We start from the raw sequence: 288,358 nt of genomic DNA, 5'->3' as shown, positions 1-288,358 counted from the left end.
CAGACATAACTCTGCAGTGCTGTGCCACTGGGTTCGCAGGGGGCATGTGTCAAGGAGGCCGGCAGTCACGGCGGCCGCCTCATGGCAGGGTGAGGGCCGCAGCTGTGGCAGACACGTTGGCCCACTCCGCTTCTGCTTACAGGGGGGGGACACAACACAGCTACATGACCGAGATCTTCCCCACTGCCTGAGGTAACATGGTTGCATCCACTGTCCACAACACTACAAGCACACATGAAGAGGTCTGTGCTCTGCATAGTGAGATCTGTCCAGCACATCAACGCTACACATGGCATTGTGTGCATTGTTATTGATGGGAAACTTGCATCCTTCACATATACTTGGTTGCCACATCTCCCAACCTTCAGCTATTGTGTGGCTGAGGGGCCATGCCGTTTTGAGAAGGTCCGCTGTCCTGTTCTGTGCTGCCTCGTGGTATTAGGGGGGAACCGGGGGGAGGTCCTGAGATGATGGCGGTGAGTGTTGTGGCTTTCTTGGGTGTCGAAGCTGCATGATCAGTAGCTCTATGACATGTGTTGGTCTTCAGAGGTGGCTCTGGGCTGGGCTCCCTTTCATACTGTAGGTAGATGTCCTGCTTTACACCAGTAAAAGACAGCTGTTAAATTCTTACTGCTAAAACAGCTTTTTTCCTGTATTTGGATCGCCTCGCAGATTTAACTGGTCGTTGAAAATATCGGGAAGGGGTGTTTTTATGTTACTTTTGCACGGGAACGCCTAGTCTGCATATCATTAGCGTTAGTTGTCGCTCTCATTTGTGGCGATGTTTTTTGCGGAAGCTATCGTTGGAAAACTGGCAATATTGGCAGTTTTCACCAGCTTGAGAATGGGGTGATAATTTAAAATCACTGAAAAAACCATAGGTTTAATGAACATTATAATTAGAAATTAGCATCTAAAAAACCTTTGAAATTCACTGAAAAAACCATAGGTTTCAGGCACGTTATAGTTAGAAATTAGCATTTAAAAAACCTTTGAAATGCACTGAAAAAAACATGGGTTTCAGGCATGTTATAGTTTGAAATTAGCATTTAAAAAAACTTTAGAAATTCACCGGTAAAACGGGTTGCAATTTGTTGAAGAAAATTCGTACCAAGATATACTGGGTGGTATAGACAGTATTGCAAAAATAAAGTAATAATTCTACCCTATCCCCCACCTCTCCAGCTTACCTTCTTTGTGCCCCCAACCCCCTGCAACCCTTAAGTGTGCCCTTTTTCCCCCTGCAGACAGTTTTTGCCCCTGTGTATCCCAGTTGGTCCTCTGTGAGGAGGAGCCAGTCAGGGTGATCTGTCAACTGCCCCTTTACCCTATTCTCAATTGTTGAACACGCTACATGGGCCAAAGGCAGCTCACAAGGTTTTTTGGTTGCTTTATATCATCAGTCCCATTTGGTCTAGGTGCGGGTGGAAGAACTATTGTCCCCTCATTCTTGGCCATTGTGAGGAGTGTACAGTTGCATTCTTTGGGCAAGGTTAGGAGGGCGGATCACATGTTCACCCCTTGCCTTGCAAGGGGCGTTGATGTAATGTTTGGACAAGGTCAAGGAGGTGTGGTGGAAGCCCGGGTGAAATTTAAAACGACCTTTCTGCCTTTGGGCAAGGCTGGAAGAGAAAGGCTGCATTGTCCCCTCTCAAGCCCGGGGAAGGGATTTATTAACTCTTTACACCATTTGGAACGCTGGGGAGTCTATGCTTAAAGGCCAGCCGAGTCAGGGTGTAATGACTCATTTTTCATTGCTCTAGGGCCTGTTCAACAGGCTGGGGAAAGATATTCATGACTGGGCAGGCTGCCCTCCCCACTTACAGGTATTGCAGCACCAGGTCTCTAGCTGGGCTGCTTTCCTTGTTTTTCTTTTTCCCATAGGTTTTCCTTCAAACGGTTCAGAACATTGGGATGAAAACACTTGTGTCTCAAGTGCACACGTTTACTGTGTGGTGCATACCCATTTGAGTAGCTGTTCTCGACTATTTGGGGTTTTGGAGTTATATTCACTGGAGAATTTGTTAAGTAACATCTCATGTTGAAGGCGAATGAAAAACGAACTGGGGCTCTCTCTCATAGCTTGCACCAAAGTTGGCATGCTGTCAAGTACAACACTATATCTCTCTTTCACCAAGTGTGGTACAGATCCGTCGGCGAAGGGGGTTCAGAGATCTTGGGGCATATTATCAAGACAGGTGATAAAATTATCGCCGTTTTAGCGGCAGAAAACTGCAGGTAAAACGGCGATAATAGGCTTGATAATATGCTCTATGGAATTCCAATTGAAGCCCATGTTAAATGTCCTTCACATTTAACATGAGCTTCAATGGGAATTCCATAGAGCATATTATCAAGCCCGTTATCGCAATTTTAGCGGCTGTTTTATGCCGCTAAAACGGCGATCATTTTATCGCCTGTCTTGATAATGAAATTAATTTGCACTTGTAAAGCGCACTTATACTCCAACCGGGGTTTCCTGGCGCTGTATGCATACCGCTGTGGAACCCTTCCTGGCTTTTCCCTGTGAAATGTCCACTCCTTGGCACCCCCAAGGTGAAGCCAGGCATCCCGCGTTGTTGGGGCTGTTGTGGAGATTAAGCAAGCTATTGCCCAGAGTTGCAGAGTGGGACCAATGATTAGAATAGGCACTGAGGCGAGAATTATCATGTCCGAGAAAATTGAGCCCAAGACCCACTGAGGTGGGAATTGAACCCTGGTCCCGAGCCAGACCTCTGCATCAGGGTCTGCCGCTCTAACCATTGAGCCACACTTCTCCACTAATATGCCCATGGTGTGTAAATTTATATTTATGTTGTGAAATTAACGGTATTATAAGATGACGGGCACTATTTTGAGGCACAGTTATTCTGTACTGAGTAACATATGCTAGCCATAAACGCACTACTAGTGATTGTGTGTGTATTAAAGAACTTCTGAAAGTTGCAAATTCACTTACCCTAGCAACAGAATTGCATGCCAAGTTAAAACAGTCTCTGTCATAACAAACCGCTTGCACTTGCAGATTGGTTGAATGTTTTGGGCATCTGTTATTTGATGAGCCTGCCAAAAAGCACTGACAGCAGAATTTCTGAGACACTGGACATCATAATAATTGGTTTTAGTTTTGTTCCAAATAAGACTGAATCGCTTTACAAAACAAATATGTTGCCAGCCCATTGAATCATCTAATTAAAACAAAAATCTCAGAGGAATCAAAAACAAGCATTGACAAACTTAATACGTCGAAAATGTTTTTGTCAGTGACAGTATGACAGTATTGTTTGGCGTGTTTGTGTTTGTGACGGATTCCTGGGTGAATGAATATGAGAATGTGTCACCTGTCAGATAGTTGGCTAAACTATTGAGTAATTCACTGAGTGCCTATATGGATAAATGGGTGACTGCGTGCATGGAAGAATAGATGTATAAATGATGTACTGAGGGTCTGTAGGCGGATGAATGGCTGTGCATATTTATGAATGGATGTGTGTCGATATGCACGGCTGGAGGATTTGGAGTGTGAATAATTTGATGCACACCAGCCACACAAATCTTACAGATAGCAGAGGAAATAATGTCATGAAAAGCTTAATAATTGAAGATGATGTTCCCCCACATGGAACATGAAACTGCAACTGGCCTTTGGCACCAAGATAACAAGACCAGCAATAAAGTCTCCGAACTCTGTATGAACTGTCTCTCAGAAATTAGCTTTACAATCTTTTTGCAGATCCTATAATTTATACCAGTTTCTGAAATGCACATATTTTGCTATCAAATAGAAGCTTGCAGTTTTGCATAAAGCAACTAAATTCTCCAAAACACATTTATATAGTTCCCAAACATAAGCTTATAATTTTCACCAGGTACTTATCTGTACTACTTGCACCTATGATCAGATTCTGGTTTACATGCCCATGTATAGCTTATGTGCCAGGGTTCCACAATTGTACCAGGGATGCCCATAGGGATGAGTCTCCTAAAGGCAGAGCAAGCATTATCAAAAGGCTGTGCACGATCATGCTAAGAATTACCACCAATGTGCCACTACTAACTTTACGACAGGGGTGGGAATCATCATATGAAAAATGCTTATAATAAGTCAAGAATTACCACCAAAATGCCAAGGCAAGTCAAGCATAATGCAGAGGTAGGCACCATTGTGTCTGCAATATGCCACAAATTATCTCAATTATGCCAGGACCACTTGCATTGGCAAGCTGGGCCCGATTCCTCTCAGGAACGACCCCCATGTCAGGTGTTACCGTAGGCTAGGGGACATAAAAGTGGTTTCTAGGTGAAGCCATCAGGTGCTAGGGAAAACGTTGGAGGCCTATAGGTACAGTCACACTCTCACCACATGCAGGAATGCAAAGACATGGACAATCGTGCATACTAACACGTACATAAATGCACAAATAGACAAACCCGCACTCTCACCCCTCAGAGGCTCACTGCTGCTATTGCACTCATTGAATCCCTCAATGTTCTGCTGAAAACAGAGAAGAACAGTGTAGTGGCTTCTCTATAGTAATGTAACAACTGCACAGGGTGTGGGGTCTTGGTTCCAGGACAGAGGTTTGGTGCAACCAAGGAAGGGAGTGAGGGATGATCTGTACAGTGTATGGTGTTGCAAAGGCTCCTGCAATGTCAAAGCCAGTGAGACTAGGACTTAGCGAAATCTACTCACCAGCACCTATTATGGTCTCCAGGGTCTTCCATTAGCTGCACAAGACAGGACTTGGCTCACTGTGAGACATGGGCAAAGTCACATAGTGCATGTCAGGTGGTGGCATGCATTAGATACATTTTGTGCCTAGTACTTGTAAAAGGGCATCAAAGCAGTAAACAACTGCCAATCATTCATACAGCCAATCCCACAACAAGGTATAGTCTTTGAGGCATAACAGCCAATGAACAATGAGGATCACCACCTAAAGCCAACAAATCCAAAGTTATCCCACTTTTGGCATGTAAGAATCTGGGGTACTAGTTGACTGGAGGTCACCCATGGTCAAGAAGCAACCTGAATACTTGTCAGGGTGAGGCACAAGCCAACCCTGAATTAACTTGTGCTCAACTCTCTGGTAGCTTGGAACAGAGCAGTCAGGCTTAACTTATATGCAATGTAAATTATTTGTGCAACACTACAATCAGTAATAAAGTAAAGACATCACACAAAAAGGATCACTCACCATATTAAAATATAGAGGGATTTTAATACAAATCACAACACAAGACAAAAATGATAAAAATCCAATCAGTAGTACCAGAGATATGCAAACTTCAGGATTTCAGTAAAATTATTGCCAAAAAAGCACAAAGAGCCAACTATAAATATCTGCTCCCACCAGACCGGGACAAAATCACAAGTTCAGCCTGACAATGATGGAACACTACAGGGACCCAGTTAGGCCTGCTGAACAAAGTAACTTAGATCCTGGTTTGCACAGAGTAGTGAGGATCCACGTAGAAGGTGCATCGCACAGCCAAGGGGATGCATTGGTTCCGAGGTGCGGTAATACTGCTCAACGCCCGATCCTTGCAGAAGCACTGTCTTGAGGTTTTCTCCTTCCTGCAGGAGGATACCGTAGATATCCTCTGCGTTACCGAATCCTGGCTTAATGAGTCCTCAAATCCAGATTTAGTGGCAGCCTTACCGCCTAATTTTTCCGCTATCCATGCCAACTGGCCAGATAACGTGGGGGGGGGGGGGGGGGTGGTGTCGCTTTCCTCTTTAAAAACACTCTGAAGACCGAAACACTATGTTCAGAGTATATTGAAGGTGTTGACGTCCTGGGTGTGAAATTCTGCTCCCCTACGGACTGTGTGGCTTTTCTTTTAGTCTACCGCCCACCAAGCACGACAGTTAAGTTCATGGAACCGTTCCTGAAGATGGTCCAGGACCTCCGTACTCGTTATAAAGGGCTGGTGGTGTTAGGCGACTTTAACTTCCACTGGGAAATTACCCCGAAGGACGGCCAGGTAAAACAACTTGATGAAGTTTTAACGCTCCTGGGACTTATACAGGTGGTAGAGGAGCCAACCCACCAGAAGGGCCATACCTTGGATCTGATCTGGTCCTCTTGCCCACTTTTAGCACCCTCGGTGATTTCCCCATGTCCCTGGTCTGATCATTATCTGATTGAAGGCCATTTTCCACTTCTGTTGGGACAGCGGGAAGTTAAGTCACAGTGGAAACTACTGCGCAGTTGGAAGCAGGTTAAAGCTGATGACTTAATTACCGCTCTATCACAAACCTCATACCCCCCGTCGCTGGACGATGTGGATACGGAAAGTGCCGCCTTGCAGTCTTTACTCAAGGAAGATATTGAGGTTGTTGCCCCTGTCCACAAAATTAGAATGAGAGACAAGGGCAAAGCTGCAGAATGGTTTAAAAAAGATCTTAGGGAACTGAAGCAAGTTCTTCGCCAACGCGAAAGAGCTTGGCGGAAGTCCAGTTCGCCCACTGCAAGTGAGGCCTACACTCTGCAGCTTGCGTCCTATAAAAAAGCTATTCGTTTGAGGAAGGCCGAATTCTACGACACAGCCATCCAAATGGCAGCCAACCCCCAGAAAGAAGTTTTTAAGGTCCTAAATGCTAAATGATCTACGCATAGTTAAAGAGCCAAAGCCCTCCTTTAATTTAAAGGACTGCCAAGACTTTCAAAACTTCTTTATGAATAAAATTAAGGACTTGGTAACAGAAAGCTGTCAGACCCCAAACCTTCCATGCTCTATTGAACCCCTCCCAATCCCCGTCAGACCAACTACGGTCTTACCAGCCCTAACCAAGGAATGTTTAGCGACCATACTGAATCGGGTGAAATTTGGATCCCCAGCAGACCCCTGCCCACCTCAGATTTTCAAGCTGGGATGGCTTGGATTGGAGGATAAAGTCCTCACGCTGCTGAATCACTCCTTGGAGACGGGACATGTGCCCTCCAACTTTAAAGAGGCAAGGGTGGTTCTGTTATTTAAGAAACCCGGGGCCGACCCAAAAAACCTAAAGAATTTTAGGCCAATTTCCCAGCTTCCCTTTCTTGCAAAAATTTTAGAGCAGCATGTGTTGCAATCTCTCACCCTCTTTTTGGAAAGTAATCACCTTCTTGAGCCGGTTTCAGAGCTCACCACAGCACGGAACTGGTAATGCTGTCCGTGCTGGATGACCTGAGACTCAAGGCTGATAAAAAAAAACCCTGTGCCCTGATCCTCTTGGACTTATTGGACTTATCTGCGGCATTTGATACCGTTAATCATTGCCAACTATTATCACGGATAAAGGACCTAGGGATCCAGGGCACAGTTCTAGCCTGGTTGACGTCCTTCCTTGAAGATCGGTCGCAGCGAGTTCAACTTACAGACCTTGTGTCCAAACCAGCGAAGTTGACTTGCGGTGTGCCCCAAGGCTCGGCCCTATCACCCTTGCTTTTTAATATATATCTTCAGCCTCTGATCGCAGCACTGAACAGGATGGACTGTAGAGTCTATAATTATGCTGACGACACACAGATCCTGATTCAGATTGACGACACAGCTCAAGCTCATTTGAGAATGCAAAACATACTCAAATTTACAATCAGCTGGATGTCGGATAACTCTTTTAAAATAAATCCAGACAAAACTGAAGTCCTGGCAATTACAACAGTTGCTAACCCATGGAGTGATCAGTTTTGGCCGGCTGAATTAGGGCCACTTCCAGAACCAGCGCCAGTAGTAAAAAGCCTCGGCATCAAAATTGATGCCTTACTATCTATGACACAGCAGGTATCATCTGTGGTGGGCATTTGTGTCGGCTTGATACGCCAGTTGCGGAAACTCTCCTCACTACTGTCCTTTTCCACGATGAGGCTGGCTGTTTCCGCCTTGATTCTGGCACGGCTGGACTATGGTAACTCCTTATACCATGGCCTCCCAAACAACCTGCTGACCAGACTTCAGGTTGTATTGAACGATGCGGCCAGGCTCATTTTTAACAAACCCAGGCACACCCGAGCGATGCCTCTACTTTGCAGCCTACATTGGCTGCCAATTGCCCAAAGAATAAAATTTAAAAGCCTCTGCATTGCGCATAAGGCAATCTACGGCTCAGCCCCCAAATACATCAAGGATCGGCTCTTCAAGTACATGCCAAGTAGGACCCTTCGGTCTGCTGTGGCATGTAACCTGTTATGCCCTCGGTATAATCTTACATCCAAGGGTGGCAGAGCTTTCTCTAGCACCGTCCCCTCGGCATGGAATCACCTGCCCGTAGACTCCCCGAAGGAAACTAACCTGTTGCTGTTTAGGAAGAAGCTGAAGACTGTGCTTTTTGGGGAGGCGTGGGGGCCTCTGTGATTTGGCACCCTCTGCCTACTGATGTTGTGTGTCCTCTGATAGCACTTAGATACGCCCGGGTGATATAGCGCTCTACAAGCTTATGATAACATAACATAACATAAGGTCCTGCTTCGTTGCTGTGGATCCCATCCATGAGGGCTTGCGATGCAAAATCCGGCGTCAAGTATGTACTGTGCAGTCAGGGTGAAGGGTAGGTTCCAAGGAGTTGTGAGGTTTTGATGCAGAGTCTGGCATCGTTGTCAAGGCTGCTGTCGACGAGGGATGCAGTGGCCTGCGGGGAACATCATTTTCAACAAAACATTTACCACGAAGTACCTTTGCAACGCAGGTATTACAACGAAAGTCGTTACAACGACTTTCGCTGGAGGGCGCTCTAGGAAAGGGAATAGTTTAATTTACTATCCAACACCTTCCCTATTATCCACTGGGACTGGAGTTGGAATAGTAAATTAAACTATTCACTATCCAGCGCCCCCCAACGCAAGTCGTTGTAACGACTTGCGTTGAAAAACCTGCGTTGTAACGGTACGCGTGGTAATACCACGCGTTGTACCGTCATACATCCGTGGCCTGCACCTTGGATGGGTTGTGCAGTGGCGGTTCCAAATAAGCGATGCAGGTCTTTGTGATTTGTCCAATCCTTGCAGCAGCACCAATGCATCAGTTCTGCTTGGGGTTACGCGGCACAGCAGAGGATATGCATCGGTTCAGCTGGGTCCACAGAGGCTGGCAAAGAACCTCAGCCCACTTTCAAGGGTCCAGGACTTGGGTGGCACCATTTGGCAGGTCCCCACTTGGGATACTTGGTATGCCCCTTGTAGTGCCCAACCTGTAGGCAATCATAGCACTTAGGGGGTTCAGCCCTGAGGACCTACTACCAGTGAACAATCTTTTTCTACTCAGGCTGGATTAGGAGTCCTGATCCTTAGAGCTAGTTTGGGGGCCTTTAGAGAACTCCTTGCTTTAATTTTTGTCTCCCCCACCTTCTTCTGGTGGGGACCATGCCCACTCATGAGGTTATCCCCTCCAGATACCTTTCTATGGACCCTGGTGCTGTTACAGCAGTCACCTCCTTAGCCAGCTCCCTGAGGTAACTGATGTTACTGTCAATAAGGTGGTGGTGCAGATCTTCAAAATAATGGCTGAATATGTGCTCTCTCGCAATCAAAATGTATAGCCTGATAACACTTTACTTCACTGCCCTTCACCCAACCATCTAGTACCTTGCAACAGGAGTCCACACAATCAACGCAGGACTGATGGGGCAGCTTCTGGCTGTCCCTAAACTTCTGCCTGTACATCTCAGGTGAAAGGACATACTTTCTAACTAGGGTTTCCTTCATGGGGGAATACCTCATCCTGTCACCCTTATCTAGGGCCAATAAAGTGTACCTCTCTTTGCTAGGGATGTTCTTCCAGAGGATATCCAGAGGATATCCTGAGAAGGTTCTTCCAGAGGATATCCACAGGATATCCTGAGAAGGTATTCGCGCGCTGCATCGCGCTTTGCGCCTCACTGTGCCTTGCTACTATTTTAATTAACCTGGTATTTATTTGAGTTCATTTTTGTTGCATTTTCCCCTGGTTTTAACAGGACTTATTCTACCCCCCCTTACCTGCACTTTAATCGGCTCCTCACCGCTGTTTAGGCGGGTCCGGTTCCTGGGGTGGGATTCTCTTTGGGCGCCATCTTGGAGTGGTGTGCACTCTTTGGGTGCCATCTTGGAGTGGTGTTCACTCTTTGGGCGCCATCTTGGAGTGGTGTTCACTCTTTGGGCGCCATCTTGGAGTGGTGTTCACTCTTTGGGCGCCATCTTGGAGTGGTGTTCACTCTTTGGGCGCCATCTTGGAGTGGTGTTCACTCTCCGGGGCTGTCACTGATGAGCGTTCTAGCGCTCCAGCTGAGTGGAGGGACGCCTATTTAAGGCGACCTGCCCTGTGGTCTTCCCTGAGAAGGTATTCGCGCGCTTCATCGCGCTTTGCGCCTCACTGTGCCTTGCTACTATTTTAATTAACCTGGTATTTATTTGAGTTCATTTTTGTTGCATTTTCCCCTGGTTTTAACGGGACTTATTCTACCCCCCCTTACCTGCACTTTAATCGGCTCCTCACCGGTGTTTAGGCGGGTCCGGTTCCTGGGGTGGGATTCTCTTTGGGCGCCATCTTGGAGTGGTGTGCAGTCTTTCGGCGCCATCTTGGGTGATGTTCACTCTTTGGGCGCCATCTTGGAGTGGTGTTCACTCTTTGGGCGCCATCTTGGAGTGGTGTTCACTCTTTGGGCGCCATCTTGGAGTGGTGTTCACTCTCCGGGGCTGTCACTGATGAGCGTTCTAGCGCTCCAGCTGAGTGAAGGGACGCCTATTTAAGGCGACCTGCCCTGTGGTCTTCCCTGAGAAGGTATTCACGCGCTGCATCGCGCTTTGCGCCTCACTGTGCCTTGCTACTATTTTAATTAACCTGGTATTTATTTGAGTTCATTTTTGTTGCATTTTCCCCTGGTTTTAACGGGACTTATTCTACCCCCCCTTACCTGCACTTTAATCGGCTCCTCACCACTGTTTAGGCGGGTCCGGTTCCTGGGGTGGAATTCTCTTTGGGCGCCATCTTGGAGTGGTGTGCACTCTTTGGGCGCCATCTTGGAGTGGTGTTCACTATTTGGGCGCCATCTTGGAGTGGTGTTCACTCTTTGGGCGCCATCTTGGAGTGGTGTTCACTCTTTGGGTGCCATCTTGGAGTGCTGTTCACTCTCCGGGGCTGTCACTGATGAGCGTTCTAGCGCTCCAGCTGAGTGGAGGGACGCCTATTTAAGGCGACCTGCCCTGTGGTCTTCCCTGAGAAGGTATTCGCGCGCTGCATCCCGCTTTGCGCCTCACTGTGCCTTGCTACTATTTTAGTTAAACTGGTATTTATTTGAGTTCATTTTTGTTGCATTTTCCCCTGGTTTTAATGGGACTTATTCTACCCCCCCTTACCTGCACTTTAATCGGCTCCTCACCGCTGTTTAGGCGGGTCCGGTTCCTGGGGTGGGATTCTCTTTGGGCGCCATCTTGGAGTGATGTGCACTCTTTGGGCGCCATCTTGGAGTGGTGTGCACTCTTTGGGCGCCATCTTGGAGTGGTGTTCACTCTTGTCACTGATGAGCGTTCTAGCGCTCCAGCTGAGTGGAGGGACGCCTATTTAAGGCGACCTGCCCTGTGGTCTTCCCTGAGAAGGTATTCGCGCGCTGCATCGCGCTTTGCGCCTCACTGTGCCTTGCTACTATTTTAATTAACCTGGTATTTATTTCAGTTCATTTTTGTTGCATTTTCCCCTGGTTTTAACGGGACTTATTCTACCCCCCTTACCTGCACTTTAATCGGCTCCTCACCGCTGTTTAGGCGGGTCCGGTTCCTGGGGTGGGATTCTCTTTGGGCGCCATCTTGGAGTGGTGTGCACTCTTTGGGCGCCATCTTGGAGTGGTGTTCACTCTTTGGGCGCCATCTTGGAGTGGTGTTCACTCTTTGGGTGCCATCTTGGAGTGGTGTTCACTCTTTGGGCGCCATCTTGGAGTGGTGTTCACTCTCCGGGGCTGTCACTGATGAGCGTTCTAGTGCTCCAGCTGAGTGGAGGGACGCCTATTTAAAGCTCCCTTCAACGCGCAGCGGTATCGCGCAGCGGGCGCGCCTTCGCTGCGCCTGAGTCGTGCCAGAGTCCTGCCCATCAGCGCTAAGGCATCGCGGGTCGTGGCAGGACTCTATGCCCCTTCCTACCATTATGCCATCACCTATAATTAGGTATCAAAGGGAAGAGCTGTTGGCCATTCGGGGGTTGTGCACTGTCTGTGATCTCCCCCCAGTGGCCCGACTTGTGGCCCCTATCGTTGCACCTGTGGCGTTTGGGCATTGGACACTCCGTCGCGCATTCGTTCCTTGAATTTACCATCTGGGCAGAAACACATGCCACGGAAGCGGGATCTTGACATCTGGAATTTGAATGTCAGGTCACTGGTAAAACATTATCAGGAGATATATGATCTCCTTAAAACAGAGGCACCTGACGCGCTTTTTATGACCGAAACTTGGCTGCAGGACTCGGACTCCTCCATACTGAACCTCGCTTTTCCCCCTGACTATGCTATCTTTATGCTTAATCGGGGTACGAGAGGAGGGGGAATTGCGATGGCTGTTAAGTTGTCTAACCCATGTGAATGGAAAGCCCTTAAACTTCCCGGATGTGAATGTGCTCTGTTTAAAATTTCGTTTAATCATCACTTCACCTTTTCGGGCCTTTTAATTTACCGCCCTCCGGGCTGCGATGCTGCCTTTAGGGCAGCTCTCCCGGATCTAATTAGTACGGAGGCACTAGGATGTGCGAATTTTAATGTCCTTGGTGACCTCAATCTCCATTTGGACTGTTTATCTGCCGATCTAGAGGCCTTGCAGTTTTCCCAGCTGGTGACCTCTCTACTCATCGAGATGGCCACATACTTGACCCGTTTTTTACCAACTTAGAGGGTATTAGAGTACTTTGTCCCATTCAGATGATTTGGACCGATCATATGCTGGTGAAGATGGTTGTCCCTATGTCCGATCCTCCTTTTAGATCTAAGGATAAAAAAATCCTTAAAAGCCGTTGGAATAAATTAAAACTGGAAGACTTATCGGTTTTTGGAGAAAGCGCCCCTGGGCCCGGTCATTAATGTCGATGATGGGTACGACGCTTTCTGTGTGTGGATTTCTCGCGCTCTGGACTTTTTGATCCCTTTGGTATGGTCTAAACAGGGCTCTAAAGAGCATAGCCCTTGGTATGACGATACCTTAGCGTCCCTTAAAAGAGCCTGTAGGCAGGCTGAACGGCTTTGGAGAAAATCGTTTGACCCTGATCTTAAGGCCCGCTACTTTGCTAAAACTAAGATCTACCACAGAGCGGTATGCAGAGCCCGTGCAGCTTATTATGCTCAGGAGTTCCTGAATAGCCCTAACCCCTCGAAACCTATATTCAAGGTTTTAAAGGACTTAGTGGCTAAGAGGACAACGGCTGTAGAAATATGTTCAGATTCCCATTGTGAGGGTCTGGCCTCTTTTTTTCTCGAGAAGGTGCAAGCCATATATCAAACCTTCCCTATGGTCTCGTCCAATTTAGTGCGAGACAGGTGTATCGTGAGAGATAGTGAGTGTCTCGACACCCTGCCTTCCATAACAAGTGAGGCTTTTGACCACTTGAGTTTAAAAATTAAGTCGGGCTCTCCTGCAGATCCGCTTAAACCGGCTCAGCTTAGGACTATGCTGCCCCTATGCAGCACTCCGCTGTTGTCTTTAATCAACCTGTCATTATCCTCAGGTGTAGTGCCTACTAGGTGGAAGCAGGCCATAGTCACACCCATATTGAAGAAGGCTACCCTCGATCCTCTCAAACCTGAGAACTACCGCCCGATCTCCTTGCTTCCCTGGGCCACAAAAGTTGCTGAGGCCCATGTGAACGGTATCCTGGCAGACCATCTTACCAGAGCTAACATCTTATACCCAACTCAGAATGGGTTCCGTGCGGGCCACAGCACGGAGACGGCCCTACTTTCCATGGTCGAACATCTGCGATCTGTGCTTGATGCGGGTCGGACAGCGGCACTATTATTATTAGATCTGAGTGCCGCGTTCGACACTGTATCGCACAGGATCTTACTTCAGCGACTGGAGGAAGTAGGAGTCAAGGGCTCTGCCCTATGCTGGTTTCGATCCTTTCTTACGGATAGGTCGTTCCAGGTTGCGATTCCACCTGGCAAGTCTAAACCGTACCCGTTGTCTCTGGGGGTCCCACAGGGGTCTTCGTTGAGCCCCACTCTTTTTAATCTTTGCGTGAGACCGCTGGCTGCGGTCGTCAGGCAATGGGGCCTGACGATGGTCTCATATGCTGATGACACGCAGCTGGCGGTCACGTTGAGTGGGGACTCTGATGTGGAGGCCCTCAGGTTCCGGGACGGCTTACGGGCAGTGGCTAATTGGATGAACTCTAACTGTCTCCAGTTGAACACCAAAAAGACAGAGGTCATGGTGGTAGGCAAGCAAGTGGGGTTGTGGGGCGACGACTGGTGGCCTTCTGAACTGGGTGTGACCCCCTCTCCGGTATCGGAGATAAAAAATCTTGGGGTTTGGCTTGATCCAACACTTAGTTTTATCTGCCACACCAAGAGGGTGGCGGCCTCTTGCTATGGCGTTATTAGAGGACTAAGGCCTATAATGAGATTCTTTGATGCCCCCACCAGACAGCTAGTGGTTCAGGCATCAGTACTGTCTCGACTGGACTACGCCAGCTCGCTCTTGGCCGGGATAAATCAGGCTGAACTCATTCGGCTGCAGCGAGTTCAAAACGCTGCGGCCAGAATAGTGGTAGGTTTGCCTAGGCGGTGCTCGGTCTCCAAGACGATGCACTCGCTTCATTGGCTCCCTGTAAATCAGAGGATTAAATTCAAGGTTCTCTGCCTGGCATTTAAAATCCTCAAAGGTATGTCTCCCCAAATTCTGGCGAATCTTCTAATTCCTTATGTCCCTTTGCGGACTCTGAGATCTTTGGGCCAGAACTTGGCAGTGGTTCCACGCTTCAGACTGAGTAGAACTGGCGGCCGCTCCTTTCGAGTACTGGCAGCGAAGTGGTGGAACCTCCTCCCTTCTGAGACTCGGGCAATTGATGACCTTCTCCAGTTTAGACGCGCTATCAAAACCTTATTGTTTGTCTAAATTTAGGTTCTTCTCTGCGCCAGACTGATGTTGTGTTGTGTTTGCCTTCTCATAGCGCCAGGACGCCCCTTTGCTGGGGCAGCTGTTGCGCTGTACAAATAATAATAACATAACATAACATAACCCCCAGTTCTCCTCAGGGATCCTATGCATTTGCAAAGCGGCCTCATATACGTCAAACCAATTGCTGATGTCATCCCCTATAACAAATACTGGCACCAGACTTTTGGGAATATAGAGCCTCTTGTCTCCAGATGGCATTATAGAAATGCTGCCACCATCACTTCTGAACACTACCTGCCTGTCCTTAAGGTCCAGCTCCTTCAGGTTTAGTTAATAAGCAAGTAAAAAAATGTCTCCTTCAATGTCCTCTCAGCCATCTTTTCCTCCACTGCAATTTTTCTCTCTTCTGTACTTAACTGGCTCCTCTGCAGCTTAAACTCCCTCTCTACCTACCTTTCCACTAGCTCCTCTGGGGACAGTTTGTAAGAAGACACATTGCTCCTAGCTCTGGCAGGGAGTTCCAGCTCAGGGGTCAGGTAATCCTCCTTTGATGAAGGCTGCATCTCAAAGAGGTCCTCTCTTTGTCCTTTCATCTCATTATCCCCTTCTGTGGCTTCAACCAATGACTGGGGAGCTTAAGCCCAGGCCCTCAGCACCTTCTGAAATTTCCCCTTCCTGTTGGTGCTCGTGGTTGGAAGTCCCATCTCTTGCAGACCTCCTTGAGCTGGGCCACAGTGTAAACATCCATGTTGCCCAGCTCAAATTTCATCCTTGCAGGTGTGGTTTCAGACACAACTGTTAGAGGGATAATTTGGAAAAAACATAAAGTAGACAATCGAAACTTGAATTGGCATTGGATATGAGATGATAGTGTATGCAAAATGATTCTATGGCACTGTGCAAACAAAGGTCCTAATCCTCACCGGTGACCACCAATGTAAGACATTGGTTATTGGTAGACAGGGATGTGAGCCCTGGTCAAGCAGCAGTCACAATCCTCATCAGGCTGAGGCCCAAGTCAGGCCAAAATTAACCTGTGCACATTCCTCTGGTAGCTTGGCTGAGAGCACTCATGCAATGTGTAAATTATTTTTGCAAAACTTTAAATGGTAAGAAAGTGAGAACACCACATGAAATTGACCCACACCCGATTAGACAAATAGAGTAATGTTTAATAGATAAAACAAGACCAAAGCAACAGAAATCCAATCAGTAGAACAGGAGATATGCAAGTTTAAAGATTAAAAATAGTGGCAAAAAGCACAAAGTGTCTACTGTTGATATCTGGTTGCGCCAAACCCGCATAAAATAGGAAGTTCATGCCACGGGCCAGCTACAGGGACCCAATTTTGTCCGATAAACAAAGTGTCTTAAATCCTGCTTTATGGAGCATTGCAAAGATCTGTGCCGAAGATGCATCGCACAGCCGATGCTATTTGTCGGTTCGAATATGTGGCAGCGCTGTAATGCGATGTCCTGCACCATCAAAGAGGATCCCGTCAACAGGGTTTGTGAGGTGAAGTCTGGCGTCAAGGATGAATTGTGCAATCAGGACGATGCATCGATTCTGAGGAGCTGTGAGGCTGCGATGACTAGTCCGTCGTCAAGGCTGCCGTTGATGCAAGGGCTTACTCCACTGATGGGTGGTGCAGTCATGGTTCCAAAGAGGCTGCGAAGGCAATGCAGGTCTTTGTGACGGGTCTAATCCATTCAGCAGAGGTGATGTATTGGTTCTGCTTGGGATTGTACCTTGCAGCAAAGGAGATGTGTTGGTTCAACTGGTTTCAATGAAGCTGACAGAGAACCTTAAGCCCATTTCCAAGGGTCCAGGACTGGGGTGGCACCACTTGGCAGAGTAGACTCACAGATGGCCGAGTCCTGGTGCTGGGGTGGAGGTTGTAGGAGCCTTCTTTCCCTGAGGCTCAGAACAGGAGGCCGCCAACTAGCCCTTGGAGTCACTCGGGGGTCCTGGGTTCAACAGATGCAGGTCCAGTCCTTCTCACCCAGGCAGGAGAGCAGCAGGTAGCACGTCAGTAAAGCAGGGCAGCAGTCCGTCAGAGCAGCAGTCCAGCAGTGTTAGTCCTTTCAGCAGCACAGCAATCCTTCTTTCTGGCAGAGTATCCACATATCTAGAAGTGTTTGGACAAGTTGGTGTCTGCAGTCCAGTATTTATACCCAGTTCTGCCTTTGAAGTGGGGAGAAGCTTCTAGATGCATGCCTTGAATTGCACAGGTACCCTGCCTTCCTTGACCTGGCTCCAGAAAAACTCAGGGGGTATGCAGCCTTTTGTTTGAGGCAGGGCAGAGCCTATTCAAGTGTAAGTGGGACTGTGCCCAGCTCACAATGTGTCAAGTTGTGGTAGCATTATGCCACGGAGGGCCCCCTTTCAGTCAAGTAAGGCCACAGTATGTAAGTGCAACAATTTCGCAAGGGGTGAGCAACCACTGTGTTAAGGAAGGCCAGGATATGTCAGGTCAACCAATATGCCAAAAATAGGCCACCATGAGTTCAAGGAAGGCAACAATATGCTGGTGTCACCTTTATACCAGAAGTCAACTACCATACTACCAAGGAAAGTAATATAATATTCATGGGTTACAAATATGCAAGGCATTTGCACCATTATGCAATTGATGGGCCACCATTATGCCAAATATTGACCATCTATTCCTGAGTCACCACTATGCCAGAGCTGGGTCATAATTATGTCAAGCTGAACCCTGATACTTAAGGATCACCAAGAGTGGGTCACCATAATATCCAGGTGAGCCACAGTTCATCATGATCCCCAGCAGAGGGAGAACAATAAAACAAAATATGTGTCCAACAAAGCATTTGAAATGGACAGCCACTCTTATCCAAGTAGAGCTCTGCCAAAGGAACCGTTTTCTCTGTCCCACACTCAGTGGTTCAAGTTTATCTCTGTCCTAAGCCCCTGCAGAGTCCTCTCAAATTAATTTAATCCTTCACCATGGCAGGCCTGTCCCCAAAATCAGTGGCGTAGAAAATCGATTGCCTGGTGAGGACAGCATGAAACACGAGGGAACTTATACTTTCCAAGATGACCACTGCGATTTCCAAACCATGGGAGAGTTCAAGGACAAGGCAAGGCTAGCATAGACACATGCTCGGACTGCTGCTTTCACAATATGAAGTCTTCTCCAGGAGCAGCAAGCCATTCCCTCAGACTGACATTAAGCATCAGGAATGAGGGGGAGAATGAACTGACACAGTGATGAAAATCAACGTTGCAAAAAATAGGACTCCCGAAATAACTGGACTAAAATATGTGTGACCAAGAAGAGGGGTTTGGCACCAAAAGGACCCTGTAGTCTGAAAAGTACTGTCCACACATCAAACCCAGAAACATTTCTGTCCTGATCCAGTGTACTGCTTGCTGCATCTGCGCATAGCTCTCCCAGTGCACCTCAATCCTGATTCGGTGTACTGCCAGTTATTCTTCTACTGTGTCTACCTACAGCTCTCCCAGTGCACCTCAATCCTGATTTGATGCACTGCCTCCTGTTTCTCTGCTGGAATTGCACATGACAAAACTCTCTAAGTGCTCCTAAGCCTTAACTCGATGTACTGTCTGCTGTTCACTGCGGTGCCTGGATGTAGCTCTCCAAGTACACCTGAATCATGATTCAAAATACTGCCTGCTATTCCGGTGTTGCCCCTGCACAGGGCTATACCTGTTTATGCACCTTAACCTTAAAGTAATGTGCTGCATACTATTCCCCTGTATGACTTCAACTAGTTCTGCCATTACACCTTAGTATGATCCGATAGACTGCCTCCTGCAGGGGCAGCATATAACTCTCCCAGTGCACCTCAATCCTAATCATACTGTAGTAGGGAAACAGCCATTGCAATGCAGTCTAAATTGTGCAGTCATTACCACTCAAGTCTCTACCACACATAATTCTTTACCACCCATGTCACTACCACGCATGCCATTACCATGCATTATATGTATACACACTTACCACACATGCCTTAACGCGCTTAATTGGTAAGAGTGTAGGTAAGTATGTGGCTAAGTTTATATCTAAGTATATGATAAATTTATTTTTCTAATGTTAATTTCAAATAAAAGTAATAGGATTATTCATTTAATTTTTGGGGGAGATTGTGTAATTTACCTTTACGGGCAGGATGCAAGGGATATAGGGGTATTGTGTGGGGAAGGGTATCAATACTCAGATATTAATTTTTAATACATGAATATTAATAATTAGACATTATAATAAACAATATTCAAAGTATTGTACTTATTAAAATTATTTATAGAAATTTACCACAAACCTTTAGGGATTGGATGCAAGGCATATAGAGGTATTGGGTGGGGAAGTGTATTAATACTCAGGTATTCATTTTATTATGTGTATATTAATGTTTTACACTATAATATATAATATTTAAAATGTATTTTATTTCTTAAAAATACTTATAGGAATGTCACAAAACACATTAATACTCAGGTATCAATTTTAATGTGTGAGTATTGATGTTTATAGGTTATCATATATATTACGTAATATGAATTTTATTTATTCAAATATGTTAAAACAGAACAAAAGGTTAAAAAGAATTGCAGACAAAAAAACATTTTATTGACTGTAAGTAAAAAGACAATAAATCACACCATGAATATACATTACAATATTTATTAATACATAATTTTAAAATAGGGAAACAAATTATTAAATAGTAAAAACATAATTTAAATTACAACAATATAACAAATTCTATTTACAAAGCTCAACCTATTTTTTTATAATTTGTAAAGTATTTTCCAAACTCTTTTCCATTGGTTGTAGTGGAGAAAAATCAGGCTTGATGTATGTGGTTGTGTGTCTGTTACTACAATCGGTGAAGGGCAAGATTGGAATCAAGGAAGAGCTGTGGTCAGGTGAGATCAATTTACTTTACATTTTTAAGCATATGGGTGGCTAAGTTTATTGTAAGGAGAGGGGGGCAGTTACTTGTTAGACAGTATAGAAATGTATTTTTTTGCTGTTTTTACCACGTTTGCATTCCCATGCAGATTGTGTTCCTATGCTCACATCAGTTCAGCTTTTTTTTTAAGTTGGTTTAAAAAAGTAGCAAAAGAAATAGTTATAACTTTTTAAAATCTAGTTAAAATAAAAGAAACATTTTTAATTTTGACATTGTATTTTTTAAACAATTTGGTGACTTTTCCTGACAAAGGCCACATCATTCCTCTAGATTTGTGGATGGCTTACTACTGTTTTTTGTTGGAATATCACTTTGGAGAATGGATTTTCTTTTTTGTGATTTTCTTAAAACAATTTTTTGGGGGGATTTTGATTTTGAGCTTGTTTTTTGACGTGGGTGGATTACTACTGGATTTTCTCAAGAAATTTGTGTTAGTGAATGGTTTTTCTTTTTTCTCTAGAAGATAAATTCTTTTTCGAAAGAAGTCTTTTTCTGCATTTCGCCCTTTCTTTGAATATTGGCTTGCCTGTTTGGATTATTGGGGCTACTAAAGACTCTTTGTGACAAGTGGTTTGAAAAATCACCATGTATTGAAGAAAGAAGACAATTACAGGTAGGAATGCCAAAATTCCTTTAATTTGATAAAAAATATTTTTAAAATGCTAATTTAATTAAATAGTTTTGTCAAAACAGACAAGCAATTTTAAATGGTTTTAGTGTGTGTTAGAAGTGTAGAAGTGTGGAATGTATGCAATATTGTCCAGGTAGCCGGAAGCTCCCAACAATGAAAATTGATGGATTTTACTAATAGTCTCTCCGATATCTCCTGACTTTTTTGGAAACACGAGGATTCAGGTTACTAGTCAATGATTGAGCCATTCTTGTATCTTGGAAACTTTGTTTCTTCTTCAAAATGTCATAGAAATATAAAGGTTAGGGTGAGGTCTGCCTATTGATTTGTTGAAGGAATTGTGCCATCCCTCCATGGTATTGTTAGTCTTTGCACCTCCCTCTAAGCAGGTCAAGTAACATTTCCACCAGTCAATAGGAAACCTTGGCTTCCTCCTGTGACCTGACCTGTTTAGATGGCCAATCCATGTGTCTTCAAAATAATTTAGCAGTTGGGCCAATTTGTCCTCATTTTGGCTTAAGTAGTCCAATTCAATAATTGATGTTTAGAGCTCGTCCACACACTCAGGAGGTACAAAGCACTATGCTATTAGTTTTTTTTAACTCATAATGCAGTTTGAATTTTGTAATCCTCAGTTAAGGATGCGTTTTTACTTTTACGCCAATATGCCTGGGAAAAGTGAAAAAAACATCCCTGAAGTTGGGTGTCGGGGTATATTTTTCAATAGTTTTAATCATTGGTAATTTGAAGTCAATTATTATTTTTCTTGGACTTTTATTGATTGTTTTGGTTTTTATTACTGTTACAAATTCAGTATACGTTGAGGATTGCTAGTCAGGGATTTAGCTGTAAACTAATGGGACCATTGTGTCATGTATGTTAGGATAAGTAGTGTAAATTGGGGTAAATAGTGGGGTGTGGACTTAAAAGTCCCATCCATCTTTCAAATGTCACTATTCTTCTGGGTTACCAGGTTATGGACTGTGCTAAATATTACTATTCTTTTGAGAGTTCAATCCATTGAACTATCCAACCTACTCACTGGGTTAAATCTTACTCAGCAGGTGTCCTCTGCCACACACATTCAAGGGCACTAATTTGATCAGGTTTGGACAGCCAACCTTGTCATGTCTGCCCTATCAGTCGCACCCTGCACATGGTCTAATCACTATCTAATTAAATTTACCAACAATAACATTACCATGGCCAAAATCCCCACCTCTGAAAGGGTAACAACAAAGACCTGGAACAAAACCGACAAAACTCTATTCCTCAATACACTGGCTAACACAGTCCTGCCTAATCAACCCTCTATCAATCTTAGCGATGAAGATTTAACAACATAGCTATCAGAAGCTAGCAACAATCATGCTCCTCTCAGGAAAACAAACCTTACCTAGCGTCATGAAGCTCAGAGATGGTTTTCCACCGACCTAAAAGCCCAAAAATGAGCTTATTGGCAATTTGAAAGGAAGTGGAGATTCAACTACCTATCTATGCTAGATGCTATGAAGAACTATAAAAAAAACTATTCTGACCACCAAAGCCGCCTACTTTTCCTTTAAAATCTTAACTGCCACCAATAGGTCCAAAGACATTTTTCAATTGATAGCGAGCTGTCCAAAGTTCATGTATATAGCGACGGTGCACCAAAGGGAGTACTCGAAAGCTCCAGATCTTATTCCAAAAATTCTTTTATTTTATTTAATTCTCATAAAAACAGACTCCTGAGCAAACGCGTTTCGTTCACATTGCACTTCGTCAGGGCTGAAACAATAAAAAATGTGCAATCAATACACAGCTTGAAAAAAGTTCCATAGAAAAACACCAACTTACAGAACATTACATTAAAAACAAATATTTACATGTGCCTTAATCACATAATGTAGCAGTGGTTCCTAGTTTGGAAGGGAAAACCAAAGAAACACAGTACATATCAAAGAAGACCATCTCTAACCAATTATTCTAGATTTTGAGAATATATATATCATCACGCAAAAACAAAAGAACACAAGGTGTGCACTTTCATAAATTCTAAATAACAACAAATGTGAACACATTTAAGAAAAAACATATATAGTCTCTCCATTGCTTCCTAGAATCTTACATTGGTCTCCAATTTCCGACCATCAATAACATAAATTATGAGGAAAAAAAAAGAAAAAGAAAAAGAAAGAAAAAGAACGAAGGGGTGGGGGGAGGGAAAGCAATTGTGTTTTGCATTTTGGAGATTATGGAAGGAGCTAAAACACCAAGTCCCCACCGAACATGCCCTATTAGATACATAGTTCTCACCTATTATAGTGAATGAACAATTCCGCTGTATTTAACTTGTCCTAAAGCTGTTGCGATCATTTCACAGACGGGAATTTCAATTTTGACCATACAATAGTAAGTCACTTTATTGGCAATAGAGTGGGCTTCCGTTCTGTGAACAAACGAAACTAATTATAATCAAGTTTCTTTATAATATTATTATTTAAGGTCCAAACATTAAAATTGAACATGGTTCGTACAAGTTACATATCCATTGGGGATGTTTTTGGTAAGAGTTGGAGATCTACAATATCACCTCTATATAAGAAACAAGAGAATCTTACCTCACTAAAGCGGAATAACTGGCTTGATCCCAATAGCTTGATAACTTAGGGAGGGTCCCACCAAAAGTCTTGGCCGGCCGTTCTAACGCAAAAATCGAGAGGAAACAAAAAACGAGAGAAAGAACCAATTAAAATTAACATGTGCCACCCACGGAGTGAGAAAAGAAAAAGGAGAAACGTAAATCTCCATAGAGCAATATTGAGAACAGTGGGACAACCGAAATAAGTGTCTATACCCAGCTGTCTCAAAGACGAGACATAAATGTATAAATATACCAGTAACTATCAAGCCGGACCCCAAGCCTTATTATATCCAAGCCCATATTGTCAGGGGTCTCTGGAGGACCAAAAAGATAAATAACAACATTTTAAATAGATTTGACAAAAAACCATCCGTAATATCAGCCAAATATGAAAAGTATATCATAAAAAACAACAAACAAACAGAATTGAGCCCTCCATTCTCCCCATAGAGCCCCACATCATAATAGAAAGACAAGGGGTTCAGAATCTTATTACTAAAAACGTGACATACATAATTATGTGTATATCAAGAACCCGGATGTTGTGCTGGGAAACACAAGGGAGAACTCCCCCCAACCCCCTCCTTCACACTCACCGAATGATTTGCCGTGTCACGAATGAAAAAGTCGCAAGCCGAACGATAATAGTTCCCTGGTTTAAATACCCTAGCTAGTCCCGCCATAAACCCAATTTCCCACGTTTTGAGTCTGAATGGATTGTATCTCATCTATTACTATGTCTTACTGTCAGCGCCATCTTGGAATGTGTACCATATCGTACCAACACTGTAATATTCATGTATATTACAGGCACAGACTGACTATAGTATTGTATTGGAGTTATCCCGGTGTTAGTCCGAATGGTCAATTTCGATAGACCCCGAATTTAGGAGCATAGTCGTCATGGAAGATAGTGTCCATAATTAAAATGACAGTGTATAAAAAGCGTACATATTTTATCTGTTACCCGTCGACATAATAGCGGCACACATACGTATTATATCGATAGTGAAACCAGTGAAACAAAAAATATTTATGCGTAAACCATTGGTGGCCGCGAAAGTGAAGACGGACTAGCCAGATAGTAACTAGGGCGCCATCTTAAAACGATCAGATCATTTATATTGTATATAGTAATCTTAAGAATACTCCTATTTTAACATGAGTCTACATGGTCCAATCCTAGGCTAGATAAGTTCAGTCAAATAAAATGTAAGAACGTCTACCTGATAGAGGGGGTGGGGGGGGGCAAGGGACAATAATATTTTTGGGGTCCCAGCGAGTGTGTGTTGGTATAATCTATTCATTAGAAATTAAAAGGTTGTCTATTAAAGCTGTGATCAGGGAAGAACAGGAGAGAAAGTCCAAGAAGAACAGAGAACAGACACTTTAATTTATAGAATATACACAATCCAAATCGCAATATATTTTGCTAAATACAAATCTTCAAATAATCCATTCGCTTTGTTTTCACTCCATAATTTCATAGTGTATCATAGGCAAGTGCACCAAATACATTGTGTAAGTTATCGATTCATTCACTTTGTTTTCACTCCATAATTTCATAGTGTATCATAGGCAAGTGCACCAAATGCATTGTGTGAGTTGTCAATTAAATCACGATTGTATTCCAGTTTAATTATCAGCATAGTAACTCATGGTGTATTGTTTGTTTATATTTTAATTAATCTAACTGAGCCCAGTGGGAAATGGTTATATACAGTGCGCCTTACAAAATGTGGTGCATCTCATCATCAGTCTTGAGCCCAAGACTGATGGCCCTCAAGCGGCAAATCCACTTTGCCTCTTTTTGTCGTAATAAAAGTTCTCTGTTACCACCCCTTTTTGGAATTGGGATATGATCTATAGCGTGGAACCAAAAGTCAAGATCATTAGGATGTTCGGCCATGTAATGATTCGTGATGGGGTATCTAGTATCCCTAGTTCTAATTGCGCGTCCATGTTCTTATATTCTAAGTTTGAGGGGGAGCACTGTGCTACCTACATAAATGACATTGCACCTGCATCCAAGTATATAATCCACATGTGTGGTGTTGCAATTTATAAAAGAGTCAATTTTGTACTCCTTACTCGAATTATAACCAAAACTAGAAACTTTGTTTTTACCCATAGGGCATATGTTGCAAGTCCCACATATGAAAAAGCCTTTTGGCCTATCTGGGAACCAATTTGAAATCGATTTTGGAGTAGTTATATAACTTGGACATAGTTTATTTCTCAGAGAGACCCCTCGTCTATATGTCACGGTTGGCCTATTTTCAATACACTCTTTTAGACCTGAAACATCTTGTAAAAGCTGCCAATGTTTCTGAAGAATATTAAAAACCGCACCACTGCGTGTGGTATATTGAGTCACGAACCTTGCTTTCGAATGTTTAGTTTCGTCAGTGGTTTTTTCTTTTAAGGTATCATTCCTAGTAATATTTTTAATTCTCTGTTCAGCTCTTTTGAGTACACCTTTATCATATCCCCTCTTAGCAAACCTATTAACAGTATATTTAATGTTAGCATCAAAATTCTCTTCTTCGCTACAATTCTGTCGGATTCTTACCATCTCTCCATACGGAATATTGTTCTTAACTGAGGGCGGGTGAGCACTCGCCGCGTGCAATACTGAGTTGCACGATGTTTCCTTTCTATATAAGGTGCTGTTGATCCGACCATCCTTGACATAGAACTTTATATCAAGGAAATTGATATATTCATTGTGATATGTCATGGTGAATTTAATATTAAAGATGTTATAATTAAGAAAGGCAAAGTATCGCTCAAGCTGTCCAGTGGTGGCAGACCAGAGACATATCACGTCATCGATGTACCTCCCCCAGTACACAATGTTGTTGGTCCAGGGGGAGGCACAGCGACCCCAAGCATGCTCCCTCTCAAACCACCCCATAAAAAGGCAGGCGTAAGAGGGAGCAAACTTGGAGCCCATAGCAGTTCCATGTATCTGTTGATACCAACAGTTGTCAAACAGGAAAAAATTATTTGTGAGGATAATTTCAATCATTCTGATGATCATTTCGTTATATTCATACAACCCTACGTCGTCTCTATCCAGAAATGACCGAATCGCTCTAACCCCATATTCCTTATTGATGGAAGTATAAAGACTTTCTACGTCAAGTGTAACAAATAGTAACTCATCAGACCATTCAAAATCTCGAAATTTTGTTAAAATATGCTTGCTATCCCTCACAAAAGATGGTAAGTTAGGGACCAGTTTTTGTAGTTTTTGGTCGACAAACTGAGAGAGTTTTTCTGTAGGGGAACCTATCCCAGATATTATGGGTCTTCCAGGGGGGAAATCACCCCCCTTGTGTACTTTCGGCAATACGTAAATACAGGAATTTGTATTCCTCCTCAGTAAGAAGTCCCATGTCTTTCCATTCAAGAAGTTGTGTATTAATCACAATGGTACTTGTAGGGATCGGGTTGTTCTCAATTCTCTTATAAAACATTGAATTTTTTTGTTGTCTTTTGATCTCTCCCATATAATCATTGTGATTCATTATTACGATATTGCCTCCTTTGTCGGCCTCTCTGATGACTATGCTTGTATCGTTGTTAAGATGTTTTAGGGCCAACCTCTCTGCTATAGTAATGTTATGGATACTTTTCGGAGCATATTTGTTGGGAGTTTCCAAATCGTATAGATCTTCTGTAACCTTATCAAAAAAGATATCAATATTTCGGTGGTATGAATGTGTTGGGATAAATTTAGATTTCAGATGAAGTCCACTATCAATGTCATTGCATTGGGGGATTTCAAGGTCCTCTAGGATAGAGGGAATATCAATCCCTTCCTCCTCTTGATCCAATGTTAATAGGCAATGTACTCCCCTGACCTCCCCAATGGTATGTGATCCCACATATTGGTCTGTATGCAATATCTTATGTTGTTCATGTGGTCTATTGTGAAAATAGTCTTTGAGTTTCAATATCCTAACGAATTTGAAGAGATCTATATGTGTGTTAACTAGATCACCCTCTTGTGTAGGACAGTAATTCAGACCTCTACTCAGAAAATTGATTTCATCATTGCTTAACACTTTATTAGACAGGTTGATAATTTTTAAATCAGAACACATATCATTGCAAATAACAGTATCAGAACTCATATTAGTATCATGGTTATCACAGGCTTGGGAGGAGATAGCACATGGTGCATCTGTTATTTCCTTGTTTTCGTCACTGTACTCTGCTTGTTGTTTGAGGTACTTCTTGTTTCTGCCCTTTGACCTCCTCCCACCTCTCCTTGTTTTTTGTATCTTTTTTCATTTGCAATCTGTTGCTTATTCTGAGTTTGGCCAACTCCTTTTGAAAGGAGGTGGCCCCTTCTTCTAAAGGGATGTCAGGTAAAGTGATGATAGAGATTGAGCAACTAGCAGATGATGTGGAAACATTGCTGTTAGAGCCAGTCTCCACACTTTCTTCTCTACTCTCTCTAGTCAGTTTCTTGTTTGTGTCCTCCATCCCTTGAACACTATCAAATTTCTTTGCGAAAGTGTAAACTCTACCATCATTATAATACTTGTCGTCCCTTTTGATCTTATTAAGCTTCTTGTTTTTAAGGTAAACTTGATGTCCCTCTATTACAGTCTTCAAAAGTGCATAATTCTTTTCTATGAGATCTTTTTGAGGCATATCATTAATTTCCTTTTTTCTAAGGTCTCAATCTCCGATTCTAATTTTTCACCCTTTTCTGCCGCATGTCTGACTAGTATCTGCATCATTTTTATTGATACCCCTTCCAAATTATTTTCCCATTCTTTCAAGTGATCACCACTCAAATCCTCAAAAGTGGGAAATATTAATATCCGTAAGCCCCGTGGGATTTTTTTATTTTTCATATATTGCTCGAGGGTGACCCCGTCCCACCAGCGGCTTAATTCCTGTTTCCGTGGCCGTTCAAGTTTAATGAACATGGCTTTAAGACTTGTCGCAACTGTTGGTGTTTCTGGCCCCAAATAGATCCTGAGCCAGCTCCTCACGTCCGTCCTGAAATCTAGGTATTTTTCAAAAACGTATTTTTCCCAATTTTAACAGTATTTTAAAGAGACACAATAACCATGTAGAAATACGTGCAATAACAGTCCATAATAATTGATTGAAAAAGAAAGAGCGGCTGACTCAAGTTATGCACACAGTATTTTAAAGTATGAAATTAAAGTCCAAGAATTGTGCACAAGACGTCCAGAGTATGCCGCACCAATACTCTCTTGAAAAGCAGATCCCAAAGTTCATGTATATAGGGACGGTACACCAAAGGGAGTACTCGAAAGCTCCAGATCTTATTCCAAAAATTCTTTTATTTTATTTAATTCTCATAAAAACAGACTCCTCAGCCAACGCGTTTCGTTCACATTGAACTTCGTCAGGGCTGAAACAATTAAAAATGTGCAATTAATACACAGCTTGAAAAAAGTTCGATAGAAAAACACCAACTTACAGAACATTACATTAAAAACAAATATTTACATGTGCCTTAATCACATAATGTAGCAGTGGTTTCTAGTTTGGAAGGGAAAACCAAAGAAACACAGTACATATCAAAGAAGACCATCTCTAACCAATTATTCTAGATTTTGAGAATATATATATCATCACGCAAAAACAAAAGAACACAAGGTGTGCACTTTCATAAATTCTAAATAACAACAAATGTGAACACATTTAAGAAAAAACATATATAGTCTGTCCATTGCTTCCTAGAATCTTACATTGGTCTCCAATTTCCGACCATCAATAACATAAATTATGAGAAAAAGAAAAAGAAAAAGAAAAAGAAAGAGAAAAAGAAAGAAAAAGAACAAAGCGAGCTGTCCAATCCTGACAGAGTTACAATAAAACCCACTCCCTCTCAAACCCTATGTAACTCCCTGAATACCTTCTTCATTGACAAGATTACAAAAATGAAGGCCAGCATTCCGGCATGCCCAAACCCTGAGGCTAGTTCCATTGCACCTAAAAACCCTCGCACCTTCAATCAATTCCCAACAATAAGCAACCAGACATTCTTGGATTTCCTATCCAAAGTAAAATCGGGCTCACTCAGGGACTGCTGCCCTCCCGAATAGGTTTTGGGTGTTACTCGTTGCGGATTACTTGCCTGTTTTTGTTTCTGTACCATTCTCCTCAAATTGGGTATTGTAGGCATACTACTAGTTACATGCATGGGAAGGTTTTGGGACACCTCCCTCAAAACTGAGCCACTTGTGTCATTGGAGGTAGATGTACGCATTTTAATTGGTTGTACATTTTCACACACTGCAGTCTCTACTGCAGAGGCAGAGTAACCGCTCTGCCTTTGCAATGGAATGAAAAATACTCCACACCCCTCCAATGACTCCTGGGTTCATTTAACCATTCCTAACAATAAAGGGTCCCACCATACTTAAGCAGCCTGTTGCCTCTCCTGGGCTGTACATAGTTTGCTTGTTTGCGGCGTGAAATCATTTATTGGGTTATCTGTAGAAAAACAAGAGAATAGATATATTTTAATATACTATGTTGGAGAAATTTGTTTTACTTTATTTAAAATGCACCGCCTTAGGAAAATAAGTTCTGCATGATTTGTTGAGACACTCTTGTTTTTGGATAATAAAATGTTTTTACTTCTGCCAAAAATTGTGAGAAAATTATATTTTACACTTTCTACCTCTGAAAGAATGTTTCGAGATTTCAATATGCACTGTTTTTTAATTAACTTTTACCTGAGCTGGTTTTTAATCTTTGGTAGCCGGGTTTCCGGCAATGAGGTGTATTCGTCATTTGGTTATTCGGTGGATGGCTTGGTGGTTTAGTTGTTTTGATGTGTGGTCTGTAAAATATTTGACAAGAAAATACTTTTTGTGAATGGAAATGTTTGAAATTGTAAAAAAATTGTGTGAGCAAACTCCTCCTAAGGAAAAGTGGTTTTGCATGGTTCTTTAAGACTGTTTATTGAAGGTGAAAAACACTTTAATTACCACTGTAGAAAACAAGGAAAGTCTTAGTCTTATTATTTGTTGCCTGTAAAAAAAAAATGTTTGATTTTGTTATGCTTGGTTAAGTTTTTTGAATTAGTTATCTGAAAAGGTTTTTTGGTCTTTTCATGCACTGGGTGTGTTTTTGAGTACATTTTCTGTCCACTGTGTAAATTTCCCAATTCTTTGAAAGGATTGTAAGGTCTGTACAATAGAAAAAAATATTAGTGATTCATACGCCCCAAGGCACTGTACTGCACCTACCCTAAGGTAAGTACCTGGCAGAGTTAGAATAGTAATTTTTGCCCCCCCAGCCACTGTCCAGCACCTGCCCTGAGGTAAGTACCCGGTGGAGTTAGCATAGTAATTTTTACTCCACAGCACTGGCCAGCACCTACACTGAGGTATACACCTAGCGGAGTTACAATAGTAAATTTGGCCCGCTGCCACTAACCAGCACCTGCCCTGAGGGAAGCACCTGGTGGAGTACGAATAATAATTTTGCACCCCAATCATTTTCCAGCACATGCCCTAAGGTAAGTCATATACCCTTATGTCTGTCTAACAATATAAAGGTTTTAGAAAAATTATTTAAATGGTCCAGTTTAATTTTCAATTTAATTTCTCTAACAAAATGGTTTGTAAAATGACTTACATTGTTAGGACTCCGATAAATGTGTCCAAAATAATATCTGGAGCTATTCTGAAAATAATCTGTGATTAAAAAAAAAAAAAATTTAATAAATACTTATTGGATTTAACTGGTTAATACTGAATGCGCTTAGTGTAAAGATTAAACTTACTTGTAGGAATTAATGCCAGACTGCATTTGGTCTCTTCTTCTCTCTCAAGCATGTGCTCATGAGTGAAGTCAGTGTTCCACTGACCACAAAACGGTGGATAGCTGAAGCTATACTTTTTTTGTGGTATTTAATCATTCCAAATAAAAAAATTCTTTGAATGTATGTTTATAATCTAACTAAATGTTAATTATTTCTTGTGGTGAATTTTTTTTCACCTTCTTCGTATATACCGACAACCTTCTTAATTAGGGACAGGCTGCACAGATAGAGTTAAAATAAAGGAAGGACTACTGAACTAACGGAAAAAATGAAAACATGTTTATTTGGATTTTAGTTGCATTGCAACATGTTTATTAATTAATGTTTAAATGTACAATATGTTTTGTAAAATATTACTGTGATGCCTCATTTAACATACTTTTCAGAAATGTAATACATTTATAATATTTTTAATGTAAAAATATATATTTGCAAATATTTTAAAGATGCAATATAATGGTATGCATGGTATTGATATGTGTGGTAACGCAACTCATAATGACCCCCTATGTATGTTAGTGGTATTGACATGTGTGGCAAATAAGTGTGTTATACTGGTATGTTCATTGTAGAAACTGCATTGTAGAAGTATTCATGGTAAAGGCATGCATTATTCTATCATTAATGGTTTGAATCCTGGTTTCTAAGTGATTGTGCATCTTTTGATTTGCTAGAATTTCACTTGAAAAGCATTCATGGTGAAAGATCATTTTATTCTTCACAGTATCAAAATGTTTGGGTCGGATGTTGTAGTTAGGTCTTGACCCACCAGAGTCTCTTGTGGACTAGTGGTTAAGGTCTCAAACTTCGCTTTGTCGATTGAGGGTTCAAGTCTAGGAGTCTCAGTAGTTGTTTCTGTGTGCACTTTTTTGCAACTTTAATTGTTTAAGTTACATATGTAAATGTGATCTCACTCTTTTTAACTGACAAATGCATTTTACTTTTCAATTCGTCCAAAATATCTCAAAATATTTAATTTCAAGTATATCATTCATCAAAGCCTAAATACCTCCCTTTCTCTCTCTATGTCTCTCTCTCAATTTCTCTTTCAGTCTCTCTCTCTTCCATCCCATAATGGGATGGAAGAGCGAGAGAAAGAGAGAGGCAGCTAATGCAATGGTCTCGCCATATATGGCTTCAAAATGTCAAAATAGCTAAATATTTTTGTTTGAATGTCTTACTTATAGGGTTAGGTCGTTGTCTCACACTCTGAAGGTTAGTGATTTGAGCCTGGTTTCTAAGTGATTATGCATCTTTTGATTTACTAGGATTTCATTTGTTAAACATTCATGGTGAAAGATCATTTTATACTACATACCATCAACTTGTTGGCTTGCATGTCATAGTTAGGTCTTGACTGTGCAAGGTTTCACTTGTGGCCTAGCGTTTAAGGTCTCAGACACACAGTGGAGGTTGAGGGTTTCAATGTTCTTATTTCTCTGCTTTAATTGTCAACTTCAAATGTTTGTTACATACTGAAAGGTGATCTCACTCTTTTTAATTGGCAAATAACTTTTTCTATTCTATTTGTTCAGAAAAATCTCATTTTAAGTATATCATTCATTGAAACCTAAAAAACTTCCCACTCACTCTCTCTCTCTTTTTCTCTGTCTCAGTCAAGATTCCAGACCTTAACCATTAGCCCTCCATTACCTTGAGAGTAAGTGCGTAAGATCTAATGCACTAGGCCAAAAATGACTCTATGTCAAAACATACCTACAACACCTGAACCAAAGCATTTAGCTATTTTGACATTATGAAGTCCACATGTAAAGATTCCATTGCATTAGCGAGAGAGAGAAAAAGAGAGATTGAGATCTTATAGGTTTTGATGAATGATATACTTAAAATTTGATATCTTTGCGCAAATAGAAAAGAAAAAAAATGGTGTCCCTTAAAACGAGTGAGATTACCTTTCCCTACCTAACCTAAATATTTGAAGTTGACAACAAATTAGAACAAAGAAACAACTAGACTTGAACCCTTAAATTCGGAGTAAAACTTTAATATCATAACCACTAGGCCACAAGTGACTCTTTCTCAACTCCGTTAAGAGCTAGCAATGACATTCAACTCCAACATTTTGATGTTATAAAGAATTCAAGGGTTAAAGTCTATGAATGGTTGTTTCTTTGTTCTAATTTTCTGTCAACTCCAAATGTTTAAGTTACATACATTGGCAAATATATTTTTCTTCTCAATTTGTCAAAAAATATTTCATTTTAAATATATAATTAATCAAAGTCTAGAACACCTCCCTTTATCTCTCTCTCTCTCTCTTTCTCTCTCAATCTCTCTCTCTCTCTCTCTCTCTCTCTCTCTCAATCTCTCTCTCTTCCATCCCATAATGGGATGGAAGAGTGAGAGAGACAGATTACTAACTCAATGGTCTCTACATAGATGGACTTCAAAATGTCAAAATAACAAAATGTATTGATTCGTTGTAGTTATGTTTTAACACAGGGCTGTAAAGAGTCACTTCTGGCCTAGTTAATTAGGCCTGAGACTCTCACTCTGAAGGTTAATGGTTTTGGTCTTGCTTTCTAAGTGATTGTGTATCTTTCGAATGTTAAAAATTCATACCGAAAGATCATTTCACTATGCATAACATCAAAATGTTTTGGTTTAATGTCATAGTTACGTCTTGACAGTTCCAGTTTGGACCCAGACATATGCAAATCAGTCTTGACCCTGAGCCCAATGGGAAAAGTCCAGCCCAAACTGCCAGGCCAGGTCCTCCCTGGACCGGAAACAAGCATCCTAGGACCGGTGTCGGCTTTCAGCCCTCATCAGTCAGGATAGCTTGACTCCAGTGGCATGGAGAGCAAGGGACTCACGTCTGAGCATACCTGTCCCACTCGGGGTGACAAATGCAAAAAGAACAATTGATGGACAGAATGAAGAACAATGTCATACATTCACCCCAGTACAGAGATCTGGGCCTAAATCCATCGTTTTTCTGCTCACCATGCCATTCCAGTTTGGACCCAGCCATATGCTAATCAGTTTTGACCTTGCGCCCAATGGGAACAGTCCAGCCGAACTGCCAGGCCAGGTCCTCCCTGGCCTGGAAACAAGCATCCTAGGACCGGTTTCGGGCTTTCAGCCCTCATCAGCCAGGATAGCTTGACTCCAGTGGCATGGAGAGCACGGGACTCACGTCTGAGCATACCCGTCCCATTCGGGGTGACAAACGCAAAAAGAACAATTGATGGACAGAATGTAGAGCAATGTCATACATTCACCCCAGTACAGAGATATGGGCCTAATTCCATTGTTATTTTGCCCACCATGCCATTCTAGTACGGACCCAGCCATATGCAAATCAGTCTTGACCCTGCGCCCAGTGGGAACAGTCCAGCCCGAACTGCCAGGCCAGGTTCCTCCCAGGACTGGAAACAAGCATCCTAGGACCGGTTTCGGGTTTTCAGCCCTCATCAGCCAGGATAGCTTGACTCCAGTGGCATGGAGAGCACGGTACTCATGTCTGAGCATACCCGTTACTGGGGGTGACAAATGCAAAAAGAACAATTGATGGACAGAATGTAGAATATTGTCATACATTCACCCCAGTACAGAGATCTGGGCCTAAATCCATTGTTTTTTTGCTCACCATGCCATTCCAGTTTGGACCCAGCATATGCAAATCAGTCTTGACCCTGCGCCCAATTGGAATAGTGCAGCCAGAACTGCGAGGCCAGGTCCTCACTGGACTGGAAACAAGCATCCTAGGACCGCTTTCGGGCTTTCAGCCCTCATCTGCCAGGATAGCTTGACTCCAGTGGCATGGAGAGCACGGAACTCACGTCTGAGCATACCCGTCCCACTCGGGGTGACAAATGCAAAAAGAACAATTGATGGACAGAATGTAGAATATTGTCATACATTCACCCCAGTACAGAGATCTGGGCCTAAATCCATTGTTTTCTGCTCACCATGCCATTCCAGTTTGGACCCAGCCATATGCAAATCAGTCTTGACCCTGCGCCCAATGGGAACAGTCCAGCCCAAACTGCCAGGCCAGGTCCTCCCTGGACTGGAAACAAGCATCCTAGGACTGGTTTCGGGCTTTCAGCCCTCATCAGCCAGGATAGCTTGACTCCAAGGGGGTGAGTGCTTGCATTGTTCAACACTCCGTCCATCATTCCCTTTGGTTTTGCTTTGTTCGCCCTTAGTTGGCAGGGTCCGCCCAGACGTGGGTCCCTTGCTCACTTTGTCACTGGATTCAAGCTAGCCTGGCTGATGACGGCTGATTAGCCAGAAAACGGTCCCAGGATGCTTGTTTCCGGTCCAGGTAAGACATGGCTTGGCAGTTCGGGATGGTCTGTTCCCATGAGGCACAGAGTCAGACCGATTTGCATATGGGCATCTCTGAACTACGGTGGCGGAGTGATCTAAATAATGATGAAGGATTAAACCCAGATCAGTTGACTGGGGGTGAGTGCTTGCATTGTTCAACACTCCGTCCATCATTTCCTTTGGTTTTGCTTTTATATCAATGCAGTGCGGCACATTCCTGTCCGTTCTGGCTGCCTAGATCCAAAGCAGGCACCCTTGCACCATGGTGCAAGTGTGTCTGCATTGTAGGCTGGTTTGTTTTTATGCAGGAAGGAGCACTTTTCCTCTTTCCATGCATGATGCAGAATACAGAATGCATAGATGGAGGAACCCTCACCCCAACACCCATGGAAGGCCTCCCTAATGCAGAGTAAGACAAAGCAGCAATTTGCGCTGCCTTGCCTTATTCCACATCTATGATGCAATTCGGAGCCACACAAAGTGGCTTTGCATGGCCTCACAGATATGGTTGAAAGGTTTGCACTGCCATCACTCCACTACCAACAGCGGCGCAATCTTCTCATAAATATGGCCTTAGACTCTCACTCTAAAGGTTAATGGTTCTAGTCCTGGTACCTACTTGCCACAGCTGAACATCTTAGGATGATTCTTGATGCCGGTCGGAGTGCAGCACTGATTCTGTTAGATCTCAGTGCTGCCTTCGATACGGTATCTCATGGCATTCTCCTGTCCCGGCTGGAAGCGATAGGGATCACGGGATCCGCCCTAGGGTGGTTTCGATCATTCCTTGAGGAGAGATCCTTTCGGGTCTCGGCACCAGCGTACATCTCTAAGCCTCACCCTATCGGTCAGGGGGTCCTACAAGGCTCTGCACTTAGTCCATCTTTGTTCAATCTTTACGTGCAACCTCTGGCCGATGTAGCAAAAAAGTGGGACCTTACGCTGGTATCATATGCAGATGATACCCAGCTGGTCATCACTCTATCTGAAGGGCCATCTGCTTCGGCTACTAGGTTTAGAGATGGAATGACAGCTGTCGCCCAGTGGATGACAGACAACTGTCTGCAGCTCAATACTAGTAAAACAGAGGCTTTGCTGGCAGGGAAGAACACCGCCCTCTGGACTGAGCATTGGTGGCCGGCATCGCTGGACGAAATGCCAACACCAAAGGCCCTTGTTAAGAACCTGGGAGTCTGGATGGACTCCTCACTAAACTTCCAGACCCACACCAAGAGAGTGGCAGCTACGTGTGTAGGCCTGATGAGAGGCTTTAAACCCATCCTGAAATATTTTGAACCAACGGTACGTCAGCTCATCATACAAGCCATGGTCACCTCACGTTTGGACTATGCCAGCGTGTTGCTCCTGGGCGCTAATAAAGCTGAGATCCTGCGACTCCAAAGGGTTCAAAACATGGCCGTGAGAACCCTGATCGGTCTCCCTTGCTGGTGCCCGGTCAGAGAAACAATGGAAAAACTACACTGGCTCCCGATTGCATCTCGGATTCAGTCAAAGCTCTGGTTATGACGTTTAAGATTCTTAAAACCGAGAGCCCGGCCTTACTACGCCCTCTGTTGACCTGGTATGTCCCGCGGCGCAGCCTGCGCTCGCTGGGCCAATATCTGGTGAACGTGCCACGTATCAAACTATGCCGCATGGGTGGCCGCTCTTTTCGGGTTTTGGCGGCCAAACTGTGGAACTCCCTGCCGATCCACATCCGTGGCATGGAGAACATGTTGTTCTTTCAGAAGGCCATTAAAACCTTTCTGTTTCCATCAGTATAGTTTTCTCCTGTTAATTTCTGGCTAGCCTCTGCTTTTGTCTCATGATCTGGTAGCGCCGGGGCGCCTCTTTGCTGGGGCAGCTGTCGCGCTTAAAAATCTCTTAACATAACAAAACAATGGATTATGTATCTTTTGATTTACTGGAATTTCACTTCTAAAATGTTCATAGTAAAAGATAATTTCATTCTTTATAACATCAAAATGTTTGCTTCGAATGTCTTAGTCAGGTCTTGACTCAAAACACTAAGGTGTCACTTCTGGCCTAGTGGTTAAGATCAGTTTAGTAAAGGTCTATAGTCAAGTAAAAATACACATTTATACACAACAAATTGTTGTAATCACCATAAGAACCCAATAAAAGGACTGATTACCCACAAGTGCAATTCTATTAAATTGTAAACTTTTATTTAATCAAGTGAATATTCTATTTTCTATTATTACAAAATTATATTTTATATACATATATCTCTGTTTTTCATTGTCTATTTGAGTTCATTTTAACACTGATATGTAGTACATAAATTTTGTACATAAAAACTATTTACAACCAGGCATAACACATAAGAACCAGGCAAGTGATGTACGCAATACGGCAAGGTTATCCACAGTGGTTAAGATCTCCTGCTGTCATTCTGAAAATGATGTGTTCAAGTCTAGGAGTGTCAATAGTCATGACTAGTCCATAAGCATCCATACCGTCTTTGCATTGTGGTTTTTAACTGTTTTATTGCACTCTCACTCATGACAGCATTCCAATAACTAAATGTTGGATTAAAGCTATTTTTAGTTATTTTTTGCTAAAGAATGATGATGGATTAAACCCAGATCAGTTGACTGGGGGTGAGTGTTTGATTTGCTCAACCACTCCTTCCATCATCCCCTTTAGTATCGCCTCGGTCTGCTGCAGCACTGCTTGTTGTTGATTGTGCAGAGGGAATTTAGGGGTTTTATTTATCTTGTACGGCTCCCCCGCATTGGCTGCCATTTTTAGGACAGCTGCTATCTAGCTGTTCTCTCCATGTTTATGCATAAATTAAGAGCCTGATATCGACACGCTGTGCTCCCGCTGAAGAAGCACCAAAGGCAAGCCCGTCTGGACTCGTCCGCGCCTTAACGTTGCCAGGGACCAGGAATCGTGCATCCATTCTCCCAAAGGTAAGCCTTTTATCAAGGAAATGCTACAACAGCAATTAAATTAAGAAACTTAGGACAGCTATATGCATTGTTACCCTCAGCCTCAACTCTGCTTGGAGGGGCCATTATCTTGTTCCAAGGATGAGGCAACATTACATTTTGGCAATAGAGAGAGACTGATCTATCCTGGCCTGCAGCCCAACAACTTAATTACCTCTGCTTCTTTCATTTGCAGCACAATAAAGACTTTATTGATATTTTCAATTATTTTTTTACCATTAAATCCTGCAATACAATTTTGAAGCCGAATTAAAAAATAAAATGAAAGAAGCAGAAAAGCTAATAAAAGGAGGAAACAGATGGTGGCACAGTTTAGAAGAAGAGTTAAGTTAAACATGGAAAGAGGTAGAAACAGATTTGGGCGTTAACTGGGAGCACCCGATGTAATGGCAATTTCAGTCAGTGAAACGTGATGGGCCCCATTCACAATGGTATTTTTGGCGACAAAACTAGATTTAGGCCCAAGAATGCCTTCATGTATGTCCATCATACAACAATTCCTGATTATCATGAATGGTTTTATTGTTGTGTAATTCTATGCCACGAGTGCATAGAATCACATAATATTAATCTCTGGGCAGGGTTTCAGGAGCAGTCAGAAGAATTTGTGGTTAGCTTTTTAAGTTTCACAACCACAACCTTCTATATTTGTGGTAATTCGAAAACTCCAAACCAACCATTTCCCACCTTGGAAATGGTTGAAGATTTATTTCTGCTGATATAGTCTTATAAAGCGCACTCAACCTGGGGATGTCAGTGAGCTGAACATGAAACATAATGAAGTAAATACACACAATGCAATAACAGTAGAAGAACATAAAATGGCCAACTTGGAAACAAGAAACATGATGCAAGATCAACCTAAAACACAGAAGTTGAAAGGGAAGGCAAAGGCTAAAAAATGGTGGACCTTCTACTGAGTGAGGCAAGAGGTTAAATAGCACTAGAGAGGAGAAGCAAGATAAAAACACGAGGCAGTGAGTTGAATATAGCTAACTAGGCATAGTAGCAAGAATAAGAGAGAGATGCAAAGGAAGATTTATGAAAAGGTTTTCTGTTCCTGAGAAGGGATACAGGGAGTCTGATGTTTAAGAGCAAATTCCACATTGAGTTAGTGATCCAGAAAAAGATTATTGATGCTCATCTTGTGTGGAAATATTTGAATGCAGGCATGAGGTTCTGCGAGAATCTCAAGTATTTCTGGCTGCTGGATTTTTTAATAGATGAGATAAAATAGTTACGTTTTGTGAGATGTAAACTTTTACGTAAAGTACGTGATTTACTGCCCTGGATACCGTAAACACAAAAAGGAGATGTTCCAGTTTCTACACAAAGTACAGTTAAAAATGCTTTTTACAGAATCAGATCTGACTGATGGAGTGAATGTTACGGGTTTGAAATACAAATTAGATTTTTGTACTCCCACGACCAAGTATCCTTGAAAATATGGTCCTCAAGGGGGATAGATGGCCTGAATAACAAGAGAATATATTTCAACATTAAATTCCAGAAAACTGAATTTGAAGCACTTTAACACCTATCAATGAATGAGTCCATAGCGATCAAACTGGCAGTCAAAGGTGGGGAATCGTCATACTTCATAGTGAGGCTTACAATCAAGAAGTACTTCACCAGCTCAATCTCAGGAAGTCCTCCAGAGCTGCGAGTACCACACAGACACTCTTTTTTATTTATAATAGACTCTTGCTTTCCCCACTCCCTCTCAATGCAAGACATACTGACCTCCCAAATACATGTTGAACTTGCTCCTCACCACTTGCTGATCTTTATCATATGCTCTTTGCATGCCCACATGTTCAAAGTTTTTGGAAAGAGGTATGGTCTCAGATTAATTTGATCTTTGGTTCCTGTTACCCTCCTATTTGGGCAAATTGTGTTTCAAATGTGAGGATAATGGATTTACTGGTAGCAATTGCTTTTCAGCAAGTAACTAAGAACTGGAAAGACTTTACCAAATTGTCGTTTCAAGCATGGTGGTATGCTGTCTGCTATAATCATAGATTAGACACAACATTCGTATATCCTATACACGTGGCGTCAAAACGTTCAGATCTATGGTCACCTGTTACATTGTTTATTGATGCTAGTGCTCGTCGTTCTCTGTCTAAAACTCCCCGCCAACAAGAAGTGACTAAACCTCCTTGACTTCCTTTATTCTTATATTTAATGGTTTACCTTTACTTCAATTTATAGTACACATACTCACATAGACTGCAATTCTCATTGTTCACCGATATTTGTACAATAATATTCGTTTTGTCTGACTTCTGATATGTTTAATTGACTTACCTTTATATCCTTTATATGTACTATAATTGTAATGTTTTATTGTATTTCATTTTAAATTATTATTGCTATATTTGATGTATTATCATTCTCCTTATTTCCTAATAAACTTACTTTTTGAACTAAAAGAAGTACTTCTCCAACTAAATAATTGAGAACATTATTAGAGAATTCCATCTGATCCTACAAGAGAGCTATCTAATAAAATATTTGAGATAACCACAAGAGAAACAGGAGAAGGATGGATATGTTTTAAAGAATCCGGATACCGTAATAAAATTACCCCTGGATACCTACAATGTACATCCTTTTCAAAAGTCCATGGAAACCCTGGGAAACCACGTGGAAAGTCAATTATATGAGCTTCCCAGCATGTGGCTCTCTGTTGGAGCCTCTAGCTAATTATGTGGCTTTTTTTCTAGACTCATTCGTACATTTGACTCCTGCTTATGTAAGACACTCTATGGATTGTATCAATAAAATGGAAAGCAGGGGGTTATGAACTTGAAACAGACATTCTAGTGACCTTCGACATAGAAGCTTTACATACAAATATCCCCCAGGATGAAGCCATTGCAATCATTAAAGCAGTTTTGGACTCGAGGACACCGCCCTATAATTTTCCAACAGTATTCGTTGTTGACCTGGCATCTCTCTCTCTCAAGAACAATTTCTGTATTTTTGGCAACAAGCTTTTTCTACAGATAAATGGAATTGTCCTTGGGCTTCAGCTTCCCCCTGAGGCAGCTAACTTCTTCCTGTACTGTTTCGAGAATAGCTGGCTATAAGCAGAAGAGAATAATCCCTTCAATGTGACGATTAAGAGGTGATATCATTATATAGACAATGTCTTCGTGCTGTGGGCTGATACTAAGGCACAACTTCAAATACTCTTCCAATGGTTGAATCAATGTACTAAATTCATGATGACATACAAGATACATTTTCTGGACTTAACAGTACAAGCACATAACAACATTGTGACTGTAAGCCTGTTTACAAAACCATTGGAGCACATTGTTGCACTTTTTGAGTGGCCTTCCGAGGCCCCTAAAAGAGAACTTGCCATATGGTCAATTTTTGAGGATTTGGAGAAATTGCACTTGTAAGTAGGATTATTTTAGGAATGTGAACATCCTCTGCATGATGCTAACAAAGAGAGGTTACCCAACAAAATGTGTCAAATATGCCATAAAAAAAAGCGTAGTTTACTCTTTGACAGACATTATTAGAGCCAAAGGCACGTCAAAATAATAGCCCATTGACATGTGTTCTCAAATATAATCCCAAAGTGAAAAAAAATCAAATAGATTATTAGGAAACACTGCAAAATTCTTTCAAACTTCGAGTTGTCCAAGCCTATATTTTAAAAGAGGATAATGTAATGAAGGCTAATAGACTGCAACAGAAAAGAAACACCTACCAAATGCCTGAAATGTCAGGTATGTAAATTCACAAATGAAAAAAACATTTTCGCTTAATTGTATTTAGATCACTCATTCAGAACTTTCTCACTAGAACAAATGTGGTCTACTGTATCAAATATCTTTGTAAGAAGGTATGTATAGGCCAGACAACACAGTCGGTAGAGTCCTAGATAAAACAACATAGGGCAAGAATCAAATGCTGAACTCCTAGGACTCCATGAGTTCAACATTTGCAAGAAATAAATCACTCAGAAAATGATCTTGATTGGTCAGTACTATATGTTGTGCAATAAGATAGGAGAAGGGGTTTCGTATCTTCCATATTAAAAACCAAGAGGGAAGAATGATCGAAAAAAATCATACCTCGAAAATAGGTCTAAATGGTTTTGATGAAATTTGGTCTTTGATGTGTTAAAACAAGCATGCTCCCTGTATAATCAGTACAATATCATGAATCACTTTGCCTCAGCTGTGTACACGGAGGGTTTTGTATTCAATATTGGTCATTGTTATTTAAGGTTTCTACACAGAATTTTTTAGTAATGGATTTTTAGTATGTTCAGTCTTGTAGAGAATTATATGAGGTCTCACACTATAGCCTTATAGCCAGCCGTAGCTGGCTATACCGCCTGTTAAAGACCCTTTCCAGCGTTAAAGGCCTGTGCCGAATGCGAGGGCTTTAACAAGGAAGAGGGACTTTAAAAGCCGGTATAGCCCAGCAAGGAAGGGCTATAAGGCTATTAGAACATTCTGCCACTAGAAGGCAGAATGGTCTAATAAATAAAACTAAGCCTTCAGGGAGCGCGAGGGGATTGAAATTCCCTAAGGCTCCCTGAAGCCTTTGTTCACAGCCAGCGCTGGGAACAAAGAAACATTCGAATGTTGGAGCTCCGGGCTTATACCAGCCATTATAAGCCCGGAGCACTCCATTGTTCTCAATAGAGCTACCAACATTCCAATGTTCTAATATTTTTATTGTTTTATATACAACATGCAGCATGGGGGTTATATTTGTGTACCTCATAGATACGATTTACAGACATCAATGGGGAATCTTGTCTTCCTCCAAAAACAGTTTCTTAGAAAAAGAGGTGTAGCTCCTTGGAGATGGAAAGCCTGGTGTCAATGCAGTTAAGGTGAACGATGATAGCTAGGGAATCTCCCCCCGCTGAAGAGACACATGACTATCTTGACGATGTGGCGCTGTGTTGGTTGTCCAATGGGCACCAGGAATACGTAGTGCAACCTTTTGATGAGGAAGATGTGAGAGAGGCCATCATGCCCTACCGACCTGCAAGGCGGCGGGCCAAATAGCCTGCCGAGTGAGTTCTATAAAGCAAATGCAGCGGTGTTAGCCCCACGACTACTGTCAGTCTACGCTGAAGCCTACGAGACCAAAGAACTGCCGCCTTCTCTCCAAGAGGCCCTCCTTGTCACCTTGCTAAAACCTGATACACCCCCCAATCAATGTGGGTCGTACCGACCACTTTCAATAATTAATATAGATACGAAAATCCTCGCCAAGATGATCGCTACACGTCTCCAGCCTTGGATACCCCTGTTGGTCCTGCCGGACCAGTCCGGTTTTGTGACGGAACGCTCCACGATGCACAATTTACGAACACTGTTTTCCACGTTACACTACTTTGAGCCTGACTTCCAAACGGTAGCTGTGCTGCTAGATGCAGCAAAAGCTTTCAACTCCGTCCACTTGTCCTACATGTTTACTGTACTGAGTAGGATGGGATCCCCCCCTTTTTTACACAGTGGCTATAGGTACTATACAATGGACCGGTTTCTCGGGTGCATGTGAATGGCAAGGTGTCATCTCTATTCCCAATTGGGCGTGGCACCCGGCAAGGATGCCCCTTGTCCCCTATGCTTTTTTCGTTAGTGCTGGAGCTGCTGGCATGTAAACTGCGCCAGAAGCATTCAGCTGCCGCATTGAGATTTAGGCAGCGCCCATTGATCGTCTCCTTATATGCGGACGATATGCTGCTCTATGTCCGAGAGCAATCAGTGTTTCTGTCTCCACTACTTCGGGAATATGTCCAATTTGAGAGATTTTCGGGACTTGGAATTAACTGGTCCAAATCGATGGTCTTTCCACTCACAAATTACACTAAGGAAGTTGACCTCGATTTCCCGTTGTCCTGGACTTCTGATCCCTTGAAGTACCTGGGAGTGTGGGTGCATTGTGATCCCGCAGTGGTGATCAATGAGAATTATGGGCGTATAGTTACCCGCATATCTGAGCAGTCTGAGCGGTGGTCTCACCTTCCCCTTTCCTTGGCAGATAGAATAGCGGTCATAAAAATGGTCTTTTTTGCCTAAGCTGCTATATTTTTTTGTCAATATACCCATTCGCCTGAACATAGTATTGTTCCGCACCCTGAAATCAGCTCTTCTGACGTTTGTGTGGGGAGGGAAACAGCCTCGTTGCCGATGGGACCTCTCAGTGCAGCCATTTGATGGGGGGGTTTCAAGCTCCAGATTTAAGATTATATTATTTATGTGTGCAAGCTCATTTCGCGCATTACTGGCATTACCCGAAGCGCTTTCAGCCACATGTGGCTATAGAGGCAGATGCAGTGCTGCCTGTCTGGCTGCAGGTGATGGTCCTGTCGGGCAGTTCAGGTGGGCCAAGAATTTAGATAAACCCTCCACTGTGCATGTCTTGGGCTTGACGTGCGCTGGTGGCCAGGGCTCAGCTGCCCTACCTGTATGCTCCATTGCTACCTCTAGCATCTCACCCAGAGATAACAGCGGCGCGTGAACCTACTGCTTTGAAGCAGCTAGCAACTGGGGGCATTACCAGAGTGGGGGATTTATATAAAGAGGGCTGCTTTAAGCACAGGGTGGTGTGGAGCGTGGATTCATGTTTAATTTTACATATGTCTGCATACACCAGGCTGTTCGAGCGGTATATCCTGACTATCCGGCGGAGCCAACTGTGCTTCGTGCACTACAGGCCTTACTATCAGGTGAAGACTGCAAGGGATTAATCACAAGGTTATATAATTCATTGCTGCTGAAATGAGATCAGGAAGAGTGCATCTCATGCCTGCGCTGGCAGGCCGCGATAGGCCACCCCATCACTCCGGAGATCTGGACGGCATGCTGCCAACTTACAGGCTGACTCACAGCCAACTGTAACCTCAGAATTATGCACTTTAAATACCTGCATCAGGTCTATTACTCTCCCATGCAGCTCTATAAATATGGTCTGAAAAATTCGGCGAACTGCGTGAGGTGTGGGGCTGCAGATGCAGATTTTTATCATGTCGCCTGGATGTGCAATGGTGTGTTTGCGTATTGGACTTCGGTGATTCGCATCCTGTCAGATATGGTGTTGGAACTGGTGAGTTGTACGCCTGAACTGTGCCTGCTAGGATATGTAAAACAGCTGAAACCAGCTAGTAGACGTATTGTGGCGATCTCCACTTTATTTGCAAAGAGAGCAGTGGCGCAGCACTGGGGATCTAGGTCAGTGCCCACTATCATACAATGGCTCCGGGATCTAGTTTACTGTAGGGATCAATTGAAAGTGTATGAGGAGGAGCTGCCTGAGTCCTCCTGCCCTAAGGACTTTTGGGCAACTGTTACGTCCTATTTGATGTCTAACCCTGATGTACTTTGAACGTCACATATCATGAACTGGGTTTTTCTATCGTCTTTGGATTGCCCCTGTATGGGATAGCGTTCTGTAACTGGCCTCCCTCTGGCAGACGGACATTAAGACAATTTGTCCTGGGGCCTGCCTCTCTTTTATTGATCAGTGCTTTGGCATACAGACCATGTGCAGCTATGTTTAAGAGCAGAAGTGACTATATTACGGATAATGGCTGGGAGAGGGTTGGGGGGTGGGGCGGGATGTTGGGTTTCTTTGAGACTGTAAGTTCTGATTATGCAATTGTACTGTCTAGACGTCTACCATGTATGACCTGTTTGAAACCAATGATAAAACCATGAAAATGCCTTGTGTAATTGTAAAATGTTTTAGATATAGCTTGACAAGATAAGAACAAAGGAGGAAGTATACATTTTATAATGGCCACCAGTACCGCACACGCGCGTTCACTGGTCCACGTACTTCCCTGCCTACCTAGCGAGGATTCTTATCTTTACTGTTTGGCATGAATCGCTTGGAAACTAATGTCATCAACATTCAGGAGGGCTGGAAGGAGCCCTTGCTCATAAGCTTTTCAAAGGGCCCTATATGGGGATAAAAAACTTGACACTGGTCGTAAGTAATCCTTTAAGATGTCTTGTGTTACTTGGATGAGATGTGTCTTATGTGTTCAGGGAGGAGTTTATTCTTTCCCATGCAGTGTATGTGTGCCTTGCAGGTTTTAGCAATCAGAGACCGCTGTACACATTGATGATCCCTGTATACAAATTGACAATCCCAGTGGTCTAGAAATATATATATTGTGTGACCGGTTAGATGAAAAATCACTGGCTGCTTTGGTTCACATATATGGTGGCCCGTACTTCAAATATATAATTCATTGGATTAAAAAAAGGAGTCCTTTTGGGGCACAACCATAGATGCATGTCACACACAGACTAGGCTTAACCACTAAAGGTGAATTGCGGATTTAGTCTGTATAGAATAAGCCACAGAAAGAGGTTAAACCCCCACACTCAATTTATTGATTAGGGTTATTATCAGTTATGATGTTAGCTGCACAGTTATGAATAGTTATGTATAAGAAAGAACTCCGTTTCCTGTCTCATCCCTTTGGTTAGTCTCAGTTTGTCCACTTTATGAAGCTTTAAAAATTACTTCAGATATCACTTGTGATATTGATTTTATTTGATTTACACAGACAATTCTCTTGTGTTTCCATGGTCCTTAGGAGGTTGCATATGCCTTGGACCAAAACACTTCAATCTAAAATGTGATTTGAACTGACTGTGAAGAAGGCACAAACAAACTTTTGAGAAGCTATTCTTCACCTGATTGCTATGCTCACTAATCGACTACACCCTAGTGGATTAGATTTTTAAATAATGTATCTACCATCATAGTATTTAAACTTTAGACTGAGAGACAAAAAAATCACATTGTTGGTTCTCTATAATGATTTTTTTTTAAAAGTGCATGTCTAACTTTATGTGTATATATGCGTATTTAAATGCATCAACAAGTGAATAACAAAGCTGTTGGAGTGAAAAGTGAAGGTTCAATTTAAAAATGATAATTTCACAATGCACTTTGATTTAATATAACACAAAAGCAAGGGGTGTTACCTCTGCTTCTTATCCCAGTAGCTCACCTAATAACCTTCTGGGCGTGTCTCTGCGCTATACCAAGTATCTATTAACATAACATGCTGTAGTGCGTATGTATTCCCAATTACAAATGTTAAAGTCACATAGTGAGAGGTGATCTCTTTCTGGCAAATACATTTTTTTCAATTTGTTCACTAATATCTAAGTTTAAATATATTCATTAAAGTATAAAAAAAGTCACCCTCTCTCTCTTTCATTTTTAATCACTCTCTCTCTCTCTCTCTCTCTCTATTCCATCACATACAGGGATTGTTAGGATTAAATAGGGTTCAGGATCAGAAACATGTAATTTGGTTGATTTCATGATTTCATGCTCATTTACAGGATAAAGTATTTCAATGAATGGTTATTTGCAATTAGCAATGCTTGTTGGTTCTTGTACTGAATGCTGTTAGCAATGCTTATTTGTTCTTGTTAACTGCTCCAAGCTACCATGCTCCAAGCTAACGTAAGTGCTTATGAATATTCATGCTTTGAAACACGTGGAGCCTTGCCCTAACTGAAGATACACAACACGTTTTACGTTTTCACATGCGTTCCAAAAAGCTATAAAAACCCCTGCCTAACTCGCAGAAGACGCTTCGCTTCAAGATTGCTGCGTCTTCCACGAGTGTTCCAGTCTGCGGAGTTCCTGCCCTTCAGTCCTTCTCTCTCCTTTCCCTCCCGCTCTCCACTTACCTGATTCTGCTCCTGATTCCTTTCCATCCCTCGTCATTGCGGAGTTGCAGAAAAGCTTTTCACCGGCATTCCTGATTCCCGAGTCCTCTGCTCTTCAGCATTGTGTCAACTTCCTGTTTCCTGATGGTGTATTTAAAAGACCAGACCTTGTCCCACGGTGATCCTGGCTTCGGTGTAGTTCCTCTTCCGGCGACCTAATGAGAAAGTAAGAACATTTAATTATAATTTTTTTTTTTTGTAAATATCTTTTTATTGCAGTATAGTTATTTGTACATTCACCTTGTATATGCCATTTCCCCCGGTAAACATTCCCCTTATAGATTTTCGGCATGTGCATTACACAGCTTTTTAGCTCACACCCCGGAGGTCGAGCAGCGCAACAGCAGAGAAACATGTGTGTAGGGTGAAAGAACATGGAACAGTTGTTATCAGCTTTCTGGGGAAAGACAGTGCTGCTTTTCAGTCCTCTCGCTCCCCCGCCTAAGCGCGTTGTCCATTAAACTCAGGAGGGTCCCTTCTATTCGTCCGAACAAGAACTCCCCATCCCCTCAACCCAACTTGCCCCCCTCCACCCCTTCACCCCCTCCAGAACTAACCCCCCTTCCCCCCACCTCCACCCCCCACCCCCCCAGGCGTGCCAGCTCATCACCAGTGCGAGATCACAGTCAACCCGACCAATGCAGTCCCGAAGTAGGTCATCAGGAGCAACCAACAAACAACTCGTAGTCCTCACTCAGGAAGTAGGGGAACAAGGGAGGAAGCCTAGATCGCCACCTCTCCGGGCAAGCGGTCCGCCGGGGCAGGGCTATGTGCCGGGGTGTCCTCCTCCTCCAGGCCCACAAGTGAGAGGTCTAAGATCAGCCCCTCCCATGCCCTGACCCTCTCCAGCGCCGCGTCATTACCTACTCTAAGCGCAGCCTGCATACGGAGTTCTCCCTCACAATGGGCCCATTTGAGCAGCTCAGCCTTCCACCTCTCCACCCCAGGGCCCCTATTCGCCTTCCATTGGGATGTTATGGCTCGTTTCGCAAGGAGCAGACCCAGGTCCAAGAACTTGCTAGTGATCTTGTTCTTTGATGTGTGTGGGAACCAGTGCAGGATGCAGTGTGCCATGGATAAATGTAAGTCCCTCTCCGTGACCTCCCTCAAGGTGTCTACTACCTCCTGCCAGAAGGAACCTAACTCTGGGCAGGACCAGAACATGTGTTGGAAGTCAGCTAAGGTCGCCGGGCATCGCGGACAGGTCGCCGGGTGCGTTGGGAAGTATTGATGTAATTTGTCAGGTGTCAGGTAGGCCCTGTGTAGGACATAGAAGTGCATCAGCTGAAATCTAGCGTTGCGCGTTCCGTTTCGGGCCCGCGCCACTATGCCAGTCCATGCTTCGTCAGGGATCTCCATCGCCAGATCCGCCTCCCATTTCGTCTTCAGGGCCAGCAGAGGAGCAACAGTCTCCGAGACCATGCGTCTGTATAGACTGCCTTGACCGTCCCCGCCATCATCACCACGTATTGCCAACCCAGCGACAGTGGCGGCTCCGTCATACCCGTTTTCCAGTGCTTGCGGATTGCCGACGTTAGCGCCGCGTGAAGGAGGAAATCTCCCCCCGACAGCTCAAAGCGGTCTCTCAGTAGGTCGAAAGGCAGCATCGCCCCGTCCTCATAGAGGTCCCCCATGGACTTGAGTCCCTGCTGTTCCCAGTCCGCTAGCCCGTGCCACGAGCCCCCATGCGGCAGTGCCCCGCACAGCCGAAGCGGGATCTCAGGGGCGTACGGCACCCCAATGCGGCCTCTTCGGCGGTATCTATTCCAGCACTTCCGGACCGTCGCAAATTCTTGAGTGAGATGGTAATCTCCCATCGGGAGCCCCAGGACAATCCGGGATGACACCTGAACCGGGCCCGCCGCTTCTCCAGAGCCATCGCCTTCTCTCCTGGCTCGTGCGACCCACTGCGTTAGCCACTGCAGCTGGCCCGCCAGGTAATACAGCTCGTAGTCTGGTACCGCAAGCCCACCCTCCTCTCTAGGGGGGAGAAGTGTGCTGTGCGCCACCCTGCGTCTGCCCGTCCCCCACAGAAAGCCGATTACTAACGATCTTATCCGCCGGAAGAAGCTCGCCGGGATCCAGATCGGGAGGGTCCTAAAGAAATAAAGCAGCCGTGGCAGGGTCACCATCTTAAGGAGTGCCACTCTCCCCATGAGCGACAACGGGAGCGTGCTCCAAAACTCGAAGTTCTCCTTGGCGTGTCTGACTGCCGAACCGACGTTCCCCTCAAGAATATCCGCTTTGTCATGAAATATCGAGGTCCCTAGGTAGCGCAGGCTCCTCTCCTCCCACGTCACCCCCTCCGAGGGTTGTGGACCTATTCTACGCGGTCGGGCTGGGAACAGGTATGACTTTGCCCAGTTTACCCGGAGACCTGACACCCTACTTAGTTGTTGCAGGAGGGCCTTAGCGCCGCGCAGAGAGTCAGCCGAGTCCGCCAGAAACATTAGCAGGTCGTCTGCATACAAAGCTATGTAGTGTACCTGTCCATAAACATCCAGTCCCTGATATGTCCGCCCCAGTCGGGCTCTCGCCGCGAGTGGTTCGACCGCTATGGCGAACAACAGGGGAGAGAGAGGGCATCCCTGGCGAGTGCCCCTGCTCACCGCACACATCTCGGAGATGATTCTCCCAGTTCTGACCCTTGCCGTCGCATTGCGGTATAGCAGTGCCGTCCAATCCACGAAGTCATCGCCCAGTCCCATCGTGCGCATAACATGGAAGAGATAAGGCCATTCCAGGCTGTCAAAGGCCTTTTCCATGTCGACTGCGAACACCGCCGCTTCATCTCCGTCATAGGTGTCAGCCTCCAACACGTGCAGGAGTCGTCGCACATTAAGCGCCGTGTTACGGGCCGGGATGAAACCGGACTGGTCTGCATGGATCAGCGAGGCCATGTGGGGGAGCAGGCGTGTCGCTAAGATCTTACTCAAGATCTTATAGTCTAGGTTGAGCATTGACAACGGGCGATACGCTTTCCTGTCCCATGGCTGCTTGCCCGGTTTCAGTAGGGGGACTATGAGCGCTTCGCCGGCGGTCGTCGGTAGTCTGCCCAGCCTCTTCGCCTCATTGTAGACCTGCGTCAGTTTGGGCGCCAGGAGGTCAATATACGTGAGATAAAACTCAGTTGGGAGCCCGTCTGAGCCCGGCGTCTTGTTTCTCGCCATACCCTTGATGGCGACCTTCCCCTCTCTCTCCTGCATCTTGCCCCCGAGCAGTTTCGCGCCCTCCTCGCCCAACTCGGGTAAGTCCAGGCCTTCTACGAAACCCTGGAATTCCTCCGCCGACGGCAGGATCCTACTGCGGTAGAGCTCCGTATAGTAGTCGTAGAAGACTTCATTAATCCCCTCCTGGTCAAACCGTGCCGCTCCCGAGTGGTCCCTGAGCTCAAGAATGACCGAGCTCCGACGAGCCGGATTGGCCAGCCAGGCCAGGAGAGCTCCCGACTTGTCGCGCTCCGTGTGCGCGCGTGTGAGGTAGGCCTTGTAGTCGAAGCACCGGAGGCGCTCCACTGTAGCCGCCACTGCTTCCCGCGCCTCAAGTAGCGTCTCATGTGTGTCTGGCCGCTCAGGTCTCGCTCTCTCTAGGTCTCGCAATTTCTCGTCCGCCTTCGTGATGTCAGCTAACAACGTCCTCCTAACTCCCGAGGCCGCCGCAATGCACTGGCCCCTCACCACCGTTTTGAAGGCGTCCCACTCTAACATGGCCGAGTCCGGTGTGCCCTAATTGATCTGAAAGTATTCCTCGATGTTCGAGGCTATCGTTGCGCGGAAAAGTTGGTCGTCCAGTGCCTCCGGGCGCAGCTTCCAGGCAGGGATTCGCGGGCGGTACTGGGACCAGTTCAATTGCAAAAGCAACGGGTTGTGAACCGAGATCGTACGCGTGAGGTACTCACTGTGGTACACCTCTGCATGCACGCCCTGAGAGCACAGGAAGGCATCGATACGAACGTGCAGCTCATGGAGAGCGGAAAAAAACAAATAGTCCCTGTCCGATGGATGGCCAGCCCTCCATGAGTCGACCAGGCCCCATTGGCGCTGCCAAGCAGCACGCGCAAGTGCCAGTCTGCCAGCTGGTGCATTGGGTAGGGGGGGTGCGACCTGTCCAGGGTGGTGTCAGTGACGCTATTAAAGTCCCCCCCAAGGAGCAAGGGCTCCACCAGAAACGGGGCCAGTTTACTGGACAACAAGGAGAGAAATGCAGGTTGGTCTACGTTCGGGGCGTACAGACAACCCAGAGTAAGGTCCCGCCCATCTATCTTGCCGCTCACCATGACATACGTCCCCTCCGGGGCAATTAGATGTTGCGTGCATTGGAAAGGAACCCCCGCCCATATCCAGATGGCCACCCCCCTGGCGTATGCGGAGTATCCAGTGTGGTAGACCTGCCCCCTCCACCTCCTTTGTAGCGCCCTACCCTCCTTATCTAGTAGGTGTGTTTCCTGAAGGAAGGCGAAGTGGACACCCCGTCTGACCAAATAGGAGTGGATCTTGTGGCACCTCTGCATCGTGTGCATCCCCCTTACATTCCACGTGAGACATTTGTAGCCTAGGTCGGGTCCCATTGCAGAGCCCATCGCGCTTCATCCATTCTCACAGCAATCCCCCTGGCACGCCCGGGTTCCCCCCCATCCCCCCCAGCCCGAACAATTAAACTTCCCCAACTCCCACACCCCAGGACAGACAACCAACATGGAAACCCCATCCAAACTCAAGTAGTAAGTGTGCTACAATAGAATAGGGCTAGTGAGGCCAGTACGCTGTCCCCGACAGGTCCGCAGCCCTCCGCACCCGCCCCACCCCCCCTCTGAACCTTCAGGAGAAGCCCCTCGGTCCTTCTCCCCCCCCACGCTGCCTAGTAACAATTTTTGGGGAGGCCCCATGTCTTTCCGCACAGCGTCCGACAGCAGCCTCGGACCGCACCCAGTACCTTACAAATGAGTCCAGTATCTCGCTGTCCGCCTCAGCCAAGAACTCCATCTGCTGTTTGGGGAGTCACCACCGGCAGGTCCGCCTCTGAGAGATCGTGCTCACTACTGGAGCCAGGACTGGGAGCACTGGTCCTCGACTGCTCCGACGCGCTCCCGGATGGGCTGGCGTCCCCCTGGCTGATGGCCACCACCGCCAGGACCGCCTCAGCTCTCTCCTGTTGCCATCTCATCGGTGAACCAGTCCCCCGCGTCGGCGTCGTCTGGGTAGAATGCCCCCTAGGCGAGGTCTCCGGAGGGGCGCCTGGACCCGACTCCCCCCTGGCATCCAACCAACTCCAGGCCTCCTGCGGTGTGAGGAAGATGTGTGAGCGGCCTTCAGCGATAATCTTCAGTCGAGCCGGGAACAACATAGCATAGGGCAGCTGTAGCGATCTCAACTTTCGCTTGATCGCCAGGAAAGATGCTCGTTGCTTTTGCACGGCCCTGGTGAAGTCCGGGAAGACCATGACCCTGCTGTTATCGATTCTTAGGTCCGGCAGGTCTCTGACTCTTCGGAGGATGTGATCCCTATCCCGGAAGTGCAATAGGCGCAGCACTATCGGTCGCGGCGGCTCCCCCGGCTTGGGGGGACGCGCCGGGACTCTGTGGGCCCGCTCCAGAGCAAAGAATGGGGAGAGTCCCTCAGGGGCCACCGCGGTCCGCAGCCAACCTTCCAGGTAAGTGACCGCATCCCGGCCCTCCACTTTTTCAGGGACCCCCACGAGGCGGAGGTTGTTGCGTCTGGAGCGTCCTTCACTGTCCTCGGCCCTGAGCTCCAGCACCCGGACCTTCTGCGCCACCTCTGCCAGTGATGCTCTCAGAGTCTCCACGTCCCTGGGCAGATCTTTCAGGGTTACCTCCGAGGTCGCCACCCGCTCCTTCAGCTTCCTGTGGTCGTCCTTCAATAGGGTCAGGTCCGAACCGATAGTGTCCATCCGCTTTTCAAGAGCCTCCCGAGACTCCATTATCGCCTGCATGATGTCGCCCAGTGATGGATCTCGTGGGCAGGGCGAGCTATCCGCTCCAGACGTCGACGCATCTTCCTCCACGAGGTGGCCCGGGTCGTCCAGCTTCAGGACGTCGAAGCCTTTCTTTCTGCTGCCCCGCGTCATGTTGCCGGGCCACAAGGCGTATGCGTCCCGCTGTGGTTACCAGTGATTCCGGGCACACCCGGGCCGTTCTCCGGTCCTGCTCTAGCCCCTCAGCGCCGCTTCCTTTCTTCGTCCTCGTCAGATTGGACCCAGCACAGGGAGCAAGTCCCCCACCACCCAGTCAGCAGGACACCAGGGCTCTCGCTCCAGGTGCTTCACGACAGGCGGTATCAGGCCACCAGGGTGCCGCAGGCTGGTCCGTTTCGCGCCCCCAAGCGCCAAGTCCTGGTCAGTTTCCGCCGCGGAAGCGCGTCTGGTCAAGAGTCAGTGTCCCACCGCCCACGGTCCAGGCGTCGCCGCAGAGGTCCCAGCCAGGCAAGGTGCTCGCCGATTTCTCACTGACCCCTCATCCGCGTCACGGCCCCGCTGCTCCTCCGGGCCCGTGTCAGGTGAGGTCACGGTTCCTCAGTCACCGTAGGGAGCAAGGCCCTCTCCACCAGGACAGTGGGGCAACGGGACCCCCCCTCCAGTCGCTCGACACGCCCTCTGCCACCGGGGTGCCACGGATCGTCTGGGCGCCTGCCGGTGCCAGGCCAGGGCAGCTGCCGGCGCGTGAGGGCCCCGGCCAGGGAGCTGTGTCTCTGGCTCTCAATCACCCGGGAGTCCCCCCGGGGCGCTCGGCCGGTCACTCCACCGGAGTCCGCCCACTCATAGGCCGCCTGTAAAGCGGGCGCCTCACTGCTCAGGGCGGGAGGGGCGCCAGGGGTCCGCCTGCAGAGGCAGGGTGAGCACAACTCACCTCGTGGCCGCAGGGTCCTCGCCGCCGGCCGTCAGCGCAGCGCCGTCTAGATGCTCGGTGCCATCTTGGGGTCAGGCAGTCCGTCCGGCCTCCGCTCCCGGGTCTCAGTCGTGATTCACTCGCAGGTGGCGCCGCTCACCTCCCGCATCCCCCGGGGGCCTTCTGCCGCCGAGTTAAGTAGGCGCTTCGACAGTGGGAGCCCCTGGTCGCCTACAGCCTCTCCCCGCCAGGCAGCTCAGGCCGGGACAACGGCCGCCATCTTGCCCGCTCCTCGCGCCGAATTCCCCGTTTTTCAGTGAACGCTCCCCGCAGCTGGTTAATGGGGTTCTCGGGTCTCTAGCGACACCCCCTCGTGCTCCCTGGATCCTCCCCCGTGCATCTAGAGGTCCGGGGTCCGGGCCGGGGTACAGGATGTGGTGTGGTGCGAGGCGGGCACGGAGGAGCTCCGGAGACCCGCTTCCACCTACATCGGCGCCTTAGCCATGCCCCCGAAAGTAAGAACATTTAATGATAGAGCTCGACTAAAAAAACCTTGGCAAATTCAATTTCGGGGCAATGAACATAATAGCAACTTTACATCATTTTGACAAGCTTTAAGGAGAAAAAACGTTTAGAATAATACTTTTGAACAATACTTATTCAAGACTTGAAAGCATTATCGAAAGCTTTATGCACCAGAACTTTTATAGAAGGTGTTTTGTGAATAATTTGCAGTGAATTGTAACTGCACTATCAAGTACCGACTATTGTAACTTATACTAAGGTTCTAAATGTATAAGGAATCGTAGGCATAGTATGTTGCCTTGTTTTTTCTTGTCTTCAATTATTTTACAGATCCCAAATTTACAGCTTTAGAAAATATAAGCAAGGTAAGAGAAGTTAAGTTGAATAATGTTGGTTAACAAGGTTTTACTAACATAATAACCAGTTGAAATCTGACGCTATCATTGAACCCAAGCATTTATCAATCTATATTTGTATTTAAAGGTGCAAATATCATTGTTTCAAGTTGTCTCATATCCTTGCACTACAGAAGTATAGGAATGGGCTAATCTATCTCTGGTATGTATAAATATGTATGTATAACGTAGTTTTGAAGGAACATTAATGATAGAATTGTTAATGATAATTTTGTCATAATTTATAGATACGTTATCAGAGTGTCACAACTAACTACAAGCAGCCCAGAATACTTCAAAGAGAAACAACGCCAGTCATCTCAAGAAGAGATCCTGTGTTTGTTTGTTTGTTTCTCTCTCCACTTCCCCTTCCCTTTGGGGGCGAGCAAGTAGTGACAAGAGTCTCATCCTTGTCACGCTGGCTAGTTCTTGAAAGGCTTGGGAGTATGCATCTTCAAGGCGGAAACAACTGGAACCTCGTGGTGGTACGCTTAACAGGGATGGGAGAGAGAGAAAGAGTTAGAGATTGCTAAAATCATGGTCTCTTCATATATGGACTTCAAAATTTTAAAATAGAAACATGTTTTCGAATGTTGTGGTTATGTTTTGACACAGACTTATTAAAAAGAGTCACTTCTAGCCTAGCAGGTTATGTTTTAGACTCTCAGGGGTATATTCACAAGAACTGGCGTTAAACAGCACCAAAAAATGCTAACGCACTTTTTCACATCGCAGCCTATCGCAGGAAAATAAGTCTGTATTAAAGTGAACTTCACAACAAGGCGGTAGCATGCAATAGTCTGCCGAAACCGCGGCTAATGTCTGCGATACAACCACTTCGACTGAGATAAAAACACAAACCACAACACCAAAAAACAGGCGAAGAGCCCATTCGAAATGAGAAAAGCAGGGAGAAGCACCGCCAAGGCCTGCGTCACACACAGCAGGCGGGAATAAGCACAACAAAAGCCGGAAAAAAGCGACAATCCAAACAGAAAACAACAGCCAAGCACAAGGGAGGCAACCCGAGTCAGTATCCAACCCCACAAGCCCCATCGGCAACAAAACATTGTGCATTGCAGGGCATCTCGGACACGGTGAATGCAGCCTGAGAGCAGAGGTGGACAATGGAAGAAAACCAGAACATCCAGTATGATGCAAAACAAACAAACAATCAGAAACACGCAGACAACAAGAAGGCAGCAATGCACACTGGAGGTGGGAAGCCAGCGCCACACCAGGAGTTGTATGACATGGTGTCGACCACATCAGTCTGGAGACGGTGGCAGGACCGGGGACCAGAAACTGACCAAAACAGACACAACAGCAACAGGGAGAGGAAACTGTAGGGACCTGGGGGAGATGGGCACAATGGCACACACGCACAATTAAGCTCAGCACCACTGCAGACAGACCATGCCCAAGAGGGACAACGCCAACCAAGAGCATAAGTCACAAAAACCAGCAATATCACACCACAAAACAAGCACAGAAGTGGAAACCACACTGCTGAAGGGGAGAAGGGTGAGCCAAATCAGAGATGAAGGGACATCTCACACACAATGCAGCACACACACATAGGAAGCAGAGCACCACAACCTCAAACACAATGTGGCACAAATACCAACATTTGCACAACCGAACACATGGCACAAATGCACCCGCCTGGTGCCGGTAAACGGCCACATGCATCTGGCGAAGCACGACACACGGACATGGCAATGCACAAGTACAAGGCAGCAGTCCTGATGGGGTAGCAATGCACGTATGGCAGGGAGCAAGAGAATTCGTGACACACACATTGGCATACAAATCAAGACACAACACAGTTGGAGGCAAGTGAAAGTGCGGAAACTTTGATCAACAAGTGCGTGTCAGTACGGCCAAGAGAAGTGCCACGATTTGCAGACCAATGCAGCAGCATGTCTGAATGAGGAACGTAGGCAGCGCCCATGTCCACCTCGGGTGAGTCCATCACCAAAATGAGTTCATGCCAACCCGCGTCGGTTTTCTGCGCATGGATCATGAGTCCAGGCAAAAGCAGCCATCTCCACTGTCGTCTTGGAACATGTGACCAGATTCCCAACATGCAATCAGGTGTCGGGACACATGCAATTGGTCACATCCAGTTGTGGCTGCAGGTACCTTGTCACTCGTCCATGAACGCGACTGCAGCTGCGTAGGCCAACATCTCTAATGAGCGATCGTCGACCACACATCTGACATGTCGTCGACGTAATCCATCAGCTGACCCGGACAGATGTGCTGAGTCCAACCACTGGCCACAATGTGCACCAAAGCCCAATCGGGTAGTGACACAGTGTGCTCACTACACACGAGGACTCAGGCAATCTCCCAGGTCCAGTATCCAGTCTGCATGCCAAACATCCATGCCTAAAATGAGTGGCCTAGCCCCACTCTGGCGACTAGGACTCCAACACGCTACTACAAAAATATATTATCTTCAAATTTGAACAATTTATTCAATATTAAATCATGTTGAATAAATCAATGATCAGTAATCATAAAGAAACAGCATTACAATTTGAAAATCAATTGAGACAACAGTAGTGTATCAAATCCTCATTGTACATAAATGATCTAGATTCACCTTAGAACCCAATTCGCTTGAGAACCCAATGCATTTCGGGACTTGTTGTCCCTTCATCAGAGGTTTCTGTTGAAAAAAGTTAAAAAAGGAAAACATATTCAACTGATGCACATAGTCATTAGAAAACACAATAAATGACATTTACATATGAACAACAATAGTTGCACCAATACATCATGGCTCAAGTTCTGATTAAGGTATCTGTCTCTCATACACTCGTCTGTGCATTAACAAAAAACACTGACATATCCTGTATTTGAAATTCCTTCATAATTGACATTGTTAAACTACTTAAACTATATTAGCAATGCCACCTTGGACCTAAATTTTGATAAAAGCACAAATATTGTCACTAACCTTAGTGAAAACGCGGCAATCGTAAAATAAACATCTCTGGGTAACGAGTTCTTAAATAAACGAAACCCTGTTTAAAAACAGAATTCAATTACACACTGCTGTTATATAGAATATACTAATAACAGCCTATATACCAAGAACCCTTGATGTTTAAAGCGAGCGCTCACCTCCAAAGCGGACAGACCGCGATGTGAACAAATCAGGGAAATAACGCATTGAACCACTTTCTTAAAGATCACTTGTAGCGCCAATGGAATTAACTCTCAAGTGGCCCTTTCAAACCGTTCTGAAATAATGCAATGAAAATATGATTACCACATTTGAAAACACGACGTGTGTCAAACTCGTAGTATTATTAGAATCCTGGCTCACCTCGAATGCTGATTGTAACAAATCCAAACGAGTCAAACTTTACTCAATACGCTGCGAGAGATAGATAAATATACATCTTGTAAGCTTTACGAGTGCAACCGCCAGTGTAATAACACTCAAAATATTCGATTGAACACTCACCTAAACGCCACTGCACAGAACCGAAACTGTTCCAACGATCGCATCAGCCGCCATTACCCGCCACGGCTACTTCTGTATCCCGATAGGCGTCACACGTAAACGTCATCCCGAGCAAGACAAAGAACAGACTACTCGCAAAGAGGTCTCAAAACAACCCTTCTTCCAATGACATAAACAAAAGACGATGTTCTAGTGTGGCATATGTTTGATTTCTCAAATATCCTTGGCATAAATTTAGTATGTAGCTTAACAACATACATTGCAGTATAATAAAACAGAAATGATGGTATATAAACAACACATGAACACAGTACAGATATTTTCATAAACAGATTTAAAGGAGCAGAAACGAGTGACTACCCCTAGCCTATGTGATGTATTTGAATGAACTGAACATGTTCATATGTCACATGTATGAGATCCTGCATGGTAATTGTGACCTGCTATGTCTGTATTTACAAGAAACATGACATTTCTAATTTGTCATTGAGCCCGTAGGGCATTAAGGTCTGACGTTTTTTGATCCAAAAGACTTCTTGTTGGAGGAGGATTTTAAATTATCACCTCCCAAGGATCGTGAAACTTTTTCAGTTATCGGAAATTTAAGTTGTGCGATTGAATGTCGTTCCTGAACCCAATGGACTGTCAAACTTGAGCTGGTATATTTATTTCGGATTCCACTCTTATGTTCCGATAACCGGATCTTAATCTTTCTCTCAGTTTTTCCAACGTAAAGTAATCCACAAGGACATTTAATCATGTAAACAACGTGCTCTGAGTCACAGTTAGTACTGTGTCGTAGTTTAATGCTAGCCCCTGTCCTAGGATGTAATAGAATGTTTCCTGGGATCACATTATTGCAATTTTTACAATTCCAGCATTTGTTTGTTCCAGTATGTGTTTGTATGGATGTAGTTAAGGCTTGTTGTTTTTTTGTGCTGAGAAATTATTTTAAGTTCTGTGCCCGAGTAAAGGCGAAAAGTGTTTTTTCTTTAAATAATGTGCCAAAATCAGCTTCTGTTTCCAGAATCTCCCAACGTTTGTTAATGATGCGTTTTATGTCTCTTGTTGCCGTTGAATGCTTGGAGACAAAAACCATGAGCTTACTAGTTGAATCAACAAGCTTCCTCTGAGGAAAGTGTGGTCTCAGATCAGGACACAGACATTTCTAGACGACCTGCGCAACACACTTTGATAACAAAAAAAACTGGAGTAGAAACTGAAGCAACCACCTCTGGAACAACAACTGATGTGTCTTTTTTAGAGATGGGCAGAAATCAGGGTCGACCACCGGACAATTCTACAATAAAACCTTTAGAAAAAAGACAAGAAGAGAAAAAAGAAAAAGAAAAAGAGAAGGAAAAGGTCAAAAAAGGTCTGAGGAGCCAAGCAAAAACCTCATAATTAACATCTCCATGATAGAACTCACGAAATTTGAAGAGAATGTCCTCAATAAAGGAACGTCTTTTGTCAGTACATACCATACGACTGAATTAGAGACTGAAGTGGCATTTTACAAGTTCATGAGAATTCTTCGTTTACGAAATTACTTCACCTTCATTTGCCCAACTGAATCAATTGAAGATTTTAGTGCATTATTCCAACACAGCACACGCACAGGGATAATCTGTATAGAGGATTCTTTGAGTGCAATTCTCACCTACATTCATAAACATCCATGCCTGCCACAAACGGGCATCACAGTGACACTCCTGGTCGTGGACCAACAGGGGGTGCACACACACGTCGTAATCCAGGTCAGCTACCGTTACGTTGGAGAGGCAGACATCCATGGACCTCTCGAATATGCATGAGCGACAATGCAACACAGGCTGCACGCAGGTGACGTCTGCTAGGCGGAAGCTCAGCCGGTAACTGATCCGCAAGACTGCCAACGGGAGTGCCCCAGTAGATGCAGCAGACATCCACGGTACAGGTCCACATGACTGGATCCGGGCATGTGTTCAGGATGGTCTGCCATGCATCAGTGGTTCTGCTAGAAGCTGCACTGGCTTCCCCTGCGCCAGTCCTGTGGATGAAATAGAACAGCCCGGTGCAATGAGCAGTTTCTGTGCGGAACGGGTGCAGGCCTGGGAGTATGTGTGAAGGACATTTCACGCACACCAACTGTGACCAAGGACTACTTCGTGTGGGATGTGTACATGTTGGTCCCACTTCGGGCAGTGCGTAGTGTGGGAGTCACAGGCAAATGCCATTGTATCTGTCAGGGGGTGCTGGCCACATGCCAGTTCCTGCTCGGAGCTGCAGATGTGCTACCCCCTGATAGTTCACACAAAGGCACTTTCATCCGTACAGTTACTTCACCATCTGCATGCATACAGGAGATAAACAGGGCCTGGTGTGGGTGTTGTGGGATGTCTGCGACCCTGGGAACATTGTGACACTGGCCTTTGAAGGTATGGGGCCACGTGAGATTAGGCCAATGGAACGGACAGATCAGACACAGCGCGCTGCAACTGAGCCCAGGCAAATGACTCATGCATCCGCAGGGCTGATACACCAAACACTTGGCATGCATGTGCCAAGACCCTGTGCAATTTAGCGCTCCTACATGTCCCCGTACAAGGGGACCCGCCCTTCTGGTGCATGTTCCATTGCAACATCGACTACTGTGGCCCTGGTTGGTGACTACAACCCAACACAGAGACACACTTACCACACTTCCTGCCCAAGGACAGGTCCGAGTCACCCCCTGCTCCCCCAGCTAATTCTGCACACCCCTGCACTGACCTGACGTACGCCAGACCAGCACATGCCGATAGGGCATGCAGGGGGTTGCGAGCAAAGCTACATGTCCAGGGTCACTGCCAATGCTGAGGTGACATGGTAACGGTCCGCAGAAGACAGCACACTGTGATGTTGCAGGGTCCCTGCCCATCATGCTGACACACTGACCACACGGACAAACTTGCTCAGATAGTGTGAATGGCTACATGCATGTGCGCACAGCCACATTTATTAGCAGGCACACATACTGAGTGACACCTATGTTGGATGTGTGTGGGGTGTGTGTACACCAGCAGACAAGGGCTGCCTGGCGCAGTCAGAAATTGACAACAGTGTACATCCCAAAGGACACAACCATTCAACCATAAAAGCCCCTTGAGTTAGTGGCCCTGGATGCACAGCGGCCTGCACAGGCCTACCGCCACGGGACGCTGACTTGCGGGGCACTGGGGCAGGGTCACGAGTGCCGAGCAGGTTCTCGTAGATGTAAAAGGAGCTTGCCACAGAGTGTCTCGGTGGACAGTGGAAAGAGAACCCCCAGGGCATGATGCAGAGTTTAGGACCACGCAGCAACAGTCACAATGGTGGAGACAAATGGAACAGACACATGTCAGACACCAAGTACAGTCCAGCAAGTGGAAGATGCAGGAAACCACCAGGCCATGGACTCAGACTCCACCAAGGTACAACCAGAAAGTGCCCATGACTCATTGTGCACAGAGTTAGTGGCACCAGTGCTGTTGGGGATGCCGGCTGCGATGAGCCATGTCCAATGGTGTGGACTCCTCCACATCTTACCCAAGACACAGTTCCACATGTGTGACCTACTGGACCGCAGTGTAGGCCTGAGTCAGCGTTTAGCGCAGAGCCACAAACGCATGGCGTTGAGCCCAAGACCACTGTCACAGAGGTCATCCAATATATGTGAAGAAGGGTCCCGGATGTGATCAGCACAGAGTCAGTGGCCCCGGATATATTGCCGCTGGAACAGGCCACTGGACTGTGACTTGCGGTGAACAGGGCTGATGGCACCAGGTCAGTCGTTGTAAGTGTTCGAACACCTCCGTGACTCTGATCCGGCTTTCGTCCAGACTGAGCAGCTTCTTCCTCTTACTCCTCTCCATGCATTCACTGGTGGGGACTCTGCCATTCATGAGTCATGACTAGTGCTGGATGTGGGACCGACTGGTCCGCAGGGTAGGCCTGGGCCCTCATCCACCTGTGGCCTGCTGGCTTTCAACAGGGTGTCAGAATCCACGTGCCTCACAAGAAAAGATTCGCAAAAAGAAGCCCATGCTGGAAAACGTCTCTGCGGTGTCTATTGAGATGCTGCAGTTCTCAGCCATGTTGGGAAGGCAGTGTTCCGCCCCCACTGATCAAAACACCACGTAGCAGTCTAGTTGTTTGTGCAGTGGCGAGAATTGTAGGTAATGCGCATGCGCGCGCCTCGCTCTGCGCACTTCAACCGGCTTTCTTCGTTCGACAGGAGCTTTCAGCGCTCGCTGTAATTTCTCACTGAATAGAAGAGTTCCTGAAGAAATTCGTCAATGCCGTCTTTCCTCTATTTAATAGGGAAGTACAGAAAGACAGTTTGGCTCATGTAAAAAGAGCATTTAGTAATTATTTTTTTCTCCTCAGAGAATTCGTGCTGCAGTATTGTTTGAAGACGCTTATGCAGAGCGTTCCTGTGGAGCAGTGGAGCAGGCTTCTTGGTAGAGTCTTCAGTCAAGATAAGACCTCGAATTTCAAGTAAGAGTAATTATTCGACGTTATCTCGAGTCTCGAGGCTATGACTGAGGTGATGTAATCTTCGGACCACAGGAGTTCAGGAGTAAGAGGATCCTTGAGCCTTTTTGAGACTGGTTAATCTAGAGAGCAGTAAACCTTGATTGCAATAAAGACTTCAGAGTATTCAGTGCCCGGGTACTGTAGAGACAATTAAATTTCTGTTCTTTCTAAGCTGACAACTCATGAACTTGTTCGTTTCATATTCCTCTTGTCAGCTAACTGTTCAAGGAAATTTCAGAGACTGTTGAATAGACTTAGCGACCTTTGCAGGAGACTTCCATGGTGATCTCATTACGCAGTTTCCTATAGGTGTCCACCTGTTCTTTCAGTGAATCAGTATGTACATCATTCCAGACAAACATGTGTAGGGAGGAGCTAGCTTCTAATTAGACACTGGTAAGAATTTCGTTTTATGTAGGAAAACAGAGAACACAATAAACATCATACTTAGTGTGTCAGGAAATTAATAAGAATTTTGCCTTACAGTGCACTTCCAGACCAGACCGGGTTGGAGCCAGTGTCCGAAGCAAGTCTCTCTTTGTTTGTCTTCCACTTCCCCTTTCCCCCACGGGGCTGATTCTATGGACAGCAGATTCTAGGTTGTCCTTGGTGTTATCCCTGGGGGGGATTCGGGGTAAGAGCTTCTGTTCCTGAGGGGGCCGCTCCAGCGTATCCTTTGATTCTGACACAGGGTTAGTGGCACCTTGCGTGGCCAGCTGGGGTGGTTGCGGTGGGTGTTGTGGCCCTCATGGGTATCTGCGTTGCATGATCATTGTCTCCATAGCATCTGTGTGTCTTCTGGTGTGGCTCTTGGCTGGGCTTCCTTTCATGCTGCAGGTAGTCATCCTGCTTTACACCAGCAATGGGAAAGAAAAACCAAAACGAGCACCAATATTGCCACCTAATTTCTACAAAGGTCTACGATGACCACTCAACCTACTGATCTAAACAGTAAGTCTCAGAACCAATTTTTAGTCCAGAATAAATCAATTTTTAATCTCAAATTTTTGTCAATGCATATTTAGAAAAACTTCACATAATTGAAAACATTGCTTACTTCACTCCACATTTACTCTCAACAGCAATTCCTACATTCAAAACATTCAACCATACATACACACTAGACAAGACAACAAATCAATTTACATCAGTTATTACAAAATTGAGAGAGACCCCTGAGGCGGAGATATTGAGGAGAAATTGTCCCGCAGTGAAGCCATGCTAATTATCAAATTCAATACAGCCATAGACGGATTGAATAAAATTTCGGAAATATATCGTCTATAGGCTGTCTCGCATTGTACTTTAGTGTTTACTTTGGAGCTCCACCCCCACGACCGAGGCTTCGGCGTGCGCGGGTCTCTGTGGCAACTAAATGCATTAAACGATGGGTAAACACCCAAGCGGTGTCGCCCACACTAAAGAGTCCCTTTGTAACAAATAGTAATCCCAAAGCAACCAAGTCTACATAAAAATCAACATGCCCGCCTTTTCACTTAATACATTAAACTGTTGGTGAGTGCAGCATTACAAAAAAACTTCAATTCCCAGAATCCTTTAAACCAGGAAACCAGCCCATGCGCTCCGTTGAAAATAGAATCACGTGGATGACGCTGTAATCCTTCCGAAACCACACCTGGAGGAAGCAAGCAGGAGCTAATGGAGACCCCGATCCATTGATTAACGCTGGTAAGACCCCCAATGAGCGTAGCTTCTGAAATCTCGGCACGCTGTACTATTTTGAGCTAATGCTCATGCTCTTGATTCCAACAGGCGCATATTTTCGCCCGGCTTTTTACATCATTTGTTGGAGCAACTATCACGCCATTAAAATGTAAGGTGTTTTTCTTTATTTCTGGATGTTGCTTTTCTGCCGTAGCCATAGTTCGTTTCGATTAACACACCATCTTTTACTACACAGAATTTAAACTCCACTTCCCATGAGATAAACACAGGGTGAAAGCGGCGATTGTGAGTATACTTGACTTTGGGTTTGCTTTAGAGTTCGTTTGTAAATAGATTTGAATATAGATGAGTCATGACACTAAGTTTGGCTGTTCTTGTGTTTGTTTCAGAGCCCACATTAAATGAAATCGAGCACCTGGAGGTAGGACTAGGTTTCCTTCCCTTCTCCATAACCGTGAAGTGTTACAGGGGTGGTCTTCTAACTAGACTGACTCATGCCTGTCTTTCCATTCACAGCTACGTGGTCCTGAAGAGAATTCCCTTGAACAAAAGGGTTTCGAAACGAGTAGACAGTTCTCATACAGCATTAGGAGTGTTGTTCTGAAACAAAAACTGTTTTGAAAAATTGAAATTATTTCCTATGCTGTGTTATATAATTATGGTTGTAAATAATTGTTTTGTAATACCTGATGTAAATTGATTTGTTGTCTTGTCTAGTGTGTATGTATGGTTGAATGTTTTGAATGTAGGAATTGCTGTTGAGAGTAAATGTGGAGTGAAGTAAGCAATGTTTTCAATTATGTGAAGTTTTTCTAAATATGCATTGACAAAAATATGAGATTAGAAATTGATTTATTCTGGACTAAAAAATTGGTTCCGAGACTTACTGTTTAGATCAGTAGGTTGAGTGGTCATCGTAGACCTTTGTAGAAATTAGGTGGCAATATTGGTGCTCGTTTTGGTTTTTCTTATAAGTGAGGATTGTCCTTATTGCCCGTGAGCCCAGACCTAGTTTTGGTTACGTTACAACAGCAATGAGCAGGTGTTAATTCCCTGCTGCTACCGCGCCTTTTCCCCTGTTTTTGTTTAGCATCGCGGATCTTGCATTTAGTTGTGAAAGTGGTGTTGTGGATTGTTTGTGTGTTTTTGCATGGGAACGCCTACTCTGCATCTCATTAGGGTTAGTTGGTGGTGTCCACCGTGGAGATGAATTTTGGGACAGTTATTGATGAAATACGGGTGATGTCTGCAGTTTGCACCAGCTTGTGAATGGGGTGTTAGTTCTATCTCCACATTTGTTGCGTTAGGGTGGGGATGAATCAGAGATGTGTCCTTGTGAATATAAACCTCACTTTGAAGGTTAATGGTGTGAGTCCTAGATTCTAAGTCAGTGTGGGTATTTTGCTTTACTAGGATTTCATTTTTTAAATATTCATAGTGAAAGATCATTTAATTCATAATAACATGGCAATGATTGGGTCAAATATCATAGATGGGACTTGATCCCTCTGAGTAAGGTGTTACTTGTGGCCTTGTGATTAGAGTCTTAAAGACCAACCGTGAAGATAAACGGTTTATGCCTGGGTATTCCAATGGTAATGTTGAGGCTCAAATAGTGTTCTGTTCTTAACGTCAAATGTTTAAGATATATAGTGAACAGTGATCTTGACATGTGTTTCCTGTGTGGCCCATTATAGTTTTCCCTATGTTAGCCTAACTGTGCATGTTGTAGGCCTAATTTTCCTTTGGACACGTTACTATATTAAGATGCTTGCTTTTGTGCCACATTGTACTTTCACATGGAACCTGCATATGTTTTTGAGTTCCGGTCTTTTCCTGGGATTTAGTCTGAACACCACGGACAAGGTCAAAAAGCAATGTTCCTTGCTATTCTTTCTAGCCAGGTACTAGCACCTAGACATAACAATAATGCAGCTGTTGTTTTTGTGAACATGTCTTTCCATATAGATGAGCACATGAACCAAAAACAAGCACATGGATCTGGAGTCTTGAGACAAGGCATTGCATCTGCTGAAATGTAGAACGTCCATCTATGTATACTAAGGTACGGAGTCTGCCAGTAATCCCAGAGATCTTTTGTATGTAATCATTTAGCTTTAGTAGCATGGGAGGGGGGTTTAAGTCACTCTGTCCTAAAAATGACAGTACTTTTCTAATTATGACATGTATGCTGCATTTCAGAGCACAATAGTTTAAATAAATATTCTACTCTTCCTTCGTGTTTCTTGGTTCAGAATCAGAATCAAAATCATCTTTATTCAGCTGTCATCAGCCATAAAAAATATACAAAATAAGTGCAAAATGGCAATAAAAGACATATTTCATTATATAAAAGACAGCCGGTAAAATGCATACAATCATGCATTATACATCAAACTATGAATGCAGCAGATAAATTAGTCTAAAAACATCGATCTCCTGGACTGAACCACTGCTTGAAAAAATTGAGTCACATGGTGACATGTTTCATTGTCTGACTAATAAGCAGTGATAAGCTTGTAAGAAAAAGCCGCGTATTCCTAGTCCACAGAAATGGTACAATCATTTTTTGGGCATACAATTATATAGTATTCACAGAAGAAGAGAAAGTGTAAAATTGTTTGTGTATACAATTTGCCACATGGACATACTCTTGTATTAAGTTTGGACTGATGAACAGCTGGGAAACAGAGTGAATATTTCACGGTGCCAGCCCGAAAACTGAACAGTAAAGGTATTTCCCAACTATTGCTGATGTCCCACAAATAATCAGTGGTAATAATCCCAGAACTTAACACCTGGGGGTAGCTTTACTAGGATTTTTCACTGTGTTTGCCTGACAAAACTGGCGTAAAATCTTTTTTCCCTATTTACTTTCCAGCGCTAAACTTGTTTGGTGCTGGAAATAACAGAAAAGTGACTCAAAGCAGTGCCTAGAGCTGTTTCGCATTACTTTGTGCCTTGTGGGTTGGCCAAAGGTGGAGCATGGGCATTACCATGCAACCACCCAAGGTTTCTCACGTTAAACCCAATTTACTAAATTATGTAGATTAGGTTTAGCGTGAGAAAACTGCGCCCTTTTCATGTAGGCACCCAGAAGGAGAAATGCTTTCATTTCTCCTTCCTTTTCCTACTTTTTTCCTAATTTTTTCCTCCATTTTGCAGCATGCATACCAAGTGGGAAAAACTTTGCATTGTGTCTGGGCATGGTATTTTTGGACAGGAAGGGTAATGATCCTGTACAAAACCTATGCTAGACTAATGAATCAACCCTAGCGCTATGGCGCTAAGGTGTGTGCTTGGCGCATGGCTACTGTAATCCGCACCTGCGCAGGGGAAAGTGGAGGAGAGAGCCATATCTCTGAAGATATGGTGCTCTCCTGCTCCCTCCCTGTAGCACAATGCAGCACTGCCTCACGGGGGGTTGCACTGTGTTGCATGACTTTTTTGCAAATCTCCCCCTTGGTTTCTAGTCTTCAACTCTCAACCTCTCTTCTTTAGCTTTTTCTAACATTAGGGCTTGCTTTCTGCCAACACCCTACCGCCGCACTCTCCTAAAATAAATATCACTAGGCCAATTGATTCCAGAGCTTTTTTAACATATGCTATCCAAGGAATACTAAGTCCCCTTTCACAAGCCAGAGTTTATCTCTTGTTAGTTCTGCTTTATCAGAGCTCCAAATAGACAGCCACAAAAGAGTTGGCCGGGTACAGATAAAATCACTCATAAATTCAAGGCCAAATTTATTGTAGCAGATAAAGCTGGATGTTGAGACAGGGGCCAACAACTTTTTCCGACAAAAACGATTCTCTTCTCTTTGAAGAGTGATCAGTCACTCACACCCCATATTCCTGCCCCATGAGTAGGTATGGGTGTACACTGAGCAGAATAGATTTGTAAAAGGGATGTGAGGACCCTCCTACCCTTAGGTGACAGGAGAATAAGCAACGAGCCAATATCTCTTGAAAACATAATCTTTTTTTGCGCAATGCGCTGATCATGACTCAGATGAACTAAAAAAGTAAGCCCCAAATAGTAAAAAGTGCAAGTGCTTTATAAAACATTGTGCCCCACAACAATAGAAAAAGGACACATACACTTTGAGCCAGACGACATTATAAAAGACTTGTTAAAATTGGCTTATAAATCAAGGTTAGACATAAAATTAGTAAAAGAGTGTACTAAAAACATAAGGCTTTGGGAGTTTGGGCAATTAAACTAAATCATCTGCATATAATATTGCGGAGAGGGGGACACTTTTCACCCTTGGCACATCTGGTGTGCATTTTCTAAGCAACTTGCTAAGATCATTAATATATAAAATAAAAAGAAGCAAAGCTAAAACACACCCCTGGTGCACACCAACCGTCACCTGGTTATTTTATTGTGGCCAAGTTCGAGTGGGAAAGTTAAAGGGTGTGTCCTGTTGCACCGATCCCTGAGAGGGTTGAGAGGGTTGTGTTCTGGGGTGCCAACTGACTTGTTTCTCTGGTAAGGTTAGGAGGGCAAGTGAGGTCCTATAGCTATGCGGACTCAGACTCATAGACACTGAGGTGGTAGGATGACTCAGCCCCTACATACTGATGTTCTATGGTTCCAAGCATAGTTCTGTTCCAAAGCAGATCCCTGCAACATGTCGCCACCAACGTTTGGTCTGGTGCTTACCTGCAGGAACCCCCATTAGTGCTTTTGCTTGTCTACAATACCCTTACACCTTTTATTGGAGATGTCTTTGGTGTTAGATATTAGTCCTCCACACCCTGATTGTGCTAAACTTTGATTCCTTTTTCAGTGTTCTTGTTAATTGCCGCCCAACAGTAATTCAGCATTTGATGCAGCTTGGAGTTCCTAATGCAGGAGCTGCTGGGATTTTTGTGATAGAAGCGGACGCAGCATTCCGCTTTGAATTTTTTATTACTGGGTCACATTTCCGGCTGTCAAAGCCAAAGATAATACTTTCCATGAATACACCATACCACTGGTTCCTAATGCATATCGCCCATTTGCACTTACTGAAACTCCTCTTACTGTCTGGGTTTACCAGACTTGGTTTAATGGCATCCTTCCCCATGTGCTTGGCACTGTCTGAAAGGGCTCCTTAAGTATTGAAGGGCCACATGGCCGGCACTAGTGGGCTATACCCCATATCCATATTTAAGTAATCTAAATCTAGTGCAGACTCCAGCTTTATACAATGTTCTTGTTGCCCTATATAGACACATGGCCCAATTCATTGCACATGCTTTGCTAGCTGAGCCAGCTAGAGTTGCCTTGCAAGGACAACCTCAGGTGCCTGCAGCTCATGTTATGAGTCCTGTAATTGTTCATTCAGTTAAGGGAAAATTACCCACAAATCATGAAGGAATATCCTTTTGGATTGCCTGAAAAATAGATCAACTTGAAGCAGTGTTTCCCTTTACAGGAACACAAGACAAGGGAGACTATTTTTGCCACTATTTTCACCCTTTGTCATGGTACTACCTGGATGGCCGCTCTACCAAACGTCCTTGAAAACTGAGCATGGGGCAGGTCCTGCCCTCAATTTGGGAATGAAACTGGTAGGAAATGCTCCTGTCGTTTCTGAAAGAACTCTTTCTAATGTTAAAGGTGAAGCAGCATTTTTGACCATATGCCAGTGACCGGGATGGCAGTAACGGGGTACAAACTCGAGTCACCAGACATTATCGCTAATGTATATACTTATTTTACTTATTTGACAGAGATTTATATAGCACAAACTTGACCTGAATCGGGTATCAGAGCACTTTACATAGCACCAGTTGCATTACATGAGGACAAATTAATTTTTGTAAGGCACGCAGGGATTAAGTGATTTGCCCAGAATCACAGGATGTTCAGCGTCATTGCCGAGACTCAAACCCAGTTCCCCAGATTTGAGGTCAACCGCCCTAGCCATTAGGCCAACTCCTCTATATATACGTCATTAGGACATAATAGTTTGGGAACTAGACCTTCAGTAAAACCGTTTGGCAAGCCTAGTTCCGACAAGGATTCCAGACCTACCTGTGAGTTTTCTAAGATACCATTGGACAAATCTAAAAAAAGAAAGTTGCGGCATTAACCGCTAAATATGCTGCAGGCGGTGCAAGCCCTCCTCCTGAATAGAAGTGAAGCGGAGACTCTCCTCAACAGCGTGGCATAGATCAGCATAGTATGCCGGAGTCTCCACCACTTTCTGTTAGCAAAAGAAATTGAAACATTTTTTACAGTTGAAACTGCGGACAACCGCGTAGCCCCACTTAACTTACATATTCAAATTGACGGTGACGTTAAATGCACCATCGAAGCAATATTCTGGGGAATTTGACTATATCTTATAACATTCTCTCAATGGAAGTCAAGTGGCCCCCACCTTTCATTCATGCGTGTCATCAGCGGGAGGATGTCATTCTCTCTTCTTTTTCCCACCATGTCCCTGAGAAAGTCAAACAAGCTTATGTCTCTAAATGGACCCTTGCATTGCCCCCCCCCCACACTTTATCGTAGCCATACTAGTTGGGATAAAAAATCTTCTTACCATATTATTCCTATATGGTCTACACCTCAGGTACAACCACAGTATCCTATCAAATGGGATGCTAAAGCACCCGTTAAGGAAATTCTTTCCCAACTGGAGTATCAGGAAGTAAATGAACCCTGTATATCTCAAATGAATAATCCTCTTTTTGTGTTCTGAAACCAGATCATTTCTATCACATTGTCTTAGATGACAGACATTTGCATAGTCATACCCGCACCTTCTCGGTACAAAATGTAAGCGCACTTTGGATAATTCCAACAGTTTCTTCAGTCATAATTTGGCACCAGAGAGCCGTGACGGTTCCGAATTTAGCGCCCTGAGTTTTCGAATGTGCTACACAAGACTCCCTTTTGGATATAAGAACAGCCAAGGAGTTCTTGCAGCACAAATTATGTTGATTTTTCACGACGATCTGTCCAATGTGGATGACATCTACTTAACAGACGATGAATTGAACCCTCATTTAGCTAGAGTAGATCGCATAATATATTGGTTTGCAGACTTTGGTTTACCCCCAGATGCATCAAGCATCCATTTTGCGATTCCTTATTAGCGAAAAATAAGGAATCGCTAATAAGGAATATCAGAATGCTATGCAAGAAGAACTCGCTCAAAAAATAGCGATTTCTTAAAATTCCTTGATTGCGACTCGCAAATTGCGAGTCGCAATTAAGGAATACCCCCCCATTCATTCCTATGGGCCTAGAGGCCAATAGGAATGAATGGGAAGACATTCTCAATTTGCGAATCGCAATTAGCAAATCGCAAATTGAGAATGCAACTTCAAGGGTGCAGGGGTGGCCAAAAAAACACCCTATTGCACCCCCTGAAATTGATCTGTGCACATGTAGTGCGCACACATGCCCTCAGGGCATGTGTGTGCACAACATGAAACTTTAAAAAATGCACAAAAGTGCATTTTTCAAAGTTTTTGCAAATGACCATGAAGTTGAACTTCATGGTAATTTGCTACTCCTATTAGCGAAATCGCTAATTTTTTAACTTTGATGCATTGCATTTAAGGAATCTCAATATGAGATTCCTTAAATGCAAGTAATCGCAATTTAGCGAATTCTTAATTTGCAATTTTTGCATTTGGGATGATGCATCCCGAATGCAAAAATACTGGTCGCAAAGGGGCAGATTCTCAGAATCTGCCCCTTTGCGACCGGTATTACCTTGATGCATCTGGGTCTTAATTTCAAGAAATCTTATGTTGCTTTTCTCAGTGTCCTTTTCTTAATATGAACTTACCAATGAGGGAACAAGTCTTGTCCCTCATATTCTGGAAAAGTGCACTCAGTTACAACCTCCAAGTACATTTAAAAAATGGCAGTCTCTGCTGGGATTTTTGAATTTTGCTTTAATGCACCCAGATTTTTGTGCTCCCTTCTGGACATCAGAGCATACAGAAACACTCAGATCATTACAGTCTGACTTACTTGAAACACGCCATTTACTACACATGTCAATACTCAAACGTAGTCATCCGGGTCTTACCAGGTGCTATTGGATTTACATAAGCCATATTTAATGAAGGTAAAACAGTATCATTGCATAGAAATTGCATTTATATTCTTCTGCGGAAATGCATTTTGCTTCTACTGAAAAAATTCTAACTGCTGTACAGATGCCAATCCTAAAGGAAATGCCCCTTGATCAAGGTAAACACATTATTGTTGTTTCTCGTGTGCCTGGCTTGGGGGTTGTCATGAAAGCGAACGTTCCTAATGCAAAAGCCCTCCACCCTCTTTGGATACAGTGAGCTATGTCCTTAACAGCAGTGGATGTCAACTTTGTGTTTGACCTTTCTTTGCAAAGTCAAGAATTTTAGCAATATGAACACGTTTATCCTTTGCCTTCTTCGATTCTGTCTCTTGACCAATATAAGTCAATCAATAATATTGATGGATCTGCACAAACGGCAATAGGTTCTAAACAGCAATATTCTGACTCATGCGCAATCGTTCTAGGCACTATTTCCAATGGCATCTTTCACCCTCAGACTACTCGCAGGCAGTCTCTTCGAGACTGCACTGTGCAGTTAGCTGAAAAGAAAGCTTTACTTCTTGCACGTGAAAAGACGGATCCTAGATTCCACACACTTATAGTGTGTGATTCGTATTATTGCATACAATCTTTTAATGATAATTTACATTTTTGGAAACAAAATGATTTCACAGATTCCAAGGGAAGCACAATCAAACACAAGTTGCTTTGGGTTAAAGTAGCAGATCTTAATGATAGGTTGCCACAAATTCATGTTATACATACATTAAACATGGAGGGTTGCAATTATGAAACAGCCTTTTGAATCACAGGTCCGAGCAGGTGTCCAAAAATAAAGAAAACGAACGCTATTGGAGACACACGAAATAAAGGAGAAGAGATTTGGAAAGAAAAAAAATCGGACTGTGAAACAAAACGACTGGGACAAATGTACAACCACAAGTCCCACAATACATTTCAAAATGGAAGTGATTCCAAAAAAGAATGCCATTGGAGGCAAACAAATGAATTTAAAACACTGGACTGTGGTTGGTTTCAGAGCGAGGCATACCTTTGAAGAAGTTCCAGGGCGGAACGAAACATGTTGGAATTGTGCCACAAGATGCTGAATTTCCGTCAATAAAATAAGCAGAAGCAGAGTTTTCAGGTGTGACCAAAGTTGTTTTTCCTCCGGGAGCTAAACGTTGTTGAAATACATTAAACATGGCACACGCCATAGGGAAATCACTGGCTGATGAAGTGGCAATATCTCGCTCTAACACTCGTTCTCGACAATGATATTTTGGTTGCCATAAATGCTTTTAAAATGCTTTTAAAACTGGCACCCCTTACCAGAATGTTCCTTTTGTACCTATTCCTGGTGGTGGTTATCATGTGAATCCCAGTGCAGACCGCAGACATGATTTAATTATGGCCGCACATGAAGGTATAGCTTCTGCACATGCTGTTGTGGCTGCCACCATTTCACTCTTACAGCAAAGATATTAGTTGGAAGGTTTATTCCAACAAGCCAGAAAATATGTTTTATGTTGAGGCATATGTCTGCAGATTAAATATTCCACTGTGTCTCGTCCACTGCAGCTCTGCAGACATTACAGTTTATATGCAATCAGCCTTTTGGCTGAATTTATTTAGATCTCTGCGGTCCCCTGATTTTGGATATGGTTTTGCAGTTGATTCTTGCTCTAGATTCCTCTGGGTTTGGCCACAGCAGTCAGCTGATGCTCAAACTGTTATTAAACACTTGCACATCTTTGTAGGGACTTATGCCTGCTATGCATACCACTCAGACCACGGTCCAGCTTTCGCTTCTAAAGCGAACTGTGATTCGATATAGTCCATGGGTATGCAAGTGCATTTTTCTTTTCCATATAGCCCAAAGGATAATTCAGTTTGGAGAGAATGAACTGTGGCTTAAAGCAGTCCTTAACAGCGAGATTATTAGGTACAGGATGAGGTTGGTTGAACCATCTATATGGAGTTTAATGAGCTTTTAATAACCTCCATCAAAGATCTCTGGGTGGGCAAACACCTTTCAAAGTACTTTTTGGCATCAGGATGTATGTTCCAGACCTTGACTGTCCAGAAATTGTGTCGGCTGCCGCAGTTGTTGACGTAGATAACCATTGTGCTGTCTTACAGGACCTGCAAGAGTTCTGTGACGCAAACTCACGCACATATTTGCCTGCATCTCATCCTTCTACTTCAAAAGTTGCTCTTACAGTTTCTGGCTAGCTTCCAAAAATTTGAGATCTGGTTCGAGAAAAGGTCGCTATCAAAAATGATTTCGGACCAACTTACCATGCATGCTCCAGTTCTGCTCCTTGGTCTTCAAGGTATGTGTATTGTGATTTTGCCACCACTCCTGGGATATAAAGACTAGTACTTTGTTTCCAATGAACATGTCAAACTACACCATGTGGCCGATACTTCATAGTATGCCACGACATAGTGGTTCTTTTCCACAAGACTTTTCTTTGCAGCCTCTGAACACCACCAATGCCGACACTCCCCGGCTGGAGGAGTGAGAGGCTGAGTCCTCTCACAACAATTTTCCTGACACAATAACAGCTTCTATTATCATGTCTTCTACAACAAATGTAATTTATAATGATCCACCTTTGGCGAGTCCATCCGAGTTGGCTGTTTCAACTCCTACTGCTGAACCCCAACCTCCTGCTTTACAGCTGCATACCTCTGGGTACTATATGGATCAAGATAATTTTTCTTCAGACAATTCTTCTGTTTTGTACACACCTCCTGCACGGATTTGTGTTTTTATTTCATGGTTAAAACACACTTATCTAGTCCCTCCTTGTTTATATGTTTGGATCATAGTTTCCTTAGTTTTCTTGTTCTTGTGGATTGAATTTGTGACTGTTTTTTCTATTAATCAATGGCCATCACATATTGGAACGTACTGCTACAGAACTGGTTAATAGGGTGTTGACCCCCCCATTCTTCATTGCCTAAAATGAAAAGAGACTTATCCCTCGTTAACCTTTCAGCCATTCCAGTGCCTGATGGAATTGTTTGGAATAAAGTTACTTTCAACATATTCGGTCCGACAGAGATCCTGCAGATACCATATGTGTTCAAAGTTTCTATGGGTGATGTAATAGTACCTAGGTTACATTCAGATGATTGGGATGTTGACACTGTGAATTCTATGCTTTCTGAATTAGAGTATTATACTGTTTTTGAATCAGAGGATCTATATCCTAATTCCGATAACTATGCTGATATATTCTGTTACTATCACTATGGACATCATTTTCTCCATAGAACAGGTAGACAGCATATTTTAATTATACACACAGGGAACATTGTCCAACCCCCCTCCAGAGAGTTCTAAAAAGCAAAAAGATAATTATACCTATTTCAAGAGTTATGACAATTCAGACTCCATGTCATATTATTTTAAATTAACTTCAACACCACCAAAGAAATATATGCTTACTCAAACTAAGCCTTTATATACTACTACTTTTGTTAATCGGTTGGCCCTTAAAGGTTCTGATTGCTGGAATGACACCATTGATTTGAAATCGATTTGGGTTACAAAGTCCAGGCAGGTTCAGGGCACGGAATCCTTATTTCGAGCCTCTTTAATTCCCACGCAAATAATTTACTTGAATGAAATAACCCAGCAGACTACTGGTATGGGATTGACAAAAATTTAAGAAATAAATGTCCTGGCCATTCCCTCTCTTCTCTGCTTTGATAATTGGCAGAGTTTGACAAATTACACAGAAAAACAATTAAATAGCAGGGTGTATAATGGTACATTTAATTCTTCTTTTTCGAGTTCTGGAGGGTGGTTGTTGTGGCCAGCGGACACAAATGGTTGTCATGCTTGTTTTCTTAATTCCATAACTGGGTTTAAATCAAGTAGACCTGATCCCCGATACTCATAGTCAACACATTCTGGTAGTGTTAACGCCTATTCGGTAGGAAAGAGTTATGTCAACAATGATTGGAACATTCCACACTGTCTGCTATAACTCAAAATCTTTCTATCCTCTCATAGGACATACATTTATAAGTATGGCTCCCGGTTTTATGGTATTTATTTTTTTGCCATTTCCGTCTGTATTTATCCATATTTATTTTTTGGGCATTTTATCTGTATTTATCCACATTTATTTTTGCGACAAGCAGAAGGCAACGCTGCAGCTAGTATTTTTCCACACTTATTTAAATTGACAATGCACACATGCATTCGGTTGTTATTGGTCAACACAATACATTCATCGGAAAAGTTTGCCATTCGCAGAATGTCGCAAATACGCTTAAAAGTGTTAGCACAAGCCATTTGTCTCAGAGCCTTGCAGTTTCTGTCATCGGCAAGGAGTGCTACATCCTCTCCCCCACTGAACACCATCCTGCCTCACTGAGAGAAACTCACACTCCCTTCAGCTACAAACCAAGCGTGTCCCGCTATAAACACCTAGCAGCAACTCAATTCAAACTATGCACTAGACAAGAGTAATTTGCTGCCGGAAAAAAGTAACAACATTCAGGCAAAATTAAACACTCATAGGGAATACAACTTAAAGCTTTTACATTCATTATTTAGAAAGCTAAGGACATGAAAAGAAAAGCAGCGCTTGACTAGCAAACTCTATAAGGTGGTGCTAATGTGTTTGGGTGTGAATAAAACCAATCTGGCCACTTTGCAACTACTCTGTCTTGTTTTATTTAGTTATGTATTTATTGTTCGTATTTTTAAACGTTTTTCTCTCCTCCTGAGGCCGCATTTTGGAATGGAAAAATGTCAGGAAAAGACTTTTGTTAGACAAGTGTCCTTTTTTTTTTTTGATCCATTTCACTGGGGAATGAATGACGGAAAGGAAAGGACAGTCACGGTGTTCTGCAAGTGAGGAGGAGCGCGACAAAGAGAGGGAGTAAGAGGAAGAAAGAGGGGGGCAGCAGAATTGGACACTGTCCTTGTCATGTCCGGGAAAGAAGGAAGAGACAGCAATAGTTATGGGCTAAGCAGTCTGGCCACAAACCTGCAAATACTTTGCTTCCGGGTCTCACTTAGTTACACCCTCTTCCCTGTGTGTGTCTGACTGAGCCCTGCCTTCCAACGCAGCCCGGGCTGAAAATACAAGAATTGGGTTTCTTCTCCCCGCTTCCCACTCCCCCCTGACCACCCCAGGCATGTCTGAGAGTGAGATCGCAGCCCGAGACAAGGGAAGGCAGGGGGGCTGAATGAGGTGTGTGAGTGTGATTCACCTCGAGGTGGGGCGCTGAGAACAATGCAGGCCTCCTGGCGCTGGCAGCTGCGGATAATCTGGGAGCTCAGGGCACTGTGCCTCCTGCCACTACCCCCCATTGTGCAGGCATTTACTGAGCACTAAAACAATTAACATGAGTAGCAGGCATTGTGAGGGTGAGACGGAGGGGGGCTGCACACAACACAACCCGACGAGCTGAAGAGCTGAACGAGACAAACAGCAGCACCAGAGTGAATTTCCAGCAAAACTAAAGCTTGTGTTTCGCTTTACTGAAGGCAGCCACAGCCCTAGAATCAGCAAGAGGGTGTGACGAGGCAACTCTACTGGAGCACAGCAGCGTGCAAAATGTGCTAGTATTTTCCTATTTTTACATATAAATACAGACAAAGGAAAACATGTTTTCCGTCTGTATTGATATGTAAAAATCGGTATAGAGTCAAAATATTGAGTCCATAATATCGACTAGACACAATATCGCGTTAAAAATATAGTATGGACATAATATCGACTAGACATAATATAGACAACAAAAATATCGACTAGAAAAAATTAATATCGAATAGAATGGACATAATATCGAATCAAAAATATAGAATGGACATAATATCGACTAGACATAATATAGACAACAAAAATATCGAATTTGAGGTAAGTTAATATTATTTTTAATTGTGTAATATAAATCTGTAGCGGGTTGTGGGTTTATAGGGGAATAGGGTGGGAAGTAATTTAATTATAATTAATTAAACATGTCAATTTATTTATTGATATTTATTTAGAATTAATTGTTAATTAATCATTAATTGGTAATTAATTAAAATATCATTGGTAATTAATTATACCCCTACGCTATCCAACGCTTTCCCTACTGTTGCACTCTCTGGAGTTGGAATAGTAATTTTAACCCCTACGCTATCCAACGCTTTTCCTACTGTTGCACTCTCTGGAGTTGGAATAGTAATTTTTACCCCTACACTATCCAACGCTTTTCCTACTGTTGCACTCGCTGGAGTGGGAATAGTAACTTTAACCCCTACGCTATCCAACTCTTTCACTACTGTTGCACTCTCTGGAGTGAGAATAGTAACTTTAACCCCTACGCTATCCAACGTTTTCCCTACTGTTGCACTCTCTGGAGTGGGAATAGTAATTTTTACCCCTACGCTATGCAACTCTTTCCCTACTGTTGCACTCTCTGGAGTTGGAATAGTAATTTTAACCCCTACGCTATCCAACTCTTTCCCTACTGTTGCACTCTCTGGAGTGGGAATAGTAATTTTAACCCCTACGCTATCCAATGTTTTCCCTACTGTTGCACTCTCTGGAGTGGGAATAGTAATTTCTACCCCTACGCTATCCAACGCTTTCCCTACTGTTGCACTCACTGGAGTCGTTACAGTACATTTAAACCTCTTGCTATCCTACGGTATATGTTTTGTTAATAATATGTATATATATATATATACATATATATATATATATATGTATTCAAAATAAATTACTATTTTTAAAGTTATTTTATTTATTTTTTAATGTTATGTTTATTTAAGTATTTTAAATAAGTTAAAATTAATTTTATTTATTATTATATTACTTTTAAATTACTTTTAAGACATTTAAAAAAAACGATATTTTGACAGTCTATATTTTTTACACTCGATATTTTAAAGTCGATATTTTTATACTTACCTGTTTGAAGATAGGAAGTCGATATTTTGTCAGTCTATATTTTTACCTCGATATTTTGACATCTCGATATTATGACAGTCAATATTATTTCAGTGATCCGTAAAAATCAGTTAAAATGGAAAACCGGGAGCCCTATTTATAAGATACCCACATTCTAAAAGATTTATATATGCTACTGATAATGACATTTTGAAATTATCCCAGATGTAAGCTGCTCCACATTTAAGACACATCTAGTGGTTACAATTTGAACAACATTGTGTTGTCTGTTATTAATATTGTGCAGATGACATGTCACGCTGTATGATGGGCAAAGTCCGCTTAGATCTATTATGCAGTTTAGCTGGACGCTTCAAACACTTAAGAAGGGGCCTGTTTCATGGCATTATGGATTTGTTTCCACCTATTATTTTAACACATAAACAAGAATTGATGTCCATGAACATCGCGACCTACACAATGCTTGTTAGACCTGGCACCTTGGCGTGGGTCTCCCTTCCATTTTTTGCTGTTGCCTCATAAGTTTTTGTTGGTTATAGATGCTTTGGGCACTGTGCCACTGCTGTTCAGTGCCACAGTGCAAGTGTTCCCTATGGTAAATTAATGTATGGATTAGTGACTCCATGATTGGCTGATTCGGTTTACTTGTCAGACCCTAGTACAGTCCACTGAGTGTGCCCATGGCTTGTAATCCAAATGTTGCTAGTGGGCTTGCAGCACTGGTTGTGCCACCCACAGAAGCAGCCTTGTAAAGTGTGTCTCAGGTCTGCCATTGCAGAGCCTGTGTGCAGTCTAGTACTGCCAAGTTGATTGGGCAAGTGCACCCACTTGCCATTCCCTAAACCTTCCCTTTTCTGCATAGTAGTCACCCCAATGGTAGGCCCAAGGGCAGGGTGCATTGTAGGTAAAAGGTAGGACATGCCTTGATGTGTGTGGCATGTCCTAATAGTGAATTAAAGCCATTTTCATTTTTCACTATTGCAAGGCTACCTGTTCCCCATAGGCCAGAATGGGCAGTTTAATTGTTACATCTTATAATCCAAACTGGCTCAGGGAATTTGGTAGAAATTTGAGTTGAATATGCCTGAACTCAGAATGATAAAATGCATCTTTTAGTGAAGTTGGTTTTAACATTCTGTGTTTGAAAATACCACTTTTAGAAAGTATGTATTTTCTTGTCTAACTATCCAAGCCTGCCTCTGCTAGGTTGTGTATTCCTTGTCTGGAGTTTGAGTGACAGGGGCTGGGGATTCCAGGAGACAGGGTGAGTCAGCAGAGGGCTGAATAGAGAGATCTGCATGTAGATGGGTGTGAGGAGTTGCACCGGGGACCTGAATAGGGCTGTGGCTTCCCTCCACAATGCTGCCTCCACCTCCTGTGGTGAGTCTTATGTCGCTGGCCTGCACTGTGAAAGGAAATTAGTCTCGTAATCACAGTGCTCCAAGACTGACCAGAACTGGTTTGGGACTAGGCAAAGACCCCTCTGCCTTCAGAGAACAAAGAGAATATGTGTATAAAAAGGGAGACGCAGACCCCAGAACTTTAGATCACTTTTAGGAAACAAGAAGAAACCTTTGCTGAGGAGAGGAACCAGAGAGACTGAGGAGAGACTATCGCTAAGCATGAGGGATTGGCCTGCAGTGGTTGCCTGACTGCCAAAGAGAGGAGTAAGGACTTTTGTGCTACTTTCATTCAACTTGTGAAAGATCACCAAGAGCTTGAGACAGAGTTTGCCGCCTGCTGAAGTCTCAGGTACACCAGACTTCAACCACCAGCCCCCCAAGAGTTATTTGTGAGTGCCTACAGCTGTGTTGGGCTTTCTGAGGGACTGCGTGTCACAAGGAGTTGGGAGCGCGAATCAGGAAGTAGAAGCGTGTCTCCGCCGCTGTCGCTTCGCAATGGAGAAGTGCCTCACATCGCTGGAGAAGAGGATCGACGTCACACCAGATGCTGCCCCATCATCGGAGAAGCGTGTTGCCGCAGCATCCACTGTCGTCGCATCGCTGGGAAAGCGTGTCACCGCTACAGCTGTAGCATCATCGCCGAAGCGCCTCGCATCGCCGGAGAAGAGGATCGACGCCGCATCAGACGCCGCCGCATCAGATGCCACCGCATCACCAGGAAGCGTGTTGCGAGGCCTGCAGCGGCTCAGAAGAATCGTTGAGTTGCCGCACGGCCATCAGGCATGCACGCATCGTGTCGCATCAAGAAGAAGACGCCATCTTTGTTTCATTGCACCAGATCTTCATCGCATCACGGTGCTGCTGGTCGCATAGCCACGGAAGCGCAGTAAGAAACCGGCGCATCACCTCCCCACGTCAAGAAAAAACGACGTATCTCCTACGCATGAGTAGGGAGCCGACGCATCACTGTTCTTGTGTGTAAAGAACTGACACATCACCTTCCCTGCAACACTTTCGTTGTATAGCGTCACGCATCCTAAGGTACATTGAATTCAAAGTGTCGCATTTTACATCTTAAGAGAACTGAGCTACCATTTTTGAAGTACAGTATTGTGGATTTTTGTCGTTTGTGGTCTTGTGTTAAGTCTGTATAAAAATACTTATTTTTATACTACAGCTTGTGTGGTGTCCATCTGTAGTGTTGTCACATGGTTACTGTATGTGTTCACAAATGCTTTACACACTGTCTCTAAAATAATCCTGCCTGCTCGTGCCAAGCTACCAAGGGAGTGAGCTGGGGTTATTTTAGGAGTGTACCCCCTTACCCTGACTAGACGCAAGGGTCCCTTTTTGGTCAAAGGTACCTATTCTGCCAACTAGAGACCCCCAAATCTAACAATGCTGCATTTAGAAAAATTAGAACAACTCCCATTCACTATAGCTGAAGCTCCTTTGGCGGAGTATTTAACACACAGAATTTCACTATCTATTTCGACATTTCAATTCACAGCTTGCAAGAAACACTTTTCTGTAGGTAGATATGAAGCCCTGAGTAGCACTTACATACATGAATTATGGTCACTCCCCTTTACTTATCATTGTGTACGTAGTGACAAGGAAGTTTTTATGACTGGTGGGAAATGAGAATCTACAGTCGGGCATTCACTTGTTTGTAACACCTTAACATCCACAGTGTATGCAACACTGCAATGCCCAATTTGGCTTGTTATTTAGAAGGAATTCCGGTTCCTGCAACTCTCCCTTCTATTATGATACTCTCTAACAGGAGGTATCGCATGCTTTCTGATCAAGACTGTTGCAGAATGCAGGATGGAGTCCCGTATATTTTATTGGTTGCCCAGTTAGTCACTTGTTCCAACAAAGTCTTGTATCCCCCTCAGCATGGGATTATAGATAGCTCATTGCGGTCTTCCATTCCAACTTTGAAGGCAGACTTCAACAAGCTAAGCAGACTCAAAGCATTAGTGTTTCAAAAAGAAGTAGATCTTACATCTGCTTGCGAGACCTTCGAATTGCAGGTGAATAGAACTTCAAGTGAAATAGACTCATTTTTAAACACTAACCTTCCCCTGCATTTCGGAGAATTAGTGCATCAAATCTTTAATGGCTCAAGTACGGCTGGCCTTGCCCACTTTTTTAAGGTTGTGGGCTCCGGCCTAGGTAGTTCTTTTCAGACAATCTCTGGAGTAATCCCGACTTTTATCCATTTCATTGTCTCAATTGAATTCAGAGGATCCCCGTTGCTGTTATTCCTCATTTGCAGCATTCTCATCCTGTTCCTATTTCTTCTCAATGGATGCTCCTTTTGGGAGCACTCTGGAACTGGCATCGCTTCAACACTACCGCGAGCGTATGTATCACATCTTTGGAGTACTTCTAATACAAGAACTGAATCTTGATTGGTCTTTGACATTTTAGCGTGCTGGTTTACCACCATGCAACCCGTGTTTCACTCCATCTGGTGTCCCATCAAATGTGCACTAGACATATGCCTGGCTTCATAAACCCCCCGCTGCCTTAGACTTTGGACGCTAATGAGTCCCCTACTGACCCATTTTCAGAATTAGCCTTTGGGCTTGCGACTTATTCACAATGCAAGGTTTGACCGTTCGGCCTAGGAGGAAACGTATGCATTGGTGAATTGATCACAAAATACAGGCTCTGTTATCACGGATGCTGGTTGCCTGTTAACTGTCCCTGCATCGGCTGAAACCAGAGAGCATGTTTGTCCTTTGGAGCTTGTGACTTGGGCTGTTGACCAATCATCAAGTGCAAAGTCGGATTCCTTTATGGAGTCTTTGGCCTATGAAATGGCAAGTAACTCTATGGATTACTCTGAAGCACTTACATTTGATTTTTTTTTATTGACTTTTCTTCCTAATTTTAGTTTTTAGACATCTCTGAAACAAACCTTTGAGTATGTTTACTTTCTGATTACATTAGTCATACCTAGTATCCTTTTTAGTGCTATTGTCCTGACCAAGGGGAGAGTGTGGTGTGTTTCCTGCTTGGCACATTGTAGGTTTTCCTATGTTAGCCTAACTGTGCACATTATAGGCCTCAGTTTCCTCTGCACACGTTATTATATAAACACACTTGTTTTTGTGACACATTGTGCTTTTACACGGAACCTGGAAATGTTTTGGCATTCTGTTCTTTTTCTGAGATTTAGTCTGACCACCATGGACATAATCAAACAACAAGGTTCCTTGGTATTCTTCTGGCCAGGCATGTGCACCTAGACATAACACAGGGTCACAGCTGTTGTTTTTGTGCACACCTGTCTTGCCATATAGATGAGCACATGAACCAAAAACACACACATGGACTGGAAGTTCTGGGACAAGAGCACTGCATCTGCTGAGATGTAGAACATCCATCTGTGTATACTAAGGTACAGGGGTCTGCCAGTAATCCCAGAGATCTTTGATATATAAATATTTAGCTTTGGTAGCAGGGGATAGGGGTTTAAGTCACTCTGTCCTATAACATGACAGGGCTTTTCGTGGTATATGGATTATTAACCATGCTAACAGTATTCTGATTTCGTGGCATATTATCAAGGACCGGTGTTAAAATTATCGCCGTTTATCGTCAGGAAAATGCCCATAAAACGGCGATAATGGGCTTGATAATACACCTTTGTTAATTTGCGTAGAAGCCCATGTTAACACCAAAACATGGGCTTCTCTGGGAATTAACAAGGGTGTATTATCAAGCCCATTATCGCCCTTTTATCTGCAATTTCCTGCCGATAAAACAGCGATAATTTTAACACCGGTCCTTGATAATATGCCCCTTCGTGTTTGTTTTCTAATTGTGGCATGTAAACTGCATTTCAGAGCACAATAGTTTAAATAAATATTCTACACTTCCTTCATATTTCCTGGTTATTTTTACTGTGGACAAGTACACGTGAGGGAGCAAAAGGGTGTGTCCTGTTACCACGATCCCTGAGAGGGTCGAGAGTGTTGTGTTCTGGGTGCCAATTCACTTGTTTCTCTGGTTAGGTTAGGAGGGCACTTGAGGCACTATAGCTAGTCAGGCTTGGACATTGAGGTGGTATGGTGACTCAGTCCCTACAAACTGATGTTCTATGGTTCAAAGCATAGTTCTGTTCCAGAGCAGAATGCCTGCACACTTTTTAATTTCCATATACATTTTTCATTAGTATTTATCCAAAAAAGTCTCATTTTAAATATATCATTCATCAACGCCTAAAAACCTCTCTCTCTCTCTCACACTCTCTCTCTCTCCCTTTATCCCTCAGTCTCTCTTCCTGCCCATAATGTGGTGGAAGAGAGAGAGATTGCTAATGCAATGGTCTCTCCATTTATGGACTTCAAAATGTCAAAATAGCAAATTGTTGTGGTACGAAAGTTGCAGTTGTTTTGAGAGAGGGTTGTAAAAAGTCTCTTCTGGCATAATGGGTTAGGTCTTAGACTTTCATTTTGAAGATTAATGTTTCCAGTCCTGATTTGTAGGTAAGTGTGTAAGATTTGATTTACTAGAGTTGCATTCTGAAATATTCATAGTCAAGGCTCATGTTGCTCTTTATAGCATCCAAATGTTTGCATCAAATGTAATATTTATGTCTTGATGCACCAAAATAAAGAGGAACTTGAGGCCTATTGGTTAAAGTCTCAAACTCTCACAGAGAAGATTGAGTGTTCAAGTTCTATGAAGGATGGGGAGGTGATTGTGTAATTGCTAATTTTAATAACGAGCAGGTTGTTCGATTTTTACTGGAGCATCTAGGGAGTAGAAGGCAAGGGTGTCAACCCGGGGAAATCTCCCTTTTACCTTTAGGGTTTTTCTATAGACCGGGTCATACTTCTCTGTCATGGGGCGTAGGCCAGGTTGTTTCTCATAGACCCCTAGGGAGATTTGCTGATCTTGAATTAGCCAATAGATTTGCCTCTATGTCAGGCCTAGATGCGTGTGATTGACTTCCCCCAGTAGCTCCTTCAGTAACAAAAGAAGTTATTAGTCAACCCGTTTTTATTCTGCCTGAGATAAATACACAGTTAGTGGCGACTATTGGGCCTGCCAGTACCCTCACATCTGAAGTTACTAATATCGGTAATGTGGACTGCATTCCTGCTCCATGTCCCATTGGGCTCTGTAGAACTGAACGACCTGGCGATCATACTCATGAATGTAGTATTTTGAGTTGGAATATTGCGGGTTTAAGATCCAAAAGAGATTACCCCAATTGGCTTTCTTATATAAAAACGTATGATATAATTGCCCTCCTGGAGACCTGGGACAGGGAAGAACATTTTTGGCTAGACGGTTTTAGCTCACATTTTGTACCTGCACGTCCAGCTTTGGCGGGCAGAGCAAAAGGCGGTCTTTTGTTTCTTCTCTCTTTGGACCTAAGGGGCTCTGTAAAAAGGCTTGAGATTGACTCCCCACATTGTCTGATATTGGAGCTTAGTGCGCATAACCATGCAAAGCTTTTATTAGTGAATATCTATAACTCATGGGAGTGTGACTTTGCTAATCAACATTTAAGTACCCTGCATCTTTTTTTATGGATTATAAATCTAAGCAATCCACTTTTTCTTATTATGTTTTACTAATGGGCGATTTTAATACGCATCTGTGTGACTCACATTGTTTAATTGACGATCCACATGGCTTTAATTATGCTATGGCTCCGCATTTTGAGCACACCAGGCGGGGCGAGGGCCCTGAGTCTTTTAACTGATGCTGATCTTTTTGAAGCTAGCTTTGTTAACCCTCAGGATCGGTGTCCCACATTTAAAACCAAGGCTAGAAATTCTATTATAGATTTCATTTTTATTTCCCTTATGTTATTGAATAAGGTCAATTTTTATAACGCTCAGGAATCCCCTTGGAGCAATCATAATCCGGTTATTTTAAACCTGAACACTACCTGTGGCATTCTGGGCAAGGGAGGCAGGAATTGGGCGCCGAATAAGGTGCTACCCTGCGATCAGGGGATGAGGCTTAGATGGGCCAATATAACCCCAGACACATTCCTTAAGGGCCTGTGGGAGAAATGCTCAGATGGCATTATTGTCTGTACTGGCCCCTTAAGCTCTAAGAACGCGGTTCTTAGAGCTTTCGAGGGCATCTGTAGAAAGATAGGTTCTGACTTAACCTTACAAACCAAATTGAGACCCAAATGTGGCCCGAAGTGGTTTGATGAGAAATGCTCACATGCTCATCGCACATTATCCCTTGCCCTGAAAAAACAACCCCGGGATAGGGATTTGATAGCCAGGTGGAGGAAGGAGTACAAGTTAATCCTTCACAGGCGAAAAAATGAGATTAAGAAAGAGGCATGGAACTCCTTGTTGTCAGTGGAGGTGTTAAGGGACAGTTCTAGGTTCTGGGCCATTATCAGCACCCTATTTTTGGGGGGGGAGGATAATGAATCTCAGGATTGTAACATCACAGAAGCCCAGTGGCTCTCTCATTTTGAGGCGATCTATGAGGCAGGGGGGCTGTGGATTGCACCCCATGGTTCTCCTTACATCAGGCCAGCACCCCGATTGAGTTCAGTGAAGGCGAAATTGAGAAAGCCATAAGAGATACTGCTAGTAACAAAGCACCGGGCCCAGATGGTGTTCCCGCAGATCTCTATAAAAGTGACCCTCAATTTTGGGCTAAAATCCTTGCTAAGGTCTTCAGTGCCGTGGGCACAGTAGGCTTCCCGGCCTCCTGGTCAAAATCTATTATTCCTATTTTTAAAAAGGGGCAGCGAGGGGACCCCCGGTGTTATAGGCGTTATCCCTCATCGACTCCTCTGTGAAAATTTTAGGAAAGGTCATTTTATCTTAAATCACAGATTGGGTAAATGAGACGGGGATCTTGTCTAATATGCAATATGGATTTAGAAGTGGGAGGAGCACTATGGACTAGTATTTTTTATAAATGAAAAAGCACCGCTACAAAGTGAAATGTCCAATAGTTCGTTGAAGAGTATTAACTCGTTAGGCCGTTCACATTCATACAGACGCTGAATCGTGAGTAATGATGAAAAGATATATGGAATTCAATGTTCCTTTAATAGTCCATACAAACACCAGCCAACGCGTTTCATTCCGTTACCAGAACTTCTTCAGGGCTAAATAATTTTCAGACGCTGGGTGTTTCTGATCCGAAATCCTCATCCATACGTATATCTATATTTCCTGGATTACCTCGCTATGTTTAGACTCATCTTAGTGGTCCTATTCCATTAGGAGAGCATATATGTGTCCAATATTGTGCCAGGTATTAGCCTTTTCAATATGTGCAGAGTCTCTGTCTTCAATTAAGAATGTCTCCCCTTGGCTCAATAGTCAGTTTCAAAAATGATATCAATTTGTGGTAGTTGCCCGTATGGTCAATAAACCATCCTCGATAGTAGCGTCTCGGATCCCCGGCGTCAGTAGCAATCCAACTAAGGATAGGCACTATGGACTAGTGTTTAAATTTGCATCTTTTATTAGGCAAACATACTATGGCCAAGGAGGGTTATCCAGTGCTTTTGACCTGGTTAATAGGTCAAAGCTCTGGAATATTGTATTGGTAGAGGGACTTGACCCCTGTTTAGTTTATTTTTTAGCTAACCTCCACCAAGACCTCACAGCATCTGTTAGAATTTCCCAGGCTGGCGATTGTACTAGATCTTTTAACTCTGGCAGGGGCGAACAGCAGGGATACATTTTGATGCCCCTGCTTTTTACTCTTTATGTGAATGATCTAGACAAATCTCTCCTAGAGGCTGTGTTGGATATTCCGCGAGTGGGAGAATGTCCAATCCCTGTTCTCCTCTATGAGGATGACGCGGTTCTTTTAGCCTGTACTGCAGTAGGTCTACAGCGGCTTTTAGATGCTTTGGGGTGTTTATGCATTTATTGGATTGGATTGTGAATAATGGAAAGTCACACACTATGACAGTAGGTCACAGACCTAGAAAGACATTTTACTGTAATGGTGTGGAGGTTTCCTCTGTGTCTTCCTTCACTTATTTGGGAGTCCTTTTTGATGACAGGTCATCCTGGGTTCAACAACAAAAAGTGAAAAAGAACGCAGTTATACGAGCTTCCTCATCCCTTTTAGGATTTGCACGGCGTCTGGGGGCCAGACCGATAGAGGCTATCCTAAAGGTTTACAAGGCCAAGTGTTTGGCTATTGCAGCCTATGGCTCCTCTATATGGGGCTCTAAAGATCAGGCTGGCATACGGATAGCTGAAAACAAATTTTTAAGGAGCCTTTTGTCTGTCCCACAATCAACTCCATCGTATACTTTACATCAGGAGTTAGGGCTAGGTTATGTCTCCGATATTTTGAGTACAGCCCCGTTGCTTTGCTGGCTCAAAACTTGGCTGAATCCCAAACTAACCCTGAATCATATGATTTTACAAGACTGTATTGTGCTGGATAAGTCCGTAAAGATCAAATGGTTGGCGTACGGTAAAACTAGGATGGCCAGAGCTTTATGAGGAACCGGATAAGATTCGGAAGGAGGACGTGTTGTGGTTAAAACTGAATTTTAAGAACTTCTTGGTGGTGGAGCGAGAAGAACAGGAGCTATGCAAACCCTTAGTTAGGGCCAATTACTTGGTAAAAACATCTATTAACATTGAACCCTACCTGTTAATTGTCAACAAGCCGTATCATCGTTGGCTCCTAACTAGGCTCCGTTTTAATCTGATCCATCTAACATTGGGGGATTATCAGGGATGGTGTAATCCTGATGATGCTGAACGTTGCCAATGTGATAATTTCTCGCCGCAGGACACATTACATTTTATGATGTTCTGTGACTTTTACTCCGATATTCGCAGGAGATTTCTATTAGCTATCTTGAGAGGAAGGGGTTTTTCCCACGTTAGACCAGCGTTAGTTTTCCTACAATCTCTGTTTACCCCCGATGATATTTTTAAAATCGCATCGTTTTTAATAGCAGCAGTGAGGATTAAGAATAAGAAAAATCTGAGGATGAGCTCATCTTAAGTCAGCGCTTGAGGTCTACTGCTATTTTTAGGTTAAGGGGTCTCAATAGGTGATTTATAATGAATTGAATTATCGTCTATGTATTTTAATTGTTATGTCTAAAGATTTGTAATATTGCTTAAGTCTGTGTTCTGTTTTTGTACTTTTATGATTTTAAGTAATCGAATAAAGTGGATTGACTGACTGAGTGTTCAAGTCTAGCAGACTCAATGTAGTGGTATTGTTTTGGTTCTACGTGCTTGTCAACTTCAAATGTTGCTGTTACTTAGTGAGAGCTGATCTCACTCTTTTTAATTGGCAAATACGTTTTCTTTTCAATTTGTTAAAAAATGTCTAATTTTAAGTAAATCATTCGTCAAATCCTAAACAACTCCCCTGTCTCTCTTCTCTCTCTCTTTCAATCTCCTTCTCTCTCTCTTTATGAATCTTTCACTCTCTCTATCTCTCTCTTCCATCCCATAATGGGACTGGAGAGAGTGAGAGACATTCCTAATGCTAAGGTCTCTCCAAGTATGGACTTAAATATATCAAAATTGTGAATTGTTTTGGTTAGCAAGTAGTAGGTATGTTTTGATGAAAGGTTATGAAAAGTCTCTTCTGGCATAGTGGGTTAGATCTTAGACTTTCACTCCAAAGGTTAATGGTTTTACTCCTGGTTTCTAAGTAATTGTGTAACATTTAATTTACCAGGAACTCACTTGTTAAACATTCATAATGAAAGATCATTTAATTTAATATACCATGACAATGTTTGGGGTAAATGTAATAGTTAAGCCTTGACACCACAGGTTAAGGAGGCCCGTGTTGCCTAGTGGTTAAGGTCTTAAACTCTACTTTGAAGACTAAGGGTTCACGTCTAGGACTTTTAATGGCCATGTTATGCCTCTAATTTGTTTTTCAACTTCCAATGTTTAAGTTACCTAGTGAAAGGTGATCTCATTCTATTTAATTGGCAAACATATTTTTCTTTTCAATTTGTCAAAAAATATCAAATTTGAAGTATATCATGCATTAAAGTCTAAACACCTCCCTCTCTAATTCTATCTTCTCTCTCTTTCTCACTCTTTCTCTCTCTCTTAATCTCTCGCTCTCTTCCATCCCATAATGCAATTGTCTCTCCATATATGGACTGTCAAAATAGATCAATGTTTTGGTTTGAATGTTGTAGTTCTATTTTGAGAGAGATCTGGAAAGAGGCACTTCTGTGCTAGTGAGTTAAACCTTTGACTCTCATTCTGAAGGTTAACGGTTCAAGTCCTGTTTTCTAAGTAGTGAGGGTCTTTTGATTTATTAGAAATTCAATTGTTAAATTTTCATACTGAAAGATCAATTTATTCTTTATAACATCAAAATATTGGCGTTTGATTGTCATTGTTAGGTCTTGACTCTTTAAAATCATGAGTCACTTGTGGCTCAGTGTTTAAGGTCTCAAATTCTCACTGTGGAGATTGAGGGTTCATGCCTACGGATATCAGTGGTTGTTTCTCTGCTCTAACTTCTTCTTAACTTCAATGTTTGTTACATACGGAAAGGTAATTTCATTCTTTTTAACCAGCAAATACATTTTTCTGTCAATTTTCCCAAAATGTCTCATTGTAAGTATACCATTCATCAAAGCCTAAAACACTTCTCTCTCTATATATAAATATATATATATATATATATATCTCTAGATATATATCTAGAAAGAGAGACAGAGAGAGATCCTCTCTCTCTTCTTTCTTTCTCTTTCTCTCTCTCTCTCTCGCTTCCTTACGATAATGGGTTGGAAGAGAGAGAGAGATATTGCTAACGCAATGGTCTCTCCATATATGAATTACAAAATGAATCAATCAATCAATCAACCACTCAAGGGGTTTGTAAAGTATGACTACTCAGTCGTAAGGATCTCAATATGCTAGCGGGGGCTGCTAGACGGACTTGGTGGAAGATCATTTAAAGAGCCGGGTCTTCTTGAGGTCCTTCCTGAATTGGGTCAGTGACGCTGATTGCCTGAGGTGCAAAGGCATGGTGCTCCATGATTTGGCATTGAGGTAGGAGAATGATCTTTCTCTGGTTCTGGTCTTTTGGAACCTGGGGATAGAGGTGAGTTGTGAGGATCGGAGGTGTCAGTTGGGTACGTGGAAGGTGAGGCGGTGGTTCAGGTACGCTGGACCTTCGTCGTGTATGGCCTTGTAGGCCAGAGTGAGGAGCTTGAAGGTGACTCTCATATTGACTGGGAGCTGGTGGAGTTGTCACAGGTGTTGCATGATTTGGCTGTGGCTGGAGATGTCAAGGATCAGTCTTGCAGCGGCGTTTTAAACATTCTGTAATTTTTTGAGCTGCTTCTGGGTGGCACCGGCTTAGAGTAAGTTGCCGTAGTCGAGTCTGCTGGTGATGAGTGCGTGGGTGACCATCCTTATGGATTCTGTGGGGATCCATCTGAATGTCTTTCGGAGCTGTGTGGAAGCAGGCTGAGGAAACTGTTGATATGGTGAGTCGGTCGGGGTAGGGGGTGTACCCAGCATGGCTGCCCACCAGGATTCATCCCAGGCTGACGTGGGTCCCAGGATGAGAACTTCGGTCTTGTCCAAGTTGAGCTTGAGGCTGCTGTCTGTCATCCATGTAGCGACAGCTTTAAATGTAACTATATAGAAATGTTGAAAGTCAATTAATTACATATTTTTCTATAATTCTTAAAGTATTTTCCCATACATTTCCATTTGTTTTAATGGAGAAAATTGTCCTGTGTTTATTTTTACTATCAAGCTTGATGTACATGGTCGTGCATCTGTTTTTATAGTCCGTAGAGCATCGCAGGTAAGATCAGAAGCTAGGAACAGCTGTGGTCAGGAAATAATTTACTTTACATTTATAAACATATGGGTAGCTAAGTTTATTCTAAGGTTAGAGAGGGGTGATAGTTAGATATTAGACAGTATAGCAATGTATGTTTTGCTGTTTTTACCACTTTTACATTCCCATCTAAATTGTGTTTGTATGTCCATGTCGAGACAGTTGGGTTTTTTCAAAGGAAGTTTAAAAAAGTAGCAAAAGAAATGGTCATAACTTTTTTAAACCGATTTTAAATCAAAGCAACATGTTTTTATTTTTGGTGTTGTGTTTTGTAAACACTTTAATGACTTTTCGGGAAAAAGAACACATCGCTGTTGGAGAAAATCGAGATTTGCAGATGAATTACAACAGTTTTTTTGTGGGAATATCACTTTGGAGAATGGATTTTCTTTTTTGTGATTTTCTTAAACCATTGTTTTTCCTAGGAATTATGATTTTTGGGATTGCTGTTTTTTTAAGTAACTGGATTACTACTGGATTGTTTACTGGGAAATTACTTTTGGAGAATGTTTTTTCTTTTTGCCGTAGGAGATGGATTTTGTTTTTTACAAAAAGGACTTCTGAGGAGTTGGCCATTTCCTTGGATGTTGGTTTCCCTGTTTGAAATATTGGAGTACTGAAGACTATTGGGGCAAGTGGTTTGAAAAATCACCAAGAGTTGAAGAAAGAAGAAAACTACAGATAAGAACCCCAATGTTCCTTTAATTTGTTAATACAGTTCTAAAATTCCAATTTAATTAGATAGTGTTATCTAAACAGGCAACTAATTTTAAAGGATTTTAGTGTATCTTAGAAGTGTAGAATGAATGTAATATTGTCTAGCTAGTCTGAAGCTGCCATCAGTAACAAATGATGGATTTTAACCTATAGTCAGATATCTCTTTAATTTTCTTGTTAACATGAGGGTTCAGGCTATCTGTCAATGATTGTTCCATTCTCATTTCTTGTTAACGCTGTTCCTTATTCAAAATTACGAAGAAATGATAAAGGTTAGGTTGAGGTTTTCCTATTGATTTGATGAAGGATTTTGGTCACTCCCTCTATGACATTGTTGGTCTTTGCACCTTCCTCTAATCAGGTTGATTAACAGTAACACCAGTCAATTGGAAACGTTGGCTTCCTCCTGTGACCTAACCTACTTTCATGGCCAATCCATGTGTCTTCGAAATTATTTAGCAGTGGGATCAATTTGTCCTCATTTGGGGTAGAATAGTCTGATTCAGTAATTGATGTGTAGAACTCATCCACACACTCCAGATGTACAAAGCACAATACTTTTAATTTTTTTTAACTCATATTGCAGTTTAGTGTTTGACATGTAATCCTCAAATTAGGATTTCTTTTAAATTTTTCTCCAATATGCCTGGGAGACGTGATAAGAAATCATTGAATTTGCGTGTCAGAGTATATTTTGGTAATAGTATTAATCATTGTTTTTTGTTTTTTTTTATATATTTTTTATTTTAACAGTAAGACAAGAGCAGTCAATACAGATATCAGGTGTTTCGCAGTAAAATACAGAACAGGGCCAGGCGGGGGAAATATACAAACAATAATCACTATAAGAAGTAAAAGGCCCATCACGGGTACACAGAACTGAAATAGGAAATAAGCAATCTATTAAGCAATCAAAGCAATCCCACCCGCGTGACCTCGTCCACAATGTTACAGGATAATTAAGCCAGCGAAGACACCCGGACAATAAAGGGTTCGTGAAAAATAAACAGCCCATCTCTCGTAGAAGGAAAAAGAAAAGACAAAAGGGGCCATAGAACAAAAGAAGACAAAATAAAAAAAAACACCCCTAACCCCCCACCCTGCACCCCTGCAATGGCTACGGCCTAACCCCACTAGCAGCGTGCCTGTCGCCCAAGAACTACCCTAAAGGAAGGGAAAAGAGAAAGCGGAGGAGGAGAGAGCAAACACACTCCCGGTCTCCCGTACCCCCCGCCAACAGCGACCACCCCGAGACATGGTAAAATCAATATTTAGCAATTATACAAACCAGTCAGGGGAGGATAAACAACAACCACCAAATTCTCGTCACAATATAGGCACAACCCCGGCATCGCTAAAAGCTATTTTATCGGAACTCAGCGATAAAGTTCAGCCCTGGCCAGTATGGTCCGTCATAAGAGTCTTTGCCACTCGAGCCGCCATTTTGAAGGAAAAGGCAAAGCGTCCACAAAAGATCTTGTCAGCACAGTAGGATCGAATACAGGATAAAAGTTCACGGCTCGAACAAGGAAAGGTGTCCAAAAACAGCGAGTATCCCAAACCATCACCAAGGAACTCGTAGCCACATGGAAGACCGTCTATAGATGCGTTAGGCGGCAGCAGGATCAGGCAAGAGACGCTAGCGAGAAGCACGGGCTGGCTTGTCGGTAATAGGGGACCGTCAAGGTTCATGAACTCCGGGTTATGCACGGGGACCTCGACCTCTGATGTGCAATGCACCGCTGGTACCATCTCTAGCTGGAAACCAATCGAGGTGTCGTCCTCAGGTTCCAGGATACCGTCCACTTTCACCATCAGTGTCCGGAACACAGCGACTGTGTGCGAATGGAGCGCCCCAATGGCGGCCACAACGGCCTGCAGCGATGGCGCGCCTTCCGTCCGCTCCATCCCCTCTCAATAGGCGACAGAGCCGGACTTGAACCCCGGAGGCCGGCTGCTCCGGAGTCGCTGGCCACGCAAATCTGATATCAAGTAATGGGCGCTCCTCGTCTTACAGAACACACCTTCGCCATCAGAGAGGGCCCCAGCCCGTCGACCCCGGGAGGGCAGCAAGGTCTCCGGGCACCGGACCCCCACCACAGCAGCCGGCGTGGCACGCTGGTGTGTCCTCGGTGTAGATCGTTCAAAGGATTGTCACAAAAAGTCAACAATTCAGGCACTCTTCGGGAGACCGGGCTCAGTCCAGGTCTCACGGTCGATGTTGTTCAACTCTGACCCGGATAGTCTAGAAATCGAGGCCCCGGCTTCCACACGTTGTTAGGCCGAGAATGGAAACACGGCGTATCTTCGTCAGCCGATGAGGTAGAAATCTCGGGATTTCACCTTTAGAAGCAGTAGACCTTCATAAACAAGGAAATCAGGTGTAAGGTCAGGATTGAAGACAGGATAATCGAGCTGCTGGCGGAGGTCAGCGGAGCCGGGAGCTTACGCGGCCATCTTGATTCGTAGCGTAGCTCCTCCTCGTATTAATCATTGTTAATTTGAAGTAAACTATAATTTTCCTAGGATTTTTGGTTTTTATCACTGTTAAAAATTCACTGTACATTGAGGATTGTTTGTCAGGGAGTAAGTTGTAAATGAAAGGGATTGTGTAAATGTGGGTGAATTGATGGGGTGTGGCCTGAAAAGTCCCACCCATCATCCAAATTCCCCTATTCCCAAGGGTAATCAGGTTATGTGTTGTGCTAAATATAAGTATTCTTTTTAGATGGTTTTCATTGTGATGCAAAAGGAAAGGCTCATTAGTGTAATAAACTGTTAGTTCAGAGGGTATGTTAATCTCTGAATAGGTTTGGGGTGTAACTCGTAGAGGGCTACTTGTCTGTTTTTGCCTCTGTACCATTCTCCTCAAATTGGGTATTGTAGGCATACTACTAGCTATATGCATGGGAATGTTTTGGGATACATCCCTCAAAACTGAGCCACAGGGCATCCTTAGAGGTTGATGCAGGCATTTGTTATGCTCTATGGTCCTTTCCGCAGTATCACCCAGAGTAACCGCTCTGCGTTTGCAGAGAAAAGAGATTTTTGTAATATGCAATGTTGGAAAAATGTGTTTTACTTTGTTTATTTAAAATGTACTCGCTAAGGGAGAATATGTTTTCCATGATTTGTTAAGACACTGTTGTTTTTGGATAAAAAATTGTGTTTATTTCTGCTAAATGTTGTGACAAAATTACAATTTAGACTTTCTACCTGTGAAAAGAATGTTTAGAGATTTCGATATGCACTGTTATTTAATACATTTTTCCTGAGATGGGTTTTAATCTTTTGTAATATTTTTTATGGCAGTGAGATGTATTCTTTTTTTTGAGTTGTTTAGTGGATGGTTTGGTTTTCTAGTGTTTTTGTTGTGTGGTATGTAAAATATTTTAAAAGAAAATATTTTTTGTGAATAGAAATGTTTGAAATTGTAACATGTTTTGTTGTGAGCAAAATACTGGCTAAGGAAACATGGTTTTGCATGGTTATTTAAGACTGTTTTTTGAAGGTGAAAAACATTTGTATTACCACTGTAAAAACAAGAGTTATTTTGGTCTTAGTTGTGTGGTCCCCCAGTCACTGTACAGCACCTGACCTGAGGTAAGTACCTGGCATAGTTAGAATAGTAATGTTTGCCCCAAGCACTACCCAGCACCTTCTCTGTGGTAAGTACCGGTAGAGTTAGAATGGTAATTTTTACCCCAAGCACTGTCCTCCACCTACCATAAGGTAATTATCCAGTGGATTAGGAATAGTAATTTTTACCCCCAAGCACAATCCAGCACCTGCCCTGAGGTAAGTACCCGGCAGAGTTAGAATAGTATTTCACCCTCCCCCCCCCCAGTCACTGCCAGCACCTAGTCACTGTACAGCACCTGACCTGAGGTAAGTACCTGGCATAGTTAGAATAGTAATGTTTGCCCCAAGCACTACCCAGCACCTTCTCTGTGGTAAGTACCGGTAGAGTTAGAATGGTAATTTTTACCCCAAGCACTGTCCTCCACCTACCATAAGGTAATTATCCAGTGGATTAGGAATAGTAATTTTTACCCCCAAGCACAATCCAGCACCTGCCCTGAGGTAAGTACCCGGCAGAGTTAGAATAGTATTTCACCCTCCCCCCCCCCCCCAGTCACTGCCAGCACCTAGTGGAGTTACAATAGTAATTTTGACCCCTCCCACTGTTCAGCACCTGCCCTGAGGAAAGCACCAGAAGGAGTTAAAATAATAATCTTGCACCCCAATCATTGTCCAGCACATGCCCTAAGGTAAGTAATATACCCCAATCCATGCCTTACTTTAAAAAAATGTTTATTTCAATTGCCAGTTTAATTCGGTAAAAGAAAAATCTAAAATGGCTTTCATTGTTAGGACTCACGTCAATGCATCCATAATAAAGACTGGAGCTATTCTGGAAACAATCTGTGATATGGGATTTAACTGGTTAATACTGAAGGTGCTTAGTTTAAATGTTGTACTTACTTGTAGGGATAAATTGCAGTGTATGAACAGCAAACTGTATTTGGTCTCCTCTTCTCTTCCAAGAGTGTAGTCATGAGTGAAGTCAGTGTTCAACTGACCCACAAAATGGTGGACGACTGAATTTATACTTTTTTTGTGGTATTTAGTCGTTCAAAATAAATTGTGTATTGGAATGTATGTTTTATGCTAGTTTGGAAACTTCCTAACATACAACGACAGTCATCCTAATTAGGGACAGGCTGCACAGATAGTTAAAATAAAGAAAGGTCTACTGAACAGACGGAAAAAAATGTAAACGTGTTTATTTTGATTTTAGTTATATTGCGACATGTTGTTTTCATTAATGTTTGAATGTAAATATGTTTGGAAAAATATTACTGTGCTGCCTCATTTAAAATACTTTATGGAAATGTAATACATTTTCTAATATTTAAATCTAAAAGAATAGATTTACATACATAATAAAGATGCGAAATAGCGGGAAGCGTGGTAAAGGTATGCGTTGTAATGTTATGCATGGTAAAAGTACTTATAATGTACCCCTATGTATGTTCATGGTAGTGATATGCGTGGTAAAGACGTGCGTTGTATTGATATGTTCATTGTAGAGTACGCATTGTAAAGACATGTATGGTAAAGGCATGAGCTGTTGCGTCATATATCCTCTGTGGTAATGTCTTATTCACGTTTATACTTACATTCAGTGCTTTATTATTTCACTGGACCTGTCTTTCCTCATTTCTTTCCTTTTCCTCTCTTTTAATAGTATGTTGGCTTCTTTATGGTTAGCTAGCATAAGACCCATTTATGTTTGAATCTGAACACGTGTAGGTGCGCATTATGATTACATGCTGGGACTTTATGGGGAATTCAATATTTTCTTCCCTCAATCGTCTCGCCGTCTCTAATTCAGAACCCCATTATCAAGTGAAGATAATAAAGAGAAAGAGCAATTTTAATAGCAAAAAATGAATAAAAACTAGTAGTTCCGCTGTGAGGTCTAAACAGGATTGATTACGGGATAGTTCACCTAGCTGGTATCTCTAAATAAAGCTTGATGCAAGAGGCGTAGTTTCCATTGGTGCAGCAAGTGCAGTGACACTGGGGCTCAGAGGCCTGAGGGGCCCACTGAACCCTGGTAATTAATGTAGTTTGCAATTCAGACAGCAGCCAGGGGTCCAATTTCCCTACTCGCACAGTAGAGCAGCCAATGGCACACTGGCTGCTCTACTGCCCAATATAGCTCCGTCCATAATACCCCCATAGATGTCCACACTTTGGCCACCCCCCTCAGCACCAGCACACTTCACCACATGAATGCCCTTTTTCTTGCACAGGAGAAATGCAGTGGCGGCTCCTCTGCTAAAGCGGGCGAGCGTCGCCCCACTGCTCACTGAGTGAGCAATTAACAACGGAAAAATAAAATGATAATAACTTAACACTAATATAATTGTTTTTTTAAAGTACTGGCTCAGTTGGTTGGGGGCAGGGTGGGCTGTTTGGAGGCTGGAGGAGAGGTGGTAGGCACTACTTAGTGCATATGACATTTTGGCCCACTGTTTCGAGCCGGCCAAACATTCATGCGCACTTTGCATATTCTCCATGCACGCTGCATTAAGTTGGGTTGACGGCTGAATCCCATCCTGATCCAAGCGTGGTACCACAGGAACGAAGAAACTGTTCCCAAAACTGCCATAAAACAGCACCTGTAGGAATCTATGACAATTCACTCACAAGCAACTGTTTCCCAAAAGAATGGGAATAAATCTTAGAGTGACCATCACTCTTCCCCAGATTTTGAAACAGGAAACGCTGTAGTGTGAAAACCGGATATGCAGAGTGCCGAAACAAAATACAAACTGATCTCACTAGCTATTATCAATAGACAAAATAACTTAGCATAGAACATTAATACAGGTCAAGTTCAATTGTACACAGTGCACTTACCCACTAGAACATCCCATACAATCTTGGAAAAAATAGTAGGCAGCAGTTGATGTCACTGATCTGCCTAATGAAAGGATTCTGTGTTGCTTGTTCTAGTAAAAAAAAAGGGACTTTACGAAATGACACTCACATCCATTCATTCATACAAGGTTTGTTGGAGACTACTGGGTGGTGGAGTATAGGCCAAATGAGGGAGAAGGGGTGATGAGCAGCGGTCTTAGATGAGCATACGTGATAGGGAGGGAGCTTGTTAAGTGGCCTGGGGGAAACAGAAGATAGCACCCTTAAATGTCACGTGCTGGCCGGCTCAGGGAATGGGAATGAGCGGAACAACAAAGCGTATGAGTGCAGGTGATGATCCCCAAAGCGCAGCGTGCTGGCCGGCTCAGTGTTTGAGAGTGAGCAGAGCAGCCACACGTACGCTTTAAAAAATGCAGAATCTACGATGAAGAGTCACAAACACGGTGTGCTGACCGGCTCAATGATAATGGAAGAGCGGAGCAGCAACTCGCGTGCATATGGACTCAAGTGATTATGGACAAGAAAAGGATTGGGGCTGTAGCGTGCTGCCCGGTTCCGAGACAAGAGGAGCGGAGCAGCAACGCGTACAATAGCGGGAGGGAATTTCTGGAAAGAGAATGAAGGCGTAACGTGCTGGCCGGCTCTGAGGCAGGAGAAGAGGAGCAGCGACGTACACGCCAGCAAAATTGTACCTTACACGGATGGGAATCAAAAAGCTGCAGTGGGATTCCTGGACCAACTCAGCTGATACCAACATGGTGAGGTGGGACAGGGAGCCGAACAGTGAGCAGCATACCAGGCAGCAAGGAACTGAAACAAGAACGAATCAAGGGGTCGTGGTCAGGAAGAGTAAAGCCAAGCAACGGCTTACGGAGGAGATGGCCTCTCACGTGAGTTAGGGGCCGTCACAAAAGTATTCAAATCAGTGGACTCACAGAAATCTTGACCATGCCTTAATGTTCTGCCGGTTTAAGTGCTCCTGCGGCGTTACGCTAAGCCTGAGTACTAACACATTACAGCCTTGATGGAGAACATGCCCAGGGTTCCGTTCCCTGTCTGAGCGCAGAACCACAGCACTCAAGTCAATCACAATGCTACATGGTAGTGTTCTGATTGGCTCAAGGGAGCCTGGGTGCTTCCTGCTTCCTCAAAAGCCAGGAAGAGGATGGAGAGGACGGAGGAGAGGTAAAAAAACTGACCGCATCTATGTAAGTGGGGTATTTTAAATGTATTTTTAATTCACTCCCCCCCACCACGCCCGTTCAATAGCAGCTGCTACCGGAGAAATGATTATTGAATGATGTTGCCTGATTTCATGAATTCCCAATTGATGACTCCACAACAGCATTTATTTTCAATAATGCACTAATAAACTGATTGTCTGCATAGCACTCTGACTTCTGGATTGCTTATACAGTGCTTTAGTGAGGCCTGCTTCTACATTTTACCAGACCTGCCAACTCACATGGTGCCACTGTGTGTCACACGATATTGATTCCCATCACACAGTCATCCGGTGAGGAGCAGATATCACAGAGTGGGAACACAATTAACTGGAAAATACTGCAGAGAGCAGGTTTCCAGGTAATTGTTTGGAGGTTCAGCTCAGCCAACGTCCATTACGAGTTGTGAAACCTCCCCAGGACATAGGCGGCTGCCTCAACAGCATTGATTTTGTTTTTTGGCAGGGAGAAGGGTTGAGGGGGATATGTGGGAGGGTTGGAAGATTGTCGTGGGAGGGGGGCTCTGCATTTAGAAGTGCAATTTTTAGTGAATCTATATTTTGTAAATATGTAACCATCACTCTGCGTAACTGAAGTAGTTATATGTCCTTGCACAAACTATATGTCTCCAATGTTAGTTTCCAGTGTGTAATTTTTAGTGGCTCTATATTTTGTAAATATGTACCATCACGCTACTCAACTCTAGTAGTTATACGTCTGGGCACGTTACCTGTAGTGTCTGATCCAATGTACTTGTCTATACTGTAAAGCGCTCTGACACCTCTGGATAAAACATGCGCTATGTAAAATTGTATAAATAAATAAATGTCCTGGGTGTGATCACAACTAAGTCCTACCCCTGCATTGCCACACCACTTCCTCCGACAGCGAAGCAAATCAACAAGTTGGCATGTCAGATTTTACGTATGTATCTAATTAGTAAAAAGCTCTACGGAGCTTACTTACAAATACATTGTTGGTGTGCGCCTACATAAATGAATTGATAATTACATGAATAATCTAATGAATAAGTAACTAATTTCAAAAAATACTTTGGGGTAACATTAAAAGTACATTATTGGTGTAATACCACGACAAAAAGCTCAGTAAAAGGATTTGAGACGTTCTGCCCGTGATCAGGAGACTGAAGGGTGTCCCAGATGTGCACTGTAGTAAATACTATCTTCACTGTTCCTCTCTGGCTAGACAGTACAACTATATCTATGACATCATAGAATGCCAGGCTGTCACTCTATCTCACTGTACCTTTCTATTACCTGTTATGGCAGTTGGTCACCTGAGGCTGAGCTACCAACAGCGAGCTCCTGGTGGGGTTTTCTATCTATCTACTTACAATCTTAACCTGTCTGTCTAACCTGGAAAGAATCTACAATAAAGGATCTTACTACTAAGTGGACTTGACATCCTTCATTTACCACAGTTTGGCGACGATTTTAACAGGATGAACTACCCGTGAATTAAGGAGAAAGGACGACTAAGCAACTAAAAGACAAGGTACTATAGACTTTTTGGACTTTCAAACGTCAAATGGTAACCCAAAGTGAACGCCCCAGCTAACCCCACCAGTGTCTTGTACCATCTGGACAGCCTACAATCTGGGCGTAGATTACTTGATGAGCCTGCTGTCACCCTGCTGCTGTTTGGATAAAGTCTTTCCAGCAACGCTCTTCCCTGAGGCCTGTGGTATTTATCTAATGATTTGGCCTTCATTCTGACTGGGAAGAGTCTTGGTTTCACAGTTGGTTCTATCTACTTCATGGGAACAGTAACTGCGTGTTTTCCCTGCAGTTTCTGTACTGAGTTTTTGGTGTTATTGTGCTCCAGAGCGCAGCAATGTGGCTCACGGATTTGAACTGTACACACGAGTGTCATTCTTGGTGAGCCGACGTGCGTGGTTGAGGAGGCTGGACAGGGGGAGAGTTTTTCCGGTCAATGGGAAGCACTACTAATTGGCTGTTCAACCACTGCGAGCCCCGCACGCGCTCTCCATGCACAGAGTCTTACCTGGCTCGTGCTGTCTGCATCGTCGACCGTTGGTCACAAGCGATCTTCCCTTCTTCTTGCCTGCTGTCCATCTGATGACGTCCATGGAATCCTTCTGGAGTTGGTGAAGTCAGATTCTCCTATGACGCCTGTGTTGTCTTTGGAGACACGCTCCTTACGTCGCTACGACCGACGTGGCGGCCATTTTGGGTTTGCTGGGTTGACACGGCAACAGCGTGCTGTGAGCTACTCTGCGCTGCGTGAGGCAGCGTGCCGTCATCAGCGTTTGACATTAGCGTTTAATCTTGAAGGTTGACTGTGGTAAACGCGCTTTGCCCAAACTGCTGTGTTTTAGCAAGTTCAGTGTTGGAGTTTCCTTCGAGCATACTTGGAACAAAACTTTATTTTCGCCGAAGTGCGATGCCAAGGTGTCCGGTCTTCCTGGTCTTTCTTGCTCCTTTTCACCATGCTCCTGTCGAAGTTCGAATTTTGTTGCCTATGTGAGCCGTGGCAAAGACTTTGCCTCTCGAGGTGCTATGGCTGCGCGGACAGCGTTACCAACACTACATCGACCTGCAAGTCTTCTACTGGGACACAGCAAGTTGACTTTTCGCATGTCCTGTTTACCTTATGGTCTGAATGCTTGGATCCCGGGTGAGAGGTCGCTCACCGGAGCAAGTTTTATTTATTTATTTATTTATGACAACTATTTACCATCGCACATTGTTGATTGTAGCTTTATTTTGTGGTGGTGTGGTGTGGTGTATCGCAAAATGTCATTATCTGTTAATTTGGGTTATGATGCATCTCGTGGTGTATCCTATTTGAAGCTTGGTGTTGTTCAGTTATCAGTGAAGTAGTGTCATTTGGGTAGTCCATGCCCAAACCAGTTCACAAAGTGTGTGTCATTTGGGTAGTCCATGCCCAAACCAGTTCACAAAGTGTGTCTTCTACTACTCCTTGTTAGTTATTTACAAATGACACATTCCCTTGTCCCAGAGTTATAGTGTTAATCCTGCGGTGTACCCTAGTCTGGGGATGTTGGTGTTAGTGGGTAGTCCATACCCATCTCTTGTCCCAGGGTTATAGTCTTTACTCTACGATGTACCCTCTCAAGGAGACGTTAGTATCTGTGGTTGTTCATTGGTTGTTCAAACATGTTGATGGGTAGTCAACGCCCATAGTATATTTTATAAGTATTAATGGCTACTCCATGCCTTTGTTCCCAGAGATATTTAGTCTGCTCTGCAGTGTACCCTTTTTCAGGGGAGGTAAAGTGTTCTTTTTGGGTAGTCAACGCCCATAGTGTTTTATAAGTTTTAATGGCTACTCCATGCCTTTGTTCCCAGAGATATTTAGTCTACTCTGCGGTGTACCCTTTTTCAGGGGAGGTAAAGTGTTCTTTTTGGGTAGTTAACGCCCATAGTGTGTTTTATAAGTTTTAATGGCTACTCCATGCCTTTGTTCCCAGAGATATTTAGTCTGCTCTGTAGCGTACCCTTTTCAGGGGAAACTTTGTGTTTTTTTTGGGTAGTCAACGCCCATGCTCTCCTGCAGCGTACCCTTTTTAGGAGAGGTTCAATGTCTCCTCTTATTGATAGAGATAATGTTTGTACACTGTGTTTTATCTGAGTCTACCTTCTTGTAGCTACTGGCCAGGGCTTCTTTTAGGTGAGATTTTGAGTTCTATTTTATCTTACATCTAGTGTCGTCATATCTTCATCAAGAGTTGTGTTAAGGGTAGTCTTGTTTTGTTTCAAATCCTCACTCTTTTGTTAAGGAGAGGGGATGTGGCATATTATGTCATAATGCTGATGTCTTAATGATGAATCTTTGTTCTTTTCTTAAATAATAGTACCTCATGTTAAAGTCATTTGTTGTTGTACACTACTACTTTTGGTTATTCTAAAATGTGTACTTCCTTGCTGTCTGAGGCATATGAGGTATTGTTGCTGATTAATCCTTTGTTCTGCTATTACTCCATAAAGAGAGAGGATGTGTAGTAAATACTATCTTCACTGTTCCTCTCTGGCTAGACAGTACAACTATATCTATGACATCATAGAATGCCAGGCTGTCACTCTATCTCACTGTACCTTTCTATTACCTGTTATGGCAGTTGGTCACCTGAGGCTGAGCTACCAACAGCGAGCTCCTGGTGGGGTTTTCTATCTATCTACTTACAATCTTAACCTGTCTGTCTAACCTGGAAAGAATCTACAATAAAGGATCTTACTACTAAGTGGACTTGACATCCTTCATTTACCACATGCACGAAGAGGGAGCAGTGAGCCATTTTGTTGTTGTTTATGCCGCGATAAATGTAGTGTAATGTCTGCCCAGTTTCTTCTGCTACGGCCATTCACGCTGTTACGTCATCTGAAGGCACAGTTCCTACAGGCCTATAAACCTTACAAACAAAGCCTGCCTTCGCTTCTGGCGCCCAGTGAATTTCAAAACCAAACATGTTTTGACAGTTCAGTAACCGGAAACATTTAGGGACCTTTGCAGAAGAAGCAAAATATGAAAGTAAAGGCATTTTATGATTACTAGAGCCACTAATTAAGAAGCACGACAAATTGAAATAGGTAAGAGGTTTTGTAAATTGCCTTTTTATCTTTATGCACAAGACAGCAATAAAGTGAATATTCATTTGCAAGTTCAGTGGGTGTGCAGAATTTATTGAAAACTGTTTCTGGAAGAGAATCATTTTTAAACCTGACGGAATTCGCATCAAGATGAAATGTGTTTTAGTGTGAGGACAGCACCACCCAATGAGCAAAACTAGGCGTTTCAGCCTTCTCTGGGAAGGTACTTTACTTGGATATATATATACATTAGTGAGGTTAAAACGGTTTAACATTAGAAGACAGATATGAGAGACGTTTTGCGTATCCAAGTACAGGCCAGAAGGAGTACAGCAATTTCCCTATATTTTCCCACCCCAAATTGTTGTTACAGCCATAAGTTGGATCCCAAGTATAAATAAGGAAGTAGATTTTCTATTTTGTGTGGTTTTATAAATTCATATGATGGCTCTACAGCCCAAAACAAACAATATTCCTTTTGTAAATATGAACGAAATCTCGTGGTATAGATTTTCTACAGCGGTAGCTGGTGAGCCATGAAAGTGGTGGGTATTAAATATGTAACCCTAATTACAACTTAAGCAGCAAGCGAGAGAAATTAAACATTACGGGGCATATTAATAAGGGCTGGCGATGAACTTATCGCCGCTTTAGCGTCTGTTTTTGGGCGAAAAGCGGCGATAACTTTATCACTTCATCAGCAAGGACACGCTAACTCGTGTTTTAAATACTTAGTGCCCGTGCCCAGCACGCCTAACTTTGCATCGCTAATGAGATGCAAAGTAGTCGTGCCTCAAAAAAACTCCATGGATAAATATCGCGAATGCAGGTTTGTGATATTTACAACAATGACCCGGCCGGCGTAGCGATGTGCTAGCAGCCCAGTATTGCCGGATTTGAACGTCTGGTAAAAATCTAGACTTATGTATCCATAACGTTGGTGGTGGATTATGGTGATACGACCACAGGGTCGTATCACCAAGGCTATCGCTGTTTTGAGTGCAACATCGCTGGTTTTCCAGCGATGTTGGCCCATTTCCCTGAATATCGCTGGAATATTATCGCCCTGGAGTAACGCGTTGTTAAAAAACGTGCTAACCGGGCGATAAATTCCAGCGATAGACGGAGATAAATCTAAAAGCACTAAGCGCCTTTGCAATATTTATCACCGTCTGTTGCTAATATGCCCTTTCGAGTTTCTCCAGGGTGGACTAAGATTGAGGAAGTTAAGAAGAAATTTAAAAAATAGGGTTGAATGCTGTATTTTGCAAACTAATTGGTTGAAAAGACTGGAGTCCTGAACAAATTAGTCCAGTGCTTTGTGGCGGGTCAGGTAACCCTTATTCCCTCAAAGGGTGTTGGGTCTCAATCTTCCCCAGAAAACTTAAAAAATAATGGAATATTTTTGTGCTCACGTTCTAAAACAATTAGTTAATAAGTTAATTGTATTAAGGACAGCTAAATACCTGGATATGCAATGCCACATGGCTTATCATTTTAAGGTCTGGCTACAGATAGCTTTAGCTGTTTGCTAATGCTATCAATATAAAAACAAGCGACAGGGCTTTGGGGCAGCTCCTGTCATTGCTTCATTTGGGTCATCCTGCATTGACTATGACTCTGAGAAACTGCCATTCACATTTTGGATCATGATAGATTCTGCCTACCTAGAGTAATTACTTTTGCAGTGCACGGACAGTGACAAAAACCTTGGGGGGCTAATTTACAAGAAGCCTAGCTGCCAGAACGTCACTTAATTTTTCTTACGCTCTTTTGCGCAGGCCTCTCAATCACATCAATGAAGCGACGCAAAGCCAATCCTGTGTGTTTTTGCATGGCCTCATAGATATGCATAGATATGGAGTAAGACAAGGCAGTGCAAATCGCTGAGTTGCCTTACTCTGCATCAAGGAAGTGTTTTATGGGCATTGCAGTGGGTGTTCCCACACAACACCCATAGATTTTGGCACTGCCCTAGATATTCCAATGCACATACCCCCGGTGCAGCAACAAACTTGTATACCTCCCCAGAGCAGGCTTAATGCGAAGAAATGTTTTCCTTTGTCCTCATTTTTCTACTTTTCTTATGCGGTGCATAGAACAAGGAAAACACTTCTCTGGATTGTTTTTGTGTAAGACGGTCCCCCTTCCTGCACAAAAACAATCCTGCCAACAACGCCGACCCCCTTGCCATGGTGTAAGAGTGCCTGCGTTGGCTGTAGACACCAAATTGTGCACCAGCTCTGGCTGAAAGGACTGGAAAACACTGTATCTTGTAAATACGGTGCATTCATGCCCTTTCGAATTCCCGTAGGGCAAGGCAGCAAAAAGACTTGCAGTGCTGCCCTAAGCCAATTCTTTGTAAACGAGGCACTAAATGTTCTGTACTGAATGAACATGTATGTTCATAAAAGTGTTTGCACACTTTTTCTGATGTTGCAGAAAGAGTGATGTTGCTCTAAAATATGATGTCACAATGCTGCTTGCTTTCCACAACTAGTAATTTTACACCTGAATGTGATTGTGCTCTCAAATGTTTTCTCCACTCATGCTAATGTTTCGTCGTGGATGATTTTGCGCCTCAATGTTTTGTTTTCTAACCGCGATGTTACCCTTTTATATTTAATGCAATATATTACTTTCACAGTTTCTGTCTACACTGAGTGGGTTGATCCCTAAATGTGATATCATATGCCTTCTGACATTGCACGAAGGGTGGCTTGCGCCTAAAACATGACTGTGGCTGTGATGTGGTTTTTGCTCATAAATGTGTTTAGCTCCAAAATATTTCTCCATGCTCAAGTTGATTGATGTTGCACTATTGGAGATTTCGCACCAAAATGGGATTTTGCTCCTTAATAAGATATGTGCTTTTAAAAGTGTTTCAACAATCTAGTTGACGAAGCATCAGTGCCGATTTTGCACCTGAATGGCAATTTTGTACTTAAATGTGCTTTCTTCCTAAATGTGATTTTGGACTAAAAACATACTTCCTGTATGTAATTGACATCTTACTACCACATTTTCTATGTACACTGAGGAATTTGGACCTAGATGTGATATTGCGTTGCTACTGATATTGCACCAGTGGTGATTTTGCCTCTGACTATGGTTTTCCACTTCAGTGGGTTTTAACGCTACTCAACTAAGAGGGGCTTGTACTTAAATGTGTTTTTGCTTCTAATTTAAATTCCTCAGTCCTGTTCACTTTCCACCAAACATGACTGTGCTTTTAAAGGGTTTCCACACTCTTGCAAATATCTACTATGTAATTGTATTGTATTTTTCATGTCCAATTGCTGCATGTTGCAGTTGTCCTATACTAAATCCCCTTTTGTGTAATCTTATTATAACCACCAAGCCTAAAACAAATAGAGCTTCGTAGCAGTTCAGACCCCAAGCTAATGTAACAACACATCTGAGATCCTATTGCCCCGGTCTATCAAAACGACCTCCAAATTTGGTGGCCCGCCCACAAGTGTTATTCAGTGACAAGTAAGATGGGCACAGACTGGGCTCCATTAAAACTGACCTACTCCTTAAACTCGCTCAAATGCTAGACCTATTGTGAAAGTGGGGCAGCTTCTTGTGTAGTGATTGTTGTTTTGATAAAGTTCCTGATTTGAAGATTAGTTAGAGGGTTGCTCAGGGGGACATTTTGAGTTAATTATCTCAATTTAGAATAATAATTTGAATCTATTTAAGGAGTTGGGCTTATTGATTTAGATTTGAAGATGTTTGTTAGCAGCAATGATCTCACCTGTTAGGTAATTCAGGTGGCATTTAAGGATGAACAGGAGGTTATGTTGATTCACCATTGACTGTCAAATTATCTCCTCTCTCATTAACAATAGTTAATTTGAGATCCGAGGGTTGAATCGCTTAATGTTTAGCACTTTCATTTTCATGGGAAAGCCTTTATTAAAGACTTGGAGCGCGTCATTGTTGGAGCTGGGGAATCATGCATTAATGTCATGGGTGGCAGCAAAGTTCTCTTTATGCCTCAGCATTTGTAAGATAAAAAGCACATTGAAGTTGCATAGAGATATTATTATAAAATGTATTCATGAAAAAAGTGCGAAAGGATGGGTGGAGATTCACACCTCCATCTAAAAATAGTTGTACATGTTTTTAATTCACAAACACTTCCAGCAGTGCACCTGGAAAGATGCAGCTGGCGCAGGTTTCCAGGCGTGTTTCTGGTAATGTCACGTGACATCTCAAGCTGGGCCTAATCTTCGGTGTGGAAATCTATCTAGCTTAGGACTGCATATTATTTTCCTTTCTTTTTGTCCATTGAGTAAATGTTTCGCCAGAGCCCTGAGAAAGGAAGCGGCAATAATCTGTTTTTCTTCGTATCCTAGAAGAAGAGTTACTCTAGACAATTACTGAAGTAATTTTCTGAGCCTTTCCAGGGTGGGAAGTGGTGGGTATCACAGCTTATGAATGCCCACAAACCTACTTTTGTATGTGTTCCTAAACGTACCAGGCAAACCACACCTTGGGATGTATGACGTTACAACGCATGCTTTTACCACGCATGCTGTTACAACGCAGTTTTTACAACACATACCATTACAACGCATAGCGCTTTGGGGTGCTGGATAGTGAATAGTTTAATTTACTATTCCAACTCCAGTCCCCGTGGACACTAGGGAAGGTGTTGGATAGTAAATTAAATCTATTCCCTATCCTAGAGCTCCCCCCAGCGCAATGCGTTGTAATGGTTTTCGTTGTAAAACCTGCGTTGTAATAGCACTGCGTGGTAGAAGGTGCGTTGTAAAGGATGTTTCCCGTCCCTTGTGATGCCAACTCCTTGTTCGGGATTTTCTACTGTGGCTTTCTTCGCACCCATTGCAGAGAAATCCATAGTAGTAGATATAATGGTGAATGCCTGGAATTCTTTTTTGGAACTTCTGACAGGCGTGAATGAGGTATTTTTAGCTGCAATTTTTTGTTTAAGGGCTAAAGTATGCTTGTGAACAGGACCATTGTTATTGAAAAAAGATTTCCTCATTGAATATTTGTTAATAAAAAATAATGTAGGGGTAATTTAAGGTTGGGTTGATCAAACGCTGTAGAGGAAATTGGTGGGACTCCCTTTCTGCAAAATGTATGGTTCCTTTACATAACATAGAGAAAGAAGAACCACCAGCTTTCCGATAGCAGAGCCTCAGCTGGCTCTGCCGTTGGAAAGTCTTGGTCCAGTGGCCAATCCACCAAACTGCTCCTGAGTTGCAGTGGAAGAAGCCCTGCCATCTTTGGAGTGGGCATCCTCCATTGGTTTTTCATTTCTGGGACCGCCATGGAAGACAAGGCACTTCCCGGCAGAAAACTCCCTACACGTCCGTGATATTGATATTTTTTTTTTGGTTCCTCTTTCGGAAACCAACTGTCTACTTTGGCTTTTGCTTCAAAAAAGGGGAGAGAATCTGATCAGATCACAACAACATGGTACTGCTTGTTGACCCTTCAGCTTTGTTGAAAGTTCATTCACCGCTCTGGCAAATCAAGCTTCAGGAATGAGATCACCACCATGCAGCAGGAATCTCTAAGAGTCAGGCACTCTTCTTTCATGAGGGCCGGAGAGAAAGCATCTGCTAACCTGGCAGGCTGAGGGACAGCCCACTAGGCTCTAAATGATCCCCTTAGTTTTGAACCATCAATCATTTATGCCAACAAATTAATTAGATACTTTGTATTTTTGCATGTGTTGTATCTATAGTATTCATTTTAGTATCCATGTTAAGTCATGTAGGAATAATTGTAATTAGCTATTTGCTTTATTTTATGAATGTTTTGATTCTGCCTCATTCGCTGATGTCATTCCAGAGAAATGGACAGTAGCATCTATGCCTTGCAGGAGACGATAGATAAGAACAAGGACAGCATATGTATTTATTCTTTATATTGTTAGTTACAGATCATTATTATTATATAGGTTAGTAGATTTGCCTCTTAAGCATACTGCTAGCTCCTATAAACATTTAACAGCGCTTAGACACTCATGATTTAGTTTTTAATTATATTATATTTTACTCTGGCTGATACTCCCCAGTACTAGCTAGCAGGTACTCCAGGAACTTAGTTCAACTGATCCTCAGGAAACTAAGAGTGGCTCCCTCACTCCTGTTGTTTTGCTCACAGCACAACACTGGTGCCAATACAGGGTAATCAATATACACATAAAAGAAGGACTTATGCTCATCCGTCCTCTCTAGTTACAAATTCTTCAGGCAACATCTCACACTTGCCCACATCTGTTACATCAGTCCCTTATTTCTGAGGGCCATACCTGCTATACTGTTTCATTAATTGCTGATGCTTTTATTGACCACAGTCTAAAAATCTTAGATGTTGACCCCAAGCATATGTTGTTTTGTGATGCTTTAGTACCCTGCCCCTAGTTTTTATCCCTCTTAAAACACTGTACTGACCACATGGCAAAACATTTAGCACACGTATTATTGACACCCACAACATGCTTCGCAAGAGAATAATATTGGGAAATACGCCTTTGAAAGCAAGGCACTGTATCGCCCTTGTAGCAAGCATGCATTTAGTGGAATGCCTTTTGATTGCTTCAAACTCCTTAGGGTTCTCTAAGCAAGAAATTAATATGCATGGCTTTCAGTTATTCGTCATATACATCCAAAGCCACTGCAATGGAAACAAATCCAAAAACATATTCAGGGCAATTCTCAAAGTCATTTAGAAGCAGTACTACTTCTTGCAGTCTTAAATGGAACTCACATTGGTATGGGCATACATCGGCTTCTTAACCAATCCTCCGCCATGAGATGGTAGAACTATACACAAATAGTTCCATGTTTTAGTTATAAATGTGGGTATGGCAAGGGGAGTGACTGCAAAATTGGGAATATCTACGATAAAGTGGGAAGAGGAAATGGGAATTTTAGGAGGGGCACAGAGGAAGACATGCTAATACAAAACCACACCTACAGCCCAAACAGGATCAAATCTACTTTAGCTAAGCCAAGGTCACACACAACACATTGCCACTCACAGATACAGGAATGGCAGCATGCTCAAACGAATGGAGGCAGGTACCAGCACAAAGACCCACACAAACAAAATAAAGAATAAAGACATTATAGATGGACATATATCTCTAGAAACTGCAGATACCTCAGAATCACACATCTATAATATATTTAAAAAAATTAAATATTAAAGTAATGATATTAGTTTCGAAAACTGTCATCAAACTTTGACCATGCATACGGCCATTTCAAGATATATGAAATAGATTTAGAACGGAATAAAATAAAATAAATAAAACTAAAGTAAACAAATTGTCTTATAGCTTTATACGTTGCTGATACCTATATTTATATGTATCACATTGTGTAAATGTAAACAAAATAGATGCACATACCTAGAAAATTATAAATATGTAAATGATTAATGAATTTGAAAGCACATAATGCATCTTGCATCTAACTTGTCAGCTCAAGCAGTTTCCGGCTGGCTGGGATGCATTGAAGCAAGTCAGAATCCAACGTCCTAGATAGGATGAATACGATACACATGTCCAATAACCTTTGCTCGCCCTTAGGTAGCTTGGCACCGAGCAGGCAGGTTTATCCTCAGGGACCAAGTGTAAAGTATTGGCACAATACCAACCTCGCAACATACTGCATACCCCACAAAAACAAAAAGACTCCACACAGTATGTATACAACACTGGTCTTTGTATTAAGCACTCATTGAAATCAACACAAAATACACATTGTAAACACCCTTAACAGTCATATGCAATTGTAGAACCTTCTCATTAGCAGCAGAACTGCATGAACATACATGCCCTAATCAGAGGTGTTCGTCCAACACAACATTCTCCAATATCGCATACTCCCAACAGTTGTAATGGTGAAGCAATCACAGGTTTTTGATTATGCCTCGTGACCCAGCCCCTCAGTCACTAAACTACACTAGTCAATGATATGCGTTGCCTATGCTGGCCCCACATTGATTAGATTGTGAGAACATCCTAAAACAGAAAGAAACAGTTACTTAGGTTTGTCCATCCGGATTAGATATTTAGACATCCAGCAGCACCTGGACAAGTGCGGGATCGCTATCACCCCGTAGACATAAGGTTGAGACCCCTGGAAGCTGGCGCGCTTCCAAGTCTGGACAATGTTTCCCCTCAAGCGGAGCTGTGGCCTGCCGTATCTCCCGACAGTCAGCTGTAGGTGCCCAAAAGACACAAAGAAACCCATCGGGCCCCATCACAATGTTCTCCACAAAGTACCTTCTGGCATGGGTCCAGGGAGAGGGAGCCAGTGACCTCAGACTGAGACCACGATGTCAGGCACTGTCGTCCTCTTGATCCTCAGGTGAGTTGCTGATCTTTAGAAACACACTCCTCTGCACAGTGTGATGACTTTGCATGTCAGGATGGTCCAACTGACGATCAATTCCTGCGTAGTCCTTACGATCTTGTAAAAACAGGGAGATCTTTTGTGTCCCTGGGATCTTGTGGACAGGAGGCCAGCCAACCGGCCCTTGGAGAGTACGTAAGGACCCGGGCCATGGCAGTTGGCACTTAGCTGCAGGCCATCATCATCCAGGCAAAGTCCACCAAGTGATAGTCCCCTTCCTGGAGCACGTCATGCTCCACGCCACCACAAGTCTGCAGGAAAACAAGTAGCAGTCCCTCCTGCCCTAATGATTCCCCTTGTCGATGTCCCAACATCAAACCAGCGTAGTATGGTTCCAAATCCAAAAGCATCTCTAACTTCCGAGGCCGGAGCCCCAGTAGTTATACCCATAATGGCCTTTGAAGATGGAATCGGTTCAAAAGGCCACCTTTAAAATGCACAGGCCCTCTCTAAATGTTGTTGTGTATGCCATCCTACCACAACAGGTTTGATCACTATCTTTAGTTGGCAACCCTTGGAATGCGGGTCCCAATTCCACCCCCACGTAACGGTCCCAGAAAGGTCACTCAGAGTCAGAGTTGTGCAGTTTTTCTTGTGCCACAGGTTTATGGCCTTGTATCAGGAATGCACAGATGTAGCTGTCCCCCCAGCACCCAGATGTTAATTGGAGACAGGCACACAGAGCCATGAGCATTGAATTGCCCACTTTCACAAAGTGACATTTCCACACACATAATGTGGGATCCACTTGCAGTACCAGAGAGGATTCAGCATGACAAACTCATTCATATCAAACACTACACTGCTACTTTTCTGCACATAGGATATACTGCTCAATAGCCTTTCCCTACGTCTCCCTATGCGAATTCAATGCAAGATGCAGGCCTGTCGTAGCGAACACACCATCCAGTGCCATTCATGACCCTTGCATGTAATGCACACTCAAACATGCCCTACCTCTTACCAACACTGCATCCTGTCCCCAGGGAGAACTCCGATATAGCAGGAGACATGCAGAACCCTGGCACATAGCTTTTTAAATACCAAGCAGAGTTACAGTAACCTGTGCACACAGGCCCCACCAAGACCTGTGGCACTATCATTGAGCTAGCTCTGTGGATGGCACAACCAGTGCTGCAGACCCTCGGAGGAGCATTCGAGGTACATGCCCCGTGTATATGTCTTACCCCTAGACAAGGGACTTACAGCTAACTTTAATCAGCCAATCATGTATACACCAATCACCAGTAGGTATATGACAAGCATAGTTTATTGGCACTGAATGGCAGTGTCAAACATGATCCAAGTCCTAAGGCTAGCACCTAAATCACCGGAAAACCAGGAAGGAGAAAACCAAAAAATCGAAAGCAAACTAGAAAGGGACATTTCCAACATAACACTTCTCCCGAAAAACTCGAAGACACATAATAACACAGAAACAACTACAGATGATAGGTGGCTCCATGAAATCTTGCAGAACAAGGGGAAGAGTGCACAGCTCAGAGTGTGGTCTGCATTTATGTGCTTCAACTTGTGATGATTGTCATGTATATATTATTTTCCTCACATGATGCCCGTGTCACTTTTCAATTTGCAGTTCTGCTTATAGCAGGTGGACACCTCGGTCTTCGCTTTATAGAACTAAATTTGGTCTACAATATTCCTATAAAGTTCACAGTAGTACCTTTACAGTCATAGTTTAAGTCTCACATGTCCACACCTCCTAATCTAAGGTGGTGGGGCCATTTACTCCATCTACTAAGCATACATCTCTGCCCAGTTTTGCCGAATATAGACAGAGATGTATACATGAACTTTGGCATAAATCTACATGAGTTGAGATTTCCACCCATAGATTTACCTATTCAAATTTGCCCCAAAGTTTGTACAGTTTCACTGACCACTTAGCCTCAAACAAAGATGCACATTGGAGGGCACTGAAGCAAATATAGTTTTAAAAAATTGGTGCACAGCTGAAAGGTCAATGCCAGAGGTAGCAGAAGCATGCCTAAGCACTTCTGTTGAAATGTATTAATAACTGTTTTTACATCCTGAAGTCTGTCTTCACCTTCTTAAAGACTTGTAGCAGTGATTGTGAGACCTGTACTTTGATTGCCGAAGCCACAAGCCACACTGTGGGAAACACAAGTGAAATCCCCATGCAACTGAAATACAGTTTGGTCCAATACTAAATTTGAACATAAGACAACAGCTTGCGCCTATCTAAAGTCAAGCATAGTATCAGGGATAGTCCTTTGGAAAACATGTATCATAGCCAAACTTTCCCTAACATTTCAGGTCTTTAAAATGGTTGTGGGCCCGGTACATAGAGATAAGGCAAGGGATGTCTCAATGCATATCCATACCATTTGCGTCCCAACTCAGCAGCAGTAACTTAGAAATAGTCTCATCAATCAATGAGTCAGAGGATCTTGTAGAGCATGGCATGTCATCCTTGGGGGGCTCCAGACGCTGGGATTACATGAGCCTCAGTTGAAGTGTGATGGTGGTCAAAGAGCCAGGTTCTCTGTTTCCTGAAGTCCTTCAAAGATGGGAAAGTGAATAGGTGGAGGGGAGGTCATTCCAGGACTTGGCGGCGAGGTAGGAAGGAGCGGCCTTGGTCTGGAAACACACAAATTCAGAGTTTAAAATGTTACACCAATGTTAGGGGTTTTCTATTATAATAGGAATTGATTTCTACATAAATGAACCCTTTTCGCAATATTAGGATAACAAAAAACAGGAAAAAAACACACATAGCTCTAACACATTTCTTGCAGTTTGCATGCAGCTCTTTGATGACCGTTAATATATTAGGATTTTAACTTATACAAGTAACAACAGGATCGCTCTGACAAAAGCAGTAACCCAGTTCCCAATTTATAGGTTATGCATTTTGTGATATGAATGGGACACGTTATTTGCAGCAGACATATTAACCGTCTGCACTATGACTCAACATTTCATAGACACAGCTCTGGTCTCTCTCCGGTAAGAACATAAATCAGATGAGTTATCATGACAGTTTTATTGCTGGAACTAGGAAGCAGCACCAGCTGCTTCTAAAATAATAAACATGACGCCCCCACCACAAGTTAGCGCCTGGTGCCATGGCACCGATCGCGCTGCCCTAGTGCCGGCCCTTGTAGAATGTCAGGTGGTCTTGACGTAGGCAGGTCCAGACTTTTGGATGGCTCTGTAGGCGTGTGTGAGGAGTTTGAAGAGGCATCTTTCCTGGATGGGCAGCCAGTGGAGGGCTCTTAGGTGGGGGCTGATGCTGGTTCTTCTGGAGAGGTCGAGGATGAGACTTGTCGTTGAGTTCTGGAGGCAGTTAAGCAGCTGTTTGGTGGTTCCAGCGTAAAATGTGTTGCCATAGTGAATTTGGCTTGCAATGAGGGCCTGGGTGATCATCTTCCGGTTGAGAAGGAGATCCATTGGAAGATCTTGTGGAGCATGTGGAGGGTAGGTAAACAGGCAGAGGAGATGGTGTTGATTTATTGCTTCATTGTTAGCTGGGAGTCCAGGATGACACCAAGTGCCGTCCCACAGAGAGGGCTTGTTACCAAAGATGATGACCTCTGTCTTGTCCGAGTTGAGTTTGAGGCAGTTTGTCCTCATCCAAGAGGCAATGTTGGTCTTGGTGATTTGGAAGTTGGCTCTTGTGGTGTCGGCATCTTCTGAGAGGGATAGGATGAGCTGGAGGCAGCTTATAGGTAGAGGAGGATAAGGGCAGCTGTTCCACCTTGGTGGAGGAGGCATTGATGTTGTCTGTTGCTGCTGTGTGGGCGGTCTTGGTGCTGTGGCTGGGGCAGAAACTGGATTGAGAAGGGTTGAGCAGGTTTTTTCCTTCCAGGAAGTTCATGATTTGGTGGTTGATGGTTTTCTCCAGGATGTTGGCGGGAAAGGGGAGCAGTGAGATCAGGTAGTAGTTTTTGAGTTTGTTGGGGTTGGCTGAAGGCTTCTTCAGAAGGTGCTTGACCTCAGCATGTTTCCAGGCATCTGATACAGTGGCTGTTGTGATGGGGGTGTTGAGGAGATCTGTGAGTGGGCGAGCAATTGCTTCTTCTCCCAGCTTGTACATGTGGTGCGGGCAGTGGTCCAAAGGGGATACCGAGTGAATGGAGTTCATGATGGAGATGGTGTCTTTGATAGAGAGCTGCTTCCAGTTGGTGATTCAGCAGGGTGGGGATGGTGGCTTGGATGCAGAGGAGATTGGGCCCTGACCCACTGGTTCTCCCACTGGGAACTCCTTCCCCCTCTCACCCCTCAGTCTGGACTTGTGCACCCTCCCAACTGGAGTGGCACTGCCAGACACCAGAACTGATGGAGGCCTAGTGACAAGCACTCCCCATTCACCAGACACTAGGAGATTCCCCTCAAGTGGCCTATTAGCGCCCTCTAGGCCCCCAACGTGGTGTTCCCTTAAGGAACCCTCCAGGCCCTGATACTTGGTTTCGGGTACCTTGGGACACGCAGTCCCACACTCACTCCTTCTTCACTGAGACAGGACGTGAGCCCCTATACCCCTCCCACTACAATGGGACCTAACTGGGCTACACTGAACCTCTCCCACCTCACAGGTCTTGAAGATATCTGGGCCACTCCTTTTGGGATCACTCCCCAATGCCTCTTCAGACTCTATGGAATCCACCAAGAGGTCTGCCTCCAACGCAAGCTCTCTGGAATCAGAGAACTCACACTCCATCGGGTGTTGGCATACCTCTGGAAAACAGGGACTTAAAATATGCTCTCCAACAAATGAATCACACAGCCCCACACAGTTGTTACCAAGCTACCCTTTTTCTTACCCTCCAGTGCCTTGCACACGTATCCCACACCACTCTCCTGAGACTGGCTAGACAGTATCTGACTGTCTCTGTCACACAACCCACACTCTTCTGGGCTGTCTTCACAGTCACACACCAAGGTTTCTACCATGGGGGAACCCCTCTCCCTGCTCCTCTCATCTAGAATCAGTAGAGCATCCCTTCCATCACTATGAATATGATGCCCAGTGTCAGTCCTCCAATCTACTTCAAGGACACTGCACACCACTGGAGCTACCTCATAAACCTGAACCCCCTGGTGTATGTCAACCACCTCCCTCAAGTCAGGCTCCACATCTCTGGGTGCTTGTACCTTTATCTCTCACTAAGCAACAAAACAGAAGCCAATACTGCAATTTTTGATCAAAGAAGAAATGAATTACTGCGCGCAGAGAATTAAACTGAGTGTGAGTTTGGGACAAATTGTCCAGAATTAATCAAATTTATTATTCAGAAAGATTTTTAAGCATCTTCGTTGGTTTGAATTCACCAAACATTTCACAACAAATATTAAAGAACAAACAGTACAAAATTCCAAATTCATAAAAATGACATTGACATAAAACATACACATTAGTGTAAGGGACAAAGCATACATACAAGGTTGATCAACTTTCACATTCGAATCTCACTCTTTCACACATACCATACATACATCAATCGATATTTACAATTTAGAATGTCACAAATTAATTGTTTCAAAAACACCAAAGAGACCTATTTGGTCAAATCACGATATTTTCCAGTTTGAAAGAGAGCTATTAGATCATAGCATTCTTATGGTGTGCATAGGAGGTCTACGCGTTTCGAACCCTTTCTGAATGAGGAGGGTTCTCATCAGGACCTCATAACTGTGGAAAGAAGAAATGAGATCGGGGTCACTGAATGGGGAATCCTGTTTAGGAAGAACAGGCTGCCACCTGAACGCGTAGACCGCCTATGCACACCATAAGAATGCTATGATCTAATAGCTCTCTTTCAAACTGGAAAATATCAGGATTTGACCAAATAGGTCTCTTTGGTGTTTTTGAAACAATTAATTTGTGACATTCTAAATTGTAAATATCGATTGATGTATGTATGGCATGTGGGAGAGAGTGAGATTCGAATGTGAAAGTTGATCAACCTTGTATGTACGCTTTGTTCCTTACACTAATGTGTATGTTTTATGTCAATGTCATTTTTATGAATTTGGAATTTTGTACTGTTTGTTCTTTAATATTTGTTGTGAAATGTTTGGTGAATTCAAACCAACGAAGATGCTTAAAAATCTTTCTGAATAATAAATTTGATTAATTCTGGACAATTTGTCCCAAACCCCGCTCAGTTTAATTCTCTGCGCGCAGTAATTCATTTCTTCTTTGATCAAAAATTGCAGTATTGGCTTCTGTTTTGTTGCTTAGTGATAGAGAGGCTTGGCCTTACTGTGGGAAGCCCACACCCAGTGTAGTTTTCTCACTGTACCTTTCTCTCAGCACTAGAAACTACAATCATGCTGCCACCATCTGAGCTGAACTCCACCTCCAACTCAGCAAAGCTCACTTCTTGAGCTACCTATTTTTCTTCCTCAGCTGAGACACTCATGGCCTCAAGCCTCTCGAGCTTCAAATCAAGCTCCCTCATTCTCAATTCATGTGCCAAGGTCAATTTAAATTATTCCAAGGCATGAGCATTCTTGCTCTCTTCTGCCGTGTTCTGGGCCTCTATTTCCATTAGCTTCGACTCAAGCCTCAGGACTTCTAACGCATGATCTTTAGCCCTTTGGTTTTCCTCCAACTCCTCTGGGAAAAAATGTCTAGTGGAATGGTTGCTACCAGCCCTGGAGGCTGCTCTGGACACCTGAAACAATCCCCTTCTGCATCCTCATCCGCTTCTGCACCCTCTGTCTCCCCAGCCTCTTTGGTCTCCCACCAGGCCCTTAAGGCCTTCTGTAGCTCCTCCTTCCTGGAGCGGCTCTTTGTGGGACATCCAAAGCTCCTGCAGAACTGCTTGAGTTGACCTACTTTGTAATCACTTACCATTTCAATATCAAACTCCAGTTCTGCAACCTCACTTGCTGGTTTACCATTCTAAGACATGATGTGTGGATTCTTTCAGGGTTAGATCAAAAATAGAACTAAAACAAAACACAGTATGTGGTTGCGTAGTGATCTGCACTAGACTAGTGATGTACACCAATTACTGTGGGTCAAGTGCAAATACAAGTTCAAATCCTCACCGCTGACCACCAATGTTAGATCTGGGGGTCTCTAGTTGGCAGAGGTAGGTACCAATGTCAAAATAGGGACCCTTGCTTCTAGTAATGGTAAGGGGGATACACTCTTTAGATAACCCCTGTTCACCTCCTTGGTAGCTTGTGACGAGCAGACAAGGTTATCGAAGGCAATGTGTATAGTATTTGTACCAACCCTCACAGTAACACAGTGAAAACACAACAAATGGACTCCATACCAGTTTAGAAAAATAAAGTATCTTTATCAAAACTACGCAATACCAAGACGACAAAAACCCAACATACACAGTTCAAGAATATGATTTTAAAAGAGTTCTAGGGTTTGCGTCAAAATAATCCACAGTTGCGTCACGTTTAGCCCAAAGTACCTGTAGATGCGACCAAAGTTCCAAATGGAAGCTGCAGCGTTGAAAAACAAGCAATGCGTCCCTCCTGAGACCCTGAGGAGGCAATGCGTGTTGCGACAAATCCGGTCTGTATGGGGAGGGATGCGATACCTTGTATAGATTCCGGTGCGCAGGTTCGGTAGGAAGCGTATCGCACAGGCACGATGCGACGATCTTCTGGACGGCGGTGATCTCAGGTGCGGTGGCGATGCGTGGTGCAGAGTCGATCTTCTCCTCTCGCTGCCTCTCGATGCGATGGATCAGCGACGATGTTCGCAGCGACGAGATGCGGTCCGCAAGCAAGCGGTGCGGCGGTCTCACCCAGGCTCTGCGACGATACTCGCAGCGACAGGAATCTTCCTGCACTGAGGCAATGCGATCCGCAAGCGAACAATGCATGAAAATTGCAGATCATCTTCTTTTCTTCTTGTCCAGCCCCCCAAACAGCAGGCACAATTTCCATAGGCCCCACAATTGGATCGTCCTTCCTCTTCAGTCTTCGAGCTTTCTCCTTGGCGGAGAATCCTTCTTGATTCCAGGATGATCTAATTTCTTGGGATCAGGGTCCCAATATTTCTACCCCAAAATCCTTTGTCCTATGAGGGCAGAGGGGCCTTTCCCCAATCCAAACCAGTTCTGGAGCACTCTGTTGACATGACTCCTTTCCTTTCACAGTGCAGGGCAGAAACATCAGACGCCCCACAGGAGGTTGAGCCAGCATTGTGGAAGGAAAGCACAGCCCTGGAGCACTTTGTTGACATGATTCCTTCTCTCCTTTCACAGTGCAGGGCAGAGACATCATACGCACCACAAGGGGTGGAGCCAGCACTGTGGGGGGCAGGCACAGTCCTATTCAGGTCCCAGGTGCAACTCCTCCCTCCCATATAGATGCAGATCTATCTATTCACTACTGAGCGGACTCGTTCTGTCTCCTGGAATCCCCCAGCCCTGTCACTCAAACTCCAGACAAGGAATACACAACCTAGCAGAGGCAGGCTTGGTTAGTTAGGCAAGAAAATACCTACTTTCTAAAAGTGGTATTTTCAAACACAGAATGTTAAAACCAACTTCACTAAAAGATACATTTTATCATTCTGAGTTCAGGCATACTAAACTCGAATTTCTACCATGTTCCCTGAGTCAGTTAGGATTATAAAATTTAGTAATCTAACTGCCCATTCTGGCCTATGGAGAAAATGTAGCCTTGCAATAGTGAAACACGAAAATGGCTGTAATTCACTATTAGGACATGCCACACACACCAGGGTATGTCCTACCTTATACTTACAATGCATCCTGCCCTTGGGCCTACCATAGGGGTGTCTGATATGAAAAAAAGGAAGGTTTAGGGACTGGCAAGTGGGTGCACTTACCAAGTCTGCAATGGCAGGCCTTAGACAGATTTGACAAGGCTGCTTCTGTGGGTGGCATAACCAGTGCTGCAAACCCACCAGCATCATTTGAATTTACAAGCCCTGGGCACACTCAGTGCACTGTACTAGGGTCTGACAAGTAAACCAACCACCCCAATCATGGAATCACTATTCCATACATCAATTTACAATAGGGAGAACATATGCACTTTAGCACTGATAAGCAATGGTAAAGTGCCCAGAGTCCTATTGCCAACAACCACAGGTCAGGAAAAACAAGGGAGGAAGAAGCAAAAAGTTTGGGGATAACCCTGCGAAAAGGGCAATTTCCAACAGTTCCTTGGTGCATTGGCTCTTGTTTCGATGCGGGTGTTGAGGGCTTCCTACTTGGCCTCTCTGAGGCGGTGTTGATATTTCATGAGGGTGGCTTTGTAGATGTCACGGTTAGTGTGGGCCTTGTTGGCTCACCAGAATCGTTCTAGTTTCTTGCAGTTTCACTTGAGGGTCTATAGCTCTGGGGTGAACCATCTGACTGGTTCAGTGGGTCCCCTGTGGGTGGTGTTCCTCAGGGAGCGATGGTGTCCGCAGCTGAGGAGATTCGGTTGGAGAAGTTTAGGATTTCAAGTTTGAGGGAGTTTGAGTGGTTGGATGACAGTCTTGCTTCTTTGAGGACAGTGGTCCAGAGGGGTTCAGTGACCTTGCCCCTGTTGCGGCAAGGGAGGGTGGGGGGTTTTGTTGGGGTGTCACGTGAGCCATCAGTGGTGAAGTCAACGATGCTGTGCTCTGTCCAGGTCATCTCGTGGTGTGGGAGAACTTGGTTCTGTCGTTGGTGGAGAATATGGGTTCCAGTGTGTGTCCCGCTCTGTGTGTGAGGTGGTGACAAGTTGTGATAGGCTGATGATGCTTATTTTCTCCATTAGCGTTGTGGAGTAGGTGTCGGAAAGGTCTTCTAGGCGGAAGTTCAGATCCCCAAGGAAGATTTAAAGTGTGCATTCAATTACCGGGGGGGCGATGAAGTCCGGTATGGAGTTGCAGAAGCTGGGTGAGGGTTCCTCTGATGGCGGTTTTGGTGTACGGGTGGACCTGGAAGTTGAAGTGCTCATGATTGGTGTCCTATGCTATGGTCGTCCGAAGTGATAGAGTCCTTGTGGATGATGGTTTTGCCTCCGCCGGATCTTTTGGGGCAGCTGTGGTGGTTCATCTTGTACCTGGGGGTGTTGCGGTGGTGATGTAGGGTGCTGACGAGGGAGTGAACCAGTTTTCAGTGATGAACATCACTTTCTGGGCAAGGGTGGTTATGGTGTCCCAGATTTCCGTGGTGTGCTTGCAGAGGGATCTGATATTGAGTAAGGCACAGTGGAGCTGTGGTCTCTGAAGGGGTACCTGCTGCTGGTTGGTGGTCATGGTGGTACTTGTGTCACAGGAGAATCGACTGTGGTTGCAGGTAAAGGGTCCTTCGGTGGAGAGTGGAGAGGCATTACAGCAGTTGATGTTTCATGGCTTGGGTTCGAGTTGTCAGATTTCTACGGTGGAGTAGCAACGTTGGGCAGTAGAACCAGGGGTCCTGGAGCTGGGCGTGGTCCAGTCGCGGACAGGTGCAGATCGGCTTGCATTTGGCATGCCTTTGGTATGCCAGTTGACACATCAGCGCAGCGGCCTCCCTTGAGTAGCCCTGGCAGGAGGAAGGTGCAGTCCGGGAGGCAGGAGAGAAAGGGGTTCAGTGCGCATGTAAACCGACAAGAACCAGTCAGAAGGTGGCAAGGCCCACAAGGCCGAATACACAAGGGCATGTAGACTGAAGCAAAGAATAAGAGCAAAATACAATAAGGAATGCCGAGAGGAGAAATAAACTTATATTTCAACAAAAACAAGAAGAATAAAAATGCCTGGAGAAATTACTGGAGCACAAGGCCGTGCTAGAACCGGTGGTGCTCCGCGCTGAGCAGGAGGACCAAACGGTGCAGGGGGAATGGCTGGACAGGGTGAATGGCAACCAGACCGGTAGGTCAAGCTTCTCTGTATTGCTGTAGGCAGAGAAGGGTCTTCCTATTATGCGACTACCTCATAATTGTGCAATAACTACGCATACTCCTCCAGTTCAGTAGGGTCTACCAACCAAGATTTACCTATGGAGTGTAAAATGTTACCTTAACCTGTCCTGCCTATTACCATCAATTTTACAGCTGACCTCAAACATTATAAGAGCAACGGATTGGGCAACCCATTGGAAAATATTTTCATAGTTAAACTGTCACTCAAAATTAATGTTCTGGAAATGGTGGGTTGCCTAGTGAATAGAGATATGGCAATGACTGTCTCAAAGTCTACCTCTACCACCTAGGCATCCCTGTTCAGGAGAAGTAACTTGGCAACTCCTGAATCCTCACTGCACAACATCAAACAAAAGACTACTCATGTCTAGTCCCTTGCACTCCAAAATGTCAAGCGCACTTCATTCATACTCATCTTAAGAATGAATGTACATGGGGATATTAACTACACTACAATAGGGATTGGGTCCCTCACAGAGTATTAGCCATAGAGTCATGACATTATATATTCGCACACCGCCACATGTACAGCATATGGTAGGCTGGATTGTTTCCAGTCTCAGAAGGTTTGACTGGGTGGCAGAAGCACAATGAAGACTGCTCTGGGTATCAGTATATAAACAAATCCATAATAGGAGCTCTGTTTTTGCCACACAGCTTATTATTGATCTGCTTCTTTATTTTGGATTAAGCTGCTAACCAGATACATGATTAAGCAACCTCTTCAGTTGGCTGGCCCAGTCATCTTGGCAAGATAGAGACATATTGGAGGTTCTCCATTCCCAGTCCTTATGGCCTCATCAAGATCAGTCTCCTCTGGTTCCAGTCCAATTATTATGGCCTCACTAAGAACATTCTCCTCTAAGCCAATCCCTGTTAACCATGATGAAAGGCCTTATTATCAGCTCTGCACTGTTATTTGTATTTTTGGAATGTTTACTCTAGGCATTTGTCATTTTTCATCTTCCTTTATATATCTCTTTGCTCCTTTTACCTGGGTTCTATACTCTGTAGTTAGTATTTCATATGATCTCCCTTAGTTTTCCTAGGTGTTTCCTAAAGCACTTCACTTTGCTTTTCTTTAACGTCCCAGTAGGTTTTCAATGCCTTATTGTTCAGTAGCATCATTCTTTTGGCCCTCTTTCATCTGTCTTCACTAATATCCCCAATTCAACTTCCTTGAACTGCTAAATATGTGTGTCTTCATCTTTACAACATATCCCAACATGTGCATCCGGTACGTTTGTTTCTGACTCCTAAACTATGACATTTGCTAGTGATTTGTGTAGGTCATATGTCTATACTTGTACAGTTTAATCTTTTAGTAATAATGTATCTCTCTCTCTCGCTCTCTTACTACGAAATATTTGCTTGTGGGTCTCTACTAAGTTCTAATAAAATAAAGGAATGTGTTATGATCAACAGCGGCTTGGATTTCGATGACTCAAATACAAATGTTTTAATATAATACAGTATTAAATTACATTAATGTTACAGTCTCTGTAATCACCTTTTAAACATTTTTAAATGTTGACTAATGTACACTGTCACCGTCCAGTCAAAAAAAGCTAACTGGCTTCGTCCTCCATTGATTTTGCTAGACACATCTGAGTATTTTCACACACCCCTAAAATGACTGCTAGCCAAGACTCCACATCTTAGGAAGTGTGATTTTTAATACAACAGTTGTGCAACATGATAACTGCCAGCCCAATGAGTAAATACATAAGTCATTTTATCTTGAAAGAACACTGGCATAGGATAGATGGCAAAATATCTTCCTGAAGAAAGGAGTAGGAAGCAAAACTAAAAGTGCAGTTTAACATTTCCTGTCTTTATTTAAAACAATATTTTTAGCATAAAATGAAGCATTGAGCAAAGTTCTAAGTATTAGAATACAGGCAGTAACTTTAGTTACTTAAGTCCTCTTGAACTTTTTGTTTTAAAATCTACATTTTTCATCTCCATAACTGTGTTGTAAAGCTAATTACTGTTACGGAAGAAAATAAAACATGGATACTTAAAGTTTAACAAAGACACAAACACCAGATGTTAAACAAATTTTAAAGTCGTTTTCTTATGAGGTTTTTCCCATTAATGCAGATTCATTATTGTATATTTGAACACTCCTGAAATGAGACACACTGATAGGATTATACCACTGAACTTTTTATGGACAGTTTGTGGAATGATACATCATATAATCAATCAGTCAATCAAAAAGTGTATTTCGGATTCGAAGATCCTTTAAATGATGCATAACCAAAACACTGTAAAACAGTATACAAAATACTAAAATATCGGTGTAATGTGCAACATTAGTCATTTGTTGCACTTACACTAAAATGTTAATGTTGGGACATGCTAAAAGCTGACAATCACAGCATTAGATTAAAACTGATTCGCAGAAATAGATAAAAACAGTACACAGCATTGCAGTAATCCTTCAATTAATGGTCGTGACCAAGCACTATAATAAACAGTTGCATATTGATGACATAAACCATCAAGGGCCTTCAAAGTCAAATCAGCATAAAGTGACCCGTGCCTTATCAACCCGCGTACCCATAGAAACTGGCTAGTATGGCTGAATATTGCAATCTAGAACTTTTCCGGCATCCCACTTGATTGACGTGAGGACGATTTACAGTTTTTAATTCTCTTGCACATAATGGTGGTTACATCAAAAATGGCAACCAAGCCACTAAGGACTCAAAGAAAGTTACCTTACCATCAACCCTTTTACAGGTCAGCCATGCCGCAGCCAATTATTTAGAAACACAAATATAGATCTTTTCATCAGTATTCGACCTCATTATTCTCAGGGCGTGGTCAACTTTCTGTACACCTAGTAGAAGGCACATAGGCTTAATCCATTTCTTGTGGGCAAAAACAGAGGCTTGAGAAAGGAAGAAAAACTGGTGTAGTGTTTCCTCATCTAAATTGCATGACGAGCATTGGGTACTGGTGCAATAGTCATTAGCCTACCTTATGCAAAAACTGTTGATTGGAAGTGTGAGATATCTAAAACGTAAAAACAACTGTTTCGCTACGGGGGATAACATTTTAAATAAAAAAGCCTCAAACGAGGGAATGTGTTTGTAATCCAGAAATCTATCAGTGCTGCTCCCCTTTGTTTTTTTTTACTAATCTCTTCTTCCCAAAACAAGAGTTTTAGTTTTACTTTTAGTGTGGACCGAGCAATTGTGGATACAGATTCTGGTGAGTCCGAGGGGGTGGCCAGGTTCAGTTTGGAAAGCGTTTCCTTAATGTACCTACGCCATGGGGTCTTGTTAACAATTCTGGGGCACAGTAGGTTTGTCAGAGGGATTCTGTAGGGTGCCAATGCTTCCTTTGGCCACAATCTGTGCCAATACAGCAAGGCCCGCACTTTACAGATCAAAGCAGTTGGGAGCAGGCCTACGTCTATAAGCTGTAAAAGGCGAGTGGTGGTCTGGAGAAGATTCAACACAGCTCTTACGAATTTGTTTTCCACCAAAGAAAGCTTTTTCACTGTTTCTTGGCCCCATAGTTCCACACTATAAAAGCCTAACTCGTTTACTTAACATTGTATTCCTTCACAGCTGGGGTAGGTGGTCTTGTTTTTGTCCTCGGAATCATTGTAAGAATTGCCCTTGACTCTTGTTGTAGCTTGAGGGAAATCCTGACTGTGTACTTGTGCCATGATAGTTTACTAGTGTGTTTAACTCCCAAATAATCAAATTCCTGTACTTGCCCTAATACCTTGTCCCGGGCTCTAATATTGCACTCCCTGGAACAATAGGGATTAAAAGGCATGACCTTGGGCTTCTAAATATTAAGTTCCAGTCCCCTCTCTTTGCAGAATTTTAGAAACCTGTTCACTAGAGTTTGTAAGCCAGAGAGTGTCTTTGAAATGAGCAAGTTATTGCCAGCAATTTTGGATCCATGACTGCCCTGGAGGTCCAAATAGTTTACTAGGTCATTAATATACAGCGAAAAGAGAGTAGGGGCTAGGACACAGCCCTGCCTCACTCCCTTCTGGATTGAGATGGCACTTGTTAATTATCCTTTCTTGCCACATCTGACCAGGGCATAATTATTTTTGTGTAATCTCATGAGGATATATAGAAGCTCTACTTGGAACACCATATTTCCCAAAACCGACCACAATTTGCATCTAGGAATTAAATCGAGTCCGATTTCAGGTCCACAAATAGTATGTATAAGTGTCACTCCTCTTTTACCAGTGTCTTCCACCAGAAGGTGCACAACCTAAAGCTTTGATCAATGGTGTATACGTTGTCAGAAACCTGCCTTAAAATCCGAAAGTATGTTATGTCCTTGGATCCAGCCAACTAGCTTTCCTAGGATCTGCCGGCAAAACAATTTTTGTAGCCCATCGATCAAACGGATTGGCCTACAATTGCGAGAGTCATCCACATTGCCTTTTTTTTATATATGGGCACTATTTCTGCTAACTGCCATGTCTTAGGAATGGGAGCATCTCTCAAAATTAAATTCCAAGGGGCCATGGGTTTCCACAATAGGAAGAGCGCTCATGGAGCTTGAGAGGCTTGTGTTCATGGTGGCAACTGCGGCACTATCATGCTCCCTGATATTGTCAGTCATTATCCTCCACGCTTGAGAAAACCATTAATCTGTTCCTGGATAATGGATGGAATGCAGCATGTGACCTATTGGGAAAGTAGGTAGAGGTTAGGGTTCCATTTCTTACAGGGTTGGAGGGGGCTATGTTTGTAATTAAAAAAAAAGCCCAGAGGCAAAATCTATAATGGGCTTGATTTTACAGTGTCAGGCCTAGCTTGTGCCAGAATCTCCCCAGCAACCAGGGATCTTCAAAGATGTATACGTATGCAGTCCCCGGGGTGTTGTCTTGCTAAGTGCCCTATGCCCGCAACTCTGCATGCAAAGAAGATTTCTTTGTAAATGACGCAGAAGCATCTAACGTTAGTGTTGAGCTAGTGAGTCACCTTATTTTTTAAATCCTGTGTTGACACCATCGTGACGGGAGGCAAACTTGACACATTGACTAAAATGGCTACATACGGGCAATTGGACAGTGGGTTTAGATAAGGCGCCCACACTTGGGGCTCTGAAGCAATTTATAGCCAAGGATTCCATCGGGGCCTTAGGATTTTCCGGGGACCATGGCAGCTATGGCCTTAAGCAATTCATAAAGAGAAAATTAAAGAACATTATGCTGTTCCCTAGAAGTGGGCTGGCCCAGGTTGAGAGCGTCAATAGGGTAGGTTTTCTTATCAGAATAGAGCTTTTCAAAGTGGTCAACCCACATTTTAGGCAGCATAAAATAGTCAACATGGGTTGTAGCAGATTTACTGCCATTAGCTATGATATTCCAAAAGGATTTTGTGTCCCTGGCTCTCACTGCAGTGACTAGGTCATCCCACGCATCCGACTACCAGGCTGCTCTTGTGTTTTATAATTGATATTTGAACCTCCTCTGAGCTTTTGTTATTAGGTCTCTGTTCTTAGATTTATTAGAGTCGATTAATATTGACTTGGCTAAACTGCATTGGTTGGTAAATCATGAATGCCTTTTCCCTGCCTTGGGTGGTCTTTTACACTCTTTATGGAAATAGATACCCAACTGATCAAAAATATGATCATGATGTTTTAGGCAATCCACTAGATTAGTACTTTTGGGATCTATTCCAATCATATGCTTGATGGAATCAGCGACCTTCACGTAAATCTGTGTCATAATAATGGGGTCGCAGAAAACTGAGGGCAATTTCAGGGCCCACTTGTTATTGGTAAGAGCAAGTTCCACTTGTAGGATACACAGCGACCAGTCTCCCTGGGCAAAAAAAGAGGTTGCCTCATCTCCAAGTGCAGAGTGTTGTGGTCGATATCAGACCTGGGGATAACCCTCATATCTTCTCCCAATGGCTTAGCTTTTGAGAGATAAAGATATAGTCAATTCTAATTGTGAAATTATGACGCTTAAAAGTGAAATTACATGCGCTAAGGCCAAGTGACAATGTGAGCCCTAAAGGTTGTGTTTGCAGGGTGGAGCACGTTTTCAATGGCTTTAGATATAATTGTGGAATTCCCAGTGCCTTATCCTCATCCTCTGTGATGCTAAAATCTACATAATCAATGGGTTCATAAGTTACAATAAAATCACCTGTGGCACTAGTCAATCCACCTGGCAAGATACCCGAAAGGCACTCTTCTAGGATATTTAGAGTGTGTGATTCCTTGTGGTGGCCCCCGGGTCTCTTGTACACATTTAACATGTGAACGGCTTCCCCTTTAGAGGGAACCAGGTTAAGCCCTGGGATGTCAGGTGAATTCAAGGCAAAACTTTTTATTTCATAATTGAGGGTGGTTTTAACCCAGGAATGGAGACCACCAGCAGGATGCCCCTTGTCGGAGACTTTTGCATTACATGAAAAATTTGGAAACCCTGTTCTAAATACAGGGACTGTACTCTTGGAATATACAAATATCAAAGGAGTCAATAACATGTCTCAGATCTGGATGTGCAAGCTTTCATTTGAGCCCAGCAATAGTCCAGGATAAAATGTTACAGTTCTCAGACGATGAGCAAGCACATTTTTTCCCAGTGGTTTTCTAATGCGTGTAAATACACAAAGAGGGCCCGGGGATTGGGGGATTAGCACATAGTCCAAGGGGCCCTGGGTTTCCACAACAGGAAGAGCGCTCATGGAGCTTGAGAGGCTTGTGTTCATGGTGGCAACTGCGGCACTATCATGCTCCCTGATATATTGTCAGTCATTATCCTCCACGCCTGAGAGAACCATTCATCTGTTCCTGGATAATGGCTGGAATGCAGCATGCGACCTATTGGGAAAGTAGGTAGAGGTTAGGGTTCCATTTCTTACAGGGTTGGAGGGGGCTATGTTTGTAATAAAAAAAAAAGCCCAGAGGCAAAATCTATAATGGGCTTGATTTTACAGTGTCAGGCCTAGCTTGTGCCAGAATCTCCCCAGCAACCAGGGATCTTCAAAGATGTATACGTATGCAGTCCCCGGGGTGTTGTCTTGCTAAGTGCCCTATGCCCCCAACTCTGCATGCAAAGAAGATTTCTTTGTAAATGACGCAGAAGCATCTAACGTTAGTGTTGAGCTAGTGAGTCACCTTATTTTTTAAATCCTGTGTTGACACCATTGTGACGGGAGGCAAACTTGACACATTGACTAAAATGGCTACATACGGGCAAGAGGCTGGAGGAAAGTTGATCACAGGAAGGGGGTCTGGGCTGTCTTGCCTCCCTTCTGGTTGTTCTGCAGAGTCTGGTATTGGGGGGCTGGTCAGCATACTCCGCTCTTGCGAGGCCAATAAGAATTTCAAGTTCCCTAGCTAGACCCAGACAAAGGTGCAGCAGACTTGAGACTGTTTGGGCCCTCCCCTTCCATCAGTCCATCACCAGTATTTCTGGCTTTGCTGGTCCCTTCAAATAGAGATAGCTCACTAGGGCAGCCATTAGCCAGGGCGTCACTGTGAGAAACATCAAAGGGGAGTGCGGTTGGGGTGAAATTGCCAGCTTTGAGGGGAAGCCGCCGTTCTGCCTACTTAATCTCGTTGGAGATAATGTCAACAGCCCACACCAAGAAGCTGTCAATTGTAGTGCGGTGTTGGGGTTGAGGACCCAGAGTGAAAACAGAGGTAACCTTCTTTTCCACATTTTATCTGGGAAAACTACAAACAAAATAAGAGCGGGATCTCGCACTGTACCTTAGTGATTGTGGACGACTGTTGCAGGAGGACAAAAATCAAGAGGAGTAGCCCAGCCCAGTCTCTAACAGTCTATGATGGGCTAAGACGGGCCCATCTTGGCACGGACTTTGTCCGGGAACAAGCCCGGGCGCGTCTCACACACATCCCATACTGCGGGAATCACACAATGCTTTTGAGCGCTTGATGGCAACCAGTTGAGAGCAGAGTCGGACACCCTCTGCCAAGCAGGAATGCTGGGGAAAGTAGTCCCACCCCAGCCATGGTAGCACAAGCAACAACCAGCGACAGATGGAGGTATGGGTGTCATATGATCACATATATTTACTAGTTTCAGCTGATAAACCATACAAATATAAAGTTACGTTTCTGAAATAACAGCTTTCATTATACAATAATTAAAAACCTGTTCCTTTAGTTAGTTCAATGGGTTGATTATAATCTATTGTGTTAGTTACCATGCCATCAGGATGTAAGATGTAACTGATAGTAATACATTTTGTAAGTTGCTCCTCCGCCACAAGTCGAAAGCCTCTTTAAGTTTTTATGTTGTATGCCCAGATTACAGAGATTAGAAGATGCTTCCTGAGTTGCAATGTTTTGGAACACACCAACATGAAATGTGTTAATTGTCTATTGGCCACCAAAATTACAATTACAGTGGTCCAAAATGCTTTAGAAAGAGGACCATATTTATTTTTTTACAAAATTTAGTATTGGGAGAATCCCTATTCTGAATTTGACATGAGGCGGAGAGATACACCAGCCAATACCATGAGGTGAGAGGGAAATAATCCTCTAGGTGGAGCCAAAGCCTACTGTATGCTTAATTCTAAGAATTAGTAGCGATAGGTCCCCAGACAGCACCACTGTGAGGCCAGGTCTAGAAAAAGGTATATGGAGATTATACTTTCGCGATTATGACTTTTGATCATTAACTAAGGCAAACTAGAGTGCAGGAGTCAAATTAAAACAGTTTGAGGCCTGTACTTTGTGCTACCGTTGTTGTTGAATTAACCATGTTTAAACAACATGGTGTCGTTAATCTTTCTCGTGTTCTCTTTTCAGAAACGTGCTGGCAGAACTCGACAGGACTGTCATGCTTTTAAGTGAACAGTGCAAATCATCCCAGCAGGAAATGTAGAAAGGTGTGTTTCTGCGCGTTGGTAATTTAAAACACAGAGTAAGAGTGGGAGTCGGATGGTTTCGATGTGGCATCCCGAGCTGCTTTGTACATTAGGATTGCTATAACATATTAAGTAGGATTTTATTCTTGAAAGTACGAGTACAAAAATAGTAAGTCACTTTCCATTCGCATAAAGACTTCTGAGAGGATTGCTGGCCGTGCACCGGGAGGTCAGGCATCTTTTGAGGCAGTTTCTGGTGCATTGTCGATAATCACGAGGCAGACTTCAGCGGTCGCTGCTGGAAGCCTCCGGCCGGCGTCGGCTCTGAAAGTGGCGCTCGAGGTTCATTGTTACTTCCCGCTGCAAGTTTCTGTTGTTCCGTTTTCCGTCTGAACTAATCCAGCGATGGTGAAGAACGTGACTGGCAGTGAAGCGCCTTTTGGGGTCGACCACAAGCAGCTTGCTGATCAGATCTTTGGCTGCTGTTAGAGCAAAATAAATCAATGCGGACACGTTAGAAAAGTATTCTGTTAAACCTAAACAATGCTTTAACCAGAAAGTCACACATGTGGTAAAGTTTTACACAATGCCTAATGATCAGGGCACGAGTCCTATAGAAAGAAGTGGGGGGACTGACCAAGCAAGACAGTATGGAAATAACATCATGACGTCACGACGTAGCGCTATAAAAGAAATAAAATAGTGCTATTTAAATCATTTATGTAAATACTGGGACAGACCAACCCATCTGACAGTCTTACAGTGTCGACATTTATATACAGGGACAGAACAAAGGCAACAGCATGCCTCTCTTAAGTACCTGTGAAGAGAAGGCACTCTGTATGCCTTTGTTTCCCTCTGTGGCGTTTACATTTAAGTGTAAGGTAAGGATCCAGGCGGCCCCCAGTCATAATATTCAAACAAAAGGAGTTAACTTCGGCCCAGCTGGAGATGAAAAAAGGTTCCTTCACTGCCTGCAGGTTGGTGCTGGAAGTGGAAAGCAGACAACGTGCAGGTGCCGCTAAACGTCAGTGTCTTACACTGGGGCAAGTTCCAAATATTTATGTGGGGTCCAACTTCTTGGCAGGGGGGACGGCGTCCACCCTGTGAAAATAGTGGGTGGGAACCGTGTACCTGCGTGTACCCCCGACTCGTGCCCTGCTAATGATTGTAAACACACGTGCTGTAATACAATTTTTTGAAAACAATCACCTCCCACGCGCTTTTTAGGTCTGGGTTGACTGTCTAAACAGACATAAATCAGGGCCCAACACATAAGGAGTATTGGGGCACATGTATCATCCTTTTTTTAGTCGCAAACGCTGCGATTTGCAAAAAGCAGCGTTTGCGACTAAAAAAACTGAAAATGCGAATCCTTAATTTTGCAACAGCATTTAAGGAATCGCAAATTGCGATTCCCTAAATGCTATGTATGAAGCACCCAAGTTGTGCGATTTCTCATTAAGAAATCGCAAATTACCACCAACTTCAAGTTGGTGCTAATTTGCGATTTCTTTCACAAATGCACTTTTTGGCATTTGTGAAGGTGCCATATGCGCACACATGTTCATTTCAGGGGTGCATCAGGGTGTCCTTATGACACCCTTGCACCCTTGAAATTATTCTCAATTTGCGATTCTCAAATTGCGAATCGCAAATTGAGAATAACTTCCCATTCATTCCTCTGGGCCTCCTGGCCCATAGAAATGAATGGGAAATTATTCCTTAATTGCGATTCGCAATTTGCAAATCGCAATTAAGGAATTTTAAGAAATCGCAAAAAATTGCGATTTTCTACATACATCCCTATTTGCAAATCTCAAATAGCGATGTCTAAAAATCGCTATTTTAGATTCGCAAATCAGGATGTTGATACATCTGCCCCATTACTCCCTCACCTAATGCTGTTAGCTGTTTGGGTGCGTCCTTGTTCCACCAAAGGAGCCTATGCATTGATCTGCATGAGGAACTATTTTATATCTCTCTGCATCTCCCTCTGTCGACTCCTAGGGCCATATTTATCAAGGGGTTGTGTAGCTTTTGCACCATGCAACGTGGTGCAAAAGCGACACAACCCTTGAAATTCGATTTATCAAACCATGCAAGGCCACTGTGGGTGGCTCTAAGTGGCTAGATAAATGCAAAGTAACACAACACTAAACAACAGAGAGAAAGTGCCAATACTGGTCCTCTATTTGTCTTCTTATTCTAACACCCAAAGCAAAGACACCTTATCCAAGCTGGGGCATACTATTCAATAGCTCTTTTATTTTACAAAATCGTTTTGAAAGTACATTTATTTAAACTTTCATCATATACTGTCAAAAAAACAGAACATTTTTGAACAACATAGAAAAATAGGACACACAAATAGGGCAATGAAATCAACCATACATTCCAAAATCAATCATATCACAGTCATACCACAAACATTCATACATTCATATCACAATACTTAGCCCAATTGAATACGGATAAACAAAAGGGCTAGGTATTAGGTCTGCTGCGTAAATACAAAATTATAAACAATGAATTATAAAATATACTCATTCTTTTTGATTTGAATCAAATAAATCATAATAATTAAGTGAACAATAAAGAAAAGTAAATAGAAAATTCAAAGCATCTAGTGTGACAGCATGTTAACACTAGGGCAAAACCAAGAAGAGCAGACGCTAAGCATGAAGGGGCCTACGCGTTTCGAATCCCTAAGGGTTGAAAGGGATTCTCATCAGGGCCAGGTCGCTCTGAAAAAAGAAAGAAGAGGAAAACTTTGTGTACATTTGTATGAAAGAAATCTAATGAGCACTACAACACCCAGAGTAACCTCTGCTTACCACTATGGAGATTATCCAGGGATCGAGGAATAAATGTCACCTGTGTTCACAACAGAAAAAGAAAAAGAAAAATAGAAAAAGATGTGTGTGTAAGCTACAGTTCTGTATTACATGCCATACCCACAGCATAGGCATATTCAAAAATTTACCTCAGGTATAAAAGATGGTGTGTCCAGGCATGTGGCTTTAGGGCAGAAAGGTCTGGGAAGCCTGTAAGAGATGCATGCTATTTAGTGTCTAGATGATTTTAGTGAATAGCCCTCTGGATGAAATAATTGGGCGATCTTCTTACCAGGAGGTTTTCACGAGCCGCGCAAGGAGACGGGGATCTGTTATTAATTCAATCGCAAGACGGTGTTTTCATTGCCTCTCTGAAATAAGCGAGGGAGAGAGAACGTGTCAAACTTTGGTTTCACACAGAATATTTTTATAACATGTCGAGATCTAAACGCGGCATAAGCTTACCAGCTAATTGAATCCTAGTCTTTATTGCCGAGTGCTACCGGCGTCCACAATCGCACTGCTCCCTCGCGCGTGCGTGGAGTGAATCAGCTGGAATGGGGCCTCTGTTTAACGGAGACACTGCCTTATTGCGCATGCATATTGTTGTAATGTGTCTCTGAGGCTTAAAAATGGGAGGATCTATCCACGGAACATGGTGTGTTCCTACGGTGCAACTGCACACTTGGGAACCTTCCAAAAGCGGCATGGTCTGTTAATACAAAGATCAATCTTTGTCTTATAGGCTATGTGCTTAAATTATCGGGCATGTATTTTGATGGGCAACTGGTAAGGGAACAATCGGTACTGTGCGTGTGTAATTTACACATCAGAACTAAAAACTGTACAGGAACAAGTGAGCTCACAGAAAAAAGCCAGGCACTAACTTCCTAAAGTTTATATATCTCTGATAATTCATTAAGTCCCCTGACTGCTGTGTCGAACTTCACGATTAGATAGGCTTCCCTTTTTGAAAGTTTTTGATCCAAGTCTCCGCCATGTTGGTCTTTTTCAACGCGGGAGATGACAGTCCATTTCATGTCGTTTATGAGATGTTTGCAACGTCTCCAGTGGTTAACCAGCGGTGCAGTTTCTACTCTGTTTTTTATTCTAGATTTGTGTTGGGCAATTCTGTGGCGAATTTCTTGGTTCGTCTTTCCTATATATAGGAGTCCACAGGGGCAAACAATTCCATATACTACGAACTTAGACTTACAATTGCTGAAGGTTTCATGTTTCCATGAAATACCACGATGTTGGAATAATGATCCTTCTATGGTCAGATCGCAACACAAGCACGTGCCACACTTGTGGTGGCCGACAATGGGGGCCAATCCCATCATTCGTCTTAAGGATGGTTGTTCTTCTTTTTTCATTCCTGCTCTTATTATATGGTTGGCAACACTGTTCTCCTTTTTAAAGGCGAACAGCGGGGGTGCGTGTAGACTTTCATCCAAGTTTTTAATTAGATGCCAATTTTGTTCAATGATTTTTTTAAGATTGTTCGCATTGGGACAATAGGTGGTTACACAAACCTGCCGCTTGAGCTTGGATTTTGTTTTTCGTTCAAGAAGACTCTCCCTTGGTATCCATCTTGCCCGTTTCATTGAATTGCGGACCAATTTTTTTGGGTAGCCGCGATCACACAATTTGGATACTAGATTTTCTGCGTGGAATTTATAGTCCTCGTTGGAAGAACAATTTCTACGGATTCGTAGAAATTGGCCGAATGGCAAATTTTCTTTTAGACTCCTCGGGTGGTTGCTGGAGAAAAGTAATGCTTTGTTGCGATCTGTAGGCTTGGTAAATAAAGATGTTGCCAATTTACCATTAGATGGAAAAACTTCTACATCCAGGAACAAGATCTTAGTTGCTGAATGTGATATACTGAATTGTATGTCTATTGTTCTCGTATTAAGCCAATTGAAGAAAGATGTTAAATTTTCTTCTCCACCAGTCCAAATCATGAAGACGTCGTCTATGAAGCGCCACCATGTGGCTATGTGTTCCTTGAAAGGATTGTTATTGTGAACATAGGTGTCTTCAAAGAGCGACATGAACAGCACCGCCAGCTCTGGGGCAAAGGGACACCCCATGGCGACTCCTTTTACTTGGAGGTAAAATTCATTTCCAAAGCTGAAGTAGTTCTTTTTTAGAGCAAACGTGGCTAAGTCCACTAGGAATTTAGTAGGCACCTGAACCGGTCTAGGTCTTGAATCCCAAAAATATTCCAGTACAGCCACAGCTTCATCTTGGGGTATTTGCGTATAAAGTTGTGTGACATCTAGAGTGACTAGCAAGTCATTGTCTCTATCGAATTCAGCACCTTCCAACTTATTGATAAAGTCAGTCGTATCTTTTAAATACGACACAACACAGTCCATGAATTGTTTTAAGAAGCAATCGACATACTTAGCTATTGGCTCAAGTAAGGAATCGCACCCTGCCACAATAGGCCTACCAGGTGGCTTGGTCAGGTGTTTATGGACCTTGGGTAGGACATAGAACATGGGTATTTTAGGATGTTTATTCTGTAAATATTCCAGTTCTTTCTGGCCTAGAAATCCTTCCTCAAATCCTTCTTTCAAGATGGGAAATAAAAGATTTTGGAATTCTGATGTGGGGTTCTTACCAATTTTGCGGTAACAAGTGTGATTGTCTAGTTGCCTCATGGCTTCGGCAGTGTAATCGTTGGTGTCCCAAATAACGATTGAGCCGCCTTTGTCAGCTTGTTTGATTGTTACTGTGTTGTCATTTCTTAAAGTTGTTAGGGCCTTCGTTTCATCTTTGGAGATGTTGAATTTTACAAACTTTTTTTGTTTCTCCATCTCTGAAATGGCAGAAAGGACTGTCCTTTCAAAAGTTACATTTTCCTTTGGTACTTTATTTCCTGGGGGGCAAAAAGTAGATTTTTTTCTAAGTCCTGTAACTTCGGATGGCATTGGGGTAGGATTTACTGAGAAGAACATAGTGAGGCGCAATTTACGGCAAAACTCTATGAATTCAGTCTTCATCTTAACAAAATCAGTTCTTTTGGACGGTACAAACGACAGTCCTTTGGACAAAATACTTTCTTCTGCCGATGTTAGGGCTCTATTAGAGAGATTAAAAATTGGGGATACCGCTAGTTTTAGTAATGTTGGCGGCTGGTGGTCATCTCCCATGGTTGATTGTATCTTTGCCTTCCCCTTGAGCTCGTTTGGCCCCTTCCTAAAAAAGAATTTGAAGATTGTCCCTGAGGCTGTTGTGTCTGATTCCATTTTCGGTTCTTATTCTGTCTACTGTTATTGGTATCACTGTCTTCCCCTGAGGATGAGGTATCCGAAAATGTGATGAACTTATTGCGAAATCTACCTCGGTTGTCAGGGAGGTATCGCCTAGAGTCCGTTTTTGTATAAAAATCCGGTTGAAGAAAAGGATACACGTTTTCAATGGAAAAGTTTTTTTTGTCTTTCTCAAATTGGTTTGATTTTTGTGTAATGGTGAAGTCCTTGAATTCCTGAATTTCTTTTTCTACTTTTTCTAGTAGAGACTTTGAATCCGTAATCGTTTGGTTGGTACTTATTTCTTCCTCTAACTTAGCGATTTCTTCAAGTTCACTCTTAGAAATCCTAGCCGCTGTTTCAATTGTAAGGACCATAAGGTCCCTACTGCACTTTGTTTCAATGAAACACAAAACAGCGCACATCATTGCGTTAAGTGTCCCAGGGAAGCGTTCCATTGGTGGTGTTCACATACATAACCCATGGATTATGGCGCATTACCAGATTTACAATTACTGGTAGACTGGGAATGCGGCAAAATGCTACGCCTTCCCAGGGAAGATGCAACAAGGAGAAATATCTTCATTTCTCCTCGTTTTGTATTCTCTTTCTATATGTGTTGCATTCTGTAGCACACTTAGGAAGAGTAAAATGACCCAAGGAACTGTTTTTGTGCACAAACACAATCCTGCTTACAACACAGGCAGCCTTGAATCATGGTGCAAGAGTGTCTACATTGGCGATAGGCAGCACATTGTGCATCAGTGCTGGGAAAAGGCAGGAATGTGTCTAACTGTGATAAATACAGTGCATTCCTGCCCTTTCCCTGTAACACAGCCCAACAAGGTGACCTGGTTGCATTGTGTTCCATTTTGATCAATATGGCTCCTCATTGCTAACCGATGTACAAATGCACACTTTAGCAAGTCTGTCTATAAATGGTTAGAACAGCAAACCATGACCTGTTGGCTTTGCCAGTGCTTTTTTACCCAGTATCCCTGATTAAGCCAAGGTGTCGAAATAGCATTGAGTAGCTTATCATTTAAAGCTGATCTTACCTTAAGAAGTAACTAAATAACTAAGAGCTGCTTTTTAAATAAAATTACATGAGCATTGGTGAGTTTTGAGCCTGACGAAACAAAGAGAGGATGAGAAAAGCACGTGGGCTGCCAAAAACCAAAACAGTTTTAGATGCACAATGTATTTTATAAAGCTGCGCACCATACAACAGGCTCAACAGGGCACAGGAAAATTAAATAGCATATCCACGGAAATAAACATTCTGATCTTTAGAATAACTGAAGTAATTAGAATGCAGTGAAGAGGAACATTAGTTTTATCGCTGGAAGTGGAAGTTTATTTATTTACGTTTTTTGTGCAGTTTTATACAGCTCACGCCCGGTCTGTGGAGCGCTGGAGAGCTCCACATGAGCACCAAACCAGATTACTTTTTTTACAGTAAAGATCTGGTCAGATTAATTGGGAGGTTATGGGGCTGATTTAGTGTTTAGCTGATTTGTGACTCCACCACAAAGTGACGGATATACCATCTGCTGCATTACAAACTCTGATGTCGCTCAATTGTCTAGAGCAAGAGCCCAGGCAAGATGGCCAGGACTCTTTTTTTGGGGTATATTAGTTCCAAACCGGAGAAGAAGTGAGGACTAGATCTGACCAGGATAGGGGTAGGCAGTGTGTTGTAAGGAGGTCCACGCAGGAAGGTTGTAATTAAAGATGATTTATTCAAGCAGGTAACATGCTGAATAGTCCAGACAACAGGTAGTTGAGTTGTGAAGGGGAGCCCCACCAGGAATAGCCTGTCTGTTGCTCAGCCCATGCTCAACTTTCATTTCACCTCACTGTGTCCCAACATTTCGAGGCACATCAAGACTCCAACATTCTATTGAGCACAGAGCACATGCACTGGCTGAGCAGTGGGTGTAAAATACATTACATTAACAAATGCAGGATACTACACAGTGTCATGCAACTGTCTTTAAGATGTCAGGGAAAGACAATGTAAAGGCCCAGATCTGCCCCACGGTAGAGTGATTCAGCATATGCACCAGTAATAGGCCGTCCATATCATAATCCACTACTTAAGCATATGTTTTTGAAGGATCGTTGGTCAAGATGTTCAGGTCACTCAAGAAGTGGGAGCACTTTGGGATAGACAGCACATGTTGGGTTAGACATAGACGGTCCATTCCTCTAATAGTAAATATGTACAAAGTAAATTAAATTTGTCTAATCCTGTAGTGTGTAGTATGTAATGGAAAAATAACTGTGCTAAGACTATCCCATTTATATGCCATAAATATTATCTGTGTTACTGTAATCTGACTGTAACCAGATCAGACTTCTTTGTGTTTTAGATTCCAAAGCTGCAATGAAAGTGCTATCTGCAAAGTGCTCTGTAGGCCGGATTAATTCTTACACAAACAAAAACCAGGTTAGACCAGTGCCAACCAGACATCATGCACAGTCCTCTGTTGTGTGGTAGGAAGAGTGCATGATTGTGTTCGGAATGATAATAAATGCTTGGCTGCTGATTTGGCATTAAGGAGTGTATGAGTTCCGCAACTTAAAAGTTGTAGCACCAAGTGACAAGCAGTGTTCACCCATTTCTGGGTGGGGGTGAGAGTAATGTGAAGAGGTACAAACCTTATAATAGGAACAATGTGTCTCCTGAACCTCATGAATTCTGATGAGGCCTAGTCCTAGCTATGGGGCAGCAGACACAAGACGTGAGTCAATGTGTTAGTAGTTCAAGCAGCTGGATCTCTATCAGGGCATCATTGAGCTTTATGTGTCTGCCTAGGAGGGGGCACCCATGATTATTTATGAGGGTCCGTTTAGATCATTACATGATGTGATTCAATTCAGTCTGAGAATACGACGTCTCAACAAACTGCATAATGGTCTTGAGGAGGTTCGAGAATATCAGGTGCCTTTGGGTTACTTTGGAACCTATCACTGTATTTATTGATGATGAGCTTAGACTATCATACAGGCACATTTAGAACAATGAGAGTAGTGTAGCTAAGAACAATTTTAGGGGTTGAAACAGGAAGATACGTTTGGAGCTGGGGCATCGCGAACCCACTGCTTTAGCAGCTAATGCAGGGGTGGAGTTCATGAAGGGCCTCTTCACTCAGCAGACAAAGGGTTATAAATAACGTCAAAGGGTGGATGGCTGGTTGGTTGAGTGGGTGAAAGGACTGATGGATAGGTGTGAGTGGAAGGGTGTATCAATGAATGAATGAATGAGTGAGTGAAAAGGGATCTAAGGATGGATGAATGAATGGATGAGTGTAAGGGAGGGTAGATGAAGGAGGGTAGATGAATACAAGTGTGGATGGATGGATAACTGAAAGACTGGATGGATGAATGAAAGGGAGGGTAGCTGGATGAGTGAAATGATGGATGGATGATGAAAAAGGAGGGATGGATTAGTGAAAGGATGGATGGGTGCAGTGAAATGGGGGATATACGAATGGAATTAAAGGATGGATAGATGGATAGCAAAAGTTTAAATGAGAGAAAGAGTGGATGATAGGACGTTGTGAGCCCCCACTTTAGAAGCTACAGAGGGGTGGAGGTCTTGCTGGGTCCCTTCTGTCTGCAACTTGGCAGACAAAGGAGAGTGAGTGAGTAAAAGGATGGATGTATGAATGTGAGTGAAAGGGTGCATGGATGGGTGAGTGGAAGGATGTATTGACTGATTATGGATAGGTGAAGGACTTAAAGGATGGATGTGAGGATGGAAGAGTGAAAGGATGGTTGAATAGATGGAATGATGGATGGATGGATGGATGATGTATGGATGAGTAAAAGGTAGGGTGTATCGATGAATGACAGGCTGGATGGATTATGAGAGGATGGATGAGTGATTGAAAGGGTGGATGGATGAGTGAAAGAGAGGGTGAATGGATTGATGGTTGGCATGTGTAAAAGGAAGGAGAGATGTATGGAATGAAACGATGGATGGAGTGAAAGGGTGGATGAAGAAAAGGATGACTGCATGAGTAGATGGAAGGATGAGTGAAAGGATGGATGATAAGAAAGAAAGGATACATGAACAAAGTAATGGATGGATGAGCAAAAGTGAGAATGGATGGGTGAAAGGATGGATGGATGAGTGAAAGAGAGGGTGGATGGATGGACGGATGAGTAAAAGCATGTATGGATGAGTAAAAGGGTAAATGGGTGGAAGCATGAGTGAAAGGAAGGATGATTGGATGGCTGAGTGAAATGATGAATGAATAAAAGGGAGGATGGATGGAGTGCAAGGATGGATGGAGTGAAAAGGTAGCATAGGCTTGGATATGGATGGATGGAATGGTGAAAAACTGAATGATAGAAGAAAGAATGAATGGGTGACAGAATGTAAATGCAAAATTACAACATTACATCAGCTAAGCAAAAACACCATGCTGTAGTTGAGTATTGAGTAACATGTGACAAATTATCATAGAACGTCCAGACGAGCAGCATCCAAAAAAGATCAATAAGAGTGCAGCAAGTAAAACAAAACATTTATGGGGTATTAAAAAATAAGAGTGGTACTGGTAGCAGCAAATCAACAGTGTTTAAATGCTAACTAAGGATGGTGCAAGAACCAGGATTGAAAGAAGACTGTACCAAAGTGGGACAGGAAGGTGAATGACAGCTACAGTACATTCAGCAGGTCCTCACTGATGAGGATGTACTAGAATTACAAAGATAATACTACCATGAAAAATATCTTGAAACTAAAGGTTTACACAATATCCTTATTATTAAATGTATGCTTTTTTAGCATTTAAATAAAACCATGTAAACAATTTACATAACTACATTGATCAAACTTGGGGATAGGATGTGGCCTTAAGGCTAGCGTAGTCAGCCTTGATGCTGGGGAACCGGGTTTGAGTCTCGGCAGGGACGGTAAACATCTTGTGATTCTGGACAAATCACTTTGGGCCAGATGTAGGTGGCCAATTACCGGTCGGTAACGGCCGAATTCGGCCGTTACCGACCGGTAATTGGATTTTGAGATGTAGGGCATGCATTTACAGAATCGGTATTTTACCGATTAAGGGCCCGATGTAGGTAGGCATTTCCCGGTCGGTAACGGCCGAATTCGGCCGTTACCGACCGGTAAATGCCTTTTCCAATGTTGGGGGCATGTATTTACAGATTCGGTATTTTTACCGAATCTGTATTTACCGAATCGGTAAAATTACCGAATTGGTAAATACAGACTCGGTAAAAATACCGAATCTGTAAATGCAGATGTAGGTGGAGCTTTAAACAGTGCCACAGGCCCCTAAGAATTTGTTATTTACCATGTAATACTATTGCATGGTAAATAACGAATTCAGGTGTACATGCACATCTGTGCATGTACACCTGTGCCATGTGACACACAGACATGCCCTTAGGGCATGTCTGTGTGCCACATGGCACACAAGCCTGACATTGGGGTGCTACAGGGTGTCAAAGTGACACCCCGTTCCCCCTGGCAGGATTCGGTATTTACCGATTCGGTAATTACCGAATCGGTATTTGCCATTGATTCCTATGGGCTTCAAGGCCCATTGGAATCAATGGCAAATACCGATTCGGTATTTACTGAATCGGTAAATACCGAATCTTACAGATTCGGTAATTGAAAAAGAAAAATTACCTACATCTGCCTACTTCAAATTTACCTACTCTTAAATACTGAATCGGTATGATTCGGTATTTAAGAGTAGGTAAATCGAGATTACCTACATCGGGCCCTCTGTATTTACCGATTCGGTAAAATTACTGAATCGGTAAATACAGACTCGGTAAAATACCGATTCTGTAAATGCAGATGTAGCTGGCACATGTCAGAGTGCCACAGGGCTTTAAGAATCGGTATTTTACCACCCAATCCAATTGGGTGGTAAAATACCGAATCCAGGTGTGCATGCACATGTGTGCATGCACACCTGTGCCATGTGACACACAGACATGCCCTTAGGGCATGTCTGTGTGCCACATGGCGCACATGCCTATTTTTGGGGTGCCAGAGGGTGTCAAAGTGACACCCCCTGCACCCTTGCTAAAATCGGTATTTACCGATTCTGTAATACGGTATTGCCCATTGATTCCTATGGGCTGCAAGGCCCGTAGGAATCAATGGGCAATACCGAATCGGTATTTACAGAATCGGTAAATACCGAATCTTAACGATTCGGTATTTACAGAATCTGAAATACCTACATCTCCCCCCCTCTATTTTACCACTTCTTAAATACCGAATCGGTATGATTCGGTATTTAAGAAGTGGTAAAATAAAATTACCTACATCTGGCCCCTGATCTTCCCGTGCCTAGCAAAAAAAGAATGTGTCCCTCTGTAACGCAACTGGTGCTCATGTAAGGCGCTCTGATACCGTCAGGGCAAGTTTGCCTATATAAAACTACGGAAACAAACCTGTTGCTTAAAATCAGAATTAACGCTGTAGTATTACAAATTGAGTGCCCTTCTGAAATATTTGCATTGACTCAGTGTCGGCACGTTTCTTAAGATCAATGATTTAACCTGTAAACTTAGCCGGATTCTTTGCAAATATACTTAGAGATGCTGCTATTGTGTGAATGGTCATTCATAAGTCATAAACCCAGTTTTTGTGTCATTTGGTTTTCCTAAGCGAGAGGAGAGTTCTGATTGGAATGGAGAGTAAAGATGCTAGAGAAAAACGTTTTGATAAGCACTGACAGATATCATTAAACCTGACTTCTCAATTGTATGTTATCTCTTACCTTCTGAAATTTTGTCCCAGTACGGTGAGGTGAATTCATAGTGACCGTACTGGATGATTTGAAATAGCTCCTCTTGATCTCGTTCTTGGCTCCGGAAAGGAGGAAACCCGCAAAGCAGAATGTAGAGAATAACACCAGTAGCCCACATGTCTACCTCCAGTCCATACCCTGTCAAAGAGAAAAGAGAAATATTACATATGCTGTGTAGCACTTTAAAAAAAGAATCACTGTACTGAAATTTAAAACAATTAGGAAAAGAACAGTGTCCACCCAAATAATTTGAGACCAGGTCTGAAAAATGTTCTTTAGTTGTAGTAAAGGCCTAGATGCATCATTGTTGCCGTGTGCGATTCCTAAATTGCGAAAATTAAGAAATCGCAATTTAGAAATCGCAAAAGGCAATGCATGAAAAAAATCGCAATTTTTTTTTGCGATTCCTTATTTTTCCTTAATTGCGATTCTCAATTTGCGAATCGCAATTAAGGAAAACCTTCCAATTGATTCCTATGGGCCAAAAGGCCCTAAGGATTGTATGGGAAGGCATTCACATTTTGCGAATTTCATTTTGCGAATCGCAAAATGTGAATGCAATTTCAAGGGTGCAGGGGGGGTTCCAAAGAACCCCTCCCTGCACCCCTGAAATTTAACTTTAAGTGCAATTTACACACACACATGCCCTAAGGACATGTGTGTGTGTAAATTAAAACTTACAAAAATGTAATTTGTGCATATTTGAAAGTTTTCGGTAAATTAGCATGAAGTTCAACTTCATGTTAATTTATCCCTTCCAAATTGCGAATTCGCAATTTCAAAATGATCATGCATTGCATTTAAGAAATCTGAAATTGCGATTTCTTAAATGCAATCGCAACTTTAGAAATCGCAACATAGTTGCGATTCCTAAAATTGCGAAAAGCATGATGCATCCCAAATTTGAGAATTGTATTCGCAAACGGCCGAAAATTGCGATTCGCACCGTTTGCGAATGCAATTCTCAATGATGCATGTGGGCCTAAATCTCTGGCTTACTGACATTAGGTGATTGTAGACAAATCATTTTGCCTATCATATTCCCTCCGAATTTGGTGCTATGTGGTTACTGCTTGAAGATGGTGTTGATACTATGAAATACTGTTTAAGGAAGAATCCCAATTCAAGCACTGAACCTAGTTGGCATTTATTGAATACTTCCACAAACTGCTATCGCAGAGTCTCATTTTTTGAGCCATGGATGGACAAGCCTGGGGAGTGAGGTGGAAAGGCATAAAACTAGGACTAGAACATGAAGTCGGTTTTTGAACCTTGGCTGGAGCTAAGAAGTCAACACTAGGAGTAACTGTAACAATAAGTCTCTTTTCTGGTGAGATTCCTATGGATATTATTTGTTTTTTCCTTTGGGAAAATCTTCATTGAAGTTTCTTTACAATTACTCTTTTCTAAGTGCAACACATAATCCAGTGATGATGGATAGGACTTTAATTGTTCAAATCAGGAGAGATGGTGTAATGTGACTGGAAGAAAGAGGAGAGCAAGGGTGGTCAAATGGGTGAGATGATAGGGGTACGGGACATCACACAGAGGATGGAAGTAGACAATGAATAAAGAAGTGTAGGAGATAAGGAGGAATTAAGGCGGGAACAAGGAAGAACTGGGCAGACAAAATGTGAAAAAGAGGGAGGGAATCAGTTTCCTTTCTGAAATGTTCATAGATGAGCACCTGGTGCAGTATTAAAAGTGTATTCAGATGCCACATGGAAACGGCCCTGCGTAAACATAACAGCCATACACCACAAGCGGAACTTGTGTGCTGTTAATGAACCCCCCTCCAACCCTTAAGGATTGCCCCTTGCCATTCAGGGTCCACAGACCACTCTCTGCATCGTCTTCTGTAACATGGAACCACTAACATCTGGGAAATTACCAAGACTTGTGAACATGACGGGATTCCACCCATGGGATCTCATTGAGATCTCCAACTTAGGGGATATCTCGGTAAGTGACCATTTCCTCTCATTTGCTTAGCTGGAAAATGTGTATGACCTATATAAAATGCAATGCTATTGGTATTCAATCAAATATGTCATGCTCTGGAGACGCGTCCCCAAACTCCAGGGTTTCCCCGAATGCAACCCAAGAGAATCCATAATAACCATCACACAAATGGGTACCGAGGGCCTTTCTACTGTCTATCGAACATTGTTCAACAATATCCCAGACTCCCTCTTACAACTTAGTGGATCCATGACGTTGGCCCCTTACTGATTGGGTTGGGGCAAAGATAGCTCCCAGAATCCTGAGGAGGTCTATGCTTTTAAGGCTTTTTTAATTTCAACATCTAATTCGGGTGTACTATAGTTTGGGCAGACAGATTAGAATGAATCCAGGAACGGACCCTAATTGCTTATGATGGAAGGTGACTTTTAACACCTTCTACTATATGGTACGGAGTTGCCCGGTAATCCAACTTTACTGGGCTCATGTGCAAAATAAGTTGACCCAAATTGTACAGAGACTTGTTCAACTAGATTTCAAGATGACCCTCCTAGACTTTATGGATGTGTGTGGAGGTAGTCGAGCTAAGAGATTATTCGCAGCAATGGACAATTTGTTGATAGCTCGGCAGGACATTGCCCACTGTTGGTGACTGGGCAAGGACCCTTCTATCAATAAATGGCCAGACAGTATGGGCGACTGTACCAAAGCTGAGGAACGTGTATATACATCATATCCCCAAAAATATAAGGTTTCGGATCATTGGGGGGAGTTTCCACACTGATGGGCCACTAAATCTAACTAACGATTGTTGGATGCTGTTGTGTTTTGGAATTATCCAAAGAATTATTTGCATAGAGTCATGCTTTTATTTTGCGGACACTGCTGTATGTTGCTTGGTACTGAAAACTAATAAAAATAATTATAAAAATACCTTAAAGAGGCTATCATCATGGAGATTCAGAGCACGTTACTTTTTGTGAGTTTCCGGTAGCGCCATGCCCTGCACCAGTTACAAAGTGGTGTTAAGCCACTTTTTGTTGCTTATCGCCACTTTGTAAATATGGTACCCTTTCACGCAAGTACTTGCCTGAAAGGGGAAGTAAATGGATGTTGCTGTGTGGGCATTCCACCGAAACACCCATTGTTTTTTGGCGCTGCCCCAGATTTACAAGGAGGTGTAAAGCTGAGGCAGCAGCAACAATTAATGCCATGCAATAGCAGGCACTAGAATGGTCAATGAGGAGAAATACTTTTATTTCTCCTCGTTTTTGCTATTTCTATGTGCAGCACTTATGGAAAGAGCAACATGCCTTTAATGGTTGCTTATGTGCAGGAAGGTGTCCCTTCCTGCGCATAACAAATCATCAGATAATGTTGATTTGCTACTTCTATGTGTGCTGCATAGTAAAAGTAACATCTCCATTATTGATTGTTTATGTGCAGAAAGGGACATCTTCCTGCACATAAACAATAATTCCCTGCAACACAGGCACCCTTGCACTATGTTGCAAGAGTGCCTGTGTTGGCGCTAGGCAACTAATTTTAGTGCCAGCACTAGGAAACACATGTGGCGTGCTGTATTGTAAATGCAGCGCATACCTGCATTTTGGAACTGTCGGAGCGCTGCACTCCCAATTTTTCTTGTACATATGTCCTTCAGTGTTAAGATTCTGGGCATGTCCCAGAACCTATACTGTCTCATGAAGCCTTGCAATGGGAGTGTTTACTTAGGTCTTGGCATGAGGTGGAAAGCCGTATGACACAGGAAAGAACAGTCGAGGAACTGAGGTAGATATAAAAGGAATACATCTCTCCAACCACCTAGCCCCCCAGCTGGAGACACACATTGGCACAGGTGGGTGCAGACTGCACAGAAGAGAATGGGTAGCTAAGAGCGGATAGGGATGTTTGGCAAAATAAAGCAAAAACAGAAGACATGGAAAAAATTCTAATAGGAGATGTTACGTTGCAATATGGAGGTTGGGCTCCTGAAGTGAATACAACTCACCTGCAATTTCCCTCACCTTTGCGGGCCCCTGGTTTTATTTAAATAGTTCAATGAAAGTGCTTGTACGCGGCCTGTGTGTAGGCAGATGCACCTGAATTCTACTGCATCAGTGTAATTTACTGAACAGTCTCATACTTGCCTCATCGAAAAACTGGAAGCTGGTGTGCGAGGGCAGGATCTGACATGCACTCAGAGCTGGTTTACTCAATAAAGGTGATGGTCCAACAACACCGAATCAGCAACATCAGACACCAAAGTCAACACTACTGTGCAGTGTGCACCCGACCAGGCACCGAACGCATCAGCACACAATGATTAACAAAGAGCCAGGATACCACTGAGCTGAGTCAAGGAATTATTCATGACACAGGAGTTCAAATCTATAAATTTGGAAGCACCAACCCAGTGGGGTGTTTTTTGCAACGATTCATCGTGATAATCATAAATCGATCGCTGGCATCTTGGTAAGTGAACAAGATACCGGAACAGTCTTACGTCACCAGCTGTACGATGGTGCAAGAGATACAGGTGGAGGTATTTAAAATGAGTATTTATTAATGAAAGCACAATTAACTATTAGAAGAATATGGACATTTATTCTAGGGTATTTGTCGTCTGAAAAACAGAATGGATAATGTGTCCTTCCCTTCTTCATATATGACATACTGCAGCCCTTTTCCATCGGGCACCAGAGGGTAGAATTTCTCTTTAACTTAAGAAATTAGAGGGGCCGTGGCTTGGAGAGCCGCCAGCCCGAGTAATCCTCCCAATAATTCCATCAGGGTCCGGCATAGGCCACCATCAGGACTCTCTTGTTTGACAAGGTTTGAGGGCCGGATCGATCCCCTTGTGGCTCAGCTGGTTGAGCCTCCACGCCACCACTGCTACAGGGAGAGCAAAGAGAGCCTACAACTCGCGGCAGGCCATCGCCCGGAGGCCTACTCGACTTCCGTTTGGTACGTTCAGGATCTGGCGGAGATCCCACTATCACCCTAAGAAAGCTGCCGTCTCTCAACCCTCCCAAAGCTATCAGCTGAGACTCACTGGTGATCGCCTCACCCAGATAGAGGAGACACATTGGGCCTTCGCGTCAGCACCAGAATGCAACGTATGTAGGATCCAAGCCGCTTGGCCTCTTGACATCTGCCAGCTCACCCATCTCCCCATATAACTTCCCCGAGGCTTGTGGCTTTCTCGTGGCCCATAAATATACTGGCAACCCCAAGGTGAGGAGTAACCAGGGAGGAGTGGCATGCCCTGAACCTGCTGCATCCACGGAGCGGAAGAGCACCCCTTCTCGCCTCAGAGACTGGTGAGTACGGGCGCTCTTGGACCTCATGCCTTGGGTCACACACTTGCCTGCATGCAACAACACTGCTCGTGAGAGCTAAAAGGTGACAGCATGTACTTACCTTTACTGGCTCCTTGATGCCCAGAGCTGGGAACTGACCTATGGTGCCTCTGGAGTCCCCTCGCAGACTCTGCCGCCTCACCGGGTGTCTGGAGGCCGCAGGGAGACCCGAGTTTTTCTCGCTGACAAGATTAATGGTCCTAGAAATGCCCCATGCTTGCCAAACAACTTCACTTCAGGGATCTTGACTTTATCCTGCACGCAGTGTGGCAGGCCGGGCCGCTGAGATTGAAAACCAGACTGTCATGCTGTTCCTTGACTTAACTCCAGCAGTTGATCGAAGACCCGTGTAAAGCCCTACAAGCAGCATCTCTGGGGATAGCGTTAGCTCCTTGGAGGGAGAAAGAGGCCCCCACATTTGCACTTCAGAGGACGATGACTCCATAACAGCAGGACTCCATCAAGACTTTCAGACCCCGCCTTTGATTTCACTGCAAAGAGCAGGCATTATAATAGGACTCTATTTATCCTGACCACGCTCGATAAACTGATAATTCTGCAGGGCACTCGTGCCCCTGGAATCCTGCTGGGCACCCGTGCCCCTGGACCCCACCATCCACCTTCCTCTAGACTGCCTCCCCTTAATACCTATCACTGAGAAACAGGCTCCCGCTAATAGGGGACCACTCTCCCACCCTCCACTCCTCTTGCTCCCGGCTTCTCCTGCTACTACTAGTACTGTGCTGGAACCCATCGCTATTACAATCCACAGCCAGACCACACTTATTTTGCACCCTACACTCAACTTCGTTCATAATTTGAAGCACTACTCAGTTTGGACATGCTGCTGTTGCAGTCTGCTCTACCTTTTACAATAGTTAACTCCTCCCCGTTCTCACAGTTTTTCATTCAGCAAACTGACCTGGGTAACACTCCCTCCAACACTTTCGCAGAGGGGGCAGCATGCAAAGGCTCCCAGGGAGGCTCCTTTTCTCCCACCTAGTGACCCCTGCGGACAGCCTCAACTATCACCTCTAAGGCGCCATCTGACAGGATAAAGCTTATGCCCCTGAAAGTATGTGGCATGCATACAACAAATAAGGATTACTCCATTTATTCCTACATCAACCACTAAACCGCTCAAATCATATCACTCCAGGAAATCTACATTACCTTCACAGAGTTTTTGTGCCTGCACAAACGCTGGAGGATACAGTTCGTAGCCACCACATATTCAGCTTATGCCCGAGGGGCTCTGATTTGAATCCGCCCGGGAGTCCCATTCCAAGTCTTAGATACAGTTGTAGACAGAGAGGGGTGGCAAGCCATAGCTGAGAGCCATCTCAACAGTTCTAAAACTCTCCTAGGCAGCATGTATGCCCCCAATGCAGATCAAGGACTCTTTTGATCGACTCTGTCTGGGGTGGTGGCACACAGAACCAGAGTGCCTTGGATCCTGGAAGAAGCTTATAACTGAATCCTTGACCTTCAGTTCAGCCACTCACGGTTCCCCCCTTCCTTGATCTCCCCCCTATTCCCAGATGGAGCGCATCAAACATTGGATTAGCCAATGGTCCCTGGTGGACACGTGGAGATCTCTGGATCCCCACTCACTCTCAACTTTACCCGTTCTACTTAGTGATGCACAACTTATACATTCAGCTCAAGCACTTCCTCATTTATCGTACACTTGGTCAAATATGCTGTTAGACCTGGCACCATTGGCGTGGGTCTCCCTTCCATTTTTGCTGTTGCCTCATGTATTTTTGCTAGTATTAGATGCTTTGGGCACCGTGCCAATGCTATTCCGTGCCACAGTGCAAGTGCTCCCTATTGTAAATTGATGTATTAATCAGTGGTTACATGTTTGGCTATTTGGTTACTTGTCAGACCCTAGTCTAGTGCACTTAGTGCGCCCAGGGCATGTAAAGCCAAATGCTGCTGGTGGGCCTTCAGCACTGGTTGTGATGGAGCAAGGATTCGCACATGAAGCGACTTGCTTGTATTCATGAACCTCGAATAACGTTAAAAATACTAATCAACATGTTTTTTATACTAAAATCGCATTTTTCATAAACATTGGGTGTCCGAGAGAAGCTTGCTTATGTGTTTTACTAACTGTAATACGCTTGCATCTAAGATGGCTGCTGCTACGCTAGGGTTTCTACAGCGCATGCGTCTGTCATACTCACGTGACATGACGTATTCTTTGCTTTGGAGGGAAACTTTTCGCTTCTGCGCACTAGTATTAATATGGCTGCTCTATGTCTTCACATGCAAGAAGCTTGCACTGCTGCTTTTGCTAAGCTGTTCGTTCTGCCTAATCCTAATGCTATAGTTAAATATAAAATAATGGGTATAGAGTAGAGATACATGGTATACAGTGTATTAATTTATTCTGTGTTCTAAAACTGTTTCTTTTCCATTTCATGTTACTCACGGAAAACTGGCCTAATGTGTAACGCTGTACTCCATCTTTGTTGAAACTGCGACTGCGCGAAAGTCTCAAGTCTCTGGAACAGTGACCTTTGGACTGCAGCCAAGGAGCTGACTGACTAGAAGATGCTCCTGAGAAAATTTACTTCTGAACCTAAAATTTTACAAAGTTAATACAATGTATTTACTAATAGAACATTCATTGTTGGGTGAAATAAATTTGATGGGCGGGAACATAAAATTAATATCCAACACTGAGGTATCAAAAGTTGGTGTGGTGTGATGACCTCTCCTCATTCTTTGTCCAATCAAAATTGGGGATACTTACACTTGCAACATTGGGGGGTGGTGCACTGACCTGAAAAACAGTATAACTAGCGTAGGTTTAGCTAGAGAAATGGTCCAACTTGTCTGAATAGCTGACCTGTCACTGATCCAACGCACTCAATAGGTGATCGAGAGCAGAAGTGCTGCGAAGCACTCTGTCAGAAGATTCGCTGACCCAATCGGGGTCCGGGAAGCTAAGTCGGTGAAATCGATAACCCAATCGGGGTTCTGACTATTAGCTGCAGAGAGGGAGTAGCGCAGGCGTTGCAACTGAACTGCCGGTGCTGGTCTTAACCTTTGGTGGTCCTGTCCTGATCCAATATGGTTTTACCTGTCCTGATTCTGAATCTGCACCTGCTAGCCTACAGGCGACTGCAACTTTTGGGGTTCTGTCCTTCAAACTGACCTGTGGCCAGGGTTAGTTCTTCACACCCTTCCTAGGTAAATATACTTTTGTGTGCGTTCGTCATTGCCTTATTTTCCTTCTCTCACCTTCCCTAAATGTTACACATTTCACAATTGTGCTCGCATATTATGTTCCTTCTCTTTACCCTTCCTATTGATAAAGTTTGACATGTTCCTTTTTTCCACTCCCTTTTCTTAAATGCCGAAATAGTTTGATCATATTTTATGTTCCTTTTCTTACCCGCCCTATTGCTAAATGATCGATATCAGTTTAATAAATCTTTTGCATAGTTATATTTTGATTATGATCTTCATTATTGAGAGTCTATTCGTGTTTAATCTTTGGATCATGACCATTTAAGAAATTTAGATAAAGAATTTAAAACTTCCCGTGTTTGTGGTTATTATATGAGTGCAAATGTAATTTTTCCTATTATGCTAACACCCTGATCCAATAGGTTTACAGGTGACAAGGATTGGTAAGTCAATGGTATAGGACCTAGTAGGTAAAAATAACTGGTAATATAGCGAAGTTTAGCTGATTAAATTATGAGTTATTGATTATGGGCCCAGGCGAGTATGGTAAATACATAGTCGGGTGACCTGCGCGTTCTATCAGTTGTGCCACCCACAGAAGTAGCCTTGTAAAATGTGTCTAAGGCCTGCCATTGCAGAGCCTGCGTGCAGTCTGGTACTGTCATAATGACTGGGCAAGTGCACCCACTTGCCAGACCCTAAACCTTCCCTTTTCTTCATATCAGTCACCCCTATTGAAGGCCCAAGGGCAGGGTGCATTGTAAGTATAAGGTAGGACAAGCCCTGGTGTGTGTGTGGCATGTCCTAATAGTGAATTATAGCCATTTTCGTTTTTCACTATTGCAAGGCTACCTGTTCTCCATAGGCCAGAATGGGCTGTTAGAGTTATTACATTTTGTAATCCTAACTGTCTAAGAGAACATAGTAGAAATTCGAGTTTAGTAACTCTGAACTCCAAATAATAAAATACATCTTTTAGTAAAGTTTATTTTAATATATTGTGTTTGAAATACCACTTTTAGAAAGTAGGTATTTGCTTGTCTAACCATTCAAACCTGCCTCTGCTAGGTTGTGTATTCCTACGTCTGGTTTTGTGAGAGACAGGGCTGGGGAATTCCAGGAGACAGGCTGAGTCATCCAGTGGTGAATAGAGAGATCTGCATCTAGATGGGAGGGAGGAGTTGCACCTGAACCATGAATAGGGCTGTGCCTGCCTTCCACAATGCTGGCTCCACCCCTCTGGGAGCGGCTGATGTCTCTGCCCTGCACACTGAAAGAAGAGAAGGAGTCCTGTAAACAAAGTGCTCCAGGACTATACTTGCCTTCCACAATGCTGGCTCCACCTCCTGTGAGGTGTCTGATGTGCCTGCCCTGCACTGTGAAAGGAAAGGAGATGTCTGGTAAACAGAGTGCTTCAGAACTGGTTTGGACTGGGCAAAGACCCCTCTCCCCACAGACAACAAAGGATTTTGAGGTATAAATATTGGGACCCTGATCCCATGAAATTAGATCACTTTGGACCACAAGAAGAAACCTTTACTGAGGAGAGGAACCTGAAGAAACTGAGGAGGGACTATTCCCAAGCTGAAGTGCTGCTTGGAGAATTGGCCTGCAGAGGTTGCCTTACTGCCAAAGGTAGGAGAAAGGAACATTGTGTACTTTGCTTTCAACTTGTAAAGGATCTCCAAGGGCTTGGAAAAGAGCTTGCCTCCTGCTGAAGTCTCAGGGACAACAGACTTCACCCCCCAGCTCCCCAGAGTTCTCTGGAAGTGCCTGCTGCTGTTTTGAGCCTTCTGAGGGACTGCGTGTCGCAAGGAGCTGGGAGCGCGACTCAACGAGAAGAAGCGTGTCGCTGTGCCTGCCGTCGCAACTCCGAAGGAGGGTGTTGCTGCTGGAACTGTCGCACTGCGCTGCTTCAGGAGAAGAATCTCACAACGATGTCGGAGCGTGTCTCCGTCGCTGTGCCTGCCATTGCAACTCCGAAGGAGGGTGTCGCCGCTGAAACTGTCGCATTGCACCGCATTGACCAAGAGCACCTCGCATCCCCGAGAAGCGCACCGCCTTCGGAGCTGCTGCCGTTGCATCTTGGATGCCGCCGCTGTATTTGTCGCATCGAGCTGAAGCTTCACGCATCATGGGAGAAGAGCGTCACCGCTGGAGCTGTTGCCGTCGCATCGTAAGGGTGTCGCCGCTGCAGTCCAGGCATCGAGCCGAGGACTTCTCGCATCCCCGAGAAGCATGCCGCATCTGGAAGATCTTCAAGTCTTTATTTCTTTGTTTCTGAACTTAGCCACATTTCCCATAGCTGCGATATTGCTTGTCGTAGAAGCGCAATGCAACTTAAGGTACATTGACACAGAGTGTCGCATCTCAGAACTGAACTGAACTAAACTAAGCTTAAATCTACCATTTTAAAGTAATCATAGTGTGTATTTTTGTTGTTTATGGTCTTGTGGTAACTCTATATAAAGTCTACTTATTTTTTATATAAAACCTGTGTGGTGTCCATTTGTAGTGTTGTCACTGGGCTACTGTATGTGGTCACAACTGCTTAACTTACAACACCTCTGTAGTAAAGCCCTTCTGCTCGTGCCAAGCTACCAAGCGGGTGAGCAGGTTTTTTTTTAGGAGTGTAATCCCCTTAACCTGAATAGAGGAGAGGGTCCCTATTTGTCACATGTACCATCCTGTGCTAACTAGAGACCCCCAAATCTAGCATATGCTGAAAACTAGACCGTATAATCTCAGAGCACAATGCCTGTATCCTAGAGCTGAGGTTGAAGGCCTCGCCGCCCCTAGTTCGAGCCAAATGGCTTCCGCCAGAGACATTAGTGGAGCCTGTTTTCCATGAATCCCAAAGCCTCCACATCACACAATACTTCACTGAGAAAAGCAGCACAGCGTCCTCAACAGTGCTCGATTGAGACACATTTAAGATGATCAATAGGGGTGTTTCCTTACAGGAGAACTGGGAGGTTCTGAACAACAGATTGCAATCTGGCAAAAGCTGTAGTCCTCAACACAACAAAACACCATATGCTAGCCGAGACTAAAACCCCTTGAGCAGCTGCGCTGCCACAATCTCAGTGCCTATGTGGCCAAACTCATCAAGAAGGGGACAAATCCAGCCACTTCTTTGCTAGCACGCTAAGACTCACGCACAGCCCCAATCCTGGAGATCGCCCAATCCCCTGGAACTACTACACATATATAGCACAAAATCCTTAGCGCATTCTTCACTTACTACTCTTCAATCTATGCTGCAACCCCCCCTCACCCACACACTGCAGAGGCTGACACATTCCTAGCCCAGCTCCTCCTCCCTCACATACCAACGGTACTCAGTAAGGATGTTCCATTGATTCAACAAGCCCTTCGGACCCTAGCTGGTGCTAAGACTCCAGGACTTGACGATCTGCCGCTGGAGTACTTCTACGCCTTTATCATACTACTGGCACCCAGGCTGGTTGAAATATACAAAAAAGCACTATGGGCCAGGCGGTTGCCTCTATCCCTGCAGGAGTCTTTCTTAATATCCATACCAAAGCCTTGACAGAGACCCGACCCTCCTGGCATCCCAAAGGTCAATTGCCATCCTAGGTACCAACTGCAGGATCCTATGAAAGGTCTTAACTGAGAGGAATGTTCAGATGCTGTTGTCTTTAGTACACTCTGATCAAAATGACTTAATCCCAGGACATAGTACGTCTCAGAACTTACAGCGCCTGGACCAGGACCCCATGCGATACCCCCACTATGCTTGTATAACATTGGATTGAGAAAGTCTTTGACACCCCGGACTGAAATGATCTTTTTCAGGTGTTGGCCTCTATGGATATGGGTGAGCACCTCTGCGGTTACACTAAACTACTCTACTCGGACCCGCCCTCCTGAATCTGCTTGGGCAGGCTGACCTCACTGTCGTTCTCTGTGGGGAGAGGCACTAGACAAGGATTTCCCCACTCCCCCCTGCTCTTTGCCTTAGCCATAGAACCTCTTGCCATCAGGCTTCACCGTGAGGGAGAAGAAAGTGGGATACAATAGATGGTGAGACTCACACAGTGTCCCTCTATGCAGAGAACTTATCTCTCTACTCCTGTGACATCCACTTGAACCTCCCCCTCATACACACCACACTACAACATTTTGCACAGGTGGCAGGCCGTTGTGTCAACTGGGCCAAATCATGCATGTTCCCACTGTCTCACAACTTAGCCCTGCACGAAGTACGATGGGGGGGTACCCTGCTGGCCTGGAAGAGCAACACTATCAGATACCTCCGAATATGTCTCTATCACTCTCCAGCCGACCTCTTTGAGGTCAACCAAGCTCTACCCCTAGCCATGACAGGGAAAAGAGCCCTCTTGGAGCAGGAGACTTTCAGGAGTGCATATGCAAGGTCCTAGAAGAACCTGAAGGAGTTATTAAGTGTTTGTGATAATATTCTGCCCCCGAAATATTCATAAATGCGTGCAATAAAAAACCTCAAACAATACTTATGAGACTAAACATCACAGCCTAACTTTATGCACATAAATGTGTCATTTTGTCCAGTCAGATACAACTTTATTTGGCTATCATTTCTCAAACCTCTGAATTTCCCCAGTTTATCTGGAAGATATGAACCTTTCAAGCTCCTAGAACTGTGTCTTAAGTCAGAAACATTCTAGTCATGATGAATTACAGTGGCCATTTTATAAAAGACCAGCAGCACTGGCAAACACTCTCAGAGAATTATCTAGAACGGAATGGACTGTGGAACAAGAGAAGACCTTACATACCAGCAGAGAAGCACTATTGATCATGACCACCATAACCAAAACAAATCAATCAAAGTAACACTCAATGGTAGTCCAGAGGTTTGGAAACTGTGCAGGGACAACAGCAATCCAATGGAAATGAGTTGTGGGGCCTTGCAAGTGAAATGTTAATGGATAATGTTGAAGAAAGTTACACCTAAAAAAGGAAGCAATCATCATTTTAAGGTGGATGCTTCCAAGACACAACTGACTACAAGTGACAAGAAACTGTCTTCTAAGAGCTCGTATGTAGGCAGATGTGCCTAACTCAACAGCATCTGTGTAATTAATTTACCATCATACCAGCACTTGCGTCACTCAGAATCTCCAGTTGATCTTGCAGGCATTCTGTGTTCAATTTGTTTATTATTTCCATGTTATTTTCACTCTGCCCGCATATTTTATGCACATTTCTGTTTATTATGTGATAAATATCCCATTTCCCTTCCTCATTTTGCCAGCAGCGGCACTATATTTTGCTTCGCTGACGTCCTTCATGTTATTTTAGCTTGTCCTCCTCTCTACATTTTTACTCCTGTTCTTTTGTGTCAATGTAAAGTACTCTGACGCTCCTTTGCTCCTTGTGAGCGCTATTGAGAAGCACAAAAATAAAACAATTTAACAAATCCTACCATCGGGCATCTCATTTGCTAGTCATCAACGAGTGGTGGATATGACTTCCAGCACAATCCCGCTTATGCATCCGAGAGGTGGGTGATGGGTGATACCCATCTTTTTTCATAACTACACACTAGGGCCAGTTGCGATGGTCTCCCCTTGGCAACCAAAGTGTGTTTTAAACAATGGAAATGTTTCTCTAACAAATGGGAGGTTGAAAGGGTGCACGCTGCTCTGGCAGGGCCGGCTGCTGTCCCAGTTTGTCATGCTAGAGGGATTTTGGAATTGGGATCTCCACCCTGGGTGATGTAATGAGCAGTGTGGTTCTCAAGTCCTTTCAGTCTTTGCAGGATGAGTACCAGCTCCATTCTAGTCAGTTTCACCGGTACCTTCAGCTCTGCCATGCACTGACCCCCTATTTTGCGGCCCTGACAATTTAGGAGACCATAAGCGTGCCAAAATGTATCAGTCACTGATTTCCAATCATCCCTACTCTTTCTCCACTCTCCGGGGGCGTGGGAGACGGATTTGGGGGTCTTGAAAAATGAGGACTGGACAGAGGCCCTGTGGGCTCCTTGGACAGCAGCAATTGCGGCCCTCCTCAGGTTGATCCAATTCAAATACCTCCACAGGGTGTATTTCACACGTCAACGTTTATGCAGAATGGGGGTGATAGCCTCCCTGACATGTCTCTTCTGCAAAGCAGCTGAGGGAATGTTCTTACATATGGTGTGGGGATGTCCAGCACTTTACCTGGTCTGGCAAGGGTTGACGTCTTGCCTGGGTGGGGTTCTATCCTGGTCAACCCCATTGGACCCAAAACTATCTCTCCTCCACATCACTGACACTCTGGGAGGTAATAGGTCTAAATTTGTTTGTTATTTCTGGATCTGACCCTAGCGAAACAGGACATAGCGAGAGAGTGGGAGGCCATGACCCCCCATCTTTGGCGGTGCGGAAGAGGGGGATGGGTCATTATCTGGGCCTGGAGGTGGCAGTGTTTAGGGCCCATGGCAAAATCCAAAAAGGGGATTCCCTATCTAACCCAAAAAACACCTGGGAAAAACATACAACAGCCAAACTATGATGCTGTGGGACCAATTCAATTAAAATTACTCAGACAGGTTTGTAAATTACCTATCTGGACCCATTTGTTATTCTGGAATAAATCCTTCCGTTTTTGATGTGTCAGTTACCAACCATTACCTCAATATCTAATTGTATTCACCGGATACGTCTCCATTTTCTATACTTTATTTTGTTTTCAAATGTTTCATATATTCATTTTTTACTTCACTTCTTTTCTACAGTAAACCCATATATACATCAATATTTACAAACATATACACTCAACATATACAAATATTTACGAAACACTGGAAATAATAGGTTATACATTCATTCATTATTTTTTATAGCCCCTACTGTTTGACTGGATGCTCTATCCTCTATTGTCAAAAGAGCATTCCTAATTATTCAGGTACACCTTATCACCGCAGTATTCAAGAGATCCTTGATTTGATCCTTATTATTTATCCACTGCTGATTATTATTGTAAATAAATGTTAATTCATTAGGTGTCCATATCCAAAATGTCGACGCGTTTCAGCCCATCAACTTACGGCCTCATCAGGACTAGGGCTTCCATATAGACATAAAAATATGAAGTACCTATTTCTTTGTGAGCAATTTCCACAATGTATCTTATGGTATGCAGGCTATCCACATAAATTAAAATGTAGCCTTTTAAATTGAACTTCCTTCGTGAGTTCTGGATGGCTTCAAGAACGTCGTCCCTGCTGTATCGGGGAAAAAACACTCTTCCCGGGAACCGAAAGAATATATATGCACCACCCAAAAAGTTGCTGGTATTCGGTATTACATTTCCACTGCTTATACGGCCAAACACACGGACGCCATTCCTTGCTTCCACATAAACGCTTAAAAAAATTAATTTACAATAATAATCAGCAGTGGATAAATAATGAATGAATGAATGTATAACCTATTATTAATTATAGTTTTTCGTAATTATTTGTATATGTTGAGTGTATATGTTTGTAAATATTGATGTATATATGTGTATACTGTAGAAAAGAAGTGAAGTAAAAAATTAATATATGAAAATTTTGAAAACAAAATAAAGTATAAAAAATGGAGACGTATCCGGTGAATACAATTAGTTATTGAGGTAATGGTTGGTAACTGACACATCAAAAACGGAAGGATGTATTCCAGAATAAGAAATGGGTCCAGATAGGTAATTTACAAACCTGTCTGAGTAATTTTAATTGAATTGGTCCCACAGCATCATAGTTTGGCTGTTGAAGGGCCCATGGCAAAGCACCCCAAGGTTTGGCAGGCGTGTGCGGATTACAGAGGAATTGAGTTAAAAACCTGTCTGTGCCATGCAGCAAATGGTGAATGAAGAAATGCGTATGTTTAGCGGATTGGAGGAAGTGACCCTTGCATATTTCTTCGCTTACATTGTCATGTGATCGTTTGCTGGTACATGGGTGGGAGGGGTGAGGTCAAATATGCAGGTATATTTTTATGTTTCTAATTGTTTCTCCTTTTTATTTTTATTTGTGTGTTTCTATCATGTAACTCATTGCAGTATCCCCCCTCACACACACATTTTGTCTGGTATCTTGTGCAACTTTGACTAAGAGTGTGCAGGGTTCCTGCAGCCAGGTCCCCAGCACCAGTGTTCTTTATCTAAAATGTATGATTGGTCCACAATTGGCACCCCTTTTGGGTCTATTGTAAGTCCCTAGTAAGTGGTACCCTAGTACCTAGGGCATTGTAAGGATAAGGTAACCAGTTTATAGCAATAGGCACTCTGTAATATGTATAGGGAAAGTCAAAGGATGCGTATCACACATGGTGCTCCAGGACAAGGGTTAGTTACCATACAACCCAACTGGGCTCCTCAAAAGAAGAGCACTTTAATCTACCAAGGAAAGTCTGAGCACTCAAAAAGAAAATGTACGTCAATGTCCAAAACAGGGTAGATAGTAGTAAGTCCACTTTTATACGGGAGAAAGAAAAAGGTAAGAAGGAAAAATAAGGAAAGAAGGAGCAAAGGAATAATGGAAAAAGAAGGAGAACAGAAAAAAAGAAGGAAAAAGAAGAACAAAGGGAAAGGCAAACAAGAAAGAAGAAAAAAGAAGGAAGGAGTGTAAGAAAGAAGACAATAAAGAAAGTAGGAAGTAAAGAAGGCAAAGAAGAAAGAAAGAATAGGAGAACAGTATTGAGGGCAAGAAAGAAAGTGAAAAAAAGAAAGGCAAAGAAGGAAAGAAAAATGAAAGCCAAAAAGGATGAAAGGAAAGATGCAAAGAAGAAAGAAATAAAGGAAAGAAAAAATGAAAGTAGGCAAAAAGGAAAAACAGAAGGAAAGCAAGAAAGAATTAAAGAAGACAAACCAGAAAGAAAAAGAAAAAAATAAGTAAAAGGGAAAAGAAAGAAGGAATGAGGGAAAGAAAAAAAGGAACGAAGACAAAAGAAAAAGAACGAAAGATACAGAATGACAGAATATAAAAAGAAAGAAAAGAAGAAAGGAAGTGAGGAAAGAAAGAAGGAAAGTAAAAGGGAAGAAGCAAGAAAGAAGGAAAAAGAAGGAAAGAAAAAAGGAAAGGCAAAAAAAGAAAGAAGGAACAAAAGACAGAAAGAAGGCAGAAAAGAAAGAATGAAAAATAAGGCTCATGTAAAGTGCTCTGATACCTTCGGGTAAAGTCTGCGCTACATAAAACAAAAAATAAAAAATAAAGTGGGCGGCAACCTCCTACAAAACATTTGGGGGACGGACGCTTATCTTTTTTTATTACAAATTAGGCACTGCACGTGACAGAGTGGTGACACAAAACCTCACTAATTGAACAATTTCACAGAGGAATGTGTATTTCGATGTGTAATAGCCTTCAGTGTCATCGCTAAAATCGTTTGCGTGTTCCTCATTTTGTTTTTTTCAATAAATATGTTTATTTCGGACAGTTTAACGATCACATTATCAACAAGAATAATCATCAAAATTATTGAATGTAATGCTTTAAATATACCTAATATATAAAACATACTTGACACATATACATTCCATACATCATATTACATATTAAAGGTGAATTAGAGATACATTCTAAAGTAGAATTGCAAAGCCGTCTTCTTTACATTTCGGCATAATATATGACGCTCATCAATATTGCACATTTTCTATTGCACCTTGCCACATTGCCCATCACATTTCCAAGATTAATACATTTTTATTACATCCTAGCCTCTTACCCCATTAAAAAAAAAAATAATCCACAACAGTTGATACTTCGAGTAAGAGCCTGACCTTAAAGCATATCTTTTTTACATTTCTTCAACTCTGCACATTTTATTTAACCACTGCTGGAATATTGGGGTAACTTCAGTTCGCCAATTCTGCTATACTAAAGATCTGGCAACTAATACAATAGTAAATAACTGTTTCTGCTGTAGAGGGATGGTATGTATATCTGGAGAGTATCCTAGAGCAGAGGTCTGGGCATCTATGAATCAGACACCTGAGGGTAGGAGTCCTATATAAAAGCCATTTGGCATAAAATTGCATTCTTCTAAAATTAGCCCATCTTAGTAGTGTGACATTATAATTATTAATCTTATTCCAGCTTGTCAACAAGGGCTGGCCATGCCTTCTCATCTTTTCATAAAAATCTTCTTTCTAAAGATAGATATTCAACAACTGATAGACCTACATGTGCTTACCTCTATCAAATCCTCTATAAGATCCATTCTTAACATAAGCACAGCTAGATCTATGTCTTTTGGGAAATGCCTGCTCTGTATATACGACCACTGCAGTGTACCCTTGAAATATCTAATACTAGGCTCGATCGCACTCCAATTCTTCCAAACATCTACATTAGTAAAATGGAAAACCGTGCTGTAGCATTCCCACTTTTGTATAATGTTTTATCTATCAAGATTTGGTCCTCTATATATATATCAGCAAGGCACGTAGAACTATTAACAAGCGGTATATTATAATACTTAAATAGTTGTGTTTTCTGTTTTATTAACCATTTCAAGATCTTCTATCTAACTTTCTTGGGGTTTCTTGTAAGTCTCAGGAAGTCTAAAATGCTGTATTCTTGGAAAATCCTTTCTATAAAAAGTTTATCTATGCAGGACAGCTCAGGGGATCTAATAAATCTATGGGTGTTGTGTGCAAAGTGCACATAGAACTATTCCCTCAAATTTGGGAGAGCCAGACTCCCTTCCATTGTTGGTCTATAAAAGGTTTCTAGTGCTAGTCTTGGCGTTTTATTTGCCCAAATAAATGCTGAAAATAAACTCTCTGACTCTTTAAAAAATGTAATCTGTAAAGCGCAAGGTACAGTGGAGAACAAAAAACTACATAAAGGCAATATGGACATGCGAATTGTGGCAACACATCCCATTAATAAAATCCACAGATGTATCCATTTAGCCAGCAGTGCCTTCATCTTATAACTTAATGGAACGTAGTTCAATACTTACAAATCATTGACATTCTCAGAGATATAAATCCCTAGATAACGTTTTGGTTGTGCATTACTGGAGTGGCAAAATTCTTGCAGCAGGGTATCTATCATGTGCCCAATTACACAATAAAATTTAAGTTTTTAACTTATTTATCTTATATCCACCTAACTCTTGAAAGATCCCAAAAACATGCTCCTGGATGTTAATCTCAGGTTTAAGTTATAGGGCAATGCCATCAGCATATAATTTAATATTTGACATCCCATTTATAGGTGCCACTGCGTTTCCATTGGTTCTGATGACCATTGCCAGTGGTTCTATAAGCAAGGAAAAGAGTATTGGCAATAGGGGACAACCCTGCTGTTTGCTCCTGTTAACTTTACAAGTGCCAATATTCCTTGAGTTGATAATTACTTGCACAGTGGCTCCTTTATATAAATGCATTGTTATATGAATCAAGATTTTTGGAAGCCCACATTCCCCGAGAATCGTAAAAAGGCTCTTCCAGCATAATATATAGAATGCCTTTTCAGCATCTAAAAACATCACCTGGGCAGGCACTTTATTTTGTGTCAGGAAATCTAAGGCTTTAATTAAAAAGTTTGTATTTGAGAATAGCTGCCTTCCTGCCACAAAGCCGCATTGATCGGAGTGAACAATGGAATCTGTGTCTCTACTCATTCGATTAGCTAAGAGTTTGGTAAAGATCTTATAGTCTACATTAAGTAAACTAATTGGCCTATAAGAGTTAATGTTTTCTTTTTTTTATCATTCTTTAAAAAATTTACTACCACCCCTGTTTGAAAGGTGGTGGGAGCTTGCCTCCTTCTAGTATGTAATTGCAAGTTTTAAGATTTCTGTATTTAAAATGGGTGCAAACGTTTCATATAATTCTGCTGGAATGCCATCTTTCACAGTCGATTTACCATTAGCTAATGAATTTACCACTCTAACTACATCTTCTAAAGAGAATTTAGCTACCAATTGATTTGCTTGATCATATTCCAACCGTGGAATAGGAAGCTTATTTAAGAATTGCTTTAACCATGTAATATCAATAGGGATCTGTTAAGTGGACCTTGGTTTCTGTGTCTACAAGAGATGTAATCTTACTACTTACTTGTCGTTCTCTAGACTTCCGAGCCAGTAATTTACCAGCGTATTCACTTTCTTCATATATTTTTTGAAGATATATGGAATTGACAGTGTAACTTTGTGCATAGTAATATTCTTGCACGCGTATTTTAACTTGTCTAAATAATTCTTTATTTACCGTAGCCTTAATTTGCATGGATATTACACTTATCTGGTGCAACTCAGTCCTCCGCTTCATTCTTTGCAAAGATACCACTTTTCCTTGCTGGATCCTCTTAGTGGTAATATATCCCGGATAGTTGCCTTAAATGCCTTGCAGACATTCTCTATTCAATCGGTATTAGTATTTATCCTAAAATAATTTGAGATCTCATTATTCACTTCCGAGCACCATTCCTCATCCTCTAAATTAACTTTATCAAAAGTCCATCTTCCGACTTGTCTCTCTATCGTAATTCCCGCAATTTCCATTTTAACCATAGCGTGATCTGAAAAATAATTTTGTATGTGCTCGTATTTAGTTAAATTCAAGCTAAGTGTAAAGAGAAAATAATCTAATCTTGAAGCGGAGGTGTGTTTAGCTGAGAAACATGAAAATTCATGCTTTTGAGGGTGTTTGTCTCGCCAGAGATCTTCCAGATCTAATTCACTCATGCAATTTGTTAATGATTTGGCCATTCACAGCTTATTTTGTTTACGAGCAACAGTGGATGTATCTAATTCCGGATTTTGCAAGAAAATTAAAAACCCTCCTATAATGACCCCTCCCCCCCAGCCTTCCCAATGTGGGTAAAGCGAATTCTATATTGTCTGAAAAGTGATGTGTGCAAATACCTACAAGAATAATTTTCAGGTAATGAATTATAGCTTATCATTTCCATATTAGGAATAAAAAGATAGCCGGTAGCTATAACTGTCTGACTTCCCAGAAAAGTGCATCATGTTTGTACAATAGAAAAGTGTTGTGTGCTTTGACCTGCCTTTAAAACTCTTGCCCATTGCATGTTGTGTACCAAACGATACCTTGAATGTTGATGCACCTGTCCTGCTTCCTCTCTGCTTCTCTTTCTCTTTTGTATTTTGTTAGTCTTAACCTCTTTCTTCGCTGCTTCTTCTTCTCCTCTTAATCCATTTAACATGTTTCTAATCTGAATATTTCCAATTTCTCTTGACCTAACCCACCTTCATGAACTCTCCTTTTTTATCTTTGCTATGTTCTAACAACCCAGAGAATTGCCCAAATCTTCTTCCGCCCCACCGCGTTCACTTGGGTGCCAGTGGACTGCACCCTTGTGCGCTCAAGTCTCCCTTCTCCTGGGGTCCTCTTCCATGGAGGGACCCCTCCCCCACCGTATAATAATACACTATATTGCACTGCCCATTGTGACCTTAGCACTCAATTGACATATTGGATTTCTGCTCCTCAATTGTGTTTTTAGTTGATCAAATTTATGCCACGGGCTGCATACACATAATATGGGAATGCCCAGAGATACAAAACTATTGGAGAAAGTAAGGGATAGTATGGCCAGAGTGACGGGAGTTGAGATCTTGCTGGAGGCTAAATGGTTTTTACTGACGATTGTGGGAGAAGAGGACTGGCCCAAGTATACGAGAACGTGATTGACCCTGGTGGCTATAACCGCCAAAAGAGTGGAACGTCGACTTAGATTGGTGCCAGCAAGCAGAGCAGACTATATATAAAGCCAGAGGTTGCCTGAGGAAATGGGAATAAATCTGAGGTCCATGGGGGGTGTTTAAGGGATTGTAGGGAGGAACAGGGAGGAGGGGTCTCCTTTTCAGGTGTTCTACTTACCTATCAAATCTGTTATTAGTCATGTTTAAATGCTTATTTTAAATCAAAATTACTAACTTTTTTGACCATATAAGACTACATTCTAGCATAAAAGAATTTTAAAAAAAAGAAAATGATGCCACTGTGCATCACATCCTGCCCACGAAAATTAGGCAACTTCCAGAGCAGTTACATTTGTTATATAAATTGGCAACCAGTCTCAATCCAGGCAAAAACACTGGTGCATAATCTTTGTGGAGCATCCTTCCACAAGTATTTCTGGATCCAACCAGTTTTGATGGTGCTGACATACTTTAAAGAGTTTGCAAAATGGTTAGTTTGACAACAAAACTAAGTGAATGCTCCTATATTTATTCTGCTTTTTCGGGGGGTGTGATTCAAAAGTAAATTAGTAATGGTCATATAGATTTCATTTTTAAAAGAGTAAATTCTTAAGAAATGCACAATAAGAAAATTCAATTTTATACTCACCTTTTTCCAGCAGTATCTCAGGAGCCACATAGGTTGGCGTTCCACACACAGTGAATATGGGTTCAGTAACATGCACGGCAAGTCCAAAGTCAGCTAGTTTCAGGGTAGTAGATTTGTCAGGATTATGCTGTATCTGTAACCAAATTACATTACAAATAAAATGTGTTTTAATGCAGAGTAATACAATATATGAACCCTCAATTTCAGACCAGCTACCGTTGTGGTAGAGAAAGCACTTTTGGAATGTCCATCCTGCTAATGGACATTTCAATCATTGAGAGGAATCGCTGTCGGAGCACTTTCTGCCAATGTAGGGTAACCTTGCCATACAGCTCTGACAAATATGAGGGAGACGTAAGGCAATCAATTTTATTTTTATTTTCAAAGACAAAACCCCAAAGCAGGATTTCGTTTTAGAAAATAAAAACAATTCACCTCTGACCAAGGGAGTTATCTCCCAAGGCGAACGGGGCATGTTGCAGTGTTGACTGCCCTTGCAGATGCCAGGTTTTTCTGGAAGTGACGGGCAGTGAAATCTGGCCTGTATGTCTGCCCATCTAAATTAGGTGGGAGGACATACTGGTCAACCTCCAATGGACCATACTCCTCCAGGCTGTTGGGGTGTGCCATGGCAGAGACAGATTACTCTCTGCTGTTGTTACACCAGAGGATTTAAATGCGGGCCGACTATTATGGTGTAACAGAGCACCCTTTCTGCAAAAATATAGTCTCAATTAAAGTTGGCTCATAAAAGGGTGCGATAATTTTTTCGCCCAATATTTTCTGACACCAGAGAGATTGGATTTTAGATGTGATAAATATAATCGAATTATGATTACTGCCCTAAAAAAGGGGCAACTTGTAGACCTTCAACCCTTATCTCATCAAACGCTGCATGTCTCAGTTAGTTATTGGTCATTTTCCCCTGATAAACTTCGGCAGGTTTGACCTAAGCAAAGTCAAACATTTCAAAAATAATCAACCATATCACAATTAATAAGGGAGTCTGTAATCAAGTCCTAAGCGTCTGCAATTTTACAATGCCTGCTTAGCACGGTGACTTTCCCCCAGATTCATCACTGTCTTCTTTTGCGAGTCCTTAATAGCGATTATTAAGGAATCGCTATTAAAGACTCGCAAAACGGGATGAATGTAGAAGTCGCAATTAATTTTGCGATTTCTACTGCTTCCTTATTTGCGATTAGCTAATTGCTAATCGCAAATAAGGAATGGCTTTCCCATTCATTCCTATGGGCCTCAAGGCCCATAGGAATGAATGGGGAGTCATTCCTTATTTGCGATTAGCAATTAGCTAATCGCAAATAAGGAAGCGATTTCAAGGGTGCCAGGGTGTCCAAAGGACACCCTGTAGCACCCCTGAAATGCAAATGTACACAGGTGTTGCGCACACACATGTCCAAAGGACATGTGTGTGTGTAACATACAACTTAGAAAAATGCACTAAAATGCATTTTTCTAAGTTTTCGCTATTTACCACGAAGTTACACTTCGCGGTAAATAGCGGCCCCATATTGCGAATTCGCAATTTTAAAAAGGTTCATGAATAGCATTTAAGGAATCTCTAATTGAGATTCCTTAAATGCGATTATTCGCAATTTAGCGAGTTCTGTAATTGCGATGTTTGCATTTGGGATGATGAATCCCAAATGCAAAAATAGCGCTCGCAAAGGGCCGGATTCTCAGAATCTGGCCCTTTGCGAGCCGATTTTACTTTGATGAATCTGGCCGTAGGTCACTAAGTAAAATAAGTATTACAAATGTAACACCAAACTGTGAATCCATTCCAAGCAGAGACTTTGCTTGTGTCATTGCTGTGCTTTATGTTTTATACCAGCATGTCAGGGGCACTTGCAGGATTTTTCTGGAAGACCACAGTGATTTACATAGCAATCTTCCACAGAAGTGGTTCCACCGAAAATTGTAATGGATATCCCAATCTAAAATTGGACCGTAGGGTTAGCAGCTTTTTGGGGGACATCCTCACTACACACCTGATGACAGAATGAGTGTCATCTACACCATAGCCTATCCTCGTATTATGGCAGGGTAAAAAAACTGAGGGGTTAATGGGACTCCTGGCCCTTTATGATGGAATCCTGTTACGGCACTCTTTTAAATTAGGCTTTTAGAGCTAGGCAAAAAAAATCTTCTTGCATTTGGTGAGCAAATGTTGTGTTAGACACATACATTCTCAAAATCTACCATGCTAATATAAACCATGTTTACTTCTACCAGTGTATTTTTAAAAAACATTCTGGAGTGGGAATCAAATGATATATTTTGCAATATATTACTTAACAGACGTGGTGTCCTGAATAATAACCTTTTACGCATGCTTCCTTTGTTAAATCCCAGGGCTCATTAAAAGTGCAATCTAACTTCCTTCTTGACGTAAATGACTTTCCCTAGGTACTCTGATTAACACCAAAACACAGGATTTGCGTGTTGTCTCCATTGCTCTCTGGGGAGCAAGGAGAGCTCCGACGAATCAATAAAAACAGATTACAATCTTTGAAGAAAGTAAAGCTCACCAGAGTCCCAGAAAACTCAACTTTTAATTGAACAGGTGAACTATGTTTCGTGCATCACATAGAAACTGTTTTTTTCTTTTGCCATTACCACCATCAGCAATTTAATGAAAATGTTATATGATGGGGTCGAGCAGGGCTGGAGAGGCCTTTTATTCCACAGGATATTTCCCTGGTGGGATAGATGCTGGCTTGGAAAGCCCAGGGCCGCTCCAGGTGCATTTGCCAGTTCACCAGCTCCCCAGGGTTAATGAAGCAAGAACAGAGAGGCTTCAAGAGAGACAGAAAGAGAGGGAGAAAAGGAAGGGAAGGGAAAGTGATCAGAGTGGTAGAAGTGTCGGGACACTCTATTGAGAAGCCACACGCTTTATGAATCCCATATAATATAACATAACATAACATAACAGAGAGGAGAGGAGAAAAGGAGAGAGAGCAGATGGATGGAAAGAGAGCGATAGTGGGAGAAGAGGAAGGGAGCAGGGCTGGTTTGAGTATTTTTGCCAGGGCTGCTTTTGGTTCACCAGTCCAGCCTTTAGGTTCGAGGCACAAATCAATCAATCAATCAAGATACTTATAAAGCGCACTACATACCCGTAAAGGTCTCAAGGCGCTGGGGGGGGGGGATGCTCCTACTGATCGAAGAGCCAGGTCTTGAGGAGTCAAAGAGTTGTGCACCACACACTTCAATAACCACAAAGCAATAACCTTTTATTGATCATTTATTTAGGTCTTCCATGAATATAATATTTATTCCAGAAACTATCAAGCGAGATAACTTTTTTTTGCATTTAAGACATATTTCATCATTTTCACTGGTATGAAAAAAAAGTAGGGTAGGTTTATCCAGTAGGAGCACATCCATACCATAATAATATTATGCCCAAATTGCACATTTTCATGCACGTAGTAGAAAACATCAGGTTAGCCAACAGGTTAACATGGATCATCACAACTGATAAAAAACAAATGACCAAAAAAAAGAATCAGTCCTTATCTGTGCCAATAAACCGCTCCTCGTGCGTTAAGGAGTGTGACTTGTGCTCTTATGGTCCCTGAATCTGGCGAGGAGTTCCGCCCACACCCCCAAGGCCATATTATCAAGAAAGGGCGATACATTGTCGCCGCTTTTATCGGCAGGAAACTGCCGCTAAAGCGGCGATAATGGGCTTGATAATATGGTCTTCTGAATTCCCATAGAAGCCCGGGTTAACACCAGAACCTGGGCTTCTATAGGAATTCACAAGGGCATATTATCAAGCCCATTATAGCCGCTTTAGCGGCAGTTTCCTGCCGATAAAAGCGGCGATAATGTATAGCCCTTTCTTGATAATATGGGCCCTAGTTCCTCCTCACGCCTGCACAGCTTGAAATGCATTTCCTTGGCCACCGCTCACTCTGCCACATCTGCCACCCATCTCTTCACACTCGGACCCAGTTGACCCATCCATGTGATTGCCACCCGTCACTTATCCAGGAGCAACACCAAGTGTATGAATTTAAAGGCCATTTTCTGCCCATTTTACCAATTGATGTCACCCAACAGGCAAACAGCAGGGTCCGTGCCCACAGGTATCCCCACATTACAGTCCTCAGTCGGGCCAGCACTTTCAGCCAAAACTCGTATACCACTGGGCAGTCCCACGGTTAATGCAAAAATTAGTCCACAGGTGCCTAGCATCTGGGGCAACCAACCAGCTCACTAGGGTCCATTTTATGTAGTAGCACTGGCATGACATATGAATGGAGCAAGAAATGAAGGTGTATAAGTTTAAATCTGGTGTTGCTCAATACATACTTCACCAGTGAACACATTCTCTTCCATTGAAAATCATTGAGTTATACCCCTAAGTCCCCCATCCCAAGCCTCCCGGGCAGGAAAAGGAACACACAAACGTTCTGCTGTTATGGCTTTGTATAGGAGGGAAACCAGATGGCAACTCTCACTCAACTCGAACAGGCCCCAGAAAGTGAATGACGTTACAGTGGCCTCCAGGAATGTAGGGATATTTCCTGGATTATGGCTGTAATGCTGGCATGCTGCAAGAACTGGCTCGGCTCTGCATGGAAGCTGTCTAGTGCCACCTTGAAAGTGATCAAATCTTCATTTTGGGAACAAGTCCACCAACATATCGCAGCCACCCTCGCTCCAGACAAGACATCCGTAGATTCCATCAGCCCTCGAAAAGCCGGTAAATCCCAAAAGATTAACTCCCTGGCAAAGGGGGACCTCCCCAGGACCACCCAAACTGTTTGTTCCCACAGTGTATGGGACTGGTACCACATCTTGATCTCGCGACATCAGGAGTTGAGGGATGGACAAGCTCATTACCGTGTACCTTAATAAAGGTTTCTCCCAAGTGCTCTCCTCTACAAGCAGGTGCACATCATGTTGGATTTGGGAAGCCAGATAATATTGTTCTAAGTTGGGTACCGCCAACTTCCCCTCCTCCAGTGGCTGAAACATATAATCCTTCGCTACTCTGCTATGTCCTAAGCCCATATCAGCAAGGTTAGGAGGGAATGCAATATCCGAAACACCGTACGAGGTAAAGTATTGAACAAATGCTGCATAGAATGTAAGTATTTTGGCAAGAACACCATCTTTGAGATGGTCACCCGACCCATTAGTGAAATTGGGAGTGAGTTCCAAAACTGCACAGATGAATGAAGGCCCTCCATGACCCTCCCAATATTATATTGCAAGGGCTTCTGCTGCGTCTGGGCTACAGTCACTCCCAAGTACCAGAATGTATCCATCATTCATTGGAGGAGTATGGGTGGCAGGGCTGCCGGATCTCGAGTGATCTAGGAAACACCAGTGATTTCCTGCGATTAAGTTTAAGACCCAACATCTCCCCAAAACCAGTCAAGTGAGTCCACAGAATGGAAAGTGACCACCAATGAGTCGAAAAATAGAAAAGCATGTCGTCAGAGAACAGGGACACTAGGTAAGTAATGTTTCCCACCTTAATTCCCCACTCAAACATGTTCCATCAGATCTGAATGGCCATGGGCTTCAACCCTATACTAAAGGAGGGGTGACAAAGGACACCCCTGACAACTGCCTCTGCACACCTCCCATGATTCAGAGCATAGCTTGCACACTCCTAACCTGGCCATGGAACCTCTATACAAGAGGCCCACTAAGGTACGGAAATGCACACCGAACCCCATCACCTCCAACACCCGCATAAAGTAGCTCCAATCAACTGTGTCAAAAGCTTTGGCAATGTCAATGGATAACAAAGCTTGGAAGGGGAGTAGTGGGCACTGCCTTCATTGTGAATGTGGGTTTGGCCGGCCAAACCCGTATGCGGAGGGGAGCTCTCTTGATTCCCAGCTGCATGCTGGGGTTGGAGAGAGCAGGCACAGGCTCCCAGTCTGTCCTGGAGCGCAAATCATTGGAGCTCAGGCCAATCCTGAAGCTGCTTTCATTCAAGAGAGCAGCTTCGAAATTGGCCGCAGGGCAGGCTGGGAGCCTCTGCCTGCCTGCAGTGGTGAGGAGAGGAGCAGAAACGTGTGATGCGATTCTAGAAGGTGGCAGGTAAGTTATTTTTTATTTATTTTTCTATTTGTTTCCATTGCCCCTCATTTCCCCACCTTCATGACCCCCTACCCCACCCACCTCTTTTCCCCAACATGAAACGCTCCTGGAGCTGGGCTTAAGTTCAGTAGAGATGCAGCCTTACCGCATAGACAGGGGAAGCAGCCAAAGGTTGCCTGGCCTCCAAGGATACCTCCAGTATGTGTGGAGTTAAAACGGGGCACATATCTGGTAAAATTCAGCAGGAAACCCATTGCTGCTAAGCACCTTCCCTCCAGGCAGTTGCACTAGCACCACATAGATTTCCTCCAGGGTGAGATCATAATCCAATTCAGGAACAGCAACTTTCCCCAGCAACAAAGACATGAGAAAGACATTGATGCGCTCTGGTTCGGATGGGGTTGGATTTTGATACACCTGTACCAAATGAGACTTAAATGTATCAACTATGCTCCCTGTTTGTAAACCTACAAGCCCTGTGGGCACCATGTGAAAAATGGAGGGTGGAAAGCCACCTGCTGGAGAATCCAGGCCAACAGCTGGCTAGAGTTATCTCCCTTCCTATAGAGAAGCTGACTATATCATTTTAGAGTGTTTTTCTAGAGCCTTACTCGCCTTGTGCTCCAGCCGGAATCTCCCTACCCTCAGGATCCTGTAGGACCTCCGGAAAGAGGATCCAGGTCAATATAGTGACTGATGGGTAACCTCCCCCCCCCCCCAATCGATCTTGCTGTAAGCAGGGGCATGATCAGACAAGTAGCGGGACAGGTGCAACACCATTAGGACGTTGGAGCCTAATGAGGCTGATAAAAAAATATGCTAAATTCTGCTGTGGGTACCCTGCATAGGGAAATAGCATGTATATTCCTTCGATGCGGGGTGGCAAACCCTCCAAATGTCACAAAGTCCCTAGTGATCGATAGCCTCCTGAAGCGCGAAAGTAATCTTAGTCTTGGAATTATGATGTGGGGAGTGCCTTTCTAGGGTACCATCCAATTTGCAGTTAAAGCCCGGGGTACTTGGGCGGTCCTAATGAGGAGTGCTAAATTGAGTGACAATATTTTTATTGCTGCTGCTGCTGCCTCTAGGGCTTGGCGAGGAGTGGTATATTGAGTGATTGTATTTCCCTGCTGCGGCCTCTGGGACGTGTCCTTTCCCATAATGTAGATCAAAGAGGGTGAGCAACCAGTGCTGCACACCTAGCACAGTTCAGGAGGAAAAGGCCCCCTGGGTTCCCCCAACTGTGCACTGGGCGCCACAAGGGAGCAGGGTCCTAGGGCAAGTCAAGGAGTGGCGGTAGACTAGAATGTCCCAAGTCCAGTTCAGTGGAACTGCTGGAGTCCACAGGGGCAGTTACCACCAAGCGACCCCACATTTGCCCCCATAGCAGTCACCTACCAATGTACCCGGCCACCACCATAGCAGCAGCTATTGCCCATTCTGGTCTTCGTAGGTCAATGAATGCCAATGAAGAAGGACAAGGTGCCAGGGGTACATACAGGGCCCTGACGTCGGATATCCAGGCCAATGTAGAGTACCGACTGTCTCAGCGGCTCCCTGGCAGTCGAGGTACTTCACCCACTGCCCTTTCCTCCCAACTGGACAGTGGTCTGCACATCTCAGGGCACCCTGTGCCTGTCATCCTGAGTGTAGGACCGACCAGGCCAGGACTTCTTCCACTCTCAGCCGGTGCCTCCTGCAACCACCTGAAGCAAGGCCCCACAAGACAAAGCTCACGCTCCTCCATACATTGGTTTGATGATGCCTAACCCCATGCTTGACCCCATTTGTTTTCCTCTTAGCCTTTCCGCCGGTGCCCCAGCAGCACAAGCAGGGCCGTCGATGCCTCAGTGCTGGTCTGCCGCCATCAGGCCCCCCATGCCACAGCAAGGAGCAATAAGCGGTCCCAACCTCGGTGCGAGGGCAGGCTACCTCCACAGTGAAGGCTGCCCCTGAGGCCAGCAGTAGGGCTTAGTGCTGTATGGTCGTCGGCCCACAAAGTTGCAGTGTGCCGCCCCCTAAGTGCTTGCCACCTGGGCACCCCCGCAACCACGGAGGGGAAGGAACGTCCAGCAGAGGGACTCACAGTAGGGCTGCAATTAGACCTCATGCGACCCCTTCGACTCCACAGGCACACCCCAACACAAGATGTTCTTGGGCACAGCTAAAGTCGCCAGGTCGAGTCTCTGCAGCTGCCAGTAGTGAGTGTCTTCGGAGCACAAAGGTCCCGGGCAGAGCCTCCTCTCATTGGTTTTGGCCTTCCCCTGTCGACACAGCGGTTCAGGGTGTCTGGGGACCTTCGGGCCCGATGTAGGTCTAGGGCAGAGTGGGCATCAGTGCACATCACACGGCTAGCCACTGACCTGTAACAGTGGCAAAAATCACTTTATGTGCTCTCTGTTTTACCTGCTGCTCAGCCAGTGTGAGGTTGGTGTGGATGATGCTGCGGAATGCTGGGTGAGTGAGGCTGGCAGTTGGAGAATGGGCTGAGCAGCAGGAAGGCTGCTCCTGGTGGGGCTCTCTGTACCTTTTATCTTGAACCTACTATCTGAATAAAATACCATCATATGTAACCCTGGAACTGGATCCTCGTTTACATTCCAACACTCACCCCATATATCAAATTAGTGTGGAGGAGACACAGCACGAACATGGATCGTCAGAGTGTGACAGAAAATTGCGGGATTTCGAAGCAGGGAGTCGGAGCTCCCTAAGGGCACGTCCTGTCAGCCATCTTGGCTGGCCACACCCTGCAAGTGCAACTGTGAAATTAAAGCTTAGATCCTATGCACAGCTCATGCCACAGAGGCCCTTATTGGATATGGGTGTTCAATTCCAACTCTCGTGCCTGCAGAATGTTGCAAAGCAATCGCAATTTGAAGTTGTTTTCCCCTTCCAAATATCGTTTCAAAATTGTATTGGGGAAAAGAACTGGACCAAAGTCTGCATGTTATCCTTCATTTCCAAGTGAAAAACAGGCAATTGAGGTATTTACGTCACCCAGTAAATTCCTCAGTCAGGAATCAAGTATGTACAGCGTGCAGTAAATTCCTGGCTGTTTCCTAACCTACCAAGTATTGGGGCCATTTGTGGTCACTGCTGGATACACAGGGTCTCATTTATGAGGCCCCTTGCGCCATCGGACCATCACTTTTTGTGACGTTCCATGGCGCAGAAACCTGCGTGATATTCATCAGGCAGCACTAAGCCACTTTTTTGGGCTTAATGCTGCCTGATAAATATCAATCCCTTTAACGCAGTGTTCTGCGTTCCCAGCAACATCCATGGCCTTTTGACACTGCCCCAGATTTACCAGAAATCGTAAATCTGAGGCAAGGCCAAAAGCTTACGCCTCCCCAGGGGAGGCGTAAGGGAGGGGTAATGGGGAGAAATATCTTTATTTTTCTTGTTTTTCCTTTTTCTATGTGTGCTGCATTCTGAGAGGAAAATCCTCTTGTGATTATTTTTGTACAGAAAGGTTTCCCTTCCTGTACAAAAATAATCATCCCCGCAACGCAGTCTCCCTTGCACCATGATGCAGAGGTGCCTGCGTTGGCGCAGGCAGCCTATTGTGCAAAGGCACAGGGAAAAACTATATGAATGCGCCGTTATCTCAGAGATAAGGCGCATTCCAGCCCTTTTCTTTTGCCACAGGGAAGCGCAGCAGGAAGGCCTGCTGCGCTTCCCTATGGCAAAAACCTCATAAATAAGGCCCTCAATGTCGTATTTATGTAGGAGCCTCAGAAGTCGCCAATGTCACTGTCATACAGTTACTACCTAGAATCTTGTAATTCTTAACGGGATGGTTTTTTTTTCCATTAACTTTTGGGAAATAGATTTGCAGAAAATTACACCTATGTGTTGCATCAATTTAAGCGGATGCAGTTTATAGGACACTGATTTTTTTTTCTTGCGTTAGCTTTTGACTATTAATAAATTATTCGACTGGATTTAAGATTTTCAGGCACCTCCAACTAATTTCCCACTGTAGTTTCAATGGGTTAGAGATCACAGAGCTCATATTTTATACCAGGTCCACCCATGGCCACTGGGATGGGTTGACCTAGTAGCATGATTGCTGGGCACTTGAAGTTCAGTATTGTTTTCACAGAGTTGTCCGTCCCCAGTTCGGGATTTCTTCTTCAGCATCCAATTGATCTGTTCCACTCGTCCTGGAGCTGGATACTGGGGATTTAGTGATAACTCTGAAATCCTCTTTCCTGGAAGGGTGGTCTACTTCCCATCTTCACTTCTTGAGGTTTAGGAAGGTCCACCTCCATCGACACAGATGGTAAACATTTAGCTTCCTTATATCGGGTTGACCAGTAGTTGTCTTCCACCATGGGGTGCTACAAAGGTTTGCACTGATACAATCCTATGGCGTGTACCTGACACTTCCAGACTTCTATACTATGCCGTGCCTTCAGGATCACAACAGCCTTTATTCTTCAGGTAAGTCTAGAGGGAAACATCCTTTACGACGCAACTTTTACCACGTGCCTTTACAACGCAGGTTTTTCCACGCAAGTCATTACGACGAATTGCGCTGGGGGGCGCTCTAGGATAGGTAATAGTTTAATTTACTATCCAACACTTCCCTACTATCCACGGGGACTGGAGTTGGAATAGTAAATTAAACTATTCACTATCCAGCACCCCCCAACGCAAGTCGTTGTAACGACTTGCGTTGAAAAACCTGCGTTGTAAAGGCATGCGTAGTAAAAGCATGCGTTGTAACAATGTATATCCAAGTCTAGAGGACTAGACCGATGTAAAGCTTACTCCTACGCTCACAAGTTATTCTACTTGATAGAATGTATTTGATTTTCTTTAAGAGATTTGTATAGCACAGACCTAACCCGGTGGGGTAAAGGAGTACTGTCCGTATTTTGCCGGTGCAAATGTGGGAATCCGAATATGCCTGTGGTTTAAAAGCTGTGGGGTAGATATTGCCGTAAATAAATGTTTTAATCACTCATTAAAACTGGTTACCATTTGTAGCAGATTCCATTTTAAAAAGAATTTAAATGAAAAAATAACGTTATCTACACATAGATTTCTCCATAAAACTACTGCATTGTAATATTCACACTATGCGAACCACCTTTTGAGCCACTATCACATTTAAAACAGTTTCTGCAAATCGATTTATGGTTATGATTTCACGTTTGCGAGAAATTGGGACAACTTGAACTTTCAAGTCATTAAGTAAACTATTGGTAAACCCTGCTTGTGGCGGTCCGCAGTGTGACATCATAGATACCTAATGACTTGGAGATCAAAAATAATAAGGATATTATGTAATTCGTAAAATCGTAATTAAGAATAGTATGATGAATGTGCTAGCTATAAAGGTGTACTCATTCACACATATAATGTTATGGTATGGCTCTGTTTGTGGTCGAAAACAACATTTTCCAAACGTTACTTAGATTAGTTACCAACGTTTCCTCTGGGTACTTTTTTATTAACCGAAATATGGTGTATTTTTTTTTGGGTGAGATTACAAAAACTCTCAAAAAGTACAGAATAAAATGCTTCACTTTTTAAAATGGACACTAGATGGCAATGTATGAACAGTAATTCATTTAGAGCCTCGGGGTATTCACCGTTACGTTCAGACGGTCAGGATTTCGTAACTACTGAACAAGCTGTCGAAAGGGCAGAAATTGGATTTTAAAGGCGTAACAACTATCAAAAACAGGAAAAGGATCTTTCCAGCAAATGTCTTCCAGTGATAAAACACACACCATCTTAATTATAGGAGTATGGGCAGTTTTTTTCTTATTCATTTTAGCATTGTGTTTAGGTTTCGAAAACCTTATTTTATCAATTTTTCAAAATAAAGTAAAATATGTAGTATAGAGAGAAAATAGGCTTTGGGTCAGCCTTCTTCAGCCATGGGTTTTTAATGTATTTTTCAATGCCTGCTCTTTGTTTTGATGAGCTTGCTGTCCATCAAGAAAATAACATTTCAAGTATTGTTATCTCGTGCTATTGTGACATCAAAACCTCCTCTTGTAAATGTGTTGGACTTGTAAAGCGCACAGCTGCCCGTAAGCGTCCCGGCGCTTGCTTAGGGAACCCGTCCTGGTATTCCCCTGTGAGAAACTCCGGCAGGGTGTCCACAAGGTGAAAGCCAGGCATCCCGCTGCGAGGGGCCGTAGTGGAGATTAAGCAAGCTATTGCCCAGAGTCGCAGAGTGTGACCCCGTGAGTTGAGTAGGCACCAGAGCAAGAATTGTCGAGTCCGTGGAATTTTTGAGCCCGAGACCCACCGAGGCAGGGAATCGAACCCTGGTCCACGGTCGATCTCAGCTTTCGGGTCTGCCACCTCTAACCACTGAGCCACGCTTCTCTTGTTAGACTGCTAATGCGATCCTAAGGATATTTTTTAATTTGGGGTAGTGTCATTACTGCCACAAAAATACTGAAAAAATTGTGCTAAACGATCAATTTATCTGCTTGTTTTTCCAAAAACAATGATTAACTAGATACAGTCCGCGCATTAAATGGGCTAGTACTGTCCAGGACGGGGTACCGGCACTTTTTTTTATTTTGAGAGGGAGAGTACCGAAACTTCTCAAGAGTGACGTAATACTTTTAATTGGAGAGTATCGGCACTTCTTAGAAACAAGCAGGTACTCTGGTACAGAGAACCTGCTTTTCTATTTTTCCATTCCAAGCACTGGATACAGCATTTACAGGCTGTTCCGAGGGTCATTCATAAAATGTTTAAAATAATTTAGGTCTACAGAGAGAACCTGACCACCCGAGAACAAAGAGGCTTTAGAGACACGCCTCTCCCTCTGTCCAATAAACTTTTGTGGGTTCTTTGTTACACTCTACCTTTCCTTGAGCTTTGTCCTGTTCATTCACTTGTTTTTACACTTTAATTTTTTTTCTCTCATGAGACTCTTTCACTTTCTCTTCCACGTTTTCGCTATCTCTTTTGCTTTTGGAACTTTTTCTCGCTTTACACACACGTGTGTTATCTACTTTCACCTCTCACACTTATGCTATCATCTCTTCATCTCTTGCTCATTTTCTCTTACTCTGTTATATGCACAATACCATTTCTCTCGTTCTCATTATTCTTTCTTTGTTGTTCCGTCTCTCCTCTCACACCCACACTCTCTGACTCACACACAAAATTTGCTTCACTGTTTTTTAGTCGTTACCCACCTCCTTCATGACACCTGTGTTTCATTTCACAACCGTTCTCCCACTGTTCCGTTGCCTTTCTCCTTCATTTTCTTGCTTGCTTCCTACTGCTTACTTAGGTCTAGCTTGACAGTACAACTCCCTGCATACCTATGCTTCCAGTGCTTTAAAATCATGCATTGCGTGGGCATTGTGTCCACCCACAGTAGACTCTCTCTTTCACCTCGTGCTACTTGCTTTTTTGCTGTACATTCCACCTCTGAAAAAGTTTTTGCTTTGCAAGGCATAGCGAACTATATAACTTCTCAAAAGTACACAGAATCACTACTCATTAAATTAATTATACCACAGGTGCAATTCCTACACAAAGCACTCATTAGGTCAGTGGAGGCCGCTATTTATCAGGGTGGTGGGGCGGGGTGAGAGGGAAATAAAAGAACAAACAAAAAAAGTTAATACACCCTCAGGCTGGCCGGCCGCTGCCTTTTGCTCCTCTTCAACTTCTCCACAGCATGAAGCATCCAGGCTCCTGACTCCCCTAGCCTATCACAATGCTGCAATGCAGCATTGTGATTCATCGGAGCGCCGTCGCTCGGCGCTCAGACAGGGAATGGGAGCCTGGGCATCTTCTCCAACCAGGCTGTAATGCAGCCTAGGTGGAGAAAATGCAAAATGCGCATGACGGTTTGAGTGGCTCGAGACAGACGGCCAAACATTCATGCACACTTGGAGTGGGCCAAACAGAAAACTAAAATGATAATAACATTGATTATTATCATTTTAGTTTTCCTTTAACTACTGCTCGCAGAGCAGTGAGACAATGCTCCTCCACCTTAGCTGAGGAGCCGTTGCTGTATTAGGTCTAACTTGATAGCGCAGTTGTCGCTCGACCTCCTGACCTCATGTGACACACCCAAAAAAGAGCTTTGAGAGTACTACAGAAAGGACATTTAAAGGGGCGTGGCTTGTGCGCCGTTGCGACATGGCGGATCCCGCTTGAGCTCCGTAGCGATGCGGGACCTCATCGCTATTAACGGCCTTCACACGCCTGCTATCCTGCTCATGACCGGTGATATGGCTCCATGAAGATGCGGTGAGCAGCCTCGTCACCTCCACGCTGCTCCCGCTACCTGTTTACGGAGACTTTCAGCCGCAACGATTTTCCCCTCATTGAAATCGCGGGCGCCCGCCATTTTGGTTCCGGCGCCGGCGCTCGCCTTTCTCTTATGGTGGCGGCCTGCTGCTCTTCAACTCGAAACACTGCCTATCTCTGCAACATGAATTATGGGCTGCTTTTTCCTCTGTTATCTGCCACATTTACAGGTACTTTGATAATATTCAGCTTAGCTGCCTGACTCCATTTTCTCCTATGCCTCCCATGTTGTATATGTCAGCATTTACATATCTTGCAACTCCTGCAATTTTTTTAATATATCTTTAAGCAAAAGTAGTGCTGCGTCATACTCTGCCAGTGATTACTTGATGTAAAACCCCATTACAACTGGAGTTCATTTGGAGGGCATCAGCTTCCACATAAGTCTGTCTCTCGGTGTACGCACCAGTGCATATTGAATTGCTTGACTGGATTCTTTTCTGCCTGCGTTCACATGTGGAGCCCATTGTCCTGCTGTGGCATCTTTTCTCCTCATAGATATCACGAACAGTCGCCATTTTAGCTTGTGCAGACCGCACACTTCTTTTTCTGCACTCCCTCTTTCCTGCAAGCTTATATTTTTTAGCATGGAATATCCTTTATAATACCACTTTTAGTGTATATTTCCTAGCATTGTGTTGAGTCTTTTTGCCTGGGTTTGCTCCATCTTGAAGAACTTATTACCAATTTGTTGCTTATATTTTCATTTGGCGCATTTGGTATTTCATGACAACTTAGTCCTTTGTGGCATTTTATCAAGTTTTTCTTCACCTTTTTACAGCCCGTAAGGTGATTTCTATGTATACATTGCAATGGCTACCGATTTACACAATGCTAGATCCTCTTCAGCTGGTACAAAACCAAAAATACATAAAAATGATCCGCCTTTTCCAATACTCTCATCGGAGAATCCTGGTCTTGGACTCTATATTGGATGAAGTGTGAGGTTTGCAACCTTTTATGGCCACTACAAATGAAAGATTAAAACAAATGGAAGAAAGATGGATGACTATGGAAGCAAAAGTATTTGATCTTGAACAACGAGTTAGCGATATACAGGGTGCCTCGTCAAAGATTTGTTTACTAGAACAAGAGATTCACAAGTTAAAAATCCATACAGAGGACCTTGAAAATCATAATCGCAGAAATAATTGACACCTTTATGGTCTTCCGGAGAATATTGAAGGGTCCGACGTGGTATCTGTTTTGCAAAAATTCCTCCCAGAACTCCTGGGTCTCCAGGCATCATCAACTCCTCTTAATATACAAAGAGGTCATCGTTTGGGCCGCCTCCATCCTACAGCTGCTAGGCCACGAGGGATCATAATGCTCTTTCTGGAATTCACCGAACTGATGCACGTCTTGAAAGCTATTAGACTCAAACGTCGTCTTACCTGGTAGGGATACAATATCTTCATATCTCAAGATATTTCCAATGCAACAAATGCCCGACGCAAAGAATTCCTTGCTCTTCGTCCTCTGATGCGACATCTTAACATCCAGTACGGAATCCTCCATCCATGTCTGCAAAATTACACATAATGGACGGTCACGTTCTTTTGACAATCCAGTAAATTCAAACTTTTTCTCCCTAATCCATCTCATGGAATGGATACTAATGCTTGACTTTTCCTTTATAGCAGAAATGTTAACTTGTTCTTAAAATATGCTTGCTTTCTTGATGTTTCTTGTTTTTCTATATTCTTCTTATCTCTGTTTCTCCATTCCCCACCCCCGTAACTGTCTAGAGTGAATGCACATCTCCAGCTTCTGTCACTCCAGAACCAGATGCTGAATACACAAACAGCCAGAGGCACACAGGATGGTAAAATAAGAAAATGCCCACTTTCTAAAAGTGGCATTTTCAAACACAGAATTTAAAAACCACCTTCACTAAAAGGTGCATTAATAAATTCTGAGTTCAGAGAGTCTAAACTCTATTTTCCTATCTTGTCCCTATGGAAAGTTATACCTGTAAAATATTACAAAGCAACTCTCATCTCATATTAGCCTATCAGACAGATAGCCTTTCAATAGTGAAAAAAGAAATTGCCAGTATTTCACTATTAGGACATGTCACACACAACAGTACCTGTCTGCTGTGAGCGACCGCTGAGCCTGTATACCAGGCGAGGTTGCCCCCACACACCACTGCTCCTGCTTGCCTGCCGCTGCCTTGCCTCGTGCTTCCTTCGTTTTGCCTGCTTTTGCCCGGACGACCCAGCCGCCGCTGGGCCGCCTTTCTGACCGTTTTTCCTGCCGCTGCCTCCCTGCGGCTCCGCCCCCCTCCTACCCATTCGCCGCCCCGCTCCCGCTCCCGCCACCCAGCTGCTCCTCCCTCCCGGCTCCCTACTTAAGGGGTCCCCACAGAGGTGCAGGGAGCGACCGCTGAGCCTGTATACCAGGCGAGGTCGCCCCCACACACCACTGCTCCTGCTTGCCTGCCGCTGCCTTGCCTCGTGCTTCCTTCGTTTTTCCTGCTTTTGCCCAGACGACCCAGCCGCCGCTGGGCCGCCCTTCTGACCGTTTTTCCCGCCGCTGCCTCCCTGCGGCCCCGGCCCCCTCCTACCCATTCGCCGCCCCGCTCCCGCCACCCAGCTGCTCCTCTCTCCCGGCTCCCTACTTAAGGGGTCCACACAGAGGTGCAGGGAGCGACCGCTGAGCCTGTATACCAGGCGAGGTCACCCCCACACACCACTGCTCCTGCTTGCCTGCCGCTGCCTTGCCTCGTGCTTCATTCGTTTTGCCTGCTTTTTCCCGGATGACCCAGCCGCCGCTGGGCCGCCCTTCTGACCGTTTTTCCCGCCGCTGCCTCCCTGCGGCCCCGCCCCCCTCCTACCCATTCGCCGCCCCGCTCCCGCCACCCAGCTGCTCCTCCCTCCCGGCTCCCTACTTATGACGCCCACTCCAACGTGCAGCGGGCGCGCCGATTGTGCGCCAAAGGCGCGCCAAAGGCAAGCCCGTCTGTGCCCGTCCGCGCCTGGCCCGCGCCCAGCGCCAGGACCCCTGGCCCTACCTGCCGACGCAAGACGACCCGACTGACCTACGACGCCGCCACTCTCAACGCACTCAATACCAGCCGGACCCACGCCTGCTGCCGAGCCACCCCGAGACGCACCCACGGACCCTTCACCTGCTGTACCTGCAAGTTCACCTGCCTCCGAACCTGCCCCGCACCCGCCCAAACACCAGCAGCAACCACCTCAAGTGCATCCTGCTCAACACCCGCTCCGTCCACAGACACGCCGTGGAACTCTGGAACCTCCTCGACGCTACATCACCGGACGTCGCCTTCCTCACAGAAATCTGGATGAACGCCTCCTCTGCACCCGACATCGCCATCGCCATCCCGGACGGGTACAAGATCATCAGGAGGGACCGCATCAACCAGACCGGAGGAGGCATCGCCATCATCCACAGGAACACCATCCGCATCACGACCGACGCCAGCGACTCCTTCGCCGCAGCCGAACATCTCCACTTCCAGATTCACACCGACCCTAAGACGACCCTCAGAGGCACCCTCGTCTACAGACCCCCGGGACCACGAACACAATTCAGCGAAGACATCACAGACTTCATCAGCCCACACGCCCTCCCCTCCGCTGACTACATCCTCCTAGGGGACCTCAACTTCCACCTGGAGAACAACAAGGACCGCAACACCACCGCCCTGCTGGAAAACCTCGCTAACCTCGGACTCAAGCAACTGGTCAACACCCCCACCCACTACGCCGGCCACACGCTTGATCCCGTCTTCTCTTCCAGCAAGTACATCACCTTCAGCCACGCCACCGGACTCCACTGGACCGACCACAGCTGCGTCCATTTCAGCTTCAAAAGAACCACGACCCACCACCACCCGCAACAGGTACCTCACAGGAGCTGGAGCAAGATCACCGCCGACCAGCTCACCACCTCCCTCAGCCAGAGCCCACCCGCCAACACAACGGACCCCAACGAAGCAGCCCGCAACTTCACACAGAGGCTGACCGCCTGCGCCGACGACCTCGCGCCACTAAAGAACCCTCCCAGCAGACCCAGAAGCAAGAAGACATCCTGGTTCTCTGACGAACTCAAGGACTCCAAGAAGACCTGCCGCACCCTCGAGAAAGCCTGGCTCCTCGACCGGACCACCGACAACATGACCGCCCTCAAACACGCTACCCGCAAGCACCACCAGCTCATCCGCACCACCAAGAAGAAATCCCTGAAGGAACGACTAGACAACAACGCCCACGACAGCAAAGAGCTCTTCACCATCGTCAAGGAGTTCTCCAACCCCAGCACCGGCACCAACGACATCACTCCGTCACAAGACCTCTGCGACTCCCTCACCTCGTTCTTCCACCGCAAGATCGCTGACATCCACAACAGCTTCGGCACACCACCCACGCACCCAACCGTCGAACCAACGCCCCCCACCGCCACCCTCCACACCTGGACCACGGTGACCACCGAAGACACAGCCCGCACGATGAACACCATCCACTCCGGATCACCGACCGACCCCTGCCCACACCACGTCTTCAACAAGGTCGACTCCACCATCGCACCCCAACTCCGGAACATCATCAACACCTCCTTCAACACCGCCACCTTCCCGGAGAGCTGGAAGCACGCCGAGCTCAGCGCCCTTCTGAAGAAACCTACAGCGGACCCCACCGACCTCAAGAACTTCCGCCCGATCTCGCTCCTCCCTTTTCCTGCTAAAGTCATCGAGAAGATCGTCAACAGACAGCTGACCGCCTTCCTCGAGACGAACGAATCCCTCGACCCCTCGCAGTCAGGCTTCAGAGCCAACCACAGCACCGAGACCGCCCTCATCGCAGCCACCGACGACATCCGGACCCTGCTCGACAAGGGGGAAACAGTGGCCCTCATCCTCCTGGACCTCTCCGCTGCATTTGACACTGTCTGCCACCGCACCCTAGTCCAGCGCCTCTGCAACATCGGTATCCAAGAGAAGGCACTGGAGTGGATCATCTCGTTCCTCACCGGAAGAACACAAAGAGTCCGCCTCCCCCCGTTTCGCTCCGAGGCCACCGAAGTCATCTGCGGCGTCCCGCAAGGATCCTCACTCAGCCCCACCCTCTTCAACGTCTACATGAGACCTCTTGCAGCCATCGCACGCCAGCACAACCTCAACATCATCTCTTACACACCGCCAGAACCTGCCTACACGAAGGGATGAAAGACGTCGCCGAGTGGATGAAGGACAGCCGCCTGAAACTGAACTCAGACAAGACGGAAGTCCTCATCCTGGGATCTTCGCTCTCCGCCTGGGACGACTCCTGGTGGCCCTGGGCACCGCACCCAAGCCAACCGACCACGCACGCAACCTGGGCTTCATCCTGGACTCCTCCCTCTTGATGACCAGACAAGTCAACGCCGTCTCCTCATCGTGCTTCAACACCCTGCGTATGCTTCGCAAGATCTTCCGCTGGATCCCAACCGAGACCAGGAAGACTGTCACCCAGGCACTCGTCACCAGCTGACTGGACTACGGAAACGCCCTCTACGCCGGAACCACAGCCAAGCTACAGAAAAGACTCCAGCGCATCCAGAACGCCTCCGCCCGACTCATCCTGGATGTCCCCCGACGCAGCCACATCTCCAGCCACCTGAGGAACCTGCACTGGCTCCCCGTCGACAAGAGGATCACGTTCCGGCTCCTCACCCACGCACACAAGTCTCTCCACGACCTGGGCCCCAAGTACCTCAACGACCGCCTGACCTTCAACACGCCCATCCGCCAGCTACGGTCCACCAGCCTCGCCCTCGCAGCCGTACCATGCATCCGAAGAGCCACCGCCGGAGGAAGATCCTTCTCTTACCTGGCTGCCAAGACATGAAACTCCCTCCCCATCCACCTTCGGCTGACCCAGGACCATCTCGCCTTCAGGAAGCAACTCAAGACCTGGCTGTTCGAGCAGTAGCATACCCCTTCCCCCAAGCGCCTTGAGACCCTCCAGGGTGAGTAGTGCGCTATACAAATGGAATGATTGATTGATTGATTGATTGTCCTACCTTTCACACACAGTGCACCCTGCCCATGGGTGTACTCTGGACCTACCATATGGGTGCCTTACATGTAAGAGAAGGGAAGGTTAGGGCCTGGCAAGTGAGTGCACTTGCCAGGACAACATGGCAGTTCACAAATGCCCGAGCAGACTTCGGGGTGGCAAGTCAGAGATACATTCACGGGCTACTCATGTGGGTGACACAGCCAGTGCTAAAGGACCACCAGTAGCATTTGATTTACATGGCCTGACACACACTGTGCACTTTACTAGGGTCTTACCAGTAAATCAAATATGCTAATCATGAATAACCAATCAAATAATTTATACAAAGAGCATATGCACTTTAGCACTAATGAGCTGTGGTACAGTGCCCAGAATCCTCTAGCCAACAAATCAGAGTCAGAAAAATAGGAGGCAAAAAGCAAAAAGTTTGGGGATAATCATGCGGAAAGGGACAATTCCAACACCAACATGTGGGTGAAGCCAAATGCCCTTTCTTTTTTAGTTAAATAATTTTCATTAAAGATAAATAACATGGGGATACAGATATAATATTTTGCTCAGAGAAAGACGTAGGCATATAGTTACACATTAATAACATCTATAAAATAATTGAAATAGAAAATATGAAAACAGTATAATGCAGAACATTTGAATAATATTCCTAAAAACTTAACTAATAAATAACACATACTAGAAAAAATTACTGAACTACGTGCTAACATATTAATAACCTGTGAAAGATATGAGAGGTCATATTATATTACAGAAGAAAAAAAAATGTAAGAAAGGAAAAAGAGAGGTTTCTGTCATCTCATGGTATGGATACTAATGCTTGTCTTTTCCTTTATAGCGGGAATGTTAACTTGTTCTTAAAATATGCTTGCTTTCTTGATGTTTCTTGTTTTTCTATATTCTTCTTATCTCTGTTTCTCCATTTCCCCCTGTGACTGTCTAGAGTGTATGCACATCTCCACCTTCTGTCACTCCAGAACAAGATGCTTAATACACAAACAGCCAGAGGCACACAGGATGGAAAAGTAAGAAAATGCCCACTTTCTAAAAGTGGCATTTTCAAACACAGAATTTAAAAACCACCTTCACTAAAAGGTGCATTAATAAATTCTGAGTTCAGAGAGCCTAAACTCCATTTTCCTATCTTGTCCCTATGGAAAATTATACCTGTAAAATGTTACAAAGCAACTCTCAGATTAGCCTACCAGACAGATAGCCTTTCAATAGTGAAAAAAGAAATTGCCAATATTTCACTATTAGGACATGTCACACACAACAGTACCTGTCCTACCTTTCACACACTCCATTTTCTCTATCTGATACTCTAGTCCATGTCCTCTGGCGTCACTATGCCCCTCTAACTTTGACTCCTCTCATCTTCTCAGATCTGGATGTCATCCCTTGATCTGTTTGACTGTTTCTTACTTCTTTCTCTATTTTTTCCCTTCCTTTTCTTTTTCTTTTCTTGCTCTTATTGTTTTCTTTCATTCCCACTTTTCGTGTATTGTTTATGTCTTATGTTTAAAAATGTATTTTTCTCATCACATTCAAAACAGTGCTTTGTCTTCTTTTTCTGTGTTAGCCCTACAGGTTCGTGTTCCTGTTTCCTCATGTATTCCCTAATCCAACGTCATGGTTAATGTGGTCTCGTGGAATGTTTGTGGTCTAGGTCATCCTATCAAACGTCAGAAGGTATTGTCTCGTTTAGCTATACTTAATGCCTAAGTTGCTTTTTTACAGGAAACGCATTGCAATGATACAGAGTCTATTAAACTCAAACGCCAATTGGTTAGTCAAATCATTTTTTCACCTTCTATTGATCGTCATGGGGGTGTTGCTATACTGTTTCACAAATCTATTAATGTTCAAATATTGTCCTTGGAATGTGATCCATATGGTCGTTGGGTGTTGGTTGATCATTTTTTTATATTTATGGTCCTGTTAAACTAGATCCGGAATTTTGGCAAACTGTAAAAATGAAATTTTTATCCATGTCAAATTCTAATATTGTCGTTGGTGGTGACTTTAATAATTGGTTGGACCCATTTGCAGCCAAGAAGTCCAAGTGCAAATTTAAACCTGACAAAACCCACAAGTCTTTCCAATCTGCCATTTCATCTCGACCTTTATTCGATTCTTGGACAACTTGTAATCCTGATGCCTCAGAATTTACTTTTTTCTCTCCTGTACATCAAACAAGGTTTCCTATTGACTATATTTTAATTTCCGAAACTTTACTACCTTGTCTACACTCTTCTGAAATTGGTTCTATTTTTTATTTCTGATCATGCTCCTGTCTCCACCTCTATTGATTTATCCATCATCACATGCAAACAAGGTCGCTGGCGATTTAACAATTGTCTTTTATGAGACCGTACTTTAATCACAGAAGCAACAGCCTTCATCAATGAATTTTGTGTTATGAACAAATCCTTAGATACTTCAACAAACAATAATTGGGATGCATTTAAGGCATCATTTAGAGCCTTTACCATCGCGTATTCATCAAAGAAAAAGAAATGACTAAATTCTAAATATAAAGACACCCTAACATTAATTAAAACCCTAGAACACAAATATTTCTCATCCAAATCCCCCTCAGCATTACAAGAGCTAATTAAGGCTAAATCCACCTTGAATAAAATTGCTACTGTGGACACCTTTAACATACTCCTTAAGGTCAAAACTAAATACCGTGGAGGCCAAAATAAAGTGGGCAAAGTGTTAGCGAATTATCTAAAAATCAAATCAGAACGTAAAACCATTGGCCCTATCCATGCTGAAACAAACAATACACTCCTCGCCTCTGACTCCGACATCATTAATACATTTCAACCATATTATTATCTATTATATACAGAAACTACTAATCTTTCAAATGATGACTTCACATCCTTTTTTCCAGATAATCCTAAACCTAAATCCTTCCCAGATACCTTTTTACCACTTGAGGAGGATATCTCTCTTCAAGAAATATCTGACACACTCAAATCTCTGAAAAAATCGAAAGCTCCAGGCCCAGATGGTTTTTCAGTTGAATTATTTTTAGCCTTTTCCTCGATTTTTGCACATAAATTATAGGATCTTTTTAATTAATTTATTTCCAATTCTAAGGCCTGTGGCTCATTTTTGGAAGCCCTTATTATTGTTATCCCTAAACCTGGTAAAGACCCCTCCTACTGCAACAATTTCCGTCATATATCACTAATAAATTATTATTGTAAAATTTTTGCAAAGATTTTGGGCTCCTGTCTTGAAAAAGCAATTCCTCTTCTCGCCAACCCAGATCAAGCTGGCTTTGTTAAAGGCCATTTAACCTCCAAAAATGCCAGAATGTTTGCCAATATTCTCACCCTTAGTAGTAAATAACCTTCTCCACTTGCTGCTTTATCTCTAGATGCTGAAAAAGCTTTTGATCGAGTCAATTGGGAATTTATGTTACATACATTACACTGGTTTGGATTTGGCTCGAGATTTATTTCATATATTAAACTACTATACACAAATCCAAAAGCAGGTGTTTTTGTCAATGGTCTTTTTCCCCCATATTTTTCTTTGCAAAGAGGTACACGTCAAGGTTGTCCACTTTCTCCTTTACTTTTCTTATTATGCTTGGAACCCTTTCTTGAACGAATTAGAAATAACCCTCTTATTACTGGTTTTACTTTGAAATTAACCAAATTAAACTTTCTGCATATGCAGATGATGTTTTAATCTATATGTCTAATCTAGTTACTTCTTTACCTCCCTTTCTCCAGGAAATCTCATCATTTATTAGGGTCTCAGGTTATAAACAAAATTTCTCCAAGACTGAAATTCTACCTTTGAACTCCTCAAGTTACAGTCACATGTTTGACTCCACTAATTTTACATGGTGTCCTAAAAAATTTCAATATTTAGGCACATGGTTTGCCTCTAATATTCATGATACTTTAGCCCACAATTTCTCTGCTCTAAAACTTAAAATTACCACTTTGCTGTCTTCTTGGTCTCCTTTATTTTTATCTTGGTGGGGCAGGCTTGGCACAATTAAAATGATGATTGTTCCCCAGATATTATTCACGCTCTCAATGTTACCCTTCGAAATCCCCAACTATTATTATACCCAACTTAACTCTATATGTACTACGTTTCTTTGGAATAATAAGCATCCACGCATTCCTTATCCAAATTAATTTGTCCCAAAACTGAAGGGGGAGGTCAGATTTCCTGATTTCAAATGATACCATAACGCTTTTTTGATTCGTCAATTTTATGCTATGTCTAAAGATTATCAAGATTCTCCTAAGCCCTCTTGGATTACCGTTGAAAGTTCTTTGCTGAATGACTTCTCATTACAGATTATTGTTTTTATGACCAATTGGACTTTTATTTCCAAGTATCCAATTTTTTTTGTTGTTCTTTTTTATATCGTTTTATTAAATCAGGGCAAAATTATATTAATCAATTAATCATTACAGGCTGCAGTCACATCGGCAAAGTAAGGCAACGCTACACAGTATCATGTCCACAGATTTAGAAAAAGGGGAAAAGTTAATAACATACACGACCTTCTTCTTCGATCTCCCTTGATCATACCGCCTTATTACGGGGCAATACACTCTGTTTCCATTTCTGGTGGGTCGCAAATGCCTCCCCTAAATTTGTTCCATGCCCCCACACCTTTTCCGATTTCCAAGGACACCCACGATGGACAAAAAACGCTTTTTCAGCCACCATTGCATCGTCCATATCCCTGCACCATTTTTGAAGTGTAGGCAGTACTTCCGACCCCCATAGCATAGCAATGTTTTGCTTCGCCATTGCCATACCTAACATAGCCCAGTCTTGTTGTTGGTGGTTGAGGTCATTTGGTTCCCACACATTCAGCAGGCAGCGCCTGGGTTCCGGCAGGATGGAGATTTCTATTGCCTGGGAGATGGTGCGCATTATTTTGGCCCAGTACGCCGCTATGTGTGGACAGTCCCAGATCGTATGGTAAAATGTACCCTCCTCCCCACATTTACGTAAGAAGTATTGGTGCTGGGCTGTTCCAATTACAAAGAGTGTTGTTCTAGTGTGGTATGTGCGATGCAACACCTTGAGTTGGACCAGTCGGAGCCTAGAGGGTATGGCCGCTTCACGTGGCAGTGAGAGGGCTTCCTGCCATTCAGACTTGTCAAAGTCACCCACCTCCCGGGACCAGGTCTGCCTCAGCTTGGATGTCGGGTCCAGTAAATTATTGACTAACTTGCGGTAAGTAAAGGATGTCGCTCTACTTGTCATGTGTTCCGTCAGGAGTCTATCCTCCAATGGCGTGGCCTCCTGCAAGAAAGCGCCCGGTGTTATGGCTGCCTGAAGTGCGTGTCGGATTTGAAGATACCTAAACTTTTCTGTTTGCACCTGTAGGAAGGTGGATACCTGACTATGGTTACCCCAGATTTTTTGCCTTGTGTTTAGCTGGTTTTCGACATAGTTGGCCTGGGATCCTGCTAATCAGGGCCCCAGGCTATCTGCTCTCTCTATAAAATGGACTCCATGTACCTTAGGTACATACCTAATTGGATATTGGGTCACTCCTATGAGTCCCTGTACAGTATACTATAGGTACCCAGGGCATAGGTGCACCCAAGGCCTACCAGGGGCTGCAGCATATCTTTTGCCACCCCTGGCTGGCCATCCAAAGTGACACAACTGGCTGATCACTCAGCTGGGGCAAGGTCGTGTAATCACCCCTTGCTTAGATATAGTATTCCTATGTCTAACCTTATATATAGACACATATACACCTATAAGTCACTCCTATGGCAGTCCTTAACAATCCTGAAGGCAGAGTGCTTGGTCTTATGTGAGATGGTGCTCTAGCATGAGCGATGAGCCTGTCTGCAGCTTTCGGAACCATGTCCTTATAGCTGTTCTAGGATATTGCCATACCATATACTCTTAAGTGCATTATGTACCTCGCGGTCAGATGCTAACTTTGGTTTGGCTTTATCAAAACATGTCGTGTAAGGTGTCATACGCTTTGAAATACTACCCCTCGCCAGTTCTGGCGATGGGGGTAGCATTCCACCCTTCTAGAGGGAGAAGACATGTTACTTCCATTAATCCCGGTTAAAGTTAACCAGAGCCTCAGCATCAAAAAATGGATGCTGCTGCCACAGACACAAGTCTGACCTCCTGCTGCTGGGAGTCCTTCCAGCGAGGGAGGCTTGGACAATAGGTTTCCTGTCACCACCCCAGACAGGCTATAGTGTATTGGGGCAGGGAGGGCTGAATGAAATGAGACACTGCCTGGGGCACACAAGGTGTCCCATGCATAGTCCAGTTCAAACCGGTGCTGGGGCACTCCAGCCCCAGCTCTGGCATGAAACTGGACAAAGGGAAAGGGGTGTAACCACCCCCTTCCTGGGTCTCACCCATAGGAGGGACCTAGCAGGTAATCCAGCCCCTAGATTTGGTACATAGGTAGGAGCTGTGCCCTTAGACTTTAGATAATCCTGACTGAAACTCTGATACAAAACTCTGGACCCTTCGACATCCTAATCAGAGTAGAAGACTGAAGAATCTCCCTTGTGGTCAAGGAGTGACCACCCTGTGCAAGCAGGCACCATTAAGCGCTCAATGGTTTGCTTTGTCGTTGCTCCCGCTGGAGCTTGAACACAGAGCCTGAAAAGACCCGGACTTCCAGACATCCAACAGCCCGATCCACAGCCACAGCAAAGCTGAGACCCGTGGAGGTGACGAGAGATGTGGGACCGGCCATCTTGGAAAGCCAGCGAATCGCTTTCTGTGCAACTTCTGAGGCACCCTCACAGTTGTGCATTGGGGATTGAGAAGCCCCAGTCCCGAGCACCAACTGCACCGAAGATCACCTCTCCACACTCACCGAGTGCTGCGTGGGGCCCTTTTGCATTTTCCTGCTTGAAGCGTCTGCCCATTGGCTAGTGCCCTCTGTGACAACGAATCTTTGAATTTCCAATGCTGGTCTGGTTGCTCCAGACTGGCCCTTGCTCCCCTGAAAAGGAGCAGCCCATCAGACCTTGCTGGTCTGATCCAGAAGCCATATTCGATTCCTGCGTGGGTTACATTTGCCAAGGCCTGTTGATTCCGAATTAAGAACTGACACTGCCGACAGTGAGAGCCTTTGTGGGACAGTCCGTGCCCAGCTCCTGGTTGTCGTCGACACCTCCTGGTCCACGTGGCAGCGGAGACAAGCTTCACGACAGCACCTGATCGCATCCCGACATCGCCTGGTTCCTTCCTGGTTCCATCCTGGTCACTGGCTAGTGACCCAGACTCTGTCCCCTCTGCTTTCAGGTACTCTTCATCCTCTATCCACCCTTGGATCCAACCGGACTCTTCTCTCCTGGTCGCCTGCAGCATCTTTTCTCTAAGGCTCAATAGAACTCCACGACGAAACCTGACACACTTTGACACCTATGCACCCGCTTCCTGTGGGTGAGGTAACGCGAGTACTGCGGTGCTCCTGTAAAGAGTAACTCTCCTAGTGTCCTAGTTTCAAGTGGTTAGCTTCTAGTCCAATCAGAAGACTCCTAAACCTTTAAGTTTCTAACTTTACGCACCCATTGACTTCTATGTGTGCACGCGTGTGCATTTAGACACTGCACCCGCATCCCGTGAGCCTCCTGCTTCCTAACTACTGTTAGTCCAGTGTAGCCCCAGCGATTCCCAAGGCCCTAGGCCTTACCATTGATCGTGACGTGGTTCTTATACCACTATTTTAGTATATGGTTTTACGGGCCACCAGGGCCTATCCATATTTGTGCAACATTTGTATGCTATATTAAGTAACTTGTTATGCGCTTGTGCTTCTGTTCTCAAAAAGAGTACAGAGGATTGTTTTAAAAATAAATACATATATATTTTGAATAAATAACCTGTGTGGTGTCCTTTCATTTGGTATTAAAGGGATTGCATATGGTAAAACAGCTGGCTTCACATGCCCTCTTGAGTTTAGCCTAAGACTGCTTTTGTCCATGCTACCACTAGGATAGCTGGTCTATAAGGTTGACTTTACAACCATCGCCATAAGGGTTGTTTGGACTGGTGCAAGGTGCTCACTAGAATAATGAACATCATATACCAGGCCAACTTCTCACAGCGCCATCCCATATTGAACTTGCAAATGTCTAAACTCAATCACCGCCCCCTTTTCCCAAAGGTCACCCACTACGGAAATTCCAATATTGTCCCAATTTTGAAACCCCTTACTATTAAGGAGGCAGACCATTTCTTGTGTGTCCCACAGTGGTGTCATTTGTGTGATGGTGCCTTTGCATTTTAAGCGGGCCTTCGCTTGGTACCATATATGGATCGTGTGTGCTGTAGGGCCAATCAGTCCCGGAGGCTTACGCTTCTTATACAGTGCGGTCATCAGCCCGCCCCCTTCTAGGTTCTGCCTGTCCGCCTGGTACGCCGGCTCATCCTGTGGAGCATGTAACCAGTAGTTGATGATCTTAAGGTGCGCCGCCCAATAATATAGCTGAACATTTAGAAGTGCTATCCCCCCATCGTACCAGCTGCGCACTAACTTATCCTGGGCAATCCGTGCCGGCTTGGACTCTCACAATAAACTGGAAACTGGCTTTGAAATAAGCCTGCGGGACTAGATATGGTGTTTTTTCAAGGACATATAGCAAACGTGGGAGCGTCATCATTTTGTAGAGCGCCGCTCTACCCAGCAGCGTGAGGGGAAGGTTACGCCACACCACCACATCACGCTTGAAGCGGTCTACTTGTGGCTTCAGATTTTTCACGAAGAATTCATTGGGGTCAGTCGTTGCGTAGATGCCCAGATATTTAAAGGCCTCATCCGTTATCCGTAGCAGCCAATCCGCAGGCAGTAATGGCGGTGGACCGACCAGCACATAGAGGACAGACTTGGACCAATTAATAGTATATCCCGACACCCTACCAAATTTCTCGCATACGTTCAGGAGCACCAGGATGGATTTTCTGGGGGCGGTGAAATATAATAAAACGTCATCTGCATATAATGAGATGCGATCTTCCCAATTGGGCGTCCATTGAAGCCCACGAATGGAGGGCTCCCATCTAATCCACGCCACCAGCGGCTCCAGAACCAACGCGAACAACAATGGGGACAGTGGGCATCCCTGCGTGTCCCTCGAGAAAGCGGAAAGTCCCTTGAGATGTGCCCATTTGCTGCCACATGTGCCAAGGGATTATTATATAATAGACGAATCCAGGCACAGAACTTCGGACCGAAGCTCAAGTGCGGCAGCGAATAAGTACGGCCATTCCACCGTATCGAACGCGATACTGGCGTCGAGCGAGAGAATGACTGCGGGCTCCTGAATGGAAGAACTCCTAGCTAACACCGCATGGAGCCGCCGCAGGTTGAGTGCTGTGCTTCGCTGGGGCATGAACCCTGACTGGTCTGGATTTATTAGAGATGAGAGGTGGGGGGTCAATCGCAGTGCCAGGAGCTTGGCCAGTATCTTAGGCTCAGCGTTGATCAAAGAGATTGGACGGTAGGAACCGCAATCCGCCGGGGGTTTTCCCGGTTTATGAATCGTTATAATTGTGGCCAGTCGCTGATCACGTGGGAGTTCTCCTGCCTGAAGGCTGTCCCGAAACATATTCAGGAGGAAGGGGGCCGTCAGCTGTGCATTCTGTTTATAAAACTCGATTGGGAACCCATTCGGTCCCACTGCTTTACCGGATGCTAGAGAACCAATAGCCATCTGTAATTCCTCAATTGTGAGGTCGACTTCTAAAAGTATCCCCGCCTCTGGAGTGAGCCGCGGCATGGCAATATCTTTAATGTACCCGTGCGCTTCCTCAATCGTGAATGTGGAGCGGGAGGCATATACCTGCTCAAAATGATCAGCCAAAGTGGCTACTATATCACTGGGAGCTGTTACCAAAGAGCCTGTAGGTGTGCGCAGCTCTGTGATCGTCCTACCTGCTTTTTCTTTTTTGTCTAACCAGGCCAACATTTTGCCCGCCTTGTCACCTAGTTCGTACACCCTGTGGCGTGTTGCTTGGAGACTGGCAATAGTCCGTTCTTTCTGATATGCCACGTATTCGTGCTGTTTAGGGCGCACCCTCTGTGCGGTAAGGGGCGTTGGGATTTCCGCATGCTGCTAGCTCTCGTTCTATACCATCCAGCTCAGCCCGTTTCCCCCTTCTATGTCCAGTAATAGATGCTACAGCTTGTCCACGCGCAACCGCTTTATAGGCCTCCCACAGGATACTGGGTGATTCCACCGATCCTGCGTTTTCTTGAAAGAAATTGTTAGTGGTGTCTGTGAGCCCCTTTAGTATCTCAGGTATGAGCAGAAAACTGGGATGGATGGGAAAGGTGCAGCGTCTAACAGTCCGATGATGTGAGTATGACAGCATAATCGGGGAGTGATACGATATACCCCTAGGGCGGATGTCCACTTCGATCACCCCCCCCCCCCGCCCCCAGTCCGTCCGCCGACACCAGAAAATAGTCAATATGCGTGAGGCTGTTATGGACCCCTGAATGGAAAGTGTATTGGTACGTGTTTGGGTGCCTATATCGCCATGCGTCTGTGAGTCCTAAGGCCTCTATTAGTCCCTTCAGGCGGTGACCACTCGGTGCATCCAGTTTAGTGGGGTGACTACCTATAGTACCATCCACTATATCATTAAAGTTGCCTCGATTCACCATTGTCGCGTCTGGTAGAGCAAGCAGAAATGCAGTAAGCGCTGAGTGTGCCATTGCATGTAAGGACGGTGGGATGTAGACTAAGACTAAATGAAATAGTTCCCTTCCCATTGGCAAGTAATCGCCGCAAAGCGGCCCTGGTCATCAATTCGTGTCTGCTGTATCACAAGCGGGAAGTGTTTCTTTATCAGTATGCCTACCCCTCTGGATCCCGAGGAGAATTCAGAATGCGCCGCCATTTTATAACCATTTTATAACCATTTTATAACCATTTTATAACCATTTTATAACCATTTTATAACTCCACCTATCCATGGCCTTGCAGGTGGAGCCCATTAAGTGCGTCTCCTGTTATAGAGCCACCGCAGGCGCACAACGTTTCAGGTATTGCAACACCAGACCCCGTTTAACCTTGTCCCCAACCCCGAACATTCGAAGTCAGGACAGACAATGGGGTCCCAGGGGCTAGTTGAGTCAGCTGCTGGTTAGTGTTGTGTTGGCTTTCTGTAGACATGTATTGGGAAATTCATTTGTAGCGCCGTGTGACGCAGTCTGACAGTATAACTCTTTCGCGCCGACAGCCATTTGTGTCAGCATGTGTACCCTTGTGAACTGTAACAGCGAACCAAAACAAACCCCTAGAAACAATACCTTCCCCCCACCCCCCTCCCTGCCTCCCTGCCTGACGGATGTAAAACTACCCGCCTCCCCAACCGAGCAGCGTGCTTAATTCCCCTCCCAATTTCCAGTGGACGGGGGTGAAAGAAAGCAACCGGTGCCCCCCAACCCCTTACAACACAGGAGCATCACCCCCCCTTCCCTGCCTCCACCCCCCAACCCAGGTCCCAGGGCCACCTTATGGATAAATACATCAATTACAGTGTTCAGCAACAATATCCGGTCAAACAATCTGAAGGCTGTGAGGCCATTGTAAGTAGATCATATCCATAAACCCTGATAAAACCGTCATAAAAGGATAGTCTGGAGGATGTCTTGTATCTGAGTGTGGTCCACACAGGGGGCCACCCTCCATCAGGGCCTTATCACAGTGTGTGAGATCCAGAGGAACAGTCTATACCTGAAGTCACTCACGTTCCGCACTCAGCGCTCGATCCCTGCGCCAACTGCCATCTTCGCAGCTCCTGCCAAGGCGTCCAGCCTTCCGCCAACCCTCTAGCAATTCATGCACTTTGTCGGGGGAGGCGAATAACCACGTCTTGCCCTCGGCCTCAACCCTTAATTTGGCTGGGTATAATGCTGCGGTATAATCCGGGAAGATAGTCAAGGTTGCATTGTCAATCTTCAAGGGTGGGGCCGCGTGTGTGGTCTGTAGTATCACGAAAGTTAAAAATACGGCCCAGGATAGGCCGCGGCTGCGCTCCAGGTCTCGGCCTACCTCCAGGGACCCGATGTGCGCGTTCAACTGAGAAGTAATTAGATAAACCTCGTGGCTGCAACTGGTTGGTGATCCAGTTCTCCACGAAAAGGTCCAGGGCCGGCCCCCTGGTTCGCTCCGGCACACCAATAAGGCATATCTTGTTCGCCCCTCCTGGTCCTAGAGATTAGCCGCAAGTATTTTATTTTCAGCTATGAGGTGATTCACCTGTGTTTTGAGCGTGGAAGTGTCAGTCGTTAATGTTTCGGTGGCAGATTCGACTGTGGACATTCTCGTTGACATTTTACTGAAGTCGGCCGAATTAAGGACAGATCCACCGCCAGAGTTTCAATACGGGAGTCCACTTTGTTCAATGTGCCATAATGTCACGCAGTGTACCTCCTGTTCAGCGCCTGCAGTCTCAACCTGTGATGGCGCGGTTCCTGCTTTCGGTAGCGCCGTCTGTGTCTTATTGTAGACAAACTTGTCCAGTTTCACCAGGTTTGAGCCCTTCGAGTTCCTGCCAGTCATTGTATTCATCAATTTACGCCCACGCCGAGTTCAACGTTGAAGGCACTGGTCGCACCTCAAGCATCTTCCCTGTCCTCAGTCCAGCGGAGTCTGTAGCGCGGGCAGGGCGTCCAAGCACTAGATCAGGCAATGTGACTCACCAGCACCCTAGGCAGTGAGACCATACACAGCACCCTTGTCCCGGAATCTCCGCCAGGCAGGCAGTATGTCGCCGTTCCTTGCAATATGTATGCGCTGTCCACAAACGTTTCACCCCGCGCAGATAAGCTCCAAATCACCCTGGTGCCAGCAGTGGAAAGCAGGGTATCACTATTAGAAGTCTAGGGTAGCACCGAGTCCCCTTGGCAAGCGTCTCCCCAATGCAACTCACGGCCTCATCAGACCAGGGCCAGGCCGTCACTCTCTCCCCGCTGCTCCTCCAGATCAATGGGTGTCGCCAAACTCGAGGTCCCGGCTCACCACGCATCTTCCAGGCCTTACCGGTACCCTCACAGGAACGAAGTTCAGGAGCCGCCCCGGTCCGCACCAGTCTGCTGTGCGTGCGGCGGCAGAATTCTAAAGCGCACTCAGCTGGGAATCAGCAGGTTGCGGGGCGCCGATCCGCTCACCTCCACAACTCCTCAGCCCCTCACCGATCAAGCACCGTGACACAGGATACGTCGGCAACCGCCACCAACACAGTCATTTTCGGGCGACACAGCACTTCAGGCAGGACTGCTCGGTCCGCGCTACAGTAAATACAGACCGTCAGCATTCACACCGGTTACACCTTTATATCAAGTTCCCTCTGATACTATCCCTAGTGCCTCTTTCCTTTGCGGTCAGTCCTGCACAATGCTGAGGGTTCGAGGCTGTCGCCAAATTTGAGGCCCCGGCTTCACCCGCCGCACTAGGCCTCAAAGTCCCATATACTGCCGCCGGCTCGGATACCGCTCCCTTCACCACGGGAGCAGCTTGTTTTGATCTCCGGTGTTTTTGCCACTGCAGCCTCGGGCCAGGGGCAAGCGGGGCCACCAGATCAGTGTGCGGATCGACTGGGTTGTGATAGGGAGCACAGAGCCTCCCTAAGTTGCGGCCATCTTCGTCGACTGCTAGCCACACCCCCCCAAGTATCCAATTTTAAAACACTCTCAATACCTTCCGCATACAGTTTTCTTTAAGGATTTTGACAAATACCAGTTCTTTATTGCTTCATCAGTATGGTATAACAAATACATCAAATTTCGTCACAAATCATTTTACTACAAACATTGGAAAGAAAAGGGTATTTTTTATGTTAATCAATTGATTGTCAATAACACAATTTTGCCCTTCAATCAATTGCAAGAAACTTACAAACTACCTGATTCATGTATTCAGCAATATAAAATTTTAGTACCAATTCTTCTGAATTTTTTACAGGATTTCACTTCATTGTCATTACCAGTTACACCTTTATATCAAGTTCCCTCTGATACTATCCCTAGTGCCTCTTTTATTTATAAAACTTTATCTATAAATAACGGCACACAGAGTAAAACAGGTGTTGATCTTGAATGGGAACAGGACTTATCCATAACGCTTTCTGTTCCCCAATGGGATGGTTTTTAGCAAAAACTCTTTAAAACTTCCAAAGCTGATAATATTACACAATCCTTATATTTTATTTTTAATAGAGTTGTTATTTCTCCCCTACTTTTACATAACTTTAATCAGTCCGCCTCATCATCCTGTTGGTCATGCTCTACTGCCGAAGGTTCATTAGTACATTTACTTTACTACTGTCCCAAGGCTTATGATTTTTGGAGATCTGTATGGTCAAAATGGTTGATGGTTTTCTCTTATACCGTACCATTTAATATACACAATATATTTTTAGGTACAATGTCTCCTGATTTTGATCAAATTACCTCTAAATCAATTTTATTTGATCTATTTATTGCTGTAGCTTTTAAGGTTCTTTTAACATGTTGGAAAGATAATTCTAAATTATCCCTTTTGTTTTGGTGGAATTTGATATATGATGAGCATAGAATTGCCTGATAATTCATTCCATTTACAAATCAAATCTGATCTATTATGGCTACCGTTCACTACTTATCTGTCTTCAACCTCTCCTTCTACATAATTTCTTTTCTTTTCTCCAGTATTGTCTGCATCTTTTCCTCTTCTCTTCTTTTCTTTCTTCTCTTTCTTTCTATCTCCCATTGGTCTTCTCCTTTTTAACCTCTCTTTTTCCTTTCTTTCTTTCTTTTTAAAAATGTTTTTACTTCTGTAATATAATATGACCTCTCATATCTTTCACAGGTTATTAATATGTTAGCACGTAGTTCAGTAATTTTTTCTAGTATGTGTTATTTATTAGTTACTTTTTTAGGAATATTATTCAAATGTTCTGCATTATACTGTTTTCTATTTCAATTATTTTATAGATGTTATTAATGTGTAACTACATGCCTACGTCTTTCTCTGAACACAATATTATATCTGTATCCCTGTGTTATTTATCTTTAATAAAAATTATTTAACTAAAAAAGAAAGGGCATTTGGCTTCACCCACATGTTGGTGTTGGAATTGTCCCTTTCCGCAGGATTATCCCCAAACTTTTTGCTTTTTTCTTCCTATTTTCTGACTGTGTTTTTGTTGGCTGTCGGATTCTGGGCACTTTACCACAGCTGATTAGTGCTAAAGTGCATTTGCTCTCTGTATAAATTATATGATTGATTATTCATGATTGGCATATTTGATTTACTGGTAAGACCCTAGTAAAGTGCACAGTGTGTGTCAGGCCATGTAAATCAAATGCTACTGGTGGGCCTTTCGCACTGGCTGTGTCACCCACATGAGTAGCCCGTGAATGTATCTCTGACTTGCCACCTCAATGTCTGCGTGGGCATTTGTGAACTGTCATGTTGTCCTGGCAAGAGCACTCACTCGCCAGGCCCTAACCTTCCCTTCTCTTACATGCAAGGCACCCATATGGTAGGTCCAGGGTACACCCATGGGCAGGGTGCAGTATGTGTGAAAGGTAGGACAGGTACTGTTGTGTGTGACATGTCCTAATAGTGAAGTACTGGCAATTTATTTTTTTGACTATTGAAAGGCTATCTGTCTGATAGGCTAATATGAGAGTTGCTTTGTAACATTTTAGAGGTATAACTTTCCATAGGGACAAGATAGGAAAATGGAGTTTAGGCTCTCTGAACTCAGAATCTATTAATGCACCTTTTAGTGAAAATTCTTTGTTTGAACAAGCCACTTTTAGAAAGTTAATCAAGAAAACAGTGGTTCCTGTGGTATAGTATTTGTACGGTGCAGAGTCAGTACATAGCGTAATAGCAATTACAGTAATTGAGGGATTGAGAGGGGATGTCAAAAGGAGAAGCAAGGCTCAAAATACCAAGTTATTATCATCATAGTCTTTGTATTTCAAAGCAAGAGTTTCATCAATTATATACAATTGTACACATAGTATTCAGGAGAAAGTGCAGAGTGTCCCATGTGTTTTTGTGAGAACCAAAGAGTAACTGAGTGACAGTAAGTGAATATATACAGGTTTCTGCTGGGGGTATTTACAAGAAGGAGGAAAATGACCTTGAACAATAGTACAAACAATAATTATACACTGGCTATCTACAGTCATAGGCACTGTTTGCGTGGTTCATTTCCTATGGCGTTGACTGCGTTTCGACCCGTGAGATGAGGGGTCTCGTCAGGACTGATCGTTGCGAGACATCTAAGGGGATGAAAACAATCAGTGAGGGCATGTTACTATGTGTCTGAGATTAAACGTGTGAGAGGACCGCTAGGCTTAATGGATTACCTTATGGTGTACTTGATTTTTACAAAACGCAACCCATGCGTGATAGAAGAACGTTAAAGTTACTTACAGTGAACCTGGCCGGGTACTGTGGCATGGTGGAGGGAGAAAAAGCGAGGCGGTAAGTACATGATGCACTAGACTTGGTACATACTAGAGACCCTGGTAACAGGCTTGTAATGGTACTTACCACTGTTGGTAGTAGTCAGAATGTGAAGAGCTTGTGGTTATCAGCTCTCGGGGGTTCATAAGTGATTAGTGGCGGCCGGTGCCGTCAGTGTGATGATCCGTATCAAGTGATATCCAGCCAGGAAGATGCCTGATAATAAAAAGGGCTTATTTAAATAAGGATCGTGACCGCCTGGGCTGTGGGATTCAATACGGAAGCAGAGGGTGGCGTAATATCTGTTTGCTAATGCGCGTGATCGCGTCTCTCAGTCCGTCTGAGAACTCGGTACACGGCGGGGGCCAACGTCCTCGCGGTTATACCGTAATGCGCATGGTACGTGCGCAGGCCTGCCAAGGAGAGCAGGGTTCTCCATCCTCGTCAGGTAGCGCTTGATAGGGAGTTGTGGCCTCAGTGAAACCTCGAGCTGTGCAGTGAATACGTTTTAGCCTGTAGACCTGTAGGTGTCATCTTGGACGTATGTTGTGAATCTATATTAAGTGCGTGACGTGTGTAAGGCCAACCAACATGGTTACTGACAGCTTGCATTTAGACATCTTACAGTAACAGAAAATACAACATGATGATTGTCAGCTGGCATTTAGACATCTTACAGTAATAAAAACGACAGCGTGGTAATGAGTTCATGAATAGGAACAGCCTAATTGAATTAAGGCTGGGTGATTCATACATGCATTGTATCGTTCATGGAGTGTACCGTGCACCTATATACTGAGATATTAGCCACAGGTGGTATACATAGTGTCGCGTTCGATGGCAGAGGGCATTAGAGGGTACATATATTAAGTATATTAAACCATAATTAAACAGAGGAAGGCATGTTAACAAGTTTTTGAACAGATCTATAGGTTACATGGGGTGAGCGCATCAGGGATGTTGTGTATATGTATTGTATGTACCTTCATGAGTGTATTTAGGGGCATGTGTACATGTTAGTAGGCAAGAGTGGGCACGAACCCTCTCCATTCATCAGCAGAATTCAACCCTTCGCTGATTGAATTGATTTTGTCGATCCAGTGACATTCGCGGCGTTGTAGTATTTGCGCAATGTCGCCGCCTCTTTCGGGTATTGTGGCAATGTCAATAACTTGCCATTTGATCTCGTCCGCTGAGTGATTTTTTTCTTTGTAGTGTGCCACAAGGGGTGCGGTCATGACTAACTTCCTAATGCGGCTGCGGTGTTGCCCTATCCTGGCTTTTATAGGTTGTTGTGTCTGTCCGATGTATGGAAGCCCACAGGGACACCAAATGCGGTATACAACGTTGTGGGTATTGCAATTGGAAAAGGATTCCAATGTGTGTTCACAGTTGCATGTTTGAAGGTGGTGGTTTTTCTGTGAAGGGACATATCACACAGTTTCCACAAGGATGATGGCCCAGGATGGGTGGAAGGCCCCAAGTGGATTCTAATGTACCACTTTTCTTTTTAGACGTTTCTGTGGATGATTTCACTAAGTGATCCTTTAGATTCTTTGCTCTTTTGTAAGCAAACAGTGGCACTTCCATTAGGGGATCAATGCTTTTAATGATGTGCCAATGTTTGGTGATCATGTTCCGGATCTTGTTGGTATGCATACCAAACGTGGTCACACATACAATTTTGTGCATTTCTTTCTTTGGTCTAGTGACGAGGAGTTCTTCTCGTGGGCAGTACCACGCTCGTTTGAGAGATCTTTTCACTATTTTGTTTGGATATCCTCTGGTTAGTAGTTTCTTTTTCAAGATTTCTGCCTCTCTCATGTAATCCTCCTTTCGGGCACAGTTGCGGTGGATGTGCAAAAACTGCCCAAAAGGTAGGCCGTCTCTGAGTGCTCTAGGGTGTTGACTTCTGTATGACAGTAATGTGTTCCTCTCTGTGGGTTTCCTATGAAGTGATGTAAACAGTTTGTCCTCTTCGTTTTGGATATTTAGGTCCAGAAACGCAATGGTGGATTTGTGTAGTGTGGACGTGAAAGTAAGGTGTGTTTGGACTTGATTCAGATATGTGACAAATGAGTTAAAATCTTCCTCATTGCCACTCCACACTAGGAAGATGTCATCTATATACCTATACCAGCATTTTATGCTGGTTCGGTAAGGGTTTTGGTCACTTAATGCGAAAGTCTGTTCAACATGATTCATATAGATATTTGCCAGGTTTGGAGCAAAAATTGCTCCCATGCTGGTCCCACAGCATTGTTGATAGTATTGACCATTTGACACAAAGTAATTTTTCTAGAGAGCCACCTGTAGTAAGGAAATTATGAATGAGGTGAGAACAGTTACTGGTCTCGGTCTGGTGTCAAGAAGGTGTTCTATACTTTGAATACTCTCAGATTGTGGAATGTTGGTGTATAACGATGAGATGTCAAGAGTCGCTAGCCAGTCAGTTTCTCTGTTGTAGGGTAATCCTTCTACCAAATTGATCATATGCATTGTGTCGCGGACGTAGCTCTTTTGTATGGGAACATATTCTCTGATAAAAAAGTCAATATATCTCCCAATGGGTTCTAAAATGGAACCGCATCCAGATAGGATGGGTCTTCCTGGTGGGTGTGTTACACTCTTGTGTATCTTAGGGAGGGTGTACAGAACCGGAGTTCTAGGGTTTTCTGAGTTTAAGAGTTCAAATTCTTTCTTGGTTAGGAAACCCAGGTTTAATCCTTCCTTGGTGATGCGTAAAATTTCATCGTGGATCTCACCTAGTGGGTTGTGATTAAGTTTGATGGAGTGTTTTCCCTACACTACAGAAAACTTAATTACAACCCACTAGGTGAGATCCACGATGAAATTTTAAGCATCACCAAGTAAGGATTAAACCTCGGTTTCCTAACCAAGAAAGAATTTGAATTCTTAAACTCAGAAAACCCTAGAACTCCGGTTCTGTATACCCTCCCTAAGATACACAAGAGTGTAACACACCCACCAGGAAGACCCATCCTAACGGGATGCGGGTCCATTTTAGAACCCATCAGCTACTTCCCAAGTGGAGGGGACTGAAGGAAGTCTCCAAGTCAACAAGGGGGTGAGGATGTGTGCCTTCCCCCCTCTAGTGTATGCACCCGTCTCCAGGGGCATTCATGCCTGGTGATTGTAGGGCGTATCCTTGAAGGAGGATATAAAGGTTGCAGGTTGAGGTGTCGGGTGACTGCAGAGAGTTACCAAAGTAACAGCAATGGACAGGCAGGAGCACCCATTCCCTGCAGCTGGCCCAGAGGTACTGTATATCCCATAAAACTAGCACAGGAGCACTGTGGCCTCATGGTTAGGGGGCACACTGCTAATTCAGGTGATATTTTGAGGGATAATATACAGCAGATGTATGTACAGTGATATGTAGCGGCTTACGTGAGCCTAACTACTGAAGTTTGTTTCATGCCCTGATGTTTTTATGACAGGAGCAAACTATAAGTGGTTGCTTTATCGCATCCAATGAGGATGTTATGCAAGAATGTTTTCAGGATGATTTTGATGGCATGTGCCACTAATGAGTATTTTTCTTCAGTGCACTACTGACAATTGCTTAGTTGGCAAAGTGATTTTATGTTCTATGTGACGTCATGACAAGTGCCTTGTGGTACAGTGATTTATGTGATTGTGATCTAATGTGTTTTTATGTAGAATACAAAAGATATTTTTATATAAACTTGTGCAGAATCTTTTTTTTTGTTGTGTAACTGTTGTGTGTGCGTATTGTGCAAATGCTTTACACATTGCCGCTGGGATAAACCTGACTGCTCAGCCAAGCTACCAAGGGGGTGACCAGGGGTTATCTTGTGTGTGTAACTCCCTTACTCTGACTAGAATGGTGGGTTCTGCCTAGCTTAGATGCATACCCATACCAACCAGAAACCCCATTTCTAATAAATGGTGTATAGGAATACATGTCTTGATTGGGCAGAATGTGTGTGCTTTCACAGAAAAGGTGCTTCTCCATGATGCAGCTGTAAATATTTTGTTTGTTGATTCAGCTGCATTAGCTAGCAGCAGTAGGGCTGCTTGGAAAACAGCACCCTAACACGTATATAGTATCAAACTTACAATGGGATGGAGCTCGAACTTTCAGGAGAGCACGTGGCACTGTTAAAGTGCCTTAAATGAAAAGATAGATTGCGCTTTTCTTTCTCTGGAAAAATCAGAGGTCCTCTTCCCTTTTCTACATCAACTTTAGACTTCACAGTGCCTTTGTGTGTTTGGGACCAGTATGGGATGACTAGTGTTACACTAACCTATATGTGTTTTTATGTCTGGCTTGACAGCAAAAATGTCAAGAGGCCTTATGTGATCAATAAAAACAGATTTTTCAGAATACTAATGAGGGAGGAGCATAGGTTCCAACCATGAGTGGATTTCACTGAGAATTTTGCCAAGGGTAAACATTCTGCCCAGTTATTTTGAGTAACAAACAAACCAGATTGCCGGGCAGTGTTGGTTGGTTGACACAAGTACGCACCTAGTATAATAAATTGCTAGGCTGACAAACCATCTGTGTTTAGTCACTTGTATTTTTTATAAAGAGAGATTATGAAAGAAATGCCTTGGCATCAAAAGGATTCACACCGCATTTACAGAGGTTCACAAGTACATTGAAAAAACCATAAACAATACATTAAATCAAAACATACACATGTAACAATTGTGATAACATTAAATAAAGACAACTGTGGAATGCCTCAAAAAAATCCCTTTGTTGAGGCACCAATCCTGGATACAACTAAACAAGTGGACAGCTAAGATGACAAACTAGCCTACTTGTTTTGACCACCACTAGATACACATAAATTAATTCATCACATGGTGCACAACATAGGAAGACACAGAACTATGCAACAATGTAGAGTTGTGTGTAAGTTATATTCCTATTGTGCCCTGATAGTTCAGTATCTGGGTGGAGCAGGACGCCGACGCGTTTCGAACCCGTGCAGTAGTTTAAAGGGTTCTCCTCACCATGTTTTTAACTTAATTCACAGCGACAACGACCTCCCCAATCCTTGTCCTGAGGAGAACCCTTTAAACTACTGCACGGGTTCGAAACGCGTCGGCGTCCTGCTCCACCCAGATACTGAACTATCAGGGCACAATAGGAATATAACTTACACACAACTCTACATTGTTGCATAGTTCTGTGTCTTCCTATGTTGTGCACCATGTGATGAATTAATTTATGTGTATCTAGTGGTGGTCAAAACAAGTAGGCTAGTTTGTCATCTTAGCTGTCCACTTGTTTAGTTGTATCCAGGATTGGTGCCTCAACAAAGGGATTTTTTTGAGGCATTCCACAGTTGTCTTTATTTAATGTTATCACAATTGTTACATGTGTATGTTTTGATTTAATGTATTGTTTATGGTTTTTTCAATGTACTTGTGAACCTCTGTAAATGCGGTGTGAATCCTTTTGATGCCAAGGCATTTCTTTCATAATCTCTCTTTATAAAAAATACAAGTGACTAAACACAGATGGTTTGTCAGCCTAGCAATTTTTTATACTAGGTGCATACTTGTGTCAACCAACCAACACTGCCCGGCAATCTGGTTTGTTTGTTTCATAAGAGTGGTCCAGCCGGTCAGAGACAGGACCCAGCCTTCCCTCTTTTTCTCCAGTTATTTTGAGTGGCATTACAAAACCAGCTTTGATACTGTACAAGTCTCTGGCTGACCCTCTCAGTCTGTCTACCGGATTATGGAAAGCAACTTGAAGATAGAGCTTGATGAAGCCCTACGGTAGAACAAATTGAGTGCCAAAAATCTGAAATGTAATGAGAGAAGCTGTCTGAAATTATAGTGTCAGGCATCCTATGAAGGCGGAATATGTCAGCCAGGAATCTCCTTGCCATCATGCTGGCAGGTGGGAGTTTCTGAAACAAAGAAAAAGGAGCCATCTTGGAAAAGAGGTTGGCAGTAACCATAATCACTCGATTTCCTCCAGAAGGGACTATGCCCACAATAGTATCAGTGGAAATAGAGGGCAAACACTAGAGAAACCCAAAAGCTTTGTTGTGGGCTGCTTTGGAATGTGCACAGACAAGAAGGCATATAATTCTACATCCTGGCAAAATGTAGGCCACCAAAAGGAATATAAGACTAGCTCGAAACTTAACTTAACTCTAAAATGTCCTACCACTGCAGTGCCATGACATATTCCCAGAGCGTCGGTCTGAATGTCCTTAGTAGGGATTAACAGCGCCTACTAGAAAAAACATAGGTTCTATTAGTAGGCCAGGAGTATTTGAGTCTGCATGGCATCTAGGACTTCTGGAGAGATTGCAGCATAAGAGTCTCTCACGCGATGCAAAAAAGATATTGATAGACATATAAACGGATCAGGAAGCAAAAGGACAGGAGTCTCAGAATCCTGAACCACAATGTTTCATCTAGACAAGGCATTGGCAACAACATTTTGGGAGACAGGGATGCGAGTGATATAAAAATCATACTATAAAAACAATTAGGCCGAGCAAACTTGTCTGCTGTTTCTACTTAGTCTTCTCGGCAGAAATTAGGAATTTTGATGGTCTGTCTAGACCACCAAAAGTTTGAGTTCTCCCGTTAAAAGATGCCACCAATCCATACAGGCATGGTTGAGGGCCAAGAGCTTACATTCAAGAAATAAATACTTTTGCTCACAAGACTTTAGGACATTGAAAAGATTTTAAAATGTGATGCTCCAAGTTGTCTTTCTCCTGAAACTGAAGCGGAAACACTCCTATAGCAAAACCTGAAGCATCTGTAACCACAATAAATGTTCAGGATGGATCAAGGTGCCTGAGAATAGGAGCAAGGGTGAAAGCCCTCTAGAGATTGACCAAGGCCTTCTGGGCGTTAGGGGTCCCAAAAATGTTTAGTCAAATTATAATTTTTTAAGTAACGAAGTTCTTAGTGACCTAACTATAAAAATGTGCCCATCCCAAGAAGTTATCACCTTGATGGACTTAGGAGCAGGCCAGTCCACAGAGATCTCAACAGGTTCCATTAACAGTAAACTCTTAGAGAGGTGCCACCTCAGATATTCCATTTCTCTTCAATCAAACTTGCACTTATCTACTTTACAGAACAGATGGGTTTCCCTGAAACGTTGAAGAACAGAACAAACATGGATTCAATGCTTGGAAAGGGAAGTAGAGAAGATCAGCATGTCATCAAAGTATACCTCAAGAAAGTGGTTCAGGATATCAGAGAACGCACTGTTGATAAATCTCGGAAAGACCGCTGGAGCATTGGTTAGGCCAAAGGGCATGACATGGTACTCATAATCTCAAAAGGGTGTGTTACTAATGGGTTACTGGTTGACTGGGATGTGAACCCTGGTTAAGCAGCGACCACAATCCAATTTTGAAATTACACTTGTAAAATGTAATAAGGTAATCCCAATATTATCCTATGAGAGATATAGGCCTTACAGTTGTGAAAAATGAATGTAAGCACTTTTCGCTCCCAGGACATGTAAAACTTAAAAGTACATGCCCTGCTTTTTAAATACATTGCACCTTGCCCTCAAGGCTGCCCAGGGCCTACCCTAGGGGTGACTTATATGTATTGAAAAGGAAGGTTTGGGCCTGGCAAAAGGTTTATTCTGCCAGGTTGAAAGGGCAGTTTAAATCTGCAAACACAGGCTCTGAAATGGCAGGGCTGAGATACGTTAAAGGGCTACTTAAGTGGGTAGCACAATCAGTGCCGCAGGCACACTAGCAGAATTTCATTTACAGGTTGGGGCACTTGTAGTGCTCTGTACCAGAGACTTATATGTTAATTAAATATGCTAAGTGGGTATGACCCAATAATACCATGTTTAGAGGAGAGAGAGCACATGCACTTTAGCACTCGGTAGCAGTGGTAAAGTGCTAAAGGTCCTAAGGCCAACAAAAGCAAAATCAGCAAAAAGTAGGATGAGAAAGGCAAAACATTTGGGGTGACCCTGCAAAAAGGGCCATTTTCAACAGGGTGTCCGAAAGGCTGTCATCCACTCATCACCCTTCTTTATCCGTAACAGAAGATAAGCTCCACAGAGATCTAACTTACTAAAGTATTTAGCAACCTGAACAGACTCATGAGTATCTTTGATGAATGGGAGTGGGCAGCGGTCCTTTATGGTGGCATTTTTTAACACATGATAGTCAATACATAGTTTTAGCTTCTTGGATTTTTTTGGGGACAAAGAAGAAAGGAACCCCAGTGGGGGTAGTACACCGGACAAGAAGGCCATTACAAAGATTGTTGTCCAGTTATTGATGCAGAACCTCCTTTTCGAGCTGGGAAAGAGAATACACTCTTCCATAAGTAATTAAAGTCCCAGGTATGGTCGGGATGGCAGAGTTAAAAACCATATAAGGAGAAAGTGACACAGAGGTGGGCTTCTGAAAAACATCAAGGTATTCTTGATAAGCTAGAGGAATGGACAAGGTCTGAGCGCTAGTAGAATGAGACAGGTCTGTGTGTACAAGTAAATCCAATAGCTCCACTCACAATAACAATTGTCTCTGCAGAACTTGGAGGAAAGAGACACACTCCCGGTCTCTCAATTTACATAGGGATTGTGTCAATCCTTCCAAGGTATCACATTAAAGACAACCATGTCTTTATAATTTCCTAAGAAAACTAGGAAAGGAACAGTGATGCAGATCACGGAACCCAATGTCAAAGGAGAACCATCAATAGTTTGCACATGAGCAGGAGAAGACTTCTTCTTGACCAGAATTTGGAGTCTCTGTACATTTCGGAAGTATCAGAATGTAACAGAGCTAGAACAGCGATAGACAGATCAGTATGAATTTGAATACTTACATTCTACACAAACAAGCATGAACTGAACCCATCAGAGGAACTGAAAATTTTAAGAGATCAGGATCTCAACCCCCTTTTTTCCTCATAAAGAATGATATCTGACATTTCCCAGAGAACTGGATGGTTGAACCAAGCAGCCTCAGAGGGTCTGAATATGGCAGCATGTAGTAAAATTAAGGGGTGGCCGCATCACACTGACATCAGAGCTGGACAGTTTAGATATTTGCTGTGATCCATACAAAGAGGACATCGATTATCACAGTATTATTTCCTATTTTTATAGACAGAAGAATGCAGAATATGACCTTTAGTACTCATACATTAAGAACAAGGAATATAAGTGCAATGCTGAGCACCTGCTGCCCCTTTTACCCAGCCACAACACAAAATTTGTTCCCATCGAAGAGACCCGGAGAATGGATCTTTTTGTTTGGAAACTATAGTTACAGTCTTGCCTTTTTACAAGAATGTTCAACCACAAACAGGATTAATTAGCAATGATTGGCAAGGAAATAGCATTCGTAAAAAACAAAACGTAGTTCCAGAATAAAAGACCTGCTCATCACTGCAGCAGGAAGGCAATCAGAACCTACTCTGCAGTTACAAGTTGATGAACTGAACCACAGCTCTCTGACATGTTATGCAGAAAAAATGGTTTACTTTTGTCACACCGGTTTGTTGCCAAGTCCTACGTATGTGGAATATGCCACTACAACTGCTTATACATTATGCTGTCTCTTTTAAAAAATAAATAAATACTTTACTTAACATAAGCAATAAAAAAGGAGCCTCACCAAAGTGACCCTGTCACTGCACAGTGTGTGCTAGACATCTCCCTCGCTGCTACCTCTGCAACGAACAGCACAGTGGAAATGGAAGTGACAAAGTAGAGTCGAATCAACTGTCAAACAGCTGTCCAACACTAGGAATGTCACCTGTCAGTTTTGCGCAAATCTATAAAGGCAATATAATTAAGGAGGTTTAAAAAAGAAGTGTTTTCCCATTTGCTTACATCCACTGCTGAAACTGCTAAATGGATTTACACGTAACTTGCCATGAAAGTAGAACTTTACTCAGAAAGGGTGCTTTCGTTGGTTTAAATGCATTCAGGAGGTTTTGAGATATAAGCATTTAAAAAAAGATGCCAAGCTGGTTTTAAAGAATTAGCATTTGTATGTTTGTCATTTGCAACTAGCCAAATAATTTGAGTCTAGGAATTCAAAAAATAAAAGAATCTGATTGGATGAGGGAGTTTTTTACTCTTGTCATCCCTTTCTGCACCGCAGTACCAGAGTTGGCATCGTGGATCCAAGGTACCTGATTAGCTGCAGCAAGAGAAAACATCCTCTTCCTGCAGCCATTACAGGGTGTCGAGCACAGTCCCTGCATCCTGATTAAAAAAACTAAAAGGCTGTGTATGAGGGCTGAGTACCCTGACACCCAGACCACAGTGGGGTCCTCCAAAACACTTTCCTTTTTTACATTTAAAAAAGAATAATAAAATATTGTAAAAGTCCGATGATTCACAATTCTATTGCAACTCACGAACCCCCAACACTCAAAATGGCAGGCATCATTTTTGTTGTTTAGGATTCACAGACCACAAGGGAATCGTGATTAAGCAAGTTTCAAAGCATGAATCTTGTCTCGGATTCCTGAATCCTATTTGAGATTCATAAATCCCCAACAAAATAAAATATGATGGCCCAGCCAAAGGCCGGCCTCAATGGGGTTGGTTGCTTGCGATAGGTTGGGCACAGACCAGGTTCTTCGTCCAATCCATGTGGCACACAGTTGAAGGTTGTTTGCAGAAGGGGTGGGACAACAAATGCAGGTTGGGCACAAGGCCTTGTTGCGGGCCAGTCTGTGCACCGAATCCCAATGCTGTGCTCAAAGGGTGCTGTACGCCCACAGCATGTTGGGCACAGGTCCTGGCCCTAGCCCAGCTCCTGTGCCCAACCCACACAGTGTGCGGTTGAAGGTCATGCATAGAGTGGGTTGGTAATTAAGTATATCATAAAAAAATAATGAAAAACTCTCCAAAAAAGGACCACAGTAAACCTGAGTTATGGTTCTGGCTTAAAAATGTAAAACCAATAAAAATCACCAGTTAGGGTTATCAATGTACAGAGCACATGCCATAACTTGTGGTATCTAGAATGCTAAAAACACCAATTTGCAAACAGCACACAAACATAAAAAAGTTATCAGAAGAACAATATGGCAGGTGACATGAGTTAGGGCAGAGATCTTCAAACTGTGGGGTGCCCACCTGAAGGGCAGCAATAGGTTTCCAGGGTGTGCAAATGCCTCTGCAAGCACATGTAAATGAAGATAGCCTGGAAGTACGGTGATGTTTATTTGCTGCATTTCCAGGCTGTCTTCATTTACTGCGAAGCCCTTGAAGTGAGATCAGAGTGCCATGAGACCGGAGGTCAGTGAGTGTGCTGCTGTGGGCTTGGCTAGGCAGTGTCCGGAGTCTTATCTATGGCACACGTTTTTCACTGATCTTTAAAAACAATTTGCATATTTACATGCCTTTGTAAACTGGTTAAAGTACCCCCTGAGCACCCACTCTGCCTATTCCTTACACTTGTATTTTACATTTATTAGTGTGAGAATGCATTTCCTGAAAAGATATATAACGTAGGGTTGCCAAATCAAAATTGCCAGCCATGTGTTTAACCCGTTCGCTGCAGCGTAAATTTTCCCGCTGTGCGGGCGGATTTTAGGTGTGCGGAAATCGGACGACCCCTGCCGTCTGACGCACACGCCCACCGTGACATCAGACGTCCGGGGGCTGTCTGACGCATGGAATGAGTTAAAGAGCTTGCAAAGACCTCGTCTTGACACTAAATAGGGTTATAAATAAAAAAGTATGTATTCATTTGTAATGTGACTTTTCTGTCTTAATTCCCTTTAAATATCAGACATGAATCATTCAGGCCCTCCTAGAACACAATTAAAAGTGCTTTCTATTTATATTTGCTGTTCGAAGTACGCACAGATAAGTGCTGAAAATACAGCTCTAGGTGGCTGTTTATTTTTGTACAGTCTGCGACATCAAAATAATGAGCTGGCAACCCTAATCAGAAGACTGGAAGTCTGTTGCAAGATCAGCACATTATTTATTTGCTCCACCCTCAATCCATGATTAATGTCATAATAGCAATAGTGTAACTTATATCTGAAACCCTACGCCGCCGTCAATAACATGCTGATTTCCTACAAGTGTTTGAGAATCCACCCTGCATTCAGACAACTCACTCCTCATTCTCACCCTTCACTTTCACGCTCACCCTGCACTCACAGCGATCACTCTGCCCTCACAATGCACTTGTACTATTCACCCTGTACCTCACCCTGCAGTCATACATGCACACTACTCGCCCTGCACTTATGTGACACTTCAATCACCTGTCCCCGTCACTGCTCAATCTGCAATCTCCCTCAAAGAAGCCCATCACTAACCATGCATTCATTCGTCCCACTCTGCACTTACATCCGCAACCAATATCATATGGTCACCTCACTCACACTGCAGTTACTCCCCTTACCCTACTCTCACACTGTTGCATCGCTCACGGTGCACTCACATGGGCACTCCTGCCACCCACACAGCACAGAGGGTTAATGTGCCTGCTACAAATAACGCGCACCATGCAGATCACAGAACTGAGTGTGAGTAAACTATGAGTAGCACTATCAAAAATGAAATGTATGTCTGAAAGGTGCTACGGAGAGATGAGGTGCATTCCTGGTGAGTGGTAGAAACATAGTTGTTTACATCGAATGCATTTACAACGTTTCCAGTTACAACACGGTTGTTACAACGACCACGTTGTTACATCGCAGTAACATTACAACACAAACCATTACAACGACTTGCTCTAGATGGCACGCTGGACTTAGGAATAGTATAATTTACTATTCCTACTCCAGTGTGTGCAACAGTAGGGAAGGTGTTGGAATTGGAAATATTAGTTTTCCTTAGTTTGGAGCGCCATCTATCTAGAGAAAGTCGTTGTAACAACTTGCATTGTAATGGTACTGCGATGTAACAACGCTGTCGTTGTAACAACCGTGCTGTAATCGCTATGTGTTGTAACGCATCCAATGTAATGGTTGTTTCCCGAGTGGTAGAGAGAGAATTCATGGAGAAGGAAGAAATGGGGGAGGGGGAGCCGAAAAAGACTGTTGCACTGTGTGCGACCAGTGCTAGGGCCAGTCCTGGCTGGGAGTGTTAGCCCCCAGAAGTTTGGGTCTAGTTGCTCCCCTGGTGTGCTGGCAGGGTCAAAGAGGTTGCTAAATAAAATTAAAAAGCCTAAGTGTTTTATGTTTTCACAGTCATGCAAGTATGTATAAAATAATGCAATAACAGCTTAACTGGATAATAAATGCAAGTTAAAGTAACTGGTGATAAATGCACTCTTTTGGGGGGCGCTAGGTGGCGCCGGACCGCGATGGCCACGCTCATGTAAGGCTCCCGCCGATCCGGGCAGACTGATAAACATAACCCCCATCCTGCCAACCCGCAATGATCTGCAAATGGTATTATAGGATAGCGGAAGGTGTACTGAGGCTGCTGACCAACTTTGGAGCTGGGAGTCCGCTTCACGCCGGAGTTACAGGCTGGTGAGCTCGGGCGCGGGATGTAGGCCAGGCGTCCTGGACGGCAGAGCCGACTCAGGGAGCTACGCGTGTCCGCTGCTGCACAGGCCCGTTTGTGCCGCTCCCTGAGACACTGCGCAAAGGCCCGGGGCTGATGAATTGCCTCAGGGATTGCCCCCCTCCCCCGCTGCACAGATCCACGGAAAGTGATACTGGCTGCACCGCGGAGACCCTGGTGGATGATCGTGGGTGCAGACCCCTGGATATACAAACGGCGACTGGAGGCTAGAGGGGGCACTGGAGATCCGGCTAAGGAGACGGTGAGGAGACGAGGAGACGAGAATTACCGGGGGCCCTGGTGCTGGAGGGGGGGCCCTGGGGAGGTCTGTGACGGCGAGGAGCAGATTGCGGGGGCAGCTTGGATTGGCGAGGAACACTGGCGCTGGGTAGAGCAAACGGAGCCGCCATTTTGTAGCAGAGACACTTGATGGGACCCTGGAGCTAGCGCAGACACATACGCACATCGCTGGGGCCTGCAATGTAGATTGGGGGACCCTGTTGACAATTGCCCTTTGGTCACTCCTGGTTGTGGCCTGCAACCCCGTGCCCGGCGGCTTGCCCGGACTTGACGTGCTGCAAGGAGCAACCTCCGAATAAGAACAGACCGCTTTGCTAGCACTCTCCAACAACAGCACAATCAGTATAAGGGAAGCAGACAAAGGGGGCAACATTGTTATCATGAACAGGTTAGACTACAACAATGAGATACTGGGGCAACTATCAGACACTACATGTTATGAGCGCCTTAAAGCCAATCCAACTAATTCACTCACTATTCTTTTCAACAAACATTTGAAACAATGGCATGATGAGGGTCTTCTTAGCACTGAAGAACACCTCTATCTGAAAGTTTGCAAACCAAGATACCCTGTGTTGTACACGCTCCCTACGGTGCACAAAAATCTTCCCTTCCCGCCTGGTAGACCTATTGTATCGAGCATTGGAGGGCCATCTGAAAGAATAGCAGAGTATGTGGATCTGTTTCTACAACCGATTGTACAGAATCTTCCCGCATATGTTAGAGACACCAAGCACATCTTGGGTTTACTATCGGATTTGACATGGGAGGATGACATTATTTTAGCATCCCTGGACGTTGTGTCACTTTACACGAACATCAACCCCATCCTAGGCATGACAGCCATAGATTGGCATTTAGGCAAAAAACCAGCAGGACACTGGAATCATAGCAGGATGCTTGTAACCATGATTGAGTTAATACTCAATAATAATTGCTTTACATTTGAAGGTAAATGGTACAAACAAGTGAGGGGAGTAGCGATGGGCTCGAAATTTGCTCCTTCTTTCGCCAACCTCTTCATGGGGTACTTTGAAGCGAAATGGATCTGGAGTGAGAGAGGGAGTGCATACAGTCAATATATCCTGTACTGGGGACGCTTTATTGACGATTGTCTGCTGTTATGGTCAGGCACAGAGCAAAAACTGCAGGAATTTTTTGAGTATCTCAATACCAATACATTAGGGGTAAAGTTGACACATAATTGGAGCAAAAACAATATTGTGTTTTGGGACGTGCAAATATTTATACAGGATAATGCAGTACACAGCAGGTTATATAGCGAGCCTACTGCATGTAATTCAGTGTTACATGCAGCAAGTGCTCACCCTAATCATCAAATTAGAGCTATCCCCTTTGGGGAGTTCACTAGAGCCAGACGCAATTGTAGCACAGAAATATACTTCCAAACTAACCTGAAAGCCATGAATAAAAGATTTATAGCCAGAGGCTATGCACGGACCACACTAGATGTGGCCAATAGCCGCATACAATGAGTGACACGCACTGACACACTAAAAGAGAGAACGTCCAATGCCACTTCCAGCCAACCAGTGAGGCTGGTTACCAATTTTAACAGGCAAACAGACGTTTTGAATAAGATTATGCAAAAACATTGGCATATTTTGAAAGCGGACAAAACACTAGATGAATTCATTTCCAACAAACCCATGATTACCTACAGAAGGGGTACCTCACTTAGAAGTATACTTAGCCCGACAATCCCGATTACCATGACAACTAGCAACTGGCTTTCTAAACGCTCAAGGGGCTTCCACAAATGTGGAACGTGTGGGGTGTGTAAATGGGCTTTGAATAACACGACTGAAATTTGGGGCCCGAATGGCAAGAGATATAGCATGCAACAAAACATAAATTGTCTTACAAAGTTTGTGGTGTATGTGCTGACCTGTAAATGTATGAAGCAGTACGTGGGCAGCACCATTAGGTGCCTTAAAGACCGCATTAGTGAGAATGCGAGGGCACTTAAGCAGGGCGATCCAAGATACCCTATGGCCATACATGCCATGACATGTGCTAAGCAAGGATCGTACAAACAATTACATTTTTATGGGATTGAAATGGTTGCACCACACCAAAGAGGGGGTAACAGAGAGTTGTCTCTTCGAAGGGGGGAAGCTTACTGGATCATGCGTCTTAACACAGTGGAGCAAGGTCTTAACTCGGACCACGAGATGCAATATTTTTTGGGAAACTGAGGGGCCCTGAGGTATTAAGATTGTTGGGCAACAGGAATTTGGAGTACCTTGATGGTGGAAATTTTAACATCCATCTTGTGTGATATAACATATAATGATAACAAGTAACCTTGAATGTATACTATTATATTGTGAATTAATGTTGAAGGAGCACATCATTATCAGATGTTAACTATAGGAACAACATGCACTGATGTTTTTTATACCTAGGTACTAGAACACACTGGGTACTCTGTCACATGTTACTAATATTTACATGGATTGGACTGTGAATGTTAGAGTGTCACTTTTATAACGTTGTTTTCACCACCTAACAATTCATCCTTACTTGGTGCCTACCATAGGATGACTGAGAGAGCTGTGGTAGTACTGGAGTAGAGGTCGTGATATGACATATATTTCATTGATTTCTTTGACAAATGGGGGTTTTTGGCATACTAAAGGGACTTTGAAGACTCGTGATATCCATTAATAATATAGAGACGACAGGCTGAATGACAGTGAATATTAAGTACACTGATTACGATGGAATGGTCTACCATCGATGGGCACGTTTGACTCACTTCCGGTTGCACGTATTCAAACTTCCGGTGAAGGGGGCCGAGTGAGCGGTCTAGTTGCGTACGAGATCCTTATACAGGAGGTCTGCGGTTAGAGGGTATTCACTTCCGCATTCACACACACGGAGAAGCTAACAAGCAGAATGGCTTAACCTGCGGCGCACACAGGCACTTCTACGAGTAAGTCCGTGATTTTGGGGAATTTAGACTATGGTATGAAGGGTTGAGGAGAGCAATTCAACGTAGATAAGGATATATATTATCTGTGGACATGTTTGGATCCCCCCCTGCACACCGCTTTTCTGCTGAGGAACGGACTTTTTTGAGACTTGTTAATAGAACACTGTACGGGTTGACTTGAGGGTTAAACTTTGGGTATATCTACTCAGTGATATATAAAGCGTAGCAGCAGTAATGTAGTACGAATGCTGCCTTAGGAATAGAAAGACTTGACTGTCCTTTCAAATGTAACGATACAGATGTATTCTGTGGATCTTAAGAGCATGGCTGCGTAATTTTGAACATAGTTTTTGATATTTACCCCAGTGTGTCGCATATATGGTATTTACCAGTACTCGGACGGCTGAGACGAATCAGCAAGAACCTCCACATTACCCGGTAGCCGGGTCGGAATTAGAACCGGCAGAGAGGTAAGACTCTCGTTATTTGATGCGGATTTTATTATTGCACGTACTTAGGGACTCGGTATGATTGAATTGCTGCAAATATTGGAGTTTGAGACCCGGTTCTATCATTATTGTCTTCACAGCGGATAACTATTGTGGCAAGTAGTTTTGGAACTGCCGCCCGTGGGGTAAGAGATATGTGTGTCTTGCTAGCCCGTTGTGGGATATTTTACTCTCTTGGCTGTTCTCTCTTGTGGTCGTTTTGGACTTCTCTGAAGATGATTAGAACCATGATTGCATGGGTGTCACTGAACAGATCATACAGTGTAAATACATTGAACTATAATCTGAAATGCTTAATATGAAATATGTATATACTGTTGTGCTCTTAGAGCTTTTGCTTAATAACTGGCATTTCCTGAAACTTGCTTTAGACTATTACTCTACACTGCACCATGTGCCAGAGTTCTTCTTAATGGATCCCGCTCGGAGACATTGCCTATTACTAGGGGGACAAGGCAGGGATGCCCGCTATCCCCTGTTTTGTTTGCCATAGCCGTAGAGCCCCTAGCAGCTAAGTTACGCCAGCATCACAACCATAGAGGCCTTATTTATCCCTCTAGGCAAGTAATAGTGTCCCTATATGCGGACGAAATTACTCTATATAAACACAAACCACGAGACAACCTTAATCCGGTCTTGCGTGAGATCACTAAATTTGGGGCAATAGCTGGAGTACAAATAAATTGGGGGAAGTCAGCGGTTTTCCCCCTCACTGACCACAAACTCCCGCACCCCTTGGACTATCCGTTGACGTGGGTAACAGATGACTTTAAATACTTGGGAATCTACATCACCAGGGATAAGGACGCTTTGATGAGGACGAACTATGGGCGTGCTATGACTAGGGTGACTGACAACATCATGAGTTGGCTTAAGTTACCCCTCTCGATGGCCGGGAGGATTTCCTTAATTAAAATGGTTATAGTGCCCAAATTTTTATATCTATTCATAAACATCCCTTATCATCCGGGAGCCCACTTTTTTAAAAACATAAAAAATGCAACTGGTCCGGTTAATACGGGGTGGCAAACAAGCGTGGCTGAAACTGGACACCCTTGCGCTGCCATATCGTTTCGGGGGATTTGATATCTCGGATTTTGAACAGTATTATTATAGCGCACAGGCGCATTTTGCAGTGTACTGGTTTCATCCTACCCCATATATGCCCCATCTCTCTCTTCATCGTTCAATGATTTTTTATCCAAAACAGATTTTATTGTATTTTCTGACCCGATATGGCCCAGAATGCCCAGTACAGATATACACAGGCCATCACATATTGAAATGACGTAATTATCGACTTTGATATATAAAAAAGGGCAAAATACCATTCAACGAAACAAGTGAGTGTGCTGTGCCCCAACTATGCTCCCCGAATCTAGGCCCACAGTGTCCTTAAGTCCAAAACATACATAAATTACAAGACATTTCAGAAAGCTAGTTCTGCATATCAGTGTTCATTGACTATGTGTGTTTCTACATAGGTCAGAGGCTCCAGGAGCAGGCCTCGGTAATCAGCCCATCGTGCCCAAATGTTGGGGTGTTTCTGAGGGCATCCCCGTAGCTTCAATATCGGTATCTCTAAACCCATACAAGTCCATACCCTGCTTCCATACACCAGGGAAATCAGCCCTCCAGAGCATAGTTCAGTGATTTTTTAATATTTCACTTGGGGACTTAATGTGCTGATAGAGTTTTTCTTTCACTTTTTCCCCTTCCTAAAAAGGATGCCATATAGTAAGTCTTCTTTCCCTTTTATTCTTTGCTGGACTCAGCCAGATCTCTAGCTTATACAACATATTTACCTACTTGAAAATCAGTTTTTATATCATCCTTTGTTGAAGTCCCTTACATTTGCACCATTGGTGGTTCGTAAAGTCATTTACTTTGTTTCTTTCCATCAAGAATGCTCCAGATACTCCTCCCCACACACCCTGTGGCCTGTACATTAGAGAGTATACAACCATATACATCAGGGAGTTGCCTGAACCTACACACTGTCCTGGATTTTCACACTGCAGGAATGTTTATGCCTCATTACTTCTACAGCTGCTCGTACCATTCGGTACCAGCTCTAAAACAAAAGCAAGACCCATTTCCACATCACCTTCCACTCAGTCAAACCCTTCAAAAGTGTGTTGTCGCACAGCAAAATAGATTACAGCTAAAGGTTTCTGTTCCGCTGGTTCCCATCATATTTACTTCACCCCCTTGACAAAATCTTGAACTTTGCCATCTGCATCCAATTTAACAACCACAATCTGCCCCACCCATCGCCAAACAGCAAACATGCCCCGCACCAGACATAGACCATACAACACTCCCTCAACCCACTGTAACCAAAATGTGAAGCAACTCAGAAGCCAGCACCAGATACACAAAAGGGTTTGTTTATTTATTTATTTATTTATTAGTCTTATAAAGCGCACTATCACTTTGCAGGCATCCTGGCGCATGAGGCTCAAAAAAAAAAAAAAAAAAGGACGGACGAGAGTCGGACGGGACAGGAACAGGACAGTCAGATTACATTACTTGGGAAAAAGCCAGGTTTAAACCTTTTTCCTAAAGGGGAGAAGCTCCCCAATTTGCCTAATCTCGCACGGGAGCAGATTCCATAATTTGGCAGCAGCCATCTAATATTTGCATACCCTTCCCCATAAGTCATGCACAAAGTATTCCCCATTACACAACATTCCACAACCTCAATTCACTACCTCAACGTTCAACTTCCTGCCCCCCTAACTCCACTTCCTGGTTCCAGCCCTCTTGGCTCCTGCACTTGGCTTACACTACCTTAGGCCTATTCGGGAAACCTTCAAACCAGATGTAGAAGTGCATCTCCCACATCACCAACATGTTCAGGCTCCTCACCTCCTTAGTGTATTTCAGCCACAATCTTGTGTCTTTTAGTATCATCACAACCACTACCACCTCCACTCTCTTGGTTATTGTACCCATCCACTGCCTTGATCAGATGTCCCGTTTATTGCTTTTAAAGAACCCCAGTGGAATTCACATTACTTCTGTGTGAGTTGTTTCGTTAAATGAATAAAAACAAATCACTCTTTTTGGTGAAACAGCATCAGCTGGATTACACTTTGACAATTGTAAATGTAAAACCAACCACACACAAAGACACTTAAACGCCATTGAATCGGGTTTCTCTATATGTAGACTGCACAGAAAGTTGTAGCTCGGCTACAGTATACGCCGACAACAAACATGGGCAATTCAATCTACTCTACAGCATGAAAAACAATGGTTTATATACAAGGCACAGGGGATGAGTTCACACTTTTTCTTGATACGTGATCCACATTGTCATTGGGTAATTCGCAGCATTTGTCAAGGGGCCATTTTAGACTGTTTTCTACTGAATATTGACTTTACATTTCATGAACTGACATACGCAATTGTCCCTTGACCTCTTGTAAGGGACACAGAGCGGAGTGTAAGTTGAGCTCAGCTAAGGAACAGCAGGCTCATTTACTGTACATGTACAGTCTGACGGTGGCAGGCATGAACTAATTGGACCTCTAGGGCTAGCTAGGTACTTAATAAAGTTACTGTGGTGCAGACCCTAGGGAGAGCACTGTGAATCTGAGATGTGTTAGTCTTTGTATTACATCAATGATACAATACCATGATTGCAAGAGTACTCACCTTGTGGAGATATGCTCACTAATAAAACCAGTACATTGTAAATGAGAGGCAAACATTTCATTAATCTAACTAGGGCCTAAAGCCTTAATTGCATTGTCAATTGAATGTTCATAACTTGGACACTCTTACTAAATTTAAAACCACTCCGAAATACAAGTGTTCCAACACATTTCTTAAATAATGCAAGGTAACACTGCAATGCATCTGACTGCAAAAGATTTAATGCAATTGTTTTAGCACTATATGAGAATTAAAAACCTTAATATAAGCAAGCAATGCCAGTTTTTTTGGTTTATAACTAAAAGTGTCTATTCAGGCACTGGTGAGTTTAGGCACCCAATAGGTCATCATACATACACTCTGTCACTTATCCTTCACTTATGCATCCATTCCCCCTCCGCTGACTCATTTTTGCATTCACAGACATACCAATCTACAAAAAAACATATAAATTCAACAAGCACATTGAAGATAAATAAGACTATATGGAGAAAACAGACACAATGCAGCAATCTAAAGGTGGTGCGAAAGCTAAAAAAAATCAAGTAATTACACATACCTTTAGGCAACCGTCTTGCAATAGAATTGTACACAGCATAGTGCTCTATTAAGTTCCAACAAGTCTGTCAGGTTTATACGCATGCATACATGTTGGCCATCTTGGATCAGTAAACCAATGATACATTAAGCACAAATCCTTCTAAGATGTCTGCTCAGTAAACTGTGCACTGGTCCGCCAATTTGGAACTGTATCATGCATTGTGTATCATTGGTGTACCAATCCCTACATTATTTTAAACAGATTTTATTCATCTCAAGTATCACCAAGCAATAGGTATCAAAGGTAAAAATAATTTCATTGACATCATAAACAAATTGTCAACACAAAGCTGTCTATAGTAACTTGTAAACCCCTACCCCAGTCAACCCACCCACCTCCCTGAGTTGTGCCCATGAATCCATATAGCAAATACTTCCCATAAGGAGTCTTCTAATTCAACAGTTAAAGAGGATTGGGTAGTCAGAGTTCATGGCGTGGGGCCACCCTATTGGGGTTCAGGCATCAATATTCGGAATCCCAAGTGTTTTAGCATTGAGCCACCCATGATGGGTTACCCGGGGATGTTGCTTGTGATGGGGGGTCCGGGTCTTTCAGCAGTCTACTAATGCCTCCCAGGCCCAGGCCATATTTAGCAAGCCGCCTCTCCACCCAGCTTCCCGAGCAGCACCTCACTTTAATACCGTGCCCACCTCTCAAGCTGCTTGTGCCATGTTACTGCTCAGGGTTCCCCAGTAGCCTTCCAATTTCTAGTGATTTCCCTCTCTGCTTAAATAAAGGCCAAGTCTTGGCATTGTGCAGGAACCAATTTAATAAGCAGGCCTCTGGGGAACATGGGATCTCCCTTTTGGTGATATTAGCCACTGTGTTTGTGATCTCTTCCCAGTAAGCGGTGAGCGACAGGTATCTCTATAGCATATGTAGGAACTCCGCTCCCACCTCCCCACATCTTGGGCATGTTGCTCCTACTGTGTTGAAATATCTACTTATTCTCCTAGGGGTGAGGTATGCCCTATGCAAAACATAAAAGTTGATTAGTTTGAATTGAGCATTCCTTGGGGCATGTTCTAATAAAGTTGCTCAGCCACTTTCGGGTATGGGGATCCCCAGGTCTTCCTCACTTCGGGTCTGGAGTGTTTCTACAGGCAGTAGCACATCTTCTTTAATCGCAGGTGACTGCTTTGAAAGTGCCAGAGGACGTGACTATGTATTATCAGCTCTGATGGTGTCGTGGTTCTGACATGCCCACGCCCCTGTGTCTGCAGATCGCGGCTGTCACCGCCTCATGTACACCGCCTCATGTAATAGAAAGTGACCCTGAGGTTAATCATATTCCAAGTGGAATTCCTCAAATGAGAGGAGCTTCTCGGCTCTCCGCAACGCACCTGCAGCAATCCAATCCATTAGGCCTTGCCAGTCCCCTCCATGACGTAGTACCTCTAGCATAATTCAGAGGCATATCGGGCCAGTAGGTAACCCACATCCGTGTCTTTTGCAAACATTAAGCCCAGCAGCGCTGCAGAACTCGAAATTCAGTGGTGTCGTCATCAAGAGGAATTTCTGCCCAGCATGATCCTGAACAACTTGTGAAGTTTGGGTATAAACTGTCCCATCTCCCGCTCGGGTATCAGTCTACCTGCCAACCATTGCGTGAGCCATTGGAGTTTTGCCGCAAGGTAGTAAGATTCAAATTCAGGAACTGCTATTCCCCCCCTTTCCCACAGGTCTCGGTAATGTTGTCAGAGCCACCCGTCTCTGGCCCGATCCCCATATGAAAGCAATGATGAGTGAGTCAAGTACCCGGAACACTGCCCGGCGGATTCATACAGGCAGCACCATAAAGAAATACTGCAGTCCGGGGGGAGTGCAATCATTTTAAGCAGGGGTCCATGGTCCACTACAGATAACGTGAGCGCCTTTCAAAAGTCTGCACTCCTTCTGAGTGCCTGAATTACAATCCCAACATTTCCATCCAATAAGTTGCCTGGTCGTGGTATATTTTAACACCCAGATATTGTAAACATCGGGTTTCCCACTGTAATAACTGTAGTCACCTAGGTGGGCCATAATTTGCCACTGTCTGGAATAGTTGAGGCTTCTGCAAGTTGACTCTCAGCCCAGATAGTGAGCCGAACTCCCCTAGCAATCTTTTAGCCCCTTACAGATTCATAGCTGTATTTCGAAGGCAGATCAATAGATCGTCCCCATACAAGGTGATGTAGTGGTTCTGGTCATCAACCTCTATGCCCGGGTATCAGTTTCCACTTGTGGCATGGCCTGCTTCATTACAATCATAAGTATCAGCCTTCAGTAGTGTCGAGAGTCTGCTGATATCACTCACCGTGTTGTGGGAAGGGGTAAACCATGCTTGATCAGGGTGTATTAGTTTTGACATGTGTGGTCGGAGTCTGAGTCTTGAGTGCCAGCTTATTCTGCTGTTGATGTGTGGCTTGCTCTGCTGGCATTCATTGTTGCTTCTACATCTACTGCTCTCTTTGGTCCCTGCTGTACTTCCTCTTTGTGCTGTATATCCTTTCCTGTGGGGTTCAGAAAAACTGTGGTCCATCAGGAGTTATTACTCGCAGCCGGGCAGGAAATATGGCATAGGGCAGACCCAGTTGTCAGAGGCACTGATTTGCAACAAGGAATGTGGAGTGCTGTTTTTGCACTTCCCTAGTGAAGTCCAGGAATATCAGAATATTGCTATTTTCCACCTTGAACTCTCCTTTCCGCCTGGCTTGGCTCAAATTGAGGTCCCGGTCTTTATAATACAACAGTCTGGCCATCATTGACCGCGGAGCCATGCCGGTACCCTGTGCACCCTCTCCAGAGCATAAAAGGGGGAGAGACCTTCTGTTGTCACTTCTTCCCGCAGCCAACGTTCTAGGAAATCTAGCATGCTGTCCCCCTCCACTCACTCCGGCAGTCCTATCACCTTTGAATTGTTATGAAGTGAGCTGTTCTCAGCGTCTTCTGCTGAGTTCCTGTGTCCTAGCCTGTGCCTCCATGGCAGTGAGTACCTCTTTCACTGTCACGAGGTCTGGAGGAATTTCCACCAATTCCCTCCCTGCCGTCACGACTTGTTACACCAGTCATTGGTGGTCGTCTTTCAGGATCCCCATGTCTGCCACCAGTGTGTCTATCTTCATCTCCTACACTTGTTTGCCTGGAGGCTATTGCCTGTAGGATATCCCCAGGAGGTCCGGATCGTAGAGTAGGCATCCCATCATCAATTGGGGGTTCAGCAGCAGCATAGCATTATGCGTACAGGGACATGTTGACCAAGTAAAGTATTATGGCCTTATTTTTGTGGTGCGATAACAGGAGATCCTCGGTCTGATGAGAGGGATGAAAGGGTTTTTGCAATGTGAAGGCCAATCACTGATAACCAGGAGCAAGGGTACTGCACAGGATGTCTTTGATAGCGTTTGCAGGGTATTTCAGCCAGATTTCAGTGTGTGCAGCCAGCAGTTCATGATGTAGCAAAGTGTTGCCCACCGCAGGAATGGAGTCCAATACTTAGTAAAGCAGGCTCTAGGGAACTATCAGAGTTCTGTTGGAAAAGTTCCGTAATTAAAATGGTGCTGGGCAGCAAAAAGGGACAATGTCCAGTGTGTCTCCAGTAGTCCCAGTGAGGGAGTGAGAAGGTAAACACTAATGTTCGAGGTTTTGACCACAAGAGTTCTAGAATAGGAATTGAAGGTGTGTTGTGTGCCTCAAGCCAGCAGAGCACATTGCAGTAATTCAACAGTGCTAGGCCTAGGGGGTCACAGGGTCAGCAGGTGCCAAGGTTTGCTCTGCGGCGTTGCCCCACCTCTATGCTCCAAATTAGCACCAGCATGGACAGCAGGGGGGGTGATGTCATACTACAGGTATCGTGTGGGAAACATTGATGGAGCCGATTGCTTTGTGAGTGACATGCAGCACTCAGTTTCCTCCAAGCATCACTAGAGCAAGCCGTCTGCCAGAACACTGGGGGCAAGACATCGCCAGAGGCCCAGCTCTGCTCACCTCGTATCTGTGGTCTCAGTCTCCTTCAGGGCTCCAGCGCTCCACAGTACCTGGATCTCAGCCCCCAGGGCCAGTTCTGCAGTATCGTCTCATCCCTAGGCCCCAAATCAACTGCTCCACTAGCACGGAGAACAAAGTTAGGAACGTCGCCCCACAATTATTGTGTGGGAATCGCTCCATGGTTAGCAGGCGGCACTCAGTTTCCTCCAGGTGCCTCTTCAGCAGGCCGCCGGTCAGAATACGTGGAGCAGGATAGCACAGGGGGCTCGGCTCCGCTCACTCTACATCTGAGGTTCCATTCTAGTCTGGGGTTCCAGCGCCTTGTGGTGCCCAGACCTCAGTTTCCTGGTTGGATTTCTAGTAGCATGGAAGGGACAATTGGCCACTTACGCAGCATGCTGCTTTGCCCTCCGTGCTGGGCCGCACATGTTTCGCCCCTCGGTCGCCTCACTGTAGGCCTGCGGAAACCTTGATTAGGGTCCATGGGTCTCCATTTCAGGGGTGTATCCAAGGGTGAGCCCAGACTGGGCCTTGCCTCAACAATCTATGGCCTTGCTGTGCGGTCTCCATTCTGCATTTTGCGATCACCGACCCAGAGCCCTCTCAGGAGACCACTGGGACTCTGTTTCATCTCAAAGCTCCAGCAACAGCCCAAAGAAGTGTGTAGCAGGACCGTAGGGTCGTGCATTATAGTGTGGATACCCCCTGGTCCAAAATAATCAGCAGGATGGTGCTGGATGGGGTACACTGGGCAGGAGCTCTGGTTTGTGCATCCTATCCCATTTGTGCCTGGAAATGCCCCCTCCAAGATGGCCTGCTTAATGCTACTAGAAGTTAGACCACCATGGAATGATAAACAATGACAGACTCTGGATTAAACAAAGACAAGGTGATGGGAGGAATGCTTGGTCCACCATGCCACCTCAGATTAGACCCAATAATATGCAAATAAGCCTTAGTCCTGCTCCAATAGGAAAAGTCCAGACCAAACTACCAAAGCCTGGTCCTCTCTGAACCAGAAACACAGCAACCCAAGATCGATTTTAGGCTATCTCAGCCTCTTCAATCAAGTGCAGCTTAGTTCCAGTGGCACAGAGAGCTTGGGAACCACATCTAGGCGTATATTTGGCCACTGAGACTAAACCTAGCGATTATCAGTGGTCAGACTATTTGCAGGCATTTTTTTATCATCTTTTGCGTGTTTAACACTCTGGATAAGGAGGAGGAGCCTAGCCTGGAAACATGATGGCCGCCTGAACCCTCGGCTCCGCTGCCCCGCTCTCCTCCCCGCCGTACCGTCCCGCATCCTGTCATTTATCCGGTCTTTCTTGGACGGAATCGGACTCGGGGAGTGCTGCTGACTCCGGCGGTGTGCTTCCCGACGTGATCCCTACGACGGGACGGATTGAGCGTCCCTGTTTCTTTTCCGCCATTAATGGCGTCTTTGTTCGCGGAGCGGACGGGCTCCGACCACCTCAACAGCGGCCACAGCCTACAGGGCGAAGTCGACCAACGGAAATCGGCGGCCGCTTGGAGTTTCTGCGGCGGCGCGCTTTCGTTTCTTGATACCCCGGCACTTAGTTAGACTTGTAGCGGCTGGTGCTACATTTGTATCTCCTGTGCCTTCCCTCCGTGGAGCGGGGAGGGGGGCCATTTTGTGCCGAATGCGAAGCGCTTGTTTCTGTTGATCTACTCGACTCCAGAGGGTGTTTACTATTGCTGAAGACTGCATCCATGTGCCATATTGCTATGGGACTCGCTGCCCCTGTCCCCGTGACTCGGCTGTGCTTTCCGGGACGCTCCTGGGAGGATAAATTGCGAGACGGGGATGCCGGCGTATTGGCTCGGGGACTGCCCCTGGTCGTCGACCTTTGCTCAAGTGGAGCTGTATTATCCTCCACGCCGGAGGTTCCCCTTCAGATCGCTGACATCCTGAGCGCCCTGGCTGCCTTGAGTGCTGATTGTGCTGGCCACGCCTGGGACCTGGGGGGCCGCTTGGACTCTGTCTTATTTGCGATATCCTCTTCCCGATATGGAGATCGTGTGCTGAGCGCTTCGCCACACCCTGAGCCCGTGCACGGTGAGCTGTCTATCCTGCTGTGTATGGTGGCGCTGGGGGTACGGGAACTGGCTTCGGCTGTGGCGCTGTCGTCTATAATCCTGGAGTGGTGTGACGATCCTGAACTGGTGCAGCCGCGGGGGAGTCGCCTTTGGGCGCCATGTTCTGTACTTTATTCTGGACTTGCTGGAGATTCTTCTTGTGGTGTTTTGGGCGCGATGCTTCTGCTTCTGCTGTTCATCTGTGGGGACTTGTATTTGCGCACCGCTCTTCTCCGTGCACCGATGGCCCACATGGTGTTGTGTTGGACTGGCCTTAACGGACGGCGCCCTGTTCTGCTGTGGTACTTGCAGTTGCTTACCTTACTTTGGTGGGCGGTTTCATTTTTGCCTTTCGCTGCCACTTTGGATCGTCAGGGACAAGGTTGACAATGCCTTTCACTGTTGTTTTCTGTTTTCGGCTTGCTGGAACTGTGATGGGTAAACAAAGGAACTGGTCGCTGGAACTGTTTTAATGGGGGATCGCTGGGTCGGGCGGCCGCAACTATCCTGGGTTTCCTTTTGGGGCACGTAACTCTGGCCCTCCTCCGGTTTTACATGTGTGTGTTCTTTTTCTTTCTTTCTCCTTTATCTGTATTTCGGGTATTCTTTATTGGGCGACAGGCACGCCGTTATGGGGGGGGGTAGGCCGTAGCCTCTACGTGTGTGCAGGGTGGGGGGTAGGGGGGGGGGTTTTGTTTTGTTTTTCGTTCCTATGGGCCTTCTTTTCCTTTTTATTCGTTAACTCTTTCTCCTCTTCTTTCTCTGGGGTCACTGGTTTGGGTCGGGGTGGGATGGGGGGTGATCGACGCACGGCTTATTATGCGATTTTCAATCCTTTTCAGTTATCACTGTGCGGCCATTTTGCTCCTATCTTACTGTTTGTGGACTTCCTTGCTTCACATCGCCCACCTCTGCTGTTGATGTATATTGCGACTTTTGATCCTTTCTAATGTCTCTTTATTTACTTTGTTTTATGAACAGTATAAAATCAAAACCTTGCTTTCTCCTGCTTCTCGGCGGTGTAACAGCTTCTGTGTAATTTGATTGCCCGTACTTGTATTTGTATCGCTGCTGAGTTACCGTATTGCTTGCTATTGTGCACAGATCTCTGTCTAGGCCAGCCGGTTGGTTGTGGGCCCGTAATTGTTTACGATTTTGTGCAATAAAGGTTTTCAAAAAAAAAAAAAAAAAAAAAAAACACTCTGGATAATACCACTCAAAGATGGCCCCTCGGTTGAGAAATAGAGGATGCACGTGATGCAGCGCACTGCAGATAAAATGAAGGCAATAGAGAGCCCTGGTAGTACAGTCAAAGAAGCTGCTGTATGCCCTAAAAAACATGCAAAATAAAAAAGAAAAGTAAAGAACTAAATGGGGCTTAGAAAATGAGAAAATTGAAAACTAATTGACAGTCTCACCAGCTCTGCTCTATATTACACTCATTTCAGGCTGCAAATCTTCTAGCCCTAGATTTGGTCAAAACGGGTAACAAGCACTAAAACCCTTGCCCACTAAGGTACTCATTGAGGTCCATGTAATGAAATACTAGTCGACAGGCTATAACATGTTGTAATAACAACCCACCCTTAAAGGGATACTAACTTTAAAGTATGCTTTATATAATCAACAAGTTAAGAATTCGGCCTCCCCGTAGCTTTTCATAATAAACGGATCAGACCTGTCATCTTACATAACCTTTCCCAATGAGCCAATGAGGTCTATAGTCTTTAAAACTGGTTTGGCACTGTATACAAACAAGTCCTTCTATATTGAACACAAACTTTCTCACAAGGCAACATCAGGCAATTAATCAAAACATTATAAACGAGGAAAATGACAGTTGACAAATCAATCAATCAATCAATCACAGCATTTATAAAGAGCACTATATACCTGTGAGGGTCTCAAGGCGCTAGGGGTGAGGGGGTGCTGCTACTGCTCGAAGAGCCAGGTCTTGAGAAGCCTTCTGAATGTGAGCAGGTCTTGGGTCTGCCGTAGGTGGGTTGGGAGGGTGTTCCAGGTCTTGGCGGCGAGGAAAGTGAACGATCTGCCGCCGGAGGTCGCACGTTGGATGCGAGGGACCACGGCGAGGGCGAGGCCAGCGGAGAGCAGCTGGCGGGTGGGGGTGTAGAAGGTGAGTCGGCTGTTGAGGTATGCTGGCCCGGTGTTGTGGAGTGCCTTGTGTGCATATGTGAGGAGTTTGAAGGTGATCCTCTTGCTGACGGGAAGCCAGTGTAGGTGTCTCAGATGGGGGGGTGATGTGACTGCGGTGGGGGTGTTGAGAATCAGACGTTATGTTATGTTATGTTATGTTATTTATTCTTTTGTATAGCGCAACGGTGACTCAAAAAGAGTATCCCGGCGCTTTAGGTAAGGAGAACTACTTCACCATAACATAACACAGTAAAAGGAAAAAAAAACAAGACAGAACACAATAAAAAGGCTACTGAGAGGCCTACTGGGTGAACAACCAGGTTTTAAGACCTCTCCTAAAAGCAACGTGCTGAGGCTTTCTGGATGCGTTGAAGCCGCTTGAGGAGTTTGGCCGGGATTCCTGCATAGAGTGCGCTACCGTAGTCCAATCTGCTACCTACGAGGGCCTGGTTGACCGTTCTTCTCGTTTCGGTGGGGATCCACTTGTAGATCCTGCGGAGCATGCGCAGGGTGTTGAAGCAGGAGGAGGAGACAGCGTTGACCTGCTTAGTCATGGAGAGGGTGGAGTCGAGGATGATTCCTAGGTTGTGTGCGTGGTCGGTAGGTGTTGGTGCTATTCCCAGTGTGGTCGGCCACCATGTGTCATCCCAGGCTGAGGGGGTGGATCTGAGGATGAGGACCTCCGTCTTGTCCAAGTTCAGCTTCAGGCGGCTGTTCCCCATCCATTCTGCGACTGCCTTCATTCCTTCATGGAGGTTGGTCTTAGCGGTCTGAGGGTCTTTGGTGAGGGAGAGGATCAGCTGGGTGTCATCAGCGTAGGAGATGATGTTGAGGTTGTGTTGACGGGCGACGTGGGCGAGAGGGGCCATGTAGATGATGAACAGCATTGGGCTGAGGGAAGAGCCCTGGGGTACGATGCAGATGATCTCAGTGGCTTCGGAGCGGAAGGGGGGGGAGGCTGACGCTCTGTGATCTGCCGGAGAGGAAGGAAGTGGTCCAGTCCAGGGCCTTCTCTTGAATCCCGGCTTCGTGGAGGCGTATTTGTAGTGTGTGGTGGCAGACCGTGTCGAAGGCGGCTGATAGGATGAGGGCTGCTGTTTCTCCGCTGTCTAGCAGGGTCCTGATGTCGTCGGTGGCGGCGATGAGACCGGTCTCGGTGCTGTGTTTGCTTCGGAACCCGGATAGGGACGGGTCCAAGACGTTGTTCTCCTTGAGGTAGTTGGTCAGTTGTTTGTTGACGATTTTCTCTATGACCTTTGCTGGGAACGGGAGCAGGGAGATGGGCCGGAAGTTCTTGAGGTCCTTGGGGTCCGCCTTGGGCTTCTTGAGCAGGACGTTGATCTCGGCGTGCTTCCAGCTTTCCAGGAAGTTCACTGTCTCGAAGGAGATGTTGATCACTTTCCGGAGTTGGGGTGCGATGGCTGTGTCGGCTTTGTTGAAGATGTGGTGTGGGCATGGGTCTGACGATGATCCTGAGTGGATGGAGTTCATGATTGTGCGGGTGTTGTCGTTGCTGATATTGGTCCAGGAGAGCAGGCGGTTGGTGAGGGTGGTGGTTGTGGGGGGGGATGGAAACTGTTGTTGTCAGGGTGGTCGTGACGTTGAGCTGTCGTGGATGTCGGCGGTCTTGCGGTGGAAGAAGGTTGCCAGCAAGTCGCACAGGTCTTGTGAGGGTGGCATGTCGTTGGATGTAGGAGCTATGGTTGGAGAGTTTCTTCACAATGTTGAAGAGCTCTTTGCTGTTGTGTGCGTTGTTGTCTAGGCGGTCTTTAAATGAGGATCTTTTGGCTGATCTGATGAGGTGGTGGTGTCTGCCAGTGGCAGTCTTGTGGGTCGTGTAGCTGTCCGGTGTTCGTTCGCGGAGCCATTTCTTATCCAGTTTCCGGCATGCTTGTTTAGAGGCCTGGAGTTCTTCATTGAACCAGTTGGCTTTCTTGCTGGTGCGGCTGTTGGAGGGTTTCTTGAGCTGGGCAAGGGTGTTGGCGCAGTCGTCGATCCATTATCTGAGGTTGCGTGCGGCGGTGTCGGGGTCAAAAGGGGTCGGTGGGTTGGTTCTGAGCGAGGGTTGTGGTTAGCTGTTCTTTGGTTACTTTGCTCCAGCAGCGGCGGGGCATCTGTTGGGTGAAGTGGTGTGTGGTGGGCTTCCTGTAGATAAAGTGGATGCAGCAGTGGTCGGTCCAGTGGAGTTCGGTGGTGTGGTCGAAGGAGACGTGGGGGCTTGCAGAGAAGATAGGGTCAAGCGTGTGGCCGGTGACGTGGGTGGGTGGGTGCAGAGACGAGTTGTCTGAGGCCGAGGTTGTTGAGGTTGTCGATCAGGATGGTGGAGTTGGTGTCGTTGTTGTTCTCGAGGTAGAAGTTCAGGTCCCCGAGGAGGATCTAGTCCATGGAGGCGAGTGCGTGAGTGCTGACGAGGTCGGCGAAGGAGTCGCTGAACTGTGGTCGGGGTCCCGGGGGTCTGTAGATCAAGGAACCTCTGTGGGTGGTGTTGTGATCTGTGTGATTCTGGAAGTGCAGGTGCTCGGCAGTGTTTAGGGTGTCGTCTGAGTGGGTGGAGACCTCGAGGGTGGATTTGTGGATGATGGCGATTCCTCCTCCAACTCCATTGGTACGGTCTCTGCGAGAGATCTTGTAGCCGTCCGGGATGGCTATAGCGATGTCGGGTGCTGAGGAGTCGTTCCACCAGGTCTCTGTCAGGAAGGCAACGTCTGGGGCAGATGTGTCGAGCAGGTCCCATAGTTCGATAGTGTGTTTGCATGCGGAGCGGGTGTTCAGGAGTATGCAGCGGAGGTGGTTGGGTCCGGTCCTTGTTGGAGGTTTGGCGGCTCTGTCGCAGGTGAAGCTGCATTTGAGGCAGGAGAAGGGGCCATGGGTGTGTTTCAGGAAGGCCTGGAAGCAGCTGTGGTCTCGACCGGCGTTGAGTGCATGAAGGGTGCCGGCGTCATAGCGGAGTCTGGCCTCGTGGCGGTTGCGGGGACCAGGGGTTCTGGCGCTGGGCGCGGTGCAGGCGCGGACGTGCGAAGACGGGCTTGCCTTTGGTGCGCCATTGGCGCGGCCGAGCAGCGGCCGCCATATAAGGAAGAAGTGGGAGGGAGGAGCAGCTGGGAGGCGGAAGCGGGGCGGACAATGGGCGGGCGAGGGGGTGGGACGCAGGGGCGGGGACCGCGATCGGGGCTGGGGACAGAGGGGGAAAAAGTTGGGGGTGCACAATAAATGCTGGAAAAAAGAGGCACACAGCAAAAATAAACGAAAGACAGAGAAATACAGGCAGATGTTACATGGGAGCAACAGTGCACAGGAGGCACGAGGGAGGGTCGAACCAGCGGCAGCAGCGAGGGGAGAGACACGGGCGCACTGGTGGTGCTGCGTGGCATGGGGAGCGGCCTGACCTGCGAGCAGGGTGAAACAATATATAATGCATCACACAATAGTCTAATAAGGATTCTAACAATGAAAACATTTCCAGGTTTTGTTTAAGAGGTAACCAATATCAAACATCTTGCCCGCTACAGTAATATGAGGGATTCCTTTTAACAAAATACCTGTTTGTAGACTTTAGCACAGTGAAGTAACAAAACATGCTTAAAGATTTAATTTCCTTTAAAATGTGCTTTTTACTATAAATATTTATTCGGCCTTTGTCGTGACATTCATAATAAACAGATCATGAGTTTATCATTGGCCAGTCAACATATGACCAACCCAAGCCTAATATACTTCTGGTTTCTGCGCTGCACCATTTTTTAGTAAATCTGTGTGGGGAGAGGTGCTGTAAGATGCAACTGTCAGCGGGACTTTTCTAGTAATAGCATAAGAGGCCAGAACTTGCAAATGATTCTTGGACAAAGGTCCAACACTAGCCCAACATGAGAGCCATAGGAGAAACATTAGTTTGTGAATAAAAAATATTTAATCATATTTAGATTTAAAAACACCTAATTCTTAGCAAGTAGCGTAAGACATGTACCGTATTTACTTGAAAGCTCTCAAATAGGAGTCGAACAAGATCAAAGAGAAATCGCGAGTGAGTGCAATTCAGAGGGTGAACGAGAACATTAGTGAAAAGAGCACACTTGGTGTTATTCATATTAACTGTTTGAGGAAACAAATAAGGAGTGCATAAGTTCCCTTCTGAACAGAGACTGGTTTTCTTTGTATTATTATTGTGTGCTTATATACTGCTGCAAACAGCACCAGGCTGATTCAAGCTGCTGCAAAGGACAACCAGAAAAAGTCAAACAATGCTTATGGGGGACAGTAAGTAAACGTGCTGAATATGCGGCTAGAACATGAATGAGAAACTGAAGACAAATAGGATTATTTCAGACCTTGACACAGTGACTAATTAAGGGGGGAAAGTCATGACCAATGACTTACTTGAGGCACTTGAGGTAATGAGGGGTGAAACAATTCTGCTCATGTGGATCAATGATCTGCACAAAAATCTGAGACTAAAGACTGAAACGCAGATCTGTGAGAGGGCAATAATAAGGCAATATCTTACAACTGTAACATGTACGAAGCTACATCATGAAAGTAATTGAGACAAAAGGAATAATTTACACTTAAGGAAAGAGAAAACGTGGAGGTATTTAAAACATTCTAGAAAGACCTATATTGCAGGGATGCAACCAAGGCTGAAGACAGATTGGACTAGCTACTGAAAGTGACACTGCCACAGCTAACAAGGGATGCACAATCCAGAACAGAAATGCCCATAAGGAAGGAGCAGATACTGCAAGCAATTCAGGGCAGTAGGCCAGCTAAAGCTCTGGGTCCAGACAGATTCCTGGAGCACTGAAATCGTGCCAGTGTTGATAGATCATCCATTTGCAAGAGTACGAGGACCTGACCAGCAGTTCTGATGTTGCCTTCTGGAGGAAACAGAGTCACTTCATTAGAAGAAAGAGCTGGTACCATGCCATCTGTGTTTTCTTTGGGCGATGTGTTCCTTGAGGGTGAGGTGAGTGTCCATGGTGGCTAGAAGTGACATGGCATTGATGAAAGATGGGGTTCAAAGTTGTCAAGGTTCTTGTCATTGAGTCAGATTTGTATTGATTTTGTTTTGTGTTCTTGAGAAATAAAATTAATTCTGTCTTGGATGGGTTGACTTTCAGGTCGACACTGGACATCCAGGTCTGGATCGTGTGCAGGCAGTGTCTGAGGCACCGAGGGCCATATTATCAAGAAAGTGCGATACATTATCGCCGCTTTTATCTGCAGGAAACTGCCGCTTAAGCGGCGATAATGGGCTTGATAATATGCCCTTGTGAATTCCCATAGAAGCCCAAGTTATCACCAGAACCAGGGCTTCTATGGGAATTCACAAGGGCATTTTATCAAGCCCATTATCGCCGCTTTAGCGGCAGTTTCCTGCCGATAAAAGTGGCGAGAATGGATCGCCCTTTCTTGATAATATGGCCCTGGATGTCTGAAGCAGAGAGGACTTTCAAGTAGAATTCTGCATCATCCCCATGTTGGTGAATCTTGACGCTGTTATCTGTGAGTAGAACAACAAGAGGCTGCTTGATTCTATGATTATGTCTGCAGATTGCCCTATTGAGGAGATGAGTGTTACAAGTGATTAAGGAGGCCACAAGCGTAGACTTAGCAGTTTGTACTGAAGTCATGTTTGTGGGTTACTCTTTTGAAGTGTAAGTCTATACGCCAGGGATGGGAAAAGAATATCCCACATGTTGTTGACAGCAAAGCAAGAAATGTTTGCTGTGTGGGGGGTCAGGGGCATGCCATCTGAAGGGGCCGGGGTTGGTGGCAGAGGGTATGGTAGACTCCGGGGACAGAGAAGATAGCCAAGACAGGAGAAGGAAAAGAGAGATGTCCAGAAACAATGGTGCATCCTTCTCGCTTACTTATCTAAACACTTCAGAGAACTACGATGACCAACGAGATTACATTTGCTGTGTAAGAAATTGGGTTACTGGCAGACAAGGGAAGGTGAAACTCCACTCAAGCAGCAAACACAATCCTTGTTAGGGTGAGGCACACCCTATGCTCAACCCTCTGGTAGCTTGGACCCGAGAGGCCATGCTTAACTTATAGGCAATGTGTAAAGTGTTTACGCAGCACTACCAACAGTAATAAAGTAAAACCACAACATAAGAAAAATCTCACACCAATTTAAAAACATAGAGTATATTTTATTAAATAAAACAAGACTAAAATGACAAAAAGTAGAACCAGAGATATGCAATTTGAAAGGTTTCAGTGACAATATTGCAAAAAAAGGGCAAAGGGTCTACTGTGGACATATGATCACACTGGAGCGAGACAAAGTCAAAAGTTCATGCCAACTACAACAGAGCGTGGGATGGCTACAGGTACCCAGTTAGGCCCGCTGAAAAGAGTACCTTAAAACCTGGCTGCTGAGTGCTGCCAGGTCCAGCACCTAGGATCCTTCTCACAGCTGAGGTGAGGCGTTTGTTCCAGAGGAGCTGCGAAGTTGCGATGCAAGGTCCTGCATCATGCTGAGGACCCTGTTGATGTGGGCTTGTGATGTGAAGTCTGGCATCGATGATGTGTCACGCAGTTGACGCAATGTTTTGGTTCCAAGGAGCAGCGAGCTGCAATGTGAGAACCTGTGTTTTCAATGAGGCGGCTGTCGACGAGAGATTTGCGATTTGAGGCCCTTTGTCAGTGAAGCTTCTCACAGCGCATTTTCCAACACGGGCTGCAAGGTTAATGTGGAGTTCTTGCTCTGAGAGTACTCTTGCAGCAGAGGCGATTCGTCAGTTCTGCTCTGGTTTACACCGTGCAGCAGAGGTGATACATCGGTTTTGCTGGATCTACAGATGGGCTGGCAGAGCACTTCAGGCCCCCTTCCAAGAGTCCAGGACTGGAGTGACACCACTTGCCAGGGGAGGACTCACAGATGGTAGAGTCCAGGTGGTTGGTTCAAGGTTGGTAGAGCCTTCTGTTCACAAAGCTCTAGTCAGGAGGCCAGCCAACTATCCCTAGGGATCTGGGTTTAAAGTATGCAAGTCAACTGATTCTCACCCAGGCAACAGGGCAGCGGTCAACAGGTCAGCACAGCAGTGGTCAAGCAGAGTGGCAGTCCTTTCAGCAGCACAGCATGCCTTCTTCCTGGCAGAATATCCACAAGCTCAAAAGTGTACTAAAGAGTTGGTGTCTGGGGTTCAATATTTATATCTGTGCCTTCCTTTGAAGTGAGAGAAGCTTCTAGAACTATCCCTTTGTAATGTGCAGGCTTCCTGCCTTCCCTGTCCGTGTGCCAGACTAACTACAAGGGGTATGTAGCCCTTTATGTGGAGGCAGGACGCAGCCTATTCAAGTGTAAGTAGGGCTGTGCTCAGCTCCGCCCTCCCATTCGGCCAGTGATGGCCCATTCAGGCACACCTACACTTTTTATTGAGCTTGGCTGTCTAGGAGGAATACACAAAGCCCAAATATCAGTTGCACCCAGTCATGTGATCCAGAGAAAGGCTGCAGGCACAGAATGGCTAAAGCAGGAAAATGCTGACTTTCTAAAGGTGACATTTTCAAAATTGTAATTGGAAATCCAACTTTATTGTAAAAGAGGATTTCTCATTACAATTCTAAAAACACCAAACATGAACTGTTTAACTGGTCCCATTTAGAATAATCACGTATTAAATGTAATAAGGTAACTCCAATGTTATCCTATTGGAGAGGTAGGCCTTGCAGTAGTGAAAAACAAATGTAAGAGCTTTTTACTACCAGGTCATGTAGAGCTAAAAAAGTACCTGCACAACCGTTTAAATACTCTGCACCATGCCGTCTCATGTATCCAGGGCTACCCTAGGGGTGGCTTATATGAAGTAAAAAGAAAGGCGTGGGCCTGACAAAATGTCTGTTTTCCAAGATCGACATGGCAGTAAAAACTGCACACACAGGCTGTAACGGAAGACCCAACACATGTTTAAAGTGCTACTTAAATAGGTGGCATAGTCACTAGTGGCGTTTAACTTACAGGCCCTGGGCACACGTAGGGCCACTTTACTCTGGACTTACAAGTAAATTAAGTATGCCAATTGGGTATAAGCCAAGTCTAGCATGTTTGAAGGGGGAAGCACAAGAACTTTAGCACTGGTTAGCAGTGGTAAAGTGTGCAGAGTCCTAAGGCCAGCAAAAACAAAGTCAGCAAAACAGGAGGATTAAAGGCAAATTGTTAGGAGAAAAGCCACACCAAGGATGCCAGGTTTAACATACTGCATATATTGGAAGACTGACCTAGGCAACATGTCTACAGAAGCTGTGGACAGTGTACCTGCCCAAATGGTACACACACCACAAAGCCAATTTGATTACTCAATGTAGGTGTGAAGTCTCTCTTAATGAAGGGTTCTGGAATAGAGCTGTGAGGGGTAAGGTTAGTGGGTTTGCATTTACTTGTTTTTCAATATTACTTTCAAGATGGTAATGTCCATCTTTATTCAGTAAAATTGAATACACATTTATTGAAAATACTGAAAAATCTGGGATAGCAGTTGAGGGAAACATGGAAGGTTTACATAGCAGAGTGCTGGGAGAAGGGCTGTACTGTCTAAAGCTTACTGAAGCCAGATGCAAAGTTGGAGAGAGTAGACAGCACAACTACCTTAGAGAGCTCTGAATTCCTGAATAGATGCTTTTTGCTGAGAAGGAAAAGTGTTGACTAACTTACTAGATATGTGGTGGGTGTTAAAGCAATGCCTAGTGTGGAAACCTTACAGACTCTCCTACAAAGGTCCCTGAAGGGATGTACTAACAGGCAGCACTGCCAGGAAAAACCACCATGTAGCTCCATTTACAGAATAGTAGAATATGGTGCTACCGGTGGTTGCACAAAAACAAATCTGTGTCAATGGGTAATGCTCCAACACTTCCTTTCTCCTGACCTCAGTCCTGGAACTCTGATACAAAACTACTAAGAACTGATGAAAGCAAGGGCTAAATGAGGATATGTTGCCCCAGTTGGCTCCCCCGAGAGACTAAGGGCCTGATTACGTCTTTTGGCGGAGAGGAGGCGCGGCGGTGCAAACTGCTGCACTACCGCTCCGCCGAAGGTTGTCGCCTCGTGCTCGCCATATTACAACTTTTAAGTAGTTGGGCAGGTGGCGTGGAGATTCCAGGGCAGTGCCTTATTCAAAGGCGGTATTGCCTTTCAAAAAGGCACGGCATTGGGAACGCCTCAAAAGGTTCCTGCACAGCATGGGATCGAAAGTCTATTCTGTGCAGGAACTGTTGTGCATGCACATCGGGGGGCACACCTTATGCCTCCTGTGTGCATTCACAAGCATAAGAGGCACAGGAAGCCCTGTAGGGTCCCCTTTGTTTCCTCTCCATGTGAACCCTGGAGTAGAGGAAACTCGTAATTTGCTTGGCGGGAGTGTGGCAGTCCCGCAAAGCATATTGCGGCCTCCTCACCGCCACATCACCTCCAGGGAACAGCGGTTTATCTAGCGGTGGTCCGAGGGTGGTCCAACCACCCAACTCATAATGGGGCATTCAGACCGCCGATGCAGCGGTGGCTGGTCCGACACCGCCGCACCTCTGTGGGTCTGGCGGTCCTCAGAGCACCAGACTAATAATCGGGCCCTACGTTTTGAACACAGAGAGAAGTGATATGTCTTTGTGCTAGTTAAGCAATCTGATCCGTTTTGGAACATCTGAAACCCTAGCCAGGGTGATATTGCTATCAAACTGAAAATACTTTGTAAGCTGTGTGCACTGCTTCACAAAATATGTGCATCTTGCCTTGGTCAAGTGGATCAGGGGTGCTTCTCCTTTGTGAAAAGCAGGGTCAGATATTTTCACTACCACTTGGACAACTGAAATACCTTTTCACTCTTGTTTCCACCTTATGTCTCCCTTTGGTCCCTTAAGGGCCATTGTGTGATGTTATGTAGTGATCTACTGATTGTAGAACTTTGCCAGTTTATTGAGGCTTACAGCATTTTTAGTGTACTGAAGTGTGTTGCAGCAATTCGAAAGCCCCTTCCAACTTCTTGGTAAAGCCCCAAAGACCATTCATTCTGAACAGCAGATGAGTAGTTCCAACATCTGAAATCCATGCATGGAAAATGGTGCAGCAGCTTGTGCAAGTGTAGTTTATTAGTGCTGTTTTTTGGTGTCATGCATGAAGCCCAGAGGGTGTATTCTAGACGTTATGCAGTAGTTTGCTACCACATAATATAGATATGATGGAAAAAGGTAGGAGTAGCAGCCTAAGCATCACTTGGGTCCTCCTTTTTGAAAAAATCTTTATTGGTGTTCTGAATTCACAATGGTTGTTGCTGTTCCCTATTTTCTTTGGATGTATACTCCACATAGCTTACCTGTCTGTCCTGAGAAGCAGGTATCTCCTATGTGGGTTTGTGGAAAGGGGGATTATCAGGAGAGCAGATCCACACCGACCCCAACACCACCCTCAGAGGGACTCTCGTCTACAGACCACCCGGACCACGACCACAGTTCTGCGACACCATAGCCGACCTCGTCAGCACCCACGCCCTCGCCTCCACAGACTACATCCTCTTCGGGGACCTGAGCTTCCACCTTGAGAACAACAACTACGCCAACTCCACCGCCCTGATCGACAACCTCGCCAACCTCGGACTTAAACAACTCGTAACGACACCCACCCACGCACTGGACACACACTGGATCCCATCTTCTCCACAAGCCCCCACGTCTCCTTCAACCACACCACTGAACCCCACTGGACCGACCACAGATGTGTCCACTTCACCTTCAGGAAACCCACCACACACCACCGCACCCAACAGCTACCACGTCGCTGCTGGGGCAAGGTCACCAAGGACCAACTGAATACCACCCTCGCCCTGAGACCACCCGCCGACCCCACCGACCCAGACACCGCCGCGACCAACCTCAAACAATGGATCAACGACTGCGCCAACACCCTCGCCCCTCTCAAGACCTCCACTACTAACCACACCAACATGAAAGCTGCCTGGTTCACCAAAGACCTCCGGACCTCCAAGCGCACCTGTCGGAAGCTGGAGAAGAAATGGCTCCACGACCGAACACCAGACAGCCACACAGCCCACAAAAGTGCCACCCGCAGACACCACCAACTCATCAGGAGCGCCAAGAGGACCGCCTTCAAGGACCGGTTAGACAACAACGCACACAACACCAAAGAACTCTTCAGCATCGTGAAAGAACTCTCCAACCCCAGCTCCAACACCAACGACATCCCACCATCACAAGACCTGTGCGGCTCCCTGGCCACCCTCTTCCATCGCAAGATCGCCGACATCCACGACAGCTTCAACTCCGACAACCCCACACCCACCACCGATTCCACCACCCCTGCGATCACCACCCGCACATGCCGCCTGACTGCCTGGACTCACGTCAGCGACGAAGACACCATCAAAACCATGAACTCCATCCACCCCGGATCCCCATCCGACCCCTGCCCCCACCACGTCTTCAACAGAGCCAGCACAACCATCGCACCCCACCTCCAGAAAACAATCAACAGCTCCTTCGAGACAGCAACCTTCCCGGTAAGCTGGAAGCACGCCGAGATCAACGCCCTTCTGAAAAAACCCAAGGCGGACCCCAAGGACCTCAAGAACTTCCGGCCCATCTCCCTGCTCCCGTTCCCGGCAAAAGTGACAGAGAAGATTGTCAACAAACAGCTGACCCGTTACCTCGAAGACAACAACGTCCTGGACCCATCCCAATCTGGCTTCAGCAGCAACCACAGCACCGAGACCGCCCTCATCACCGCCACCGACGACATCAGGATCCTGATGGACAAAGGAGAAACAGCCGCCCTCATCCTCCTGGACCTATCAGCAGCCTTTGACACGGTCTGCCACCGCACCCTATCAGCGCGCCTCCATGACCCCGGAATTCAAGAGAAGGCCCTGGCCTGGACCACATCCTTCCTCTCCGGCAGAACCCAGAACATCCGCCTCCCTCCCTTCCGCTCAAGAACCACCGAGATCATCTGCGGCGTCCCACAGGGATCCTCCCTCAGCCCGATGCTGTCCAATATCTACATGGCTCCACTCGCCCACGTCGCAAGACAACACAGCCTCAGCATGATCTCCTACGCCGACGACACCCAGCTGATCATATCCCTCACCGAAGACCCCAACACCGCCAAAGCCAACCTCCACAGAGGAATGAAGGCCGACGCCGACTGGATGTAGGACAGCAGACTGAAGCTGAATTCAGACAAAACGGAGGTCCTCATCCTCGGACCCACCCCATCAGCCTGGGCCGACTCCTGGTGGCCCACATCGCTAGGCACACCCCCGGAACCCACCGACCACGCACGCAACCTGGGCTTCATCCTCGACTCCTCCCTCTCCATGACCAAGCAAGTCAACGAAGTCTCCGCGTCCTGCTTCCAACACCCTCCGAATGCTCCACAGGATTTTCAAGTGGATCCCTCCCGGCATGAGAAAAACCGTCACCCAGGCCCTCATCACAAACAGACTCGACTACGGAAACGCCCTCTACTCAGGAACAACAGCCAAGCTCCTGAGACAACTACAATGAATCCAGAACGCCTCAGCACGACTGATCCTCGATGTCCCCCGGCGCAGCCACATCGCACCCCACCTGAGAGGCCTGCACTAGCTCCCAGTCAACCAGAGGATCATCTTCAAACTCCTCATCCACGCACACAAAGCGCTACACAACACCGGACCATCATACCTCAACAACGGGTATGTAGCGCGCTTTATAAATGCTTGATTGATTGATTGAGAGGGTCATTTTTTATCTGAGGTGTCTCCTGAGATTGTATGAAGGTTGGTCCTAGCCCATTGAATCCATTGGTTTCCAAAGCAGAGGTCTTTATAGGTATTCTTCTTGCCACTTGTACCTAGTGAAGTTCCCTGAAAGCAGAGATGATGAGGTCCTGACTGTCTAAGTCCCGTACTTGTCTAGTGCTATGTTATGGATTTGTTGGAGGTTGGTGATAAATTTTCTACTTAAGAGTTCACATAGGGAAAACTATGGGTGTCACATGTTCAGAGGTACATGAGTGTGACTTACAATAGTTTTAAATGAATTGATTTGAAAAAACAGAAAGAACTTTCCAAGATGTGTAATTTAAAAATGAGGGAGTTGATCTTAAAGAAAGGGGAAGGAGCGGAACCGAGAGTGAGGCACAGTAAGTAAATGCAATGATATGGATATCGAATATAAGGGCCTAGAGGGAATATGCATGGAAATCAGAGCGTGCTGAGATGGTGGGGTTAAGGAGTGAATGCATTTATAGACAAGGCACAGATCTCAAAGTCAACATTGAGCACAGATCGGAAACCAACGCAAGTGCGAGCAGTTAGGAGAGATATGAGAGCCCGGACAGAAAGGTAAAAAATAAACTAATAAAACCATTTTGCAAAGTCAATTAAGTATTTTGGGGCATATTATCAAGGGCCATTTCGCCGCTTTTTTTAGCTTTAAAAGACAAAAAAGCTGTGAAAATTACATTTTGCCATATCTACAGGGGATGCTAACATGGATTTGCACATGTTAGCACCCGTTTTCCCGATGCCTCGCTTTGCATCTCTAATGAGATGCAAAGTGGGCATCACTGGGCAGTACTCCTTGTAAATTATCACTGATGTGCCCATCGCAATATTTACAAGGAGGCCCACATATTTTTGCAGACATTAGTTTTTGGCGAAAACCGCAGTTTTCGACAAAAACTAACGTTTGCAAAAATGCTGACTTAGGTATACTTACCATTGGGGGTGGATTATGCTGATACGACCACATGGTCGTATCAGCAAGGTTATCGCTGTTTTCCATGGAACACCACTGAAAACCAGCGATGCTCCATGGAAAACACCGATATCGCTGGATTAATTATCACCATTGCGCTATGTGTTGTTAATACAGCGCTATGTGTTGTTAATACAGCGCTAGCATGGCGATAATTAACAGCGATAGCCTGCGATAAAAATGTTCACGCTGAGTGCGGCCAGCGATAATTATCGCTGCCGCTTGATGATATGGCCCATGTTTAGATAAGGACAGAACGAGAAACAATAATTACGCTGTGATAAAACTATTGTTTTCACGTTAAGTTTTAAGACAGCAAGGTAGAGAAATGGTTTAATTTTACAAATTTTATATAAATGAAAGTGTCATGTCTTGACACCGAAGCAATATGAGGAGGAACAAAGGCATGAGAGGGATGAAATAGCACTTCAAGGTTTCTAGCACTAGAAGAAAAGGGAAGCTGAAAAGCAGGGAAAAGGATAGCTGGGGAAGGGGAAATAAAGAGTTCTTAGAAAAAATAGGCATTTCCTTGTAATTGGGTTGAGTTTAAGATAGCGAGAAGCCACCGAGGATTCAAAGGAAGAAAAACTGATAAACACAGATGAAGGAGATCATGAGAATGAAAAGAAGATTTGAGAATCATCAGCATGAAATGAGAATTAAAGTCCCAAAACAGAAATAAGAGAAAAATCGAGGAGTAGTATATAAGGAAAAAACCTAGGACAGAGCCCTGGAGATTATTTCCTACAATTAGTTTTTCAGTTGGGCTTAAGGGATATATATCAAAGAAGTGTACTGAAATTGTTTAACTATTCTCATCTTGATTCTGAAAATGGTTTCCCATTTCAGATGTGCACACAAATAGTCAAGCCTCTTGTTTTTTGAGAGAGTCCAGTAGTTCTGAAAGAAATATCAGGAATTTGCTGGGGGGGGGGTGAGGGGTTGGGTGATCAATGGTCTTGTGGATTAGTCAAAGAGATGGGCATTGTTTAAAAATGTAAGACTGTCAAGTCAGCCCCTGGAAAGTAGGAAATAAAAAGGGCACCTGGTACACTGGATAACCAGGAGCTGTACATTTGCTGCATCCTGAAGGAGGATTTTGTGTTAATGTGTTGACCGCCTGGCAGTATTTTGTCAAGTAAATTAATAAGTGATTTACTAATCAAATTAGACAGTGGCATTGCATTCCAATGATTTTACAACTGAATTAAGTCACACATATGTACTATCTTATGCAAAGAGGGATTAAGTGATTTGGCCAAAATTGCCATAGCTGTGATTTGAACACTTGTTCTAAAGTTGAGCCCCTGCAGAAGGGCATTTATATATCCAAAATGCCTTTGTCCTAAGGGGATCATTTAATACAAGTATAAGATGAGTTTTAGTATTCCTGACACTTACCAAATTATAACAGAAGTATCACAAACACTAATCAAGTGTTCCTCATTGGTATTAGAGGTGAAAAGCAATTCCCGTTTTTAGGTTTTGCCTCCGGTTATCGCTAGCTTTCCCACCATCCTCACGTAATGAAATAAAATCATAAGTAATACCTACATTTATAGATACCCTGAGTGGTATTAGGTCAGCCCTCTTCATCCTTTGGCCATGTTACTTCTGCCCACCTGATCACACAGCATAAGGTAATGGGTCATCCCATTTCATCCTTTGGCTCTCTTGCACTGTGAGTGAGAGCATTTGGTTTTATCATGTGCACGTTTGCTTAAAAATAACAGCACTTCAGTGCCAGGGGCTGGTGGATCAATGTTTTTTTCTTTCCATTCTTTACCCTTTTTACTTTTTTTTTTAAGTTATCCTTGTCTACGTAAACTGTGTTCAGATTATAATAATTCAAAGCCAATTGTACCTTTCTTTGCAACAATAAGAATCATATTTTCTATGATGTTTTCTGTTCTATTCCCCTGTACTGTTCTATTCAAATTATATGCGATGGGGTGATTTTATTTATTACTTGAAATTTTTTATTGTCAGCATTCGGCCTCTTTATTTAGAAGGCAGCATGTTTCAAATTTTAACTTTAACTTTCTTCTCTTTTATCGTTTTGGCATATGATTGCAATAAAAAAATTAAATCAACCATTGCACTATAAAACTTGATTAGCAACAAATAAATAAACCACCACACCAGCTGCTTTTTAAAAAATGTGTATACGTATATGTATATTGCTTGTTTTCTCAGAAAGCTTTCTCCCTCTATACACCTAAAACCCTGCATGAAAAATTGATCTTGACTTACTTCTGCTCGATTCCTCTCCTTTCATTTTTCAGTGACTCTCTTCTATTTATAGTATGCTTTCTATTTCTGAGTACATCCTCCTCTTCGTCTCATGCCTCGCTGCCTGAATCTTTCTTAATGTAATTATGCAATTAGCTGATGCCTCATTTCAGATATCACAACCTCTCCTGGTTAAAAGCCTATTCCTGCAACCTAACATTACCTAGTCTCCGCTAGCCTATCTATTACACCATTCATTCACCTAAAACCTCATAGTCCCCATTAATCACCACACTTAACTGGTATTAATATAACATATCACGAAACAACTGGGCTAAATGAATGCATTTTTTCATAAGATCAAGTAACAAATTGCAGTAGTCCCTGGATTAACCACTAACCTTGGGTTCCGGAGTATTTTATTTATTTATTTATTTTAGAAGTTTTCTATAGCGCTAACAAGACCCGAGGGTAGCAGAGCGCTTTACAGTAAAAGGCGTGACAGGGTGAACAAAAAGACATGTAACAAGTAGAAGCAGTCCTCGAAAGACAGTATTGGGGGAGGGAAAGTTCGTAACAGTGGGACTTTTGGTATAAGGATACATAGATAACACATAGTTCAGTGGGAGATCCTAGTTATCTGGGACCTAGGGAGCGGCTGAGGAACAAGGATTTGAGTTACTAGGATACAAGGATATTGAGCGTGCTACTCACTATAAGCGCATCAATGCCTCGTCAGGGGTAGTACCCGCTATATAAATTCAATTACAATTACTGAAACAGCTGGTATTGGTACTGAGTCAGCTCCAGTGTTTAGCCAAGGTGCTCCTGTAACATCAGCAACAAGGCCCCCAAGCCCTGGTTATGGTTAGAAACAAATACTGTTCTTTAGTAAATCTTTATATTAAGATTGGAACCAGGGTGTAACTTCAGTTTCCACAAGAGAGAAAGGCATGTGCGGAAGAAGAGATATGCAAAGCAAATATATTAATAGAGTATGTGGTTTAATGGAAAGTGCATATGAATGCGTTTTACTGCAACTTTAAATGTATGATGCTTCTTAGTGGATTATTTGTCTTTTTTCTGCCTATGTACCATCTCCTGGTATTTGTTCTTATATGAAAATGTGAATCCTTGTAATGTTTATTCAAACTCCTGAAACTGAGCCGTATGATATAATTGTGCATGTGCCTTATACTAGGAGTAATTTTATATCTGTATATAAGAGCCCAGTGATTGTATTTTGATGAATAAAATATGTAAATTTGAGAATTTGATGTGGCATCATGTTACTCAAAGTACCTTGGGATAGCCAAATTAAGTTACCTGCCAAAGCCTCTACACTAATTAAAATACGTCAATGATCCATCAAAACGAGGTATTAGGCTTAAAGAAGTTTCAACCCATCTACATTATAGGCTTCAAAGTCTATTTCAGAGAAGGCCAGTGGTTATTGATCTTCTCACTGTTGTAGTGATTGCCTTTTCCCCATCACATTAACAGCATAACCAGTTGTAAAGAAGATCCTCAGAATATTTTAACAACATTCTGTTCATAGATGCCCATTTGACGTGTCTTACATAGCCTTTATTCAGTGTCATGTAATGCAGTGTCCAGTTCCCTCGTACATGTGAGAATATTTTATAGAGATGTATTTATCATCATTGAGACAGAGACATGTAAGGTCCACTCCTAAATTGGTTACTCACTAGTTCAGTAAAATTCTCAACATGAACACAGTCACCTAAATTCACAACGAAGAAAATCACGCAGCTGCCTGGTTCCTACCTCATCAATTCCTCAAAATGTTTTTGGTTGTTCCAGTCAAGTGCAGCACGAAGGTAACAGCTCAATGAATCACTACTGTATCTATCACAGTCACTGATGTTTGGATTTATCCTCCAGTCTAGTGTGATATTCAGCCAGGATCAAGCCAGTCAAGCACAACCAGCTCATCATCTTTCTTCAAAGTATGGGGAGGCTGAGCCGGGGGCTATATACAACAGCTACAGATGGATCTAAAATCTGCTGGGACAGGTAGAGAAACCCCAGGCTTGCTTATGACAGGTGGCAGTTAGCAATCAACACTAGGAGACAGGTAACAGCAACAAGAGTATGACAACACCAATGTTAGTCACACTGTCTTGGCACACGCTTGTTACGAACAATAATTCTGCAGCAAGAAAACACTCTATTTAGCGATAACAATGGCATAACTGTCCCCTTCACAACAAGCACAAGACACTTCTAGGCATTCTGTGCCGGAGTGAGTTGTATAATGCAATATTTCATTGTATGGCGAATGTGAGTTTTCATGTTCATCACTTCGTGAAACAGACCTATACAAATTGGATATGACACACAAATTGTGTTTGGAACTCGGATATCACTTCAAAATGTACATTTAAAAGTGATCAGATATACAACTTACCAGGAGATTTTCTGGTTTGAGATCTCTGTGGACAATGTTCCTGTAGTGAATGTAAACAAGAGCCTCACACAAGTCAGCAATCATGAGTGCAGCATCATGTTCTGTGAATCTAACACTCTCTATAATTGCATCAAAAAGATCACCCCCCTTCACGTACTCCATGATCAAGTAAATCTCAGTCTCAGTTTCATACTCGTCTAGCAGTTTCACAATGTTGGGATGTGAAAGATCCTTGATTATGGAAATCTCATTCTCAATCATGTCTTCTTTCCCTTTGAGTTTGGACTTGTCAATAATTTTCATGGCGTATTGTTGATTTACACTGCGGACTCTGCACTCCTTCACAATGGCAAAGTTCCCATCCCCGATTGTCCTGCCAATCTCATAATAGTTCTCTACATCAGCTCTACATTTCAAATGCTTTGGCCCCCTATCTGAAAGTTGCTTAAACTCTTTTGTTTCTGTTATGGCTGAAAGGCCTCCATTTTCTTGCACTCTTTCCAAACCAGTTTCTGTATTTATTGTCCTTGAGTAGCTATTGTTGGGGTTTGTGTCCTGTTCCTTTTCTTCCAGGTGTGTTTTGGTTTGTTTTTCTTCATGTACCTGACAATCCTCTGATATTCTACAACTTCCTCTCAGAGTGAAAAAACTTCCTTTCTTTTCCCTAGTTTCTGATCGGTCTTCTTTGATGCCATATTGAGGATCAATAGCCTCCTGCTTATTCTGCACGAATTGCCTAATGAGAAGTTCATTCTGCACTAAAGAATTTTCACCTTCTTTTTCAGTGGTGTCTTGCTTTTTAGTAATTTCAAGAAAGTTACCATAAATATGCTTGTGGTGACTGGTACAGTCTTTGCCATTACTTTCCAATTCATAACCTCCTATAGAACTTCTCGAAAACGTTCCACAACTTATGTGTGCTTTGCTTTCCAAGCTGTGTCTCTGGCAATTCCCCAGGTTTGGGTGTTTGACATCTAGTGAACCACATACCTGCCTCTCACAGTGTAGTTTACGCCTAACCTGTCTCTGCTTTTTGCACTGTTCACATTGGACAATGTCATTCACATTCATTTCTGCAGTCCTAGCCTCGACATTTGTATCTTTTTTGGAGCACTTCTGCCCCTCTTTTAATTTTTCAGGAGGTCGTCCTTGCTCTCTGTGCCACTTCTCCCGCTCCCACTTTTTCATCTTTACTGTTTCCGTGTGCCGGATCTTGCCGTCAGTTTTCTCATCATGTTTGGTGGCTAGTCGAGGTGATTTGGCACCACAGCAGATCTTTGGGATTTTGGACTCCTCGAAGCCACTATCTACTTTCAAAGTTTGGTGAACTGGCTTACCCACAGTTCTTTCAGAGGTCTCACAATGTCCTTTTCCAGTAGCATGTGCACACAGGCTCTCCGGATAAAGTTCTTCTATGACTGTTTCAATGTTCTTTGTTGTAAGCTGCTCCCGTCCCATAGCAATGAAAACATCGTCTCCCCTGAAGAAATCAGATATACCTCCTATTTCTTTCCCTTTTATAGTGTACAGTTTCCTCACACGATCGTTTTTCCACCGTGGTAATCCCAAGGCTTCTGAAATATCAGCAATCAACTGTTCAAAAGTCTGCACAGATCGTCTGTTAAGTAATAATGTGATCTTTCGCAAGGCACAGTGTCCAGGTTTTACCACTGTCACAATTCTTGGCTTGACCGGGCTGTTCTCTGAGTGGATTGTATGAAAACCATTTCTGGAATTGAAAAATGGTGAACTGTAACTGTTCATTCCCAAGAAAGGTTTTCCAAAATATCCACGTCCCACAGGTGGATATGTTCCTTGACATAACCTATCCGGCTTTCTTGGGCTGATGGTGTTGTATGGTTGATCAGATATCAGTGGTTGGCCTGAAATACATCAAAGAAAGATATTAGACTGCTGGCCTAACATAAAAAAACACATGAAGAAAATAAAATTGTACATCATTGCAGAATTTGTTTAATAAAGTACAAGAAAGTTGCCGATGGTGACAATCATCACATATTTCTGTTTCACCCCCAGCCGGCGCATCTATGCGGGTCCATCTGCCAAAATTACAGATACAACTTTTTTGCTTTCAAAGTACAGGAAAAGTGATCACTGAAGAGGCAGGACGTAGTATATACTTTGCAACAAGAGTGGCGGTATAGATACTGTTAGTTGGTCACATTAACAGTTAAAAGGAGGCTATTTCACATGAATAATTTGAAGCCGAGTCTAAAAGTATAGCTTTTGAAAATGCTGCTTAAGTGGATCCAAATAACTTGAACTATGGAGTAATGTGGCTACTGTCCTCTGCAGTTCAATATCCGGATCTAAAAACCCCACCGTAATAATTTTATTTTTAGCAGAAAACAGCACTGTCAGGTCTGAGGCCATTTTCTGGCGAACAAATGGCGTTCCCAGAGTACAGGCATGTCAAACCAGATGGGGGGGGGTTCCCAGGCACTTATGCCTGTATGTCAAATGCATCGTGGACAGGGTACGTGCTACATGCTTATAAGGAACCACTTGTATTTAAGTGGGCAACCGTTTGACCCGACCATCACCCTTGCTGATGGACTTCAGGAAGAAACTCAAGACCTGGTTTTCAACTAAGCCCAGCAACCCAGCGCCCACATACCCTCACAGGTGATAAGGTGCGCTCTACAAAAACTAATTGATTGATACACTTCCCCATGGAATGCAATTTAGGCAAAGATCACAAGATTCTCCAAAGCTCAATGACAAAACCAAGAGGCTGGGCCCAGTCAGGCCTCTTCTAGCCTCAGGCAGGCCGCAGACAGGCCAGCCCTTGACCCGGGCTTCACCCAGGCTGCAGCCAGTGTACCTCAGCATGTGCAACATCTTGGGAGTCCAGAGTGCCTCTGGAACAATAAATGTGGCTGTATTTATTTCAGTCTTCCACTTTTTTATTTCTCTGGCTGAAGTAATACTGTGAGTTTCCTAGTCCAGTGATGCTGCGAGCAACCGCTACCCACACATCCAATACCACTGTAAGTTCAAATACAGATAGAGCTTGATAGCGTTATGTCCTTTCATACCGCAGGCTTGTGAGAGAGCGTCTTTCTATGCAATCTGCCACTTCCGTGTCACTTAACAAGTTTCTGAAAAAGTAAAAGATTGCAAAAGCATGATCCAAAGGGTTTTGGGGGGCAGCCGACTGTAGGCTACTTACAGTCTATCTTTGGGCTATAAACTTATTGGTTTGCAGCTCAATTTAAATGCAGACATGTTATGCTTTCATCACCATTTTGGGAAGGTGACACAGTGGCCGGAGCACTAGTGCATTCAAGTTCAATGTCAGTACCCTTATAATATTGTGCTTGTAGTCAGGCGTCTGGAAGACAAACAAGTTTGTGAGGCAACGCATGGCAGGTCACTAATCTGATAGCACTGGGCATGTGTGTCAGCGCGCAAGGCACATTGGGGCTTTGGGGGGGGCGGCTGACTGGCAGGGAGGCTCGCACCCCCGGGGTTTTTGGGCCGGGCGGTGCGGCCGAGCGCAATTTGGCTTACATTGGGCTGAAATTAGGCGGTGGCCATTTCGGTAGCTGTGTCACCATTTTGGAAGGTGGCACAGCTGCCGATTGCACCGCCAGACAGGGAACGTTTTTGGAGTCAGGGAGAGCGTTTTTTAGAGTAGTTCATCTGCCTGTATATTTAGCAGAGCAGAACATGACACAAAATGATGTGCGGTGCAGAATGGCATGCGACTCTTAGCAGTAGCCAGCCGCATGGACCTCATCCGAGGCCCGGTTGAGAGCACGGCCCAGACGCCGCGTGGCAGCGACGTGGTTGCCGCAATTTTGGCCTGTTTGCCGCCGCAATAGAAGAAAAGTTCAGAAGTATGTGGGGGGCCACAGAGCTAAAGCGGTCCCCGCATGAGGGGAAAACGTGGGACGAGCTCCACTAGGCTCCCCCACTGGCATTTCTGGAAGGGAAGGGTGAAGCAATGCGCGAGGGAATCGACAATGAGGGCCCCACTGCGGTTGTCATCGCGGGCGCCACAGATGGCCAAGATTCTTTCTGGGGACAGGGGGTGCTCAGGCCAGCAGGAGGTGTCCTTGGGGTTGGGGGCCAGGAGAGTTTGGAGGGGAAGGCTGGGAGGGCCACAAGGGCAGCTCTGGGGCTAGGGAGGCCTAGGTTTAAAGGTAGGCAGGGTTTGCCGGGGGTGAGGGGGGGGGGCGGGAGTCTGGGGTGCCCCGGGTTGTTAGGGGTGAGGAAGATGGTGAGGAGGGGGGTCTAGGGAGGCAGCTGTGGCGGCACTGGACATCAGGGAGTGGCTGGACAGGACCCCCTGGAGGGTGAGGGACAAGTGGTCGGTGAAGGGGGGCAGGGGGACGGAGAATGGAGGCCTCAGTGTCCAGACTGGGGGGGGGAGGCCAGTTTCCCTGTTGGAATGGAGCGAGGGGAAAAGAGGAGGGGCCAGGGATGAGGTGAGAGAGATCCCCGCCATCCCGGGTATATTGGTGTAAAGGGGATCTCAGGCAGGGGAGGGGTGGGGGGAGGGTGATGGGCTCAGGGGGGTTACCAGAGGCTTCCTAGGGGGGCTCCGGTATGGGAGGTATTGGCAGTGGTGCCCGGATCAGGGGCAGGTAGGGACAGATAGGGCACAGCGAGCGTGGGGCATGCACATTGCGGGCGAATCACATGCGGCTCCCCGCTATCGGGAAGAAGTGAAGGCTTGGTCCTGGGCGATCAGCTGGAGTACGTTGAGGGACCATGGTAGCACAGATGAGCAGAGGTCTGCAAGGGTGACAGCGGGGCGACAACCCAGTGGGGCCGAGATGCCCACTAGAACGGCGGTGAAAGTGGGCAGACAAAAAGGGAACTCTGCGGTGGGTAGCAATGCAGACAAGCTGGTCACAGAAAATGTGGTACGCAGTGAAATGGTCACATCTGGAAGACAGCCCGGAGGGGCAGAAGGGCCCTCCAGGGTGGCGAAGATAGGATACGGCCAGAAAAGGAAAGCAGAGGCCGCGATAGACAGGTTGTTGCAAGAGGCAAGGCACACGTGGGTAACAAAAATAGAAGATGAGGGGGAGTGGGAAGACATCCCACTAGATACCGAGGAGGATAGTTTAGAAGAGGAAGAGATAGTTGATGAAGAAAAGGGGGGACAAGTCTTTTTGTGCCTAGTGTGTTACAGGAGGCGGGACCGAATGTAGAGTACACGGCTACATCTTGGATGACTCAACCCTCTGCGATACTGGTTAGGCGGTTGGATCAAGTGAGAACACCGAGCTTGACACCAGGTAAGAAAGGGTGGCGGGGTAGTGCCAGCATCCCAAAATTGAGGGTTTCCACGGGGACGGATGCCAGAGGGGATGAGGGAGACAGTGGCCTAAAATTATGCAAGGGAAGATACGTTTGAGACACAGGGTGGTTACAGAGGGGCAGAAGACGGACAAGGAGGCAGAGAAGGGTAGGTCGGGGGGGGGGGACGAACAACAAGGCCCGGAAGGACTCTTGACGCAACTAAGGGTTCGGGGGATGACAAAAGCGAAAGGGGGTCTGGTCAGTTGACGGAGGGAAAAGAGAGTAAGGAGGTCAGATTGCCAAAACTGTCGAAAACGGGGCTCACAAAACCATTGGAAGCATACCTCATGTTAGTCACAAAGGAAAAAATATGGAAAGTCGAGTATGTAGGCATGCTGAAGCTGCTGCATAGAGAATTGCAATCCAAGGTGGGATCGAAAGAGGAGGAGATAGAGTTATCCCGACAACCCAGGTTACCCATGACAATAGAGTACTGAACGTCAGCCTTTGAAATTTTCGCAAGTGTTTACTGCGAGAAATACCCAGATAGGTCTTTGGCTTTGTTTAAATACATGGATGTAGTTAGGAGGGCACAGCTGACATACAGGGGTTACGCATGGTCCCACTATGATGAGGAGTTTCGTGCCAGACTAGCATGGGACCCTGAAACAAATTGGGGAGAGTATGACTCTGATCTCTACCAGAAGACGATGGGGGCGTAAAATTTGGGAAGACAATGTACACGGCCAGCGGATTGCCGTTAGTTTATTGCTCATTTCAAAGCCGTCACACCCGGGGTGGGGGATACACTCCAAAGCCCGCAGGGGGTGGGGAGCCAGGGGCCTGTTGGGACTATAACAAAGCTCATGTGCCCGGGACTACTGCAGATTTTGGCACGAATGCTTAAAATGCTCTGGAAGACAGTCTCTGGTACAGTGCTTAGAGCCTGGGTACGCAGGACAGAGCCAGGCAAGGGGGCAGGGGCTGCAGCATCAGAATGCCAATAGCGGCAGCTGGAGATGGGAGGCAGGGGAGGAAGAGGGTGGCAGGGTTATATGGGCAAAGGCTCATACACCCATTAATCTGGATTGCTTAGAGGCCTGACTAGCACATTACCCACAAAAACAGGAAGCGCAAATTCTCAGTTTGGGTTTCAGGGAGGGATTTAAATTGGGCTACGAAGGAGCGCGGTTGGCAAGGTGGACAGAGAACCTAAAATCAGTGGCGGCTCACAAATCAGTTGTTTGGGAGAAATTGCAAAAAGATATACGGGAAGGGCGCATGGAGGGGCCATTTAGCAGTTAGCCCGATAAAGGATTTAATTATTTCCTTTGTCGGGTGGTCCCAAAGGAGGAGAGAGGCCAGTATTGTTTAATTCACCATCTGTCATGGTCGCAAGGGGGTCAGTAAACGATTTAATTCCTGATGGCTTGACGTCACTGTCGTACTCTTCGGTGGACGTGGCCCGGGCACTAGTGGAAAGGGTAGAAAAAGGGGCAGAGATTGCAAAATGTGAAATTAATCCGCCTTCCAGCTCTTGCCAGTACATCCGGAGGACTTCCAGTTGCTGGGCATTCAAGTGGATGGAAACATCTTTGTGGAAAAGGCTTTACCCATGGGGTGTTCAATATCATGTGCTCTGTTTGAGAAGTTCAGTTCATTCTTGCAGTGGGTTTTTACTTGGAAAACGGGAAAAGACACGGTGACACAGTACCTTGGCGACTTCTTCCTGGTCAGCCGGCCTGGTTTGACTGACCGCCAGCAGCAGCTGGACAGTTTTCCAGAAGCTCATGGGGACACAGGGTGTACCCTTAGCACTGAAGAAGACACAAGGTCCAAGCAAGGTGTTGTCATTTCTGGGGATTTAATTTGGTGGCTATGGAGGCCAGGTTGCCGGAGGATAAAAAACTGCACATGAGGTTGTTGATCAATGACATGCTGGCCAGATAGAAAGTGACCGTAAGGATGATTCAAGTGATACTTGGGCATTTGAAATTTGCATGCTGGGTAGTGAGAGCAGGACGGACATCTTGCAGGAGACTGAGCAGGTCACTGGGAGGCCTCAAGCTACCACACCACCACATGCGTTTGTTGTCAGGGGCAAAAGAAGACTTGAGGATGTGGTGCAGATTCTTGGAGGAATTCAATGGGATACTCATGTCCGCGCCAGAGGAGGGGGAATCGGTGGCCCAGATATTCTCGGACGTCGCCGGAGCAGGCGGGTTCGGTTTGTACTGGCAGGGAAAATGGTGTGCGGAAGAGTGGCTGCCTCATTGGAAGAATGGGGGCACGAGCATTGCTTTCCTTGAATTGTTTCCACTAGTAGTTGCGGTCACACTGTGGGGGCGGAGGCTAGGGTCACTTTCAGGGTTGCAGGTGGTCAACAGGTAGTCCGCAAGGGATGAGCAGGTCTTAAAGTTATTGCATATATTGATGTTGAGTTGCTTAAAGTATGACATCCAGTTCAGAGAAAAGCACGTCCTGGGCATAGAAAATGACATTGTGGATGCTTTGTCTTGTTTGTAGTGGGAGAGGTTCCATGGGCTGGCCACGGAGTTGGAATATCACAAGACGTCGGTGCCCAAAGGGATGTGGTCCGTAGGAAAAAAAGGATGCTGCAACTGGCGGTAGGGTTGTTAGCGCTTTCCAAGAGGAAGATCTCTGGACTAGCGTGGCAGGAATTTCTGCAGGGAGGTGCGAAGAGGAGGCCTGAGACGTGCGCCAGAAAAGAGGACGTTGTTCAGTTAATCTTAATATAGATTGAGAACGGTTTGTGGACAGTTACCAAAGTGGCAAAGCTGGCAGGGATAGCTTTCATGGGCAAGTTAGTGTTGGGTTATGTCCCATTGACAGGCGAACTGGGTAAGAGGTTACTAGAGGGTTGGGCCAGGGAGACGGTTAGAGGACAGTGGGACAGGTTATTGCTGAATAATGTGCTGCTGTGCAGAATGATTGAGGTGTTACCTTGTGTATGATTCAGCCGACAGAAGGCAATATTGTTTGCGGCGTTAATGTCTTGGTTATATTGCAGAGCATTCCAGGTTTCGGAGCTGTTGGGTAGGAATGGGGTGCCAGAGCTGCAATGGAAGGAGGTACAGGAATGCGAGATAGGGAGTGATGCAGTCTCTGTCTTCCTCAGGCGCTCGAAGACAGATCAAAGGGGGACGAGGAAATCAGTAGCGCTGTGGGCAAGAGAGGATCCCATTATTTGCCCAGTACGATGGAGTTGCCTTTTGCGGGGAGGAACTATGAGGGATGTGGGGAACGTTTAATACAGTACCTCGAGTGGGAATTCATGGCAGCACAACTTCTATGGGTCATGAGGCAGGCGTTAAAATTACTGGGGGAGCTACCTGAGGCGTTTGGCACTCATTCTTTCAGGATTGGGGTGACTTCTGACACGCCGAACATGGGGTGGGGCTCAGAGAGATTGAAGCAACTGGGACATTGGTCATCAGATTGTTACAAATGCTATATTCAAGCAGGGAGGGGGGTTGGGGAAGGTGGGAATGTAAATTTTTTCTCACACATGTGTCTTTGCAGGTGCAGTAGCAGGGCAAGAGTCAGAGGCGCTCGCAATATGAATTGTTGGGCATTCTTTTGTGAAATGGGCGGAAAGACACAAGCAGGAAAAAGCGTAAATCTAGTATTGGACCCGGGATTGTTTAAAGTCAGTTGGCAAGGGAAAGGGAGCATGAGTTGGCACAAGCTTTTCCCTCTTTTAAATAAGTTACTGCGTCGACATGTTTGTCCAGATGTGCTGTTAATTCACTTGGGGGAGAATGATTTAGTAGTGTGTAAAGGGTTGTCTCTTTTGAAGCATTTGAAAAGGGATTTGCGGGAGATCAAGAGGCAGTGGTCTTGGTGTTTTGTGGAGTGGAATGAGTTTATTCCAAGAAGGCATTGGAGGGGGGCCGAGAGGCCTTTTTGCCATTTATAAAGCCAGGAGGAAGGTAAACAGAGAGATGAGGGTAATTTTCAGAGCGCCAGGTTTTGGCAGTGTAGAGCCTCCAGAACTAAAGTATTCGGTGGTGGATTACCCAGAGCAAAAGTATTTAGAAAAAAATTAATCGGGTATGATTGGGTTAATTTGTCTCGCTTTAGGATGGTGTTATACTTGATTCAAATAAAGGAGGTATTTGATTAAGCCCTGGATATAAGACGTTATCCTGGAAGCGGCCTAGAGGTTGGGGGGGTCAGAAAAGTTGTAAAGACTATTTCTGAGTGGCATTGGTTACCTATGTTTGGTCAGTTGTTACTATTTCATTTTATGGTTGGGGACAAGTAGATAATGAGGTTAGAATAGGTTATACTTAGTAGATACATTTGTAGACAGGTAGAGATGAGGTTACAGGGTTTAAAGGGTTAACAGTTATTGATCACGTAGATAGATCTTTAGATAGATTTAGATGAGGTAACAAGGTTTTAAAGGGGCGAAAGTTATTGATCAAGTTGGGGTACGTTAAATAAATTGCAATTGTGTTTGGGGAAACCTTAGGGGTGGGGGAAGGCAGATACATAGATTAAGTTTGTATAGTTAGCTATAGTTTTGTGAGGCAAAGGCTGAGGCTATGTTTTGTAAGATGCACCTGTCTTCAATAGAGCGGCCTTTTTAGGTCTCGCTGGCGTTACAGCGCGAAGCGCTGCCGCCAACGAGACTTATAGCTGCCGTGTTTGCCTCTTATGGGCACGAGCTCAGGTCTGTCTCCAGGTCTGCCTCCCTGAACGCGCTTCTAGCTTTGCAGGGCCGCCACTGGCAGGAGCCGCAGGGAACGCTAACGTGCACGCTCACGGCGTCACGCTCATGCACTCCCGCGTCCCGCTGTTCTCTGCTCCAGGCCGACTTGTTTTCCCCAGTGTTACATTTTCATTTATTGTATTTTATTTCTGTACCTTTAAATGCTCCTTGTTATGTTTTAGATTATTACAGTTCCATTAGAACTCAAGTTCTCTGCAAGCCATCAGAGTCAGTTTGTTCTGCTGCTCTGCGCTGGCTGGCTGTCATCATCTGTTGCTGTGCTGCTTATTAATAAACCATCAACTACAACCTACGGTTTTGCTGAATTTATTACAAATTTTGGCGACGAGGTGAACCATCTATCAAGCAGCACAGGTGTGGAACCAAATTTCAACAAATTTATCATATTTTCGGTGACGGAACTTGAATTGAACTGGAGCCATCATTCTGGACTAAAGATTTGTTTTGCCTGCATTTATCTTCGCTAATCACCGAAAATCCCGGAAATTTCGTTCGAACCAACAGTGAGTGAAGCCATTTTATACAAATTTAAGAGGATTTTACCAGTTGGTGTTTATTTTTGATTGCCGCTGCACCTGCCGTACCCGAAGACTCGCGGACCATCCTCGTGGACGTTGCACTGCACCACAAGACTCGTGGACTCTTCTTTCTTTCAGCGTCTAGTACGTAAGCACCTTCTGCGACGTCACGGAGAAAGTACTCGCATTCCGTCATCACGTCCATCACGTGAATGCGCATCGCGTCATCGCGTATCCAGCAGCCATTTTGTGATTTTGGTTTCTATGGTTAGGCAGCGAATCGCGAGTGCCAACTAATCGTAATTGACGCTTCTACTGAAATGATCGTGTGTTCTTCTTCTCCTCACATATTAAGGTAGAATTATCTACAAGTCCAGTGGAAGTAAGTTTGGTACAGTTTTGGAATGTACTTTTGACTTTGGAATATGACTTTCAACAAACTGTTTGGAACATCGATGATTCCTACTACAGCTCTGGTATCCTCATAGTTCTTTATTCATTTATTGACAGTTTTATTTACTGGGCCATTTACTCATTGTTTTATTTACAAGGTGACACCATTAGAACTCAATTTTCGTTATTACTTTTGCAATTTATTATTTGAAGTTCTTATTTATCTATCACCTTAAGAACATGCAGTTTGATCCTCCAGAAAAGTTTCTTCAAAATAAAGGTGATCCTCCCATTCCTTGGACACGGTGGAAGGAAGAATTTTTCAATTACATGAAGGCCATCGATGGTGAACGTATGGGGTCCGAAAGAAAAAGAGTATATTACTGCATTGCTTAGGTTCAGAAGGGCAAATGGTATTCAGGGCGTTACCACCCATCGTGCCTGCAGAGGGCGAGAGTGATGGTTCAAATGTATATAAGGAAGCATTACTCAGAATAGAGAAAAGATTTAAACCAGTGTCAAATATTGCCTTAAATAGGTATAAGTTTTATACACGTGCACAACATGATTTGGAGTCTTTTGATGATTTCATCACTGCACTAAGATCATTATCTATACATTGTAATTTCAGCAGTATGTGTGATGAAATGTTAAGAGACCAGATTATTGTTCATGTCAAGAATAAGAAAACCCAAGAACGTCTGTGGGAGTTGGGAGATCCAAAATTATCTGAAGCAATTTCCATAGCCAAATCACTAGAACAATCAGAGAAATGGATGTTAACTGTTAAAAAACATTCAGAACAAAAATCTGAGTCTCTTGATGAAGTTTGTTTAGTTAAACAGACAGATGGTCAAACTGCTGAAAATTCTAATTTCTCACAAAATTTGTCCAAAACTAATAGTTCTGGGCAGTTTAAAAGATTTGACAAAAATGTTACTTGTTACAGATGTGGGGGTAAGGGACATTTTGCTTCGTATGCTGGATGTCCTGCCATCAACAAAGAATGTAAAAAATGTGGCAGACTGGGTCATTTTTCTAATGTATGTAGAGATGTCAGGAAATTTGTGCAAAATACTAGGAACAAAATAGCCTATGCATCTGAAGATAGTGTGAAAACATGCAATTGCTCTTGTGCTTCTAGTGCGTCTTGTTCTGATGATAAAAAAGGTTTTGTTGTTTATCTCTCTGAAGATTTTAGTTGTGTTAATGCATGTTTGGAGGAGTGTCCAATCAAAAAGCCGATTTGTGAAATGTTTGTGTTAGGTTTAAAAATTGAGCTCATGGCAGACTCAGGTTCCCCGTGGACGATAGTTACTAAGGACTATTTTGAGGAACGTTTAGATTCAGTTCTGAATTTGAACAACATTGTGCCACCTGATATCTCTCCTTTGAGTTTTAACAGTACTAGGATTGATGTGTTAGGTTTTTTTCTAGTTGATCTTATTTTTAGATCTAGGTGTGTTAAAGTAAAATTATACGTGGCACTAAAAGGTGTTAATGTTGTAGGTTGGAAAGACCAGTGGAAATTTGGAATAATACTTAATCCACGCTCTAAGGATCCTATTTCTCTGGATACTACGTTTGAGGGCAACTATGTTTCCTCAATAGTGTCTAAAAAAAAAGCTGACATGGTTAAATCAGAATTTGAGGATGTTTTTTCTGACAAGCTGGGTATGATACAAAAATGTTCTCATCAGATAAAACTTAAAAAGGATGTCTCTCCAGTTAAACAGAGGTTAAGGGGCGTGCCAATAAATGTCAGTGAATAACTTAAAAAAAATTTGGATAACTTAGTTTCAGAAGGGATCATTGAACCCATTGAGTCAGCAGAATGGGTTTCTCCCATTGTTTTGGTGAGGAAACATGACAAAAGTTTGAGGATGTGTGTCGACCTAGGAGCTTTAAACACTGCCATTATTGTGGATTGTCATCCTCTTCCCAACATAAATGAGGTTGTATCCATGTTGGAGGGAGCAAAAGTCTTCTCCACCCTCGACTTGAGGTCTGCATATCATCAAATCCCTTTGACTGAAGATTCTAAGTGTCTTACCGCATTCATCACTCCTCAGGGCCTATATCAGTATACTAGGATGCTGTTTGGTTTGGCATCTGCAGCCTCTGTCTTTCAAAGGATTATGTTTAATATTTTCAGAGATGTTGATAAATTTGTCAGATGTTTCCAGGACGATATCCTCATTTTTTCTACCAACGCTGAAGAACATGTTTAGCATTTGCGTTGCATGTGTGAGAAACTGAGGAAAAGTGGTCTTACACTTAAGTCTAATAAGTGTAAACTGTTTCAGGACTCTGTTGAATATCTTGGACACACATTATCTGGTGATGGTGTTGTACCAAAAAGATCCAATGTTGAGGGTATTACCAACGCTCCTTCCCCATCCAACAAGGAACAGTTGCTTTCCTTCGCAGGCATGTGTGAGTATTATAGTAAATTTGTCAATAATTTTGCAGCAAAAATGGAGCCGCTTAGGAAACTTCTCAGACAAAGTAATGTGTTTGTATGGGGTACTGAACAGCAAACTGCTTTTGAAAATATAAAATTGGAGATTTTACATGCTCCAACACTTAAGCCTTTCTGTTTAAACAAAACTTGTATTATCACTGTTGATGCAAGCATGTATGGTATTGGTTCTGTTTTATCTCAAAGATCTGGGAAAGAAGAATGGAATGTTTGTTTTGCCTCACGGACTTTAAATGATAGTGAACGCAGATATGCTGTCATAGAAAAAGAACTTTTAGCGTGCGTTTGGGCAATTGAACATTTCAGGAACTATGTGTGGGGTAGTAAATTTATCTTAAAAACAGATCACAAACCCCTTGTGAATATTCTTTCTCCAGGTGGGGGGTGGAATTCAACTGCACGCATTGCCAGATTGACGTCTAGGTTACAAGAGTACTGTTTCACACCAGAATATGTACCTGGAAAAAAAAAAATTTCATTGCTGAATTTATGTCTCGTCTTCCTTGCCAAATGTCCTCAAATGATAATTTTGATGATACTGATGCAGTCACATCTCTACAAGATGTGTTGTTGGGTACGTTTGAGGACATCTCTGAGGAATCTTGGGCTCTTGCAGATAAACAAGATCTTTCTTTACCGACAATCAGAAAGTACATTTTAGAAGGTTGGCCCGACAAGAAAAATGTAACCGAAGATTTCATGCCCATGTTTAAAGTGTATAATGAGTTAGAGTTAGAGAACAATTTTGTTTTCAAGTCTGGAAAATGTGTCCCTCCTTTTCCAATGCAAGGTGTCATTTTAGATTTGGCTCACAGAATGCATCCAGGTGTGTCTGCAATGAAGCGTTTAATAAGGAACTATTTTTGGTGGCCAGGCATGGATCGCATGGTTGATCGGAAGGTCAGGGAGTGTTCAGATTGTATGGGTAGTGAGAAAATGTTAAAAGTTAATGTGCCTCCGTTGAAAACCACACCTTGGCCAACTGATCCTTGGAAAAAAATAGCGTTTGACATCTCTGGTCCTTTTATGTGCTTACCATCTAATTCACATTATGCCCTTGTTATCATTGATTACCACTCTAAATGGCCTGAGGTCAAATTTGTTTCTACGGCTTCAACATCAAATGTAATTGAATTTTTTAAAGAAGTGTTTTCTAGAGAAGGTTGCCCCTCAACCCTTGTTTCTGATAATGGGGTACAATTAACTTCTTTAGAAATGGGGGATTTTCTCAAACGACAGAACATTTTTCATCATACTGTCTCTGTTTATGAACCTCATAAAAATGGTTTAGTTGAGCGTTTCAATAGAGTTTTAAAAAGTTTCATTTCTGATATTGTTAAGTCTGGCGCAGATTGGAAAAATGTTTTGAGAGAAAAACTCTGGTTGTATCACATAACCCCACATTCAACCACTGAGGTTAGTCCCTTCCGTCTTCTTAAAGGACGTGATCCTGCCTCTAATATCTGTCCTTGGTGGATTAAAGAGAAATGTGCTGGTAAGCCTTTCTCTGAAGTAGTCATTGATGAAGTTGCTCACAAGATTGCGGATAAACAGGCTAAATCTAAAGAGTGGTATGACGCTAAGTGGAACACCAAAAGTTCCAATTTATCGGTGGGTGACTGGATCAGAATCAGGAAGCCAGGCTTTCTTACCAAGTGTTCCGCTAAGTTTGGTAAACCCATGAAAATAGTTACGCTTTTTTCTAACAGTGTTATCACACAAGATGGCAAATTGTGGAACATTAGGCGAGTTGCTAAATGTCCGGATTTTCACAATTATTCTGTTTCTGTGCCTCAACACAAGTGTATTGATTCTATTGCTTCTAGAGTTAAGTCTTCTTCTCGTCCTATATCTGTGCCAAGTAGATTTATTGACTTTGTGTCTTAGTTTTCTTTCCTCTTCCTTTCCTCTCCTTATTTCTTTTCTTTCCTTCTTCTTTTCTCTCTTTCTTTCTTTTTTTCTTTTCTTATTGGGGGAGATGTGTTACATTTTCATTTATTGTATTTTATTTCTGTACCTTTAAATGCTCCTTGTTATGTTTTAGATTATTACAGTTCCATTAGAACTCCAGTTCTCTGCAAGCCATCAGAGTCAGTTTGTTCTGCTGCTCTGCGCTGGCTGGCTGTCATCATCAGTTGCGGTGCTGCTTATTAATAAACCATCAACTACAACCTACATTTTTGCTGAATTTATTACACCCAGCAAACTAATATACCCAGACTCTAGCGCCCAGGAGGTGCTTATCGCTGTCCTACACTACGCGGAAGGTAAGCAGCTGCCAGTTATCTCACCCGGTACTTTTGAAGTTTTTAGGTCGAGCACACACGCATACACGCATACACGCAGACACACACACACACACACACACACACACAGAGAGACAGACAGACGCACACACGCACACAGTCACACAGACACACATACACACACACCGCCCCCCACTATGCCCCACTTACCGCATCAGCTGCCTTAGCCGCCACTCCTGCTGCCACCGCTCCCGCCTCACGATAGCCATGAGTGTGCACATCCCGAAACCACAAGTTCGGGAGTGTGCACGCTCACGGCTTGTTTATTTAATTCACTGCAAAGCGATCCGCATATTTGTAATGGGCTTAGTTTTCATTTTTTTATCAAACGTCTTTACGTTGAGCTGAGATGTCTGTTTAGTTTGAAGCAAATCCAGCTAAGGGATTAACATGTATCTGCGATCTTTGTTTACTATAATGCAAACAGAGTGCGCATTTTTGTGATGATTTTTGTTGGCTTCTTTATCGGCCGTATTCATGTTCGGCTGCGATCTCAGTAGAATTTATTACAAATTCAGCTAAGGTATTCTAGCTTGGCTGCAATCTTTGTGTACTTTTTATTTTAATTCACTGCAAAGAAATCCACATATACTTGTAATGGAATTTGTTTTTGTGTTTTTTATCAAACGTCATTACGTTGAGCTGAGATGTCTGTTTACTTTGAAGGAAATCCAGCAATGTTACATCGGATACTCCCCTTTCCTAACTCTTGACTTTGTTGTGTTAAAACACCTCCTCCCTCGTCGTTGTGCCCACGGGCACACACTGCCTGCGAGCCAGTGGGCTTTGTCCGGTGTAACGCTTTGTGGTATTTTAGACGCCAATTGCCTAACAGACAAATGTTAGGGTTGCGAAGCCAGAGGTGTGTATCTCAGCAGAAGCAGCAAGCAGGCAGGGCGTGGCAGGGATTTGCATCGGAGACGTGAGAGCCCCGAGAGCGCAGTGGTGACGTGTTGAGGAGGGTGAGAGACGAGCAGGGCAGGGGGAGGGCTGGTCTTAATAGTAACAATGAAAATAGACCGTTTAATTTACCACCACCACTACATCCACCTCATCCACATCCACCACATCCACCACCACATCCACCACCACCACCACATCCACCTCCACCACCACATCCACCTCCACCACCACATCCACCACCACAACCACATCCGCTACCACATCCACCCCCACCACCACATCCACCTCCACCACCACATCTACCACCACCACCACATCCACCACATCGATCACCACCACATCCCCCACCACCACCACATCCACCACCACCACATCCACCACATCAATGTGTGTGTGTGTGTGTGTGGCTCTGTGTGTGTGTGTGTGTGGGTGCAAATGCAATAGGTCTCGCATTTGCGAGAGATTAAGCTGTTGGCATTGTAAAGGACAATGCTATTTATTTATCTGTTTTCAAAACCAACACATAAATAAAAAATGTGTCATTTACAATGCTAATAGCTCCAACTTTTGCAAAGGCGAGACCGTTGCATTGTAAATGCTTGTTCACACTTATGGTGAGTCAATTGTGGTTGGTTCCGTACAAGACGGCCCAACGGGCGGCAATCAGGGTTGTCATCACGGTTCTGGTGTGTTTGCCATTGAACAGGCCTTAGTCAGTGTCAATGTGGGCCAAGGTGAAGTTTTGAGGGGAGGGGCCACAGGACATTGTTTGCAGAGGTAGGCCTTCGGGCACCTAAAATGTTATGCGAAGGCAGCAAGAAGCACCGGGAAAAAGAGGGGGCCTGCTAAAGCTTGCCGAAGCAGGTGGGGTGCTGGGAGGAGAAGGAGATGAACAGCAGGTAGGGGCCCAGGGATGAGTGGGGAGTCAGCAGGCGGGCAAGCCTTATGAGTGGGGTGGATCAGGGGCAGCTAAGGCAGGACCTGCCATGTCTGCTGCATGAGTGGGAGCCGGGAGTGGACAGGGGCAAGGGCAGATCTGGCAGGCTGCCCGGATCTGCAAGATGAGGGCCAGGGTATAAGGCAGTGTCCCCCAGTGTCGTTGTCATAAAAGGGTGGTTTTACAGGGCCCCCACAGGGCTACGGTCGTGTTGGTCAGAAGAAAATGGGTGGGGGCCAGGAGCACCCTTAAGCCCCCACTATGGCCAGGTAGAGCAGTACACAAACTAGGAGCAGCAGAGGGCCCCATGGAGTGCCGAGCTACGGGCCTGAAAGCAGAAAATATTGGTGTGCAGCGATAGAGAGGAAGAAGGCAATGGGAATGGAGAATGGTGGGGCAAGGGGTCATGGGTCAGGTAATAAGCCATTTCTCTTGGCAATCTAAATTCTACCTACAAAAGACAGGAACCTCCATGGGTTTCACGGGGGCGCCTGCGTACGCGAACATCTTCATGGCTAAGTTTGAGCACTCTCATATTTTGGAAAATTTGCTTTGGACTGAACATTTAAAACTGTATGTCCGTTATATCGATGACATCTTGATAGTCTGGCAAGGGACCAAAACACAGTTGGAAGAGGCCTTTAAGGTTCTGAATGAGTGTCATCCTAGGATTAAGTTTACTAACCACATTGACCGGAATACCATAAACGTTTTAGACATCACCATAACAAAGCTGGGAAACCAAATTATTCAAGAAACCGACAGACAGAAATAATGCGCTGCATTATTCTAGTTTTCACTCCCATAATTTGAAGAACCATTTACTATTTTCGCAGTTCATCAGAATTAAGAGAATCAATAGTGATGAAGCACAGGCCACTGAGGATATAGAAGAAATGGCGCAACAATACAGTAACAGAGGATACCCAGAGAAGGTACTGGCTGAAGCAAAATTGAAATTTTCCTCCAAAACACTGAAGGTTTACTGAAAAAAGTTCAGAAAATACCATCAAGGAGAGAAGTATGTGTTCTGAAGCAATCTACGCTCACACCTAAGATTAAAAAATGCATATTGCGGAGATGGGAGCTAATTGAGCAGGAAGAAGATTTCAGAACAGTATTTGTCGACAAACCGATTTTTGCGCTGTCAAGATCCAAAAACCTTAAAGAACTGTTGAAGCACAAAGAAACGAAGACAATACAGGAGAAAACTAAAGGAATGCGCAAATGTTTTAACTGCGGACACTGTGGAAATGTACTGATGGGAGACACATTCACACATCCACATACAGGAAAACCGATCAAACTCAGACACACTTCCGACTGTAATACAAGTTCAGTGATATATGCCATTAAGTGTCCGTGTGGCCTAGTTTATGTAGGCCGCACCACAAGGAAAATTAAGATTAGGCTTACTGAACATAAGTCAAACATAAGGTTAGGAAATGAGAAATCCAGTTTGGCGCAACATTGGAGAGAGAGGCAGCATACTATCCCTCAATTGAGATATACTGTACTGGAGCAGGTGTTGGTTGAGCCCCATGTGGATCCCAACATACGAATAGCCCAAAGAGAGACATTCTGGATGAGGTATCTGAATACCGTTAAACCGGGTGGGCTGAATGACAAAATAGAATTTGCGTGTTATTTATGAACATATTATGTATAAACCATGATTTATGCTCTTGTGGTTCAAAATGAGTTGTTAATACAGGATCAAGTTTGGGTCAAGCGCCACCAACGTCGGTGTTCACATGACACTTACACTTTTTCATTTTTTCATTTTTTCACATGTTTAATTTTTACATGATTGTTTAGGTCATTTATTTACATTTTTCACATGATTGTTAGAGATACTGCACGATTATTAGTGATGAGATCGCAGTAGATTGGTGATTCAGTGTATTTAATAAAGTTTGGGTAGTTGAAAGCTACAGTCCGCTTTCTATGAACACTGGCTGGTTGCTCGTGTGTACCAATAAATGGATTTGCATCGTTTTTCTGGACATGATTTAGAAGCATATGTAATATCTTTCTACATTACATCTTTATACTTCTCAATTATAGGTTTGGCAACAGTTGAGAAAAATGATTACAATGTTTGGAAGTAGCGAGTAAGGGGGCGGGGACAACAGTCCGTTGTTGATGTTGGGCGTCATTACGTCCCGGCACACAGCGCCGATGGTCGGCGTTTTTTTCACAGACTCAAACAGATGATGGAGACAGTGTGCACGCATCGGACAGAGGCTTAAGGTATTACACAGGGCGAGTTAAAGTACGGGTTTCTGATGATTATGATAAAAAAGCTAGGACTGATAAAAATGCACACAGTAAGGGTTGGTTTTGTCTCGTAGGCGGAACAACAGTAAAATAGGAGCTTCGAGTCTCGTGTAACGACAACAGGAAGTAAGTAGCTAGTTTCTACGGAGCAACTAGAGGCATTCGTTATTGTGTTCTGGTATATTTATGTTGGTTTCGCTTTGCTTCCAGGAACAGTTGTTTTTTCACACGGAATTTGAGTTTAGGAGATACAGTACCCGTTTGGAGGGTACGTTGTCTTTACATTTTCCACAATCGTCATTGGTGCATGGGACTCACACGTTGGGTGCACTAGACTATACTTGATGGCATGTATAGGGTATACCACAATAGGAATCATCGTTCAATTGTTTGGACAGCTGGCATGCTTGGATAAAGTAAGATAATGCATTTACATGAGTAAATAGGTTACGAATTCACTTATTACATAGTGCATGAGCACAAATTGATGTTTGATGACAATATTTGAGAAATATGTACATATTGCTACTGTGTCTTATACAGCATTTTTCTTACACAGCATTTCCCCTGACGAAGATGCTTAGGCATCGAAATGCATTGGGAGTCGTCGCAAATTCTGATGGAATTGCTTTTTTTGTATTCACATTAGTTTGGCATTTGTTAGAAACAATTGAATCATATTTTCAATGAAAATTAATTGTGAATATGTTTGCAAAGAAGTTGAAAAAACTATGTACTTTTGAAAATTAATAGTAAACAATCAATGAATTGAAATTATGTTGATTATCTCTACTGTTCATCAAAATAATGGTATAACACAGATCAATGAATTTAATACTTTCATATGTAGAAAAATTATTTAAATGAGTGGTTAAATTTTGCACCTGAGCAAGTTCGAACAGTGCACTCCTGCACTAGACATAGTTGTGTCTGAGAGTTCAGTTAATTCAGAGACCTGACAGGGGTTAGTAAGGTAGCGGGTCTGCACCGATTTAAAAAAAAAAACAACTTCATTAAGGTTTAAAAACAGTGGTGTGCAGGTTACACACATATTATCTTCAGGTAATAAGCCAACCATAAACAATATCTGCGAATGTGTGGGGTGCAGCGCCGGCGCAGCGGGGAGGGCAGTTATCAGTAACTAGACAGGGCGGGGCAATGGATAGCACTGCGATTGGAGGGTGGCGAGGGGCGCTGTCTTTGGGTGTCTTAACAAAAGGAGGAACAAGCAGGTAGGGATATTAACCCCAGCACACTGGACCGCCCCTTTTTCTTGCAGGATCAACACAAAAGCGGTCGAGCAGACTCGGGAGCTTGGTGCGCCTCGCTGGCCCCAAAAAAAGAGAAGGCAGGGTTTAGTGCAGCCAGACAGAGAACAACGTGGAACATCTCGTACACTGCCACACGAAGGTCTGGAGTGGCCTTAGTAGCGGGACAGTACAGCCCCGGGGCAGATGTATGCGACATGGATCAGCAGAAGGCAGAGGTTCACACAGGAGGGCATGTATCATGGCCCCCTGGCAACCGTCAGACAATACAGGTTTGCTTCAGCAAAAAGGGTACAGTTGCGAAGAGACACAGATTGTTGTGCCGAAAAGGTTGCTAGAAATCAGTGAGGTGGCTTCACAGTTAGATTACTATGACATTAGTTTAGAGGAAGGCGAGATGGTGGATAATGATGCAGCTGTGGAGGAGAAACACAGGTGGTGGCAAGGCAGTCCTTGCTGGGCATCAGGGGGTTCAGATAACGTAGCTGTCCCTAATATTTTACAGTAAAGGTCTAACGATCGGAGGAAATGAGTCAAGGAAGTCGGTGGTGGAGAGCCTTGGCAACTGGTTAGTTGACTATATCCAGAGTGAAGACCGACCTTGAAGCCAGGTAACGGTGCTAGGAGGACGGGGGGAAGGGGGAGAGGGTCACAGAGATGGTGTCCACAGGGGCGGATGCAGGTGGAGACATGTGCATTGGGGACATGCAATTATAGAAATGTCACTGGGGGCTAAGGTGATGGCCTACGCCGATGACACCCAGCTGCTGTTTACCTGGCCCAAGGAAGTGGACTCGGTAGGGTTGGCCCAAAATTGCCTTTCCTCTGTCTTTCACTGGCTATCTAATGCTCAGTTGAAATGCAATGAAGGGAAGTCTGAGGTGTTGTTGTTTGGCTCCTTTCCTTCCGACTTCAGAGAAAAGCTTTGGCCTCTGGGTTTTTCTCGGCCCTCTGATAGAATGGGCGCGGTAAAAAATCTGGGGGTTTGGTTCGACCAAAACCTGCTTTTTGTGACGCATGCGAAGAAGTTGGCCGGTACATGCTTCGGTTCATACTGAAGAGCTTGAGGAAGTTTCTTCCCCTCCTGCCGAGTGCCTCCAGAGAAACCGTGGTCCGTGCGGTGATTCTTTCCCGCCTGGACTACGCCAATGCGACCCTGGTGAGCTGCTCGGGGTCCTTGGTCAAAAAACTGCAGGTTGTGCAGAACTCGGCGGTCAGACTCCTCATGGGGCTTTCTCCTAGAGATAGTGTGCGGACACATTTGCGTGCCTTGCATTGGCTGCCAGTCGAGTCCCGCCTGAAATTCGAAATGCTAACCATCGCTCACCGGGCTCTGTATGACACCGGCCCTTTATACCTACAAAGGAGATTTGCCTTTTATGTGCCAGGCAGAGTGCTTTGGTCCTCTGCCAAATGGCTGATGCAGATTCCAAAGTTTAAGCGTCAGCGACTTGGTGGAAACTCCTTTGTGCGTCGGGACGGTTTGGCCTGGAATCTGTTACCTTTAGCCCTGAGGACTACTCAAGACCCAGTGCTTTTTAAAAAAAAACTCAAGACCTTGCTGTTTTAATCTGATACACGTTCACTCTTTCTTCAGGAGCTAGCGCTGGGACACTTTGAGTAGCTGCGCGCTTTATAAGCTCAATGTAACATAACATAACATATATATGAAGGATGCTGGGGTGGATACGTAGGAATAGGGTCCCGAAGGAAAAAGCCACACACTCAAGACAGTGACATTTGAGGAAGGGGCAAGGGCAAGCAGGTCACCACACAGGACAGGGAAGAAAGAGGGGAAGAGTAAGGACAGGGTACAACACTGTCCCCCCACTCTCTCCCCGATCTTAGGGGTAGGAAGAGAACGGGAAGGCCTCGTCTTTGGCCTTACTTTCCAGTATCTGGAGTGGTAAAATAGTTCAGTTCATTGAATGCCTTGTGCAGAATCTGTGTGAGATTCGAGGTTATAGCTTCCAATTGAATCCGAGCAAGTCTGGCTCAGCATTTCATCGTTCCTAAAGTGATAAAATGGGTTTAATTGAGTTTCATTGGGAAATACCCATTATTCAATTGCCAATGCACAGTTCTAAAAGTGCCTTGATTCTCACTAATACTCAATGTATGTAAGGGAAGCTTCTGCTCAGGGCTCTCTTCTCAGGGCTTGCTAGACTGCATGATTGCAAAACAAGAAATTAAGAGTACAAGTCATCATGTTCCCTTGTTCCTTATTCCACATAAGCTACTTCTTTCTCTCCTGAGAGGCACCCCTCACGCCTAGGGGAGGGGCGCACATAGTAGTGCCATGGAGCTGAGCCTCCTCCGGGGCTCTGGAAAGGGGAGGGCGGGCTATGGAAAGACTGGTCGTGGTTTTTTCATCGGGAGGTAGCACAGACAATGAAAACGTAGCAGGTATTTAAGACTGTGCCCGGGGAGTTTCCTTCTCTTTGTCCCTTCAGACCACAGCATCGTTGACCACCCACCCACCCACTCCGCAGTCGAGCAAGGCTTCAAGGAGGTGGAGGCACGGAGCGCTGACAGTTAACAACAAAGGGGGATGCACAACAATAGAGGTGCAGCCATTCGATGGACCCCAGGAGGGGGTAGATTCCACGTGTGACTTGGGTAGGCGGGGACGAGGGACTGACCTGCTGGTAGTCCTTTATTCTAGTGCCCTAACCCACAATGTATGGACTGTGTGCAATCTTGGGGATGCTGCAAGTTTTCAGGTACCCCGGTGGGTCGGTGCGGTTGTCAAGTAATGCAACTGTTGGCTGTAGCACGTTGGGGCCTGCCGGCGCAACGTGTGCAGCAGAGTGGGCGACCGGTGGGCAGAGAAGGCCAAGTTACAATCTTCTGCCAATTTCCAGTGTACAGCCCAGTTCAAAAGTTAAAGTATAATGTCATACCTAATTTCCTTACTGCCGTTCACATGTTGATGCAGATAAAAGTGATGCTCTGAATAATGGTTATATACCCAAGTAAGATACTCATGCTGGTAATGGTCTGTGGTGAATAACTTGGATTGATTTGAATAAAAGGCTACGCCATAGACAACATACCTTGATTCTTTGAGATCTTGGGCGTAGCAGGGCAGTAAGGGGAGGGAATTTGGGGAGGAGGGAATGTCTCATTGTGCGCTTACTATGTGCCCTTTAATCCCAGACGCATTCTTGCCCTATTCTTTCACATAGCCATTGGAAGCGGCCTGAGAGCAGTGTCAAACATACAAACACCTTGCATGCCTGCCAACCTGTTACATTCTCTCCCACACCACCCTTATCTCTCCTCTATTCCTTCATTAACTTTGTTCACTCTTTCCCTCGTAGCGCTTCGAAGCAACTTAGGGCAGCGTTAAGTGCTACTGAAGAAGGAAGGCCACTGTACTTATGTAAGTCTGCGGCTGCGGCGTTTTTCGTTTTCTTTTTAATAATTAGGTCTCTGCCGTATTTGCCACAAAATCTATTACCTGCGGCATAATTTGCAGATTTTTACAAAAATATATTCTTTTTTTTTTGTTTTGTTTTTTTAACCTTTTATTGTTTGAGTGAGAGTGTCAACACAGCTACATGCCTACAACCATTTTGAGGCCGGCAGCGCTCAAGGGTCTCATATGCATCAAGCAACAGAAATAGCAATCAGAACATGTTAACACAGCAAGCCGCCTACAACCTCTCAGGGCCGGCCGCGTTTTAACGTCTATCCATATGTCAAACAGCTGTGTGCATAATAGGACATATGCAAAGAAAAAATTGCGATGAACACAGAAACGTCTCGTAAATCCCAATCTTAAAACTTACAATCAGCAGATAATAGTCGGTACATCTCAGCACATTTGCCCACATCGTATGGTATACACAGACACAGTCAAGGCTAACATGGAAGGATGAAAAAGGTTTGTCTAGCAACCCTGACAGTTTAGAACCATCCCACTGGGGTACACCAAAAAATAAAAACCATCAACCATACAGTGCTTGCAGGAGAGGGCGCCCAACGAGCCCAGTGGCATGGGAATAATATGCAGTCATCTATGCATTGGTATGTGGGTGGCCGTCTGCCGCGGAGTGTGACAACAAATAAGACGTGAGTGGTGCCCATATATCTCTGGGCCGAGAACTGCTGGGCAGAAGTTCAGCATAAAGGGCGGACTGCTCTTGGCAATAAATCATATCTGTAAGCCAGTCCTTAAATTTAGGTGCCCTCCCCCTGCCCCACCTGCAGGCTATGCGGCGTTTAGCCATCAACAACGCAAGCGCTGTGTATCTGCGGTGCTTGTTTCGATAGCGCAAAGGTGTAATCAAAGGTGTGGCCTCAATGTGCATATTGGTCATCTGGTTGAGAGCTGGGAAGACATGTCCCCAGTATTCGTGTATGGCTGGACAGTCCCAGGACAAATGTAAAAAATCAGCCCACGGTGCATGACCTTGTCCGCTATGGTTGCAAACCCCTGGCCCACCTCTCGTAGAATGTCCTGGATCTCCGGGGGTTGTTCCGCCGCGGTACCCGCTGGTTCATTAGTGCTCAAGTGGGCAGGTGGGTCCTGCCCCGTCCGGGCATGCTGCCTGGGAGCGTCGAAAGTGATCTTGGGCTGCCTCGCATCGGTCTTGCCCATGATGGCGTCCAGTCAAGCCCAGGGAGCAGTCCTAAACAGGAACGGGCGAGCGTAGACTGCCTCCACAAGGGGGGGGGGGAGTAAGCCACGGGGACTCCCAGTGTCAGAGCAGTTCCTTCAGTGCCCGAGAGGTTCCTTTGTAGCGATACCCCCTGGCAACAGCCGATGGGTGGATCTGCAGCACGCCGCGGATGGTCAAAGCGGCTTTCGACACGCTCAGGGCATACACAGTTGCGGCAATGGGGGCTCAGGCTCACAGCAATAGCACCTCCACATCAGGAGAGGTTCCCTCCGGTCCAGCGCAGTCAGGGAGGCCACTACGCAGCGAGGAGGCACTGCGGGGCAACCAGGTGGTCAGGCAAGCGAGCGCCCCGTGTCATCAGCGTTAAGGGGCATAGGCACATTTGTGTCCAGGGGCTGTTCTGGCCTAGGGGCCCAGGAGGAAGCCGGCAGGAAGGTCTCCAAAGCCCGCCAACCGCGGCACACAGCGCCGGCATTGGGGTCCATGAGTGGGGGAGGGGAAGGGGGGTAGGGAGGGGCCAGGTGGACGTGTCCAGGGCCCGCGGTGGTAGCAAAGGCCCAGAGGACCCACAGGGGCAGTGGCGATCCCCCCCCCATCCTACCGCTGGTGCTGGTGTGTCTCCGTCCTCCACCCAATGCTGCGGAGGGTCTTGGAGAGTCCCGCAGATGATGCGGCAACGGCCGCAGAGCTCCAGGCCACGACACGAGGCAGGCAGGGCAGTCTAGGCGCAGGGCCTCTTCAACTCGAGGCCCGGTCCCTCGTGTAGCGCCGCGGCCCCACGTAGGTGGCACTTCCGGCAGGCTCGCAGGACGAGCTCCGCAGTCAGCTGTCGTCCTGAAATGTCGGGCGGATTTCGGGAGCACCACTGCTCCGACCAGGCCAAGGCTCGCACAGCAGAGTCCATGGGCCACACTGAGCAATCGCTGCTGTTGGGGGCCTCCGGGGGTGCCGATTTGAAGGAGAAATACAGGATTTCAATCGCCGGGCGGCGAGAGCCTCACACAGTGGCGGCCATTCACCAGTACGCCACCTAGCACCCCCCCCTACAAAAAATATATTATTTCTTGCTCAAAAGGAACAAAAGAGACTTAAAACGCTGGCACACATGTTGCCGCGTTTTGGCAATGCAAAGATGCCAGTACACGTAAATTGAATTAAGTTATATCTTTATTCTTAATCACCTTAGGAAATGGACTGGCAGGGAAGCAGGCTCACATCAACTGCCTCTCCCTGTTTAAGCATATACATTCTAAGAGCACGGACACAGATCCAATGTAGCATTCCACATTCCACCAACCCAAGGGAGAACAGATCCCAGCACATCATCCCCCTTACACTAAGCTATTAAAAAACAGATAATTTAGAACACGAAATCACGGAATGTGCTAAAAAAGGAAATTACATAAATATAACTCATACATTCAAAAAACTTAACCCAATACTAATATGTCTTACAGAACACAACACATAAAAAGGAAAAGGAAATTATTTAATTGACCCTTAATAAGAATCCAAGTACTATGTACACTAATTAATAAAGCTCATTTACCTTCAACCTAGCATGTAATATCCTGCAACCTTGAAGGTATATTAGATGTCCTGTTTGATCTCCTCAAAACAACATCTAGGATCACATCCTGCTTTTGTTTAACTCCCCCTTGATCACTGACATCAGGCCTCTGCTTTGCTGCACCAGTATCACACGCTCTGCGGACCACAGATAACTTGTTTTTATTCCAACAATTGTCAGTTCTTTAGGAACACCTTTGTGAAAGAATAGTTTTCTCAAAACATCTTCCTCCACAGCAGAAGTAATTTTTTTAACGAAAGACACTTTCAACCATATAGTATAATAGTCCATTATCAAAATCCCATATTTTACAAGACCATGACTTACACCTACCGGGACAATTATGTCCATGGCCAATTTAGACCATGCAATCTCAGGAACAGGTACAGCAACAATAGGACTAGGAACAGTTACCTGAGTCTTGTCACTTACAAAACAAGCCTTGCATCCTCTAACATACAGTTCAACTTGTCTGTCCACGCCCGGCCACCAAAATGCATCTCTTACTCTTCTTTTCATTGCTCTCACGCCTATGTGACCCTCATGAGCCAGCACCAGAACCATACTCCTGAGAATACTATATTCTACTAGAAGGTCAGATCTTCTCAATAAACCTCCTACAACGGATAACTCCGATTCAATCTTCCTAAACACATCAACAAACTCATCTTGGACCTTGCCATGAGGACAACCTTCATTGATATACTTCATGACTTTTGTTATGGTAGTGTAATTCCACAACACCTATAACCATTCACGTTATGAAATAACACTCTGGGTGATAATCATTACCTCGTTAATCACCATGTCATCCTCCTACAAAGTCTTGTGATCCTCCTCACCAACATTAACAGGAAGTCTTAATGGACAATGAACCATCGCATTCTTGATGCCAGGAATATACTCCATTCTGTATCGGTACTCCTGCATTCTATACTGTCATTTGGCAATCCTTAGGGTTGCCCTACCATCTCCCTTTGACGTAAAAATATCTATTAAGGGGTTGTGATCCACTCTGACAACAAATATCATGCTCCAAAAGTATTGTCGCGAATGGTTCACACACCACCAACAGGCGAGGGCCTCACACTCCACAACAGAGTACGGTGCCTTTTCACCATTGAGACTATGACTAGCAAATGCCACAACTTCTTTTCTGCCCTTCCATCTTCCTAGTAACACTGCTTCCAAACCATATTGACTAGCATCTAGAATGATTATTCTGGGATCCCTGGTATCAAAAGGTTTGAGGGCAATAGCATTCGCTATTTCTCTTTTGACGTCTGTGAATTCTTGCACACACAACTCATTCTACACAAATCTATCATTCTTCTTCAACAATTGATGCATAGCCTGTGTCCTTTTAGTGCATCTGGGTTTGAAACAGGAATACAATTCCATCAATCCCATGAATGATCTCAATTGATCTTTTCCTTGGGAAACTGGTGCCTCAACAATGGCCTTAACCAAACTATCCTTGGGTTCTACACCCACAGCAGATAATTTGACCTACATTTGTAACCTCCGCTACACTAAATTTACACTTATCAGCTCTAAGTGTGACGCCCTTCTGTTCTAGGACATCAAGAACATGAGGGAACCGTGTGTCATGGTTAAGTTTGGTGTCACCAAAATCTAGGGCCCAGAGGACAGCCTGGACACGCAGCTTAGCCGACTGCAGTTTACAGTCAGAGGTTTTCTCCTCCTTGCAACCTCTCACCTCTAGGCCGCAAGATATATGGTGTATTTACTAACATTATCTCCAACAAACCCTTACTGCTGCACAGGATACCCCTGTTCCTGCAGAGTCTGGCACGGGTGCCCCTTCCCACCTACCGACCCCTGTTTTGAACTATGTTACTAGCCTCATGACATTCCGACACCACATTTGACTCAACACATCTGATGGCTCACAAGGCAATCCTCTCCACAATCACCCAACCGCACCATGAAGTACTAACACCTGCATCCCCTAACCCCGACAACGCCGCTACCCCTCCCCCCTCCTTAATGTGTTGAGTATTTGTTTTATTTGTTATTGGATTTTTTTGTGTATTTATTATTCTGTGCTTTCTGTACAGTTCAAGATCCGTGCAGACTATGTCTCTACAAAATATAATATTCCGTTATGTTCTTGATATTGTTTTTTTGTAGATTGTCTTAATGTATGTAAATTCTTTCAATAAAGCTCTAAAAAAAAAGTTTGGTGTCACCAAACACCAAGACATTATCCTGGAAGCACAAGATGCCTTCTGAGACTTTAAATAGTAGTTCCATGAGCCGGTGAAAAACAGCAGACGCAGAGGACAACCCAATAGGCATCCTTTTGAAGCAAAAAGCTCCTTCTGGTGTGACAAATGATATCAAATTTGCACGAGTCTTCATGCAGAACTATTTGATGGTAAACAGAAGTCATGTCAAGAGCCGATCCGTAACATGCCAAGGATAATTATAGGTAAGAGCGCCTAGCTCTGGAAAAGGAAGGCAGCGGTGTGCCTGTCCTCAATCTGCAACACACAGAGGACAATATTAGCAGGAGTGCGTAGCTCTGTAATCAAGAGACGCAGTGATGTTCAGCAATGAGGGACTATCTGTTGTCAGGCCAGGCAAGAGACCGGTACCAATCAGGCACAGGACAGCCCAACTATTCAGATTCCAGGTTCCAGCAATGACGCTGAAGGTCGTTTTAAAAAAGGCTGCCTTATTAAGGAGGCACAACATACCTTATACTATTTCACTTTCTGCAATATTTTTAATCTTATTACATTAACTGTGATCATTTGTTTCGGTTTTCAAACATCGCTATCTGACATTTTATGGCGGGTGACCTTTGTGGTCGTCTCAAGCACTCACCTTTTCCACCCTCAACTTCTGTCAACAATACCTCTTTTGTAATTTTTCTAGAACCTGTTCGTCCCTCTTCCGAGTGTTTATCAAGCCATGCAGAGGCTGGAAGACGCAACACTATGATAAATATGCCCCTAGGTCATTATATACACTGTTTCCAGTCCAGGATCTTTGTGACAGCCTAATGCACTCTACATGTTTTTGCACTGTTTCGTTTACCGTTTACCTAATCTATGATTTTAGGTGAAAAGTTAAGGCCTGGAGATGGTGTCATTAATGACTTGGAGTCATTAATGACACCATTCCAAACTTTCCACTAAGTGTCAAACTTTCTTCTAAAATCAACCTTGACCTCAAAAGATCAGAACCAACAGACTATTAACAGCCAGCCCGCCACCACAAAAAATCATAAAACAGGGTGGCAACATTTTTAATGGGCACTATATTTCTGCCGTTCCTCACATTTTGCGAGGGTGGAACTTCTCTATCCGGGATTCCCCATTGGCCTCTTGGTAGATGTGTATTGTTTTTATGCAAGAGGTTCCAAGGCGATGTTAGGGTATTGGTTTCATGGCAACTGGTCCCACTCAGGTGTCTGAAAAGAGAAGACTCTTACACCATAAAAAGGGCCAATATTAGTTATGGTGCTGCGGAAATGTTGCCCACTCTTTATACTTCACAATTACATTACAGATACTTAACAGAGACACAGTATAAAAGTGCACTTAGCACATGTATCTTGTATGGTATTTTGGTTTAACTAATTAATGTAAGTGTTGCAGTTGACATTCAGTATTATAGAGTGCATTTACTGTAGGATTAGAGAATTTACTCATATTATGTGTTTTAACTTAATCCAATTAGAAAGTTATAAACGATCCTCGTTTAGTAGAAAATGTACTCACTATATAAATGTACTCACTAATTTGATTTTCATAAAATGTGCTTTAATACTGTAAATAACATTTATTGATTTGCAAACTAAATAGAAACAATTGTTACCTACGTAGAATGTGAGTTTACTTAAAACAATAAAATAATTATGTTATGTATGCATTAATATTTCATACATTTGATTTATATGTAGTTCCTAGCCATACTTCCACATGATAATTTTGAAGGCTTACGGAATGTTACATGTAATGAGAAACCTAATGCATTAGAACTTATAATTGTTTGTGTTTAAATGTGCACACGCATATTAAATGTGCGCCATTGAGTTAATGTTTTAACTTGTCATAGTAGGCCTGTATTTCACCATGGTGCATAAATGCTGTTTTCCATTTTATGCTAACGTGATATTTCTTGCAGGCATTCACATGCATTGTTGAATTTGAATTTGAATTTAAAATACTTGTAAAGCGCAGCATTCACCTGGGCGTTTTTTTGGCGCTGTGGAAACAAAATTAACAGGAGGGGGACAGATAATCTATTACTGTGGGAACGCCTGGTTGAACAAGAAGGTTTTTAGCCCTTTGCGGAACGACTGATAGTGCTTGGCCGACCGCAGATGGTCGGGAAGGGAGTTCCAAAAGGCAGGTGCCAGACATGAGAAGTTGGTCCCACCCCATTTTTTCCGCTTATAGCGGGGGACCCGCAGCAGGGATTGAGAGGAAGACCGCAGCTCTCTGGTAGGGACATACTCTTTTATCAGGGAGGCAATAAAAGCAGGAGCTGAGCCCTGACGGGCCTGGAAAACCATACAGCCAGTTTTAAAAAGGGAACGCTCTCTGACCGGCAGCCAGTGGAGTGCCTTCAGTAACGGGGTGGAGTGGTGAGATCGGGAGAGGCCGAATACAAGCCGGGCTGCCTGATTTTGTACTAATTGAAGCTTTCTTAAACTGTAGGCCGGAATGCCATTGTACAGGGCATTGGCATAGTCCAGCCGGGAGATCACTAGGGCAGACATGATCAGTTTAAGTGCAAGAGGACAAAAAAAAACGGGAGACAGTGCGGATAGTGCGGAGGGTAAGAAAACAGGAAGAAACAACAGAACTAATTTGTGAATGAAGGGTAAGATGGTTGTTCATTTTAATTCCTAAGGTTTTAACTGTGAGAGAGGGGGTGGGGGAGAGACCCAGGGAAGGGGGCCAAAAAAGAGAATTCCAGGGGCTGGAAGAGCCACCAGTGAGAACCAACTCGGTTTTATCGGGGTTCAGCTTCAAATGGTTGTGGCTCATCCAGTCCCTGATAAAAATCATAATAGACTGGAAGTTAGAGAGGGAATGAGGCGAAGAGGAAAGATTAAAGATAAGCTGGAGGTCATCCGCATAGTTATATACGGTGACCTCCATCTGTTGAAGAGCGAAAATTAAAGGATAGATGTAGAGGTTGAACAGAAGAGGGGAAAGGGAAGAGCCTTGAGGGACACCACAAGTGATGTTGAGTGGGCTTGCCGTGAAATCCCCCAAACGGA

The 288,358-nt window shown here is 44.3% G+C and overlaps 1 protein-coding gene and 1 long non-coding RNA gene across 2 annotated transcripts; both read right to left on the bottom strand.

The window, feature by feature from the left end:
- Window positions 1-27,322: 27,322 nt before the first annotated feature.
- LOC144827631 (uncharacterized) lies at window positions 27,323-48,202 on the bottom strand. Its single transcript, XR_013610277.1, has 2 exons — window positions 48,091-48,202; window positions 27,323-28,676 (listed from the first exon to the last, which is right to left on the bottom strand). It is a non-coding gene; the product is annotated as an uncharacterized LOC144827631 (long non-coding RNA).
- An 87,008-nt stretch (window positions 48,203-135,210) lies between these two features.
- On the bottom strand, window positions 135,211-257,298 carry DCLK3 (doublecortin like kinase 3). The gene is made up of 4 exons (XM_078685876.1): window positions 255,775-257,298; window positions 170,670-170,802; window positions 147,805-147,972; window positions 135,211-135,407 (listed from the first exon to the last, which is right to left on the bottom strand). The coding sequence occupies exons 1-4, from the start codon at window positions 257,230-257,232 to the stop codon at window positions 135,211-135,213; spliced, it is 1,956 nt and encodes a 651-aa protein (XP_078542002.1). The 5' UTR covers window positions 257,233-257,298.
- Window positions 257,299-288,358: the final 31,060 nt, after the last annotated feature.

This window comes from Lissotriton helveticus, chromosome 4_1 (assembly GCF_964261635.1).
Source record: "Lissotriton helveticus chromosome 4_1, aLisHel1.1, whole genome shotgun sequence".
Lineage (NCBI taxonomy): Eukaryota > Metazoa > Chordata > Amphibia > Caudata > Salamandridae > Lissotriton > Lissotriton helveticus.
Note: the sequence above shows the minus strand (reverse complement) of the source record. Positions and strands in the feature narration are given on the sequence as shown.

What these genes read in the sequence shown, in the direction of transcription:
- DCLK3 (XM_078685876.1), bottom strand. Translation starts at nt 257,232, where the DNA reads ATGGGACGGGAGCAGCTTACAACAAAGAACATTGAAACAGTCATAGAA. An exon ending in TGAGATACTGCTGGAAAAAG is followed by an intron (nt 147,973 to 170,669) that starts GTGAGTATAAAA and finishes TCTCTTTGACAG; the next exon opens with GGTATGGACTGGAGGTAGAC. An exon ending in CTGGGACAAAATTTCAGAAG is followed by an intron (nt 135,408 to 147,804) that starts GTAAGAGATAAC and finishes TTGCTCTAACAG; the next exon opens with CAGCCAAAGATCTGATCAGC.